Source organism: Melospiza georgiana, chromosome 4 (genome assembly GCF_028018845.1).
Source record: "Melospiza georgiana isolate bMelGeo1 chromosome 4, bMelGeo1.pri, whole genome shotgun sequence".
NCBI lineage: Eukaryota > Metazoa > Chordata > Aves > Passeriformes > Passerellidae > Melospiza > Melospiza georgiana.
The window spans coordinates 36,404,587-36,669,263 of record NC_080433.1 but is presented as its reverse complement, the minus strand read 5'-3'; the positions used below and the strand labels follow the sequence as shown (position 1 = coordinate 36,669,263).

Here is a 264,677-nt window from a genome sequence, read left to right as displayed (position 1 = left end):
GTCGAGGCACAGAGGGTGGAAGTGAAGCTGCAAAGCCTTCCTCCGGCCCGGCTCGGTTTCTAACGAGGGACTTAATTTACCACAAGTAACCCTGCGCAGCTCAACTTTGAAGGCGTTACTTGTTTAATCGGCTTTTCTGGTAACTGAGCCATGGAACCGTGTGAACGTGAGAGGTTTTCCCTTCTTTCCTGGGAATTGGCAATCTCTGGCTTAGCTCCCATATGGTTTGATGGGTTCGATAGCACCGGTCACCACACTGCAACAGCAGTTTTGGGCTCTGTAAGTAGGAAAAGGCACAGTTACATCCACTGCTCCCCACCAGACCATTACCTTTTTAGGTGTCAGTGAAGGACTATTAAGAGAGCAAGGGTGGAGCACTTCTGAGCAGTCATTTTTTTACTCACCTGAATCTAATCTGTGAGGTGAGCATGTTGCAAGAGCTACAAAATGCTACAAATATGTCATTCTCTGCACTTTGAACTTGGACAACTTAAGAACAATTCCGTTTTAAAAACCAGCATAACAGCATCTTAAGACTACTACGGTGCCTCTTGTAATGCATTTCAAACACACATTTTGAGCTGCTAGGATTATATCATCACCTAAATGCTCCCTGAAAAGTATTTAGTGCACAATCATCTGACTGGACAGTGTTATCTCTAAGTGTTTACCTTAAAAGGTAGAGGAAGGTTGATCTTTGCCATCTTTCAGTTACATGACACAGGGAAGCATTTTGCTTGCCTTGCCACTGTCATTTTCAATACCCCCCAGGTGAGAGCATCTAGACAGGGACTTCTAGTCCCCAGGTACCTGTTGAGTCCCCATGGCTACTTGTGAGCTACTCAGGGGCTTTTCCTGCAGCCTGACTGTCACGATGTGGGATGTTCCCACACATCTGAGCCTCCTTATAGCAGTGACCACAGAGGTAAAGGATGTTCCAGGGGCTTTCTGCCTTGCATCTTCAAAACGGTGATGTACTGCCAAGGAACCACACAGGGTTTGTGCTGTTACAGGCAGGTTGCAGCAGTCACATTCTGCAGGACTGGGAAATGAAAAGTACAAGCCACAGGTGGGGAATTTATCTCCATTGCAACTCATAACTCATAGCTCCTTCTATGTTGACAGTACCAGGTGATAAGTCTGCTGTAGGATGATAGGTCTGGGTGGAGCTGTGCAAGAGCTCACACTGCTGTGTCAACCCATTTGGCATCGGGAGCAGAGGCTGAGGTCCATAAGCAGCAGGAGTAGTTTTCTTGATAGGGCAGAAAAGACAAGACCTGACAGGAGCAGAGGACTCTCTGGAGAAATCCCTGAAGCAGGAGGGAGGGAGATGATCTGGACTGAAAAACTGCAGAACAAAAATTTTGAAGGAGGTGAGTGGTGCTATCACAAGCTGGAGAGAGAGAGAGTGCAAACAGGCTCAGGCTTAAATTGGAAGAAGGAAGAGCAGTGCCCCGTGAATGGAAATGAGGGGAGAGGTTACACAGTGGGTGTGTAACTGTGGGGATAGGAGAGGGAGTGTGTGCTCAGGACAAACTCACAGCATTGTCAGAAGCAGGAGGTTGGGTATTGCTGAAACAGATTAATGGAATAGAAAACTGGAGAGAATAAAGGACAATTTCCAGATAACCTCAGAGATGACATCCCTAAGCCATCCTAGGTATCCGTACATCTGAGAGCTTGATAGCATGATCCCACTCCTTTGAGGTGCTGCCTGGCTCATGTGCCTCAGTCCTCTTAAGCCGAATAACTCAGCTGCACTTTCTTGCCTATCAGCTTTGTTCTTCCTAGAGGAATTTGTTTTACTTGTTGGAGGCCTCACAGTCTGCAGCATGGGCCACAGGGAACTCATACCCTGCTGCACCCCTTTCCTGGCTCCTGGAGGCTCCACGGGACCTGCAGCCATGAGTGCACCCAAGCCAGTGGCTCAGGGAATGCTTCCTGGGGAGCTGTGCATCGCCACAAACTGTGGTGCTGCTGTCTGCTGCTTCACAGGGCTGCTGGCACTTCACCAGAAGGTTAGAAGGGCTCAGAGGTGTTCCAGCACAGTTTTATTTCCTTTGTTGGTCAGAGTTGTCTCTTGAGTTGCCAGAGGAAAAAAAAAATCCATATTTGCGTGGAGGCAAATGTACACCTCTCACCAAATTTCTTCAGGATCATAAGCTTTTGGGTTCATAGTGTACCACTAGTTAAAGAAGAGCAAGAGTTGTTTGCAGCTGTCATTTGATAGTTCATCATCACCTTTCACTGTGAGGGTGGTGAGGCACTGGAACAGAATGGCTCAGAGAAGCTGTGGATGCCCCATCACTGGAGGTGTTCAAGGCCAGGTTAGCTTTGAACAACCTGGGCTTGTGGAAGGTGTCCCTCCCCATGGCAGAGGGCAGATGCTAGATGATATTTGGCCCTTTCCAACCCAAACCATTCTGTGATTCCATGATTCCTGCAGTGTGGCTGTAGGTGGACAGGTAGATGGAAAGGCTCAGAATGTGAAGATCACCTGTCTGGTGTATGCATTTCTCAATTATACATAAGAAATCTTTAAAGAGTAATGATGTTCCCTCAACAGACGTGTCACAGTAAGTGTGAAGGAACTAATCAGGGATGACAGGCCTGGGAGCATGGCCTCTGCCTTTTCAGAGATGCTGAGGAGGTAACCTGAAGCAAGGAGCCTGCTGCTTTGGCAGAGGTCCCCCCCCCACAGGCATGATTCTAACTAACCCTGGGGAGTGGAAGCAGAAGCCTTTTTCCCTTATCTGTCAGTGTGAAATTCCAGCCCCTGAATCGTGTGAGGAGAGATGAGGGGTGAATCTCCTCCCCAAGCACCCTGCCAAGGGTAAGGATGAGCTGGGAGTAACACTTTCAAGTCACTGTACCAAGCTAACTTTAGAAGCAGACCATGGTGGGGAGGGGAGGGAGAAATACCTCACCCAGTTAGAACCACCTGGTTTAGACTTTTGTCATTAAAAAAATCTCAAAAATTCAAAAGATCAAACTTATTTTTAACTAGAGGCTTGTTCAAAGATCAGCATTTTGTCTGCTGGCATCTGTGTAAGTATGCAGAACTGCTGTTACAGTTTAACAGGAGGCCCTTGGGGTCGGTGCAGTCCTTCAGACGTGCCTGACTATTTAAAGTGGTGTGACGTGTGCTGTTTGAGCCTGCTGCTTCATTCACTGCTCCTCCACCAGCCGGGCATGCCCTGCTCCGTGCTGTGCATGGAGTGCTACCCAGAGCATCACAGTTTGGTGGGAAGGTGAGAGGCTGGATTGGAGCAGTCTCTGCCAAGCAGTCTAACTGCAGGGCAGCAACTCCAGCTGAACAATCACCTGTATTTTAGCTCCAGAGATGCTTATTTTTGTTAATTAGTTTTCATCAAGGGATCCTTTCAGTGTCCTCTGGGCAGGACTGGATGGATCACACTCTGCTCAGCAGTAGAACTGGTCCTTACTGTGTCAGATTTGGTGATGTTACTATTTATATGAAGGACCTACTGGATTAGCAGTCCTACTGATTTCAGAGAAAATTTGGCTGATCCAGGTCTTGTGGCTGTTGTAATTTTCAGGAGAAGATTCGCTCCTCTAGGCATGAACGGAGGTTGATGTACGATGCACACATTTAAACATGTTAAAAGAGCTTTGTAGAAAGGAATAGAAATTTGTTTCAATAAGAAATATGGTTTTGATTCAAAGCCCATGGAAGTCAATGGAAATTGACAGCTGATAGTAGATTTTGGATGGGGTCTGAGTCACTACCCTCCTCTCTGTTGTGGTACTACATCTTTAATCCTTCTTATTAAAACACCTTGTTAACTCTTGTACTTCTCCATATTTTTTTGCAAATCACTGAAAATCTTCCAACCATCATCCAATGAGCAGCAAAAACCTTTCACGGACTCATGAGATTTTGAAACAACTTGATTCCCAAGTCTTCTGTTTGAAAATAAACCAAAGGAAAACCCAAAGCAAACATTACTGATTAAATCTCCATATTCACAGTGTCACAGCATCACAGACTGGGTAAGACTGGAAGGGACCACAGTGGGTCATATGGCCCACCTTCCCTCAAGCAGGGTCATCCTAGAGCAGATTGCACAGAATTGAGTCCAGACAGTTCTTGAATGTCTCCAATGAGGCCAACTCCAAAGCCTTTCTGGGCAATCTGTTCATGTGCTCTGTGATATGCAAATTCCTGTTAAAGCTGAATTATGATACATAACAACACCCTACAAACAACTGGAGAAAATGAGGGAGCCAAAATGCCCTTACCTTGCCCTTTACCCAGTGACTCACTTAACTTTTTGCAGCCAAGTATTTTTTTATGCTGGACCAGTGTGCATATAAGAATGAGAGCACTTTTGTGGGATTTATGGAATTCAATGTAATTGGAAGTCAAGTCACAGAAGGATTATACAGTGCTATTCTTGAGATGGAAGATGTAATGTGGATGGAAAACACCCAATTTCTGCCCACCACAAGGAAAAAATGCAAAGGGTCAGTCAGGAACCTGAAAAAGAGAGGAAGAAGAAATCCTGGAGTTACTCACTGCGCTTCACATTTTATGAGAAGCATGACAGTCTCGGGTAGACTTCTGCCCCTGGCACATAATGCTAAACCCCTTCATTAGTCACAGAAAAACCTGTTTACTGTGTAGTCTGGTAAAGGTTTGAATCCTTGCCACTCTGTGTATAGCACTGGTCCTTTCAGTGTGGGAATGGGTCTGCTCACACCAGTGCTCCAGTAAGCGTTCATCACCTGGTTGTGAAAGCAGGAATTGCTTCTGCTCACAGTCCTCTCGTGGGGTTCATGGGAGGGACGAGAGGGTTAAGGCTGTTTCAGATGTCCAGGAGGTCCAATAACTGCTACACTTCTCTGACTAGCAGCGCCAAAATGCCTTCTGACAGGGATTTGTTTTAGGAAGAAAGGTCAGCCCCAAGTCCACTGCTGCAGGGGATTGCCTGGCAGTGCACAAGGCTGGATCCAAGAGCATTAAATTATCTACATTCATTGCTATAAAAACCCAACCTCAATCCCTATTTTCAATAATACTTTTTAAAGGTTTTGCCATCTTTCTGGAAGGGTGAGTTGGTGTTTCATTCTCCAAGCCATAATAGCTCAAACCCCACATCAACTGTTTTTCATGTGCAGCTGGTTTTTATCCACAAGCCATGGCTCCAGGCATTTTGAGTTTGGTTTTTTTTTTTCCCCTTTCTCTTTCCTTCTCTTTTTACTGTCCATTTTGGACAAGCAGGAATGAAGGGGAACCAGCTAATCTGCCCATGCTCCATTTACAGAGGATTCGGGAGGAAAAAAAGCAAAGTAAAAGACAGAAAGAGATGGGAAGGACTTGCTAAAGAAATAAAGTGTTGGTAGGCAGTCAGCATAATTTTTTTGCAATAAGACCTGTGCTTGCTGGACTATTGCTCTGAGTGTTTTCTTAGCTCCCACATAACCTCTGCCCTTCCTCCTCCCCTTCTTTCCTGGGTAATTGATATGCAAATATCAAGACCAGGATGAAATTTAAATGCCATAGAAACCCACAGCATCAACGTTTTCTATGTCAGTTCTCTGTGTCCTTCAGGCTACAAATTATTAGGAGGATTAACCTGCTGGCTGCTTCCTGAATGCCACCTCTGCCAGCTCCAGCATCTAGTCAGCAGAAACCCTCCTGGCAGCCAGGAGAGCAGCGAGGTGGGGAGAGGGGCTGCCATGGTGAGACAGCCCCATGGCAGCAGGGATGGGGCTGGCGGTGGGACAGACTGGCACAGCCCTGCCAGGCCCTCACCCTGCCTTTGTTCCAGCCCTGGCACTCACTCCCAGAGCTGGGAGCAGAGTGCCAGAGGAATGCCCAGCAGCCAGCAGTAGCCACAGCAGTGGGATGTGGGGCTGGAGAAGTGGGCTGGGGATACAGAGGGAAAAGGATTAGCTGTGGAAATCTGCTGTCACCTCTCCACTACCCTCCAAGCCACAACTTGGTCTGGACCTTTGCCTTGTGCTGGAAAACCATCAAGGGTAAGAGTAGGCACACCTTTCACCTCCAGGAAACACCTGGCTGGCCATGGAATTCCACAGCCTGTTTCTCAGCTCCTGATGTAGGAAAGATCCTGGGCAATGCTCTACCTCACCACTGGTGTAAGGTGAGCCAAACCCCCAAATCTGGGGTTGAGGGTGACTGAGGGAGGGATCCTCTGCCAGCAGGTATTATGTGTGGGGACACAGAACCCATCATGCTGTGCTTGCCTCTGTGCCTTTTCCAGTGGAAAAAGAGGGCAACACAGCTGTGTTTGCTCCCACCTCTCCACCAGGATGTCTGTCAGGGGCACCCCTTTGTGGGACCTTGGATGTATGGGATAGAGATGTTGGTGAGGCCATGCCACCCTCTTTGGCATCTGCTCTTTAATTTTTGCTTCAAGCCAAAGGCATCATCCTTCTGTGACCCTTCTCAACTCCATGGTGCTGAGCAGTCCAGGCATCCTGGGGACTCTCAAAGCATCCAGCTCTTCCCTAGTGGCCTGATCAATGGGAACTTGGTACTGAAGTGCAGGAACAAGTCTATTGCACTGCACCTTACAGAAAGGTAATTTAGCAGAGACAGCTGCAGAGAGTTCCAGCTGCGAACACAGAATGAATTTAGAAAACCAGCTTAAAATCCAACTAAACAAGCCAGGAATGGGTACTGGAGGATCAGGGCTTCCTCCAGGACAGTGACTTGTTGCTGAACCTGCTTTCCCAGTGGGACTGTTGAAGAACTGCACTGCATTTGAATTAAATGAGGTTTAATAGCCTTCAGTTACAATCACTACTCATGCGGAGGAAAGATGGTATTAGTAGAAAGCAAGACAGGAAAAACATGCCTCTGTCTGCCTGATCAACAGGATGAGCAATGAAAATCTGACACACTCAGTTTAGAAATGCTCAAACAAGCATTTGGCAGTGGTTTCATGGCAAACATAGGAAGGGTACAGTGGTTTTAAATCAGCCCCTTCAGGCATTCCAGGTCAATTTAAATAATGACCACTTAGCAAGCATAGCAATAAAGGCAGCATTTAGGGAAAGCATGTTGCTGTTTTATGATCCCACTGGACTCCATTGAAAAAGAAACAGAAATGACTGTCAGACAACATGTGAAAAATCATTGGTTAAATGATTTCACTTGACTGAATGAGCTGTTGGAGTAGAAAGTTCCTGCCGGGGTCTAAGAGGTACTGTGAGCACTGATCCCCTCTTGAGCCTGAGTCCCTCTGGGCAGCAGGGCAAGGGCTCCCAGCCTGCTTGCTGCAGGACATGCAGTGCAACCCCCAAAGGCAGGTAGAGCCCCGTGCACAAGGGATGGGGAGTTTGTACTGATGAGCCAGCAGCAAAGATGGAAGGAGCCACAGTCCCAGATTGTGACAGCACAGCTGGGGAGGGCAGGGACATGACTGGCTGTCCTCCTCCTTCCCCTCTGTGTACCAGAGACTCCACAAAAATATGACAGAAATGATGCCTGTCCTGTACTGATGGGGAAGCTCTCTTGACAAAGAGATGTGTTGCAGAAGGTCTATTTTCCCTCCTCTCTTTGGAAAAAAACGTATCTGCATTTAGGACATCAGGAATAACCCAAGGGAGCCACAGTCCTGGTAGAGGAAAATACTGGCCATACACCATGGGGTGCAGTGGAAAGATCTAATTCTAGAAAGAGCTCATGCTAGTTGAGATACTCTTATTACAGTCAGACTTCACAATGCTGGTTACTGGGTGTGGGCATCACTGAGTGCTGGCTGGTGGAAAATACACCTTCAGAAGAGAATTACTTCTGTATGACTAACACACACCCAGCAGATTATCTGGAGTATATCACATAGTCAAATGAATTAGCTTCAGTGGAAGTGGAAATGGAAGAGCCCTTCTCTCTTTAAACAGAAAGAGCTCCATAAATGTGGAACGTGCTGTGTCTGTACCGTTGTAGCACCATAATGTAGCAGAGCTATGGATTCATGTAACTTGTGCATTTACTCTAGTCACCCTTTGGCTGCTTTCAAGCTTGGGTCACTAGGGAGCTTTTAAAGATCATTTTTTATGGGTAGTTAAAGACAACAGCCCTGGTTGTTCAGTGTGTCTGGACGTAGAACACGTACAGAGTGGGAAGATGGCCAGGGAACCAGCCTGAGTAACACTGTTCCCAGCTGCCTTATTCCTGCATATGTTAAAGATGCCAGGGGCCTCATGACTTTTGCTCTGGTTGAAAATAGAGCAATTAAGCTAAATTAGCCTGTATTAAGCTCTTGCTTACAGCTAGTTTGGGTACCTCTAAACCATGCTGCAGGCAGCAGTGAAGACATGAAATATCAGCATGGCCAGAACAAAGCCTGATCATCTCGGAGAGAGTCCTCTGGGGATTCTCCATCCTCCTCAAAGCAGCTCAGATTTCCAAGCCCTGGTGTGTATGCCTCTGATCCCACAGCATGCAGCAGGAACCTGGGGATCTGGAGACATTTTGCAGTAGTAAAGTGACAGATTGTTACCCCAGGACATGATAGCTGTGTACCTGTACCCAGGAGGTTTGGGAGGAGCTCTCAGAGAAGAAAAAGAAGTTGAGGCAGCTTCAGTCTGCACAGCCTCTTCTCACTGGCTGATCTGGTAAATTTACAGGAAGAACAGAAAATCCAGCTGCTATAGAGCTGTGAGGCCTCAGATGCCCAAAGCACTTCTGCAAGTGGGCTTTGGGCACTGGGAACCATGGGGCAGTGGAAGGGGCTGCTGTTCCTACATGTACCCAGATGTATTAGTTCATCTATGGCTTTTAGGCAAGGCCTGTGGACTCCTATGAAAACATTTCAGCAGGCAAGACTTCTTCAGGTGATTGCTTTAAACTCCTGAAGGGTAACTTCAATATATGGTGGCTTAAAATCACTTTTGCTGGGCAACAGTGATTTTAACACTCCTTCAAGTGCCATGAGTCAGTGCTGTCACTGTGCTTGGAAGGGGAGGAAAAAGCTCACAAACAGGGACAGATACCAGCCAGATGCTTAGTTTGTATGAATAAGACCATTCTATCAACAGCCCTGACCATCCTGCTCATATGAGTATGCCAATTCAGTGGGGAATTGGAACTCTTTTACAATATTTTTGGAGGAGTTTGCATGCTTAGAACTAGGATGCGCAAGGAATGAGGGGATTTGCTCTCTTTTTGCTGTTGCTCTTGACCTGGTTCCCTGCCCAGGTTTGCTGTTAAGCCTTAGATGGGACCTCTGCTTGGGGTCAGCTGGCACAGCTGCTCCTTAATGTTCGATTCCTTCTGATGCTTATATTGGGAAGATTCAGCTTGTTCATTGGAGACTGAGACTGCTGAAGCTCCCTGGCACACATTAGATGTCAATCCTCCTGGATTTCCAAACTGTCTCAGTGGTGGGCCCCTGAAACCATTGAGAGCTTGGGTGCTTCTGTAGCACTTATAGGCCATGCACGACCTTTTGTTTTAAAGAAAAACAAAACCACTACTGAGGACTGAATTAGTAGCTATTTTTTCAGTTCATCATCTGATCAGAAGTGTGATTGTTCTCTTTTTGGATGACCTCTCAGTAAACCAACACTAATCATTTTGTTCTTATCCCTGAAATTAAACTCTGAACATCATTGATTTTTTGAGCAACTCTTCTTAGATGTTATTATTGACTATGGTGACTGAAAACTTTCCTATTTGCCATGTTCAGCATGCTGAAATGCCAAGCTCCCAAAGGAGCTAAAGGAGTGAAAGAAGGCCTCACCAATGAACAGCAAAGTATTGGTTCGAGTCCTGAGCAGGCTTAAACCTCCTCCTTGGGAAAACACCCTAACCAAAGAGCTCTTGCAGGCTGAATTATTCTCGGTGTTTTTTCTTGCTCATTGAGGTTTCTTTAGCAAGTTTCACAGGCTGCTGCTGCACAGAGATTGTGCAAGAGAGGATGGCTTTATCCCCTGCTGCTTTGGGCACCACTTAGGAGGAATGGCCCACCTTTACACGGACACATAAGTGCCAAGTGAATGTGTATGCAAAGAGGTACAGTGTCAGCAGAAGCATTGAAAAGCAGTACATCCCAAAACACCCACCCAAAGCAGTGTGGCAGGAGACAGGGATCTAAATGTTGAAGGTAGTGACAAGGCTTGAACTGATGCATCCTGGATGAGCTGGTATTTCAGCTGGGATGACACCAGCAGCAGTCAGTGTTGATACCATTGCTGCTTGAATTTAAACTTTTGCTGCTAACACAAACGAGTCCTAAAAACTGCTGTGAACATTATGAAAAATTTATCCTAGCATTTCCAGATCATTATTTCTTGTTATAGATAAACCTATGTCCTTAACCCAAAAATATTTTCTGCTACTCCAAACTGCACCTCTCAGTCAATGAAAGCTTTGTCAGGGATGGTTTTTCCTCCTTGTCATGAACTTATCAGCTGAAACACATACTGTATACTTCAAGGAGAAAAAATGGTCTATTTGGGCTGGAAAATAAAATCAAATGAGATTTCACTTCTATTGTTTCTTTCTTGACTTTGTTGTTTTCTTCCTTACTCTAAGTTCTCCTTGAGTCTCAAACTTGCTCTGCTTTTCCACGTTGCAGCCTAGATCCATCCTTTATTTGCTGCCATCAGGACCTTTAATTCCCTCTGTTAAAAAACCAATCCTACCCTTGTAGTCTACACCTGATATCTGTCTTCCCTGATCTGTCATTCATACCCACCCACTTCTCTCATTCCCCTTCTGCTATTTTTTCTTTTTACAAAATTAGCATAAGATTGTGTATAAGAAATTATCTCTAAAAACTACTAGACAATAAAGGAAATGCTTAAGCATGACAGACTCCACTCTTCCAGGTCATTATAGTACCCTTTTGTGCTATAAAGCAGGAGTCCAAAAAGCCAAGTCATCTGCAGAATGAAAAAACATGAGACAATTACTCTTTGTGTTTCCTGCCTTTATAAAATAAGTCTAGACTTCTTAGAAAGTGTCCATTGAGAGCCTTGAAGCCCCTCCTTCACAGGGCAAGCACAGTGGCTGCAGTGACAAAGTGACCATTGTGTTAGCATGTGAAAACAACAAGGTCCAGCAGTGCAGTGGCGTGTTTCCACTGTCATGGCCATAAAATCTCTGACAGACAAACATGGGAGTAGTCTTGGCTTTGTAGGAACAGTAGTGCAGTTTCTAAACAATTTCCCTGATAATCTCCACTTACCTCCAGTCTTGCGTACTGGGTGGATTTGCAGAGTGCTTCTGGCACATGAGAATGAGATTTCCTTCAGTGAGCACTAAACAGGAGCTGTGCTCCAGGTGAGCATCAGCAGCACTCCAGCACCCAGGGGCATGTGCAGGATCACATGAGTGACCTCTCCTTCAGGTCAGGCCATTAGGGTCCCATAAGCCATATGCATGCTAGGGACATTGCAGGCCAAAGAAAACCCCTTGGACAGATATGGTAGATGCTGATTTGACATAGAGATCCATCCAGCATGATGAATTACCTACTCATGTCCTGGATCCCCAATGGCCTGACCTCTGTAGTCCCATTCCTGGGCACCCAGCTTTCTCCATCTCCTCACAGTGTGCACAGACAGCTCACTCAGGAAAATATGGACAAGAAGGTGGCAGGATGCCTAAAAGGAAGATGACAGGATACTTTGATTTGCAAAACTTCTGTCTGTTTATGGCTCCAGTCACAGTGGAAATTGCATTCCTACTTATTTAGGCACTGCTAAACCATGGTCAACCCTAGTCCTTTAGCTTGAGTTTTATGAGGCAGGGGGGATTAGGCTGACTGCCCTCCAATAACCCAGGCAATGAATTAATGTTCCTCTTGCCCTACAACTTCTTCTGTAACAGAAAAACTCCTTAGAAAGGGCCTAGAGGTCTGCTCACCAGTTTGGGAACCGCTCTGTTGGAAAGATGCTGACGTGCTGATGGGATTCATACAGGAGCAGGAGGAAAAGAGAGGGAGGACAGACCTCTGCTAGAAGCACAGACAATGGAGCCTGATCTGGCTGAACAAGGACTGGAGAGAAATACTGATAGTAAATGAGTCATGGTATGGTTGTTCAAGGCAGTATAGTGTGCAGCTGTGCACAGAAAAGAAAATCATTACTGAATGCCAGGAAAAATTAAATGAAATACAGCATGAAAGAACAAATTAAAGAAGTTTAGGGGATTTCCAACTCCATTAAAAATGTAATAATGGATAATGCAAGGATATCACAGTACTCTAAGAGTGAGACATATGAGAGATTTCTTTTCCCATGTCCTATATCTTTACAGACCATAAAACAGAATGTGCTGCCCTGCAGAGCTAAGATTTTTAAGAGAAGCAAATAAACATGTACATAGCTGCATATGAATGAAGAGTCTGTAGCAATAGACAGGACTAAAAATATTTTTAAGACACATAGCAGACACTAAGCTCTGGGGAATATCTCTAATTATGGTCAAATCATTTAATTTCATCGTTTTCCATTCTGAGCTTACTTGGCTCTTTACCAGATCTCGGCCATTCTCAGAGATGGGACATTGAATGATTGAATTATGACTGAGATAATGTTCTCCTTGGTTTGAAAGAAGAAATCACTGGAAAAGGATGAAGAGAGATAAGCAATGCTTAAGAGGAAATTTCAGAAAGATTCAGGAGTTATTAAGGATGGAAATATTTTTATAGCTTTGTGATTTTGGCATTGGACAACATTTAAAATACATTCCTGACAGATGAGATCCTGAAACATCTGGAGAGATATGAGCTGATACAAAGCCACTTACTCACATTTCATAAGGATAAATTTAGACATTTCTAACAGCTGGAGTGACTGTGAGACTTGGGCAGGGCCATGGATGTAAGCTCCCAGAAGTTCAGCAAGGAAACAGACTGACAGCCAGGCTGAGGACCAGGGCTTCACTTCATCATTGGCATGGGGAGGATTTTCCAAGTGCAAGGGGATTTGAGGAGGTAACAAAATTTTCCTTATGTCCTGAAAAGACCACTGCAGCTCTGGGTGGTGGGAATGAACTTCTACTGCTTCTGTAAGCCAGAGACACCCTAATCCCCCCTACAGATCCCTGGCTCAGAAATGTCTGCAGGAGGTTACAGACTGAAATCTGAAGTGTGCAGTCTGAATCCCACCCACCCCAATGCACCACAGAAGAATGCTGCTTTGGGGAGAGGGTTTCTAACAACTCTGGCAGGGACATGGGGTGCCCCCAGGTGCCTTTTTCATGCCAGGGTCAGGCCATGGGCTGTAGCAGCCTTGTGTAACCAGAGCACTGCAGCACTGTGCCCTGCAACAGAGGGGACAGCCAGGACAAAGCTCAGACCACAAACTGGGAGGCATTTTGACACCTTGCTGCCCTTGCCTAAATAAAATATCTGAGTTTCTGGAGGCCAGGCAGGAGTGGGAACACTACAGGACAAATGGCTCAGATTTTTAATGGGTTTAAAATTGGTTTGAAATCAAAGAAGATGAGATCCATTGATCCAATGTCGACTGACGTTCTTGAGAGGCAGCCAAGAAAAACAAGCTGCCATTCAGAAAGTCCCTGAAGAACAAAGGACAGAAGTAGGAGATGAAAGGAGGAATGGAAAAAACCATAAAGCCACCAGCTCAATACATGTATCTAGCAGAGGTCTGCCATGTAAGCACAAGTGTCTAGTGAGGTCAGATAAAAAAGGATATCTCATTCCATAAAAACCTGTTGATGTGTTTGAAATGTCTCTTACTTCACTAAGAAATAATTTCTGATTTCTAAGCACATTTCAAGACACAAATTCTCTTTCCAGACTGGACAGATACAAAACAAGTTCTGGGATTTGATATGGTTTAAAATTAACCACAGGGGTCATTTTTCTTTCTCTACCCATCCTCCAATGTATAAAGCAATATTGCATTCATGTTTGCAGATCTAAACTGAAGTTTCTCCCTTATCCTGTGGTCTTTATTTCTCCTTTCTAGTGTAGAAAGGCCAGAGAAAAGAAAAAGCAAAAATGTAAGTGGCTTGGGTTTTTTCTATCAGGGCTTAAATAAAAGAATTTTTATATTATTATGAAACCACTTTTTAAAAGTCATTCCATTAAAAATTCTGTTCTAAAATGTTCCACAGAAAGTAATACTCATTTTGGTCTCCTGCTTTATTCAACCTACAGTATGTTCCTCATTACTGCAGCAACACATCACTAAATCTGAGCAAACTTTACTATTCTTTGAAAGGCAAGGAGATGTGGAACACATTTTTTAATACATTTATTGAATAGGAATAGAGACACAATGAAAGTGATCAAACTGTCCCAGCCTGCCAAGGAAGACAGAGACCGACCCAAAAGCAGAGGTTCAAAACAGAGCTTGGAGAAAAGCCAGCAGTGACTCAGATTGCAGTTCTAAAGGGACAGTGATCTATCTATACTTTCTATCTTGGGACAATGCTTTTTTTCGGTGAGTAATTGCGTGGGTTTGTTTGTGGCTGCCTATGCACAGAAACTCTGTATTTTGAGAAAAGCAATGTCCAGTGGGATTGACACTGAACTGTCTGAGGGCAGATTTTAGTGCTCAGTGAGCAGCCACGATTGCTTATATTTTTGAAAGTAAGAATGCATACAAATTTCAGGTTTCTTTCCCTCAGTTAATTTTCAAGATTATTCTGAAACAGTAGACTAAAGGACAATCTCCCAAACCCAGCAACTGTTTTGTGTATGTCCACATAACAACCATAACATTCGTGGTGTTGCTGGGACACGTGCTGCCTTTATGGGCTCTTCGTGTAAGAATTTTAATTTATCCAAAGTTGAAAGTTTAAAGCTTGTGCTAGCTTGTTCCAAAGACCTTTTGTAATATTAACTCAATTATGTCAAGTATTTTCTGTCAGCTATAAGATTTGTCATAAATCACAAAAAATCTTGTAATAATGTAGGTCTGAGCATTATGTCTCCAAAAAGCCCCTTTCATAATGGGAAATACTGTCTTATGCTTTTTAATGTCTTTTTTTCCTCCCTTCCCTTGGGCTGTGCTTTTTTCTTTCTTTTGTCCTTTCTAGGGAAATTAGAGCTTTCCTTTGGACTAACTGGAGAAAATCAACCATTTAGTTAAATTCTGTGTTTGTACCTTCTTTATCTCCCTGTAATAGAGGCAATTTCCTTTCATCTGCACAAATATTTGGTACACTGGACTTTGCATTTACCTTTTAGTTTCTCCTCAGTAATTTTCCACTTGAGATCTTTTAGCAAAGATGGACATAAGTGAGCTTATGAGAAAGACTTCTACATACTGGGAACATTTGGTTTAGAGCCAAACCCATCTCTTGTAAACGAGCAACAACTACAATCATCCAGCCCCAAATACCATAACCAGGTAATGCTGCCTGTTGGAGCAGATACTCCTAACATAAAGAGATCTCCTGGATGTCACTCTCCTTGCCTAGCCCCAGGAGGCCCAGGGCAGAAGATGCTCTCCCACTGGCACCAGGATGTCCAGAGCAAAAGTAGGGAAGCTGAGTTGGGCCACACGCCCATTTTCAAAGGTTTATTCCCCATGCAGTGCTCATTGGTAAGCCAGGGCTGTGCATTTTCATCCTGAGGGAGCAAACAGATGAAAGAAGATGCTGACACTAAACAAAGCCAGAAAAGGACTGTCTTTGATGGGGGAACCCATCTAGGGCCTCTAGGAGAGGCTGTATCCCTGAGAGCTGACGTTTCCACTCTTCCATCACTCAAGACAGGCAGCAGCTTTGGCTAAGCTGCACAGAGTCATTGAGAGATTGCCATTTACTTGTTTCAGACCAAATCATGAAAGGAGCAGCTGCTTCAACCTCTCCAGTTCCAAAAGAAGCCTTCAGGAGTGTGCAAGCCTTTGAGAAATATGTCTGTGCAAAGCTTGCACATTGAGTCCCACACTGGGAACTTAGATGTATTTCTGTGGTGAACTGAGGACCCCATTTTGATCATGTTGCTTCACCTCTTCTCCCTTCTCCTTTCAAAAAGCCCTGGCCCCATCACTGGGTGGTGGTAAACTTTGAGGCTGTGAGCCACAGAATCACAGAATATGCCCAGCTGGAAGGGACCCACAAGGACCACCTACTCCAACCCCTGGGCAGTACCATCCCCAAGAGCCACACCACATGCCTGAGAGCTTCCAAAAGCTTCTTGAACTCTGTCAGGCTTGTGCTGTCACCACTTCCCTGGAGAGCCTGTCCTCATGGAGAAGCAGCTGGATCCTGCTCAGAGCCACCTCAGTGTATGAGCTTCCCCTTCAGGAGGGACAAGAGAACCTGAGTTAGGCTGTCAGGTCACCTCATGAGACAGAGCTGGATGCAGCAGCAGGGCAATGAGACAGGAGATGATTCTGGGCTCTGCTCCAAGGCCTTGTGCAATTGTGGACTTTAGGCCTGAAGTACCCCTGAAATGACAAGCAGACACTCAAAAAAGCTTTGAGCAGCAATTAAGTGACCAACCCCCTGCAGATCCCCTGCTCAGAGCCACTCAGGGCAGTCACGCAGCAGGGAGTAGAAAGTTTTGGGAAATGAGTCTGGAGGATTTGGGGTATTTTTTTTAAACATTAGCTGACTGTCTGGGCAAATAATTTTCCGCCTATGGGTGTCCTACAAAAAGCTGACTAACATGCTACACTAGTGAACCTTTGTGAGTGGGGTGCCTCGTGGATGAGCCAGGATGGTTTCTAATTCTCTGAGCAAACAGCGACATTCCCTAGCATGAGTAAGTTGAGTGGTTAGCAGTGACTAATGAACAGCTGGTATGAATTCCTGACACTCCTGGAATCCAGAAATATGTTGATGAATTCTGGCAGAAGCCCAAATATTTGCAAAGTAATGACTAAGGTGGTAATGAACTACAGCTGACTGGCTCATTCATGGTCAGAGGCTCAGGGATTTGTTCCAGTGTACATCCAGCATCTCTGACCCAGTTCTGGGCCACCTTTTCCTGTGTGGAAGGTGGTGCATGCCTAGGGATGCTGCAGGCACTGCAGGGGAATGGGGACCCACTGGAGTGGGTTTGCTCATTTGCATTGCACACACGCTCCATCTCAAGGCAACCAGGACTGCTGGCTCGTGGGAGGGCTCCAAGCCCCTTCCCACTTGCAGGGCAAGGTGCACAGGCAGCTCTACAAATACTGGCCCAGACAGAGTAGATACTTCTGGGAAGAAGGAGACTGAACAGGAATTAGGAAAATTTAAATTAGGAACTGTTTCATCTTGTACAAGAAGCAGAGCAGTGAAGACTGAAGCAGCTGAAAGAGATGGAAAGACTGCCAGACAGGGACAGAACAATTTAGATTAGATAATTTCAAACTGGAAAGAAGATTATTCTCTGGAAATACAACCCACAGATGAACAACAGAGAAGGATGAGAAAAGCCTATCTAAAGAGCATGGATTCTATGCCACAAACATGTATTTATAGATGCTGACAGGCACCAGTAAACCAGTGTCCTCTACTGGGTCACTTTTTAATGCTAGATTTATGCCAAAGCCCTGCACTGATTTCATAGGGTTCCTTTAGGGCATGCACAGAGACAAATATGACCAAACCATACCTTGGACAATATTCCTGAGATAGCTGGGTGTGTATCAGGCCTGTCTTCCAGCCCTCCCTTGCAAGCAGACACATTCAGTATAGGTGAAGACAGGCATATTTCCCAGCATGGACTGGGAATGTTACTCACAAATTTCCTTTGGTATATTCAAGCAGACATCTCAAATTAAACTAAAATAAACTCAACCCAAGACATGGCCTCACTTTTCCTTTCCGTTTTTTTGAAAGGGATTTATTCTAATGATAAATTAATTTAACTGTCAGGCAAAACCACAGATGGGTGAACATGACAGATTGATGTAGGCAGATGGAATAATGTTTGTTTTTATCCACAATCAGTGGGCACAGCAGTGACAGCCTTTTAATGCTGCTTTACAGGAATCAAGTGCTCTGAAACTTGGCTGGAATTATGTCATGAGAAATAAATAGCCCAGCTGGAGCCAGAGATAACAGAGAGTGTAAGGCAATGGTGGTGCAAAATTGCTTAAGGGGAAAAATGCATCCAGAAACCATTGAATGTAACAAACCCAAGGACTGAGAGGAATCAGCTGACCTGAGGGAATGTTTCAGCTCTCATTGACTCCTTGCAGCCAGCCATGAGGTCTCTACATCATTCAGGAGCAGTGAAAAACACAGCAAAAGGGTTTTCTTGGCAAGTGCCACCTTTCCACTGCTACCTCCTCTGGCCTACTCTTCCTCCTCCTGCCTCACCATCAGCTCCAGTTGCAGACCCCACCGATACCACAGGGACACGAACCCCACCATCCATGCATGCACCCACTTGCTGGGGGCTTCCCACTGACACACAGGGGACACACATTGGAGCAGGATTTTGTATCAGGGCAGAGCTTTACTTGTGTGACCTCCATTTTATGGTTTGCTCGCTGCCAGATTTGAAGAGAGGAATCTAGACCACTGATGAAGTTCTCCCCTCAGTCCCCACTGGAGCCCCTGACTCTTTTGTCACAAAAAGCCATAGCTGTTAGTGCTTTCCAAGAAAAGCAGCAGTGTTGTGCTAAATGTGCCGACTGGCAGCAGGTTGGCATTGGGTTTCTTTGTTAAAAGATAACAGAGCTTACGTTTTCCGGGAGAAAGAAAAGTCCTATTGATATAATAATATCATGCCAGGCAGACAGCCCTGCCTGTGTAATCCTCTTTGAGCACAATGCCCTGTTGTGGCTCCAGCATTGTTTCCAGCTGAAAAGTGGCTGTGATTTGCCTGGTCAAGGACGTTATCCTGACTGACGGCTCTACAAAAGGAGACAGCATGTGTGGCTGCTCCAGAGGCCAGGGGAGTCCACCTGAGGGGTGAGGGGATTGGGCAGGGACTGGGGCACAGGGACCTTCCCATGTGTGCACCTCCTGTGGGTCAAAAGGGTGCCAGGGGCATTCCACGGAGCTGGGGAATCCCACGGTGCTGGTGGCATCCCACAGAGAAGGGCTGCAAGGGAAGCAGTGATATTTCTAAACCTGACAGCATTGTAGAAACAGAATTAGACACTGTTGGCAAAACCCCTGGATTTTCACTTCGTATTTTTTGCTGTCACTTCTGTCACCTCATGGGCTGAGCTTTGTTTTTGCAATAAAGCTATGGAATTAAAGAGTTTGTAGCAGAAAGTCTGCAGTGAAGCTTTGCACGTATATCTAGTAACTCGCAAGTTGTAGAGCATTTGCCACTGACAAATTTGTGTCTTCTATGTAAAGTGGTTTATTACAACCACTTGTGTCACAATGACCATCCCTAGGCTTCTGCAAAGCCTTCTTTAGGGCTAAACGCAGCTCTCAGGTATACAGTGATAAATCTGGTTGATACTGAAGTCTTACTAAGGTCATTCAGGAGTCCCATGCTAGACATTTAAACCGAGGGTGAGTTTCACTCATATCTGAAAAGTCTGTGACAGCCGCATGGCCAGATGAGTGTGGGAATCAGATGGATAAGCAGGACAAAGAATTCAGGAAAAAAGAGATTTGTTCTCCTCTTTGGAGTTTGATACTCAATCAATGTCCTATCTCCATAAAAAAAATAAAAAAAATCAGTATTTTACTGATGATAAATGAGCACCTGCAGACTCCAGACCAAACCACCCTCATTTTCATTGCACATACTCAGGGCATGGCGCTAGGAGATAGCGCCATGCCAATGGCCAGCACACGTGTTCTGCAGCATCAAAGTGCTTCTCTGTTCTCTGAATAGGAATTTCAGGATTTAAATGCCAAGTAGTTCTGTGCTGGTCTTCAAAATCAGGCTGGTTTTCCCTCTCCTCATGGAAAAATGGGTGTGAAGTGCCTGCAATGAAATCAAACTTTGCTCCGGATGTTCCAGACTGCCCAGCTAAGTGTGGCTGGGACAGTAGCTGATTACTGAGAGAAGTGCATCACCTGCAGCCTCTGACACACTCCTAGATAAGGCATATAATTTTTGACAACTTTCCATTTGGTACTGACCAGGCCTGAACATGCTTAATTAGTGAGATCTGATGAGTGCTAAGCCTGAGGTTGTATTAGTCTTGCTTCTAAATTTGGACACATGCTTTGAACTAGTAATACACGAGTTAAAAGCATCATGTAAACAGGATTAGACTTGGCTCCCAAACCCTTGCCTTCTCCCTTATTTGAGGGAATAAGAGACAGCAGGAAAGCATGCAGTAGAGCAGATGCTTCAGACAAAAATGGCTACAGCTCTAAAAACACCCCTTTCAACATCTGTCTCTGAGCATGCAAGAACTTGATGTGCCTGGGGTCCTGCGGTGGGTGTCAGCACTCGCAGGTGGGATGCTGTGCCTGGGAAGCAGGGGCACTCAGCAGCAGCAGGAGGGAGCCTGCCTGCAGCCCCTGTGAGCACAGGCCTGGCTGTGACACCAGGAGGCACATCCCATGGGATGGCGCTGCACATCTGCACATCTGCACATCTGCACTGCAGCAGCCTGTGAAGGCACACTGTGATCCAGCCTCCCTGCTGACAGGGACAGCGGGACATCCACAGCTGTTATGAGGAGCTGGCAAAAGCCACATGTGCAAAACTTACAGGTGGAAAATGAAGAAACTGTCCAGGTAAAGAACCTTGTAAGGTTCACCCTATGAACCTTACATAGGTCGTTCCCTGCATCCAGATCTATTGCTGAACTGCAGAGACCACGGACCAGGCAACCACTGCCTCCGGCCAGGGTACAGTGCTGACACAGTGAGCACTGAAGGAAATAAAATATGAAAGCCTTCCCCTCAGTGTTGTGGTACAGGCATTTATCTGGGGATTTGCAGGCTCAGCAGGAGTGCACAAAGAATACATGGAGCTTGATATGTTTGAAAATATGTCAGATGGTACTGAAACCCATGCACTGATGGATGTATGCAACTCAGCATGTTTCATATATCTGAAGTACAGCTCCATGAGGGGAATTCAAGCTCTAGGCAGCACAGTAATTTTTCCAGACAAACGTCTTCATGTGTGTAAATTCAGTCTAGACCACTGAAATACAGATTCTGGTCTGATCTCTCAACATTTCTCAATGTAAGTATTAAACAATAATTTATCATGTCTTATTAATATAACCATGGATGAACTCCAGTTTTGGAGCTCTGCATAACATGAATGCTCTGAGAAATGTATGTTCATATTGTTCCCACCCAATATCCAGCATCCCTGAGCAGGCATCTCCCAGGCTAGCTAGAATTCCTTAATTTGCATTTCTGTTTAAGAGAGAATTAAATCCCCTTTTTGGGCTATTTTGCCCTCTTTTCTTTTTCTCATTTATGTGCAGATGTTTCAGAATTGGAGTAAAGTGCTTAGGAAAAAATCTCCCAGCTAATGAACAAAAGACAGCATTTAATTTAGTCACTTTCAAGTAAACCAGGCAAGCCATTCAGACATTTGTAGCCTAACAAGATCATCAAGGCTAAGAGGCTCGTGTTGTTCTGGTGAATTATTTGCCTTGTACTTAGAGCAGTCTGTAAACTGTTTCTTTCTATATAATGAGAAGGAATTTTACACATGTAAAGAATTCTCCATGCTTCAGTTTACAGATGTGAGAGCTTGATGAAGAGATGTGAGAGCTTTCAGAGAGCTTGATGAAGAAATATCTGAGGTATCTAAAATATTACAAGAGGGGTCTGAAATGGCACTGAGAACTCAGGACTGGATGCTTTCTGGACTCATTTAGCCTGCTTCAGCAAAAGAAGTGCTTTGACTTTTGGAAAATGTATTCAGTGGCTTGGAAGGAAGTGTACTAAGGCCAAAAACATCTTCTGGAGACTTTGAAAAACATCCTCTATTCTTCTTTATGTATTTGTTTTCCCATTGAGAAGTAGTTCCAGTGGAACACATCAAAATGGCTTGCTGTGAAGGTGTTCCAAACATTATGAAATACTTTAAATACAGCCTTTATGTACTGTGTGCTTAAAGCAACTCAGGAATATGAACCTGGGCCCTGGTGTCACTGGTGAGTGTCCCAGAGGAAGAGCCATATGTGGCTGCCTCCCTCCCAGGGATGATTTGCTGTATACAAACCCCAGCTGCACTCCTATCTACACCCCCACTCATAACTCCTTCTTTATAAAGTCAGAGCTTCTCCCTCAGCAGCAGAACTTTCCTCGTGGGAAGGACAAGACACTTCTGTGGTTTACCCCAACAGCAGACTCTGATTCTCCTTGTCTTTGACAAAGCACACATCTACATCTATACCCATTTCACTCCTCTCCTGTTTAGTCTCCCATGAAATTCTGCATCTAGGGATTTCTTCACAAAATTCTCAAGACAGTTTGGGAACAAACATGTGCCTTGTTCACTTAGCAGTATCTTACTGCAGCCTTAGACCATGTCAGACAGTCTTTTAATTTGGATTAATTTAATTTCTTTCTCTCTCTTTGCACCTTTTCCCATCAATAGCTCTGTTTGAGGCCACTGGGACAGTACCAGCTGTCACTTGCCAGCAGATGATGTCACTGTCACATACATCTGCTGGGCCTCTATTTTCACAGGAGGTAAGTTCCTCTGGATCTCTAGACAGACCACACAGTTTAGACTGCATCTGAAACCTAGAACAATATATCTGACCTTTTCAACAGCTGTAGTTCCTGAAATTGACTGATTTACTGTCAATTCTACCCAGATAATTTTAATCTTCACATTTGTCTTGGAGCAATTTTTCTGCCTGCATCAGATCCAAATGTAACATTTTCTGCTGATGTCAATGACATGCTCTCACCTCCAGCTCACTAACAAAGCTGTTAGAAACCTTTTGTTGGTCCTCAGCACGATTTACTATGTGTTGCTGCTTCTCATGACTATGGGGGGCTATTAGTGGGTCTGGAACATCGCCAGTGTGCCTGGAAATTTTCTGTGTCTCCATAGCTGAAGTCCTGCCTGCAAGACAAGCTGCTTAGAAGATAGAAACAATATAATAACACAGTTCTAGACCATGACCATTTCCTCTCTTCTGAAACAGAAGTTGCTTCTTTGTGATTTTACATGCTTCTCAATACTTCAGCAATGGCAGTGAGCTTTTCCTGACCACAACACTTGAGTACTTAGAGAGCTGTGGTTCAGAAAGTCTTCTTTCTTATTTCTAAAGCAGCTGAGCTATGGGAACAGCACACTGTGATGATTCTTTTTATTTATTTACTTATGTATGGTCTGAGTTGTTTTTTCTTTCTTTGCTGTCACATTAGGTCTTGCTGGCATTTGCTTTAGAGTGACTGTTTCCAGCTTGATAGGTGGCATTTCTCTGCAGTAGTGCTGAAAATTGCTTCTCTTAATGAAACCATTTCATGTTTCTGCATTAAAATTTGCAAAAAACCTCATTAAATTTTCATTGTCTACCAGTATGCAGCCAGTCAAAGACCTTACAAATAAATGGTTTTGCTCTTTTTGAGTCAAATTATTAAATGTGAAAACATGACTTAGAGGACATACAATTCAGGGCTTCAGTTTGTATAGGAAACTCTCAGATATCACACAAGATATGTGCAGCAAAGGTGAAATAAGATTCCCCAAGTCTGCCTCCTGTCTCATTAGAAGCAGGGGCATCTCTTGCCTGTAGTGACCAATCTACTCAACACTGCTGTTGTTGGGGGCTTTGATTGAAGATCTCTTCTTTGTAAGCACCACTCTCCAAGCTGGAGGTAAGGTAACAGCAGAAAAGAACAGCTCATCATGGACAGCCCTCCACAGCCCTCCTGCCAGACCAGGCTGAGGAAGTTCCAGTTGCTGATTTTCACACACAGACCAGTTATATCCAGAGCATTTCTGCCAAACCCAGAGGTTCCCTGCCCACCACTCCAGCGACATGGGGAATGGGCAGGATTTCACGTGTGGTTCCTGACAGGAACAAAAGTCACAGGACAATTCAGTCACAGTGCACCTGGATTTTAAAGACAAACTGCAGACAACAGTGAAAAGCAACAATTAATAGTATTCCCAGTTCTTTTCTTGATTTCTTTTCCCAGGCTGATGCCTTGATCAAGATGTCATGAGGAAGCCAACGGAGGAAGAGAGAGCGCTTGAGAAATCAGGCCCAGGACCTCAGAGCTGAACTGCTGCCTGGAAATCAGCTGATGTGTGCATGCCCGAGCCCAGGGCTGCCTCCCATCCCTCTGAGCAGCTGTGGCTTCACTGTGGTATCATACGACCCCCTGCTGGCCTCATTTTTCTCCTCAGCACTTCTGGCATTCCAATTTTTCTGGTTTCTCCCTCCTCGGGGATCTCCAAGGTGTCACCTCCTGCAGGCACCCCTTTCTGAGGATGAAAGCAATGTTTTTTGGGAGAGGATGGTCCCAAGAGGGCCCGGCGGTGCTGCCCAGCATTGTCCTGCTCCCTCTGCAGCAGTGGTGATGATGCCTGGCAGGACCCGGCCGTGTCTCAGGCTAATGAGTTGTCACAATCCCGTCCCCGTGCCTCGCCTCCCGGGCAGGTTATTATTATGAGGGCTGTCAGTGGCGGGTGAGGATGGGGCAAGCAATCCATTTCTGCAGCCAGCGGGGAGCTGCGAATCTGTTCACAGGGGATCAGCGGGGTGCTGTGGGAACCGGCCTGCCCTGCAAGCGTCCACCAAGGGCTACCATTCAAGAGAGCACCGTGGGTTCATGGCGAGCCAGCGAGCTCGCCTCTAATGTATGCCCTAATGAGTCAGCGGAGGGTGTTCTGCCTGCCTGAATGTCTTTAGTGTGGCAAAGCGGAGTGGACATTCCCATACAATAGTGGGCTTAAATTCAGCCTCTCACCGATGTCTAATTCATGGGCGGAACGGCTTTTGTCGTACCTATAGAAGAGAAGTACAGTAGGTCATTGCTCCAACTAATTGGAGTTGACAATCCCATATCTATCCATATCTCAGAGCCATTTGCACACAGTTGGAAAGGGAGGCATTTCGTCTTCGCTCATGTGGTCAGCCACCGGGAAGGGAAAATAATGCATGGATGGGTTTCTGCTTCAGGCAGCCACAGATTAGCAACAAAAACTAACATAACCTGGCAATGGCTTTTTCACTTACTTAATGGCAGGTAGAGCAGTAAGGGTTATCTTTCTTACCTTCATTCTCCAGCTTTTAAACGATGCTTCCTTTTCCCTACCCATGCTTTGATATCTCTGCAGGGCACCCTTTCATGACTGTCGGTCGCCCCACAGCACAGAGATCCATCATGCACAAGTCTTCTGGGTGCCACCATAACCTCAAGGGTCAGAACTGAACACAAAACACCCCTGCTCTGCAAACAGCAGTTTCACAACTTGCTAAAGGCCGCTTGCTGGACCAGTAGTAGGGGTAAGGCTGATCCCCGACTCCAGAATGATAAAGTGCATCCAAGGTGTCTCGTGTTTGACTCTTTTCGAGCATGACATGAACTTCTGCTACACTCAACACTTTATCCACTGCCTCGTTCAGACACAGCAGTTGTATTTGAGTGTACACAGGGAGTATTAATGCTTCCAATTTAATCTGGCACAGAATACCTGAAGAAGAAAACTTCCCAGATTCTGTGAGGAAGCCACATGGGCACTTTGGACTGATGTGGCAGTTACAATTGGATCCTCCTCTTTCTTCAGTAGATCATTTTCTCCTCAAAAGCATCAGCCACAGATCTAGGTCCTGTCCCCTCCCCACCTATGGCAGTGTTTGGGAAGAATTAACAGTGGTTTGAGACAACTTGGGGAATTGAAAAAAAAAAAATTTTTTTTTTTAGAATAAATGCTTGGATTTGTCCACTTGTCATTGTAAAACCTCCAGACTTGCTCAGTGCAATCCTCAACCCTGTTAACAGTATATGATGAAATAATTTAACTAAATTACTGGCCTTTTCCACTTACTACAGGCTCATTCCACATGGGATCCAAAATGTAGAACATGGTAAAATTGCCTGGTTGGTACTTCATGCTGGGACTGAAAGAGACTGCAACACCACCAGGCTGGAGACAAATAAACTTTACACATCAATCCTCTTGACTTAGAGGTCATTTAGTTGTTCTTGATTTGACATGGAAGTTTTGTAAGACGCTATAGAGCTGGGAAGCAGAATAAAGCCACACAATATATAAAAAAGGATGAGATAAACTGCCACTTTATTTTTCTAAATATGTTCACTAAGGATATTAATTTACTTATGAGGAAAAGTTTTACTATGTTTTTGCTTTTAAAAAATAATGATCTGCTGGAAGTGTGGGAAATGTGTTTTAAAAAACCCAGTAAATGGAGCGCACGTCAGTAAAGACAGCTCAATTTCGTTACGGTGGTGTGATCACAAAAACATTTTCTACCATGCAACTTTTAATTAGTCTCGCAAAAAATTATTCTGCTTCACTTATACAGAGTACAGTAAATGGCTACATTAATGCATAAGGAATGAAATAAATATGCTTTGTTCAAATGTGGTGAAATTAGATAAGAGAAAGAAGTTTCTTTCTGTTTCCCTTTGTATTTATCATGAGGCAAGTCAATGTTTCTCCATGAAATACAGTAATTATGATAAAAAATAAACCAAAGTGAACTTCTTCACTTCACACTTCAACAATCTTCCAGCCATACAGATGCATTCATGCATGTATGGCTGTCATTTCCAATCCAGACAATTTTTGATAAGCTTTAGCTATTCTGAGGTGCTGCCAGTTTGAGTGACAACCTTGATACCTGCAACTAAATGGTTAATCTGTTCACTATTGTGAATGTAATCAGTGCTCTCAGACACAGTGAAATCCCACATTTTTCTGATGTCTCCAATAAAGTGGTTGTTAGTAAATAATATAGACTATATGCACATATAATGTCCAGCACATAAATACATATTAATATGCATGGTACTGTCTGCACACATTCTGTGGTGTCACATATATGTATACACAGACATAGGAATATTAACCACACAAAATATGAAAAGCAAAACATATTAAAAAAAAAAAAGGTTTGCCTGTGCTATAAATAATAAAAAAAAAGATTAGGTGATGCTTTTCAATACAGCAGCATTTCAGATGTGCAGCTCGGGTCTGAGTCATGTGTGCTCTATGACTGTTTGGTATAATTCAGCATCCAGCTCCCATGGACCTCAGGAGCATTCTGCCCTTGAAAGCACAGTCATTACTTCCATCCTGCTGCTATTTAAACACACTACAGGATGATGTGTGCTTCCAAACGTGAATAAGGCAAAACCAGTGAAGGCAAAGGTTATGTAGGCAAAGGGTATTCAGCTTCCCTCATTTGCTAAAGACATTACAGCTCCAAGCAATGTGCTGAGCTTGCACCTTTTAGTCCATTATCTGAGGTTGGAGTCAACGTGGCTCATCAAAAAAGTTGTCTTTTTCATTTGTATAGGCAATTATATATTCATATGTTTGCTCAGCACCAGAAACACTGGTCTGCAGTATTTTCCATCTATACTTAGCTTACTGACGTTGACTACTCATGGAAAAAAATCCAATTTCATGCAAATTTTCAAAATAAACTCCCTGAAATTCTTATGTGACCCATAAAGAAACCATATTGTATGAATAGTGTATGAATAGAGGAATGGGGTTTCTTTACACATAGCCTCAAAGCTACCTCACAAGACACAGGTTCTTCAGTCTGGTAAATGTTGCCCTCCAAACACTACAAAAAAGTAGAGCTTCATAATAAAGATCTTTGCCCACATAGCCTGTGGGAAAGCCCCTCCTCAGGCCGAAATTCAGATAGTTATTAAATGGTGATAAAGTATCATGGCATTCATGTTTCCAGACACTCTTATGGAGGAGTAAAGTGTCTGCCAGGGTGTTCCAGTGGGAGCTGGTGTGCGGATGCCGGGACAGGAGCAGTGTCACCCATGGCCACAATCACACTTCACCTCAGACAGAGCAGTCCAGGGACAGTGGGAATTGCCATCCACTTCACTCTACTGGGAATTATCTGATCAAACACTTAATGTAAAGTCATAGCTCCATTAAAATTCTTGGTGTCTCAACACGGCACTATTGTGAATCAAGCTTAAACAAGACTACTCAGCATTGGACTTTGTGCCTGTTTTTAAATAAATCTTTAATTGTATCATTTAATCCTCCAGATCTCCTTTCCCTGAGATAAAACATGATAAGAGCTTCTTCCTGAGCATTTAAAGTAAAACCCCACAAAACCACAGATGAGCTGATGTGTTTTATGTTCCATGCACAGATGTAAATCCATAAAGTGTCACAGGAATGAGCTAGCCCTTTCCCCCTTATAATTACCTATCTTTTACAGCCTGTCAAAACAAGTACTCACTTGCCTTACGTGAAGTGTCACAGGAAAGGAGCACCAATATCAGTTCATTGCAACCACAACTGATCAAAAAACCTCAAGAATTGTTTCAAAAGTGCATCATTTGCCAGAAAATACTCAACATTGTGTGCAAGGCTATGCTACATTTTTGCTTGCTGTGCAGCAAAATAAAATGGGTACAAAAGTTTAATGTCAAAGCTAGTGTTTATTATACAAAATCCATATCAAATGCATCTGTTTATTAAGTGTAGTTGGCAAAGCTATTATTAAGGTTTCAATGTTTTCCATTTAAGTTCCTCTGTCTTTGCTGCTTATAACTCTTTAATTGTTTGTATAAACATTTACAGGAGGCAGATCTCTAGAAAAGCTTCCCTGGAAGCAGGAAATACCTGCTTCAAGCTGATATGTTTCAAGAAAATTTCAGAAGGTCATTTCCAAGAATGATGCTTGGGAAAAACATAGGTTCCTTTCCCTCTACTTAAAAAAAAAAAAAAAAAAAAAAAAAGGAAAAAAGAAAAAAATGTTTCTTCTGGAAAAAAAAAAGTTTTAGAGCAAAGACAAGTGTTGCAGCAAATAGTCTTTGTTAAGGGTGCACCTTTTGCTGTGCCTGTGAGATGTGGCCATGGTCTAACCCTTGAACATACCCTAATCCTCCAAACCATCCCAGCTTGCACGCAGTGGCTGGAGAGAGCCAGCTCAGACACCACAACAAGTCTGCTGGCAGAGAAGCAAGCTTTTTCCAATTGTTTTCATTACCCAAACCAGCTAAGTGTCTCTATCCTGCATTGCAGTAAACAATGCAATCAGAGCAGGATCTTCCCTTTGCTGACCTGGTCAGCACCTATCGGTGCAAGTGTGCTGCTCACTGCACTCCTGGGCACCAGAGTGGATCCCTGCTGGACACCTCTGGGTCAGTCCTACTGCAAGGACACACTCTGCTTCACCACCTGGGCCTTCCCATTACCTGCAAACAGAGATGACACTGCCCTGGAGAAGGAGGGCACCAAATGGATGTGAATGCCTCTAAGAGACTGGGCTATGCTGCTGAGGCCGCTCACTTGAGGCCAAGTGCAGAAAAGAACCCAAAGAGAGCAGTGTGGCAGTAGGGCCAGGTTATCTGGGGCGTGCAAGGAGCATCAGGAATTGTCAGGGCACTGTTAGAAGCACTGAAATTGCTCACAGTGTCTCTCCAGGCTCTTGGCCCAAGCAGGGAAGCTCAGGGCACATCAGCTGCCTCCTTAGAAACACCTGCTGGGCAAAGGGAAGCCAGCCCTCATCCTCTGTGCACTTTGGAGAAAACCTAACAGTTGTATAATTGATCTCACAGAGCACTCAGCAAAACAAAAGCAGGAATGCCAAACTAAATGACAACTTGCAGCTTTACAGGAAGCAGTTGTGTCAAGGGAACACCAACACATCCATGGACTCCTGATTAAAAAGGAACCAGATAGAGCTGGTCTCTGTGAGCTGTCATTGACATGAGGCAGTGAAAACGTCACTGGCCAAAACTCCAACTTACTGAGCTCTCAGACAACTCTCAAAAAAGGCATTTCTGTGATTCCACACGGCACCCAGCACATACAGCTGGGCACTGCCCCAACAAGTATGAAAGTCAGGGCAGTGGTAATTTGGGGAGGGTTGGCATGTAACCAGTGTAAACAGCTACGGCCATGCTCTCTCTCCTGGAGTTGTAACAGATGATGTGTGTTGAACCATGGGATTTTGAGTTATGAGCATACTGCAGTCTTTTGTGCTGTCTGCCTTGGCCATTTGGTCCTAATTAAGTGACCATGCTCACAGTTAATTCCTGGTTCCTACACTCCTTCCTTCTCTCTGACCCCAAACTGGCTGCATTAAGGCTTCTCCTCCACTCTGCTCCACGGGGAAGGTTGTACACACACATCTGCCTTTACAGCAGACCCTTGGCAGTCCCTCACCCAGAGAGGCCCTAACAAAGGAACACCAGTTTAGCAGAGAGGCAGAAGCCGCTGGAAGCCACTGGTCTCAGATGCAGGGCAGTGAGTGCTGCCTCCAAGATGAGATGTGGGCCTTGGGCTCAGGTTCAAGTCAAACACGAACCGCAGACATCACCTCCAGCACATTCCCAGAGCACAGGAGGCTGGGGATTTTGTCTGTCTGCAGATCCTTCCACTCTGGCCCAGCTGCCTAAGGACAGCACTGGCTTTCCTGGGAGGGGGGCAAATAACCTAGTAGACTTTGCAGAGGCTCCAACTCCAAATCACTCTTCCCTCTGGCTATCAGAAGAGTGGATGTATCTGGCCAAATGAATAGAACCACAGCACACTAAAGCCTCACTAATGGAAGGAGGTCCGGACATATTCATCCCTGCAGCTGCCAGTCAATCTTGATGACTCAGGATGGTTTCTTTGGGACCTGGGCTCCTATTTCTCTGCCTCACCTCTCCAGAATATTGCTTGGGCTCAGACATAGTTTTCTAACAAATTCAAGAATCCTAGATTTAGCTGGTCCTTTTAACCCAGCATCATTTATGCCTCTGACTTTCTCCTATCCAGCTAGTTTCCTTCTCTCTCTGAAATGGTGAGGGAATCTGTACAATACCAGCAATACTCTGTTGACCTATGTGCCTGTTGCCTAATAACTCCTTTTCCTCCTCCCTCCCCACAAGATTTGGTGTTAAAAATGGCAGCAGATGACGTCCTCTGTCATGGCAGAGCTTGCCACCTTACACAGAGAGCCTCCAACACCAGCCAGACTTTCTGAGCTCTGATCTGACAGATTTCTCAAAACCCCAACCCTTAAGCACACTTTTGTGACTTGGAGCCAGCTATTAATATCTATTAAGATGTTTGTGTGAAAGCTTGGTTTCCAAACTCCTTCTGCACAATACTTGATCTCCTTCTTTCTGACACACACAAGTACACCATTTTATTATTTGTACAGATCACTTTGTTTTCCTCAGTACATAATTTCAGTTCCAATTCATTAATGTCAAAGCATAAAAGAAGCAACCGCACATAAAGCAACAAAGGTTGCTAAACCCAGAAGATAACAGCTGATAATTAAGGAAGTCCCATTATTTCTTGGCAAAGGAGACCTTGTTTTCAGAGACACATTCTTAAAGGGCCTCTCTTTAGTGTAGCTGCATAATTTGCATGAACACTATTTGCACAGAAAAATAAAGGTATTCAATATGGATAAAAGGAGCCTTCAATGTGCCCATAATTTCTGTACAATACCCATCCCATGCCCCTTCTTGTTGGCACAGCCTGGTCTTGTGACAGGTTCACAGAAGAGCCACTCTGGCCGATCTCTGATGGTGTGGACAAAAGATCTGGGCTTTTGTTAGCACATACCTGCCCCCATCTCCACCCTCAGCGTCATTTTATACTGATATCATTGCAAAAAAAAGACATTGTACTGATCTGAAACTGTGCATAAATCCTCTACCCAAGAAGAAACCCTTCCTTTCCATCTTCCCAGGCTCACCTCTGCCTCCTGCCCTGGGAGTCCTTCACACCATGGTCTCCTGCTTACTGCGCAAGTCCATCCCAAACAGACTTTTGCATTTTGTTTGTGTTCCCTCACATTAGAGTTGCAGACACTGCCAGGCATGCAGGGCCAATGGAAAGCGTCCTGGTTTTTGTGGTTCCCCTGTGTCCTTCCCTTTGGCTGTTTCCAAGTGCTGCTCAGCAAGACTGAGCCACAGCCTTACACTGAGATGAAAGTCTGTCAGCATGTGGAAAAAGGCATGTTGCTTGGATGAAGCCTGAAACAGGCTCACCAGTTTCTAGTACTTGGATCCTGTATATCCACCCCTGTAGCACAGTGGCTTTGCTTCTGTTGAGACTCTCAGAGAGAAATTACAGCTCCCTGTTCTTCACAAGTCTGATGTCACTACCTCCCAGGTCCCAGTCACAACCTGTGGTGAAGATCTGTGGTGGATGGTTATGGCCTCACATGGAGATTTGATCAAAGACGGTCTAATTCAAGTGACAATCAGAAGAGAGGAAAGGTGTTTCACTGGTAGACATTTCTGAAAAAATACTGCTTGAAGCAAAACTGTTTTACTCTGGCAAAGGCCCATAAAGTCAGGACTGTACCTCACATGAGGTATAGCCCTGCCAACAGTCCACACAATACTGCTACAGCACTTTCCAAGTCACCAAGAGCTGATAAATGCCACAGATTTTTCTGCATGTAGAGAAAATCTTGCATTACTTATTGAAAAAGATTTTTAGACAAGATAGTCTCTACTGACAAATTGTGGGCAAGATTTGATTTTTCATTCCAGTGTGATATCAAATGGAAAATCTTCCATTATGCCTATTCCTGAAGGAAAAATAGATGTTCTTCATGTCAATACATGGCCTGAGTCCTAGGTCCTGTTCATGTTTTACCAACATTACTATAACAGGAAAACTCCCCAAGGGTGCACAGAGCTTCAAAATCCTCCCAGGTGCACAAGAGTCATAACCACTGCATCCCAAGAAGTTAGAGCAGAGAGCTTGTCAGGAGTTGGCTACTTAGCCTACTTAACACTGCCAACCCTAGACTGAGGCATCACCTAACAGGTTCAAGGACCAGACTTGGCCTGGCAGTCTGTCAAGGGGGAGGAAGGAGGGTGGTGTGTCTTTACCTGGGACAGGTTGTATGGGGGCAGCAACAGGATCTTACAGGGCTTTGTCAGTTCTGAACCCAGCAGAAGCAGAAGTTCATCTGCCACAGAGCAGGGCTAATTCCCTGCTGCTACACTGGATCCTTTTTGATGTAAACCTGTCCTTTGAAGGTGCTGTCTTCTGATGGAGCTTCCATTTTGTTAAGTCAGCTTTGCCCATTTGCAGTTCAGGGCTGTGCTTTCATGGCTGCTTTAAGTTCTTTGACTGCAGCTGGTGCCCATGGCATGGTGATGGCAAAGCTGATGCTCTTACTGCCCTGTGGACATGACTGTGGGGTATCAGAAGTAGTTTGCCTGATGTGGAATAAGAGTGCAGTGGAGGAAACCCCCACTGACAGTGGCATATCACTGGGAAAAGACACTAAATGTACAGCCTAGAAGCAGGCACATGGGGCAGCTCTGAAAATTTCCTTAGTAAGTGTTTATGGCAGGCAGAAAGAGGTTATGGCAGGGAGTTCCTGTCCCAGCAAACCTGGCTGAATCAGGAAGGAGTTCTGGGCTGCTGAGCTTTCTCTCAGCAGTGCGGTGTTACAGGGGCCCTCTCAGCCTGGTTTTATGGCAACACAGTGATGTCAATGAGCAATTGCACCTACACAGACAGCACCATCTAACCAGCCCTTCCACCAGAAACCCTGCTCCCCTTGAATGCCCAGCTGCTTGATGTGTTTCCTTAGGAACACAGAGCAGGCACTTGTGTTAAATTCCCACCCCTGAGCTGTAGGAGAAAATCCTATCCATCCACCCAGGAGCTAAGGTTTGGATTAATCTATTGCAACAACTCTTTCCTGTTCATTTCCTGTTGAGGAACAGCCTAAACACCCTGACCCAAAGGCAGAAAAGAATGCAAATTATTGCTTCCCCTATTACATGGGAAATACAAAGAGGACAAAAGGTGAACTTCACCCCTGTGGGTCTGAAGATCACCACAAGAAGACTGTCTCTGAGTCAGAATGATTCAGGCAACAAGGTAAACAGCAAATTCCTCATAAGGGCCAAAGAAAAACATCAGCTATTTAATTTCCTGATTATTTGACTTACTCAGTTAACTACATCAGATGCAGTCACGCATTCAGTGCTTTCAGTACCTTCCTACCCTACCACTGCACAAAATTGCTGCAGACCCAGTCTCCAGCTGATGAGATCACTGACGTGTGAATTCATGGAACAACTGGGAAAGTCAAGCACTCCCACTCTCTGACTTCTACACTGGGATCCATGACCCTGGGAAATGCTTGTTTTTCGTAACAACAGGGTTAGAATATTTACTCATCTGAACAAAAGAGTGTATTAAAAGAGAAATATAAATGCTCCTATTTTTTGGTACACAAAAAGTTTTCCCAACATAGGAGACACTGTGGTCAAAATTGGTTTCATATGTAAAAATAACTACTGCTATTTACAGATAACATACCAAACCTGTTATATCGCCATTCGCAGATATGCATGTTTATCTTTGTCAGAACAGTGCAAAAACTGCTCTTACAGTATGATTTTATTTGAGATACTCACTCTAAGCTCATTGCATTCTGCCACATTATACATGGTGTCATGTGAAATCAGCCGTTCTATATTGCAAATGGCATGAAAAATTATATACATATATACCATTTCCCATTGTGTTAATATTTTTCCTTCATAGTCAAAACATTGACTTCCTTACAAAAAAAAACTTATAAGTTAGTTGCTCTTTCAGCTGGCCTATAGTGAATCCTGCTACCAGAAAAATAATTAGCATTATTTTGCTGTTGTTTGTGTTGTCCATCCACTACACAGTAAAAGAAAATCACACTTATTTCTAATGGCCATGGGAATGCACGTTTAGATATCTTCACGAGAAGTTCCACCTCAATATGAGGAAGAATTTCTTCATGTTGAAGGTGGCAGAGCACTGGAACAGGCTGCCCAGGGAGGTCATGGATTGTCCCTTTCTGGAGACATTCCAAACCCACCTGGACACGTTCCTGTGTCAGCTGCTGCAGGTGACCCTGCCTTGGCAGGAGGGTGGACTGGATGACCTTCACAGGTCCCTTCCAACCCTCACAGTCCTGTGGTTCTGTGACTGCACTTGTGGTATATGCTAGTGAACAGGAATTACAATTCCATCCACAGCTCCACTCCGACACATTCCCGGTGTGTAAGGACAGTCTGGACCTGGAGGAGACGGCTTGTGGCATCAACAGCTTTAAATGTGCAGATTTGAGGAGGTGAGAATGGTTTTGCCTTCAATACCAGGGCACTAGAGTCACTTGTGGAAGGTGAAGTGCACAAAACCCGCGACAGTTCTGTTACTGAGAGGTCAAGTTTCCTGGATGTGTGTTTCCCACATTCAGCACCCAACACACTGAACACCAGGGGAATATGCTGTATGCAGGAACAGAAACGCACATTGTGGCATGTGAGGAATTTATACATGGAAGAGTAGAAGACATTAGGGAGGATGTGACAAACTGCGAAATGGTACAGGCGGTGGTTCAACATATCTGCCTGTCGAGGGTTAAGGCATAAATTAGCACTGATGTGTCACGACTGTCTCTATCCCCAAAGAGTAAAAAGACACTGACAGGGAATTCGCACCTAATGTGCTCTATAAACTCTGACATTTTCCATCCTTCCGTGTGGAATCACGGAAAGGTGCTGGATTGTGGATTGTTTTTCACGGACGGACGGACGGACGCCGCCAGGCTGTGGCCGCCCGCGGGGCTGGCCGCCACTCCGGGAGAGGCTGTCAGAGCGCTGCCGCCGGTGCCGCGGCCGCCGGTGCCGGGCGGGCGCTGCCCCCTGGTGGGGACCGGCCCGTACCGAGCAGCGCGGAGCGGCACGCCGGGCGGGGCGGGCACGGCCAAAGGGGGCGCGCGGCGCTGTCCGCGGCCACGGGCACGGGCACGCGCACCGGGCACGGGGCACAGCGCGCGGGTACGCGCATCGGGCACGCGCACGGGACGCGGGCTCACATCCCCGCACCGCCCACAGCCGCGCGACCACGGCGCGCCTCGCGGCAACAGCGATTGGTTGCGACGGGGGTGGAGGTAAATTGAGCGGCCAATGAGAGAGGCCCGCGGCACCGGCGAGCCAATGGGCAGCCGCGCCTGAGGTTCGGCGCGTCGGGGCCCGGCAGCCAATGGGAGCGCGGCGCGGGTGAGAGGTCGGAGGTGGGAGCGCGGCGCCCCCGGAACGGGAAGCGGAGCCGGCTCGCAGCGCCTCCCGCTGTCCCGCGCCGCGCACGAGGGGTTCCCGCGCGGGCCCGCGCCGCTCCCGCCATGGTGAGGGAAGCGAGGAGGGGCGGGAGCCGGGCATCTGCCGGCCCCGGGCAGCGGGGCGGGAACCGGGAGGCCCGGGAGCCCAGAGGGGCGGGAACCGGGCGCTGGGAGGGGCGGGAGGCGCTCCGTTACCGGCCCCGGGCGGGGCGGAGCGGAGCGGGGGGCGGACGGGCGGCGCTGACCGTGTGCTTGCCCCGCCAGAGCCTGCCCCTGAACCCGAAGCCGTTCCTGAACGGGCTGACGGGGAAGCCGGTGATGGTGAAGCTGAAGTGGGGCATGGAGTACAAGGGCTACCTGGTCTCCGTGGACGGCTACATGAACATGCAGGTAAGGGCCCCGGCGCTGGCGGTGCCCGAGCTGGGGGTGCCCGAGCATCCCCGGGATCCCCGGGCCCGGCTAGATGGGTGCAAGGGGCCGGCGCACTCTGGGCAGCCCGGGGCGCGGGAGGGGTCGGTGCCGTGCGGGGCTCGCACTGAGCTCAGGGCGGTGCCCGAGTCGGGACCTTTCCCGCCGCAGCCGCTGCGTGCCCGGGCCCGGTCCGTGTCCCGGTGGGAATGCGGTGGGAGCCGCAGCGGGGCCGATCGGGCACCCCCGGCCGCTGCAGCCGGGCCCGGGGCTGGGGCACAGCCGTGATGGGCTTGGTGGAGCCGCTTTTATTGCTGCCGTTCTGACTTTTTTATCATTTTCCTTTCAAGCTTGCAAACACAGAGGAGTACATAGACGGTGCGCTGTCTGGACACCTGGGTGAAGTGTTGATAAGGTAATTGGGATATTTATTTATGGTGGAGGAAGGCTCTAAGTCACCTCACCACTTGCATGCATTATACTTGTGGATGTTGTGTTTCTTGCCAAATTAAGATGCCTAGTGTAGCTGTTAGAGGAAGGCAATGAATGTGTCTTTTATATCAAAGTCCCTTCTGAGAGGAGAAAAAATGAATTTTTGAATATATTTAAAGAAGTATTTACTATCCCCTTTGTGATGACTGAATACTTTTATTTTCCACATTATTGTATATCTGGGAGTCCTTGGGCGTTGTAAACTAGTGCACTGCGGCTGGAAACTTCTCATATGCTTTGAAGTTAAATTTGACTGTAATTGTTAACCCTAAAGTAAATTTTTTTTTTTAGTTCATCATTATCAAACAGTTATTACATTTATGAAGTTGCACAATTAAATGTACTATGTGGAAAAGGTGTACAAGATCAAGAGCAGCATTTTTTTCTGTAGAATTTGAATGTTGCCAGGCTACTTTCAAGCAGAAAAATGTTTAAAGCATATTTTATGTGGGGAAAATCATTATGTTTATAGCTAAGGGAACTCTTGGTTCTATTTACAGATGCAATAACGTTTTGTACATCAGAGGTGTGGAAGAAGAGGAAGAAGATGGAGAAATGAGAGAATAGGTGTTTTGTATTTCTGGAAATAAACCTTTTTTTTCCTTTTCTGTTTTTCATACTTTTGTAGTAAGATGTTTATTTCCATTGTGTTTTGGTATGGGGAAAACGAACCCTTTTAAAGGTCTTTAATGTTTTATTGGTGTCTGAAAAACTAATGCTGGAGGAACAACAGGTAATTGTTTCAATGTAAAGTTGAAAATATTGAAATGAGAAGTGAGTATTTAAAAAATACCAGTTATCTTCCCATCTGAAGTACAGGAAGAATTGGCAGTATCTGCATTTTACAGTTTGTATGTCATGATTATTTAAATACATTTCGTCTTTAAAAGTGTTTATAAAATTTTTTGAATTAGCTGGGAAGATTTCACTGCAAGTGAGGTGTGGAGATCTGTTAGACCCCAGTTTCTCTCAGAAATATTCTCTTGCTTGGAGTCAGGAAGCTTGAAGTGTGGCTGCATGGTCACTAAGGAAGGACAAATGTGTGTCACCTTAGCAGCCACACAGACAAAACCTCCTGGCAGCTGCAGAGCTCCCCAGACTTGAGGGGCATTACTAGAGCTGGGGCAGGACTGCAGAATGGGAGTGTGCTCTGTGAGTCCCTGCTGAGGAATGGGAAGGGTGCTGTGGTGTTCCTCAGCGTGCTGTGAGAGGAGATGTTCTGTCTAAAAGCTGCACAGGCTGTGGCTGCAGTGGGTGCAGGGGGAGTGCAGCTCTGCAGCCCTGCTGCTGGGATCACACACCTGTCAGACAGGGCTGCCCGGGGCTGTGCTAGGGTAGAACACTGCTTATGAGAACTGTGGGAGGAACACCAGCCTTCATAGATCCTGCAGAGAAATACCTCCCTGTTTCATGTTGAAGTCATCCCTGGAGCTATCTGTGTGTTCCTTTAATGCTGACATATGTAAGTTTCCATAAAGAGTGAAAAATGATTTTGGATGTACTTGTGCAGGTGTTTCATTGCTCAAACCAGACCCTTTCTGGCAGTGTGGAGGCTTCACAGCTCTGCTGAAGTTCCCTGCAGTCCCATTGGGAAGGGGAAAAAAGCTTTTTAAGCTAAAATCAGTACTATCACAAGGATAATTGAGTACTTCAGAATTGGCAACGAGCCTAGGAAGCCTCAGAACAGCTAGATGTGTTGTGAGTGGTTGCAGGAATGAGACAGAAAAGCGTCTCAGCTGGTTTGTGATGCAGCACGTCCTGCTCAGGACTGCATGGTGTGGAATAGTGCCCTTCCCTGTCTGTGCTGCCACTGACAGTCACAGTGCTGCCAGTACTGGGGAGGGACAGCTGTCACTGTCACCTTGCTGTCTAAGTCAGTTCCTTCTCTGCAATGGGCTGGCACTGATCTGAAAGCTGCTCCTCCTCATGGGGAGTGGGACTGCAGGGAGTTTGTCTTGTGCTGTCTGAGCACTGGATCAGCAGACTGGGCCATCACTATGGCACCACCAAGCTTCAGTTCTTCTGGGTAACTGGCAAGACCAAGCTTATGCTGAACCCCTTCTGTGTGCAGAGATGGATGTGATTGTTCCTCAGGTGTATCTGTGGAAGGATGTCTGGAGTCGTGCTGTACAGCCAGAGTGCTTAATTCTTTTCCTGAGGGTAAAGAAAATGTCTTGGCCTTGCAGAGAGAGCTGCCTCCTGTAATCCACAGCACTGCCTCTGATTCCCTTCCTGCAGGGTGAGAATTCATCAATGCAGGACACCAGTGGTAGTTGGTGAAATGCTGATTTTTGTGCTAGGAAGAATCTTCACTCAAGGAAAGTCCTGTAGCAGTTTAAAATGAGTAGAAACCTTTGTAAGAAAATGAAAAAACAAGCCAATGCACAAAAGAAGCAAGGGAGCATTTTGTGCATAATGGCCTTAATGTGGCAGATATTTCCTAACTCTAAAAATGAGCTATTGATATTCCAGGACAGACAGCTTGTACCCATCATCAGGAAAGCAGCCACATCTGGTTTTGCTGGGAGCTGTTAAGAAATAAATCAAAGTAGATAGACACAGCTGGTGAATATCTAGATTAAACCACTATCTAGAAAAAAACCCCAACAAAACAACAACAACAACAAAAAAAAAAAAAAAAACCCACAAAAAAACCAAACTGAAAATCTCCAGTAAGATGAATAATAGGAAAGACAAGTGGGCTTACATTTTAGAAAAGCAAGAACTCAGAACCAAGAAAACAAAGATGTTCTCATGTAATGTCTCCCTCTTTCAGACAAATAAGCTGCTTTATGGAGTCTTGAGTTTTCATCCTCAACAAAAGTGTGATCCATTCATATAGCTCAATATTCTTTTGAGATGCTTTGTTATGCCTGCTTTTTGACAGTTACATTCCTTAGACTTCAAATTCAGACCATTTTACTTTGGCATAGCACCAGGCATCAAACAATTTAACTAAATAATACCTTGGTGGATAAGTTGATAACTAATGTTAGCTAAGCTCCAAAAATGACAGCATGCGTTTCTCTTTGCTACCATCAAGTGTTCCATTCAGTTCAGTGGAAGAACCCATGCAGGTAAAGTCAGACAACAACTTAAACATGTGCTTAACTTAGATCCTTGTCCAAAATGATGTGGAAAGCATTGCAATCCAAGTGAAGATAAGGTGCTCTGAATATATCAGAGTAATTTGAATTGGTCCTTAGTTTGTATGGAGTAAGCCCATGAATACAGGTTTTTTTTTAACTCTGGAGCGAGTCCAAAAGGCAAAAGAACTGGAAACATTCACTTAGGTGTGTATTAAAGACAAAAATAAAAGGGCTTGCGATTTTTACATGTTAAATACAAGGTACATAAAGTAACTAAAAAGAAAAAATTGCTTTCATGTGATTAAGTTGTTCTGGTTGTTTATAGGATAAAAGAAATCAGAGATAAAGTAGCAGGACACTCAGGAAAAGACTATGCCCTGCAAAACCACTTATTAAATACGGTGAAAAGCTGGTCAAGAAGAGCCTAGAAACAGTGAGGCATGACACATACCACGTGTAGTTTCGAGCTTATTTTTGTGTTTCTCATTTGGGTATTAGGTTGTTTGCTGTTTATTTTTTACGTGGAAACTTTCCCATCCCTAGGAGTATGCAAAAACAAGAGTACACAACCTACCTGAGAAGATGCTGAATCCTTAATATTCCTTAGAGAAATGGTGCTGCACACTCCAGTTCTTGTTGTGCAGCTCACAACACAGAAAGCTCATCTGAGCAATTGAAATGTTTCCATGGTTTGAGAGATGCAAGGTTCTTCTACACAGAAAAAAAAAATAAAACGCAGAATTCACTTTTACTTTTGTAAAGCTATGCAAGAAGTATTTATAAATGTGATGTTAGCTCAATCCAACATGAGGGAAGTCAAAGGTAAGTAAAAGATTTGCAATTTAGTTTGGCTCTATTCCACATTTGCAAGTCACTTTCATCCAAATGATGCATTTTCTGTGTTTGATCTTGAGGGTTTACTGACCTCTGCTGCTTTTGTAAATAGGGAAATAGCAATCAGCAAATTTCACTAGTAATTTAACTTGTGTCAAGGCATGCATAGTGTCCCCTTTCAGGACATTTCATCATGCTATCTGTATTATTGGAAAGGTCTGGTTAGTGGATAAAAAAAGCTAATCTACAAATTTAAGGACAATGTAGCCAACATTTGATTTGGACTTATATCTAACTTTGGGGGTTTTGTTTTTAATTACAAGTTGTTTACAAGAACAGCTACATTCTAATGTAGCTCTGACAGTGTATTTAAAAATGTGTCCTTGAGGAATAAGCATATAATATTCTCATGTAAAGCACCAGCAAGAAGAGATGAAATCTCTTAAATCAATAACCTGATACTCAAATTTTTTATCTCTGCTTTTCCTGGGATTTTTTTCTCCCACTGAAAATGCCCCATTTAAAAATTATTTTCAAAAAGAACTTTCACTGGAACTTTAAGGTGATTTAAAAGCTCTAAATTTAAGAAACGTAGGCAGGGTTCCTTTAGCACTCTAGAGGCCTCTGTTTACATCCAGTGAATTCTGCCAAGATTTTCAAAATACAGCCGAGTATTCAGAATCTGTACTATTTGAATCAAACTAGAATTTCCTGAGGATGCAACCTAAAAACCATTCCTGCACTTACCTGTCTGGGCAGTATTATTAAAAATAGGAGAGGCACAGCATGTCAGAAACCAGACTGCAGTGGATTGACCTTTTTTCATATGTGGATCTATTACAGAGAAAATTCTTCTCCAGAAAAGAACCAGGGCACATAGAAATACACAAGCACATCTGTAAATTTTCTGCAAACAGAATAAAAGTCTTAGAACAAAATACACTCCTAGCTTATGAAGCATAAAATCTTCACAGATTCTCAGGTTTTAAATCAGAATCTCACCTTGAATCTCAGAGAAGCCTAGAGCACAAAACTGATCTTTTCTTTTACAGTGTATCAGCACAGCTCACAGGTGTGTTGATCTTTCCTTTTTCTCCCCTCCACTGCAGCATGCTGTGTTTGATTCCTGACACAACAGCCCTCAGCCCACCACCCCTGCTCAGGCCTCCCCACAATGGGATGTCCTTCTGTGCTTGTGATGATGCTGTTGCAGGGTTCCTCTTTGATTTCTGCTTTCAAACATATTGTGATGCTGCTGGGGAGTGCCACAGTCAGCAGCAGGAACTCCTGGGAGTGGTAAAGCACCCTCTACCAGCTCTCCTGTCAGTCTTCTGCATGCCTACGTGGGAGCTCAGGAAGATGACAAAGGTTCTGTCGTGTTGCAGCATTACGCCAGGGGAGAAGAATCACAAGGTAACACCCAATTTTACTATAGTTTTACTCAATTTTCAGGTTTCATATTAAATACAAGTTACTGTGCTTTAGACGCAAATCTTGCCTCATCTGCAAACAACTTCGTCAGAAAGGTTCATTCCAAGAGCCAACATACCCAACTGTTTCTGCTGGGCAGGAATATGTGTATGCACATAGATGTGTTACCAGCATTTAAAATCGATTCTCTTTCTAAAAGAAAAGAAGGTGTATAAAGAAGATTCCCACCCCAAGAGAAGTGTTTGAGGGCCCACTTGTTTAGAAAGACACTCCATTTTCCAGCTGGGGAATACTGGATTCCTTAAGACGTTGTGAATATGTGAAGACAGAAGAATACCTAAAAATCCGTGTTGGGAGGAAATATTTGCTCCCTGATTCTCCCATCCCCCGTTCTGCAGGGGGCAGCAGAATCGCACAAACATTTCGTTATTGGAATCGGGTGAATTAATATCTTTCTGGATAAATGAATGTCTGCCTGAATATCTGGCGCGATGGGAGGTGTTGCGGTCCCTCGGGGGTTGTTGCTGGGATGCGGGCAGGGTTGTTGGCGCGGGCAAAACGATGGATTAACTGGAGAGGTGATGGACGCCGGGGAGGGGGCAGGTGGGCAAACAAACGCTCCCAAATCAGAGGCTCCTATTTTCTTGGCAAAGGGAAATCTCCAGGCGGTGCTGTGAGGACTCAGAGACCGGGAAGCCCCAGCTGGAAACCCCGGTGCTTGGGAGCTGCTCACGAACCAGCGCGATGCACGGGTGCTGTCCGTGTTATCCTGGACCGAATCCCGCAGAGCATCCCGCGCCTGGAGCAGGATGGCAGGGCGGGCCGAGCCGGGCGGGCCGGGGGCGGGAGGGCCGCTCGGCCGCGCCCCCCGGGACTTTGAGCCCGGCAGCCCCGGCGGTGTCCCCGGGCGGCCGCGGGCATGGCGGGGCGGCAGCGACACCGGCTGCTGCTGGAGAACGCGGAGCAGCTGGTGCTGGTGTGCGGCCGGCGGGAGCCGTACCTGCGGCGGGACGGCGCCCACACGCTGGCCCTGCTGCGGGCCGCCAGCCTGGTGGTGGGGCTGTGAGTGCTCCCGGGGCTCCGCTGGGAGCGGGGCTGGCGGGAGGGCATCCCCCAGCGCGGTCCGGGATTCACGGGACCGGCCTCGAACTCCATGGGAGAGCAGTCCCAAAGGGCTGCGGCTTCCCGGGGCGGGAGCCAGGTGCAGGCGATAGCGGTGGGATTTGAGTGCCCTGCGGATAGACGCTGTGTGCTCGCTGATCCGCAGGAGGAAAGCAGTGTTACCTAGCGGGAATTAGAGCAGAACAGTACCAAGGTGTCATCCAGAGGGATCTAAGGAGAGGACAAGCGTTATGGCAAACAGCTTGAAACGAATGGCATCAGCCCAGTGTTTGCTGTGCGTCTGTAACACGGGCGAACCACCTCCACATGTGCATCTTCAGTGCATCTCCTGAAGGTCCTGCCCCTCTTGTTCCAGGAGCTCTGTCGTCGAGCAGTTGACTTTTGAACAGGCTCACACGCTCTTTGGTCACTGTCTGTGTGTTGCAGGGATGGCTGTATCAAAGCTGTGGGCCAGGCAGATGTCATTCGCAATGAGTTTTCAGAAGCAACGTTTGAAAGGATAATTGACTGCTCTGGGAAGTGCGTGTTGCCAGGTAGGTGTATTTTTGTGATACAAAGAATAGCACTGCCAGCAGGTCAAGCTTGGCACATGATCCTGGTACTCAGCGCTGGTGAGACACATCTGGAGTGCTGTGTCCACTTCTGGGCTCCACAGTACGAGAGAGACATGGAGCTGCTGGGGTGGGTAATCTGCAAAGATTGTGAAGGGTTTGAAGCATCTCTCTTACGAGGAGAGACTGAGAGAGTTTGGTCTGTTCAGCTTCAAGAAGAGACAACTGAAAGGGGACCTTATCAAAATCTGTAAGTATCTGAAGTGGGGGATGGCCACAGGAGGTTTCCAGGCTCTGCTCGGTGGTGCCAAGCAATAGGACAAGAGGCAATGGGCAGAAACTGATGCACAGGAGGGTCCACCTGAACACGAGGAAAAACTTTACTGTGCAGGTGACTGAGCACTGGAACAAGGTGCCCAGAGAGGTAGTGGAGTCTCCCTCACTGGAGATATTCAAGGGTTCTTTTGGGCTTCATGGTGGAGCTCTGTCTCCTCTTGTTTTGTCTGTAGATTGTTCCTCTGTATTGTAGATCCCCACAGGTAGCTGACCCACAGAAGGACTCTTCAGATTCACTGCTCGTTTCTGTGCTCTCTTAGCCCATCAGCCATTTGGCCACAGGGTTCAGTCTATCCATCCTGCCTTCAGCTGTGTGAAGGCAAAAGGGATTTAAGTCACAAATTCTGCAGCTTTGCCTGATAAAAAATCCCCAAAAGATGGGCAAGTCTATTGCACATTAAACTCTCCAAGTGGTGTTAGTACATGAGCTGTGAGATCTGTTTCTCTTACAGTGGCCTTGCCATTCAGCACTGTCAGTTTCAGAGTTGTAGAAAAGGCTCCCACTGTAATAAATGTTGCTAGACAAAGTCTAGTGTGCTAAGCCCAGCCTAAGCAGTCTGCCTTAAAGAGTACAGGCTTAAAGTCTAATGAACTCTTTCAAAGTTTGCTATTTATCCTTTCTTCCACAGTTTGAAAACTTTATCAAAATACCATGACAAACTCAGCAACTGATGCACTTACCTAGAGCCCTTTTGCCTAAGGTGTCAGCCATAAAAAAAAAGAAAGAAAATTAATAGCCTCTGAAGAAAATCCTAGATATTTGGCTGGTTGGATTTTTGTTTCTCTAACCAATAGAGACTTTTTAGGGGAGCTTCTGCTGTCTATTTAATTTGCTTGCATGTTCATAACATTTTCTCTTACACAGTGAAGTAACTCAAGTGTACATTTTCTTTGTTTTCTTTAGGCCTGGTAGATGCACATACACATCCAGTGTGGGCTGGTGATAGGGTTCATGAGTTTGCAATGAAGGTAACAGCGTAAAATTACACAGATGGATTTTTCTTCCTCCTTTTTTTTTTTTTTTTAATGTATAACTGTTTCTACTTCCTAGTGACTCTCATCTTTCTTTTACAGAAAAATACATAATTTCTGTCAGATAATCTACCTGAGGGAGGAAGGATGATTTTTGAAATCTGATAGACTGAGAGAGGAGTGTACCTGCATCCTTTGCAGCCACTGTTGATATATTTTTGCATTAATTGAATCAATACAGGAGTGCCATCTTCTATTACTGTCTATGTCTTGATTTTTGCCTTCCTTTTTCTTTTCCACATAAATGAATTTTGAGCTAGAGATTGGTTTTCCCCTTGGACTTAGGGGAAATCTTTGGAATAATTCTCTTTATGCTGCTTTGTGGTGGTGTTCACAGGGGTCCTAGGATGAGGGAAGAGACAAGAATCTTGACTCTGTGTTTCAGAAGGCTGATTTATTATTTTATTATATATATTATGTTAAAGGAAAATTATATATTAAAACTAGAATAGAGAATAGAGAAAGGATTCATCAGAAGGCTAGCAAGGGATAGAAACGAATGGAATGATAATAAAATCTTGTGACTGACCAGAGTCCAAGACAGCTGGTCTGTGATTGGCCATTAATTAAAAACAACCACATGAGACTAATCAAAGATGCACTTGTAGCAGGAGATAATTATTGTTTACATTTGTTTCTGAGACCTCTCAGCTTCTCAAGAGAAAATATCCTAACAAAAGGACTTTTCATAAAATGTGTCTGTGACACCGCTTCTTACAACATTTTTTAACTTAAGTGAAAGGGAGAGAGTAGAAAAGGGGGAGGGAGGAAGAATTAAGGGGAATTTTTTTCTGCTCTCTTTGTCTCTCTCACTGCAAAGAGACCTCAAGGCACTTTGCAGTATCTCTTGGATGGAGAACACACTTGTTCGTTGCTAATTGTACGGGGTGCCTTTGTTTCTTGTCTTTAACCCAAGCTGGCAGGCGCGTCCTACATGGAGATCCACCAGGCCGGGGGCGGGATCCACCTCACGGTGGAGCGCACTCGGGAGGCCGCGGAGGCCGAGCTGCTGGCGGGGCTGCAGCGGCGCCTGGGCCGCATGCTCCGCGCGGGCTCCACGCTGGTGGAGTGCAAGAGCGGCTACGGCCTGGACCTGGGCACCGAGCTCAAACTGCTGCGGGTGATCGAGCGCGCACGGACATCCACCGACATCGGCATCTCCTCGACCTACTGCGGGGCCCACGCCGTGCCCAGGTGATGGACTGCTCCTCCTCCTCCTCTTCTCAAGCTTTGCTGCTGCTTTGCTCTGGAAACTGGCTGCTTCTGCCTCGCTCCTCAAAAACAGCGTGCCTGGAAAACAGCAGCCAATGTTTATTTATAGGAAGCTCTCCTGGATTTCAGGGCAGCATTATTTAGTGACTCCTAAATGCTGGCATAGGAGAACCCCTCAGAACCCCTCAGAACCCCTGTCTCCAGCTGATGCTCACACTGAACATTACACAGAAAGTTCTTCTGCTTGCATTTGCTGCCATCCTTCAAGCTTGGTCTCTGTCATGAGATTTTATTTTGGCCAAATAACAACAGAAAATACCATATTTAATCTTTATATAGCTCCATAAATGAAGTTTAATTATGCTTCCATGCAATGAAGACTTGCATGCATCTTATAGCTGTGAGATGAAAATTAAGCTGTGTTTAGTCAATTATTCTGATGGTTCAAGTAGGCATGTCATAAAAATACTTTCTCACTTCTGATTTTGATTTCACTATGATGAAAATAACATCTTAATGTTATCAGATTTCAGTGTATGAGGGAGCTAATGAGGAGATTTAGCTGGATATTTTGACATACTAAGTGTTAGGCTGCTGCAAGACAAGGCATGTGAGATGGAGACAGGCTTATTATGTGGCAGTATTCAAGAGATGTTTGTTAAAAGAAAAAAAAGTGTACTCCAAAAAGAAAAATCCCCAACCTTTTCTAACATTCAAGAAAACATGACCTAGAAAATATTTTTTGCAATCTGATTCTTGTGTGTTTGGAGGAGGATGGTATATTATCTTTTTTCAATCTAACTATGGAAAATGAATCCTATATCATCTTCAGTAACTGGGAGATGGTTAAGAATAAAGTAACCAAAATTGGCTGAAGGCAGTAACTGCTTCTTTCAGGAAGTTCTACTAAAATTTAGAGGACTTAATGGTAAAATAAAATAGACCTTTCACCCCAAACTATATATATTTATATTTCTTAGTCCTTCTTTTCTCCTTCCTCTGCAAAGCCCTGGCAGGATCTCAGTCAAAATCCTGATAAATAGTCTTTCCCACCAAAATGCTTTGAGCATTTCTATAAACCAATGAAATAATTTCCAGTGTTTTTACAAACATACTAACTCTCATGTGTTAGGAAGACAGTTATGCTTTCTCATTCTTTGCACATTTCTGTCCCCACTGATGCACATCAAGCATAACAAAATGTAGTAGTAGTAAGGATACTGTAATTTAAGTAAGGAGAAAGGGTAGTTGGGAGTTTGAGGAAATTTCCTGAAGGAAATACTGAGTTATCTGTATTTTCCAGTTTAGGAAAAATTTTTTAAACCATCTCTTCTCTTTTTAATCAAATGTTTGTGTCTAGACTATTTTGCTTGAATTTTATGCTAGCCCTCAAACTTAGACTCTGGTTTGGGTTGTCATTTTGACCAAGAGGAAATCTGCAGTTCTTCCTTGGTCCCTCCAGTCATCATTTTGAATCAAAACTCATGATATGAAAATGTCTGATTTTAAAAAATCATTCTTTTTTATTGTTAAGTGATTATTGGGCCATTTTCCACTTTATCAAGAAATTTTCCAAGTGTTTTCCTGAGCAGAATTCTTCTGCATTAAAACAACAGCAGTTTTGTTTTGCGTTTTGGGTCATTATGTCCCTCAAAAAGTGAAACCATTTCTTAGTGTTTCCCTCTGTTTTGTCTTGGCTCTGGCTCTAATCTTTCAGCCCAAATTCCCCCAAAGGCTGGTGAGTAGACAGAGAAAAGGGAGAAGCCTTGGCAGGGTCAGAGGCTGAGCAGCCCTGATGCCTGTTATGGCCTTGTTTATAAATTCAGCCAGAATTTGGCTTCTTGAGTTGATTCCATTGCCAGGCTCCCAACTCAGCCTGGTGTGGCGCTCCACAGTGCCAGTGTCTGCCTGCCTTGCAGTGCCTGAAGCGAGCATTCAGGTTGTCAGGCATTTAGCTGCTGTACATCCCTTGTCCTTAGACATTAAAATTGGAAAATGCTAACTCACCTGCATGTTTTGGGATTATTTGCTCTTTCTGAGGCATTTAGTGATCTCTCCGGGGTTATTTTTATGTAACAGAGGACTTATAAATGGTTCTGACTTTTGCAAATCAAACCTTGGGAAGCCCCTCTGATTAGAAACGGTTTTCTGTCCATCACTCTGAGTGATATAAAAGGAGGAGAGGTGAATTAAAAATAATGACTTATACTGCATATCCCCTTTGAGCTTTGATATTTGCATAGAAGTATGAATACCATTTAACCCATTTAAATACTCACATATTTTAAATAGTTATATTTTAGGATACAGTATAAAGAGGTCAGAACATATGAATAGGAAAGCAGAAAAAATTGGTTCAAAGTACCCCATATCTTTGTTAGCATCCAAGATGCCAACCTTTTTAAAAACACTCAGTAATACAATTTCATTTTCTTTGAATGGAAAGTAACTTATGTTGGAGAATACATGAATTACCATGGGGCTTAACTTTTTTATTTGAATTTTTTTTGAGGGATTAATATTTACATAATTTCCTAAGTAATTCAGTGATTGCATGTATGGCTAGAGTGTGTGCCAGACTTCAAGGATGTTACTCACAGGGCTCTGTAACATTTTCGTTTTGTTAGAGGGAAAACTGCTGCTGAAGCCACAGATGACATTATCAATAACCACCTTCCCAAACTGAAAGAACTCAAACTAAGTGGTGAAATACAAGTTAACAATATAGATGTCTTCTGTGAGAAGGGAGTCTTTGATCTGGAGTCTACAAGGAGAATACTTCAAGCTGGAAAAGATATAGGGTTACAGATTAACTTCCATGGTGACGAACTGCATCCGATGAAATCTGCTGAGGTACGTCTTGCTGAACATTAACATTCATTTTGGCTCCTGTGGGAGCCCAATCTGTGAAGGAATTGGAGTTTTCAAAACTGAGGTTGTGTTTTTTAAGACTTTATGAAATGACCATCTGATAGAAGCAGGTGCCAGGGAGAGCAGTCCATGTGCAGCTTTGCAGGTGAGGACGTGGGAGGAGGCCTTGACCTCTGGGACTAATGTGCACTGGCTAACCAAACATTGACTTTGCTTATCTTCCACATGGGATACACATTGGGAAGGTGGATATCCATGCACCCAAGAATGACAAAAACATGGTTTCTATGCAACTTGAAAAATATTTTTTTGTTAAATGTGATGTTAGAAACAACAAGCCAAATTGCAGTGAGCACACTCAGCGGTCTCATTACTCAGATATCAGTTTATCTGAGCACGCTCAGAGAGGTGGTTTAGTCAAGACTAGGCTCCCAAATATCTTGATAAAGAAAGTCCCTTTGGCACCATGTTTCACCATCATTTAAATATTGACTCCTTCCTCTGAGGTCTGCCCAATCTGTATATAAAAAAAAACCCAACTAAACCAAACCAAAAACTTGGTTGATCATAAAAGCCTATTTGACTTACCCATTGAAGGCAGCATTCAGTTTTATGAACTATTTTCTGATGGATCATTTATGAACAGGAGTTGATAATATTTTCATCCATGGCTCTCAAATAGTTTATGTTTTAGGCTGGTAAAAACACCACTGAAGGTGTGCTTCTACTCTGTGGGTGGATAAAGTGATCAACTTTTCCTGCAGTAAATTAACAAATATTTTGTCTCTGTATTCTGATTGTTTTTCAAGCATTCTTTACTATGTCTCTTCTGGTATATTTTGCATTAATAGTGAATTGTCTTTTCCAGTTGTTTAGAAACAGCTTTTTAAACTGAATTAATTGAGAACAGTGAGTAATTTTCTTGAATATTCCCTTAGCTTGGAGCTGAGCTGGGAGCCCGGGCCATCAGCCACCTGGAAGAAGTCAGTGATGAAGGTATTGTGGCAATGGCAAGAGCCAAGTGTGCTGCTGTCCTTCTGCCAACAACAGCCTACATGCTAAGGTAAGGCCTAGAGTGAAGGGAAACTTCTGTAACTGCAAATCCCTGTGTGTGGTTTGAGGGAGTTTTAATCCAAAAGCAGAAGTGTGTTTCTATGCCTTAATACAGGGAGCTGAATGAGCCTCCCTCCTTTTGTCTTATTTCTGCTGGAAATCCTCAAAACTCTGTGAGATTGCTGAAAAGTCTCGCAGTAGATTCAGAGTGGCTTTATGGCAACTATGGCTAAAAATTCCTACGGAGTGTATTTCCAAGTGCCCCCCCTGCAAACACCTACACAGATTAATCCAAGGACTGAACAATTTTGAAGTGGCTCTTCCAGATATTGAAGTTATTGGTAACATCTTTTGCATTATAATTGCTAAGTGAAAGGATCTCTAATGTATGCAGACTAAACTCACAGACTCAGAAATTGGGAAGGGGCTATTGCACTGCATGTGCCACTGCTCATATTTTGGAGCCTGTCTTTGAAGCTATAAGAACTAGAAAAAATATTTTTTAGAAGTGAAGATTTTCATCTTGTAAATTCTTAGATGGCTGAGATCTGGCTAAATACCAGAACTTCAGTGGTCTGGAGCCTGATGGTTGACACTGGCTGGTGCCACATGCAGTTACTGCACAAGCCATGGCTCACACTTCCCATTTATGTTTTCCATAGGATAATAGGTAGGTATGCAAGAGGAGGATTTGGGCTTTTACCTCCATAAGGATCAGTGTAACTGAATGCATGAATGTAGCCAAACTGAGAGATGACTTTTGCCCTTGTAAATCATTGTATGATAACTAAGCAAATTGTACTGATCAGTTTATTTTTCCCACTAGACTGAAGCAACCTCAAGCTAGGAAAATGTTGGAAGAAGGCGTTATAGTTGCTCTTGGCAGTGATTTTAATCCTAATGCATACTGTTTTTCAATGGTAAGATATTCCTAATACTGAAACCATAGAATTATGAAATTTCTTACTAGTACAACTTGCGTGTAGGTCTTGTACACTTTGTGGCTTCATGTGCACAAGGAGAGCTGCCTGCCCCATGCAGACAGCTGTCTGTGTGTGTGTGTATTGGTAGTTTTTGCCAGAAATTCTTGAACCAGAATAGGTTCCATCCTTCATATGCACTGAGAGGCCTATTCAAAATGCTCTCAAAGCTACTGATTTTAGAGTTCTCATTTTGGATTTGGCAAAATTTATGTTGTACAAAACAGCTCCTTCTGTTGTGCGAGGAAAAAGGGGAGTGCTTAGGGATCTGAAGCATAAACAGCTTTGTGTTGCTGGAAACTCCCATTGTGCCCTTCCTTGCCTAGCCTATGGTGATGCACCTGGCCTGTGTGAACATGAAGATGTCAATGAATGAAGCACTGGCAGCTGCCACCATTAATGCAGCTTATGCTCTGGGCAAGTCAGACACACATGGCTCCTTGGAGGTCGGCAAGCAGGGGGATCTTCTTATCATAAACTCATCAAGGTTTGTTCTTCCACTGGCATTTGAAATGTGCTTTAACCTTAGTTATCTTCACTGAATAAAGGGACACTGGTAGCATTTCAGACCCACTTTCATTTTCCTTAATTACTCCAGTGGAAAATAAAGCCTAAGACTTTGGGGCTGTTATTACAAGTAATCCGTGCCTAACTACAAATCACCTAGAGATAATATGTGTTTATTTTGTGGAATAAATTCTCTACTGATAGACTCACTGTATTCATGCAGTAAGAGACAACATGTAGATATGGAATAGTGTTTTCCCATTTTCAAGCAAACCTTATAAAATTGCTGGGTATGCTGGGCATGTGACCTGCTCTTATGCAAGTTCATATATTCTTAAACATCTTGTCTTTTTAGGTGGGAGCACTTGATTTACCAGTTTGGTGGACATGACTCATTGATCAACTACGTTATAGTTAAAGGAAAAGTCATCTATGAAAATGAGAGGTGTGAGGCAATGGGCAGTTACTGAGAGAAGGCAGTAGTTCAGTGAGCTACTAAACTCAAATTAGGATGGAGTATTTCAAATCAACAGACAAATCAGATTTGTATTTACTGGTAAATTGTTTGCCTGCTCACCTTACTCTTATTCAAATAAACCTTACCAAGCATTACCCATTTGGTGCATCTCCATGTCCATTGTCCTTCTATCCAGCACACTAAATAATTTCTAATTGTATCCATCTTAAATAAGACAGTTTCAAAATATGTTTTCCTATACAATTAATATATAATATTTGAAAATAACCCTAACAAACTGGCAATGAATAAACAGAGTTTGGATCCAGGTGAGATTTACTGGGGAAGGTGATGCTAAGTAACCTGTGACAGAGGACCAGGGACTCAGGCATGCACATTTGGGATGGCCCTTGGCTGTGTAGGCAGAAGATCACATGCAGTGTCATACAGATGTTCCAGAAAAGACCTAATTTTGTTTATTCTAGGTTGAATCTGAAATAACATGAGATACATTTGTTTGTGGAAGTTTGAATGTGATTCTGGTAAATTAAGTATGATAACTTTTACCCAAAGCTGTGTTGAAACTTAGGAGCCTAACTTTTCAAAAGTGCTCTTTCATTTATCTTTCAACTGCTGCTTCCCCCACCCCTGCTTATAACATCATTTAGGAATCCAGTATGTAGAAAAAAGGATGATGATACAGCTCTGGATAATTTAAGCTTTGCAGTATTTAAGCAGAGGGTCTGGGGTAGGAGGGTCTCTGAATACCCATGGACTAAGTATTTTCTTCAAATTTTCAAATGGATGGTGGCTGCAGAAGTGAAAGGGATTTACTTTCTGAAGTAAAGAATGAAAGTGCACCTGACAAGCATGAAGAACTTCACATCAAAAATAGTTATTGATATAAGCAAGTGACATAACCTGTGATACAGAGCAAAGTGCTTTAGTAAACCAGACCCTTGAGGAAGGACAATGGTCTCATTCTGATTAACAGGTATTTGAAAGCCATCACGAACATGCATGAGCATTATTTTGACCTCCTGATCTCCAAGGCCCCTCCTGAGCCTTGGACACATCTGTTAGCACCCAAAATCTGCAAGCCATCCTCTGTAGTATCTTTCTTCATGCTTTATTTGATCCAGGCTAGCCAACAAATCAGATTTTAAAACAGTGTAATAGCATTCCTGCCACCTGACGTGTTTTCCTGCAAGCAGATGTTGTACCAGATGTGGATGTGGAACTTTGTTTTTATGAAGCTTGAAAGAACATCCCAAGTATGTGATTGCACAGTCCATTCTGCCCAAGACAACCTTCATAAATAATGTTTATACAGGGATTTGGGAAGGCTATCAGGGAAGGAGCACAGGCATTTCTCAAATGCAGGGTGCAGGCAGAATGGTGCCTCTCAGCCCTGCACAGGCACAGTGCAAAACCTGAGTCCACTGTGCTGCAGTGTGTGTGCTGGGGATCCCTTGGTCCCACAGCCAAAAGCAGGGGTGAGTGGGAAGCAGGGCCCAGAATCTCTTCTCTGAATGCTCAAGGCATTGGCTTGGGCATTTGGCAACCTGCCAGGGTGCCAGCAGGCAGGAGCCCTCTCCTCAGGGCACAGTTACCATGCCAGGTGTCAGATGCTCAAAGGCAGCCCCACAGTGGAGCTTTGGCTGCCCCTTGCAGCACAGCCAACAGCCTGGGGAGGCTTTCAGCTTGTGCTGAATGCCCCTCAGCCACATCAGTACTGCCCTGTCATCACTGCACCATGAGGTGAAATCCATGTCCTGGTTCTTCCCTTGCAAAACAAAGCCTGTGCCAGAGGTCAGTGTTGTGACACAGAGCACACTGACTCGTGATCCCTCTGTGGGGACAGGGCCCCTGGCAGACAGGCAGAGACCTGGGGAGCCATGGGAGTGTAGGGCTTGGTGCTATTGCCTCAGCACTGGTTCACATGCACTAGTCCTACACCTCCTCTTCTCCCTTTTCTGGCCCCTGTGTCACCTGTCCTACTTCCAAATTAAGCTTTTGCTTTACATTTTCATCATCACACAAGTGACAGGAAAATAGATTGCTACAACTATATGTGAAGCCTCAGTATATTGATTGCAGGTGTGGGCCCATAGCTCTTGGAAAGCTGCATTAAATGTAGTCCATCACCAGAATATAAAATATTTGTTCTGGAGCAGTGATCTCCATAGCACGTTCCTATGCACACAGCTTACCTGATTTGTGAAGCACCTGCTCTAAAAATGCTCCTGTTGTACAAGAGCCTATACCTCACATATGATCTGCAAAAGAGACTAACTAAGTGTAAAGATAAACTTGCTTGTGGCAAAATGAAGGGGATCATAGCAGTTAACCAAGGGGGGAGAAAAAAGGTAGGAATATCAAACTTAGGCTGTTTGGGATCATTGGCACAGATGGAGAGAAAACAAACAAAATGTTGACAAAACAAATACTGGTTTCATCAGGAGTCTGAATGATTTGTATTCAGAAGTTAGGGAAATTCAGTGAAAACCACACTACCATGACAAAGTTGTCTTTTACACATGAGGAAAGCAGAGAGAGTTTTCTTTACTATCTATTTGTGCATCTGAGCTCGACAGTCAGATCCTCTGGGTCGCCTGGAGAAACCACATTGAGTGTGAGTGGAATGGCCATGCTCAGGTGAGGCTCTGGAAAGGATCTGCTCTCTTCCAGGGGATCACAACTCAGAGCTCATTCTGATGCCTGTGGTCATGACTATCATCTGCACTCATTCTCAGGGAGAAAGCTGTAGGTGAAATGGGTCTTGATTCAGGGATGTGTTCCCTCCTGTACTTTTCAATGTAAGGGTAGGCCACTTCCCACACCTGTGGAACAAGAATGTGAAACAGCAGTCAGAGGCAAAGAAAAGGTCAGCTAAGACATCAATGCATGAGTTCAGGAAACCCTGAAGAAAAGTTATTGGGTGGGATATGCTGTATGGGAGGAGCAGAACCAGAGAGGCAGATAGAGCAAGGCTTAGGGAAGAGCATGTGGAGGGAGCTGACAAGGCATGGGAAAGGATACAGCTCCAAGGGGACAAGGTGAAAGGATTCAAGGCAAAAATACTTTGTCCTTCCTTGTTACCAGGCTAAAGCTCTGTGTGCAATAGTTGGGAGAGGGTCACTGTCACTTGCTACAAAACTACTTGGCCATGAAGAGGGTTGGGCAGCAAAAACAGCAGATGGCATGGACAAAGAAAAAGGGTTCTAGACAGTCCTGCACAGAAGCCAAAAGCCAGCACTCACCTTCTGCTCCACGAGCAGCCTGTGAGCTGCTTCAATGTCTGGGGCCATGAAGCGATCCTTTATCCAGGGTCTGTGAGGAGACATTGGGCAAACATTAGCCCCACTGGCAGCAGCTGCTCTCCATGCAGGCAGCCCCTGGGGAATGTGTTTGCCTGCTCTTACCTCACCACGGAGCGCACAAGGTCGTAGACCTTCTCCAATGGCGTGGTGGTTCTCAGAGGGCGGAGGAACTCAATGCCCTGGCAGGCGGCGAGCAGCTCGATGGCCAGGACTGGGAAAGCAGAGCAGCCAAAGGGATGTTGGCAGGCACAGCTCAAGGTGAGGCTTCCTGTCTAAAGCTACCCCTGGCCTTTGTGCTCACTCATATGGTTCAGGCAAGGTGAAAAACCAGTGGGTACACACCCCCAGAGAGACAGCCCAGAGCCAGGATCATTCCATGGGTGATGCTGAGGGCAGTGCCAGCCTCAGCAAGCAGATTTTGGGTGCTGTTGTACAGACCTTTCAAGTGTACGGGAACTCCTGGTCACCAGAATCTTAAATCCCTAGGAATCTCTTCCAGGGTAACTGGAATACTCAAATTAATGTTCATCATAAATCAGAAAGCTTCTTTTGCACTGAGAAAAGAGGAGCCTGAGCTTAAAAAAAAAAAAAAGTTCTCCCTCTAAAGCTTGCCAGAGCCCACATGAAAACACCAGGAAAATGACAGCACTTTGGAAGAGAGTCTTCTGTCTGGAAAAGTTTGCATAGTATCTGCCTACCTTACACCTGATCATTATTGGTATTAGCCCCTCATTTTCATGATTCAAGGTCTGTCATGAAATCAGAATTTTAATTTTACCTTGTTCCACATGTTCAATAACTCTCAAGGCTTTTCTTGCAGCCCATCCTCCCATGGACACGTGATCCTCTGTAGCAGCACTGGTTGAGAGAGAATCCACAGAAGAGGGGTGGCACAAGGCTTTGTTCTCAGACACTGCAAAAACCCAGCACAATGAATGAAGGACAGAATAGGCAGGAGACAGCAGAAGCAGTGGACAACACGGACATAAGAGCCTGCCCACCACCTTGGGTCCAACTACTGCTCCTCTTTTGAGGATGCATCAGTATTTTACCTGGACTGAGTAATTTGTAATAACCACCTGGAAAACTACCATTGCCTCTGAAAACACTAACCAACAGCAGTCTTTAGATGCAAATATTAACCAAATACAGAATGACAGCTCACTCTTCACTCCCTTATGTCCAGTTTGAGTTGCTGTGGCTCAAAGGCCTGGAGGAAACTGAAGCAGAAGAGCAGACAGCATAACTGAAACACAAGCCTGGTTCTGCCTGTTGCTCTAGGGCTGTAAAGAGCATTGGCTCCCTCTGGTTTGGTCACAAAGATCACCCCTCCCCTGCTTTCAAGAATACAGCTACAGATCAGCATCTGGTCTGCTCATTGCAGCTGAGGCACCTTCAGAACTTCCTCTAGAAAGATGGGGAATGCAATATAAACCTTCTCCCTCCCTCACCTCACAAGGCTGCCCACATCCCTGAGGGTGACACACTCCAGCTTTGAAAGCCAGGTGCAAGATCTGGAATAAATTCTCATGCTGCATCCAAAAGCAACAGGCAAATGGCAGCAGAAGAGGCCTTAGGCACCACTCAGTGACAATTTGAGGTTGAGAACCGCTCTTTAAATGAGAAGAAATGCAGTCTGCATTCACAGCACTCTGGCTGCACTCAGCCTTTTCTTTCTGAAGCCCAGCGGGATGCTGTGTAATGCTCTCGCCAAATTAGCAGCTTCAGAAAAGCCACAGGAGCAACGGAGAGGCAGTGACACCAACTGCAAATAGGCTGGAGTGACAGTCTAGGACCAGAGCCCAGCTGGCACATTCAGGTGATGGCAGGTCCCAGAGAGGCTGCATGTGATCACTGCAAACAGCTCGGTCTGGCAGGCACAGAGCTGCTGGAGCAGGGGCAGACACACACATCCAGTGGTGTTGCAAAATATCTGCAATTTTTTTTCAGATTTATCTATTAACCCTGGGAGTGAAAAACATTAGCTGGTACACAAACAACCCAGAAACTGGCAGAATGATTTGAAAAATATTGGTGATTAAAAAAGAAGTTAAGAAAAATAAAACAAACTCAAACTTCAGATAAAAATTCAGATAAAAACCTGGCTGTTTTGATCAGGATGAGGTGATTTTGACCCATGGACTTCTAGTGTCAGCAGAGGCAGGGCTGTAATTTCATTTCCCACAGCAGAAATCACAAACACCCCAGAATCTGTCACCCCAGATTGCAGAAGTGTGCAGTGAAACCTGAAGCCATGCAACCAACTGAAGCCTAAATTCTCCCCAGCCAAAGGTAAAGCTTTCAGCCCTTAAACAAGGGGATGAGCATTCAGGCTCCTCTTCCAGACCCACTTCCCACACCAGCCTCTAGGCAGAGTTCCTTTAGCCCACTGATTTAGTTAATTCATAATTTCATATGTTTACATACACATTTAACCTGATATCCTCTGTTCCTGTGTTTGTTTTTAACTTTTAAAATCTACTCTCTTCTCACAGCATGTTTATCTTTATATTGGCCCATGTTTCCCTGAACCTCTGAACTGTAGTATGCCAGCAGCCAGCAGGCTTCTTGTTGCCTTAGCCATGAGTACTAGAGGAAAAACTGAAGTGATGTTTCATTTAAGTGTGCTCCCCCAATAGCCAGCCCTGCAAACTCCAGTCTTCTGAGGGCTCTGGGGTCTGATACTGATGTGCCAAATGGAGACAGCCAGAACTGAGGGCATCAGGCCACCTTTGGGACAAGCTTTCCCACCAAAGTCTGCTCAGAGTCTGCATGCCCAAGGGTTGCTGCAGAATAAGGAAGCCTGAAGTGAAATAATTGCAGCCACACCCAATGATCATACATGACAAGACAGCACAGAGCACATGGAGAGGACACAGAAAACAGGAGCTAGATACCTTTGTGTCTACTGTTAGATTGCATCTGTCTGAAAAAAATCAGTCTTTCCAGCTTGCTCTCTCTATGGCATTGCTCAAGCACTCACCCAGGGCAGCTGCTGTGCAGTGTGCAATCATGAAGCCTGAGTTCAGACCTCCTTCAGTGACTAAAAATGCAGGCAGTTCACTGAGTGAGGGGTTGCAGAGCCTCTCAATTCTTCTTTCACTAATTGCAGCGAGTTCATGCACACCAATGGCTAAATAGTCCAGAGCCTACAAAAGAAGATCTTGTTAAACCAGATGAAAGAAACAAACCAGAAAAAGGTTTTTTTCCTTTCTTCAAATGCTGAATTACCTTTGCAGGATATTCACCATGAAAATTTCCTCCGGAAATGGTCTCTTCTCTTTCAGCAAACACCATCTTTAAGGAGAAGTTAAGGCCCATGTGGGTGAAATACAGTTTACATGAGTGATATACGCCAGTTATTAGAATATCTTAACTGAAGGAATGTTTGTGCCAATAGGCTTTTTTTTGCAAACACATTATATTGCTTCCACACTTCCACTTTTCAGGAAATGAAAACACAATCTCAGTTCTTCAAATGTGTAGGTACAATTTTGACATGTATTTTTTCAAATAAGCTACATAAAGGGATGTCTTTGATCGAGGGTGCAAAAAACCCCAACTGTTCAGATCCTAGCATAGATTTTCAGTTCCTTGATAGATTCTCTCCATGACAGTTACAATTTTGGCACTTAATTAGTCCAAATTTGAATTGGACTACTTCCAATTAGAAGAACTGGATTAGATTCTAATTAAAGATAAAAAGATGTTTATAAGATTAGAAGCAATAATGCTTATCAGCAATTGATATGATGCTATGTACAGCATCATTATAGTGCTGACAGAAAAGCAGCTGTGCATTACAGAGCTGACAGAAATCCTTCAATGCAGTCATAGGGAAAGGAAGAGAGGTTGCTGTTGCAAACAATGACAGTTATTGACCAAAGCCAGTTATGACTTTTTTGCCTCCGGTGTAACTGTACAGAAGAAAAGAATAAAAAAGGCCAAGCAGAATTTTATCTAGTAATAAAGTAATCAAAAAGATACAGGGTTGTCTGTGGCGCTGTTGAGTTCCGTCGTTATTATGTCCTTCACAAAAGCAATTGTATCATTTACAATTCCATGGACCTAGAACAAAAGACATTAGTGTCTGAGCTTAGTATCTGTACTCATTTCACTTTCAGGATGCTGATTGAGCTGCAGGGACCCTCTTTCCCACTATTCCACTTGATTTTCACAGATGGAAGACAGTCTTGGATTTGCTTTTAACATCAGGAGCATCACTGCCAATCCCAGACACTTCAAAGATGGTATTTACTATTATTATGGCAGTTTTGCCAAAAGAGTAATCTGAATATGACATTGTTTACCTATTTGGGTTGGCTTACCTAAATGGAAGGTATTTATTCAGTGGCAGAAGTGTTATGAGGGAAGAAGTAGCCTTACAAAGACTTACAGAAAACAAAACCTCTTATTAATTAAATTTCATTAATTCCACTGATTTAATAGCTTTGCTCCTGTTAAAATGCATAGGATTGAGGAATTCCAATAAATCTGAAATATTACATTCTGTTCTGCTTCTGGAAACACCCAGTTCATGTTACTAACACCAATGCAGAAGAAAATCCCTACAAAATCTGCAAGCACGGAAACCAGCACTTTCCCTCTGCTTCTGACCTCTGGCCTCTTCCAGATATGGACACGGCTTTGTTCAATGCTGCCTGATCTGTACACGCACGAGAGCAACAAATTGCATGTCTCCATTAACAGTATTCAGGCAAAATAAAGCCACTTCCTCTAACAGTGTCAGACAGCACCTAACTGACTGTATTTCTGAGGTGGAAATTTCACCATCATTTATCTATTGTTACAGAAGGATCTAAAAGTCAGTCTGTCTTTACCTGAGGGCAGCAGCGCATTGTGTACGCGTCCTGAACTCGGTCACAGAATCTGTGGCTCTCTAGAAGACACAAGGAGGGCAAACCCCAAATATTGCTTACATAAAAGCATTGTGTCCTGTTGAAGGACCCAGCCTGTCCTGGTAACCTGAGAGGGTGAAGGTTCAGATTGTTCACCTGCTATTTCTGATGGATGATGGTCAGAATCTAGAAGGGACCTGAACCGAAAGGCCACTTCAGCCTGCCCTCGATGCGGGCGCACCGCGTGGATATCTAGTAAGAGAAGTTAGACTGTCAGGCTGTGCCTCCCTTGTCAGGAGATACTTAGCAAACAGACAAGGAGGGCCCAGTACTCACCAGTGTCAAAGGCCCTCGTTGTACCCTTCAGCACTTCCAGTGTAAGGGCAGCAATGATGTCAGCTTGCCTCGCTATAGCTCCGGCTCTTTCCACCGCCTCACACCCCAGCGAGGTGATCATTTGTGTCCCGTTGATGAGCGCCAGACCCTTGCAAGAGAGAGCAGATGTCAAGTGAATTCACTGCAGTTATTTCACACACTGTGACAATTCCCCATGTCTGTGACAATTCTCCTTCTCACAGGAAGGAGTTAAAGATCTTTGCCTAGCTTTTTGTACCATCCTGAAATCATAAAATGCACAGCTTGACTGAGCATCTTTGCTGCAATAAAGTGTTTATACTCACGACCCCATTAAGTCTCTGCAGGTACCCTTGGAGCACCAGTAGTTCCAAGTAAGTCAGATACCTGCTTCAAGTCAGGCATCTGACCTCCTGTTATGGTCAAAGAGCAGAGAGGTACCTTGAAGGTGCCTCTTAGACAGCTGTTTCAGGATGGCTTTAAGTGCTTTTGAAAGAGACCTGTCTGTCTCCAGTGACCACAGAGCCAACCTGAACACCAAGCTTGGGTCTGACATTTCAAGTCAAGTGAGGTGACACTAGGAGTGGTGACTCCCACTCCTGACAACACTTCATCATTATCCTTCTGAAGTTTGATTTAAAATTATTATTAATTAATGTAATGCTTTTATTGTACCTATAAAGCAAATAGTGGTTGACTATGCTCTTTTTCATCAGCTGGCATCATTATACTTTATTACCTCTTTTGGTTTCAAGGTAATTGGTTTCAGTCCGTGAGCTTCCAGGACCTGTGAAGGAGTTAAATGCCAAGGCAGTTAATGAAAATACTTTTCAGGCACTAAAGTCACAAAATTAAGTCACTAAAACTTAAATGTTTCCATGAACAGAAATATTAACAAATTTCTTAAGTGATGGGAGAAAAAGAGCTTTACATCACACATATTTTTTTTCTGCTGGGCTAAATAAAGGGCTTCCACACTAGCACCTCATTTCCTAGTGCTAATACAAGACGGTAGCAGGAGCACTGAGGCAAGATATATGTCACTGTCACAGCCCATTAACATCTACCATGTTCTAGATGATGGGAGAGGGCAATAGGAAAGAAGGCTGGAAACCTCTTGGAAAGGCAGTTCTGCCTACACCCTGCCTCATAGCATTTTGGCTTGGCATAAATTATTCCTTTTTAAATGATCCCTAATCCTTTCTATAGAAAATCTCTAGTGACAGGAGGAGTCCTATCCAATTTATTCTGTACATTTCTATTCTATAGGGCAATTGCTCCTGCAGGAAATGGAGAAACACCATAACCTATTTCTCATTTAATTCTCTCATCCTGTCCAATGGAAGAGGTAATGCACCTCAGAAGTGTACAGCTATAACTTCTGGTGTAGAAGGTCCAGGACACACTGGTCTGCTTCCTCCTTACTCCTCTCCCTGTGCAGTCCTCAATCTTTCTCCAGTCTATAGTGATGTACACCTATCAATCCATCAATGGGTCTGGTATTCAAATGTTCATGGGTAGGAGTTATAGGTGTAGCAGAACAAACTACCATGAAAGACTTTGGAGGGGCTGGACTTGGAGATACTTAACACAAGATCAATCTGCTGGTGTTGGTGGCAGAATAACGATGGATTAAAAACTAATTTCATTGTAACATTTCCATCTTGTGAAGGAGAATGATATAAGGGCTCCTTGTAACCCTAGCTAATTTATCAAAAATGAAATATCCAAACCTGTGTATTTACTTAAAGCCACTATAAAATCAGTAGAAATTTTACTGCAAAGACCTTCCCTCCAGTAAATGTCCAGGTATGCTCAGCATTTGAGAGGTGATGTTGGATTTTTTAGAAAAGTATTGATGCTCATGGAGCTGAAGATAGAGCAATAGTTCTTTCATAGTTGGTATCATATCCTCTCCATTTCTCCAGTTCATAAATGATGTCACTGTGGTATCTTGTATAGCAGTACTGTGGCATGATATTTCTTTAGAGGTGAATATCATGCTGCTTATTTATGTCTGCTCCAGTGACAGTTCTTGTATTCTCCATGGATCCACCCTTCTCAAATTAAAGGATGAGTTGCTAAAGGCAACCTAGTCCCAGTTCAAACTGGGAGAGAAAATGCAAAGACTTGTACATGTTACTAATCTGAGCAAAAGCTCTCTTTCTCTCAAAGCTGCATGCAATTTGAAAAATGAGTCAGCAAGCTAAAAAAAATAAACTATCAGCTGCACAAATCTTACATATTTAGCATCAGCCCAGCCACTCTTCGGGGACCACATCTTTCCCTCTCCAATTAATCCCAGAGCAAGATGAGAGAGAGGGGCCAAGTCTCCGCTGGCTCCAACTGTCCCTTTCTCTGGGATATAAGGAAGGCAGGATGCTAGAAAGAAAACAAAAATCACTCCTTTTAGAGCCTTCCCTTGATACACTCCTTGGAGAACAGAGAAGCCAGCTCACAAGTGTGGCCACAGTAACAGCCTACAATCATGGACAATGGCACCAGCAGGAACACTCTTGTTGCAGCTCTAGTCCTGATTTCTCACAACTACCAAGTTGAAAGACCAGCATCTGCATCTTGACCCGCACCCTTTAACAAAACAGTTAAAAGAGAAAAAAAGGGAAAGGAAGATTTTCTTTAAACATCTTTTTACCATTAAACACTTCAATAACTTGCTCGAGGGTTTCTAGGGATATTCCACTGTATCCTTTGGCTAGGACATTGATTCTCAGTGCCAAGAGCATGCGAGTTCTCTCTGGGGTCAAAGGTTTCCCCACACCTGAAACAGTAACAGAACCCCCTCGGTTACTCACCCGCTACCAACAAGCGCAGAAAAGGGAAGCACCAAGCAATCTCTCATTACCTGCAGAATGTGAACGAACCAAGTTCACTTGAAGCTCCCTACAGAAAAAAAAGAAAATATGTTAAACCTCAGAAAAAGTCTCATCAGGTTTGATTTTGCACAAAAGAGAAGGAATTTCTGAAGCAGCTCTCTCATTTAACCCCAAATACAGGGTCAAACTGCTCCCTCCACTTCCTTTCCTGAAAAGAAAGGACAGGGAAGGCTGCACACACAACATACCTCAGATTGCTGTTTGGGATTACAGTCCTGGCAAACTTTCCAAAACCCGTGGTGATTCCATAAACAACTGCAAGAAATGTACACTGCTGGTAAAGGAGGGAACCTGATGAAGTCTTCTAAATAATTAGTAGTTAAAAGCAAAAATATTTACCTGTCTGTTCCTTTACGATTCTTTCAATCACTTCTCGTGATTTTTTGACTTTAGTTTCAGCTTCGGGTGTAAGCTAAAACAAGAGTAGTTTAAATATTAGTTTATTTGTCATTATTTAGCTGTGGAAAAATAAACATATAATTTTTAGCTGTATTTGTCCAGAATTTTTACCTTTATCTTGTAGAGTCCCTTTCCTAAATTGACCAAGTCCTCCGTTGTTAAGCTGTTGCCATCTAAAGAAATATACTACACCAAAGAACCACCTTTTAGTTTGGGATATGGATACATACAAAGTTACTTAATAGTCACTATAAATAAAAAATACAGTCACAACTCAGCAATGACAGGAAGCTTCTTCATGCTTATTCATAAGACAGGAACTCGGGTAACAAAAACATAATAAGCACATTGTAATTTTGTTTCCTAGACCCACAATCTAATAGCCCCTGCTTTTGTGAAATGCTGGCTGAACTCTAAGCATTTTCTGGTGAGTAGCAGGATTTGTTACTGAGTTGTAAAATTATTGGTGATTCTTACCTGTTCTGGTTCTCGGTATTTGCTGTATCTGAAAGTTTTGTAAAGGAAAAAGGGCAGACAGGATTTCACAGGCAGTGACCACTCAATTACAGCTAGCAATGTGTTTTAAGAATGAAGGAACTCTAAAAAATGCAGGAAATCTAGAAAATTATAAATCTATAACTATAAAAACTTCACAAAGCACCCAAAAAGGATACAAATGAACTCCTTCTGGCTGAGATGGTATGAAATCTGGAGACATTATATCTCCTTCTATAACTAGAAGAAATATGCAGAATAAACACATACAGACACATTTATTACAAATTGTAATAAATAGCAAATTAACTTATGTGAATAATGCAATTTAAAAATGTTTAAATTGCATTATTCACATAAGTTAATATGCTATTTATTACAATTCACAGCAACAAGAATTCTAATTTCCAGTTATCAGCCCTAAACATACTTGCATGCTTCTGGGAAAATAACAAGGAACTATGTATTTATTTAAGATATTCCAAAGGCTAAGGCAGAACAGCTTACACTATATATGACAGCAGATACAAAAGATATATATATTGAATCCTGTAACTTCTAACTTTTATGTTGTTCTGTTCTTAAAAATTAAATATTCTTAAATTATTGGGCATTATTCCATAAAAGCTTGTTTATTTACAAAATTTACAAAGGTAGACAATCTCTCAGGTGCAATTTTAGATGAATCTAGATAAAGCCACATTTTGCTGACTCAGATGACAACACAGACATTCTACAATGCAATGCTTAAGACTTTGCTTACCAACTTCAACAAATTCATTGTCTTCCAGAGCATCCCCTACGGTATCATCAAGATCCAGCAAGCCAAGTCCCTTGCACCTTCGAATGTAAAACTTGACTTCTTCCACTGAGGCAAATCCCCCGTTGTCGGGTTTGTTCTTCATGTAGCGTCTCACAGCTTCCTTTCCCAGCCACTCGATGGTGTTTGTGGAGCTCAGGCATGGCACTGCCAGCCACTCTCCTCGGACATGCACCGTGTACCTCGGCATGCTTGCTCTCCTGAAATTGCTCCTTGACCAAGAAGGGCTGCAGCGTGCAGCAGCCTCACATTTACCGTGTGAGGATGGCCTGAAGAGCTGTGCCTATCTAGAGCTCAGTGTTGCAATCGGATAGAAGCAAAAACCCACCCTCAACATCCTCACCTTTGTAAATAAACGAGATCAATGTGTTTGGCTGACTTTGTCCAATCAAACCAAACCCAGGGAACACACCCTTTTCACAGAAATCACACCCTTTTCACCTCCCTAGCTATTGCCACAGGAATTTTATTCCAAAGATCACATCAGCAATACAGAAATGAAAAACCAGGAGCTGAAGCTTATGTACCAGGAATGGATAAATTGGACTAAGATGCAGTGCAACTGTTCTAAAAATGTAAGGGTTTAATAAGAGCTAACAGTTATTGCCCAGGAACAAATCACTCTAACAAAAACTGAGAGGCAGGGCTGCAAGAGAGGCACCTTAGGAATATGGGTTGCTCATGACTGCTAAGACAGAAAGAAGATTCTATTACACTTTTACAGCTCTATCCAGAGCAGGATAAAAGCAGGTAGTAGAGGCAGCAAGCCTGCTTTAATCCGTCCCATGCTCAAGTTGAAAACATATTTTTTTATTGTAGGTAAGAAAAAGATGAATTAATTTCTACAATCTCTTCCCTTATGCTGGGGAAGATGTTACAAGAACACAACAAAGTTATCAACAAACACTAGGCCACAGCTGCACACTATCAAGCCTGGTGCTGCTGTGTCATGCTTCCTTTGCAGGCAGATGCAAAGAGAAAAAGATATGGAGATAGCTGTTGAGATGGTGCCAAAAAAAGTTCAGCAATAACCATGTACACACAGAATTTGAAAATACTTCTGGTTTTAAAGGCAAAATGGTAACAACTCACAGTCTATGCTTCCCACATTAGTGGTCCCAAACAAAGGGACTACCTAGGATTTAATTATGGTAGGGAATGTTATATTGGGATCCATCAGTCAGGGACACTGTCCCTGCAGAGCTACCTAGGACCATGCTAGAGAAAGCCACGCCTGACACAATTTTCTTTTTTCTGATTCTGAAGAGTCAGAAAGACTCAGCAAGAAACCAGGACTATCTGGCAGCAGGAACTCTAAGTGCCAAAGCACTGTATATGATACACAGGCTTTTACAACACAATGCAAATTACCCCAAAACTAGCAACAGAAGGCATTTATAAACCAAGGACAGTTTTCATTGCAATCTGATAACTCCAACCAGAGCCTGTTAACATCACACATCCGCTCCTATGACCAGAGCTCATGCTCACATACAGAGCTGGGGGAAGAAGGAGGAAGCAGGGAGACGTTTGGGGTGATGGAATTCATGTCCCCGAGTAACCCGGCTCTCCTAGAGATAGCTGAACACCTGCCTGCCCATGGGAAGCACTGAATGAATTCCTTGTTTGGCTTTGCTTGTGTGCAGCTTTTGCTTTATCTGTTCAACTGTCTTTATCTCAACCCATGAATTTACTCACTTTTACTCTTCCAATTCTCTCCCCCATCCCATCCCATGAGGGAGAGAGTGAGTGGCTGTGTGGGGATTAGTCACTGCCTGGGTTTAAACCACAAGCTGAAAGCTTATACGGATCAAAACTCTGAAGTAAATCAGCTGACAGGCTCCTCTCTCATCCTAAGTGCCAGATTTAAACCAAGCCTTTTGCCAGGATTATACTGCCACTCTTCTCCCCTGAACCAGCACTTTCTGGTTTTGTTTGTCACTCCTTGATATGGGTTACCCCTATGCCAACAGATTTAATTTATGCAAACTGTTCTTATCAAACTCGCTGGAAGACTCAGCCTAGAGATGGCAGCATTTGCCACAGCATCATCCAAACCACTGGCTGGAACTGCTGCAATAAATACAGGAAAAACAGAAACAGCTCTCCCATTGTTTTTGAACTTATCTCCAGTTGTTATATGATCACGAGGGGTAGTGCCCAGAACCAGCTAAAAAATCCAAATATTAAAAGACTCAAACTGGGTAAGGAAAGACTTGGGCTTTAGCCCCCTCTACAATAATAAGTTTTTAAAATAAATCATGGGTTGAAAAAACATTTTGGTCTCCATTGTCCTCTTGGACTCATAATAAAAATTTCTCCCACAAGAAAGAAGAATAAATAAAACAAAACTATTAAATCAAAACTTTTTGTACAGATCAATACACAGACAAGACAGACAAGTATGGAGTGAAAAGATTTATTTTTTATTCTTTAGGTACTTGAAGTTTCAACCACTGTGCTATGGAAAAGAATGCTGTGCACAAAGAGCCATACCATCCATCTATTAATTTTCCAAGTTCTTCAATTCTGTCACTGACAAACGACCACATCTCAGAACAGTTTTTGTGTATTCTAAAAATTGCCTGTAATCAAAACATTCTCTCAATTCCAGAGATGTAGCAATTTTGCTGCTTTAGTTGGAAATGCAAAATAGAAAGTGTAGTAGAATGGACTGCAAGCAACCTTGCTCCTGATGAATTACAGCAGTGCTAATTATCAAAGAGGAGGAACTGCCTTGCCCTTAATGGGACATGGCTGTGTCCAATGAGGATGGGTGTTATAAAAGAGTAGGTTAGCTGGTCAAGGGGGAGAGGCAGAGAGACAGAAAAGGAAGAGGTTTTTTTTGTTTGTTTTTGCTGGCCCTGCTGCAGTCAGAGTCTGCAAGGGAAGCCTGCAGTCAGACTCTGGGAGTAGTTGGAGTCTGCTGGCAGTGCTATCTACTGCAACAGTACTGAACTTGATTTGGAAAATTAATTTTAAGTTACAGAAGTACCAAAGCAGCAGAGCATTTTAGGGTATAATCAAGCACGCATATCAAGAGTTTGGGCAATCAGTCTCTTCTTTCAGCAACACAAAATCTCAAAGAAATAAGTACACTTGTCACTGGTCCAGCTTCAAGTCTTTGCCCACAAGCATTGAAGTGACGGGGTGCATAGAGGCCCTATGCTCCAGAAACGTCTTGACAGCCAGATCCCGACTCTTGTCAAAACCATAAAGGTCCCTGTAAAAGAAGGAGTGGGCGGAGGCACCATTACAAAAATCCAGGCAAATAATACAACAGGGATTTTCCTAAGGTTTTACTTTTCCCTCAAAAGCCTTGCCTTAATGTGCATCCTGGCACTAAGCTCTTTTCTCTGCAAAAAAATGTCAGCAAGTGGAAAGTGCCTCTGAAGATAATCTTGTTCACAGTAGAATTCACAGAATAGAGAGAATTCTGTGTTATGCCACTTCAACATGTACAATAAATGTATTTCAAGCATTATTCATCCCATTATACTAGAGATGTCAACAGCATGAGCTCCTGTGATTTGGAGATTAGTTTTACCTGAACAAGGGTCGAGTAAACTTCATCCTGCCCTGATCTGTTGCCATTTTTAAAGCCAGAGGAATAGCTGCTTCCCACTTGGACCTGATACAGAGGCGCAGCCATCTGGAGGTGGGAGAAGAAGGTTGCACTTATAATTTCATTTGTGGCAGTGTGGTGGTTGGTTATCTAACGATTCTGTTCCCATAAATGCTTTGAGCACTGCTGTGTCATCATGGGAATGAGATTCTAGCTCAACATCAAATATTTAGTGTTTGACTAGCACATTACATACATCAGCTTTTTTGTACAACAGGAAAAGATTGCAGCCTCCAAAATGGAGGATTATTTTCTGCAGCTATGTATTTTTTATATTGCAATAGTGTCCAGCTGCATCACTCAGAACTGAACTGTACAGCACTTGTTGCATTTGTCCAATGGATAAAACAACCAACCAACGAAATGAAATTGAAACCAGCTATTATTTTGCTTTAAAAAAAAATTGATCTTGTTACAAGAAGTAGAAACCAGACAATATGTTTAACCTTTGTTATCAGGTCATCAGGTTCCTTTGCTAGCATGCCAGATTAAAAGAAAGAACAGCTTATCTGCTGTTCACTGAGTTCTTCTACTAGAAGACTGTATTTGCCCAATTCATGAATAACAGGATACCAAGCACGATGCCTGCACATGCATTAACAAAACCACAACAACAAAACCCCAAACCCAAACCCTGCCCCAGTTCTCTAAAACAGGATGTCGTCTTAGGTGAAGCAGGACAACTTGTTTTATGAAAACATTTAATATTTTAGAAGTGCCCATACTAGAACAAACCTGAATCTTATTTCAGAGTTGTTTATAGCATTGAAGTTATATACTTCCTGCATGCGTTGGACATGTGACAATGGAAGAGGCTCCTGAAAAAGAAATTGCACAGTCAGAAGAAGCCAGAGGAAGACTTCAAGCCAGACATTTCAATAATAAACAGAGTAATTCAGGATGATTGGTGCTACAAAGAAACTCAAGTCCTACCAAGACAAATATTTTATTTGTTCCTTTTATCTTTCCAGTGTATAGAAAGGGGCAAGGAATAAATATTACCTAATTCCCACATTCTGTACTTTTGAAACATTCAAGACAAAGTATTTTTGTTCAATTTTATTTATGGCTTATTTGCTATAATGTTTGATACAGACCAATTCAAACACCTCATGGTTTTGGTTTTAGCTTTCAATGCAAAACACTTTGTGTGTTGTTCAGTAGCTGAAGAGCCAGACATAATAAGAGGGGCAAGGCTGAAGTTTTCAATAACTATGCATGGTGAAAGCAGATTAATTTAGCAAAACCTAAAGAAAAAAAGTAGCTGAATTTCAAAGCATGTTAGAGCTTCTATGTCTGCTTTTGTGATACCAGAATCAAGTCATCCCAGGTGTGCATTTACCTCCAGAAGCAACAGTGCCAGGAACTCAATTAACTGATGAGATGACATTTCCTTCAGGTCTGCTGAGCTGAATGAGCCCAAATCACTTTCTTTTGCCTAAAAGAGAACAGTTACTTAATTTTTAATAGGTATTTCAAAATACAATCAGGTGTAATTTTCTGTTTTGATATCCACACTGTTGTGCCATTTCACTTAAAGAAGATACTGATTTGTATCTATGCAATAAGGGGAAGGGAGGGACTTCAGCTGCTCTCTGATGTTTGTATTCTTCACTTGTTTTCTCTCCACTGATCTTTTTATCCCCACTGCCTTTCTGTTAGTTAAGTGAAAAATCAAATTCTTTTTTATAAAAAGTAACATTAAGGAAAAGAAAGTTAAAAGATAGGATGCAAGTACAGTGAAAAGCTACAGAGGCAACAAAAGCAGGGGATGCTGAATTCTCTATTAGTTGTATCACTTCTATGCTTCAAACTAAGAGAAAATTATGTTGTACTAATTAATATACTTCATGTACCAGTTTTTGATGGGAAATACATACTAACCCCAGTATACCATAGAGGAACAACTGCTAATACAATATAATCAGTAATGTAGAGGTACCCTGGCATTTGTTTTTGAATTGAGCCATAATATCAGGGTTTAAAGAGTATTTTCCATTTGGTTACTACATATGTATAACAAGGAGTTGGCTCTGTGCCTTGTTAAAATATGGACTGCACTTCACAGACAGAAGTCACAGCTAATCCCCTGACTCAACATTGAACATCTAGTCTGGGAAATGCAAAATCCCTGGCAGCCATACTGTGACTATAAAAACACACACTCTCAACAAATGAGATTTTATAAGAGAATGGCTCACTTTGTATAACAAAAAATACTAGCTTTTCAAAATAAAGACACTTCAGCATTCTTTAACCACTCACTTGGATCCATCTTTGGCTCAAAGCAATGCAAGCATTTGATAGTGTCGTATCATACCTGTCAAATATTAAAAACAAAGGTTCACATAATGGAATAACCACAGAATAAAAGACTGAAAACATTAACAGTGACTATTTTTACAGCTATATACACCTACATAGTACTAGGGCATTTTACAATAAAACATAAGATTTTCACCCTGTTTACAAACAGCTTCATGACTTTTAGGAAAATCACATGCAATCTGGAGAAGGAAAAGATGAACTACAGAAGAGTGCAGCTTACGTAGGCTTCACTGGTGGCATTCCTGGAGCATGAAACCACGAGTTCCAGTCAACTTTATCAAGAATATCTACCTACAAAGCAACATAAAATCTTGTTAAATTTTAAATCTGATTTCAGAATTTTTTTTGAGAAAATGAAATCTAGTTTCAATCTTATTTGTTTTGATAACACTCCTCCAATTACCCGAAGAATCCTACACAGATTACTTCAAAACAAAGCACTGCCCTCTACAAAAAGAAAAAAAAAATAAAAGGCATCTTAATGCAAACCCATCTTCACAAGGTACCAGATTACATCATATGAAGTTCTTGAAATAAAGAAAAGAAATATAAAGAACTGGTATTTAAATAAGTTCTGACCTAAGTCAGAATTTCACATAATTAAAAGGTTTCAAGCAATCAGTTTTAAATGTTACCCAACCTTATCCTTGAAGTAGGAGTACAAGAACTTCTTCCAGTCCTCCGTTACAATGCTCTTATAAGCAAATGTCTGAACATAAGCCTTCAAGAAGCCAATGAAGACATCTAACAAAAAAGAAAACATTTTAGTGTTTGAAATTAAGGTGCAAAACAAAAACATATAAAATCTGACTAATGCTTACCTGGTCCTCCAAGGAGCTGTTCAAGGTAAAAAAGCAAAGCAAAGCCTTTCTCATATGGCACAGATGAATAGGCAACATCAGGATCTACTTCATCCAGGTTAATGACGAGGTTAGTTACAGGATTTTTATCTCCAAGAGTATTTATCTGTGTCAAAGACACAAGAACACATATCAGTCTAGGAAAACTGGTGCTCCTGCAGATCTGTACTAATTCTATTTATAAAGGTATAAACCATCCAAAACAAACGGAGACAGATTCATTTCAAAGCATTCTCTTTCTTTTTCTGAAGTTCTGAATCTTCACAAATCTTAAGTTACTAAAATTCAGAATCAACCACCCTGTGCTCCAGCTGTCTCAAAGCAGTTACTTACTATCATGTCTGTCATAACCATGAGCACCTATTAGTCTGGCTATATTTATCCCTTATTAACAAACTATTTGAATTACTTTGATTTGAACTATCATATCATTAAGCCTTTGAATTTAAAATCTCTGTTGACAGAAGGAGAAGTGCCAGCAAAACTTCAGCTCTGGATATGGGTAGAACAAATTTCAGGCTGCTCAGGAAACTAGTAAGATATCACAGACTAGAAATCTGAAAACTAAAAACAAAACACAAAACTAAACAACTCTCTTAGACAGTAAGAAATCAATTGTTTGCATGAGGCACTGGAAATTCTGATGGTCATGGCTGCAGATAATTTTGATTAACATTCAGCTGCTTACCAGTATGCTAACAGGTAATACTGCAATTTAGTCACACCCAGAACAACCAGAAGAGGCTGGAAAGATGTTTATCCTTACAGAAAAGCTTAAAACAATCCAAAAAGCTTTATGTAATCTGAGTATATGAAGCTATTCCCTTGGGTAGCAATCAAACACCTTGGAATCAAAGTTGTTCATCCTCTAATAAGAAAGCATTAGGAAAGCTGAGAAGACAAATTTTATTTGTGGGAAACACGTATGATGACTTGAAAAGTATTTACCGAGTTCTGCAGTTCTCGCCAACCTCCCAGGGCCTGGAAGTGCCTGAACTGCTCACCAAACAACCGGCCACCGATCCTGCGCTCCAGGTACACAGTGTGACCCTCATTCAGCCTGCAAACACACTGATGAAGTCAGCACTGGCAGGATGGTAAAATGAATTTAGCCAGTGTCTTGACAGATTAAATTTAAAATATGATTTGCATTGCATTGAACATCATACCCACCAAAAATGCTCCCATGTTTTGTTGGTTACCAAGTTTCCTGTCCAGCTATGAGAGATTTCATGCGCAATAACCTAAAACACAAAAACAGATCCACCATGTAGACTCCTCTGGGAAAAAACATCAGACCCCAACAGAAAATACAAAATGTTGATGGGATCTCATTTGCTATGTTATGTTCACAAAGTCAGTTAGCATTCACAGTTCTGTAGACCTATCCATATGAATTTTAAGCAGAGGATCAATGCTACCCTAGCTGACAGAAACAATTTTCAATGTCCAGCCTGCAAGCATAGAGCCATACTGATCAACAGCTTGGTGTAGGTAATTTGTTCATGAAATCACATTTCAGAATACAGAATACCAGGTGATGGACTAGTACTGCTTTCTCACCTAAGCAACTTCTGCTGTGGGAAAGCTAATGATGCATGATACATTAAAAAGTATCCATGTCAAATATTTCAGTATTCTTTGTTTAAGACAATCTTTTTTTTTTTTAAGTTTAGCAGTACATCAGTCTAGTAAAAAGACAGGCAATAAAATTGCATTCAGAGTAATCAACTTTGCAGAAAAAAAAGACACATAGAGGAAGAAGTTATCTCCTAACGATTTTGATGAGGCCAATTCAGTTGAAATTTTTAAACATATCTGTATGCAGATGTTGTGGTTTAACAGGACAGGAAAAGAGTTATGGAGCATCTAACCTCAGTCAGCCCCCTGTGTATACAGGCACCCATGTTACTTCCATCTGTTGGTTATACAAAATAGATGCTTTACAGAGTTTACTGAAAATTAACACTCACGTTTGTGAGAGTCCTTGACTTACTGCCTTAACTTTTAATTTCCCCAATGAAAAGAGATCAAGTTTTCAGGTATTTATTATAAAGGAATTCAGATACATCTTCAAGTTGTGTTCTACTTGAAGAGATGAATAATTTTGACTTACATTTGATAGAGATCGATCACCTGCCTAAAAAGAAAAGGGAAAGACAAGTTAGTTGTTAGGTTCAAGTCAGCCTCAAAATAGATCACTTCATGCAATTTCTTGTATGATCCCTAACTCCAAAGGAGGCAGAAACATTTACAGGTCTTTCTAGGAAGAAGACTAATCTTCTTCCTAGATTTGTGCATTAATATCCATCACCTAATTGATATGCAAGCCCTAAGGAAAAGCTGACTTTTATTGCTGCTATACTCACCAGTAGCGTTGGAGTTACAAAAGTAAGACAAGGATTCTCCATACCACCATAAGGAAAAGAAGGTGGTAAGACTAACAAATCATACTGTCCCCACACATAAGGTCCTGCCAAATCTTCTGCTGTTTTCAGCATAGCTTCAGCCTGAAAAAAGAATTCACATTAGTTTCTAAGATGATTTTTGACTACAAACACTGAACAAATAATAAGCTATTGATCTTATTTTTCATTCCCTTTCACCTTGACAAGTCCCACATGTAAAACAAGTATGGGACTGTATCAATATATATTTTCAGTACTAAGTTTGTACTACAATAGAATAATAGTATTTTGTGGGATGGGAGGAAGAGAAAGGAGAACTAAAAATGACCAAAACAGTGAACTGTAGTCTGTTTCTTTTCCAGTACTACGTGAAATAGTTATCTTACAACACTGTTTTTTGTTGTAGTTAATTACTCACCTCAGAAAATTCATAGGCTGATTTATCCACTAGTTCTTTTTCAGCCCACACTAGTGTCCTTGGGCCAATCTTTCTGTTGAAAGTAAAAAAAAATGCCAATAAGACAGGACAAACCAGAAGTAATTCTATGTGAAACTAATACAGACAGCATACGTGTGACTGTGCTCTTGAGTAACCCACACTGCAGGGGAAACTCATTAGAGAATCTTTGTCTGCTTTTCCTCTCCATTGCTGAAGCAAAGGCTTAGAAAACAAAACAAACAACATGCATGCATTATTCAGCACAAAGGAACAGGAAAACCACTTACGGATTTTTAAACACTATCAAGCCCTAATATAAAAACATTATTGTGGCCTAGATTAACACAACCTTTTGCCAATGAGAAATGAGGCTGAAGCAATACTTTTCTGCCTTTGACAGAAAAGGTTTATATGTTAACAGACAAGGCTTATCTGTTAACTAGGAAAGAAGATCTATTCCCTGTGCTAAATTATAACCACAAAGGGCTTTTTCAGGTCCCAACTCTTTATGCTGTTTCTCTAATTTACAGCACAAGTAAAAATTATCCAAGAGCAAATCAACATACATGCACTTTGATACAATACACAGGTTAACTGAATCTATAAGATCCTTTAAATTGAGGTTATTGATATTTATACATTGTACAGATTCACTCACCTACTTTCTAAGGCTCCAACCACTAAAGCAAACAAGTAGCAAGGTATGGGAACCTAGTGGAGAATATAAGAAAAATAAAGAAATCTTATTTGTAATGTCAGTTATCAGACATCAGAAGAAGAACAAAAGTATATAAATAAAGAAGTATTCCTCCAGAGTTTCCTGCCTTAAAGGCAGGCACTGTTATTTCAAAAACATTGTTCTTTCTTCCTGAATGATACTCCTTTATCTACAGGATGTACTTGCTTCATAGGTGTTTCAGGCAAAACCCACAAAACTGTAAGTATCATCTCTGTTTGAAAAAATCTGCATACAAAATTCCTGCTGGTTTGGATTCTCTTCAAAAGCAAGTCAGTTTTCCATATTCATTTCAGTTCCATTAAATTTCATGGAAGGAGAAGTTAAGAGATACTGCTCAGATAAAGGGCAGTTTTATCACACAGAGGGATGCAAGAAGAGCTTTAATGAAGTAAACAAGAATATTTATGGATATTAATATATTAAAGACAAAAGATTCAGGAAAAATCAAAATGTATATATTTGATTTCCGTGTTTGGAATTAAAAAAACTCTAAATATTTTTTATTTCAATGAAAAAAACTCCCAACTCTTTATAGAGAACTGCTTTCTCCAAGTGCTCTGGAAAGAAAAGAGGATCATACAGCCACCCCTGTAAAAGTTTCACTTCATCTGAATTTAAACAATGTTAAATAAGTAAGACTTTAAATCATACTTAGCTGGAGACACAATTTCAGAAAATTTTATTCTACTATTATCCACAAACCATTTAAATATTGTTTATTAAAATACCCATATCATCATCTGTGTTTTAATTTTACCTATTAACCCACAGAACACATTATTGAAAAGAACAAAGTCCCTTGACTTATGTTACAGATGAGTTAAGAAAAAACTATTAATACACCTCCACATTTTGACGCCCAACTTGCTAATTTGACATTTTGAAATTCAAATGTCAATGACTGTTGGGTTGTAAACCTCTTTTTCCAGAGGTTGCTCTCCACTACCCTTCTTTCCAGCCTGGCTATGCAGGAGCAGAGAAAGTAGTTTTAGGTAAGGCTCAGCACACATACATATGCAAGAGCTTGACACTTTTGCCTTTTTCATCTGAGGAAACAGACACCTAACAAATCACTGTCAGCGTCAGGTGATGTGTGTGTCCTTTTTCATGTCTTCTTTCATTTTGTGCTTAATGTGGGTTTTTTTTTTTTAAGAAAAGCATGTTCTTTTAAAAAAATAATGGTTTCTGTATCAGAAAGTGTAGCATAATTTCAATTACACTAAATGTTATTTCTTGTATAGGTCTATCATACTTATCAACAGTGTATTCCTAGATAACATTCATCTCTGGATTACACAAACATAGAAGTCTTCTGTACTCGACTGAGAGTGGCAAATGTTTTGGCTCCACAGAGAGGGCAGGGCACTGCCTACTGATGAGCTCACAGATAAGGGAACTCTTTTTTTCCCCTCTCTCAGGTTTCATGCAGCAGCCAAACCAAACCCGACAGCTGCTGCAGCTCAGAGTACTCTGACCCCCTCCTCTCCTCCAGTCACATCAGCCCATTCCTCCTTGCAGTTACTCAGCGTCAACAGCCCAGATCTTACGTTAATTTTATCTGCTTGTTCAGCAAAATGAAGTGGGCTCGCCAGAAGAGCTCATAAACACCAGAACCCAAAAAACTGTGAGAACAAAAATGCCAGGAGAGTAAATCATGACTGCTGCTTTATGAGCAGTGGAATTGTTAGACTAGCTGCACCATTTACTAAAACTTCCAGAGAACAGTAATTGGCTGGAGATACTTTCTTTCCATAAAAAACAAAGTTTTCACATTCAAAAAAATTTTAAAATTTGTTGTTAGAATTCGCCTAACTTTCAAGCTAATATTTCGTTCTGATGCTGAGTTTCACTGCTTAGATCTTGGTGAGCTTAAAATTTGCAGGGTCTGTTTTCCAAAGCTTCCTCACATATTATTTGCATCTGCACTATTTTCTAAAAATCAGTGCAGACAGAAAGGGCTGTGACAGAACTAGTTTTGAGTATTGAAACATTTTCAAAACTCGAATTTGGCTTTTCTGGGAACGGTTTTCTGGGAATGCCCAAAAAAGACCAGTAAACACCACCAGCACTTACTGGTTGTCTTCTCAGAGCTGGAGTTCCATAATGCCTCCCATTTCTGGAGTGGCAAAACCCCACGTGAGTCACGAGATTTCTCCATGAGCTCAGAACCATGCCTGAGGCAGCTGTGAGCTGCACAGGTCAGCAGTAACACCTCGTGCAGCCCCTGCCCAGCACGGAGCACTTACGTTCTGGCTGAAGCGGTAAACCTTGTGCGCGCTGTCCTCCGGGTCGGGCGCCTCCCCGTCGCGGTTGGCGCTCATCAGAGCCACCAGCTCCTTCGGCACGGAAATCTGAAAGGGCCCCCAAGCACATTGCTCCAGATTGCAAGGCAAGATGTATTTATTGCCATCTGTATGGCAGCTGTCTTTTGTCAAGTGGGCAGTTTGCCTTATCTCTCTCTCTGAGCAACCACAATCACTCCTCCCTTGGGAGGGGAAATTGCTGATAACAGACTATTGAATGTCACTGCATGACTGATAAGAACTACAACATCCCATTGTGAGATGCTCTGCCCAGAGGGAGGAGCCAAGCATTGCTACCCAGATATAATCCAGAGGTTCTCAAACACCAGCACAGCTTCTCCACTGGATTCCCCAGAGGAACAGCAGCTGCCTTTTCTTCCACTGGATCTTCAGAAGAAAAATACACCCTTTTCTAAAGGACCCCCTGCTCCAACAGAACCACACCTGACACTCCAGGAGAACTGCAGCCACATTTCCAATTGGACTGCTACCAACACCCTGACTAACAGGGTGTCAGGTTGAGTTCTGACTCTGTCAGTTTTAGTGTACTGCATTGTCTATTTTATCCTTTTATTTTTTTCTTCCCTATTAAAAAACTGTTATTTCCTGCTTCCATATTTTTTTTTGCCTGAGAGCCCCTTAATTTAAAATTTATAGCAATTCAGAGGGGTGGGGAAGGTTTATGTTCTCCATTTCAGGGGCTCCTGTCTTCCTTAGCAGACTCCTGTCTTTCCAAACCAAGACACATAAACAACTCAGCTGGCACCCAGCATTACACTCCACACTACAAGCAGCTGATAGCAAAAAGCAGCCTAGATCTATTCTGTTGTTAGGTCATCTCTGTCAAGTAGAACACAAGGCATATGGAAAAGGTTGTCACGAAGACAGGCAATATTGAATTAATCAGAGGAGTACCTTCAACAGAAGTTAAAAGGCTCACTTGTTTCAGACAACTGAATTGTAATGTCACAGTGCACATCTATCCTCCTTTTTGCTTCCTTAAAACTGTTTACACCAGGACTGTCACAGAGACATTTTCTGGAAAATCCTTTCCTCAGGATTTTTTCTTATGAGCAGCTGAGAGGCCTCAGAAACAAAATGTAAACAATGATTATCTGCTGCTGTGGAAAGCAACAGGTGCATCTTTGATTAGTCTCATGTGGTCATTTCTAATTAATGGCCAATCATAGTCCAGCTGTCTTGGACTGTCTTGGTCAGTCACAAGATTTTATCATCATTCCATTATTTTTCTATTCCTTGCAAGCCTTCTGATGAAATCCTTTCCTCTATTCTTTTAGTGTAGTTTTAATATAATATATATCATAAAATAATAAATCAAGCCAATCAAGCCTTCCAAAAGATGGAGTCATCATTCTCATCTCTACTCTCTTCCTGGGACCCCTGTGAACACCACCACACAGGACTGCAAATATCCCCTAGCCATATATCAGAATATATTACTTAAAGTATACAGGAGAGCCTTTTCAAGTGTTTTTTACTTCACAGCACTCTTTGCTGTCTTACTGTCAGCATTTCCTGATTTTAGAGCATCTTTCTTTCTTACTACTGCATTTTTACTTCCTTTCGCAAATGGATACATAACAATGAAAAAAGAGTTGATGTATACAAAGAGGAAATGGCAAAGTTAGAGAACTGCCACAGGGAAGATCAGCTCTTTCCTCTCACATTAAGCTGAAGGTCAATATTTTGGTTTTATATCAGGCCACATGCTGGCTGCTACCAAAAAGCCCTGCCCAATATAAATTCACCCATTGCAGCAGTTGTCTTCAGTTAAGACACATGACTTGGGTTCACCTACCTCTGCATAGTAGGTTAGTTTGACAGCAGGCGTGTCTTGGCATGGAAAAATGGCTCTGCAGTGGATAGCCTAGAGAGGGAAAAAGGAAAAGAAGATAAAAGTGTCTTTCTAATGCAGAGGACTAGAAATAAATCAATTAATACACTATATGCAAGTCTACACAGCTCCTCCAGAGAATTCATTATCTATAATCCAGTACTTCTATCACTTAGAGCTTACAGGCCTCTGTAAAAGGAGCAATACTAGGTAAGGCAGATCAATAGACACAAGTATTGCTTGTAAAGGACCATTTGCTCTTTAACAAGGATACTGGAATGGGTAAAGCACTTCCAGAATTACCAAACTGTAAACATATAATAAAATCTTAACAACATCCTGACTTTAAGTGTTTTCATTTAGGACCTTTGACACACAGCTAGGAGTTACAGGCTACTGCTCTTCCCTTTTCTAGCCTTTCTCTGCAGTTCTTTAGAAACCAAGGGAAATTACAGTGGTATGTCAAGAAGTTTGGAAAAAATGAACTCAACCTGGCACTGGCTGAAGAGAAATGGGTGTTTCTTTCCAGAAGTTTGCTCTGGAGTAAACCACTGGAGAGCTGAAGATTGTGGAGAGCTTTCAAAAGAGATTTCAACAATTGCTTCTTGTCCCCTGTATAATAAAGAACACAGACTGTTTTGACACAAATCCTGATCACACTGAAATTCCTCTGCAAAGATGTCTGAAAATCGGGTCTGCAGCACTGTCTCAAAGCATTAAAAATGAGAACAAGTATCATATCAAAAAGCAATAATTCTCTTTCAATTATGGTATTAAAAATGGCTAGCTGATTTCATTTTTTTACATCCCAAGGCACTTTCATTATTGTCTTTATGAACCAGAAACTTTTCCTCTTCAAGGAGAGCACAGACCTTTTCTTTAAACTATTTGGGCCAGCTACATGAATATAGTTTTGTCACAGCTAAGTAACTTTGTACATCTAAGTGTAAAAAACCCTCTGCAATACACAAAGAAAGAAGTGCAAAACCCTGCATAAGAAGATACATGACTTAATAACATAGAATAAGTATCCTGTACATAAAATTTTAGATTTTTGTGTCTGACATTAATGTTCTGTAAGTATCATCCTTAAGAAGAAAATAACACCCTGAAAACTATCAGTAATTACAGAATCAATTCCTATTAACAGTAGGGGTTAACAAGAAAAAGAAATCATGTTCAGATTTTATTCAGGCTTTCAGAACTGGTGTCAAGTAAAAACTAACAGTTATTTGTAACACAGAGAGAACAACCTGACACTTTCATACTCTTCTTTATTAAAAATGTATCTTAACCAGCACTGACACCCAAAGCACACGGAAGCACTTGCTTCTGTTCTCAGAAAGTTCCAGATTACACATGCAACTCTTGGAATAAACAATCCAGCCATAAATCAGAACAAACTTCAGCTAATCAGAGGAGTTGGACACTAGATAAGCTGACCAGGTGTACTCATCTGGATTATAACCAGTATTCCAAAGTACATATTAGACAAGAAAAGAGAAAATAACTGGTATTACCATAAGGCACTTTGCTTTCTGATCAATCAGACTTCCAGCTGTAACTGCCACCCTTTCCTATTGCTGTTTTATTGATAGTTACATGAGGGACTATGTCTCACACTAGATTTTGAATTCTTGTGGTCACACCTCACAACTCCTTTTTTTTTTCTTACCAGGAAATTCAGCATTTAAAAAAAAAGGCAGCTGAAAGTCAAATAAAAGAAACAGGCTTATATTTCTGATGTGGCCTGTTTGCTCAAGTACTTAATTTTCAATTATTTTAAATACTTAATGTTCAATTTCGTAAGAAACCAGAAGTGTTTCTCCAGAAGGGACAACTATTTTCTGACATTCCTTTCTCTTCCTCATTATTTGTATTTCTTACCTGCACTAATTCACAGTACAACATTAAAAAGAAAAAAACTTGGAAACCAGACTAAACTGAAAGGGTTTTTAGAGGTAGCAACGAGTCGTAAAAACCACACAATAATAAGTAAGAAGCAACTTGATATTCAAGTGTATTCAAACAAGGTAACTTCCTTATACAATCACAGCTTTCAGCTTTGGCACCATGGAGGGCTGAGATACCACTGAGTTACAGCATACAAAGCAAACTGCCAAACAACATATTGTAATTTGGCAACAGCTTTTTAATTCATGCACCTTTAGAGGCAGACCACGGTTAGTTCACTCTCCATCATGCTGCCAAAACTCAAGTTCCAGCTTTCAGGGACTTGGACTTAGCATAGCAAACAAAATAAAACTTTGATTATTTGAAAACATGCCCCTATCTAATCATAGTGGTAACCTGAGGTTCTACAGAACTGCAGAACCAACTGCATAAAAGAAGATCCAACGGGGCTGCTGCTCCTTGTGGTCCACACTGTAACAATTCTGAACCAGGCAAGCAGAAACAGTATTACTGATGAGAAGCACTGGGAAAATTGAGATACATTTCACATCATTTTGCTACTCAGTTTAGTAAGTAATTTTGTACATGATCCAAGGTCTGGGGACAGGTACAAACACTCAGAAAGTTTTCACTAATGAAAGCCAAATATGCCATTAATCTACAAGATCATACCAAACAAATGCAATATCCTGATTCTAATTTATAAGTCCCTTTGCAAGCTTTACTTAATAATCCTACAGGCAGACAAGCAGCTTATACAGTGCATTTTCAAAACCACCTAGAGGAGCAGGCAAAAGTGTGTACCTTCTTAGTTCATTTGGAAACGTGATTTCTAGAGGGGTCCCCTTGAAACTGTGCTTTTCTCCAAAAGCAAATTGTGCATCCTGTCCATTTACAGTCACTTTAAACACCTGTACGTCTTTTGTATCCAGGACCTGTGATAAAGAACATATTGCATACCAGTTAAATAGCATAAAAAAATAAATGCAGCACTATGAAATCTTAAACACAAGTCCCTCTGAAGGAAAAAGCATTTTCTAAGTAAAACCAGAAAAGCCGACTAACTGCATTGACCACCAGGAACCAGCATTTTAAGAGAGCAGCACTGAACTGGGAAAGCTGTAGGGAAAAGAGAAAGAAAACCAACTTCTGACTATAGAAGTGAGTTTATCAAGAAAAACCACACAGGTAACCACTCCACAGTACTGCTATGAAGTGAGAACGGTATAAAAGCCCCTGCTAAGGCTTCAGTCCTGGAACACGCCACTGCCCATCCAGACCTTCATGCAATGGAAGGTGAATCGAATAGTGCAGCACTCATTTTTAGCACGAACGAGGCGTTACACTTTATTACTAACAGGACTGAGCTTTTACCCTACAAAAATAAGCTCCAGCCACAAAAGAATTTTATGGAGTCAGCACGAGAAAAGCCCCGAATTTCGAATATAATGCGAAGTTTAAGAGGTTCACATGCCTATATGGAGAGGTAATAGAGAAAGCAGCTGGCATAACGAAACACACAGGCGAAAAAGTCTAAATCTAGATTTCCAGTGATTTATTCCCATCTTTTCGGCAGCATGCTCTTCGCCGCTTTAAAGGGAAGAGCCAGCCTCGCCCTTCCCTTGCGCACCGCGCCGGCTCTGGGGGGCTAAGCGGAACCGGGGGCTGCGAGGCGCCGTCAGCCTCCAGCCGAGCAGCAGCCAGGGGCGGCGGGTCCGGGGAGGGCCAAGCGGTGGCAGGGAAGGAAGGAAAGGAAGGACCGGGACGACGGCCGAGGGAAAGACGGGGGAGCGGGAAGGACGGGGGAGCGGGAAGGACGGGGGAGCGGGAAGGACGGGGGAGCGGGAAGGCGGCACGGGCGCGGGCTCCGGGCTCGCCCCTCACCGTGCGCGGGTCCCCTCGCGCCCCCCGCCCCCGCCGTTACCAGGCAGCGCAGCGCCTCGCGCTCCGCGCGCGCGGTGAGGGCGGCCGTGCCCCGCAGCACCCGCGCGCCGAAGTCCGCGCGGCAGCGCAGGTGGAGGTGCCGCGTGAGGCAGCACGCGGGGGACGCGAAGGAGCTCGGGTCCGCCATCGCTCGCGCGCCGTCCGCCCGCCCTGCCCGGCCGTGCCAGCCCGTGCAGCACTGAGCCCGCCGCGGAGAGCGGAGGGGAGGCCCCTGGGAGGTGTAGTGCCGCCCTCCGCGCGGAGAGGGCGGGGGAACGGCGTGAGAACTACAAAACCCACAATGCATTGCGGGAGCAAAGGGGCGGAGGAGCCCTACAGAACTGAACAGCATGATTGGCTCTCGCTAGAATGCGAGAGATCAAACAGAATATGAGCCCTACTGGAAGAACCGGAGATGTGCCATTCCTCGTTAGTATAGTGGTAAGTATCCCCGCCTGTCACGCGGGAGACCGGGGTTCGATTCCCCGACGGGGAGGCGCGACTCTTTTTTTTTTTCTCTACTTGCCTCTAATGTAAAGGCAAAATCATTTTGGGAAATAAAAGCTGTTCCCAGACAGCTGTAGTAAAACCGTTCCGACTCTGAAACAGGGAGAACAGAGCAAAACCTATCCGGATCTGGCTGCCTACCTGCTCCAGGGCTGAGGTAGTCAGAGTTTCACAAGACCAGCTGCAGAACTGAGAGCAGGCACAGGAAAAGTATTTTCATATTTTAGTGGCTCAAACAGCTGAACAAAAGAGTTAAACCTTTCAAAAACATTTACCCTTTTTCTTAAACTGGAAAAAACCTGACTCACCCTCACCTGAGTCAGAAACAATGTGAAGGGGACAGGTCAAACAGGCACAGAAGAGGGAAGGTAGAAGACGAGAGGCCATGACCTGGCTTGCAGTAACACAGCCTGGCATTTTTGTCCCTAAAGTGAGAATTTCAGCCATTGGAAAGCCCTGAGGCTTCACTGCACAGAGCACACTTATGTGCACCAGCTAAGAGCAGTTTGCAGAACATCTGTGAGACTCCAGCATCCCTGCTTATCTTTACTTAGTATCACTGAAAATGCTTGTTAGGCATCCCCTCTTTTTTAATCCTTTTGCCAGAAATTTATTTATCTATCTATTTATAATACAGTTCAGCACAAAGGTACTAAGAGAGATCTCCTCCTGTCTGTCAGAGGTTAGCAGATGCAGTAAATATGATTGCCCAAATTTCTCTTTTTCCAAGTCAGGAAGTAGCTCTATGGCCAATTGCACATAAAAGGAGCAAGGAGTTAGGACTCAAGGCAAAAGGCCAAGACACCCAGCTGTGAGGTTGCATGTTACTGGCGTTCAGAGCAGGAGGCTGGCGAGCCCTGCTCTGGCCCTGGCTTTGTGCATTCTGGCAGTTTGAGTAAAACTAATTTGATGCCCTATCTACTGAAAGTAGATAGTTCTGTACCATGAGCTACCTTGCATCAGCCACCCAACCAGCAGCAGGCACCCAAGGGAGAATATACACAAGAGAAATTTTCTCTGGGTAATAAGAGCTAAGAGACAACTTGACAGAAAAGTTCAGCAACAAAGAGCAATTACTCTTAACACAGCATTGCTGGAAACCATGGCCAAGTAATTTCAGATGCAGAATCTAACCCCTGTCACCCTCAGAAACTGGTTTCCACCCCTTCAGCCCTAGTGTGGACAGCCATGGGAGCAGCACACCAAGAGCTGTGGGGAGATGAGGGCACAGGAGGAACGCCAGGCTTGATGTACTGTGCAAGACCAAGAGATGGTTTCTGTGGGCTCATAGCTGATGGCAAAGCCCATGGGCCCCTCAAGAGCATCCCACCACCCCAGCTGTCCCACCTGGATGTGAATCTGAGATGGCAATGTGAGGAGTACACGAAGAAGAGGGGATGTGAGCACCATCCACAGTGATACCCTGGAGCTTTGTATAAACTCCTAGACTACAGCCACATGCCCAGACAAACTAGGGCAGGACTAAGAAGGAGTTTCAGTAGATCTGTATTATAGAAGGGAGAAAAAATAACCATGAAACTTTCCCTTTCGTGACTTCTGAATTTCCTGCCATACTCACTTCCCGTTCTCAAAATCCACATATATATGTCATCAGAAAATCAAGGGAACTTAATTTGTTTAGTAGGCAGTTTATTTCAAAACAGAGGTCAGACCATAAAACAAAATAAGATGCAAGAACCATTTAGTTGTTCACGTGTGTTGGCATCCAGTCAGGCAATTTCAGCTGTCATAAAACAATAAGGGATAAGAAAAGCAATTAATTCAAACCAGAACTCTGCTGACAGTGTTTTTAGTCATAAAAAAAAGTCTTGTAAGCAATTTCATACCTGCTTAGTCGTGGTTCTTGTTTTCAGATTTAGCTTTCGCAGTGCTCAAGCCACTACCCAAGAGGCAAAGTTTTGCTGTAAACCCACAGCTTCTAAAGTCCCAGAAAGGCACTCTCATTGGTGCATGGGCAAAGGTGAAAGGAAGAAGAACAAGGAGCTCAGGGCACTGAGCAGGGTTTTACAAGGTCAGCCTCTCTCCACCTGCAGGGTACTTTGTTCACACCCAAGTCATCCAGGTCAGCTCAACCTCTTTCCCTTCTGTGCTACCAAATCCTTCCCCCACACCCACACGCACGCTCTCCAGCTGGCAGCGTGGAGCCAGGACAGCTGGAATGCCAGCACGGTGCTGTTGGTCCCCAGCTGGGGCCAGGACAGCTGGAATGCCAGCACGGTGCTGTTGGTCCCCAGCTGGCATCATGGAGCCAGGACAGCTGGAATGCCAGCACGGTGCTGTTGTTCCCCAGCTGGCATCATGGAGCCAAAACAGCTGGAATGCCAGCACGGTGCTGTTGTTCCCCAGCTGGAGCCAAAACAGCTGGAATGCCAGCACGGTGCTGTTGTTCCCCAGCTGGCATCATGGAGCCAGGACAGCTGGAATGCCAGCAAGCCCAGACACAGCTCCCCACAGGTTTCAGACCTTCCTGAGAATGTGAGTGCAGTTCAGGATGGCTTCCTTGTGGGCTGTGTTCACAGGAGGCACAAGGTGAGGGATCCCTTGGATGGAAGACTTTCACAGTTGTTTGCAGGAGCACAATTTGAATGAGCACTAGTGAAATCTGGAGGAGCAAACAATTCAGTATTGAGAGTAAAATTCTTTCTCCGATGCCTCTTTCATTATCTACACACAGCTTTAACCTTTATCTCTTTTGATGCTTCTAATCCTCCCACTTACCTGCCATTGTGTATGTGTTGAGGATTTATCACCCTCAATTTATCCAAAGCTCATGGAGAGCCAGTATTATGGCTGGTCACTGGCCAAACCAGCAAGACAAGAGCAAATTACCAGTTCCAGTCTTGCCAAATTCATAGGCTGGTAGCAAAACAACACTATGGGGAGGTGTGGGCTGGAGTGTCAGCAAAAGCATGATAATGGCATCTTGCTAAAGCATCTGTTGGAAATGTGTTCAAGCCCTGGGGACTGTGTAATTTCTAGCATTTTGTCCTCTGAGGGTTGTATTCATAGGTGCATTTAACTAAGTGCATTTTATGTACCCTTAACTCTGCCAAATATTTCAATTAATCTTTTTCAAGGTGATTTTTTTGAAAAGTAAAATATTGCTTGCAAATGTTAAAAGACCACTTTATGTCATTAGTAATGATGAAACAAAAACTTAGGAGAACTGGGTATCTTGGAAGTTTTATTTTTGTGATTACTCTAAGGACAAGGAAAAGAAGATAGGACCCTTTCTCAGACTTAATGACTTATGTTAATTGCATATCACTTGGAAGTAAACTAGTTGGTAAGTAGGGAGATAAGGAAGAACAGATCAGAAAATGTCACTATAAATGCTCATCAAGAGGTAATAGCAGGAACAGACAATGACAAATTGTTTGCAAGCTTTTTTGCAGGTCAGGACATCCAATGTAAAGTTGATGAGCTGGCCATTTAGGAGGATATAAGCCCTTTACTCCACCTTGGTTCTTCTACAGAGACTCCCAGTGCTAAACCTTCTAGCTGCTAAGAGAAGAGGGGAATCTTGGCCCTTCAGAAGGTGCTGAAACACTTTGCAACAGTAGCTGCTGCACAGGGTGAACCAAGGGATCATATAAATAAGATAAGCAATGTAAAAGAATTTAATCTTCATTTGAAAAGTTTTGGCTTGTCATCATTAGTATCCACAAACTGTTGGCCCCAAGAACCCCAGTTTACTCTGCAGTCTTCTCTCTCCACTGAGGAGTCTGGCTCTGGCCAGCTCTGTGATGGTGCCGGCCTGGGATCAGCTCCTGGGAGAAGAGCTGTGTGAGGATGACAGCTGGGCCGTGGCTGTCCCCAGGCTCTGCTGCCAGCCCTGCCCCCTCACCATGTGCAGGTGCTGAGGTCTGTGCCCTTGCTGGTGGCAGCCTGGCCCCAGTGCCCCCAGCGCCCACTCCTGCAGCTCCCTGGCACACAAACAATCACAGAGCAGCATGTGGGGCTGTGAACACAGAAGGCCACCAAGGAGCTGGCACTTGAGCCCTCTCATTGAGAATTTCCAGTGTCTTCAGGCAGGTCTGGGCATTCAGGTGCTGCACGTTCCTGCAGCTCCAGTTGGGTCACTGGAACAACAACAATATAAACTGGGTGGGATGCTGATCCACCTAAAATATACCCAGGCCACCATCAGACATTCCACCCCAATGCATTGTGGTTTCATGGCTCCACCAGACTACCTGGCATTTTTCCATTTCTTCATTTGCTTACAAAAAGGGCACATTAGATGCCCAGTTTTTTTCCAGTAGCTCTTAACATTTGAGCATAAGGATGTACAAGGAGCTGTTCTGTTTTTTACGTGAATGACCATTAATGGATCCAGTTTCCTGGGACATATAGATGGAAAATACTTTAAAGCAATATTTTAGTAGTAATTTATTCTCCATTTATTTATTTTTTACACTGCTTGAGAATGTCCATTCTATTTCTTTTATTTTTCCTGAGCAAGACAGTTCCTCAGTGCTGTCTTCTTTGTAGAAGTGATTGAACACTACATACAGTTCTATCTTTACCTGTCAGGTGGTCTGTTGAATATAATTTCCATGTTGCTAGATATGCATGCAGCTTATGCCACCAGAAAAATTAGTCTCTGCTATTAGGCTATGTTTTCTAGGATATGTTTAAGGTACTAGAGAGATCTGATGTGCAGATTCACTCATTGTTTCAAAAGGAAAGCATCCAAAAATCACAATACCCATTTGATAACATTAACCTACAACTTTGAAAAACACTATTAAGTAACTAACTTTAAAATTGTTACATGAACTGACTATATTTATATGTCTAAGATCTGGCAGCCTCAGGATGTCATCATGACTGGCTCAGGAAAGGATAATTCCTGCCCCAAAGCCTAAAATCTAGATGAAGCATAGTTAACTCTTCTGCTAATTTGATGCTAAATGTCTACTATGATATTCTGCCTATTCAGGACTTTGCTTTGTTTCATATTTTTCTTTGCTAAATATTTTGAAATACCATGGATGACAATACTTCCTCTTTCTGGTGAAGTTACTTGCATGTAGCAGCAGTGGGTTACAATATCCTTCTCTATCTGAAAACCCCAGTGCGTACAAAAGTTTTTATACAGACAGAATTGTGGTATATGAAGAAATCATATGTTTTTCTATAGCTGTTACTATCTTCACAATCTTCCCAGTCATCAGTTTTAAAAACTTCTGCTTCTGGATGATTGGGTCCTTTCTGTTCCATGAGGTACCAAACAAGCTCATACTAACTTTCAAGCATCCAAGATCTAACACTGAAAAAAAAGAGATGGTATATAGGTTTCACACAAAGTATGCTCCTTTAAGTAGTTTGCAGACGCTCATCTTCATGCAGAATAAACTCAATGATCACAAAAAGGATGTATTTTTTCTGTTGTTTAATATCTAAAGCTTTCCGAGAGGAGATTTCATGCTTCTTTACTGAGGATTCATCTTTGAGACACCTTTACTCTGGAGATGAAAACAAACTGGTCTCTGGATAAATTTGGGATATTGTTTTAGAGTTGGAAGCATTGAAAGATACTAATTGTTGATAATTTTATTACTTATTTTGCTAGTAGATGGTACTGAGCCGTGTTTTGTTTTTAGTAGGAGAAGAATATTGATAACACACTGATATTTTGGTTGTTGCTAAGTAATGTGTGTCCCAAGTGTAGAACTTTTCTGTTTCTCATGCTCTGACAGCAAGCAGATTCCCCACAAATATAAACCACAAGATAAAGAGGCTACATCTCTCAGCAGAAGCCACAACTTGACAATATAAGAGCAGTGAATGGCCTGCCTGTGTGGACACAGAGAAAAAATCCAGTAAGGTGTTAGAAGACCCTAAAACAAAAATTACAATTGGACCAGGAAAAGCATGTGACAAGCATAGGGGGACATGGGGTTGTCTCTAAAAGCATCCAGCTCAAGCTGATCTGCTGCTATGCCACTCTGTGAAATTGTTTATTTTTATAAATTCTGATGGCTGAGACTCTCCCTTGAGAAATCTAGGATCCAGCCCAAGGAGGATGAAGTGTATCTGAGAGTGGGGGGATGTGTGAGCGGTGAGTTGAAGGGGACACCCAATGCTCATGGAACCGCTTACTGTCACGGGACTCCAGTCCCAGGAGTCACAACATCAGCGATGTGTGCAGCTCCTGGAAAGGTGTGAGAGTGCTCAGGCAGTGCCTTCTCCTTTAACAGGAGTGCTATGGAATTGCACCTAGGTCTGGTGCTGACTTTCACCAGCAGATGCACAAAAGGCATCCATCACTCCATCCATCACCTCCTGCTCCTGCACCAGGCCACGCCATCTGGTCTCTGTGACACACAGCAACTGGGCTGCTCTTGAGCTCATTGTCAGGCCTTCAATGATACTTCAGTATCTTGGACTTCTCTTAACTACCTTTGATATTTTTTTGCCTTTGGATTGACTTCTTGGAATCCTTCTTTGGTTTTTCAGGGAAACAGTGCAAGTAATTATTTGGATATTTGTCCCTCATCTCCATAATCAGAGCAGGAATGCAAACCAGAGCAAAAACACAAGTAGAAACAAAAGAATTGTGCAGAAAAATACTTCATTACTCAAAGACTTAATCAAAAAACATAAGTCTTACACATCTCAATTATATACATATTTATTCAAGAGTGGGAGCAGAGAAGAAATATGTACTAAACAGCAAAAGCTTCTATTACAATTTTGTATGAAAAGTTCAGTCATGTGCTTTTCTCTTTTCAGTTAGGGCAATAGTATCTCTGTAACTTTTGAGGTTGCAGAGGTGTTGCTTATTTCTTCTGCCTGGTTTACTACAATCACACCCTCTGCAGCATTCTGCTGTTGCTGCAGCACCAACCAATGGAAATTTTTGCAAATCATTTGATATTATATTTCTGCCCCTTCTTATGCATAGACTTGGAGTGCGAGTGCAACTACTCATTGCGAGAGCAAGTTTATATTACCATTTCCTTATGTAATGTTGTCAGTCTCTCCAAATTTCAAAAGCTCTGTGTCAGATACATAAGAATGTAATATTTTTTAGCTTGAAATTCCCTCTGTGACTTTTCTGCTAGGTTTTGCCTGGCAGCAGCACTGGCTTCAGTTTGTAGAGTTACAGCTGAAAAAAATGTAGTTATTCTATGCCAGTACTTAGCAAACTGCTTTTTCACAATAGGCAATGAAAGAAGTTTGATCAAACAATATTATAGAGGAGAAGAAAGAAAAAAAAAAAAAAAAAAAAGAAAGGAAGCAAAAGAATTATCAAAAGAATCAAAGACAAATGCTTTCTCCAAAATCACTGAATGAAAATGGGAATGTTTATGACTCCTCAGTGAAGCACTGTAAGGGTGTGAACAGCAGCTGCTTGTTCACAGTTTGTTGTCTTCCATTTCTCAAACCCAGGCAAGCCTTTCCTTATCCTCATTTCAGTTGCTGTCAATAAGTCCCACTGTTTACTCTGCATGAGCTGCTCCCTGCAATGCTCTTCATTTGTTGTCTCTGCTTTTTCTTTGCTCCGGATGTCTCAGCTCCTCTGCAGAAATACCCACAAAGCCCCCAGTGTTCTGGCCATAAAGTGAAGTGTCCCTAAATAGATGTACTAGTAGACTTCCCCCTTTGTCTGTATGTGGGTGCCCCAAGTCTGAGAACAACTGGAGACCCTTACCACAGGCACAGCCAGCTGTTCACAACAGAGGAAGTAATTTCCATACTTCTTGCATAGCTATTTTTTGGCCATGGTTATTTCACAAGGCAAAAATATCTTCCTACTTCTTCCACAATTTATTGCATAACATGGAATATAATACATGAACTGATGAAATGTGCTATTCAGGTGCAAGTCTCTCTCCTGAAAACCTATAAAACATCCCACAGATCTAGGTTTCCATACATGTGGTACTCTCAGTAGAGGCATTGATCTACTCTTTTTGTCCCACTGTGCATAACCTCAGCTGTGTGACATTGCTACTGCACGATGCCTGCAGCCCTTTCTGTGCACAGAGAGCTCCAGACTGGGAAGCAGGACCTTCTTAGGAAAGGCCTCAGACCAAGAGGAAAGGTCCTGTGCAGGTTTCATGCAGGGCCATGAATTGCAGACCTTTCCACTTCTCCCCCTTTCTGCTGAAATAGGTGGGGAATATCCCCAGCACAAGGGAAAACCTTGGGGCTGCATCCTTACTCCCCGAGTCTGACTGAGTTTAGATAACCAGGGGTGAATCTTTCACTTTACTCATCACATCACCTCAAGGGAACTCTTTGCTGAGCTGTCCAAGGCCACCTTCAGCAGAGACAAAGGTTCAAGAGAGCCCAGGAGGCCAGAGTTGAAAAGTCTGCCTGAACAAGTCACAGGCAGTCCCTCAGGCATGTCGAGAAATACTCCCTGTAACTGTTGGGATTCCCAGAGGGGTGGGATCCTCTCATCCTGAACACACACCAGGGTGCTTGGGCAAACACTGTGCAGCCTGGACTGAAGAAATAGCATAGGTAGCTCTCTTTGGCAGGAGCTGAAGTAATTTTGGCTCAAATCTCATTAAGGGGAAATAAAAAGTCTGAAAGGCTTCAGCAGAAGACATGTTCAAATACATTTATTTGGCAAGAACCTGACATCTGCAGGTTTCTGGCTGAAGTCCCAGGGAGCGCATTTAGCTGTCTGGGATCTGTTTTCAGGCACTTGGTGGTGGCCAAGGGGGCTGCATCCCCTTTGTAGTTCTGGGAATTAGCATTTGCCAGGATCAGTGGTGAGACCTTCCTTCAGCCATGCCCTCTGTGAGCCAGGAGAGCCAACACTCAGGGATGAAGGATTTGTGATTTTGAGGAACATAGCAACCCAGCTTCCCAGACTGACCCCTTTCATCCTCTTGCTCCCATTAGCCAGGGCTGGGCTGTCAGGAGTACTGTGCAAGGCTGATGGGATAACCCAGCCACTTTCCAAGGAGTCCATGGACCCACTGAGTCTTGGCCATCCTCACCAACATGGTTCTGAGAAGCAGTGCAGACAGACCACATGTGGTCTGGTGCAGGTATAGCAGCTTAAATCTTCGCCACATCCCTCCTCTCCTGCTTTTCACAAAGCGCAGCATAAAGCCTTCTCAACATCACTCCACTCACAGAATATGAAAAGCACCATTTCTACCAGGAATCAAAAGATTTCTCTCTTCAGTTATGGAGTATTTCTTTATTTTTTTTAACTTTTGTTTCCTGTCTGATTGCCCTCATTAATTTACCAGCATCTCCTGGCCGCAAAATTTACACCAGTGTGTGGGCTGCCAGATGGAGGCTAAAAGTGTGCCAGGCACCTCAAAGAAATGAAAAAACAAGTGAGGACAGATGTGCTGGGCAGTCTCTCTTTCCACTAGGGCAGTAGTGGAACATGCCCAATGGAAAGGGAAAGGGAAAGGGAAAGGGAAAGGGAAAGGGAAAGGGAAAGGGAAAGGGAAAGGAAAGGGAAGGGAAGGGAAGGGAAGGGAAGGGAAGGGAAGGGAAGGGAAGGGAAGGGAAGGGAAGGGAAGGAAGGGAAGGGAAGGGAAGGGAAGGGAAGGGAAGGGAAGGGAAGGAGGGAAGGGAAGGGAAGGGAAGGGAAGGAAGGGAAGGGAAGGGAAGGGAAGGGAAGGAAGGGAAGGGAAGGGAAGGGAAGAGGAAGGGAAGGGAAGGGAAGGGAAGGGAAGGAAGGGAAGGGAAGGGAAGGGAAGGGAAGGAAGGGAAGGGAAGGGAAGGGAAGGGAAGGGAAGGGAAGGGAAGGGAAGGGAAGGGAAGGGAAGGGAAGGGAAAGGGAAGGGAAGGGAAGGAAGGGAAGGGAAGGGAAGGGAAGGGAAGGGAAGGGAAAGGGAAGGGAAGGGAAGGGGAAAGGGAAAGGAAAGGAAAGGAAAGGAAAGGAAAGGAAAGGAAAGGAAAGGAAAGGAAAAGGAAAGGAAAGGAAAGGAAAGGAAAGGAAAGGAAGGAAAGGAAAGGAAAGGAAAGGAAAGGAAAGGAAAGGAAAGGAAAGGAAAGGAAAGGAAAGGAAAGGAAAGGAAAGGAAAGGAAAGGAAAGGAAATCCTGTATAACCTTTCACACTGCTCAAACTCTCTCTCAAAATTTGTTAGAAGAAAGCAGCTACACCTGGTTTTGACTTGTGCTTGCATTTAATGCGTAACTGCACCGCATTCATATCCCCAGCAGACAGCAAACCTCAAACCTTGGGATGAATCCCCATGCACACAAAGAGATGCTGGCAGTTGAGTCACCCTTTGGGGACTGGTGCCCACTGACAGTAATATTTTTCAGCCATCAGTCCAGCTCATGGGAACTGCAGTGCTTGCCCTTCTTCCACTGCCAGCATCCAGTGGAATTCCCCCCCGTCCCCCAAGTTTTCCTCCAGTTGATCTTTGGAGGACCCTTGAGTGTCTGAGACAGTCCAATGAAGAAAGTATTTGTCTAGTCTTGCTTTTAAATAAATACTTCCCACCAAGCCCTAAAAGGGAGGAAGCAGTACTGCCAGAAAAATACACAAAATGATGCAAGAGCCTGAGCTGAACATATTTACTTTTGTTGCTAAAATATGTAGCTGGACAATAGCCACAGCAAGCTTCAACTCAAGTAATATGAAACAGGTTTTATATTTCTGTGAAGACACTGATGAAAGCTCAGGGAATGTATTTTTAAACATTTTCAAATAGATGTCTGTAAAATCACAAGTGGTCTGGGAAGATGAACTGGAATGGTTATTTATTGTTCCTCATAAAAGGAGAACTAGGAGGCATACAATGAAAATTTTGGAAGCAGGAATTAAAAAAATGCAGTTTTTCCATGCAGTTCAGTTAAATGCAGCCATTTAAACTACAAAACTCATTGTCACAGATCTTTTGGGCACTAGGACTATAAACAGATTCAAAAGAGTTAAACTGAGTGGATGCAGCTTCCAGCTCCTGAAATCTATAAAGTGCAGGTTTCCACAACCTGGGAGATTATAGCAGAGATAAAAATCACCCATACAACTTATGCTGTTCTCCTTAAACAAGATGAAGGTACTGAGTGAGGTGAGCCCTTGGTTCAGCCTACTTCTGGACTTTCTCAATCAATTTTATTCCTAATAAGATACATATTTTTTTGTTCCTGGCGAGCCATATATCCCACTCAGGAGTGTAGTGTCTGACTGGAAGGGTATGGGTCTGCTCAGTGCAGGTCTTGTCACAGACACTGACTGGGATTTCAGAGAACATCATATCAAGCTCCTCTGGGCTCTGCCACAGGCTCTTTGTGTGACTCTTATTTCAAAAGTTTTGCTAAATGATAGTAGTTTCCCCTTCATCTCTCTTGCGACTTTGACTGAAAAGCTGTTTTGGGGAAGGCATATGGTTGCAGGGCCTAACATCATAGAGTCCCTGTAACCTCTTTAGATGCAACTTAATAAAGTAGCAAGAGAACATGGAAAGGAAAGAAACCCCCAGTAAGCTAGAGGCTTTCTCCCCTGATGGGGGAAGGGTAAAAGGTAGGAAAAGAAGGTTATTGCCACGGGGCCCTCACACCTGGCTCAGTTGGTGTTACTCTCCCAATAGAACAGAAGAGGTTGTCACATCAAGAAATGGGGCTGCACAGTCTCCAGCCAAAATGAACTTGGCGGCGGGAGTCAGCGTAACAGAGCACTCACCTGTCAGCAAAAATTACAAATAGTATTTAATTTCACATTGTGACTCATGTTCTCTCATTCAGTCACTCGTTTATGTTGCTAAGTAAGTATCAGTTACAGGAGAATAATTGAACCTTCAATTTCCAAAACAGTTCTTGGTTTTTTGAAGGTATTGAATTTATTGGTAAGATGTTGCTGCTGTTGCAGTCTGGCAATTCATGCCCTGTTGTGGGCACTCTGCTTGGGGGTCTGGAGTCTTCCCACTCTTCAAGGAATGGGTTCAGGCAGCAGCTCTAGGAGCCAAAAACTTACTATCTTTGCTTGAGGATTTGCTTGGAAGCCAAGCTTGCACATACCTAAGCTGGTTGAACTAGACATTTCAGCCACTGTTAACAGTTTATTATAAAAACTTCTGCTTAAAGGCTTAACTCCATGAAAATTTCAGTGAGGTCTAGTGGCTATCCCTGTAATTGTGACCAGTTAACAAATAACTTTGGCATTTCCACAATCTGTTTTGCCAAGCAGATGTACATTCAGACACACACTTGCATGTGCCAGGAGCAGTGTTGTACCAGTGTTCAATCCCCTTTTGCACAATCTCTTCTCACGGGGAAGGTGTAGGGCACTGTGATCCATGAGGCAGAGAGGAAAGAGCACATTTCCAGCTCTGTTTTCCTTATGAAACACAATTATCCAGCTTAGCCCCACTCTCACTGTGGCTGCTGTGAACCCCCAGCCAGCCTCTTGGCCTGCAGGACAAGCATGGGTGATGTGAAGCCGGGTGCACCAGGTGCAGGTGCGGTGCCAAAGGCTCAGACCCAGCTCATTCCAGCCAAACGAGTCCCGAGCAAGGCAAGCCAGGCATTGGGGAGGCCAGGTGGGAGCCTTGCTTTGCAGTGCTGAGGCTGAACCGACACAGAAGTTGAACCTCAATATTAGGAGCCTGAAATCAAACACTTCCAACAATGCCAGGGACTTCCAGGATCTGCTCAGTCTCAGCCAGTGCCACTCTTGCTGTCTGCTGCAGTAATTCTGCTTGTTAGCCCAGAAAATCCTTTTGTAGGAGTAGAGAACCTTTAAGAAAGAAAAACTGCATCTGGTATATTAGATGAGAGTTTCTGGTTTAGCTCCTCAGAAATCTGCTGCTGTGGAGTGGTGACACCTAATGGTAGTGGCACAGTGTGAGACAAGGACACAGCAGGGATGAAAATGAGATAAAAGAACTGTGTCACTCTTCATGGACAGGAAGTCAATGTCAGGATGCTTTATGCAATTTACGCCTCCAACTGTGTAGAATTTTGATGCAATATCTCTTTTTCAGCCTTGGCTATTCAATGTAATGTATTTTTAAGATCTGCTCATACAGACTTAATTTCTAGTCCTGATATTATACTAGCCTTTCCCTTCCTGTGTTATCCTCTGTTGTGCTAACCCTTTTTATTAAATCCTGCAATTTGTAGCTTGTCTCAGACCAGCTTGTTCAGATTAGGGTTGCCTAGGGGCTAGTTTAAATTGCTCACATGACTCCTCATAAGAAACATTACACACATGTTAAATTCATGAGCCAAAGAAAGCTTGTGTGTGGAGCACTTTCCATTTCCCTTTGCCCTTTCCAGGTGCCTTTTTCCTCATTTTTCATGCCTTTCCCGCATTCCCCTTTGCTTTCCCCTCCTGGCCTTCTGTGTCTTTGCATGAAAAAAAAAAAAAAAAGAGAATGTCATCTTTGCACAAAGATACACATCAATCTAGTCTGTCTATTTAAATATTCAGGTCTGGAATCTGTCCCTATCAAATCCATTTTCATGTAATTGTAATACAAACTGCAAACATAACTGAAATGTGGAAAGAGAGCAAAGGGAACTATCCACATACCCAGTGCATTAATAAAAGAAAGAGGCATTTTTGCCTCTGGTTCTGGAGAGCACAAAACAAGAGTGGTTGTTCCCACTAAAATTTTGTTTCAGACTGTCCTGTATTGCTCTTGGAGCAGAGAATAGCAGCTTTCCAAAGCCTTACTCTCAGTATGCCCCCAACATGTTCTCCAGAGCTGAGAGTAGGACTCCCAGTACTCTGATTACTTGGGTACCTTTCCTGAGAGGAGCATCTTTAGAGGGTCACAAGCACCTGATTCCAGCTCTTGTTACTCAGCTATATCAGGAATGCAGCTTTCTTCTAATTTTGACTTCTGCTATCTCTTTGCTGGAAGACTAGCAGATGCCACGCTGGTGGAGGCAGACAGATTTATTTGTTGGTTTTGGAGGCGAGCACCTACAAGATGAAACCACTCTCAGTGTGTCTGAGACCGGACACAAGCAGGGGAGTAGCAACCAACTATGCTTAGCCCAGCTACTGTGGGTTGAAAAAATGATGTTTAGTATAATTAACTGAAAATAAGTAACTGGGGAGGGAAGAAAAATCCTGCTAGTCTCTCTGCTGAGGGCGAGGCTGTGACATTTTGCCCTCTTTAGGCATCATGGAGGAGAAACATTATGAACCGTTTCTTCTCAAGTAGAGCAAAATAACTTGCTAGAGTTCATGTCTTCTTAGATTCCAGATAATGAGGCAGTACCAGACCTTCATAGTTCCACCTCACACAAAACTACTCCTCCTGCATTTAGCTACTGAACAGACCACGTCTGGTGCAAGTGTAAGTGACAATACAGCAAAGCCAGTCACCTGCTCCAGAGCAGAGCAGGAGCAGAGCAAGTTTCCACAGTGGGGAGAGCTGGCTGCAGGAACGGCACAGCCACACCATGTCCCCATCTGGATGTAATCTCAGCAGTTAGCGCTGTATAAAAGTGGATGGATGGTAAATGGTTTAGAGGCTGGTCTTGAAGGACCACGTCTTCCTCTGCAGACCTCCATAGAAACTCAGATAATTGGGAGTATTTTTCCTGGAAGTCTGTAAATGTTCATCCAGAACACAAGTAAATTTCAGCATGACTGCAGCTGTGCAACATCACCCTCCCAGCAGCCTGATGGTCCTTGCTGGTGTGCAGACATCAGCACACACCTAGCTGATATCATGCCTTGTTTCCACGTTTGAATCAGCTGTCCTAAGCAGGCTGGGAAGTTGCTGTTGTGCCTTGTGCTCCTTTGTTCTTCCAAAGTTAGAATTCTGCTATAAGAATCCCCCATCCAGGAACCTTCCTGCCCCATTCCTAAGACTGGAAGACCTCTGCCAGTGGCAGAGGCTTTCTGCTTTAATGCACCTCTCCTTTTAAAGGAATTACTGAGAATTACAGAAAGTTCTTTTTGAGACAGTCATCAAAGAACAAACTTGTCCCAAAACAACTTGCTATCTAAGACTAGGCCCTCTTCATTCAGGAAAGCAAACGTTCTTCCTACAAATTTTTGGTGCTGGGTTAAAGCATTAAAGCCGTAAAGTCAGGAGGGCTTTCCTTAGAACATCTGTGATGTCATCAGACAGTGAGGATGCAGATATGCACATAATTGCTGACAGTAAATATCTACTTACCTTTAGTGTGCCTGTAAATTCTTTATGTATTTGCTTTGCTTGCACACCCGTGGGGGTCCTGGAGCCCTTAGCTACAGCAGCAAGAGCACAGCAGTGGACTGGAGCAACTGCTTGGTAGGCAGAGAGCTACTGACATTGAAGGACAGTAGCTTAACTTCTTCAGGAAAGACAGTTTGGTTTACTGCTGTTAATAATTTTAATTGAAAACACCCAAACCATATTCACATGGATTGAGATATAATTTATCAGTGAATAGGAGTAAACAAAAATTTAATGCAGGCAGGGCAGTAAAGCACATGGTGTTCCACATGCTTGGCTGCAAAAGCTGTCTGGTGTGTTGCACTGCAATGTTCTCAGAAATGCCTTTACTATTTATTGTTGTATTAGAGGTTCTTTGTTTGGACTACACAAAGCTACTATACAAGCCTATCCAGAGAACACCACATTCTCTGCTAGATGCATCATGTCAGAAGGAGACCATTTCCATCTCCTGACACCCTGCCCAGTCCAGCCTCCAGCAACACTTCCTGATGATAGGCATGTGACACCATGTAGACATGGTACTTCCTGGCTATATTTGCTGTCAGACTGTTGAATATTTCATAGAAAATGGTGGCTGAATTTGAAAATTGGCAGAAAGAATATTTTAGGAATTTAGATTTCCAGGTTATAGGCAAAAGCCTATTCATGGCTGATGTTGGTATCAACGTGGAAAGAAGACAGTATTCAATGAGTCATAAATGATGTACTGAAGTACAGGCAAAAATATTCTTAATATTTTTACAATGTTATAATTAAATATCCCTTTAATTCATGTCCATAAATATGTGCAATGCAAGTTATTATATTTTTATTTATCAGAGGACTGTTGCACAAATTATAGACATACCCTTGAGACACATACACTTTTCCTTATGGATGTCTCCCCAGGGACACAGCAATCCAGTACATGTTGTTGTGTACGTTTAAAGATTTATATTTCAGTGACACTTTCATTGGTTCTACTGACTTATTTGATGCTTAAATGTATTTTAAAAAAATGGAAGTATTTTATATTTTGATGTCCTGATGGTGGCAGCAAGAGGTTTTACAACAGAGCTTGCAGGAAGAAACAATGACCCAGCAGTAAACAGCTTATGTCTTCAAGAGGAAAAACTGCCTAGCACATCATACCATTACTTATTTTGTTCTCTCCATTCAAACACAAGTGCCACATTGTAATTTACACAAACCAGATAAATAACAAGGAATATTGAGCTCTTCCAGAAGCACTGATGAAAATGAGCAGTTGCCTAACACATACATTTTCCTCTGTAAAGTTTTCTATGAGGAGAAAGGAAGAGATGTAAAAAAAGAAGTGCAAAGGAAAAGGAAAGCTGCAGAGGGCACCCCAATGTATGCCCTTCAGATAGGAGAAGACCAACCATCTCCATGAACATTTTATTGCCCATGGCAGAGTATCCAAACTGCTCCTCCTTGGGGAATAGAAGGAGTTTTCATCCATGATGACCAGAGGCTGTTGGTGACAGAGGAAAAACTGTCACCACGTGTGATTTGTGTAGGAGGCAGCAGCAAACCTGCTGTGCTGCAGCCATGCAGCACCAATGCTCTCATGGTGCACTTACCTGCTTCACAGCTTGCTGCAGCCAGGCAGATGGAGACAAGCCCTTTTTTCCCCACCAGTGTACTCTGTCGCTCCTGTGTGCTCTGTTCTCTGGCACTGTATCCAACTTTGCTCACTTGACCCATGTTGGTCATGGTGGGGGCCTGGAGCCTTGACATGCCCTAGGCAGAGGCAAAGACTCTTGATTTTGCAGACCTTATGGTGCCAGTGAGTCCATGAGGCAATTGGAGCAGGGCTAAAGTGACAAAAATCCTGGGAGGAAGAGGGACAAGCATGCCACAAAGAGACGTGTGGGTAGATGCCTGGTGCCTGCCTCTGGGCCCTCTTCTGCATTAGGCTCGCAGCTGACAAGCTGTGCTAACTTGGAGTGATTAATAAGAGACTTAAGCAGCTCAACCAGTCTGCCTTCTGTCCTTAAAAATTAAACAATGGTAACTAAAAGTAGTAATAGGGCTTTAAGAGAGATCAGAAAGAAAATTTAAAAATCTCTTTTCACTGAACTATCTTAAAAATGATATTACAGGAAATGAATGCCTGTGAGCAGAGCAGAATGGATATATTCACTACCCATATCACAGAGGCAGACTCTGGTGCACACTTCCTAGGGAAGATAAATTGTAAATATCAATAGCCTGATCCTTATCCTGCACTTACCATGGTGTAAAGGAGGAGCCACTCCACAGTGAGCTCAGAAGTTAAACCCTCTCTAAAATTCATTTGCACAAGACCTGAATCACCCTGTGTTGTGGCCAGTGAGCCGAGATTGACAAAACTTGCCAAGTCTCTTGCTCAAAAGCAACTTTACACAAAATAGAGACACTACTGAAAATTAAACAAAAAAATGTAGGACCTTAATAACTGGGAACATACACCAGCTATTGTTTCACAGACTGAAATCATAAACCTGTATTAAGGCTATCAGAAAACAAATTTGAAGCATTAAAATTTTATGAAGCCTTTGAGTCCCTGGAAAGATCATTACTAGGCAACGTACTGCTGTGGTTCCCGTCACAAGACTCAGAGACGGCACAGACCCGGCTCCGCATCAGCCCGGCTCCCTCCACCCTCGTGGGGCAGAACAGGGAGCCTTGTGAACACGCTGGGGCCATAAATGCCTTTGTGAGAGGAGATCTTTGCCGCTGTGAGGAGCATCAAGTCAGCAGGAGTCTGCTGAGGCACACGGGGTGGGAGGACTGCGGTCTCCTGTTATCAGCATTCCTTGGGTTGAGCTGTAGACAGCCTGGTTATTTCCCACATTTGCTACTCTGTGCAGTTTTGACCTTTCCCTTAATGTGAGTTAGCACTTTTTCCCTCTGTTTAGCGGCTGAATCTGACTCAAAATGCCTCATGAGAAGTACTTCAAATGAACAGGTGCCATAAGAATCCTTTGACTCTAAAATGGCTTAGTGTTTCAGAGGTACTGCTACTGACTTCATTCAGAGTGACTGCGCTTTTTATGGTGCATGCAGTTTTCTCATCTACTGCTGGGAGGTTTTGTAGCAAAAGCACTCAAGGGGCTCAGCGTCTCCTCCAGGCTCTGCCCTTCTCTTTTAGCCGTAACACCAAATGTGACACTTTCTCTGCAATAGCTTCTGTAGTTTTGAATAGGGAAAATAATACACTGCCTCTCAGAAGTATTAAAGGGCTCTGATCCTCCTACTTATGAAGTGCTTTCAGTTTTCAAGAGAAGGTGCCGTAAATGTAAATTATTTCTAGGTATTACTCAATGTAAATGAAAGAGAATATTGATTTTGCAGGTCTCGGATGAAGTGGAAGGGTAATGTCAAATGTGCTCTGCTAGTAATAACTTGGTGAAAGGAAAACCAAGACCCAAGATGTTGGGATTGCTATCAAATCTATACACAAATGTATTTTTAGAGGCCAGCATTAGGACTTACACTCTGCCAAAAGTTAGATGGGATTTACTAGGTTGTTGCTCTCCTGTCAAGGTATATTGCCAAAAGGCTGATTTACTTTTACATCTTTATATCTATTGCTTTATATTGTGTTGGTTGTTTAAATATTTGTATGCATTCAGGAGCAGCAATTTCATCTCTCTAACAGAAAAATGTTGCAGCTGGCAATGGCTTTGGGCCAATAATACACAGGATGTTTGAACAGCCCTGTGTTCAGTGTTCCTCTGCCCCAGCAATCTGGATTATGTTTTTGTAAATTTATTTGATCATAGCACTCATGAAAATTACAAATTAGCATCAGTGAGTAGGAGCTAACGTGGTCTCAGTGTATCTCGAGTAGTGTTTGTTCTAGTTCTTCTCAGCTCAGCCCTGACCTGCTGTGCTCCTTCCCTTCTCCAGGTTATGCTCCTCTCCAGACTGACAGGGGTGGTGTGCTACAGAAACTGCAGATACTACAAGAACTGATGAATTACTCACTTTGTTTAATTTAAGGCAAGTGAACCCACTTGAGTTTCTTATAATGAGAGGAATATGAAGTTATAATACTTCATTGCTGTAGTAACTGGCCAACAATCAAGAATTTCATTAAAGCCATGAGCATTTTAGAATATACGTTGCAATGCTTTCCTATGTTAGTTGAAGCCCCCTCATTCACACAACCATATTAATTGTTTATACTTTTGGGGAATGTGATTGTAAGATTCAGTCCTGAGATGAAGGGTGTGTCAGTGACTGAAGACTGACACAAAGTGGCAAAATGAACCTGTTTAAACCTGCATCACTAATTTCTCCCACCCCCACACCCACATATACCCCCACAACATCTTTAGTTTTCAACCACTTTAAAAAGTGACTCACTTCTGCATTTGGAAAAATATCAGTCATCATCATGGATTTTGGCAATACTGAAAGAAAAGAAGAACAAAACCAAAGAGCAACAAAAATTCAGCGTTGCAGAGTAAGCTATACACACTGTGCATGTCCTCAGATGACAACCTAAACATCACTAGGCAACATATCCTCCCAGAGGCAGGCAGTGAAGCCATTTACACCAGCAAGTCATCACCTCACAGTGTTTAAGTTTAGATGATGTTCACCTATAGCTATCCCAAGGAAAACTGTCATTTGTCCACTGAGGAGCTGTCCAGTAGACAAGAGAGCAGTCCAGTTAGAGCAAGAGAGATCAATAGAATCAGCTTTTGCCTTCATTTTCATCACGACTGCTTACAGGAAATTAAATTGAATTTGACATAACCCGAAACACACCATACTGCCATTTAATTGAATGATAATATATAATATAAAACACTCCCCAAAGCTGACCTCTAGTTCATTTGATTAATTGAACATTTAGCGCTTCCTCCCACATCTCCCTACCCTCTGCTCCCTCCTCTCCAAAAGAAAAATTGATCAACTCATTCATTATTGGCTCTTGCTACAGGATAATTCCCTGTTCTTTCCAATGCCAGTATACAAGTGTTGCCATCTGTTAAAGAAACCCAAATCAATGAACCAACAATAGGAGAATGAAAGATATTTTTAATGGAAATCACAAGCTACGAGCCATAATGTTTGCAAAGACCAGAACACTTCAAAATTTAACATTATCCTCCAGTCCTGTGGAGGATAAACAAATCCATGACATCCAAGTATCCCACCTTTGTGGCTCAGGCTGACCTTCACTCTGCAGTTGTTGCACCAGTGGGTCTAATGAGCAGGACAGTTTGCTTCATCACATCCACCTTCCCAGCAGCTGGGCAGGAAGACAGTCTGGCAGCCCACTGCCAGATTGGGGCTGCTGCTGCTGCCTTCTCCTGCCTCGGTGTGAGTGCACCCAGCAGCGAGCCCGAGCAGTGGGGCCGGCCCATGTCCCTCCTCTGCACCTCTGCTGGCACCCCCCAGCCAGTTCTACCCACTGGCATGGGCGCCAGGCACTGCTCCTTCATCAGCAACATCTTTAAATGCTCCCAGCCTCTCCTGAAAAGTAAACTGCTAGCCAGGTGTTCTACTAGGAATGGAAATTTGAAAACTAAAATTGTTGTCAAGTCTGGATCACAATACTGTTTTATGAGAAGAATAGAAAATTTAGGAGTAATGAGGATTCACAGAGACGGATTTCCCCAGACACTTCCCTCTTCCTCTCAGAAATTATGCCCAAATAAATGTTAAGGCTTACCTCAGATATCCATATTGATAGCTATAATTGATTGTACACCACTATGACAGAGCTTGGACTACTAGAAGATTTGACCATACTATTCGATTTTTACCTCACTATTAGAAGATTGATCTGTACCCTTCTGAGATGGGTCATATGGGAATTAAGTGGAAAGCAGAAAGCATTGCAAAAAAAATTTCAATACCATAATAGTATTTTTGCTAATTATTTAAGAATACAAGCCCTCTAAGCCATGTCCACCACTTTCTGTAACTCAAAATGCTCATGTAGCAGCAGACATCTCACTGTGGAGTGGCAAACAAATAATTTCTAATATGGGATATGGGATTTTGCCTCAAATCTCTGCCTACATAGCATTAAAAGCCTCGTGAACTGGTAGAAAGTAAAGGACCCTGTGCAGAGGAATCATGACCATATTCAGTGGAGTGCTTTTGGTAAGTGACAAGATGGGGTAGTTGTGCAAGCTTCACAGAGCCCAGTGCACAAGCTGTCTGATTTCCTGTGATTGCACTGGTCCACTTAGTAAGTAAAGAGAGGCTGGTTTATGAAAAGAGATTGCCATGTTACTCCAGTGGCAGCTCAAGATGTGGCCAGCAGCACTGGTTATTTTTTTCCTTGAAAGACCAGCTGTCCTTCCTGAAATGTAAAAATTGGTTGTAACTTAGTTTTGGCCTCTCTTGGGAGACTTGAGCAAGACCAATATGGCTACTCTATTCACACAAGGCAGAGCAAAAACATGCAACTGACATGTTGGAAGGTTTTCTTCCTCACCTTGGGGAGAAAGCACTGAGCTCCTTTTAGCTTTGCATTTAAAAATTGAAGTTTTTGCTTTTCACAGTAGATCGTTCACATGACAAAGTCCTCCTGTGACAGCCCCATCCTGCTGTGCCCCCTTCCAGGTGGGAATTGAGATGGGAGAGGAAGCTGTCACCAGCATCATTGCAGAGGCTGCTGATGGCAGAGCCTGTGACACCAGGTTCAGGAAATTCTCCCCAGGAGAAGGCAAAAGGAATACCAGCCTCCAGAAAAAAAAGACTGTCTTCCTCCTCCCCTCGTCTGTAGGACTAAGCTTTGGAGTGTGCAATGAGGTATTACTGCTTGAAATTCCCTGTTATATGCCCAAAATGCCACTAAAGGAATGCTGAGCTAAAGAAATTAGATTTGCCTTTGGTTTCCTCCTGCAAACCCTGGAGTTGATCTTGTCTCTGGTGTAGTAAGTGGTATGTTTTAATCTAGTCCTCGCTGTTTCCTCCTGTTGGAAATAACACTGGTGCTCCAAGAGGATGCAAATGTTAAAGCCAGATGATGTTACAGACAGAAAGGAATGACCTGGTCAGGAAGGACTAAAGGGAGCTTTTTTACCATTGTGCAAGTACAGGTACACCTACAACAAATTGCAGCTATTGGATGCATTGCTGGTGCTAAACATGTTCTGACACTGGGTCCAGAAGTCCAGCTGGAAGGATATTATAGATTGCAATTTTCTCAGCAGCTAACAAGTGAACATGAAGTTTTAGCTGTCTTGAATATTGGGGTTATTCAGAAGAATCCAGGAGTCTAAATAGGTCAACATTCAATAATAGATACTCAGGTCATACGTACAACATTTATCAAGATGGCATCAAGGCATTATCACAAATTGAGAGATGATGCTGAATTTTTGTGCTGCATATTCCAAAAAGATTGTGTGAATGTCACCACTTATGCATTGAGTTCAGTCTAAGATAGCCAATTCCTGCCATTTTTTCCTCACTCTGTAGGTGACCTGTACTGAACACCCTGGAGACTTTCTGCAAGATCCCCATCTGGATGGGATGACCTGGAAGAGGCCACTCACCAGCATTTCAAGTGCTGTATCTACACCATGGCTCACAGAAATGCAGCAGTGAGCAGGGTGTGCTGGCACCTGGGTTTCAGTACCAGCAGACCTCCTAATGGCAAAGCCCTCCCAGTTGTAAACCAGAAAGGCAAGAGATCTTAGTTGTCTCTGAAGGAGACAGAATTCAATGCTCTCCTTCTGTCTAGGTCCCTTTATCTGTGCAAATTGTGCATTTTTTTCTAACGGGAAGAGGTGATATGTAATCACAACTGGTCTATTGCCATCTTTGTTAGCTTGTAGGAATAAAATTTAGACTTCAGAAGGTAATAGTCAATAGATATCATTATCTATTTCACAGGAGTAAAATACTCAAAAGAAAAAGGAAAAAAATACATAGTCTAAATCAAAGCTGATGATCGGAAGAAAAGAAACATCAAAATACAGAATGTACCAACGTTCATATGTGTTGGCTCATTTTTCAGAACCAGTGGTTCTTGGATATAAAAATGACAGATTGAAGGGCTTGTAAATCACTGTTTAAAGGGTCTGTTTCTTCCCTGGTATGGTGAACAGAATGCTGTGTAAACATCACCCAGTGCCAAAAGATTAAAATATGTGGTCACTAGAAGAGTTTTATTATTTTCTTGTACCACCATCATAGGAGCAATAAAAGAAAGATGAGGGAGTACAGGTGGATAGGAAAAAAAAATGGTTTAGAGGTGTCAAAAAAAGACTGACAACCAATGAGCAAATGCTGAGAAGTGATCAGACTAACAGTAAAGGATGCTGAACTGCCTTCCCACTTAAGATGAAAATCCAGCCACAGAATCAGTGGAGATGCCAACAAGGCTGCTACCTTTAGTGGCTGCTATCTTAGTGACTCCAGAAAACATTCCAGCTACCTCAGCTGGCTCACTTAGCAGTAGACCACACTGCTGCAGACATTCACACACAATTATGATGTGTGGAACAGAAAAAAATACTTGTTGAAAAGAGCTCTTACTGAATTTCACGCTTTGGGCAGCTCATTCGCCACTGTAAGAAGACGAATTGCTTGCATGCTCAGTTATTATTTTTTACGTTCTTCAGGAAGGGAATTATTCAGGATTAGGAAACAGAAACTACTGGTCAATTTTGCAGCTCTGACTGCCTCTTCACAGTGATAACATTCTTCGAAATCTGCTGAAGGGAAGGTCTCACCCACTGAATCCTGTGTCTAATCTAAAATGGTCCATATTAAAACTTCCTGTAGCTTGAAAACAAAATGAAGAGGGAAAAAATAAAACATGGCCAAGAAGAGAAAAAGGAGAAAAACATAGGAGAGATTTGGTTGTATTATTAACAAACCTTTGAATTTCTGGTTTTGATGATCAGTTTTTGAGAAAAAAAGATTTTCTCAGGTCTAATTCTAGTATGTCTTACTCTTTCAGAAACCCATGCTGAGGATTCAGATATCTGCAGGACAGGTGCCTAATAAAGCACAAATGATCGTGTCTTTGTGGCAGAGGAGATTAAGCCAAACATATTAAAGTCAATAAAAATCTCCTGGTGTTTTCAACAGGCATTGAATCAGGCACAAAGCATGTGGTGGGGAACTGTGGGGTTTCTGCCACCTGTCCAACTCTACCACAGGACTTCCAAGTGATCCCAGCAATTAATTTATGCTTTATGCCTCAGTTTTCCTTTTCTGCTAAAGTTTCTGCCCAAAGGCATAGTCAGGCTTAATGGCTCACAAGGTGATTGTAAGATTCTAGGAAGCGCCGAAGGACTGCAAGGTTCTCCCGTTACCCAGCAAAAATCTTCTTTTATGTTTACACACTTAATGTTTATGATTTGAGGGGCTGGTGAGCACAAGGGTTAATTACAGGTTCCCACGGATTATGTTTTCTCTCGTGGGCCTACTTTGAACTTCACTCCTGTGTTTATTTAGCTGTGAGCATGTGTGTGCATGGCCCTGCATGCAGCAAAGGGCCAGAAGGGCTGAGCCCCTCCCTGAGGAAGCTCTGACAGAGGATCTGTGCAAATGTGCTTCCTCTTCCTTTCACTCCCCAACCTTAAGGTCAGAGGATCTGGAAAATCCTCCTCCACCCTGTGACTTGATCTGATGATTGTAAGAGAACTGCGGTTCCCCTGCGCTTCCTGCTCCTTCCGCTCCCCACCCTTCCCTCTCACTGCCTGGTAACCCTTTAGAGCCTTCTCCAGAGTGATGCCTTTGGAGCCCAGGCCCTGCAGAGGGACACAGGGGAGCTGGCTGCTCGTGTTTGCACAGGATGAGCAGCCCTGGGTTATCCCAGGTGGAAGGCTGTTTCTGTAACCCCCATGGGCCAAGGTAACATGTGAAAATTGGGGGTTTTCAGGGACATTGCTTCCTGCTCTCTGACAGACGAGACAAGCCTGGAAAATGCATCAATTATTAACTCAATTGAGATGAGCTAACTGCTTTTTAATTTTTTTTTTATTTTAAATCTCAGATTTTTGGATTCAGGACAAGTCAGGAATTCCTGCCTTTGGCTTCCAGCTTTGCTGCGGCATGAGGGGCCCCCATAGTGGCTAGTGCTGGTGGCTGGCACAGATGGGAGCATCAGGCCTGCAAGGATCCTTCTTCCAGGCTTCCTGCTTTGACTGGAATGCTCCCATCAAGGTGCTTTCCCACTGCTGCTGGTGCTGCCCTGAAACAACTGCTCTGAGGGCTCTTACAAAGGCCTTCAAGGTCCCCCATGTGGAAATCACAGGACAAAGGACTGGTGGCCAGAGGTGTGTCTCCATGCCAAAATATGTGCCCAAGTTGGATGCCAGGCAAAACCATGAGCAACCTCAGCTCCAGGCACGCCTCATTCCCAACAAGGCAGCACACTTCCCACTGCCTGGACTGTGACTATCCCAGAACTCGGCCTTAGCTGCCATTTTTAATGTAGCTGCAGTAAAATGGAGCGCCCGGATTCCCAGCAGAGAGAAACCACAGCCCTGTCCCACTGCAGCCCAGAGGGCTCTTCTCACCCTGTTCTCTGGAGGAGAGGATTGCATTCCTGCCTGTCTGCAGGAACACACCTCGTGGTGGTGATGTGATCAGGTCGTGGGTTCAGCTCTGTTGGCCTGTCAGCTGGGATGGCTCTTCCTGCACGCCTCTCCTTGCAGCAGCTGGAGGTGCAGGAAGGGACACTGGGGACAGGATGACTTTGTGTGTGTCTCTGATTCCACCCTTTGCAGCTCTGGGGTCGTTTCAGCAAGCAAACAACCTGTCTCCTCCAGGATGGGACAGGGAGCTGGCAATATCTCACCTGTTGCTTGTATTTGTGGTGGACAGTCTAGCCAGCACTTTCCAGAGATGCTAAATGCACTCCCAAACTTTAACACACACAGACCTGATTATTTTGTATTAATCTAAATTATTTTTAAGGAGCCATTTATTAGCACTTGTTGCTTTGGTATGCAGTTTGAATTTCTGATGCCATAGGTAGACTTTGCCTCCTTAAAAGGACCTGAAGGTGCTCCCAAAGGGCACATTCAATGTGCTCCTTCCCTTCCCTGCTCAGTCTAGACTCAGCAAACATGTTAGGTTCTATCAGTGTTTGTGGTCTGCAATTAAGAAAGCTGAGACACATACAGGTTATTCTAGTTCTTCTGCAGATTGATTCATTACAGACCAACAGGTCAGGGCTGTAAACAGCAGCAATGTTGACCCACAGAATAAGAACTTTCTAACATTAGCATTGACCCAGGTATATTACAAAGATGCCCATGGAATTATGCCTCATTGGAAGGCCTTTCAGTGAGCATATCTATGTATAAAACATCTTTAATTTAAAGAGCACAAAGTGTCTCGGGTTTTATTCTACTCTGTTTACACTAAGGTGCTATTACTCTTCCATGGAAGTGAAACTACCCTGGGCTTCAGCCTGAAGAAAACCACAGGTGTTGATATCCTGCAGCAAACATTTCTGGATTCCTACACTAGTGTTTGTACAGGTAACCATGAAAGGAGTTACCAGGGGGCCACAAACCTGGCTACAAATGTATTCACAAATTTCACATTTCCTGAAGCAGGAACTGCTATTTATTGTGTACAGCACCTGACACAATGTAGTTGTGAGCTGATTAGGGCTCCTGTGCTGTTCTGAAGTGAAATGGTAAATAAAAGAGTGATAATGATGTCTTCTCTTTCCTTCTACACGGCATTGTTGATGTGATGTTTGGGTTTAGTGGGTCTAATTAGCAAACTTCTGGAGCTGCTCCTGAAGGAAAAGGATTTCAAAGAGACCATGATTTGACATTTGGGAATCCCATCTACTCTAAATAGGGCTTGGATTTCTTGAAAATTTTTAAGAAACATAACCATAGTTTTAACAATAGTAATGAATTCTGAGCATTGAAAAAGGTCATATGAAAAGCAGTAGGAGGACAGGATGCTGGGATAAAGCACTGAGCAGATTTACTTCCTAAATTAACATTTTTCTCTCTCTCTCTTTTTTTTTTTTCCTACTCTCCATGGGACTTTGTGGAATAACAGCATCTTGTGCTAGACAAAGGAAATGAAAGAGCATTAAGTCAGGTATACTGGAAATGTGGCAGGCAGAATATTGGGACATTTTTAGAGAAAACAAAAGGGAAATATCTCAAAAAGGAATGCAGATTTAAGTGGAAACATGCAATTCAGCTTATCAGCAGCTTTACATCTTACTCATTTTTAGATATACTGGAAAGATATTAAGAGGATAAGTGTATGTAAAAGTTTCCAAATATTATAAAGACAATGAAGTAATTAAATTTAAGAGAAGCTCGTGTACATCTCTCCATGCAAATATGAAGCAGGGCTATTACACCCATCTATAGATATCCTGATTTTGAAGAGACTGGACCAAATTCTTCTCTGTCACAATTTCATCAGTCTTCAGACATTTATTAAGCTCAGATTTGCCTGGTGTATGTGCCTGAAAACATAAGCTCCAATAACACTTGAACCCAACAGATGTAAGAAAGTTTGTTTTAATAAATGTAAGGGTGACAAATTCAAATGTTCAGTATGTGTGGATTCCCTTTTAATTAAAGATAAGCTTTGCACTGTGCAGCAGCTGATGATTTGCTAGTACAAGGTGTTTGACACGTATCTATGGCAAAGCATAAAATGTCACGACATAGAAGTTGAAAATATTGCCAAGTTCACCAGAAATGTCCATCTACCTTTGCCACTTTGCTTTACTAGCTACACCCTTGTGCCTGATCCGAGGTTCCAGGAGGACTCTGCACTCAGCTGCCCCGGGCCAGGAGGAGCACTGGGGCACACTGACAGTGGGACCCATCTGCTTGGCTCTGGGAGTAATTTATCTCACCATCCAGCTGTGCGCGTTGGCTTTATGTCACCATCCCCCTGGACATGTTGCAACAGGGTGTCAGAGCAGTTCTTTGCCTTCCCCTGTCCTTTGACGTGCCAAGGAGATGTCAAATTTGCGGTCCTGGCATCTCTGCCCATTCTTCTCTTTTAGGCTCCTTATCCATGGGGCTGTTTCTAATTTCTTGCCTTGCTGTCACACTTACTGGGCACACCCATTTGACCTCAGGTTTCTGCGGGATAAAAGGAGGATCAAGTTACCTGTTTTCTATTTCTGGCAAGAATTTCAGAGCCCTTTCCTGTCTCGAGTCCCCTGGACTCACTAAGGATAAGCTCTTGCAGAAGAGAGGAAGCAAAGAAGACTCCCATAGCAACAGCGCTCCTTCACTCCTTCCCCTATCTCTCTGAATCTCTCTGTATGCAACCTCTGGATTTTCATCTGCAGAATGGAAAAAGATAAGCTTTGCCCCATTTTCCTTTCCCACAGGCACTGAAAAATTATGAGGAGGGCTGGAGGATGTAAAAAAGCATTCATATAAATAGTTCAGGAAAAACAGATTAAAAACAAAAGACTAAAATCTGCAAACCAGAGAAGAATACAGGAGGGAAAAAAAAAAAGAAAGAAAAAAAGTATGAAATAAGAAAGAGAAAAAAACAAAGGTATGGAAAAGAAATCATGATCCCAAGTATTTGCATAGCTGAGGCTTTCACTTCCACAGCAATGTGCACTTCCTAGATTGACAATATTGTGCAGGAGTAATTTGTCCTCATAAACACTGATTTCACACATAACCAGTTGAAAGGATCACAAAAACCCAGTCTTTTGTGAGATGTCTGGAAATAGCTATATCCAAATTACAATTCCAGGGAACAAGGAGAAAAAGTCAGTACAGTGTGGTGCACTACAACATGCTTCCATGTTCTGCCTGGGATTGCTCCCCAAGTACCTCCTACTGGGATAATTTAAAACTTTTGACATCTATGACCAGTGCACACAAATTGTATTCTCCTTTGCTTTTTCTTTATCATCTTCCTCCCAACCTTCCTCTTAGTTCTTTGGGTCAAAAGGGCATAACTTCCTGTCTGCCTCCTAAAGCCATGGTCTTTTTTATTTTGAAAGACTATTGAGTTGAAGACTAATTTTATTTTGCAGATAACTGAATATGAAAATATTTAAAATCCACAGGAACAGAATTGGAGATCTATTTTAATGAAAAAGAATCAAGAAAAGTGGTTCCCTCAGAATACTTGTAAAGAAAGAAACAGATGTGAAAAAACTTAAATGTGAATACAAAATAAAAGCCAGACCTGTAAATACCTTTTTTTAAACATAACCTTAAGATATGGAAACAACTTACTTGGAAAGGTGAAAACACAGCATTATAGGCCTAAAAAACCAAAATCAATGAAAAGAACAAAGTGTGTGAGGATTTGGACAAGCCAAATTAATGCTGACAGGACTGGAGGAGAGCAAATAAAATAATCCTACCTAGGAAAAGATAGTCTCTGCATGATAGCTGAACAAAACATTGGAAAGATGACACTTCAAAAGATGATCCGTTATCTTCACCAGGAATTTCCTAAATTCTTACCCTAAACAGGCTGTTGTAAATAATTTCTGCATGCTACTTAAAAGGATGTTTGTTTATTTTCTATAAATCAGAGACCAAGGTTACTTTGAAGTTTCCAGACATTAACACCACATACACTCCCTTGCGGTGTGTGGGTTGTTTCCAGGCTGAAAGGTTTAGAAAGATGTACAACTGAACTCCTAAGGAGAAAATTCATCCCAGGCAGTTCTGGAAGTTAATCAATTTAATATAATAACACAAACTGCTAATTTTCTCACTATTTTGAGGAAGTAAAAGCCACACCTGAAAAATTGTGGGGTTAGAGGCTTCATCCATATCTGTTGAACACTTAGCACAGCTACAATCTTTATTCCCTCTAGGAGATGAATCCTCATCCTCAGTGAATTTTTTATGTTTAAAATACAGGCTCACTCAAAAATTCCAAGTATGTGTCTGACAGAAAACAGAGATTTGGTTGATTTTCTTCTTCATAATTTTAAGATATGTAGGATGTTGTGCATACAGGTACAGATTCTAATTCTTCAAATTAATTTGGGTTATAATATGCAAGATATCAACTGCCAAAAAATGGAAAACAAAGTTTTCCGGCAGTTATCATTTTACTTGCAGAAATTTTATTAGAACGATTGACCAAAAAAAAATCCCAAACTTTTAAAATTAGGACATCAGTGCAATGTCTTTATGAAGCTTCCTAAGCAATGATGACAGCCCAAAGCAGACACTTCAAAAATTTCTTCAGTTCATATCTCACAGATCAACAATTTTCAAACTTCTAATGTTGCACCAGTAATCTCATACAATAGCACAATCAGTACAGAGCAACCCTGTACATTAGCATTAATGTTAGTGAACACACAGAATATCCACTGAGTGGATATCCCCTCCCCTGCCCATGTGCTGCTTGCTTTACAGCTCTCTGGAGTAGACATTTTTCATTCTGCATTTGATACTAGATGAAATGTCTTTAGTCTCCTTTCCATCTTTGTTATTTTTTTCTCTTCCATACCCTGGAAGAATCCTATCCTCACCTCACAGACAGATGACTCCTTGGTGTAAGGCTTGCTTGAAGTCACTTAAATAACAAATACCTGTTGCAGGGTGACAGTGTGATTGATATCTTACCTGCAGAGTTTGCAATTTCACCCAAAACTCCCCCAGATAATGCCAGAAGACTTAGCTTCAACATCTGGGGCTCTACCTTCTCACACAGATATTTTCCAGACAGATGACCTACCTTTTTCTCCAGACCTCAGAAGGCTGACAATACAAATCACTGCAAGGTAATATTTCCTGAAAGATATAAAATACTCTCACAGTTCGGCAAAGATCTTAAAACAGCTAAGTAAGCTCTCCCTTCCTGAAGCAAAGGACCATTATCAATAACTGTTCATCACTTCCTGGAACCCTTGCCAAGAGACCCAGAACATCTCAGTTTCCTGTTTCAACCCACTCAAACATTATGCAGAACTTTGAAGAGAGGCAATGAAACAACAAGCACCTTGGAAAAAAGACACCACCTCTATTTCCATACAGTTCCATGGAAATGAAGCAGTCTTGTGAGAGGAAAAAAATGATTAAGATGGGCCAAAATGCTGCAATTCCAGATTTGCTTTGTGTGTAGACATCTCTAAGCTACAAGTCCTACCTTAAAAGTAGCTGGCAAAGCTGCAATGAGGAAAGACAGAGGTGATTCTTGCTGGGAGAAAGACAGGCATCATGGAAGTTGCTGTTTCCTCTTCCATACCACACATCCTTGAGGGCATCTGTTTCTGGATTATTAAATTAATCTTCTGCCTGTGACTCATTTTTGTTTTTTCACAAACATAAACTCTCTTGGCAGCTGTTCTGCTCAAGTAGGGAAAGTATCAGGCCTTAAAGGAAGGTTTTTTGTGGGAGGGAAGGGAAGACTGTGGAACTTGAAGGGGCAGAGGCAGCCCTGCTCTAAATATGACTTAGAGCCATGATTTAATGATGTGGCACTCGAGTGCATGGAGGTCTTGCTGACCATACTAATTGGGAAAGCACAGGGAAGGGGAAAGAAAGACTTTTAGCATCATGGTAAATGCCCAATTTTGATACCTTGCACAGGAGACACAGGTCATGATTCTGACTTCACAGTTTCCAGAATTACACACAGCACTCATCTTTCCTTTGTGTCCTTACCTCAATAAGCTCCTCATAGAAACACACACCTTTTTGTTTAATTGACTCAAATGATGGAACAGTTTTTCCAGGGTGAAGAAATAATTGTTCAGAATTGCTTATAATGAGGTTCAAACAAACAAATATACCTGAAAATGCAGGCTCTGAAATAGTTGTTAAACATTCAAGACAGTGTTCTTTACCTTTCACTAGGGCAGCCCCTTTCTATTTCCATGGAGCCCAGGTCTTATTTGTCTTACCTAATAAAGCTGATCAGAAATGTAACTAATAAATTAGGGTAAAATACACATTTCTCTCAGTTTTCACCTTTTTTTAATAAAAATTTTTCTTGTTAGAATCACATGTGGGATTTTACTCCGGTGCTCTCAAGGAAAAAAGATGCCTGCAACCTCTAGGGGAAGGTATTGAACAATTTGCATTGGTTTTAGGCTTAATCCAGAGAGCAGACCTTATCTGCACCCTCTGTTATGAGGTTTCCTGAGGCTCTGATAGGCAAACCAAGATTATCAAGACAACCAGAAAGACCAAAGAAGAAGGTGGTTAAAGACTGTCTATGTTTAACTGGTGTAACACTGGTCCTGAGGACAGTCTGCTCTTCCCTAGTAGCCTCTTGTGTGGGTTAGACAAGAAGAGAGGAATTTATATCTCTGTGGAGCTGTGCAAAAAACAAGTTGTTCCAGAAAGGAAGAGAAAGTGATGTCTGGCCTCATATGGCTTTACCTTTTCTGACTGGGGTTCTTTGTTGCCTAATAAGTGCAACTCCAATTGACTCTAATCACATGATGAAGGCATTTATACCTTATCATCATGTGGACTCATTGGTGTCTGTGACTTGTTGAGTTCAGTTACATTTCCTCCTGATTGTAACACTAACAAGGTCTTCTTCCTAAGAACTAAGTTTCACAGATTTTTGATGGAGTTTAAAGTAATGTTCATCTCTGCCCAACCTGTAGGTGTGTTGGGACAATCCCAGAAAAACCTGTAGGCTGGATGGAGAAATGATTGAGAGCAACCCTGCAGAGGACTTGTGGTAATGGCTGCCAAAAAACTCAGCATGACTGGGCATTGTGAGCTTGCAGCCCAGAAAGCCAATGGAATCCTGGACTGCATCAAAAGGAGCATGGGCAGCAGGTCAAGGAAGGGGATTCTGCCCCTCTGCTCCACTCTGGTGAGACCTCACCTGGAGTGCTGCACGCACCTCTGGGCCCCTAACATAAGCAGGACATGAATTGTTGGAGAAAGTCCAGATGAAGGAATGAAGATGATCAGGGGACCAGAACATCTTCCCTATGAAGAGAGGCTGAGAAATTTGGGGCTGTGCAGTCTGGAGAAGAGAAGATTGAGTGGAGAGCTCATAGCAACCTTCCAGGATCTGAAGGGGGCCTGCAGGGAAGGTAGAGAGGGAATCTTTATCAGGAGTTGTAGTGACAGGACAAGGGGGCATGGCTTCAAACTGAGAGTAACTTTAGATTAGATGTTAGGAAAAGATTCTTTACTAAGAATTTACTGTGAGGGCTGTAAGGCACTGGCACAGGTTGCCCAGAGAAGCTGTGGATGCTCTGTCCCTGGGAGGGTTCAAGGCCAGGTTGGATGGGACTTGGAGCAACGTGGTCTAGTGGGAGGTGTCCCTGTCTTTGGCAGGGACTGGAACTACATGATCTCTAGGTCCCTTCCAGCCCAAACCATTCTGTGATTCTATGAATCTAATGTTGGTCAGGTTGGCTGACGTGGGACGCCTGGGTTACCTGCTAGTGGGAGAACTGACAGACACCATGCAAACTCCTCAAAGTGTGCAAATCAGTCACACACGTTAGTTCTCTAACTTGCACTCACATGGTCTGTGTTCAGAGAAGAGTCATTAAAAAAAATGGGGTAAAGTTATTTCAGTCTCTTTGGGACTGGGAAGCCAGTATTTATTTCTGAAACATCAACAGAGCTCTGAAATTGTTTGTAATTAGCCCCATGAAAATTCAGAGTAACACCAATGATTTTAGTAGTGTTCTGTTAATTTAGACATGAGGGAGCCTGGGCAGAACAGGAGTTGGAATCAAATCCATTATCCACAGAAGCAGAATGCTCTAACACAATCATAAATATTTGCCACATGCAAAACTACACTTCCCACTGCTAACTGTGATCTTGTGATTTGATTAGAAAAAAACCCACTCCCTAATTTACAGTGGCATTTTATCAGTTTTAAGCACAAGGGTTTTTAGAGACCATTCCTTGCCGTGCATTATCCTTGTGCTAAATTGCTTATTATTAAAGGCATAATTTTTATAGAAGTAAAGACCAGACAAGAACATTATCATATAAATAGGTATGGTAAATAAAATAAAGGTTAAATTGATGTATACTTCTTAATCATATGGTAATAAGCAAGGACACAAACACGAAATAATGAATTTTGCTGGTTACATCATTATTTTGCTCTTCATGCAAATTATTTCCTGCAAGTCAAAACATTTCCCTTTTTTCTGTTTGGTTTTTGTATTTAGCATAAAAAGAAAGATAAGCACCCCAATAAAATATAAACATTATCAGAAAAGATGGAGGGAAAATAAAAGACTGATAAATACAGGGAACGTAACTCAGCAGATCTTATGCATGAAGAGGTAGGAGTTTTGTATTATTTTAAAAGTAAATTGCAAACCATCTACTTACTGTTTGCTATGTGTTTCAACAAATTGTCTGAAACCTTCACATATTTTTTATGCCTTTTTACATTGTTTTTAGCTTGGCAGCCCCATGGATCTTTTATTATTTAACATAAATGTACTTCAGTTAAAATGTTTGTTTTCTGATCTTCCCTGTCTACCAGATGACGGAAAAATTCTCTTCCATCATACCCAGCATCATGCCTTATTGCTATGGCTAGGAAGGAACTGCTGAATGATCCAAATGAGAAATATAAATATATACATCTGCATTTATATGTGTGTAGGGTTATAAAACAGGTTTCCAACATACAGAGGAAGAGTACAATGGTTAAGGCCTACGTTGACTACTCAGGAACATTATCCATTAGCATTGCCTACACTTTTAAAGTCCTGTTCCTCTATTTTACTGCAAGTATTAACTTTTAGAATGAGTTAAAAGTGGAACTTGGATAAAGGCCTTTGCTAATTTCTTTATTTATTACTGGGAGTTAGGAAATTCCCCTACAATTCCCACAAGGATGCAGACAGTCTGGACAGACAGACAAGTGCAAAGTGGGAGCTAATGAATATTGCTCCAGTGTCAGACAGGTAAAGCACTCCCCCCTTCCTGTTAATTCAGTTGAAACAATGAAGAGAAAAACCCAACCCACCCTTGTCTTGTTTGGCTTAGACATGAACCCTTGATAAGACTCTGGAAAACAAGAAACTTTGTAATAGATTTTAGCTACCTTTGGCTGACAAATTCATATGTCATAAAAACATAAAAATAGCTGTGCACTTCTGCCACTCAGCTTGATGTGTTGTAGATTACAGAAAGTTACTGAGATAAAGAATTACATAACATTTTTACTTGAATATTACATACTTTACATTTCTCTACAGAAAGGATATCCCAGCAGGAAGGAGAAAGGTGGAGCACAATCCCTGTAGCATTTCTTGTTCTGCATTGTACAAAACTTTGTAGGGACACAGGAAGAGGATACGGAAGTTTCTACAGGAAAACAGAGAAAAGTTCAAACATAAACAGTATCCAAAAAATTTACCAACACTTTATAACATTTCCTTTTTCTTTTAAAATGTTTTAGGACAGTTACATTACAGCATTGTTTACTACACATTTGTATGTGTAAGTATTTTTACAATTTCTCTTATAATATTAATTGCGATAATATCTCAAAGCAATTTTTAAGAAGAATTGTGAAAGCTTTATAAGAGTAACATATGCAATAATCTTTTTGGGAGACAGCATCCTCTTTTTAACAGAATGAGCAAGTTAAGATGGACATGAATTGTTGGAGAATTCATGTCAGACTAACAAGTTTATACTACAATCTATGCAGAACTTTGAAGAAACTGGGTGTTTAACCAAAGTCCCCCTGAAGACCACTTCCTCAATAGACCCCTGACTGAAATCCATCACAGTCAAAAGAAACCTAACATAACTTCAGCACCTTCTCCAGCAGGATGGAAGATCTTGCTTCAGCAAAGTTTAAGAGCATACCTCAATCTAGCATTGCAGGCAGCTGAAATATGTATGAGAGGGTTTAGACAAAGACCTGTCCTATCACCTGGAGCAGCCAAGGTGGGATGGTGCCATTGGTGGGATACATGCATGTTAGCTGTTCCCACAGGCTTGTATCTACAGGAATGTCCCTGTCTGAGCATCCAGGAGCCACCCTGGCTGTGACGCTTGCACCTCCTGAGCTGGGACTGAAGCCCCTTCCCGGCCGCACTCTCCACACGCACACCAGCTCGACGCCACGTTTCCTTTAGCACAGTCTCAGATGATTCTTAAAATAATTTAGTCTTGGTGCAATAGCTAATTAACAAAGCACCAACTCGAGCTGGCGTCTCTGAGGAGGGACCCCGAAAAAGGAGCCCCTTTGCCTTCATCCCCTCATCCCCCCTTCATCCCCCATGCCTAAGCACTGGGAAGCCTGAGGGTCATCGGCTCCTGCGGCATCTCTGAGTGTCCAGTCCCTCTGTAATGCACTTCAGAGGCCCCTGCCTGGGGCTCCAGCCACCCAGAGCTCAGCCCACAGCTCTACTGCAGCTGCACCCTGAGCCACCTGCATTAAATGCATTCCTCAACATGTTGTTGCTTGAATACATTTTGTGTTAAGCAAAACACAGAGCACATGGTTAGCTCCTAAGAATTTGTTTAGTAATTATGGACTTTGGCTTTTTGCTAAGTCTGGCTAGGAAGGAGTCTATGGATTGCATCAAAAGAGCCTGCCATATAAATGTGGCATCTTTTGACAGCGCCCAGTCAGGAGCACAAAAGAGCCAAGGCAATATTCATACCACTGTAGATTTGGCTGCACATCCTCAATTCTCTTAGAACTGCAACTACCACAAGCATGTGATGATAGGGTATTAGCTGGGATAATGGGTATCAGCTTTTCAGTGTGCCTGTTTCAGGTACAGGTAGGACAGTAGTCATGGTCTATTGCAGAGCAAGGGAGTATATGAAAGATGTATAAACTGGGAATTTTTTTGAGGAACAAGATCAAGTTTGCATTGCAAACCTACATTACCTGAGTTTTTAGAAGGATCAAAATGCTGTCACTTTAAAATTACTTAGATGTGAGTTTGTCTACACTGAAAACCTTTCATACTTGTAGTTAAAGCATATAGCAAATAAAATCTCCTAATTAGCAGTTGAAAAGTGATTCCACATTTCAGCTGTACAGAAGGCAGAATATGAAACAAAGATTTACCAATGTCTTCTCACCCTAAGCACATAGTTAGGGGCGCTGAGTTATCTAGAGAAGCTTTCCAGGATCCCTGCATGGTCAGCAGGAGAAGGCGGCACATTGGGAGCATTCATACCAGGGTCATAAATTACATGCCTTGAATTATTTGCCAAAATCTTTCTCCATTACCATTCAAGAAAAAGGAGTGCACATGAACATGCAAAGTAAAGGTATTAAGACACATTAAATTTTAAACACTTTTTTGTGTAACATGACTTAGAAAAAAGGATTTTCTAGCAAGAACAATGGCGCTAAAATTATGCTAATAGCCGTCATTTCCCATAAGAAACACATAATCTGTGTACTTTATGGTCTGCAACAATGACTGGTTAAAGGATTAGTTTTGACTTCTAAAAACTGAACATTTTTGAAGACTTTGCTTTTCCAAAGTGTCTTTTATATGAGGTTTACAATTATGGCTATGGAGTATGAGAACAGGAAGGGCTTTAAGAAAACATCAGTTATTATATTAGAAAATGCACATCACCAAGAACATGCATAATTAACTTTGTAACTATAAAATACAAAAATACATTAATTGGAACATTATCATAAAATACACAATAATTAGAAGATAAACAAATTGTTTAGTTGTTGTAATTTTCACCTATCTGAAATTTTTAAGTAGACCTGTGTCCCAAAGTGTGTGTCATAGTGGGAAACATAAAACTGTAAGGTCACATATTGAAGGTAAAATATGTTCAATTTCATTCACCATTTAAAAATTTTAGAATTAGTGTGGGCTGACCAGAAGTGGCAGTGAGTTGTGCTCCAGTTGACCAAAAGCATTTGAGAGCAGTAAAAGCAGTTTAATTATGTTCAGATGCTATGGTGATATTTATCAGTAGAATTACCTTGGATCCCTTATATTTAGAGATTAGGTTAGGATAAAATAGACATATGGAAAATGGTGGGGGAAGAGACCAGTAAAATGCAGCAATAGTTCCAGCTCAGACCTTTAATTAATTAGCTTGGAAAAGAAATTGCTGTAGAAAAGATTGGAAGATTTAAGAGAAACCTGAAATAGTTAATCTTTGCAGTTAGATTAGACTTCATGGTTAGTCAGAGATTCATGGAATCCTCTTTCCTTGTTTTCATGGGTTGCTCATTAGATGCTCTAGGCTCCTTCAATACAGAATGACACCACATTCCTTAAATGACAACAAAAATCATAGGCAATTACACTGCACACAGGATGTAATTCCTTATAAACCTTTCATTAAGAAGGCAAACCTAATGAAATTGCACATGCAATGATGCTTTCACTTGAAACATGTTGGGTCATGTGCTTTCTTCCACAGCACACAGGGAAAGCAAAGCATTCAGGAAAGCAAAATGTGCCAGAGGAAGAGGAGTGTAAAAGCAGTCATTTCCCTCAAACACTCCTTCCTGATCAAGCACCACAGCCTTCCGGGGGTGGACAGGGGAGAAGAGGAAAACCTCGGGGTCTCTAAAACATCACTCTCTTAAGACTGAAGGCAGATCTCTAACTGCAACCTAACAACAACTCTCATTCACAGACAGTCACGAGGGACTAGACCATGCTCCCTAAGGGAAAAAGAAATCCCTGGGAAGACAGAAGAGGCTCCCGCTTCCCTGCCAAAGTCCTACCATCTGTACAGTATACTTGTTTCACAGTGTAAAGAAGCACTTAGCCCTTTTCCTGACTCTGACAGGAAATATTTTAGGTTAAAACTTGCAGGATTTCTTTGTTTCAGAAAACATGACGTTAAGTTTTGAAGCTTTTGATGGCAACATGCAAATTTTTTCCCACCAATCTGAACCAACTTTGAACAAGAAGTTTCTCAAGAAGAAGCACAGTTCTGTTGATGTCTGCCATCACCTCTTCTAAAGCCCACAATTTTACTCTAGATAGCTCAGCAAAAAGCCCAGGAAGAAATGCTTGTGGGAAACACTGTGCAACCTTGTCCCTTGAGTTTCCGTGGATTTAGAGAGTCAGTGTTATATGCTGCAGCTACAGTATTGCACACAGCACTTTTCCTGCCAGTGAAGCTGCCAGTGAGATGAGATAAAACTGAGGGTCTGACCACTTTGTGAGCAGCGTGGATCCCCCAGGGCTTTTTGCAATAATGAAGTTGTTGGCTCTAAAGCCTGTGCTGGTTCAGCTACAGGAGAATGTGAAAGAGAGAAGCCAAACCTCCTAGAGCAACATTCATCAGTATTGATGAAACATTTGCAAAACATTTAAATAATATGTTGTGAACGGCAACCAAGAGTCTTACATGAATTAGACTGTCATTTCAGCTCAGGCAATTTGTTTTTATTTACCCAGTTTCCAAAATTCCCTGGAAATCCTCCTGTAACCTGTCAGGTGGTTATCCAAGTTAGAATTGCTAGAAAATAAGAGAGGAGAATGGTTAGGAGCCTTTCTCCCACAGAACAATTGTGTTTGTTGTCCTAAAGGCAGACACAAATGTGAAGCATCTTCACTGCAGAGTCTGTAATCTAGAAAGAAATTAAAAAATCATAGAGAAGATGAAACAATGTATACATTCATTAAATATATTAGCACTTAAAATATTAAATGAAACAACAATTATTTCTAACTGCTTTCAACTTTGTTCTTGATAATTGCATGTGATTATAAGTATCTATGTACACTTAAGGAAAATTGTATACCACAAAGTGACATAACAATTATATAATTTAATTTAATAATTTATTACGGAGGGATTCAAGGCTCAGAGTGAAATTAGACTAAAACCTAGACCAACCCCTTCATGAGTCTCAGCCTGAAGAGCTTTAAACAGAGATCTAGAGGACAGCAAATCTAGCTTTACTTTTTGTTTCCTTCTCTCAGATTGTTTAATTACAGCAGCACATGAGATTTATGAACAGTTTAAAAATGCAGGAGAAACAATCTGAAAAGACAGACAAAGCCTGGTTTCTTAATTGATGTAATCTAATAAAATGAGGCAGAATTATAGTCACTATTCTTAGGAATGCTTTGGGGCAATTTTTTCAGCAGGAGTGGTTTATAAATACAGGCTCTCTTACAAATCACACTGTCTCTAGGTAAACAGAGACATCCTGGGTGCATATGTTTGTTCAAGGATTGCCTGAACCCATCAGATTAGGATTTTCAGCAGCAGTAACCTGCCTTACTGGTTGAAGGGAGCTGTCTCAGTTAAACTTAGTCCTTTGGGAGCACAACAGCTGTTGTCTGGACCAAATCTGAGCAAGGAACAACAATTTCCAAAGCTAAACCCTCACATCTTCATAGCTTGAGGACAGAACTAAGGCTTCACAGTTAACAGTTGTAATGATATCATGTGCTGATGAATGGATGCGAAATGAGGCACAGAAGCTGACTAGTGACTCTGCTAAAAATATAACCACCATTTTAATAACTATGTCAACTGACAAGTTTTTTGAAACAAAGAAGAAGAAAGCTCCTACGCAACACAAACATACTGTTTACCTCATTCATCATCTTGTATTTTTACATCAGATAATTCTTAAGGTTAACTCGAAGTGTAGATTAATCAGGTCAGGCAGATATTGCAGAGGAGATTTCAGCAATCATTCTGGAAAGCACAGTGTTTTTATCAAGACATAGATGTAGCTTCCAAAAATACTTTTCCTATGACATCCATAGTGCTATGATCAGTAGCCCTGGCCAAAAGCTCCCATTTTCTTCCACTTCCTGCAGAGCTTTCTGAATTGCTTGTGTTTCCAACACATCCTAGTGTCTTCATTCTGTTAAACGAGTTCTGCACTTTTTACTCCAGATTTTGCAGGGTAATTATGAAAAGCCCTCATCCAGTAGTCACCTTACCTCCACCATGGCAGCCTTATTTAGGTTTCTTACCTCACTAGATTAAAAGAAGTTTGGTGTTGCAAAAAAACACACACACAAAAAATGGTGCTGCAAACAGGTACAGCATAGGAAATTGGAGGAAAAAAAGGTTTTAAATATATTTCAGAAGCATAGTGTGATTTGTAGAAGAAAAGAATTTGTACTGTTTTTGAGAGTTTTTTCTCATAGATCTCCACACCAATAGCTGGTCAAGGCAACTGTGGTATATCCACTTCACCTCTTGGTCAGAAAGACAATAAAAGATAAATGTAGAAGATGAATACTGGTACTCCCAGCTGTCAGTCCAGCGTTTCATTTTGATACCATAAAAATTTCTCTGACTGCCCTGTTTGCAAAACTCTGTCTTCAGCTGTAGTTCCCTAATAATCCTCACAACTTAAACTAGTGCTAGCAGCAAGGACTTTATCCACTGTGCATTTAATCTAGGAAATATACTATCCGAAATTAAAGATTTCAATGCTTCTTTATTTACAATTCACAAAATAAGGCTTTATCAGACCTCATATCTCTATTCTGAAATTCAGAATGGCTTCCAAAAAGGAATGATTTAAGAAAAATAACAAAGTTCCATTATTTGGTGTGCTGGTACCCAGCTATTCTTGCTCCTCTCTGGCATGTTAGAAGACAAGAAGGAAGAAACCTGATGGACTTCCTCAAGAGACTGAATTTGATCCCATACCTCTGTTCAGATGCTATTGACTGATGTTGCTGCTGTGACAATCTCTTTAACTCCATCCAAACATACTTGTGTTCCCAATGACATTGCAAGCAACAAACCAATGGAGTGATAAAAAATAATCACAGCTTCTATGTCAGTGCTCATGAAAAACAGTCTGAATAGAAGTTACAGTGCTGGAATGATAAACCTCATTACTAGTAAAAGAAATAGCAGTATTGGTTTTGAAGTATTATGCCTTGAACATCACTGATGTTCTAGGCAGACAGAAGATAATGTCACTCACTCTGAAAATTTCCAAATAAAGTTATAAATGCTGATATATGAGACACAAGAATACACAAAATTTATGTAAACTCCCAATACTGGAAATGTGTCCCTTTTAATAAATTCAACCCAACAGTTTATATCTGAGGTCTACAGCTTGAAGGTCAAAACCTAAACCTCAATCAGCTGCCACAGATCTGACTCTTGAGATATGATGTGGAGCTGCAAGATCCTCGTGCTTGTGTTTGATAATTTGCAGTAGGAAAAGGGGAAATAATTTTAAACTAAAAGAGCATAGGTTCAGACTGGATATAAGGAAGATATTTTTACAATAACAGTGGTAAGGCACTGGCACAGGTTTTCCAGAGATGTGGAGGTGCTGCATCCCTGGAAACATTCAAGGTCAGGTTGAAGCAGTAGCTCTGAACAACCTGATCAAGCTGATTATGTCCCTGCTCATTGCTAGGGAATTGGACAGAACAACTGTCAATGGTCCCTTCCGAACCAAATAAAACTCTTATTCTGTGATGCTATGATTTGAGTGCTCCTTGATTTTTAACATGCCATTTCCCTCGATTTAAGTTGCTGTACCATGTTGCACGGCTTCTGTACTTTTCTGTCCCTGCGAGGTCCAGCTTGGGAGGGTGGCCAGCGAGTGTCCAGCGAGGCACCGCATCCCACCAGCCCCTCAGCCCGCAGGGACCCCACCACAGGTGCCCAACGCTCCCCTCCACGGTGACCTCAGCCCCAGCACGGTGGGACCAAGGCGGCCGTCTCTGCCGGGCCAAAGCCGCCACCATCCTCCGGGATGGCCAAGGGGTTCATAAGCATCTCCCCGGTGCTCCCCGGGGAAACGCGGGTGCATTTTGGCCCGAGCAGCTGGGGCGGCCGGCGGGAAGCTCCTCCCTGGGGGTGTAGCACAGGAAGGGGTGGCGGTCGGGGGAGTCGCGGAGCTCCCGGCGAGCCGGCGGAGTCGGCGCTGCCCGCTGTACTATGCGTGTGTCTTGTGTTACAGCCATGCTGCACATCGGCGGCCAGAGCGAGGGGCGCGGGGAGGAAAAGGCTGTTTACACAGACTGCAAACCGCCCGGGGAATAGTGCGGGAGAGGAAGTGAGCCGGGCCGCTGTCTGCCTGCCCCGGCTTCCTGCTCGCTGCCTCTCACGGGCAGCGCTCTCACATACACACACACACACACACACACACCGGCCCGAGGGGGGGAAAAAAGGAAAAAGGGAAAACAAAATCAGGATCTCATTACTAGAGCAACAGAGAGCCTGCAGAAGACTGTCAGCATGGAGAAACAGGGAATTTTACTCAGCTCCCTCTAGACTACCAGGAGAGAGCGGAAAAGTCCCTCAGCCGCTGGGTAGGTACAAGTGCTGCTGCGCCCGCCCCGGCTCCCGCAAACTTTGGGGGGCTGCGGGCAGGAGAAGGGGAGGCCGCTGGTGGGGTGGCAGCCGCGGGGATAGCCCGCGGGAGGGAGGTGAGGCTGCCGGGCACCGCGGGAGGGGGCTCGGAGCCCCGCACGGGGCCGGGGAGCCCAGGGGTCCTGCCCCGGGGTCGGGCCCGGGCAGTGCGGCGGTAGCGGGGCGGGGGGCGGCAGTCGCGGGCCGGGATGCCCGAGGGGGCTCCCGCCGCCGCGGGGGCCCCCGCCCCGGTGAGGGTTTCCCCGGGGGCCCCGCCGCCCCCCGGGAGCTGCGGGTGCAGGTGAGGGCCCGGACCGTGTGTGTTTGTGCGGGGGGCAGATGCCGGAGGGTGAGGAGCGGCAGGGCCGGGAAGGAGGCGCCGGGGGTCGCGGGGAGCCCCGGGACCCCGCTCCGCCCGCAGCCCCTCGGCGGTGCCGGGGCGTTCCGCGTCCCGCTCCCCGCGGCTGGCGGTGCCGGAGGCCGCCCCCTCCAGCGTTATCCCGGCTACGGCGCTCGGGGGCCGCCCGGTGCCTGTCAGGGCGGCGGGGGCGCCGCGGGGTCCCCGGCGGCGCTGCGAGGCCGAGCGGGGCCGCGGAGGGCGCGGGGGGAGGGAAGGGAAGGCTCCTGCAGAAACTGCAGAAGGGGCTTTAAAAAAAGGGGAAAAAAAAAAAAAAGTGTCGGGAGAGTTTCTGGCTTGTCTGGAAACAGCAAGACTAATTGCCATGCGCTTCCGGTTTGAAACTGGCAGCAGACAACATCTTGAAAATGAGTCACTGCAGCTCACAAAGAAACTCTGTGGTTTTCTCCCTCTCAGGTTTATGTATTTGCTCCTTTTTACAGTTTCCTTTGTAGTCGTCTGCCTTTTCCCCGGACCTCCCCCCACCCTCTTTTCTTAGCCACCCCCTGCCCCCCGACCCCTTTGGCCGACGTGGATAGTTTCCACCACCGACTGAAAAAAAGAAAAAAACACAAAAAATGTTTGTAAGGGAAGGGGAAAAAAAAAAAAAAAAGAGAGAGGGAGAAAGGGAGAGAAAGTGGAGAGTTGTTGTTGGATCTGGCTTTGCTGAAGGTTAGAGGGACTCTGATGCTGCAGGGGGAAAAAGTTCCCTGAATTTTCCACTGGCTGCAGGAAGAGAGCCCATTTAGTCATGGCTAAGTAATGTCTGCACACACACCAACTAATCTCATTAGGAGTTTCCGTTCCCTAACACAGGAGGGTTTTGTGAAGCCCTGTCAGCCTTTCTAACGTTGCAGTTGAAAGGGAGACAAGTTACATCTTTATTTACTTAGGAGTGTAGTGCTATGACAATTTTATATAATGTAGCATCTTTTAGGTCATGAGGACTCCAAAAGTCAATCGTTGCATTTCATTTCAAGCCGAAAGCCGTGATTCATCTTGTATTTTGCTCATACAGACTTTTCAATTATTTCTGATTAATTTATGCATAAATATTCCCATAGGGTGAAACATATAAATGGGGTAGCAAGATGTCTCTGTTATGATAAACATGTTCTGTGCATGTCTGACATTTGCATGTAATTGCAAAGTTAAAAAATTTTGAGCCAAGATACTGAGGTGATGGCCATGTATGAAAAATATATTCACCCACATAGCTTTCCTGTGGTGGTGCTTTACGTATGTTGTTTTCAAGTGATTTTATACATACCAGTTTTGATTTAGTGGTTTTTGTAATTACTTTATGATGATTTGCTTTCATAATGGTCATGAAAGAAGCCTATGTTTAGAATTACAAAGATTTTTGCCCTGCCCCACCAATCTTTAAATTAGAAGCAACAACTTTTTGCGGAAAAAAAAAAGTCTGGAGCAAACAAAGAAAATGGATTCTTGCTTGCAAGTGGATTTTAGCTGGAGGAAATGTCAATAAATGAGAATAAAATTGTATGCATTAGGACGTAACACCAAGCTACTTACTTGAATTATCATGTGATAGCATTAAACTAATTTGCAAATATTATGCAAAAAAATAGTGCTTGCAGTATATCACGTGTTTACCTCAGAAGATCTGCAGTGTTTCCTGCACTTCCTATGTCCAAGTGGCACAGAAAAGTACTTCATTAACATCATTTCACAGAGGACATCTATTAGTGGATTAGTGACACAATCTCCCGACACAGATGTCTCTTGATTTTCTAGCGGGGCAGTGAAGAATTTTTAGAATAGTGTACAAACCAGACAATGCCTAATCTCTGTCTCAATCAAATGCAGCCATCAGGAAGCAAGGGATTATTTTTCAGTTTTGGAGGTTTATTTCTTTTGTAAATGTCTCAGTTTTAGAGAAGGAAGTGCAATACTGGACATAGTGTTCAAAAACCTGTTGAATATGTTATGGAGCAGTTGGTGTGGTGTACAGCACCAAAACTTACTGAGGAGTGTTTCCTGGCTCTCACTATCTCTCTCTGAAATATGGACAATAAATTGTTCACTTATTGTGTTAAATATTACTGGAATTTCATGTGCTGTCTGCTGAATCAGAGTAGATGAAGCACACACATTCATACATACTTACACACACATATATATATGTAGTTTATCCACACTATATATGTTTTGTGTGTTGTGTTTGTTTGAGATAAGTGTAAAACATTTTGATGTCCTCAGGAAAACAGATGTAGTAGTAGTTTACTTCGTGTTGTGTGTTCTGTGAATTTGAAAGGTTGAATGAGAAGTAATCTATAGATGTGTTAAAAATACAACAGTTCTGAATGGAATAGAAAAAAAATATCCAGATGTCATGTAATGCATGATAGTTTCCACTCAAATAATAAAAAAAGTATTAAAGGTGCTTTTATTGTAAATATAATTTTATTCTTCACCTGTCTAAAAATGTGTTAGGAGTATATATATTGTCTGCTCAGTATTACAATCATTGCTTACAGCTTGATTTTTCCTAATCAACTCTGTGAGTTGGTCCTAAAAAGAAAAAAACCACTGTTTTATATCCTTTCTGATATCGCCGACTCCATCCACCTAGATGCAACAGCTGAAATAAGCAACTCAGTCTCAAGGGAGAAACTCAGTTTCAGCCTTCCTTGTAACTGTTTATAACACCACACACATGGACACTTCCATATGTAGAAACAAAAGTGTATTTTCTTTTATTCATTAGTGATTCTCAGTGCTTACTGATTCACAGTGGTTCTTTGCTCCTGCTACTTAATGTTATTTCATTAAACTTAAGCCATAGGAAGAAATCAAGTATATCACTCCAAAGACTGAAGTATTTCCCATTTGCTGTGCATAAAATCTAATTATGTAAACTTTGCCTTCTTCTTGTAGTGCCCTTCTTGGGATGGAGGTATTCATGACAGAGTTATTCTTAGGGGCAGCTATTATTGGTCAAGTGAACACAAATATTGGTCAAAAACTGGTTCTGAAAGACTTAGCACAGAATGAAAGTAAATATTCAGGTTCACCAAGGTGCACAGAGCTTGTTGCTTGCTCTGAGGCTCATATATTTGCATGTAGGAAGGTAGCTGTGTGCAACACAGACATGGAGGTCCTTGAGCTGTACAGAAAATACAAATCTTAGCCTTGGGAATGCAGTCACATCACAACAATGTTGCTTCAGAAGACAGAAATAGGTATCAAAATAAACAGACATTTGGCTACTAAAGATAAGGGAGTGCAGGATAAGGGTGGGAGCACCAACACATAGTTACTTGTGATGCATGTATTTATTAAAAAGGATTTTAACTAGTGAGTTGGTGACATCATTTAAAATTTGTAAGTTCATGTAGTTACCATTATCTCTCTGAGTGGTTCTCTGTCATAATGCTAAATTATCTAAGATAATAAAGAACTGAAAAATGAGCTAGTACTTCCTATAAAGATATGCCAGGTTGAGCTCCTTTGTGCAGTGAGGTGATTTATCAGTCCGTGGCTTTCTTCTGGTGGAGATGGCTCCCGTGCACGGCACGCCTGGGTGCTGCTGCTGGAATCCATTTTGGAGCTGTGCACTGATTACAGGACAGTTGTCCTGGGCCAGTTTCAGAGCGCTGTTGGTTTGGAGCTGCTGTCTGTGCCTGGGGACCACACCCAGTGGCTCATGCCACAGGCTGTCCTGACGGGCCTGTGGAAGTCGCCTTGTCTCCTTGGGTTGATTCACCCTGGCGTTCTCCTCGGTGCTCCCCACAATGGGGAATCTCATCGTCTTGAATCATTAGACAGATGTTTACTCCATCTGTGGCTTGTTAAATGAATCAATGAGGATTCTGGAGGCTGTTAAGAGCTCTTGAATGACCAAATACATTCATTCTCATGTTGAAGAGTGAATGATTAAAGATTTAGTCATGATTATGAGGAGAATGTCAAGGTGTAGGCACAGGAAGTCCATCTCACTGCACCACAAAATACAAGGCTGCGTGGATGGAAATAAAGCAGATGAAGCGCAAAGTGCCTCTCAGCTGTGCACTTCAGAAAAATAAATGCATCTTTGCCCTTAAAACTGTCTTTAATGCATTGTGATTTTATGTGCCAGCAATTGTATTGCATTTCAGGTTTGTTGTTAAGAGTGGATTTTAATTTAAAAGCTCTTTGAAGGAGACTTTCAGCTTTTCCAAAAGCAAGAACTAAAGAAAACACCTGCCAATGGGCATGGGTACAAAAATATCACAAAGAGACTTCTTGGCAGCTAATTCAATGCCAGTTACCAACTGTATAGTCATTTCTGCATTTTTATTTTTTATGAATACTGTGGTATTTTTTTTGCACTATCAAAATGTACCCTGGAACTGTTGATCTGCTTGATAGGTGTGATTCCTGGGCAGTATCTCATATTATACCAGAAAACTAAATATTTAAGTAATATTTTAAAGCTATATGGCAGCTAAGAATATAGGAGGCCAATTTTGCCATGCCCTAGGCGGGTACAACTCAGCTGAAAATGATAGGGGATTTTCTTACTGTTATGGAGTTCTCAACACCGTGTCTGATTTTTGGCTGCTTGCTCAAGTGGCATTGCTGTGATTGTCTACAGCAGTGGGGTTTGTCCTTCTTGTGTCTGTGATCCATAATTGTTTCTGAGCAGTGTGCCCACAGTGGTGGTGCTGCAGTGCTTCTGCCTCAGTGTCAGGAGGAAGGTCCACTGACCCCACGTGCATGGGCCGAGTGTTGAAAACTGTTCAAGTGTGTGATGGCAGTTATAGACAGGACACCTATGGACTTTGGAGATAAATATCAGTCAACTATGTAAAGAAAGGTTTTTGAAGACTACAGCGTGTGGTCTGTCCACATCTGAGCAGTTAGATACAGCTCAGGATCTTCAGGACAAGAGTCTCTGTAGGAAGAACTTACTTCTAAACTTACTTTGTTTTGATCTTTTAAAGCACTTAGGCATGTATTTACTTTTGAGTGTGCCAGCACTTCTGTTAATGTGCTGAGACAAGGTGCATGTTAAATGTAACTAAGGTACTGCAGTGGTTCTTTCTTGCTCTGTGAAGGGTCCTCCTAGTCTTCCATAGCTCTAAATTTTGCAGTGTCAGGATGTACTGTGTGAGTGATACTGCCCATTCCATGGCTTCCCCCTGACCTATTTCAGAGAGTCACTTCAGTCATGTCTGTGTCTCTGCTTTCCCATTTACTACCCAATATTTGAAGATTCAGAATGTAACTTGGATGATCTTTGCAAATACCATGTTTACTACATGTTAATGTGTTTTGGCTCTTGTGCAAGCAATACTGTCTTAGTTTTTTGAGCTTTAAAGTACACAATTTTCTTATCTTGTGGCTCCTAACATGAAGATCACTTGAAGTACCATAAGGGGAAAACTCATGTTTTACACATTGTCTTTTATTTTTCAAAGTTATTATATTATGTAATGAATAATACAGAATTTTTATGAATATTACTAGTCATGTAAAATTGGTAAAAATTCTCTAGGCTCTAACCTAAGTATTAAGTCCAAAGTCCCACTAATACTATTTTAGACGATGGCTCTTTTTCTGAAAACATTAGTGAATGGGCAAAAATGTTTGTGTGGAAGATGCTTTTGCAGTTGTACACAAAAGGGTAGACTTGGATTATATCCTTCATCTAAAGGATCTAAATGTTTTCAATCAAATGTCCTTCTATAAGTTTCCCATCCTTATTTTGCAACACAGCTGATAGTTCATCTGGAAAACAGATTTCTATTTCACATCCATTTGCCTCTAATGTGGTGACAGCACTTCTTTACTGTCTCTGTATATTTCTCCTTTTTGTTGTTGTTTTTTTTAATGAAAATTGATCAGATGTGTTTCAGTTTAGGCTTTTTGAGAAGGAAGCTAATGTGTGTTGTTGTTTTTAAATGTTTATGTTGTGGTAGTGTTAGTGGCCTTTGCTGTATCAAGTCACAATACAGCATAAACAAAAAAATTCATAGACTGAAGTACCACCATTATCTCTTCCCAGCAATTAACAGTAATTCATGTGAAGAAGCAGTCTTTAAAAAGCATTTAGAAAATAAGAACAAATTCCTTTTGCAGCTCAGTTAGTTAAATCTGGAGAAAGTTGACTACCTTCAGAGAATTTCTTCCATGCTACACTAACATAGCTGAGATGGGAATGTGGGTTTGGATTCTGGATATAGACCTCTGTGAAGTCTGGTGACTCAGAGCAGACTCAGAGCAAGTGGCGTGTGTGGTCAGTTCAGCAAACTGTGAGTGTGGAATAGGGCTGGCATAGAAAGTATGGCTGCAGCACTCCTTCAGGACTGCCACTTCAGTGATAAAAACCCTCACAGAACAGAGCAGTTGGATTCCCTGGGAGCAGGGCGCAACAATGCTGACTGTGCAGTCTCATCCAAGTTGAGAAGAGGGAATAGAGTCTTTGCATTTTACTTAAATATGTAATTTTATACAGAATTCAATAAGACACAGGATTCAATAGGACAGGATACAAGTCAAAACAGTGGCTCTTATGCATCCTGAGCAGCAGAGACATTGACAAACCACTTGGTGCATCGGTGTCACTTCTAAACATGTGCAATCTGAGCACTCTGCATACAGCAAAGTTTGCTGTAGTCATTGGAATACTCTCTCATTTCTCTCTCATTCATAGTTTGCAGCAGCTGTGGGAATTAGTTTAAGCAGACAGGACACAGTACAGTGACAAACAGCTCTTCCCCTGGCTGAGATCTCATGTATTCCACAATGTATTCTGTAGGGTATGTCCCAGTGTTTAACAAATGAAGTTAGGTTGGTGTAGTAGGCGAGTGAATAATGTCAGGAGATTAAAATATTTTAGTTGGGTTTTGGTTTAACTTAGTGCATGATAAACACGCAGAACTTTGATTAGCACTGAGAAGAATAGCAGATCTTTGAGATTTTTATGTGTAGGAATAATTATTAATTTATGTTTTTACTATGAGATAATAAAAGTACAGACCTTGACTAGTGCTGTGACTCGTTGCTCATTTTTTTTATGGCTAAGGAACTTACATTGGCTTATGCTCCAAAACCTACTGCAATAGAGCTAATGTTTTGGGAAGAGACTGTCTGAGTAAAATGATTCCATATTTGTAGGTTGCCATCTGCTGAATTGTTTACGCCATTTTTGGTATAATGCTATAACTGACTCCCCTTGCAACATGACAATATGCAGGTAAGCCTGAATGTTATTTAATAGTTCAATGGCTCATTTTGCTAATTCAGCAAATTCTGAAAATCCAGTTTGCATGGTAAGGCAAGTCTGACTACCAGTCTATGCTGCAATGATCTTGCTGTGCTTCAGGTTTCATGAAAATTGCCAGCCACCTTGGTTTTCCTTAACAGAACTCCAAGGGCTGTTTCCTGTCCTTTTGGCCAGTTTCCTCTCTGCTCACAGCATGAAAAAGACCTGCTTTTTTATCTGAGTTTCAGTCTAGGAAAAATCAGTGGCAAGGGGAACATTAGTTTAAACATCTGAATATGAAATGTATTAAGGCAGCATTTGAGACAGCAGATAGTAATAGTACACAATTTAACATATTTGAGCCACTGAATAATTACAAAGAATTTGGTCTGTTGTTGCGAAATTGAAAATTTTAATGCTTCGTTTAAAGAAGGGAGTACAGATAAAGCATTTGCATTTGGGAGTAATCATGTCTTGATATATTAAGTAAACTTTCAGAATAGCTGCTGTTCCTGGAGGTTGGAACCTCTGCCTTCTTCATCTCTGGAAACATCAGAAATTTTATATAGGACGCTCAAGTAATCATGATCCGTGTCCTACTGATGCCGACAAAAATATAAGAGGAAGTCATATGGGAAAAATAAACATATAGGATTGGTTTTGAAAGCAGGAGTCCCTCAGATTGCAGTGTAGCATGCTGCCAGCGTGCCACAGATGTGCACCACATGAGCAGACAGAAAGCAGTGTGAGGAGTCTGCACTCATTTTGTGGCTGTCCCAAGGTGAAGGGTTGGAGCCATTACAGATTTATGTAGTTTTGTTTATGGCTAGCTTTAGAAATAATTGAGCAGGTTATTTTTCAAGCCTTCACGGGGAAGCAACTAGCCATGTTCCCTCCTGCTAAGGGCTTTTACTCCAGTGGGATTAAAACTGTTTCTTGAATTGCATCCTTACAGAAAATGTGCAAACACTGGTGTTGTAGAGGCGGTGTCATCACACCTCTGCTTGGCAGGCAACCAGTCCTTTGTTTTATTAGGTTGGAGAGTGCAGAACTTTCTTCCTTTGGACATCTGCCTCCGCTTTTCTTTGACTTAGGTAAAAAAATTAAAAACTGCAAACACTGTATTACCAAATGTACCTACTTGAAGCATTACTGGACATATGTGTGAGTGCTTTCCTCTCTGTGGTGGAACTTGATGTTATCCCTTAATGTTTTGTGAGATTTTGCTGCTGTCTCTTTTGTGTTGCTTTTAACCACAGGAGTCTGTTTATTTTTTTTAAACGTGCTGGGCCATAACAGTGGGTATTCTTGCTTGACAAGGAGACCTTGTAAATTTTTACTGTAAATAATCTTTGTAATTACAATTTAAAGTAAAAAGATGACTGTTACGCTGGAGTAGCAGAGTAGTCATACCTTGTATGACTCTGTTGAGTAGATCGTCCTGCAAAACCCTCTGTGTTTTTTTGGCACATCCTTAAACCAGTCTGTGTTTGTGTGGCAATATTACTGTAGTTTTGCAGTAAATTGGAACGTGTGCGCTGGGGCACCCCTGTGGCTTTCTCTAATGTTTCCACTGGGTGGTGCTGCAGGAATTCCTTTTTTTTTTTTTTTTTTTTTCGCTTGAATCTGCATTTCCCAGAAAGACGCCTCTAAAATATAATAGGAGGAAGTCCTGATTTAGAAAGTTTTTGCAGTTTCAACACAATGGAAGGACTTGGAGGATGCTCTGACAGGAAATGTCCTGGTTGCTGGATGTGGAAAAATTACCAGCATTCTGTATCTTACACACAGTTGGTTCCCTAAAGTGTCCTGGGTATGGATTGCACCACTAGTTTGATTTATTACCTTTAATAGAGAAAGTTCTGCCTCAAATTAAACCAGGTATATTTACACACTTAGTTCAGAGCTTATTTTTTCAAGCCAAATTAAATTACTAGTAAAATCTCCTTTGATGAATATATGAAAGCTTTCTGAGTAAACAAATGGATATTTGTTTTTTCTCTTTTCTGGCAGAATCACTAACTCCTCACCAACCACATCCTATTTATCACCCTTGAAGCATCTCTGTTGAGAAATAAAGTGTTAGGATTGACTCAGCTTTTTCTTTCAAATAGTTCTGAGCAAACATTTGGGCAGATTTGGCAATTGTCTTTAATCTCTCATGATATAGTCATAGTTATACAGATGAATTTTCAGTGAAAAATGTTATGACTGACTAATTTTTAAGTTATTTTAGGAAAGTTCCTTTTGTTGACCGACACTCTTGCTTCTGTAGTTAGAAGAAAAACGTGTACTTCAATTTTTGATAAAAAAAAAAAGAAAAATAGAAAAAATGAAAAATAGAAAAAATGTTCTAGAGGATTTATAAGCTCTTAAACTTTTCATATTGACATTCACTTTAGAACTGTGTTTAGGATATATATAGACACTACCTTGTTCTGTATTTTTGTCTGTCCGTACTCTTTGATGTTTTATATAGCACGGAATTTATACATGGAATTCTTTTGCCAATTTCCAGCAAAAGTTGTTTTTTGAATTAATTTGTAACTGTTTATTTTCTAAGTATTAATGGACTTTAAAATTAATTTAGTTAAGTAAAAAATCTCCATTTCTATTGTTGAAAAATGGTGGTTAAAAAATAATGGCAAAACAGTCACATTCTTGCACATGGTATTGCAGCAGTCCTCTCAAGGGTTAAAATGAACCTGAGACACTTAGAAAAATAAAACCAGAGCTGCTATTACAAACTGGGACAGATGTAGGAGGCCAGGTTTCCTGTGGCCCATTTTCCAGTTTCCTGGCTGCAACCTGCAGAAATAAAGGAAGCCAAATGCTAACGTGAATGAGAAACTAACAATGCCCCACGTCACGCTGCTCGGAGAAACGTGCTGGGCAGAATTGGGATGCAAAACCAGAAAATGGACGCACAAAAAATGTACACACGTTTTCCAGAGTAGCTGAAATGGTAAAAAAAGGCATCTGTTACTGAGAAATGCTGTGTGCTTGCAAAAGCACCCACGTGCCTGTAAGGGAAATGTAAGTGGAGGTGTGTGCCTGCTGTGATGGGGCATACAAAAAGGAGCTGGATCTTTTGCAGCTGCTTTGGCTACAGAAGGAATCAGCAGTTTCTTCATATGCTAAGGGAAATTAATTTCCCTGCCCTGACTCAGCCTCTTACTCCTTTTCACGTACATGTCTGATCACCATCTCTCTGTGACTACCTACATGGCGTAATGCTGGCTAACACCTTTTATGTCTTCCTGATTTAATTGCTCACCAGCAGGTTATTTTCAGCCTCTGGGCACCCCAGCCAGGCTGTCCCACTCAGCTGTCCCTCCTCTGCCCCAAATCCCCCGACCTGGTTTATAGCTCAGGCTCCCAGATGTTCCTTTGCAGACCCTCTAAAGCAAAAGGGACTGGTTTTGATCCTAATGCCTGGAGGGATTCCTAGTTTTAGCCTTCAAAACTTGTTCAATCAATGCTGATTGTCCAGGATCAGCAGAAAAGGCTGTAGGGGAGCTAACATGGAGAAAAAAATCCAAGTAGGAAACCTGGACTACTTGGGAGAGCAGAGCTGTGTTACAGCTGTAACATAGTTGTGTGAAAGCTAAGGACCTCTGCAGAAGTCCTGAAGTTCTACAGAGCTGCTTTCCAGCTTTTTGCCTTTTACATGTGGCTTTTCCTATGCAAGAGTCCTACAAAACTTGATGCTTCGAGGACTATCCTGCTTATCTCACAGTTTGTCTTTGAGCCTCCTGGTTTTCCACCACTTTGACCTAAAGATGCCTTGCTTATTTGCCCAGCATGTTAATAAATGTATTTTTGGATCTTAATGCTACCTTACTGACTGACATTTTATCACATGAAATTTCATATGTATTGTCTTGGTAAAAAATGAAAAAGCTTATGCAGCTCATCAGCACATATATGATCACATCTTAACTATTTCTAGTGCAACTTGTATAATGTTTTCATAGTGGTTTCTTTCATGCTGGTTGGAGCCAGTCTTCATATACTAAAGGGGGAAAGAGTATTTGGCATGTAGGCCCCTTGCCTAAGTGAGGAATTTGGGTGGACCCTTTACAGGAATATCATCTCTCAGACAGGACACTTTGCTCTATGGATGTCTCTGTCCATTTCCATTATCCTCTTCAGGGAGAGCTTATGGTGTTGACTCCACTGCTGCTCCAAGTTTGGGCATTTCTGTTAGTCCCTCGGTTTGGTTGAAACAGGAGCAGAATTATCAGCACAGACACTCTGATTTGCTGCCTTCTGGCATCAGACCTAAACTTAAAGTTTGGTGTGTGGAGGGCATGGTGTATCACACTGATCATGCAGTTGCTAGGGTTTGTGTGGGGGGAAGCACGTTGCAAGGAATGTAAATTGCTAATGCAGATGGTGTCAGTGTGGTTCCCTGTCACAGCTGCCAGAGAAATGGATTTTCAGAAAACTCAGTCCTGAAATACCATTTTGCTGTCTAACACAGCATTTCCAAGTATAATTTCTTCTAACTATGCCTGTGATTATTTGCATGAGCAGTAGAAGAAGTGATCACAAAATAAAATTACTAGGCTATCTGGGTCAGGTCAAACTAGCAAATTTTGTTTCATGGCTTAGAAAGCATCTTTGACTGTCAAATGCATTGTATAAATATTTAAAAAATGGTAAGATGGCAAAATCAGGTATGTCAGAGTTAATGGATTAAAAAACTGACTCTTTTGTCTGTATGAATTTTGATTAGGCTTTCCATGACACAGGGTATATGTTTCTAACATAAGTTGTGTTTCTCATTCTGTACCATTGATACATGTGACTATCTAAATAAGAGCTTTTTAAAAACTATTTTTTCTGCTAATCCATGTAATTCAGTATGTGGTTCCGTGTATTATTTATTGCTCTGCATTCAAATCTTGTACTGAGCACAGAAGTAAGAGTAATTTATTATTACTATTTAATGTTAATAAAGAGTTGAATGAAATGTGGTCACTGTAAGAAGTGGCCACATCCTAACGACCCTTTCTGTCAAAGTAAGGCAAGACACTGAATTTCCTTTGAGTCAGTAAAAATTCAAAAGAGTTGGAAAATACATAAATGAAATATAATGTTTTCTGAAGATCTCCAACTCCTCACAGTCATAATTTATTATGACTTTTAATACAGGTACCAGATTTTTGGTTGAATTACATATCTTCTAATAAATCCAATACATCTGTTTTGTGATTCTCTTGCTTGACCACTCAAATGGGGCACAGGTGTGTGGCCCTGTGTGGCCATTCTGTCCTCCCAAGGGGACAGTTAGTGCCTTGTGGAATTCAAAACAGTTCCCATTGAGAAAGGCAGGTTAATAAATCTGTTGGCCTGATTGGAAATGAAATATTTTGCATCAGTTATAAAATCCTGTCACTGCAGAATCTTAGATTCTTCTGTTGTGGGCAGAATGGGAATTTGCCATGGGCAGAATGGGAGCTGCAGACAAAGTTTATTAGAGAAGCCTTCCCTCTGAGTCATGGGGTGCAGAGGGGACCCCTTTGCTGTCCAAACTCCTTCTCAGAGAGGAGTCCGGGCAGAGGATCCTCCTACAACTATTCCTCTGCATATCACATTTTACAGAATGGAAATGAGATTAGCACCAGTTTACCAAATTCAAGAAATCTGAGATTTTACTTCACCATATATACTTAGAGCAAGGCTTCTGTTATAGGTAGTTACAGCTGTGAATAGTCAGTGTGACTCAGACCCGCATGCCTCAAGTTGGGTGGTTAGAAGAGTAGGACCATACAATTAATGATCAGCTGAAAATGTAATTAGCATGATTTGCCACTTGTAGGAATCATACATACAGTTGCTGTACAAGCAATATGGGAAGCTTTATACAGGAACTCAGTGGCAGATGGAGGGATGAAGCACAATGCAGCATTGAGCTGTTTTAATCTCATTTCTGTAGGGGCAGACTTGGGTCATAGCAGTAGAAGATTTATGCATGTACCAACTGAGCACATTGATGCTGAAGTCTGAGGTACACAGGTCCTTTATAAAGCCTCTTCAGAGCCACAGGCTTGGGAGAGCTTGTGGTCAGGCAAGATAGGGTTGTGAGGAGCTGCCTGAATCTAATCCCACCACAGCCATCTGCCCTGGCACCAGCACCTGGAGTGACCCCCAGAGATTATCCATGGATCTCAGCTGGAATAACTGAGCCACTTCCAAAAAGGTGGCAGTAACCTTTTATGAGATAACCTGATGGGAATCACCCCTCCTTGCTCACCAGGACCTATGGTTTGTGGAGTGAATGTTCCTGTGGGATTCTCTCACCCAGGCTTGTGCTGTTCATGCACTTCACATCATGCCTGTGGCTGAGTCACCTTGAGTGCCACACTCAGTAGATAAAATGGAATCCAAAACTGTTTACATTTTACAGATGATAAGCACCAGAAAACAGGTTCATCATGGAAAGTGTAGTTAGTACAAAGTTAGCTGCAGTTACCTTGTTACCTTGTGAGCTTTCATGGGCAGAGGTGAATGGGGATGGAGCAGGCTGCAGCAAAATGTTCTTCACTGGGCGTCCAGTTCCACCTAACCTCTCTTCTGAGCCATGAGTGCTGGAAGATCTGGGTGAGAGAATTGTGTCTCTGAGGTATTACACTGTCTTGGGTGATGGTATGGTGGTGAAGTTTGTATTGGTTCTTCCATAATTCTCAACCCTCTTTAGTTTCCTCAGCTGAAGTTCTGCTGACAGGTCTTTGTAGCATAGGACACATTTTAGTACAATTTTGAAGAAAGATATTTATATGGCACTTAAAATTTTCCAGAGCAACAGAAGTTCTGTTTGTGATTTCTTGTTAGGAGGAATTTTATTATGCAAGTTAAAATTATGCAGGGTATGGCTGCAAAATATGTGATGTACAGAAAATAGAATTATTTAGGAGGAATATGATTGTATATAAATACACGTTTTTAGCAAAGTCAATTGCAAAACTTGCAAGTATTAGAAAGTATATACATATATGATGTGTATCTGTATATTTATGATGCCAGATTAATAGGGACAATTTATTATCGATGAAGTTATAGATAAATAATCTGTTAAAGATGCTAATGTCTGCAAAGAGGGTGTAGTTTAAAGAAACTTTTAAAGGCTGTAAAGCGAGTAACTGTCAGGTATATTTAATCCTAGCTATGAATTTTGTTTTGGTGCCTTATTTTATGTGGAAAAGGATTTGTATAAAATTGCAATGAAGCAAATGCAAATGTTTGAAAGTGCCAGAGCTTCCATATAGGCTGTTCTGTTTCCAGGATCCCTGACAGTCCTAGGAGCCTCAAGTGACCTTTGAAAGGGCTGCGTTGTTATGGTGTCACTCAGCTGGGCATCAGTGGTTTTGTCTTTGTCATTCAGACGGGACTCTCAGTTAATTAGAGAAATGAGGATTTTGAAGAGATAATAAAATCATCATCAATTCTGCCAACCCTTGTTTGGCTAGCTTACTTAAAAATTACTTGGACCAAAACATAGCTCCAAATCTTGTTTTTCCACAAAACTATTGACGACGTTCTCTAGTATCATTAACTTGTATCTCTAGTATCATACACTGGTAAAGTAGCTCACTCAATTTGTTTTTCTTTTTACTCATGAGCCTTAAGCGCGGTGATGTCCTTCCTGCTGGGCAGACCTGAGGAGGCAGCTGTTCCCGCAGCTCTCCTGTTCCCTGCCGGGGATAGCTGGAAGTCTTGTGCCCTCTTGTGGTACGCTCATCCAGGGAAGCGGCAGGCAGCCAGCCTGGCATCCTGTCCGTGGCATCTGCTAGGGCACAAACAACACTGCATGGGGAAACAAAATGAACCAGGGCGCTACAAATCCTGAGCTTGTCTAGATAAAGACAAAAGTACACATTGTTTCATGCACAGAAGTAAATCGGGTAATAATTAGCCCCATCAGCGCCATAGTCAATCAATCAATACCAGCAATAAATCTCTGTGACATAACATGTCCAAGTTAAGAATCAGAAGATGCCAAAAATTTTTATTTGATTCAGTGTTAACATGCTAAAGCTGAGAATGTTTTTGAAAGTGGGTGAAAATCTCATTTAATATTTCTGTGGTTTAAAAGGTCAGATTTAGCTGCATCTTCATTAAAATGATAAGTTGTTAGCAGCGATAATGCTCCCAGTTTTTTAGTTGTATATATACCTGTGCTGAGTTGGAATGTAGCCAGCCTTCAGTTTATCCTTTTATTGCAGTGCCTGAACAACAGGTTTGTTCTAGGGAGGGCTCAGTAGCAGAGGAAAAAGATATTCAAACAACCTTTAGCAGAGAAAAAAATTCAACCAACCTCAGATGTTAGACTCAGGCACTGTTAAAAATGTTCCTCATTCTCAGTAGTACCAATGATAATGAAAGAAAAGATCCCCATTAAAGAGAGGTTCTGGATAAACATCACTTACTTTACTGTACTTAAGTGTACTGAACTTCCAGCTTTTCTAAAAAATAAAGAATGTCTTCTGACCTATTTGAATTGGGAAACAGAAGCATCAAGAGTAATTTGAGGCCCTGGAAAAAAACAAAATAGGCAAAGGCAGTCTGCTGGTGTGAGGGGGAAGAGATGTAGCTTCTGGTCCTGTAATCAAAGGCAATTGCTCTGGTCTTCCCTTGTCCTCCCCTTTTTCACAGTGATGTATCTGAAGTCCAGTAAACTCCTCCTGACTGTAAACAGCAGGTTTTTAATATCATTTCAGTGGATAGTCATGTTAAGTCCTTTTCTCCCTGCCTTATGTGTTCCTTTGAAGTGCAATTGCTTACAACGAATGGAAGATGCCAACTGGCGGTGACCTTGTATAATGTGAATTTTGTGGGCAGTGCTTTTCTAAATACTTCCTCTATTTTATGTGATCCTTCAGAGAACAGCAGTGGGGAAAATACTGGAAAAGCAGTGGAAGACCTGTAGGTCTTGTGGATGTTTGGTTGTGAATGATGTGGTAGCTTCCTTTTCTCAGCTATGTAGGATGACTCCTGCATAAAGCTTATTACTGAAATGAGTGTTGGGTGGAACACTTGCTCACTGTTGCTCTCCTTTGTCCCTTCTAGGTATGGAGAGTGCAATCACACTGTGGCAGTTCCTTTTGCAGTTGCTGCTAGACCAGAAACACGAGCACCTCATTTGCTGGACATCTAATGATGGCGAATTCAAGCTTCTCAAGGCAGAAGAAGTGGCTAAGCTGTGGGGACTCAGAAAAAACAAAACTAATATGAATTATGACAAGCTGAGCCGGGCGCTCAGATACTATTATGACAAGGTAAATTTTGTTATTCTCATGCACACTAAAAAAATAGAACTGCTACCAGTTAATATTTCTCCTCTCCGTGTAAGCTATTCAGAAGTTCCTCTAACTAGTCAAGATCCTAGAAGGAAAAGATTGTAGAATACAAATATACAGATATTGTAGAACACAAGTCTTGCATATTCACATTTCTCAATTTTAGACTCCAGTAAATTAAAGGAATTTCCAAACTGTTTCTGCACCCTTTTTTTTGATGAATATTATATTGTTTTTACCAATCGATATTAAATCTTTTCAGGATTAGTTCTTCTTAAATGGATATTTTTCAATAAGATATAAAAATTCCAAGTTATTAGGTTTTACTATTTCCTATATTCTTGAAGATTAAATATTAATAAAAAAAGACTCTTATAGATTTTGTATATTATAAAGGAGAACTTCATAGCTGTGCTTGTTGGCCTGTTTTCATCTTGATTTTCAGAAAAAGGGGTGAGATGAAATTATACAGTGAGTAATGCTGGTATTCAGCACAATTAGGGCATGTCTGCTGCCTGCACAAGGCAGAGGAAAGTAGATACTGTTTCTGGACTGACCTTAGAGTGCTGTTGTCATGTATTATTTGTAGTGCACTAATTCTTGCAGGGCACAGTGCTATGCAGTCAATCTAACACAGTGATCAAAAAGCATGTTGACTGCAAATTAACAGTGAACAATTGGATGAACAGACTTTCCATGACCCACAGGGGCTCCTTCTCCTGGAAAAAAAAAATTAGTTTTAGATTTAGGGATGTTAGTGTTTTGTCCACTAGAAGTCAGATTTTCCCACTTAATATGTTTCAAAGGTGGCCTGACGGAGAAGGCATGAAAGGATTTGGTGAGGACAGTACAGTGGCTGTTCTGGGCAGTTGGTGTGATGCATCCCCTTCACTAAGTGCTGAAAAGGCTTCTGCTCAGCACGGGGAAGTTTGTTTCATTATATGACTCCAGCCCCTCTGGTTATAAACTTGACTGGGATCAATGGAGACACAGTGCCTGCTGGTGCATGAAGAGCAGAGCCAGGCAGAACCCAAATATGCTGTTAGTGACTGAACAGACATTGCCTAAAAACAAGGAACAAGATATTTGTAGCACTTGTGCTTTGAGATCTCTCTGTTCTCTTTGAAGTAATGGAATATAATGGCTCCTTACCTGAGACTCTCTTGCTTCTTTTGCTTCTTTTATCCCTTAACCTTTTTTTTTTTTTTTAACCCCTGTTCTGTTTTCAGTTCCCTGCCCCCAGCACGCACACACCTTTGTTATCTGTTTTGTCTCTGCCAGAGTGGCTGTACAGTTTCTTCATCAGTTGCCTGGCTGAGGCAACTGCTTGCTGTTTGTAGAGATGGTCTTCTGTCTGACAGTTTTATCTAAGTGGCACAAGGATTTTGGCCATTTTTTCAGGCATTCTGCGGTCCAGTGGAGGTCATAGCTCCTAGATGGAAAGAAGGATAAATTATTTCTTCCCCATGTAGTGCAATCAGGGTTTGAACTCCAATCCAAACCTATGGCTTTTTCTATTTAAATGGAAAGAGTAACTCCTTTGGAATGAAACAGTGGGAGCTTCTCACTCTGTGGGTACAGTGTTTGGTGACGTGTAGGTTCCCAGACAGTGGAGAAAGGTGGATTATTGGGAGAGTGCAGAGGGACAGAGAACCTGGCTGCAGGTTTTGAATGGTGTAAGATAGCAGATAGTGAATCCTTGTGGAGTGGCAGGGAATTGCTCAGCAGTGGGTTCAGTCCTGAACGCTTCCTCTGCCTTCAGTTCAGTCTATACTGCACAGCACAGGAGGGAAGAAGTCAAGAAAAGGAGGAAAGGCTCCTTGACATTCTTCCTTCTCCCCTGCAGAACAAAAGGGGAAGGACTGGGGAGGTGAAAGAGCCCCTCTCAGACCGTAATGCTCTTATGCTTGAGATCATTCATTAATTTGTGAGATAAACCTAAAAGCAGTCTAGACTTTGAGGTAGCCTTAAGGAGCCTTCTGAAATCCTTGTCCCCTCCCTGCTGGTGTGCAATGATGGATGTGTTGGCAGCTGGGGGTGCTGGGACAAATGGGATGCACACTGAACAAATGTGACAAACACTGAGCTGCAGATGGGGGAGTGGCAGCAGGAAAGATGAGGCAGAACTCTGGACAGGACTTCATTTGCACTATGGAATTATTGACAGGAATTTCTCTTCCTATAACCTAAGTGATCTGGCAGCATGTGAGTTTGAGACAAGGGTCAGTGATTTTTTAGAAAGTATGGTAGCACATGGGCTGGACCTTCCTTTCTTGGACTGCCCTCTGCTCCTACTGCATACAGTTGACACTGAACTAACTAATGTTTCATGGATTATCTTTGAAATTATTCACCATGGAGAAATAAAACCTGATTGCTGGATAAGTGGGGGTTTATGAGCTCTGCCTTTTGCTTGGGGGGAACACTGGCTTGTTAAAATTCATCGTCTGATTCATCTGAACTTAAAAGTAAATTAATTTCAGTACTGGAGAAAAATAACACAATTAGGACAAGTTCCTTAGCCTGGCTTTGAAAGCAAGCATGACATGCTGTTGAGGCTGATGGCTAGATTTATGTTAAATTCACAGAAAAAGCACCCCAGGAAATGTAGAGTATGGCATGTCTTGATTGTAATTTGCTGCCATGATTATAGTTGCTAAATGTTTGTAGATAATCTGAAGACTCCATTTCCTGTTTCATTTGTTCCCCAAATTCTTCCCCCACCCTCTTATTTTATTTAATGCATTTCTCCTATTGTCTCAACAGAGCAGCAGCACAGATGACAGATAGCACTGAGGAAAGGCATCCTGCACTCTACCTACAGCTTGTGTCCACCATATCACACTTTTGCCAGTCAGAAATCCCTTGTAATGCTTTCAGGCAAGAAAATGCTTCAGCACTATTCCCACACAGAGCACTTCAGCTTGAAGTAAAATACCTATAAAAGTAGGGTTAATAAGTTTATTGTTTTCCTCAGGTTACCCAGTTATTTTGTTTTTATGGTAGCTGTAATGGCACATATCTTTTGGAAGTCTCCAGGGGTTTCAAGGCTACTGAACATCCCTATGAATATTTCACGATGACACCACAAGAGAGAAGCTAGTGATTTTCCCATGAGGTTTTTTTTCTGAGAGAAGGAGGGTGAATCCAGGAAATTACGTGCTGATACTGACATTAATAAGATGTAGAGGTTGTGGAATGTGGAAATCAAGTCCTCAGAAGTTAGGAAATAAAAGAATCACAGTTCCCTGGATAACCCTGATGTTTGCATGAGTTATGCTGCATCTTTAATTACCCAGTCACATACTGTTGTGATGAACAGCTATTCAATATTTTTGCATGTTCTCTGAACAGCATGTAGCCCAAGGCTTTACTCAGTGAGTACTATTCAGTCTGGTATTCAGTCAGTTTTAGTTTCAGTTATTGTGTGCCCACTTGTTTAGATGGCTTGGCAGCATGATTTATAGCATTAAAATAACACGGGCTGCTTTGTGCTCATTGTAGTGCAGGGCTTCTCAGGTGCTCTCAGGATTCAGAGGTGCCAGTGCATTCACTCCCCTCCCATAACAGGTCAAGCCCCATAACCTGGTTACTAGTTTGTGTTTTTAATGTACAAGTGTGGGTGGAATCATGAAAGAATTGTTTTGGGTTCAGGTCCCTTGCTTGGGTGCTTTCTGAACTTCAGGATATAAATGAGGATATACTTCAGGAAAATGAAAAATGTTATTTTACTTTTGGGAAGGTCTTCTCTAAGACATCTCAGGGGAAATAGAATCCTCCAATGAAACAATAGCAGTGTGATTGTGCTGGAGTACCAGCTATACATTATGTAGTGGTGCAGGTCAGAGGTGTTACAAGGAAATACTTTAAGGGACAAATTACCTTTGTAGAAAACTGGAAGGAACTTCATCCAAGAGTGATTTATGGAAGACAAGAAAGTGCTTAGCTGAAGTGGCATAAATGATTATATAGTGCTATCCATATGGAAAGGTGGGAGTAAAGGATTTGACACTCAGTGAGAGATGATGGGTAGAGGAGAAAGCCCAAGAACACCTGCCTCAAAAAGACACATAAAACAGTTCATGTTTGATGTGAGAGGAAAGGGATGTCCATTGACCTGCAGTATGGAGAGCAGAGAACCTGGTCATAGGTGCTAGCCAGAGAAATAGCCTTTATCTTCCAGCTGGAGGTGAAGGAAGAAAGACTGAAATCCAGCTAAATGAGAGCCTTGATCTTCCAAAGGTCAGTACAGGTGTACAGGGTATAGCACCTGTGCCTGCATCAAAAATGTTACAAAATCTGGCTTCTGCACACACAGTGTACAAAGCATTACTGCATAACCTGTGATGCTAGCAGAATCTGCCTGCCTGCACATGCTGATGTGGACACACTCCCATTTTCCAGAGCAGACCATCCTGCTCAGGTACCTCCTGCCAGCATGTGTACTTCAGACACTGGAGTGTGAGCAGCCCCCTGTCTGGGTAGGGGTCCCAGTAGCTGGAAGCAGCCTGGATAGAGTTCTGGGAGGGATTCATAACCTGTGCTCCTACACGTGTTGCACCCCTCAGTATTCTTAGAGCCAGGGAACTTGCAACACATCCAAGTGGGATGTAGGAGCAGCCGCTACAGCTCTGGTCTTTCTTCTTTTCTGACCAGGGATGTTTAGTGCCTACAGACAAGTCCATTTTCCTGCCATAAATTGTGAGATCTTGGGCATCCTGATTATAAGGTCACTTCCTGGAAAGAGGGAAAAATGGTCTTCCTGCTCCTGAGATAGTCTGAAGTTTGACTAGGAAGTGAATCCCATGTCCCAGATCAATCTCCCAAGTGGTTCCTGCAGCCAGCAACCTTGCCAGCTAACAGGTTTGGGCCAAGCTACTAAAATGCTTCAGTCACCCTGGTAGTATAGTTACACATTTGCTCTAAATGGCTCAAACACAGAGCAGGAGTCAGAGCTGATAAAAATAAAACACAAACACATGATGGATTCAGTGGTGCATAGTTGACACAACCCCTCCCAGGATAGTCTTGTTGAAGTTGCAAGGAGAACCATCTCCGCAGCTGCTCTGTGGAGGACAGGGCAGAGGAGGGCCATCCCTGCAGCAGGTTCAGAGCTCTCCGGTGAGGCTGCTTTTGGGAGGGCTCATAAAGCAAGTTCCTGAACTGCTGGGCTGTGAATGAGCTCCCTAGCAGGGCTGATGTGTTGGAGCAGGCAGCAGGCACTGCAGCTTCCCAGGCACCTCTCCACAGGGCTGGGCACATTTGCTGCAGTCACTGGTTTGTACTCTGGGGGCAGAGGAGGGGGAAGTGTAAAGTGTTCAAGATGCCAACAGAAGAGGGGCATTCCTTACTCCCTGCCCTCTCTCTGAGTGTCAGAGTGCTGTCTATTGATAAGATTTATTTTTTTTTTAAGCTGTTGGGCTGGAGCCCCTGCTCTTGTCCCGGTTGCTCATTTCTTCTCTGCAGCAGCTGCATGGGCCCAGCAGCCCTACCCTGGCTCCCTGCAGGCCTGGCCAGCAGCCACTAGCACTCATTGCAAGCCTGTTCATGAGGGAATTTACATAGAAAATTCAAAGAACAACAACAAAAGAGGGCTAAATGTTCACATACACTTACTGTCCTGCTACCAAGCAAGTGGTCTAGTCTTCTGCAGATGCAATAAGGCACAATTCTTTGTCCTTTCAAACTGCTTGTTGTGGTGCCTGTCACTGTCTTCTGTGGCTTGAACTGTCATAGCTCAGAATGACTCTGACAGATCACTGAGGTGATGGCAAAAATATGCTGCTTTTTACCTTCAATTATTTGTCAAAAGAATATGGAAAAGTCAGTGCCTTTCTGAGGCACTTCATTAATTTGTGTCCTTATTTTCTCTTGCATGCCGGTGGAGATTTCCTCAGGCTACACATTTAAGAGAAGCCTGCAAAGTGCTTGAGGGATCTGCACTTGAATCTTTTCATCTCCAGCCATCGTTAAGTGGGCCTTTGCTGCAGGCTGACAGAGTTGGAGGAGCAGCACTGCAATGTTCTTAAAATATAACTGTATTTAATAATAACAAAGGAAGTATAAACTCACCAGTCCGTTCAGTTGCTTTTTATAGCAATGTTCCCCTGTTTCAAGTCTGCATCAGTGTAAAAGTGCAATCCTTAAATACATTTAATCTTGTTCTGCTGGGAGTCACATTTTCCAAGGAGAATCTCAGTTGCTAGTGCTTGATTCAAAGTTGCCAGGATCAGAGGGGAGGCATTATTTTACATTAAAATATAAATATTAAAATATATATATATAAAAGAAAGAAAACAAAAATCCAGTCGGGATGGGTTTTTTTTTTCATATGTGAGTAGTTTGGAGATTTTGCTCTTTGGAAAGAGAATGCAATATTGAGAGTGCAGAAAAAATGCAATCATCAATGTTGCACCTAATTAGCAATGAAAAAAAAAGTCTAGGCCAAACTCAAAGCCATGGGAATTAAAGCTCAGGCAGTCTGAGATTCTGTGGGCTACTTGTTTGTCCTGAACCTCTGGAGGGCAAAAAAAGACACTGCAGCATCTGCCAGGTGAGTAGATGTGTGTACAATTCAGCATGGAAGAGGGCAGTCTGTGCCTTTAGTCTGAACTTGTTGAATTTAATTCTTCTCTTTGCTACAGATCCCTGTTATCACCTTGGGAAACAACATTCTCTATTTGTGCCACAGCCCCTGACCTGTGATGCAAAGCTGCATCCCAGGGCTCTTTTGTATTCATTCTTTTGTAGGGTTAGTTTTGTATTCAAGAAGGGGCCTGAATGAAATGCCAGGACATTCAGACAGATGAATTACAGAGTGAAGTAGCTCAGCTGAAGGACAGCAAAGGTTCTGACACTCAAGTGCAGATTCTTCTTTCACAAAATGCTCCTTTGCTTTTGTGACTGAGCAAGGTGTAGTGCGGGCAGTACAAGCACCCAGAACTACTTGTTGTCTATATATAGAGAAAGATGATGTTTCTTTTCCTTTTCCTTAATTTTCTGTTTCATTTTCAGACAGCTTAACAAATGTTTCCACTATTGGTGTCAGAAGCTGTGGTAGAATGAAAAACCAATTAGATTTTTAGGAAATTTGTAAATATTTACATTCCCATATGTACAGCAGAGCAGATGTCTGCAGAATACCAGCTGGAGGTGCAGCAGATGTGCTGGACTAAAGGGAAGCCTCTTGGAAAGGGTTTTTCAGAGGCAACTTAACAAACTCTCCACCAGGGGTTTCAAGAAGAGAGAAATTAGCACGGAAATCTCAGGACACATTTCTTGTTTTGTTCTGCAGCACTTGGCTTAGGGTGGTAAATGTTCCAGCCCCTAAGCCAGGCCTGTGCCATAAAGTGCCTTTGTGGAGGAGCACACATACCCTTGGGAAGTGTGTCAGAGCAGGCAGCCAACCTGGGTTTGCAGGAGGAGCACTAGGACTACAACAGGATGCTGATAAAAAGTCTCAAAAGAATCAGTTCTTTACATAAAGGGAACACTTCAAGAAAAAAATAAATGGTTCTACAAACATTTGAGAGGTCTGGGACTTTTTCAATAATTAATTTCCATAGTCAGTTTAGACTGATGAAAACCTTCTGCCTGCACCAGTGAGCATCCTGAGCCTAATGCAGGTCTGGAGATGGTGTAGGGGATATTGCAGGACACAAGTATTTTCCAGCCTATGCAAGGGGTTGCATTTTCACAGACACAAGTTCACGATCATTGGCAGAAAGACAGTCACTGTAAGTTTAGCTCAATCCTTTCCTTATGTGGTAAGGAACAGAGGGTAAATAACTGGGGCCAGGAGGCTGAGGTGGTTTTGTCCCTTGCAGACATTCTGAGAGTACTTCATCCTCAGGTGTTGGTGTCAGTTTTAGGTGGCATGAATGAAGAAGTTTGCATTTATTGTGGAACGCAAGTGATGGCATGGCTCGAATCCACAAGGCAGCAGAATTGCTTTTACTGGAAAGAAAATATTCCCAAGCTGCTTCAGAGGAAGCAGAAGTGAAACAGGCCACCAGTAGGTCTTTGTCAGCAAGTGATGGTGGTTTTTTTGGAAACCATGAGGAGCCAGGAGTGAACTCCCTGGCCGAGCAGAGAGAGGTATTAGAATAAGCCAAGGGTGATCAGCATTTGGAGCCCCACAAAATGACCTGCATAGCTTTATGAGGGGGCAGTGCCCCCTGCCCTTGTGTGCGCAGTACTGGGTGCCTCTGAAGCACTGATCTTTCTAGCACCTTCTTTGTATTTGCAGAACATCATCAAGAAAGTGATCGGACAAAAGTTTGTATACAAGTTTGTCTCCTTTCCTGAGATTTTAAAAATGGATCCCCATGCTGTGGAAATCAGCAGAGAGAGCCTTTTGCTGCAGGACAGCGACTGTAAGATGCCTCTGGAGAGCAGGGATCAGCACAAGCACAGCTTGTCAGCACTGAAAAGCACAAGCCGTAACGAATATATCCACTCCGGCCTCTACTCCTCTTTCACTATCAACTCTCTGCAGAACCAGCCAGACCCTTACAAGACCATCAAAACAGAAAAACTGGAGAAGTCAGAAGGAAACACACCAGTGGAAGAAGTCCGAACTGTTATCAGATTTGTGACAAACAAAACAGACAAACAAGTTACGAGGCCCGTGGTGTCGTTGCCTTCTACTTCTGAAACAGCAGCTGCCTCTGCTTTCCTCAACTCTTCAGCTAAAATATCTTCCTTAATGCTACCCAACAGTGCCAGCATTTCATCTCCATCATCATCCTCCTCCAGGTCACCATCTCTGTCTCCCACCTCACCCCTCCCTACAGAACACAAGAGCTTCTTCCTTGACTCCAGTTGCCACGACTCAGATTCCCTTGAGCCTCTGAACCTCTCCTCAGGCTCCAAGGCCAAATCCCCATCTCTTCCCCCAAAGGCTAAAAAACCCAAAGGCTTGGAAATCTCTGCCCCACCTATGATTCTCTCCAGCACTGACATCGGTTCCATCGCCCTCAACAGCCCCGCGCTTCCTTCGGGATCCCTGACTCCAGCTTTCTTCACTGCACAGGTAAGACCTGCCTGTCTCCAGGCATTCCCTCCTTGTGGCCAACTCTCAGTTCTGTGGGTCTGTCATCATCTGATGGGAGAAAACCCCAACATATGGGAAAGAGGGAAACGCAGCAGAGATCTGAACAAGGGGTGGAAAGTAGGTTTCTCCTGGGATTTGTTCCTAATTGAGTGTGGGAAATCCATCACAGTTCACAGACTGCCTGAAAGAATAAGGAAATGGGCAGCCATTAGTTAATTGTTTATCAGTTTAAACCAGCCTCCAGATCTACAAAACAAACAGGAAAAAGCCAAAAAGAAAACCACAGGGGTTTTGTAGGTCACAACTTGAGCATGTGGGATGCTTGGTTAGATTTCTCTGCTAGAAGTTGCAATCCATTCAACAGAAATTAACTTTTTGTTAATTTCTGAACACAGAGCAAATTAAGTGGTTTCTAAGACAGGCTCTGAAGTCAGTTTAATGTACAGATTCACAGAGTACTTGCCAGAGCTTCCATTCAGCGCAGAACTGTAGAATAACCAGAAGGTTATTTTGTTCTATTTAATAACATATTTGTGGTAATGTCAACAGTGAGTTCTCATTTTCAAGCTAGTCTATGAAAAAAGCCTGGGAGTTCAGAGCAGAAGGATAAAGTCATGTAGATATGACTCAGTATGTTCAGTAAGACAAAACTTACAATACCACTTCAAAATTAGACCAAAAGTAATCCAAGAATAAAATTATCCCAATGTGGAATATCCCCCAAGATCCCCAGCCCTGAAGTAGCAGTTGATGCAAATTCTGGCATTGAATGCAGCAAAGTGGACAGTAAATAAATGAGGAACAAGGTGTGTTACAAGCCCTCACTCACTTCAGGCTGCCTAGAAGACCCATGGTATCCAGAATCCCATCCCCTCTTCCCTGTTTGAAGGTGTTGGAGGTGTTTGATGTGGGCAGCACCGTGTGCTGCACGGCACAAGGGCTGGCAGGAGGGAGTGTTGGCAAGTGCTCTCAGCCAGCACAGCACTTGCTCTCCTGAGCTTGTCAGCTGGCTGCAGAGTGAGTTTGTGCAGCTCAGGCACACCTGTAAGCCACCAAGATACAAAGCTGTGTCACCAAAAAGAGCAGCTTGTGAGCTGACACCTTCATTCTTGACATCACAAAGCCTTTAAGTGAAGTTATGTTTGGCAGGAAGAACAGAAGTGTGGCAAACCAAAACTGAGATGCATTGACAAACTTACATCCTCTAACTGTGGTATAACCACAGTATTTTTTTCACAGGGAGCAAATCTGACAATATCAGATGCCAACCAGACACAACGACAGTATGAGTTATTTCAAACCCACTTTTATCTGTTGCTGCCCCCAAACCACAGGATGAACAGAGATTTGTTTCCTGGTTTTGTAATTATTTCTTTGAATATTTAACTTTCCCATGCACCTATGAGCTGGTGTACTTACTGCCCTGAAAGATGTAGAAGGGAATTATGTTGAGGATTGTGGCACCGCTTTAGCAGGAGGGATAGCTAAGGCTGTGATGAATGTTACCCAACTTAAAGCCATCACAAATCTTTCTTGCAGGTTGTCCTATCACAGAAGAGGCATACGGCATCTGTGTAGGGTAGTTCCCAGGTCTAATTATTTGAACTTTTGGCTATACAGCAACATAGCTTTTATTCTCTCCTTTAGCCTTCTTTTTCTAGTGTGGATAAGAAGCATCCTGCATCCTAAACACTCATCCTAGTGAATATAAAATGAAAACTACATAGCAGCTGTGTTCAGATAACTGTAATATCACAACGCAGAATAGCTAAAGCCATAATTTAGACAGGAAATCTGCTGTTCATCCCATTATCCAAGGAAGAACATGCATCATATCTCAAATGTTCTCTGATTTATCAGATCCCAGTGTGAACACCTGCTGCCAGGGGCGGGTGCAGAACAGGATGTCTGCTCCAGGAGTGATGTATGTTCTGAGAAGGTCCTGCTGCCTGAGAGGATTCTCCAAATGGCTTTCCACTGTACCTGCTGGTCATGAGGAATACCCTCAGGTGGAATGCTGTGAAAGGGCACATGATACACACAATCAATATTAGAACAGAAATGTATGTGTGACAGCACTTGCCTGCTTTCTAACAGCTGCAAGCGACAAGATTGTACTTACACACATTGTCACAGAAGTCAGGAGGCATGAGCATCATTGCTTAACAGAATCCTCTCTGTGCAATGAATTATTTCTATTTAAACTGTTCCTATGCTTAGATTACACTGATGTTTCACAAGTAGGAACTTCCCAATGGGTTCTACATCTAATACCAGATGCATGACTGCATGTGGGCAGAAAATGAAGTGACACATCAATTTTTGCATGTAATTTAGGGATAGGCTGTCCTGTGGTGTTGTTTACACTTAGATTTCCTCTGGTGGTTTTGATACTTGGCTGAGGCAATACTGAGAACAAGCCTGGGATGCCCTGTGCTCTTTCTGCATTAAATATTAAACAGATTTGGAGGCTTCATTTGGCTGGCTCTTGGTTCTGGCAGAACATGCAGACTTGCAAAGTGCTCTGCTCATCAAAGGATATGAGCCTTTGCTTAGCACTGTTTTAGGCATGTCAGTGTGCTTCCAGAGATGAACGGAGGGCAACTCAGTTTTTCAGGTCTCTCTGAAGACTTGCTTTGGCTGCATCTAGGTAGGAAAAAACATCTCCAAGTCTTCCTCGTTATTTTCAGAAGACCCCTCAAGAACTGCACTTTGAGTTCTGGATATCTGCAGCTTCTTAGAGAAAAAATAAAGAATGGAGGCTAACCACGGGAGTTCCTGGTACAGGTGCCACAGTACTGTGTCCTTGGTTGAATGTTGTTTGGTCTAGCTACTTATATCTTTGGTTTTAAGGTTAGTAGGCTCTTCTGTAAGTAGATCTGAGTATTTATCCTGACCTAATTCAGTGTGTTGTCAGTCTCTTAAATCTCCACCAGCAGCCGCCTGCCAGTGGAGCATCAGCTTGAAATGTGGCACAGGAGAGGGGCTCTTGCTAGTGCTGCTGATTTCCTTCCCCATGAAAGCACCATGCTCCTGGAAAGGGAGTGTTTGTAAAGAACTGTTGACAAGTGCCTGCTTGTTAAGTGGTTTTTTTGGTTTTTTTTTTTGTTTGTTTTTTGTTTGTTTGGTTGGTTTGGTTTAGTTTTTTGGGGTTTTTGTTTTGTTTTGTTTTGGTTTATTTTGACAAGAGCTGTCACTTACTGAGATCAAGACTGACGTCTTCTCCATGCCAGGCGTTCACCCACTCTTTGCCCCTTTTGTTCGCATGCAGATATATCCCAACCCTGACTGGTACTCCTGTGACCTGCTGATTTACTAGCACAGGTTTATTACTCCTTGGAACAAACATGGTTTCTTCCATGGGGTTTGGTGTTTTTGATCCACCTTCAGCACAGTGAAGGTGGCAGGGTCCTTTCCCTGCACATTTCTCCACAAATCTCACTTCATCTGAGATTCCTCAGCAAAACCATTCAAGAGCAGCCAAGGTCTTTGTATTAAAGAGCCTTTCAGAATCACCAGGATAACTAATGCCTGCTGCTCCTTGTCTTTCCCACCTCTCCTGCTGGTGCCAAAGGAACTGCCTGACCCTGTAGTGAACTGTCACAGCAGGTCTGTGTTCCGTGTGCCCGCCCTGAGCCCCAGACACCAGAGCCGATGCCCTGGGCACTGCTGGGCAGGTGAATCTGGCACTCCAAAAGCAGAGAGCATGGCAGTGCCTGTGTGAGCCTGGGGCTGCAGGGGCTGGCACAGAGCAGGTGTGATGGCCCTGGTGTCAGCAGCTGCTAAGGGACACCCCTGGCTGCAACTGCCCTGCATGGGAGTTTGTATTTCTGGCCTGGTGGGGAGCACCAGAACACATGACCTGCTGGTTACTGCAGGGAGATGCAGGTACTCTCTGTCTTCTGTCTTCTCTTGATGTATTTTAAACTCTGGACAAAAGGATGCCCCAGTTTAGCAGAACACTGAGACAGTTGTTTGACATAGCAAAGCACATGCTTGCTTGCTAAGTGTGCACTCAAATTCCATTAAGTGCTTTGCTAAATAGGACTGATTTTGATAATTGGCATCAAGATTACTGGTGAGATTAACTCATTATGCCAAATACTTTTTTCAAAATGTCACATGTTCCTTTTTTGGCATGATAAAAGTTAGTCTGGATACAGAATTATTCACATAATTCTTCATTTGAATGAAGATTTGCATGTGCTCTAACTCTACCTCCCCTCTAACTGTGCTTTTAAGAATGCTGAGGGCAATCCCAGCAATTCTTGTGCATTGTGGCACTGGAAGGAGGCACCTCTGAGTTGGGAAAAGCCTTGGATTCCAAGTTCTTGCCATTTTGGTTCTTTTCAAACAATCAGCTGTGCTCTCTGCTGTCCCCCTGGGCACCAGCCCATACATGTGTCTCTCCCTGCTCAGCCCATGCACTGCCAGCTTCTTGAACCTTCTTCCTTTACAGAGAGGTGCCATCAGGGGAGGAAATGTCACAGGCCAGCAGTGACCCTTTCAGCTCCACACACAACTGTAGTAATGCCTCAAAAGCTGCAGGCAGGTCAAGGAACTGCTGCCCTTCAAAAGGTTCTACTGTTTCTGAAGGAGCCTCAGTGGTGCAGGCAGGCACTGGGACACACATGGTGTTATTCTGTATGTTACACAGTTGCATGAGTGTGGTTCAAATAAACAATAACTGTGCATCTTGTTAAGCAAACAGAAATTAAATCAGTTTGCATATGTAGGAATGTGAAATGTGCAAGTATCCAGAGACAGGATGCAGGGCTGGATGGGCAGCTGCTCTGACCATGCTGTTTGTCTGAATTCACTGGAAAATAGAGCCATTAGATGCTGTGTAAGGCTTTAGGGGTGGTGAGTGCTGCATGGAGCTGTAACTCTGAGCTGTGCATCATGGTGTGCCTTTTGTCTTGCAGACCCCCAATGGATTATTGCTGACCCCCAGCCCGCTGCTGTCCAGCATTCACTTCTGGAGCAGCCTCAGTCCTGTTGCTCCTCTGAGTCCTGCCAGGCTGCAGGGACCAAACACTCTGTTCCAGGTAGGCCTTCCCAGTGCACAGGTTTCATTGCTAAATGCATACATATGGAACAGACATTGTGGGAACATCTCTTCACATCAGTCTGGAGCTTTTCAAACAGATCAAGAAAATACAGGCCTACTTTTAAAGAGGCCTACTTACTTGTACCCTCCTCCAGTCCTTGGCAGCACAGTCAGAACCTGCAGGGCAGTGTCTGCTGCAGAAAGCACACATACATGGTGTGAAGGAAAGAGAAATAAATGCTGGACCCTGGAGAGAGCAGGTAACAGCTCAGAGCTGCAGGAAGAGAGTGCAGACCAGTGACCTGCCAGGAGAGGGCTGGAACAAAGACTTGGGAACACCAAGACAGTTTGGATCTCACCCAGTGAGGTGAGTGTAGGTTTATCCTTTTGTCCTAATGAGCTATTTCTCACTCAGAAAGACAAGGCTCTCTGAACCCAGAGGCTGCATTTCCAGTTCTCCTGCCAATTATCCATGTGTCCTCAACGAAGGACACACCTCTGGGCATGACCTTGCCATATGTAACAGCAGAAAGGCATCATTGTGTCCACTCTCTCCTGAGTATTGGTAGAGTAAAATTCTCAAAGTTTTATAGAGATGTGGTAAATACAAAAGTTACTAAATAACCCACAATGGCCACGGCAGTCAGCTGCAGCATTTGTCTGAGGCTCAGGAAGAAGACAGTGGGCACGGTATTTGCAGCTCCAGCTCTGGTTGCTGCAGTACAGCTGATTCATTAAGTCACAGAAGAAATTATGTTGATCTGCTGATTGGCAAGGAACCCAATGACCATCTGCACAGCTGAAGGTGCAAGGACACCCTCGGAATGAACACCCCAAGGGCTGTGGAGGGCCAGCACTAACAGAGGAGAAGGCCACTGCTAGACAGGGACCCTGTATTAGTCTCTGAACCTTCAGGAAGGCTGACTGCCCAAATCCAGGGCTTCAGCTCAAGGAGCTGCTCAGGTACTGGGATAATCAGTCTTTCTACCTCCAGCTGCACATGGAGCTCAGGGCTCCTTATCTGTGTTTCCAATAAACTCATTAGTCCCTGCTGGACCTTGGTTTTGCACACATGGCTAGAAACAGCCAGACATTTCACCTGAGAAGTGCCTGGGCTGAGACCTGGAATGAGTTTGTACAGACACATGTTGGCCATTCCCTGGGAGAACTGAAAGTGAGGAGTGGCCTTGGCTTTCCCTGCTGAGAGACCCAAAGGGCCTTGTAAATGATGCTTGATTCAAGCAGATGCCACGATGACAAGCTGTAGAGCACAAAGCCTTATTTTAACAGCAAATAGGAAGCAAAACCCACAGCTGAATTCTGGCCAGGCCCACGATGGGTCAGCCAGTGTAGGCGGCAGGGTAAAGCTCTCCTCAGGCTGCCTCACAGGCCAGCCCACACTCCATGCATACCCAGGGAAGAGCTTGTAATCAGTTTCTGTGTTTTAATGACTCTTGGCACAAGTGATAGAAGCATTTCCTGAGGTTTGGTGTGGTTAAAGCAGAGGCATCAGGCAGTTTGGGCCACACCAGGAGCATGGTGCCCTGCAGCACCGTGCTGCCAGGCCCAGCTTTACATGGAGTGGTGGAAGACAGGAATCACCAACCACCATCTGAGTGGAAGAGGAAACTTGTTAGGAGCACGTTATTATATGCAGGTGGAGGGCGTGGTTACACCACAATTGTCTGTCCAAGGACTGATCTGATAAATACACCAGGTGCTTGAAGTTGTTCAGCTCTGTCTTCCTCAAGCCAGCAGAAACGCAGCACAGCCCATGGAGCTGGGCCTCGAGGCCAGATCAGTATCTACCACTGGCATAATTCCTGCCTCATGCTGCAGCAAGTTTATTCCACCTACTTGCTTTATTTTTTTGTCAGGTCAGGTGTTAAGAACCAGTCAATACCCACCCTGCAGGCAAGGTGCAGTCACGATGCTGTTGTGAACTAGGAATATACAGCTTCTGTACTGGATAAGGTTTGTGCACAGCACTTCTGAAGCAGCAGGTGACAATAAATGACTCCACAATAAATGACGACACGTTCTGCTTCACCTGCTGAATGGTGGAGCTAGTTTGTACTTTCTGAATGAACACAGAAACTGTAATTACTTGAGAGTAATTTTCCCCAAACTTTGTATCCCCAGGTATACTTTTTCTGCTATAAAACTACATCTGTACTTTCCCTTTTGCCAAACTCTTTCCTGCATAAAAGAAAGACAAAAGGGATGTATTGTAATTAATAATGTGTAAACTGAAAAAATACTTTTGGAAACAGAATGGATGGCAAAGATTGCTCTGTAGTGTTCACTTTTCCAGGGTGATGATAAATGTACTCTGTGAACATTTATATATAAAATAACCAATAACAGGTTTTTACATCCTCGTGCATTTACAAATTATTCAGGTTTTGTCCTCTATCTTGCATTCCTAATGACTGATGCAGGCATTTGGTAGATGTCTTACTGTATAGGCATCACAACTCTTGAAACGATCTGGAGCCAGTTGCTAATGCTAAATCCCGCTGCTTCTTGGGCTGGATGTTTTCAGATAAGGACTGATTTTTACCTTTTGGCCTCTTACAGTTTCCAACTCTGCTAAATGGTCACATACCAGTGCCACTCCCCAGTCTGGACAGAGCCTCTTCACCAATACTGCTTTCTCCAAATGCTCAGAAATCCTGATGATGCCTCATCACACCAAGGATGTATTGGTGGATTTAACACTTCATTCCTATGGGCTAGTTTTTCCTGTGTCATGAGAAGGACATTATGAAACCCTTTATTACTTTGGTTTGCACTTTTCATTACATGGATAATCTACTTTTATTATGTTAGCATTTTTCAACAGTGTTTATATATAAAAGTATATATAAATCTGTTATGCATTAAATGAATTATAATTTTTTTATATCATAGCTCTCAAGTGTTGAACACTTCTGTTGTTGATGAAGTACTTTTCTTAATGGATTGCAACAATGTATCTATTAGGGATGTGAAGCTTCTTTTTAATCCCTTTTACTGCATATTATGCATTGCGCTTGTGTAAACTATAACCGGCTGTGCCTTCTTTTGCATAAAGTCATGTAAATGATTTATATATTTTCTAGTATTAAGATAAAAAGTTGAAAGAAAAAAAATTAGTATTGAACAGCCCTATTAGTATTTCAGTATTTTCTCCACAGATAGGCCATATGATGCAGTGTATTAATGTAACTTTGTATTAAGTGCTTTCAAATTGTATAAAAATAGCCTTATAATTTTCCTTTGCTGAAGTGGAAAACATAATCCTTGTTACAGCCAGGAGATGTAGTTCAGAGTAACAAAGCCACATTTACACATTTATGCCCAAGTTCTTCTGTCAAGTTGCAACAAGGAGGAGCTGGGCTGTGTATGTTCATGAGACGTTTCCAGCATTTAAGCTCAGAATTTATTTGGCCTATACTTCTTATGAACTGTCAACATTATGTCTGGAAAGAGTGCAGGTAATCTTTGTCCTCCCAAGGAATGAGGATCATTCCCGATAACTTCCAGGTGCTTTGTTCAGCTGTGCCAAGTGCCTTCTACAACTTCCCTGGAAAGACTATTGTAGCTACTCAAGCTCTGAAGGTCACATTTCCCCTTCCCCCAAAGCTGGAGAAGCTGCAGGTCTGTAAATTGATGCCTGGTGCTTGCAAAGAGGCAGAGACTCTACATGTGGGATGTTTATGTATAAACAGCTGAATTCTGGATGAAAAAACACCACTGTGTTACTATATACTTGCAACTTGAATTTACTGGGTATGTCTTCTACCTTGAGGGGATGGTTTAGTCATCTAAATGTCAGGTTAGGATTAGGCCAGACTCCCTGGCACCACAGACTCTAATCCTGGCAGGGCTGCTGCAAATTTTCAGTTTCCTGATGTGGCTAAATTGGCTTGAATGCAGCTTTAGTGTGTCAGTTTTTCAGATGAGACCTTAAAAGCCAACCCCAAATCCAATCCCTGTTTGTGACAGGTCATTCAAACCTCAACTTTGCTTTCTGGCCGAGCAGCTGGCCAGGGTCTGTTCTTCTTGAACTGTATGCAGTGAGTTGTCTGCTGATTTTCTGCTTGGATGCATTTCAGTGATGATGTGTGTAGTTATTTGTAAAGTGCTTTTGGATCCTTCAACCTGAAAGGTGCTAAATAAACATTTTATTAATGCAGTTCTGATGTTGAAAAGCCATTTTTGGGGCAGAGGTGGTTGACAAAAGATAGCAGGAATTTTCCTCAGGCTCCTGGGTTGCACAACCAAAAACTACTCAACAGTTCCACTTGCAGAGATAAAAACCTGCTGTAGCCATGTAGGTAGCAGCTGATAAAGACAGCAATTGAATGCCAGACATGAGGAGAACAAATGAAGCACTTGGGACGGCATTTGCTCGACTCAGTGTCTCAAGAGCTCAAGATGTGCCACCCCACGGAGTCAAAAAGAGAAGATGAACCTACGCAAAATTTGTGAGTGAATGCAAATTTTATACAAAGTAAAATCAGAATAGGTTGGAACAAAGGGCAGTGTTTAACTGATGGGATTGACAAGGTTAGTGGAGATAAATCACAAGGGCTTGCAGACTGAACATTTCTCTTCCAATGCATTCCTCCCAGACACATGGCATATTTTTCAACAAGTTACAGAGAGGCAATTATTTCACCTAAAGAGCTGACTCCTGCCTCATTTTTAAAAACCCATGAATATCTACTTACACCCATAAGGCATGAACAGCAGCATAGAGACTTGACTTGTATGTGCCACTGTAGCTAACAGGAGAACCCAACATTGAGATGGTGTTTCTCACTCTGAGTTTAAAAAGACGAAGACATACTAGTATGGAATATTACACTGCAAAAAACCAGCTGACCATGATGCAAAAAAACAGCTGACCATGAGAGGAGGGAGTGTGTGACAGAGAAGAGATTCTTAGAAGTACCCAGATTCCCATGATTTTATTTCTTCCAAGGTTTTACTATTAATAAGGTGGATTTTTTTCTTCTCAAAAGGCTCAACACACTCAGAGCTCCCCTCCCATTTTCCAGCCCTTAAATGATTTTGTACTTTTTTTAAAGATAGCAGAGAACAAAAATTCTGGGACAAAATCCTATTTGAAAAAATTACTGGAAAGGATCTGAGAGAATCCAATAAAACAATGGAAGACAGAAAGTGGGAAGAAGTGCTGTCTTCTCATCTTTGAGAGAATAAAAATAGCAGGAGAACACATCTTCTGCTAGTTGTCTTTTCAGCTGAAAAAAATAGGCTGTCAAAATCTGCCTTCTAAATCAGTCAAGAATGTGGAACAAAGGCTTTTGCTATTGGGAAGTATTTATACAAACAGAGTCCAGCCCCTCAAGTCTAACACTTATATGAAACACTTGACTGTTATGCCTTATGCTTTGAAGAAAATATTCTATTGGTAATCTACTGAATTTTATTAACAGGCGTCTTTTTAACTGTAGAGAAAAATCAAATAAATGTTTTTAAATAAATACTGTGGAAGTGTCAATATTTCTGTGGCAAGGAGAGCTCCAAGCCAACAATCCTGGGGAAGAAAATGGGAGTTATTCTCTTTTCAGTATTCTTGGTAGTAATTGCAATTTGATCATAATCGGGGGATTTATTACAAGATTTGCAATTTATTCGTGCTTCAGCAATACACAAGAAGTTCCCAGTTACCTGGGTATAGGTACAGTATATATATATATATATAAAATAAAGGGTGGGTGCACCATTAGGGTATGTTTGGCTTACCTGCACCTTGTTACTTCAGGAAAGCAAGTTATCCTCCAGGAGGGCCACAGCTACAGGGCAGCTTTGCCAAGAGCTTGTGCACACCTGTGGCCCTGGCACATGTAAGCAGCTTCAGTTCTAAAGAAAACTTTCAAGGTGGGAGAAACAGTGATAGGTGATAAACTATAGCAAAAGACCTGACACACATTCATGATGTCAAGAAAGAATGATTTGTTTTGTCTGACTAAAATTGGTCTCATCAGACAGGGTCATTCCCCATCTGGAAATAGCTACCAAAGAAGTGAAGAACTGTCAATTAGGTTTCTGTTTAAAGGGAAGTTGGTCCTTTCCAACAAGATTATAGGGTTAATTCTAACAGAACAACCCTCTGCATTAAAAAGCTGTGTGATCTCGTGCCTATGGGAAACATCTTCAGAAGCCATCATGACACCCAAATGAATTTAGGAAAGGCACAGTAAGTACAGGTAGTCTTTTATGTAAGGGCATTTCTATTCCCTTCTGATCTTCAGACTGTCTGTATATCCTGTAGGATAAACAAACACAGGCCTCAGGTTTAAGCATAACCCTCCAAAGTCAGAAGACTACAACTTTTAAAATCCGTTTTAGCCCCGAACTGTAACTGCTCTTACGAATTAATGTGTGAGTGCTCTGCACAGATGGAGTACAAACCTATTCCTTGAGGGCAAAGAGACTGACAGCACGAGTGAGAAGCAGTATGAATTTACTTAAATGAAAAAGGCAGAATGAACCTGAAGCAAGGACTCTGGAGCAATCAGCATCATGGCCTGCCTTGGGTAGGGGCTGGTATTTGACGAAAGCATTCTAGGAGAGAGGATTCTAGGATGTGCTGGAGTTCTTTTGTGAAAGATTCCCATCAGTTCACATTCACTCTCCAAGAAGTGCAAATGCATAAATGTAAACTTAATAATTCCTAACATGGCTCCAGGCCAGCTACTCCCTCCTGCAAATCAAATAACAAGACAGCAAAGAAAGGAAAAAAGAGTCTTTGAACAAGCTCAGGGTGTGAAAGAGGAGGGGCGGGTGACAGCACAGACGCTACCAAGCAAGGCCTGGAGGGAGGCGCTCTACAGGAGCACATTGGAGAAGAGACAGGGAAGAGCATTTTCCCTGGTTAGCAATCCACAGCCATGGTAATTCCATCAGCAGAAAGATCCCACTGCAACAAATGAAGGAACTTCACAGCTCTCTCGGGAAAAATATATTCAAGGCAGAGCATCTGAGCCAAGTAAGACTCATATTTCATTAGGAGGACCGTAAAAGTGATGCACTCAGGCAGGCCTGCTTCTTGAGTGAGCTTGAAGGATGCAGCCAGCACAATAAATTAAGCAGTTCTTTACCACAGTAGCATGTGTGTATGTGTACATTCAACGTTTAAGTTTGCTCTAAAGTCACAGAACTTGGAGTGAAGGGATTTTAGAAAACATGTAAAAATGATCGGAAACTGTTCACGTTTTCTGACATGAATTTTCTGACATCAATTGATGTCAGAAATCTTGAATTGATTCTGACATCAATTTTACTCAGTTACTTAGAGAGGGACTGCCCAGTAAAAGTCACATACAAGAGATTAAACAAACCAATATAGAATATATGAACTCTAATCCCAGTTGTGAAAACAGGTTCCCACTATGGCCGAGAATGGGACTATGATTTTTGTGCAGCTGAACTCCACGTCATGAAAGAAGGTGCATGGTAGAAATTCCAAATCCCATGTACCTGCTTGGCTTTTATACTTTTCAGGATCATCCCACCTGTACAGTCAGAGCTTACCTACAATATTCCAACTGCTACATACTTCCTTTCATAATTGTACTTGTTATCTTGCCAGTCTCCTGCATTGGTATGACATGGATACGGGTGTACATGGATGGATGGATGTACACAAAGGTAAAATGAGAGCATTAAATCTTTAACAGCCCAATCTCTGCAAATATAAAAACCCCCAAACTGCATAAAATAAGCATTCAAGTTCCTTCCCAAAATAAAGGCACTTCACAGAGATGTTACATTTGTTTTAAAGCCAAAATTTCTGAAGGTAAATAAGGTACTGAAATATGCTAAAAAGGCGCATTAATTACTTCAACTCTGCTCATCAGACAAAATGATCACGTCACAGACAAGGCAAGTTCTGATTTCTCTTCAGCGTCATCATGTGCTGTAGCTCTGTATTTCTATACCCTGATTTGTTTGGATTTCTTTAAAGTCTGACCTTAATTCTGAGTATTTCCTGGGTTTATAATACTTAGCCTGCGGATATTTACTACATACCTTTCATATATTTTGTCCTCAATAACAGAATGTATTCTTAACCTTAATTCCATTTTAACATTGCAGAACAGAAAAAAATGTACCTTTATTACACTGAAAAACTCATGCACAAACAAAAAGTAAGCAGCCCAAAGAATGCTACTTTGCAGTTTTTCAAATGATTTGCAAATACAAAGTATGTTGATTCTTTAATAATTGTTTATTTTAACTTTTATTGCCCAATTCAGGGATACACTCTGGCTACTTAATGCTGTGGTAAAGCAGCACAAAAATAACACAGCCATGTTGAGAAGCACGTTCCACTGGAGCATTGCTGAGCTGTTGGTTTGCCCCTTCCATCTCCCACCCTGTCCTGTCAATCCCCATCCTCCACCCACCCTCTCTCCCCTTCAACCTTCACCTGCACGTGAATGCAGCCACACCACCAGCACCTGCCTCTGGCCTGGCTTCCAGCCCACCTGACTCTGACACACACCTACACCCACACCTGGCCAGCCCTACCCTGGCCTAGGTGGGACACACCAGTTATCTCCTAAAAATAACTACCTAAAATCAGCCACGACATGCAGGCCATTTCTCATTAACTGATCACGCATTGTCAAGCAAAGGTGGTCACACCAAACACTGAAAGTCATCCTTTTTTAGCAACTCTCTGCTTAGTTTTTGACACTCTTGAGGCCTTCTCCCAAAAAGGCCAACACTCCTAACTTTTTGGGGACAGTGAAACCAAGTCCGTAGTACCTGACTCTGCCAGACAGGAGGCAGAGCACAGAATTCCACAGAAAGAATGTCAGAGATGCCCAGCAACTTCAGACTTGCTGACTACTGCCCCAAACAGGCAACTGCCCCAGAACTGTCTCTGCTGATGCAGGAATTTCAGTAACAGACAATTTTAAAAAGCCCCAAACTGGCTTGACAACAGATGGCAAGTTTCTTAAATATGTTCTTTAAAGCTACCTCCTAATGAAGAACACAGATTCACTTGCAGGTACTTAGAAAAAATTTCTTTATAAACAGACTGTTTTAATTTTATGGAAGATCTTTTCATCTGTAACAAAAAAGCTTAATTCCTACTTAAAATGGAACATCCTTTTGTTAGCTGTGGCTGATCCCTTTCTAAGTTTATTAATGCACTTCATTTTACCAGGTAAACCTTTAAGTCCTTTACTCATTAGTGTCACATTATTACTTGTTCTTTTATGACCTATGAAGTATTACTGTTCTAGAAATGCTAAATCACACATTTATCCACAGTGAACATTTAGTCTATCTTCACTACTTCTGTAAAAAAAGATGTTTTACCTCTGTAAAAAAAGATGTTTTTCTGACACTTCTTTCTTCAACACCGTCACGTCTACAACGGATTTCCTACAAAGTTCATCGGTATAAAATCTAGATCAGATCCATAGCAACTATAAAAATATATATAACAACTATTTCAGGACAAGGTTCTTCATCAGTGCCAACTGTGCCTCTGCCACAGCCATAGCGCTCGCACTGGGATCGGGGGAGCCCCGCGTGTGTCCGAGCCTCGTGTGACGCTCCCAGGCCGGTGACACCCGGGGCTGGCTCACCAGCAGGGACACTGGGACACAACACTGAGAAGGTCCTGAGCAGCCTCAGCCACGGATGAGCCACGTCACTGCCACTGCCACTGCCCTGAAGGAACTAAAGGAGCAGCCAAAGGTGACCCTGGGGGCTCCCACAACACACGGACCTCGCTAAACGCTGCCAACAATGCCCCAAGAACCGCAAGTTCACTTAGTCTGTATTTTTAACAACACAGGGCTTTTGTTATTATAAATTTCAAAACAAAACCAAAGAATTCCACATAATATTTATACTTTCAAAAGTACAATATTAATACAGGTCGGTCAGTTAGAAATAACAGCAGTTTGTTAGGTCTACAAGATTTAACGTAAAACCGGTTTACAAATGCTGAAAAGCAGTAGTGGTCCAATAGTCACCGTTACACATGAAATTCTCTCTTCCAGAAAATAAAATTAAAAAAAAAATCCCAATTCAAATTTACTAGTATCAATGAAATATTAATAAAACACCCCCAAACATGCCACAATCACTATTCACAAATAAAGTTAAAATGAAATATACAAAAATTCACTTAATACTGTTAAATAACAATAAACTACAAGATTTCCTGAACAGAAATGGTAGGACCCCTGAACGTTTTACAGTGAATGTCAGGAAAAATTAAGTTACCTATGACTATTTTCATGATATACCAGCCAAAGATTTACATGACCATTTCAAAATATACCAATAAAGATTTACAGTCTCTTTAAGATGCACTAAACAAATAGGTTCATAAAGGTGAACACAAATGCTTAAAAATACTGTGACCATCACCAAGGGTGTACTTATGATACTCACTGAGATGCATAAGCATAGTAGTAGTATGTTTACTATCTCTGGAAAACAGGTAACATCTAAGATCTGAAAAACTCTCTAAGTTCCCCTTGTAAAAGCTCTGTAGCATAGTGAGTTCTTCTCAAGTACAAACTTGCATCTTTCCAGTTGATTTCAAGTGAATAATGCACAAATGGGAGAGGAACAAAGTGGGAAAAGTGTGCCATTATTCCCATGTTTGTGTCATTAGTTGTCCTGTTCCTCTGTAATGAAAAGTAAGCCAGGGTCCAACATATATGAATTGTCCTTTTACTATTTGTATTTCTAAGTTAAAAACAAGGTAAAAAAGTTATTGTTTCTGCAGGCCCCATATGCACAACAATGTGCAAATATGTTATGCTGGAGTAAGCCTGACAAAACGTCCAGCCTCCATGCTCTAATTTATCAATAACTAACATAGGATCTGAGAGCAAATCAAAGTTACTTTTCACTTGTTTGAATCAACCTTCACACCATGTGCTTTTCAAAAACATAATATGCATTATAATTTTTCAACTATTTCAACACATACTTCCAATGTTAAATAAGGAATTAAGTGCCAAGAACTTAGAGCATTAAAGATGGCTCACCTATAGCCAAGCAAAGCTATGTTTACATTCCAGGAAACACTGCAGTTTAAGAAATACAAAAAAACCCCGCAGCAGTAGAACATTTTATCAAGAGAAACAGATGCATTCACATATCATAAAGCCATTGCAACTTCTTCAGGCATGGAACTGTTGTGTTAACTATACAGACAGTAGTTATTTAGCAGCAATGATTCCGCAATAAATAATGCACTGTGTTTCTCAGTCCTGCACAAAAATTGCAGCTACAGTTACATCAACAGCTGTAACCTACTGGCTCTAGTGGCAGAGGAGACCTTAAAACCAACTGTACAAAAAATTGTCACACTGTGACAACAAATATAAAAACATAATTTGCAGGTTGGAAATAAAAAGACTCCACTGTTAAGAGGACAGTGTAGACAAACTGCGATTCCAAGTCCACCAACAGAAAGCACTGCCTTTGGATCCGAGTCCTTGATTGACAGGATAGGCTTGGGCTTGACTCTGCACTGCCCCCTTTAGAAAAGCATGCTCTGCCTTCTGTTCTTCCCATGTCCTGCAACACAACACGGACCATGGTAAGAAACCGAAGCATTTGCACAATGGATTATTAAGTTATTATCCAGATCTTCATCCTTCTTCAAGGCAGCACCCCTGGTGCTTCACTCAGCTTCAGCATCTTTCTTTCAACTGCACTCACTGCATTGGTTTTTCACTTTGCCACCTCTAACCCCCACACAGTACTGGTTTGAAACTCCAAAATGTTCTCACCTTCACAGTCTCTGCCCACCCCTAGTAAAACTCACACCTTACTGTGCACTTAGCTTATGTGTCTCTACAGGAATCTCAGTAAATCATTCTGAATTTTATTTTTCAGTATATTTACACAAACCGATTTAACAAAGCATTTTTCAACTCCAAAAGCCTCTGGCACAGCATTCTTTTAGCAAGCATGAGAAAATATAAAGCTTTCCATACCGGTCTCTGGGTAAGTGGAATTTCGAAAGCCAGGGTCTTTTTGCAATTGAATCTCTTTTAGACTGAATATTGAAACACCTGGAATGTAACAAAGAAGTTAATTCATATACAAATGTAAACTATGTTTTATTGACCAAAATTATATTCTTAATTATATAGTTTAGATTAAAAAAAATTCCAATTCATAAATATTTAAGCTACTAGATATCACACACTTTAATACTTTAGAGGGTTTTTCCTTTCACAACGTACTTAGCTTTAGTGCACTATCTTAACAATATTCTGCTACTTTACTACTCCTCTTACTTTCAGGCAGAGTGTGTATTCTTGTTCCAAGACTTCTGAAGTATGCATGTTTCATGGCCTCTTCTGCTGAAATTCTCTTCTTTGATTCATACTATTAATATAAAAGCAAACAAGTGTGTTGGTTTCCATTAAAAATCTTATTTCACCAAGTGATTTCATCAAAGGGAGAAAGAGCTCTAGCTGCTCAACATTTCCCATAATTCACCAGGACAATTTTTTTCATTACTTTCTTTTCACACATGACTACCAAATGGTTTATCAGAATCTGTACTGTAAACACATAACAAGATTGCTAAAATAGTAAAAATAATTTCTGCAAATGGATACAGGGTAAAACTACACCTAATCTTTATTTATAGATGGTACAATGATTAGGTTCTTCCTCCTTCTAGGCAAGGATGCAGATGTTTAAAAAGCCACACACAAATAAGTTACAGTGTTGCATCTACTCAAAGATGCAGGAGTTGGCCTTCCATCTTGCTTCCAGCTCATTTTTAATATAGATTCAAAGACTAAACCTACATACCACTCAGCTTTTGAATACAGCTGCAACATCAAGGAGTAATATTACACCTTACTAACGCCTTCTCTAGTACTAAGCTCAGCTAATCACTAAAGAAATCTAGTATTTGTATAAAAAAGTTCTGGTTTAATACTGCATTTCACGAGAGATTTAGTTTTTTCAGGGCTAACACAGAATAATTTTATTTTTATGAAAGGTAGTAAGAGAAGAAATCAGTTCTGGGAGAAAAAAAAAGCAAGCATCAGTTTTTTAATTCTCACACTACAGACTTCTCACATCTGTCATCCACTACAGACTCAGCTACACATTCCACTTTGAGACAGAGCTAAATACTTTGACTTCTAATATGTTTTGTGTGTAATGTATTAGAACTCAAAACTTGCACTTTGATAAAGTAAAGCCACAAAACACATCTTACTTGAAGGAACTTCGCTATCAATTCAATTCCTTCCGTGTCTAGCCTAAAAATAAAGATATTTTTAAAAGTTAAAACAGTTATTGAATTGTATTTACAAAAGTAAAACTGCAGAGGAACTGACTTAATTAAATGATATCAAACCTGAAAATTATTTCTAAACATGAAAATGCTTTCACCTAAACAACATTTATTGATGTTAACGTGAATACATAATAATATCTCAGAACAGGACTATTTGGAAAACACTGGGGACACACAAATCCTTAGTTTGGATCGTCATTTACTAGATTGACCTCAATAATTTATTTAAATATTTTTAATATTTCTTTTAAGATTAATACTACTCATTTACTAGAGGGATACAGTATTAGATCTTCTTCAAGGTAGACAATGAATGTCTTTGCTATTAAGTTTATTTATAATGACTGCACCGACCCTTCATCTTCCTCATTATGGTTTTAAAATTATTACAAGGAAACTGTTCAAGAAAACCATTTTAACAAATGGTCTGGGTCGAGTATATAACCAGAAGAGAATCTGTGGTCTTTAGGAAATGCTGTGTGAATTCTCTGGCTATGGAGACATTATTTATCAGAGTTTATCATTCCACAGGTCATTAAGGAGCTGTGGTACCCAGAATGATACCAGAGGAAGTAATCCCATGGTACCAGGTTCTGCTCTGCATTATCATCTGCCCACACTAACACAACTGCTGAACAGTTTTACACCATTCAGTGGCAGATTGTACTCAGAAATGCATTCCCACTTAGGAATATGCAAAGCCACAGGGATGCATATTTTCTATTAATAAAACACAAAGTACCTTGGTGCATGGTTGATGAGAGGTTGTGGTTTATACTTAGGAAAGTTGTAGTTTCTAAATTCATCACTGGAAGAAATGCCTGGCCATGTTTCCTGACATGGAGTTCCTGCATTTAGAAGCAGTAACAAATTCAACTTAAAAAATGGAAACAAACAACTTTGACACAAAAAAGCATTTAATCCTGTAATTTAAAGAAGAAAGGGAAAAAACTATTCAACATGCCTATGTTGTCCAAACTCAGCTGTACAGTCAGCTAAATAATTTTTCATCATCTTGATGAAAAGGTGATGATATACATACTACTGTTCTGAGATAAAGATCCACAGTTTTCACACAAATGTGGTGCATTAACCTTAACATTACTGAAAGTATCCATTTACCAAGAAGTCTGAAGATTAAGTGCAGTTCATCTTCAACAGTTGAACCAGGAAAAAGAGGCCTTCCTGATGCCATTTCAAAAAATATGCATCCGACGCCCCTTTATAAAGACAGAGGAAAAGATAAAGCAGAAATAATCTTTTAATTTCAGCTAGTAAAGGCTTCTGGGATTTCTCTTCAATTAAAACAAATTATTGGTTCTTAGCCACACACTACTATTAAAATATTTAGAAAGATTTGTAGTAACAGAAGAGCTGTCAAAGACCAATAAAACCTGTGTCATTGCTATATTATATCCTCTTCCTTCAGATGTTGAGTTAATCAATTTTATTAAAGTTCATGGTAAAATACCACATTACCCTGTCATTAGGAGAAGATGACTTGCTTTTTTCCCTAAATACAAAAATTCAAAGGCTGTGTATTTGAATGTTACTATTTAACATCCAAGCTGACATTTTTTAACTTGACTCAGAACAAAAATTTGAATTAGACAAAGCTATACAAACCACATGTCAATTTGAGTTGAATACTCTGAAGATCCAAGGAGAACATCAGGTGGTCTGTACCATAATGTGACAACTTCATTGGAATAAGTCTTTGTAGGAACAGACTTCGCTCTTGCCAATCCTTGATAAAAAGGGAAATGAAGAGTCATGTACAGCTTGCTTAAATCCTTTTTGTATGAAATTGACAAACTATTTTTAGGACCTTATTATACTTGCTAAATACCATCATTATTATACATGCCATCTCCTAATGTTATTTAAGGTCCTAATAAAGAGATTTCTATTGCCTTTTAGTATTTATGGCAATCTCATGGTCAGCATTTTTAAGCACAGAAGAAAGGTAAACACATCAAAACCTGGACTAATCCTGTAAATTTCATTAAATAGCATTAGATTGATATGACACCTCCCTGTTGTGAAAACCTTCTGCACTGTTTCTGGAAAACTACATTGCAAAAGGCAGAAGGCAACAAGCAATTAACCGAATGGTGGAAACAGACCAAACCAGTGCTGGACCAGTAAGGGTTTTTCCATCCTAACACTGTCAATTTGTCAGCAATATCTTCAATAAAATTCAGATCTATCATGTTAGATGCAATCTTCTGAGCAACTTTCATTCACACAGAAGGGGTAAAATCAGAGGCACAGAGCACAACTTTCAAAGGATCTTCCAGACACAGAAGGCAACAGGGAAATGTGGATGTCCCACTCCACTGTAAACCCAAGGCATTTGGTGTATCAGTGATAGTGCAACATCTGACAATTCAGCACCTGAACAAACCCTTCCTCTCTCCTGGCATGGTTACCCTGCTTTAGAGTGACTGCGGAGTGGTAGGAGAAGCAACATGAGCTCCACCTCAAGGATCTGACTAAGTATCAATTTCACAGGAAGCTCTAAGACTACTTTCAAACTGCAAGTGGAGAGACAGTGTTACCTACAGAGGTATTATCCTGATTACTTATGGCCTGTAAAAGGCTGACTTTCCTTTTCCATTCGAGAACACCCAAATTCACTACAGACCCAATGTACTCATTTCTCCTTTTAAGGAAAAATTATTTTCTTTTGCTGAGAGAAAAGAATAGCTATTACAGAGTAATTTCAGGCCATACCAAAGTCTGCAAGCTTCAGTTCTCCTTTCTCATTAATTAGTAGATTTTGCGGCTTCAAATCTCGATGCAACACCTTTCTCCTATGACAGTAGGCCAAACCACGAAGAATCTGATATAAAAATAGCTACAAAAGAGAACATTCATATAAATTAGACAAAAAAAATTGTAATCTACACATTGCATGACTAGTTGGGCACTGGAGAGTTATGTACTGTAAGCAGGACAAAATGACTTCTCTAAAAAGTGAGTTACTTTCCTTAAGAGCAAATCCTGGACATCATTATTGTTCAAAGATTTAAAATCATTTTACGCTAATGCACTGCCTTAACACCATACTTTACAACAAAGACTTTCAGAGCAATTTGTTCTGTTTAACTGAAGAGAAACACAGGCTGTTTATTTTTAAAGTGCATTTACCACTGCACTTCCCCACACTAATGTCTTTAAAGATAACTGTCTCTGACTATATACTCAAGTTGCCTGTGGCCACAGAGCCCCTTCTGGAAATGCAGCTCAGCAGCATTTCCATCCAACTGTGCTGAACTAGGTAAAGAATGTCTTGGCATGCTACTGGAAAAATACATATAGATTCACAAGCTTAGGGAAGATGGAGAAATGGGTAAATGACGATTATGAAAGCAGCCCAACTGCCTCTGGTATTTACATTCATCCTCTCACCTTGACACACAGAGGTTTATTTTAATCGTCTGGAACAGCAAGCCAAGCAAACAACTTCAGTCATGCCTATCAATGGTGCACATATATAGACATAAAAGTAGTATGGGGCAAAGAAAGGTTTAGCAATGGGCAGCCAAGCAAGTTTAATGTATGACTGTATTAAGGACTACTACTTTGCAGTTTCTGTATGTATAAAGGTCTGATCTCAAACATGGGACTTTTGGGTAGCTATTGCTGGCATTTACCACGCAGCAGCACTCAGTCAGCATAAGTAATCAAATGTACAACAAGAAAATATGAAGCATTACAGAAAGCAATGGGACAAATTGATCATGTAACAGGACCTCTGAGGAAAAACACTAGAATGTTTTTATATGACCATATTCTATTATTTTGCACCAAGTGACACTACCAAATTCTTTTTCATAAACTGGACAAATACACAGCAGGTGTAGCTACATCCATCTGTTCTCAGTGTGCTGACATGGGATTCATCTGTGCTAGAAAAATAGGAATTTGGATTAATTTCTTTCTCCTTACTTTCCTTTCTGAAGAGCAGAATGAGAAGCAACAAGTCTTGCTCCACCTACTCAGGCCCATACTGTTGCAGGGGTAGTCAGTTCCAAGCTTTATTAGCATGACTTCAATACAAGTGAATGGCCCTCCCTAATGTACACTGGGACTGCAAGGATTAGCCAAGAATGCAAAGCAGGTTACTCTACAGAAATTGTGAAGCTTCCCCACAGTTGGCAGGGATCCTTTTGGAAATGCACAGGATGCCATGTATTAGCTCAAAACTTTGGTTAAAACACTAATACCTGCAGAGATCACACATACCCTCATTTTGTCAAAACACAAAAACCTAAAATTAGCCAAGGAATGTGAGGAAGTGATGTCAGGGAGGTCTCTCAAATGTTAATGATGACTCAAACCCCCACAGTTATTATAAGGTAAGCACCTACAGCTACCACAGCTGTTCTGGTTTCCCAGTGCCAAAGGTACTGACCATAAAAATTTGCTCTCTGAGCATAGCTTAAACCATAGGCAAACAAGGAAAAACAACTCCTCTGCTTAGCTCAGGTTGTCACAAGTAGATTCCGGCTTGTTCACTAACTGCACTTATAATAAGAGTCAAGTTCCCACTTACAGCTTTCCCTTATTTTTAAGTTTAAAGCACTGCTTATGAACTTGCAGATAATTAAAAACGCAAGTATAATTATGATTTTTGGCTGCCTCTCTGAAGTAGAAACAAATGAAACAATTTCCCTTTGCAGTCTCTCAGAGGAAGCAACAGAGCAGGTTATGGGCAGATGTCTTTCCCTGGAGACACTTACAGTAAATGTGGCAACAGAATGAAAGGGAAAGCTCACCAAATAGAAATCAATATCTCGCCCATGTGCCAAATAATTTCACTCATTTCACGACAGCTCTGTACTGTTTGGAAGCTTGTTTCTAAAGTCCTAAGTATTAAAGAATACTAAAAGTTCTGCCAGTTTTCCAATTAAAGCCTGGTTTTTACAAGAGAAACAGCAGCTGACCCTGACTTAGGTCTCAGATTGGAGACTGAGTCACTTGACCAGGCCACAACCATAACTAGAAGAAAAAGCAAATTAGGCCCTAAGGAAAATTTTATTTCCATTTTCTTACTAATGGAAAGATGAAAATTACTCATTCTTAAATACATATTTTTGATTTCTTACTTGTGTGGTGGGCAGCAGCACCCAAAATACATTCATAACTGAGGCCAAATTTTCCTCAGTGTCCATATATAAATCTGAGGATATATCAAACTACAGACTTAGTAAATGAGAATAAATATGGAATATTTATTGGAATATTTATTTATTGGAAATAAATGGAAGGCCAAGAAGTCAAAAGAGTTATGAGTGTATTATTCTTCAGGAATTTTTAAATTTTAGATATGTAACTTCAAAGAGAATTAAAATACATGAACTTATATAATCCCCTCTTTTCAATGTTTTAAACACTTAAAGACATCATCTGATGTCAAATACAGCTAAGTCAGGCCAAAAAGGAAGTTAATTTCTTTATTTTGTTTTTAAAAAGACTAAACCACCTAGCTCCTGATTATAAAGTTCTCTGAAATTCTTAGGACAAAGCTGGAAGGTGGCCACTGTTACTAAAAACACTCACCTTTACATTGTGCATACTCATGATGTTACCACAGTCATCCATGTACTGCTTCAGGTCCTTGTCCTGGCAAAACACCATCATCATGGTTCAGTAAAATTGTGTGCAACAAATCACATAAATATTACTTATTGTTGGAACTGAAATGATTTATCAAAAAAGAGATTTCTGCATAAGATACTAAATGATAAAAACCCCTAAAACCTGGACACAAATATCCAAGGTTTTCCAGAGGATAGAAATACCCTTTTCCCAGCAAGCTGTACTGTCTCAGGCATCATTACTTGCCATTGCCTTCTCCTCCACCTATGTGAGGCACAGTATTTTATAGAATTGGTATATTCTCCAATTACATTGAAAGTCAGCTACGTCACAAGAGAAAAATATCATAGGAACAGAAAATATCACTGGAACCATAGTGTGATTACCATGTTATACAGGTAATGATTTTAGACAAGCAGACAGTTTGATCAGGCAGACCACCAGTAACTGCTATTAATAAAACTCTGAAATGATCACAACAGTGTTTACTAATCTACAGCCATTTAAGAACTCAATACACTGTTCTCATTTTTAGCTGAATGACTGTAAATGCAGGAGAAAACTCAAATATTCCTAGTATTTTAAAAAAGAGTACAGAATTTTGTTGTGTTTCTGTTTCTTAGAAACAATAAATCAAATGTAAAGCTCACTAACTATTTAAGCACTTACCAGGTATTCAAAAACAAGAGTCAAAGACTTGTCTGTGTGCACAATATCATGCAATGTAACAATATTTGCATGTTTCAGATCTTTTAACAATGACACTGCAAGAGAGAACAGGAAGAACAAAATAAGTGCAAAACACGTGAGGAATAAATGCAATTTCTAGTTAAGATCATCCATATAAGCTATCTGGGGTTTTTTAATTAAAAAGCTATTTTTAAGAACATAATATTCATATAGATTGAGTTAATAAAAAAGGTATTTAATCAAAACAACAAACACATACTTGAGTAACAAGCTTGTATTTCTTAAACTATAGTTTTCAGACAGAAGTAATTCTGTAAAATGTACTCCTGAGTTCCTGAAAGTTACTCATTAACAGCAGTCTAATTCAGTATCTAATCATCCACTTATAATACTGCATTTGAGATCACAATCACAATTGAATTTGAAATCACAATAAAGCAAATAAATTTGAAACAAAACTCTGAATATGTCTGGACTATAATTTTCCTCATCAATACTAACAGCAATTTTACTAATGTCCCATGTAGGCTATGTATTTCCAAGTACTGATGGTGCTTGGGTCAAAAAGAAATTCAGAAGTATCTGAAATTCTAAGAACTAAAAAAAAAAGTTACCACCTTCTCTTATGGCTGTGCATGGTGCTCCCTCCTCGTGTTCCAGGCGGATTTCTTTCAGAGCTACCAGATTCTCTGTCAATTTACTTCTCCCCTTATAAACTGTGGCATAGGTACCCTATAAAATGGATAAAGAAGGGAATATTTACAAGTTGTTCCTTTATCAAAACATTAGTTAAATAAGAAAATACTAACTTCTGTCTCAGGATCTAAGAGATTTCATTTTGGATATGAATAGTTTTTACATTATATTCTTTTGACACATGTAAAAGTACAGGAGTATTCTTTTAAGCACAGGACTGAACTCGTAGAAGCCACAAGGGATGTATATGCCTAACAGCTCTGAAAATTGCATGGAAACCTAAACACCACAGAGCTACCAAAGAAGTCAGATCAGATAGCATTAAGTTCACTAAGTTCACTGCTGGGATCATTTACACTCCTCAGAGTCTCTGTCTGACTACAGATATCTAGCTCAGGTATCTCCACACTATGCTGCATTTATGTTTCCAAAGGCTGCAGACATACTCTTCCACAAACTCAAAGAAAATATGTAACTTTGGATAGCTTCTTGTCTTCATTATGTATTTTTAGACAGCAAGAGGTACAAAACTCTAGAGGCATATTAAATTAAGACAAAAAATTCTGACAAAACAGTAGGCAAAACTAATCCCTGCAAATGCCCGAAAAAGCAACAAAGGTACAGAAAATGCCCTAGATCACTACAGTACTGTAAGACTCTGCAGAGGATCTGGACAGGTTGGATCCATGGCTGACAGCAATTTCATGAGGTTTAATAAGACCAAGCACCAGGTTCTGCACCTGGGTCACAACAACCCCAGGCAGTGCTGTGGGCTTGGGGAAGTGACTGGGAAGATGATCCTAAGAAAAGGATCCGGGGGTGCTGGCTGACAGCAGCTGAACGTGAGCCAGCAGTGTCTGCCCTGGTGGCCAAAAAGGTCAATGGCACCTTGGCCTGTGTCAATGACAGTGTGGCCAGCAAGGCCAGGGAAGTGATTGTGCTCAGTATTTGTGAGGTGACACCTGGAATGCATCCTGTGCCCAGTTCTGGGCCCCTCACTGCAAGAAGGACACTGAGGTGCTGGAGTGTCCAGGGAAGGGTAATGGAGCTGGTGAAGGGTGTGGAGCACAAGTCCTGTGAGGAGAAGCTGAGGGAGCTGGGGGCATTTAACCTGAACAAAAGATGTTCAGGGGGATCTTACTGCTCTCTACAAATGCCTGAAAGGAGGTTACAGCCAAGTGGGTGTCAGCCTCTTCTCCCAGGTAACAAGCGACAGAAAAACAGGAATAGGCTTCAAGTTGCATCAGGCAGGCTCAGATTTGATAACAGGAAATGAAAATGTTTTAAATGGAGGACTGACTGCAATATTCACAGCAGAGATGCTGACCAGCCCTGCTTCTTTCTGCAATGTTTACTGCATCCCATTTCAGTGCTCCTTGTCCATTTTTGATTCCATTGTTCAACCTCAATCAAACTGGACAGGAATGAAAATTTGTCGCTCCTGAACTGAACTGTTTCTCTGGAAGTCAGAGGATGACTGGAGAGGGAAAGCTGCTGCCCCCTCCAAGTGCGTTATGTACTTCCCTTGGCAGCACCTGGCTGGCTGCCCAGCTCAGGCGTGCAGGCTTCTTTACCAGAACACACACACAGCTATTGCCTGCACCTTCCAAGCACTGGTCTCTAATCCATCATGAACATTCCAACACCTAAGTCAAGGCAAGAGGACACCAGACTTGGTGTTATCATCAAAAACATAGTGTAGTGTTACCATCGACAGAATAATTTTGTCTATCTGAAAAAAAACCCAGAAGGTCACAGCATATTTGCTAATGTAGTCTTGCTCTTCCTCAGCTCTGAAAGTTTTCCTGCCTTTTTTTAAATTATTATTTATGCATAAACATTTGTGTCGTTGTGACATTGTTACACATGTTGAATATGTGTGGTTTACTGAAAAAGTAAATTCAACAGGTATTTTCAGGGATTTGGAAAATTTCAGTTAAACTTATGCAAAATTTTACATAGGACATCGTCATCATTCAAAAGAAAGCTATACATACCTCTCCAAGCTTTTCTAACTTGATATAGGTTTCCATTTTTCCAAATCCAATTTCTGACTGCAATGAAAAGAAATGGCAAATTGATCACTAAAACCAAACACTTCATTTGTACATCATTTAGTGAACAAGCTAAATTAATTTCAGAAAATTACCTGACAATACTTGACTAACACTGCACAACTCCAGTATTTTAAAAACAAATTAGCACATTTTGATATAAATGCATCCCAGCCCAGTGCTCAGCCTGTTGGCCAGTTTACAGTGTATCCTGGAGGGATTGTGAGCTGAATTACATTTAGACCAAAACCTCACTTTAACCTACCTCCTACTTAGGTTTTCTCCACTCTTCTGATCTGATTACTACCACTGAGGTTGTTATAGCTTAAAGCATGGAAGTAATCTCAAACTAGTCCATCCTTTCTCTAGCTCAGCATAACCATATGCTGCTGCTTTTTTCAAAGTAATCTTATTTGTCTGCTATGTTCAAGATCTCAGCTCCAAGCATCCTCTTCCATTCTGAATTCTCAATGCCTTTTGGACTGAACCTTCAGGAAGAAAATCTCTAAGCACCATTCCTCAGCAAGCTTCAGCTTTGTCTCAGCAGTTCACAATTTATACCTCTTAGCTCCAAATCTTTGTGTATTTTACTTGGATCTGTTTATTCATCTTCTCTTTTTCTGTCACCAACTCAGCTCTTCAATGCAAGCTAGTAGGGTGTATACCTGCCTATGTAACACATTTACCTCTGAACACTGTAAGATCATTACTCTTTTCCTGTCCAAATCCACTGCTACTCTCATATAACACAGTTCTCTCTTACCATTATTTTCTCCTAAGACCACTGTGAATTACACCAAAGCTTCCTATTGTTCCTTCAGTGCTGAAACTATTGCTCCTGAATGTTAAAAGTAAACATGAAAAGAATGAATTCTTGAAGCAATTTACAGAAGACGTATAGCCTGTACCCTGTCAAGCCCCCAAATTTATAGGCTTCACAGGGTCATGCTTTACTGACAACTGAACACACTGCAACAAAAGAGCCAGGTTTTCTCCCCAGCTCCTTTCATTTCCAAACGTAGCTCTTCACTGGTTATTTCTTTCCAAGGAACAATCCTTTGACCCTAGGCTGTCCTCAGCACCTAGATCCACACTTCACAAGCTGATTTGCTCCTAAAAATGTGATGGATTTTAAAATTTTTACTATTTTATGGTAACATAAATACTGTTGACTGTATTAAGATTTGACAGCAATATATTACGAAGGGAATAAAAGTTTGATTAATACTTAGTTTTCAGAACACTTGTATAAAAATACATCTGAACTAACCTATGAACTAATACATCTGCAAACATATTTCATATATCTAGGGGGAAAATGGGTGTATAATTACATTAATATAACATTAAGAGCAATGCTGCTTTATTAAACTAGTGTTAGAACTGAAATGTTTTAGAACTGTATAAGGAGACTTTAGTATCACACACATTTAGAAGCTTGTCAAAGACAAACCCTTTATCTCAAAATATAAGCAAAGTTGATATTTGCTACCCTTGTAGCTCCAGTGAGACTTTAAACATACCACTGATATAGGTGCAATGTTAGCAAAATAAATATTATGTTTCCAAAGTGCATTTTGACCTAGTTAAACAAACATATCTTGAAGCAAGTATTAGATGGCATTAGAATTAAAAAGACAGGCTACTTAGTTTACTGGAGAAACTTAAGAAGAACTCATAGCCATTGGTCTTGCTACCACCAGACAGTCTGGAATTTAAAAGCCAAATTTCTAAGAAACCTCAGTGTTTTTCATTGAGACTCATAAACTTAGTATCTGTTTAATACAAAAAAATCATACAATATTTCCTGCATACAGAAGACAGGTGTTCTTCAAGATCTGCCTTACAATGTGTTTTAGTTTTTGATCATATTGTGGTTCCTTGTCACTCCTAAGAAAAAATAAGCTTTAAATCCCTCAAACTAAGAACAATTTCATTTTTAGTTCAAAATAATTTTTGAACTGTTACATCTTTTTCTGCAATATGCATCTATCTTGTCTTACACAGAAACACTGATGCACAGTATTTATGGTCTTTTACTTCTAGTGTCTGTGCATACAATACTGTAATTGTTTACACAAAATGCAATTACTGTAAAAACGAATTTTTTGCTTGTATTTCAAAGAAAAACACCAATATAAAGTATAACAAGTCATCACCTGTTACTTTTGATAGCCTTTTCCCTTTGATCCCTATTAAGTCTTGAGAAGAGACAAGCCTTTGATGCAGAGCACAATACTTATCTATTGTAAGTAAAAGTCTGCTAGCAGGCAGTAACAATTTAAGAACAGTGAGTCCTTGGGTTTCTTTTTTTGAAAGCTTAGTTGGAAATCACAGCAAATGCATGCCTGCATTCCACAGCAGGGCTGGCAGGTTTCATTTTGGACTTTAAAGCCCTTTAAAAATTAAAGCATTTTAAAAGGCAAAAACAACACCACCTTGTGATGGGAAGCTGATCCCAGGCACACACCACATTCATTAGAGGGCACTGTTTTTCTGTCAGTTTTCTCAGAGGAAAAGAGGAGAGAACCTCAATTGCTCTCAGTGGTCACTGTTAAATGAGCAAAAAATTCTCCCAGATTCCAAACACTTAACTCCACTGGCAAGGTTCTACTGAAAAGTTACTTTGCCAGCACCTGAAGAGAGGTCTGGGGAAATCTGTTCCTCAGTTCCATGCTACAGCAGCAACTATGTGGTAAATGAGCTACAAAATTCTTGCACAAGTATTTAAGCCTGACACATTATCATTACTTCCAGAGATTCACTTAAATATTTTCTTTTGGGTTTTTTTGTTGTTGCCTTTTTTTTTTTCCTAACATTGTCTTTGCAAAAGGTGGCATGAAGATCAGGCCAGCACAATAATTTTTTGTTAGGCCAGCACAATGATTTTTTTCTTTCAGGGTAAAAATACTCAAACAATGCTTTGTTAGCTTTGTTATAGATAGACCTTATTAATAATGACTAAAATAAAGATATTTTACAGTCAACAAATCTATTTCACTATAGGTACTTTCCTATTTATTTTTCAGTAAGTAAGTAATTAAATCAAGAAAACAACGATGTACACTTCATAAACCTATTCAGAATTTCTCTGTGACAAATTTCTCACCAATGAATTTACTCAGGATGTCAGTAACTGTCTAGCAATTCCTTAAGACCCCAACACTAAAGAACACCAACAGCTGAAACTATGACTGAAACATAACAATATTTTTAAAAAAAAGACAATAATGTTTTTTATTATTCCAGGGATGTGCATGATTTATAAGTAGAAATATCTAAGTTTTCTAGCACTTATACTCTAATTATAGAGTAGGAATACTCATTCTGTCATCTTTAAGGAAAATTTTTTAAAGTAACTAATCATTATTTTTTAAAGTAACTAATAATCCAAAAAGGTTTAAGTTAATTTATTCCTTCATTCTTTTAGGAAATAACACGTGCTTTAAAAAAGAAAAGAAAACAAAACAAAACAAAAATCCAAAAAACCATAAAACACTCACATAAAACAAACACTGTCTCTACAGCAATTCTGAGAAAGAAAATGTTATCAAATACAAAAAGAGCAGTGAGGAGGACCTGCCTTCATATTATGCTGCTTTGGGGCCTTCCTACTAAATCACGAGGGGACCCAGCCCTGACTTAAGACTGTGTGGCCTATTTGCTCAAACAGATCATCCCTGCTCTAAAAAGCAGAAGGATTTAAGTATGTACTTTGGGAGTTTAGTTTAGCCACTGCTTTCAATAGGTCAAGACCTTCACTGAGAAACATGAGAGCACCAAGTCAGCAGAAGAAAAATGATACAAAGTGTGAAGCTGTCCATTGGATTTTGACAAGTACGTGCTGATGTTCAGGAATAAAACGCCCAAGTGGAAATGAAGCTGAAATATACCCATGAATACTGGCCTGTGTGTTCAATGGAACCTGAAGAGCTGAGGGGTTGGTTAGAAAGGCAGGTGCATCACACTTACCAGGGACGCCCGACGAGAACGCCGACTCATGGGCTGGTCAAAGGGCGGGCTGTTGATCTGCAGCTTCTCCAGGTAGCCATCGGGGATCCTGATGTCAGCGGGCAGCGACAAGCGCTTGTTCAAATCCTGCAGCAAATAATGGGGAAAAAAGAAGGGACAAGGTGAATTCAGAATTTCCTAAAACATCTTCTAATGTCTGCTGTGTTACTATATAAAACTGAAATATTTACACAATGAAAAATAATCTCACAAAAATGGTTTTAAAAGCATATTCGCTTCTTAAAATAACTCAACTTGCTTATATAACAGGTTTAAAAAAAACTTGTGCAAACTTATTACTCTGACAAGAGGAATGAAATATTAAAATGCAAATAACTACATTGTGGATAAATGTATTGAGTTTACTTGAATACTTATAGAGACCTGGAATACCAGAAACTGAGAATTCAGAGACTTGTGGATGCACTTCTTTTCATACAGTAGTTACTTTAGTATAAGAAGAGATTTCTGTAATTCCCTCTCTTTCTCTCAACTACAAAAAGCTACAAACTTAGTCTATTTTTTCCAGTCTCACAAAACAGAATCACTTCATTATTAGAGCAAATTATTACAAATATTGCTACATTTCTTTTATTTCTAACTCTTTATTACAGGATCTTTTGAAAATGAAAATGCCATTCATTACATGTAAGCCATTTTCTCTGCATCACATTTTGTTTTTCCCCAGTACATTTTTTCAACAACAACAAACATTATTTTTAAGACAAGAGGGAAACAAAATCACTTTATTTTTTACCAAATGGGAGGAGGGGAAAGAAGATTTGTTTCTGCACATTTGTATTGTTTTTATCTTCCAGTTTGGCTTTAATCTCAAACATGCCAAGAAACAAAAATATTAAATATTGTCTCAAAATGGCCAGTCACCATCTCATGAGATAAAAGGACATCACAATCAGACTCACAAAAAATGGTAAGTCATTTCTGAAACAGCAGGAATTGTTTTTCAGTGTAGGTAGTCTATTCAAGTAAAGAAAGTCATGCTCAACATCAAAGTGCACAATCCGCCCCCCGAGATTCCACCCTGAAGCTGAGGACATCTCTGGAAGCACCACTGTTTTCACACTTCTCTCCAGCACAAGAAGTAACTCTGTATTTCTGTTGGCAGACCTGAGATTTAATCCATACTGACCTGAGGGCAGTAAAGCCTTCTTGAAGCTACTCTTTTCTGCCTTACCTATCACCTCCAGCTGGGCATCCTGAGCTAACCCAAATGTTGGCAGCTACATCCCTGTTCGGTTCCCCTCAGGCTTGACCATGTGCTTCTACTCATGTCTGCAGCAGCTTTGAACTATTTCAGCATGCTAAATAATCAAGAAACTCTCAGGCAAAGTGCATAGCTTCCTGCCAGCTTTGTGCTCCAAACAGGTTCAGTGTAAGGTCAGACAAGCTCACAGCCTGAACGCAGGGCAAGGGAGGCACAGCAGGGCAAGCCCGGGAAGCCGGCAGCCAAATTGGCTTAGGCTGACAAAGAACTGGATCGTCAGACTTTTCAAGACTTGAGATCTTGGTGAACAACTTGCTAAGCTTTCAGTGATGGGAATGTATTTGAACCGTGTATACACATGACCTGTACACATACCTGGAGCAAAAGCTAAGCAGAAAACACCAGTTAAAGAGATAGACTTTGAAAAACCTATGTAATTTGGGAATCGGTTCAATCTCAGGTAGGACAGAAGTGTTAATATATATCCCCCTGGATGATTTACACATTCTATTCACTACGGCCACCCCATTCAGGCAGAAATGTTTGGATAGAGGCCAGAAAGCTCTAATTTCTGGCAGCTGATCCTCCCGTTCTCCTTTTGCTTCTCACATCTCCTTAGGTACAGAGCACAAAGCCTGTTAGCTTCTGCTTTGCTGCTCAACATGAGCTTCTTTGCACAACTGGAAAAATCAGCGTCAATTTTTTATCTACTACAGAATTTTTAAACTGTCCTTAAACAAAAAGGTGCTGTTAACAGAATGGCAGCTTTGACCAACATTTTGAAACTAAATTAAAAGAAAACAGAAGGTATGGCTCTGGTCTGGCACACTTTCTAGTTTATTAATTCATTTTCAACTTGCATATTTTAAATTTTTTAAAACATTGGCAATTGTAAAACTGCCTGTGTGCTTTTTGGGAGAGTGGCAGAACTAACATATTGTAACAGGACCTGCAAGTATTCCCTAGAGTAAAACACTATTTTCCACTACAGTAATTTCCTTCTTTTCGCCAGGCTCTGCTAATGCCTCTCTTCCACTAAAGAGGGTTTCAGATTATGAAAAAAAAAATATTGCATCCTATAATTTACTGCATTCCTCAGAAAATTTTGGTAGCTGTTCCCAACAGCTGAACACAAAGGAAGGCATGTCATGTTGACCTGAAGAAAGCAGCTCTGCCATCTCACTGCAGAGTAAAACCAGGAAACTGCTGGAACAAGACAGGGATGACAGGAAAAGGATCAGCATCAGTCTCTACCTCACCTTTCTAATGTAATCCCAGATCAGCACTGAGCCAATATAGTGGCTTCATGCTTTTTTTCTGATGGCTCAAGAACAATTCAAAAAAATACCAAAAGAACAAAGAAAATATCAGCGAGCTGAGTTTTTCAATATAACTTCCTGAACGCAACAGATATGACCACTATCCTATAAACTCTGTGACAAAATAGCTTTTTCCTACTCTTACCTATTAACTCTTGTGGCACAGAAACCTGTTGTAGTGCTCTCACCGTCCCACAGTGCTTGTTTAACAGGTGTATTTACAGAGACTTTAACAGAAAATGTTTACAGGGACATTGAAGTTATGGACCTCAACTCAAAGGCCTCAAGAAATACTGACCTGATTGTAACCCCAAGCTCTCCATGTGCATGTTCTCTCCCCTCACAGCACTCATGGCTGGCACAGCTGAAGTGGTGCTTCAAACCCACCTCCACAGCCCCCAAGAAGCATTCCCAAGCATATCAAGTTGATGGGTATACAGGAAGAAGGAAGCAAAGGCAGCCTTTAGGGCTGCAATGGCTATTTGAAAACGAAGCCGCTGAGTGTGCACTGTGCACTCAGCACACACCTTTTCACACGGAGGGCAAGGGAAACAAAGCAAGTCTAAGATTCTACACAGGTACAAAGAATCCCTTACTTTGAAGCCCAGCTATCACAGAAACAAGATAAAAATATGATAGACACGGAAAATATGATAACGTGAGGTTGATGCAATTCTATTACAGAATTCCTATCCTTCATTTTCAAAACCCCTGCGTACGCCATTTTTGCAACAGGCCCCATGACTTTACTTCAGAGATTTGTGTGACATCCTCAGTTATAAACCAAGACCTTCAGCTGTACACTTCCATTTGGTGCTCCACAGTAGGCAGTACAGTCTGAGTCTAAGTACTTACTGCTGCAAAGGCCAAAATCTGTTCCAATTTATATAACCCCCCAAAACAGTAATCCCCTTTTACATAAAACAACAACCCTCCTCTCGATGCAACCCTCATCTCAATGCAACTCCCCTGCAATGTCTTTCTTTAAAAAAAAATCCTGATCAACCTGAAGAGAAATGGATAATATTTTTTAAAATTAGAATGCCTGATGTTAGTAACATTTCTTGGCCTACATTTGTAATGTAGTAGACAATACATGACAGCAATTACTCTTTTTCTCCCCTCAGAAAAAAAAAAAAAAAAAAAGAAAAAAGAGTATTAAGTGCCGAAAACCTAAATTTTTGCCACATTATAAATAAAGTCAAACACAGTATCTATTCTCCTTAACATTCTTGAGCTCAAAAAAGGTTCTTTTCTGTGAGAAAACCATCATGACTTCATGGAAACCGCAGTAGGTAGTTTATAGATTTTTCCTCCTAACAATTTACACTACAATACTTCCAAAATTCATGCTTATTTGGCTATGTTAGAATGGCAACCAAGCCAAGACTTCCTTTTAGCAATTAAATATTGCTATCTAGCAGCCAGAAACCTTCCATGACACCAATATTTGAAAGATTATAGAATTATATATATTAAGTCTCCTTTGTATTACAATTTTCCTTTACCTAACTCCCTAAAATAGACAAAATGGAAAAAAGTAATTTAGACTACAAACCCAAATAAGTGAAAGAAGGAAATTATTATGTCGTATTTCTCTGTACCACCGTAATTTCTTCCAGTTTTTGCAATAATTGAAGCAACCACCTCTTGGGAAAAGCAAGCAATTATAATTAAATGCTATACAGTAACATGAAAGGGGATTCATTAGATGTGCATGAGAGGAATAAGCAGAATGTTTCCTAGTGGCTAAATAGAAAAACTGGAAACTAAAATTACATCAGTCTGACACAGCTGAAAAACCCAGTTAATTTAACTGAGAAAATGTTAAAAGAAAAGCAAGAACCTACCAGACACCTACCAATTTTGAGCCTTAACTGCTCAAGACCAGGCAGTCTGCTGACACTCGGGCAGCCTGGTCATCTAATGGCAGCAGGACACTTGCTCTCCCACTAGGGGCTGACTCTGGTGAACAGTCAAGTCTTCATCCAGTGGAGCACTCACTTTCTGCTCCCACAAAATGCAGAGAAGACTGAAGGACGGTGAGGAGATTTGTGAGTGTGGGTAACAGCAGTTTAACAGGGAAAGCAAAAGCTGTGTGCCCCAGCAGAATGGGAAAAGGAACTGATTCACAGCTTCCTCTCTGCATGCAGGTGTCCAAGGCTTCCCAGAAAGCTGGGCTCAGCATGCACATGGCCCAGGAAGTGCAACACCAATGCCATAGCCACAAATGTCCTCCTTCCTCCTCCCTGCTCCACCTTTTACTGCTGAGAGCCATGGCAGATGGCACAGAACAGCCCTTTGGCCAGCTGGGTCAGCTGTCAAGCCCAGGGGAATCAGCCTGTGTCCCTGGTGGTGCTGAGCAGCCTTCAGGGTGAGTCTGGCCTTGGTGCAGGAAGCCTGCACCTGCCCGTTCCATGCAATCGCCATCTCTGCTCCCTCTCTGCCCCTGCAGCCATCCCACTGCAACCCTGCTACGGCAAACCTGCTCTTCTAAACCACATGGCTTGCTGCTGTCTTGGTGTGACACCAGGCTGCAGGGCCAGCAACAGCAGGAAACAGTAGGGAAGTAGATTTTTAAGAATTTCTAATTGTCTTAAATCTCTGTGGAGTTCAGTGAAGAAATGAGAGACTTTCTGGACAGAGGACTTAGTTCACACGTATTTCAATGACCAACTGAATATAATGGCCTGTTAGCACTTCCCATAGAAAAGAAAAAACTAAGAAACTTAAACCAAGGTATAAAATATCTTGCTGAAATGCTGTTTGAAGAAGTCAGAAGGAAACATGTAAAATTAATGTCAGGACTGAATTTTCCCTATGCTCTTTGAGACTGTCAACACTACAAAGTTAAATGACCATTTTTTAACAAAAATTTTGCATCCCTTCATAAATCATCTAAATTTTTGAAGGTAGTAAACTAGAGCAACTCCCTATGTTATCTTATATATACCCTTTTTAAAATGTAACAGATCTGTAAGGGGTGTACACAGACCCTCAACTCAAAGAGAGAGAATCTGGGTACATTCCTTGTAGCTCTTAAGAAGCAAGAGTTTACTGGAATGCAAACCTTAGCTTTTAGGGGCAACAAAGTACTTCAAGTAAAGCAAATAATCTTTTACAGAATTGAAACTATATTGTTTTCTTGTATTTCATTTAAGATTTATTTTCCCAAATGAGTATTAATTTATGAAAAAGTTTTTGTAAATTCATAGCATTTTCTAGTTAATTCTTTTATACTTAGCTTTAGGGTCAACTTGCAAAAAAATATATCAGTATTCAATAAATGTGGTACTCTAAATGATCAAATGCCTATGGTTAACTGTATGTTATTTAATGAGCTGGTTTTTGATCCAGTTCCAGATTATACTCTGGAGAATACAGCCAGCCACCATTTGATTTGTTAGGGGAATTGGAATGCTTGTGGCATTTTCCTCCTCCTTCCACAACTTAAAACCACATTTTCTACCCTCATATGCAATGCTTATTCTCAGTTTTGCTTTACTACTGGTATTACTGGCAGAGAAATGCATTTATTTTTATAATTTGTCTGAAATGAGTTTCACATTTGTCCTACTCTGCTTCATAGCAGATAAACATGTAAGCACTTGTGACAATAACACCACTTTGTTTTCTGTGGAGATAAACGACCCTAACTTGTGTTTATCTTTGTCATCTATTTCTAGTGCCAGCTACAGCAAGTGCTCTAAGAAGAGCTACACTTTGTCCAGCCTTTTCTTTCATCTGGCTGACATCCAACTGTGTTGCTGTAACTTGATGTGGAAGTTCTGTCTACCACTGACTACTTACACTTGGGGACAAGAAAAGGAGGCAGGAATTTCACCTTAAATTCTGCAGGTTCTGTGAGCTGAGGAATTTGACATTTTAAGTACGCAAACCTGTCTTCTAAATGAAAAACAAACAAACAAACAAACAAAATACAACCTTGCCCCCAAACTTGGCAAGTTTTTTGCATATATAAGTAAATTCCAAAAATCCTTACTTTTTTTTTTTTCATTACCTCTGGTTCTCTTCTGAATGGCCTAAAATACTATTGCAAACATCAGCTTCTTCACTTGGCACCCATAGTAAAACATTCACAAGACTTTAATACTAGAATTTTGTTACCATATTCTGTTTTTGACCTCTGTCAACTTTTTCCTTAGCCACCTATCCTTTTCTCCTATTTCCATAATAAAAACTTACCAGCTATTCCCTTTTATAATTGCCTGACTTGGCTCATTTAATACTACATAGTGCCACGCTGTGACACTTTTCAGGAAGTCTCATTCCTGACCCACAGGTAATTTTCACTCCTCTTCAACCTGGTCAAAAAAATAAACCTATTTTTATTAGTGGAAAGAGCACTGTTAACATTTTCCACTTTAAATCAGGTATCGTAACAAAAAAAACTTACAGATTTTGTTAATTCACCATTATTTGTTTTGGTCAGGATGCACTACACACTTCAGTTAAATTCACTGAAGTTTATAAAGATGATTCTAACTCAGGATAGACAATGTTTGAACTCTACATATTAAAACTGCTCTAAAAAGAAGCAACTCTAAACATTCACATTTTTTATGTCTGTCTTCTGTCAAGTCATTTTAACTTTGACTTACACAGCACATTAAGAAAAAAATCACTAATATTTATCATGGAACAGAAAAAACATCATTAAACACAAAAAATACATAACCAGAAAACTGCCCCAGGGAAGGCTTTGTTGAGGTCTTCCAATTCCAATTTTACCTACACTACAAAAGGCAAAAACGAACACCAGACTACTTTTATTTTTAACCTGTAACAAATGTGCCAATTTGCAGAGTGCCCCTTTCTTGCTCCAACAGTAAGTCAGTCTCTCTGGTACCCACTGGAGTACCAGAGCTGCTCATCTTTGAACTGACAGGCCATTTCAGACTGTTACCATACTCAACTGCAACTGCAGCAAGAGAAGGCAGATTTGTCAGAAAAACTTGAAGCGAAAACCCTGATAAACATCAGCCTCAGTTCACTCTTACTGACTGTTTCATTCAGCAAACCTAACAGCTGAGTATCTCCAAAGCCAGTATTTCATTGCCTCTGGCCAGATGTTCCCAATGCTTTTGGAGGAGAAAGGGCTGGGTGTAAGAAACTCTCATAACCAAACAAAGGAACTAATAATCCACTGATGCAAGGTTAGGAGCCAAGGGAAGCAGGATGCTGTCTCTGTCAGTGGGTGACACAAACTATACTGCCAAGCTACATCACTATGTACCTTATAATCCTTATTGCTTTGGCTATTCCATTTATTGGTGAGCTACATTTCCAAAACAGCCATTATTTAAGTATGTACTTACTATATGGTAACAGACAATTTGCTGGTCACCTCTCCCTTAAATTTTAGTTTAAGAGTTGATTCTGCTAAATTTCATCCATGAAATTTTGCTACAGCCTCACAAAGAAAAAAGAATTGCTCTTCTAAGTCTACAGACATCAGCCTGACGACCCAAACAATCCACCATGGATCAAATGAAAATGCTCCTGTGTAAGCATGGCTCTGAATTGGCCTTCTCACCAGCTTCAGTGAGAGCCAGTGAGACATCTCAGCTGCAACCATGGGCTGTTCACTAGTTACTCATTGTGCTTTTGTTCACTGGAGAATGCTTAATGACATCTAAAACACTGCATCATACAACCCTCTGTGCAACACAATTCAACTTCATTACATGCTGCTTACTGTAAAAGAACCTCCAAAACCAACCAAATTTTTACACTATTTTTTCCTTGCATACTTTAACAAAAAATGTGTATTATGTGCTACCTCATGATACACAAAGCAAACAAATTGATTTTAAGACATTAGCTTGTGCCAGTAAGAATTCAAATATTCTAATATACAACTTTTAAGCATGTACTTACTGTATTATTTTAGTATCAGATACCATGTGGAGTTTTTTCTGAAGATTGCCTTATCAAATTTCAGTGCATTTTTGTCAAATGACAGTTAGCACAGTTGAAGCCAACTGGATCCTCTACAGAATTATGACATACAACAAGACTGCTAGAGGCAAAAATAAATATATAAAAAACCAATCCTAAACCAGAGAACATACTTGTAAAAAACTATTATTTTGTTACAGTTCTGTAGACCTTCAAGGTCTTTAAGAAAAACACCAGCATAGAAAGCACCAAAAGAAACCTATAGCATCCTTTCAGCACACTATTTTAATACCTTTATAAATAGGCTTCAATTACTGTAACCAAAAAGATTATTTTAACAGCTGGGATGAGTTATCTATACTGGTCTTCCTTATATGTATATAAAGCCATCATCATTCCCCCACACAACTGACAGGTTTAGCTATAATTTCATTATGATGCATAAAGTTCACTTTTCTGCGTTAGCAGCATGATTTATATCTGAATATTAGATTTCCCTTTATACTTGAATGTTGTTACAGTTATAATTTTACTGAAAACATTAAATCACAATTTTTCAATTACTTTTCTGCTAAATTTGAGGAAAGGGTCATCAAAGAATTTTTCTATTAGCAGCAATAATGAAAATACAATCTTAAAATCCATCTACAAAGGATCACTGCTTGATTTCGCACCACAAATCCATACTGGTTTTATCAAGTCAGCTGAAATGCAGCACAATTGAAGAAAGCATCAATTTTGAGTACTGAATCAAGGGGCTCTTTTACATTTGGGACAGAATTGACCCCAAATACGGTGGAATTCCTTCATCATTTAAATCAAAAGGTCTTTTTCCAGATATATTAATCGAGTACAGAAAGCACTTTCAGGGACTTTATCATGAGATTGAGCCCACAGGCCATTTCAGACTCAGAAGAAATACCAGTGACCACAATGACAATGCATGTTCTCTGCCTCCTGCCCAACATAAACACGGCTTGTCAGACTGGATTTTGACATGCCAGGCAAAGACAAGGAGCCCAGCCTCATCTGTGAAATATTATTATTAAAAATTCTAGGGTTAAATCTCTGCTGTGGGACTAGGTGTCACATTTTCCCAGCACATCTACTATCATCAATCAACAAAGCAAGGACTTTACCATCAGCAGCTGAAGAATGTTATTGCCAATATCTACAGTAGCTATGGTCCTCAAATAAGAATGTTAAATAAATATGAATAATATAAAAATTTAAAGCATAGAAACTAGTACTGCAAGCAGATATCTTCGTTTTTATTTATTTTAGCACCATGAAAAACTTGGGAAATGTGCTAAGCATTTTTTCAGTAGTATTTGCAACAATTAGTATTTCTGAAGGCACATAATTAGAATTACAGGCCAATAGGTTCTTTTAAGCAGGCAAAAATATGAATTCTGAACAATTTCTTTTTCAAGATACTTTTAGTGTATTTTGCGTAATAGTGTATATGAGTGTACGGTACTTCTCACATTAAGTGAGAATTTTCATTTCATGGATATGCTGCTTAGGCTACCAACTAGCTGAAAAAACCTGCTCTTTCACACATTTTTCAAAAAAACCACAGGCTGCTATTTTATTTACTTCATCTCTCCCATTATTCCATTACTTTTAAAGAGAAGGGTTTAAAATGTTCAGCACAAATACAGTGTTCACAAACTGCATTCCAGGAGCTTCTATTCACATCCAATGAAACCAAACAAAACAAATACATGTGTCAGAAAACCAGTTTTGAAAAATATGAGAAAGGAGAAATGAAAATCAAATGTGAGACATTAACTTTCCTTTCAGCAAGTATATAAATACACATGAAATTTGTGACAGATTATACCAGAAACACTTGAAAATTATTCTTCTGGGGTTTTTTGGTTGGTTTTTCCTTTGGGTTGTTTTTTTTTGGCGGGGGGGGGGGGGATTCTTTGTTTTCTTATTATTTTATTGCATCAGAAAGCTTGTCACGAAGTGAACTTAGAGAATGTCAGGAAGAATGGAAGAATGTAACAAATAATAACAACTATATAGATACCATGTCTGATTTTGTTTGCCTGCTAAATTGCCACCTATCAAGATACCACTCCATAGCACCAGCCTCAATATAAACCCTGCTCAAATTCAGGGTCTATGGCTGAGTGACTCAGCAGTAGGTGCTGGGTAGGAACACAAGATAATAAAGCAAGCTCTGCCTCACTTACTACTACACCTTCCTGATTTCTAAACATGGATTTCTGTATGTTTTCATTAGTTCCTGTAATATAGTAACAAGAGAAACTGCCTCGAAAGAAAAAAGGTAGTGTAGGTTACCAGCTTGTAAGAAAAACAAGGCCAAGAGGAAGGAAAAAGACAACACACCACTGCAAAAACACAAACTTGGACCTTTAAAACAGTTCTGTGTAATATTAATTACTAACACTAGCATTTACATCATCAACAATGCTTTAAGTACCAAAAGGTAAGTCCCATGAAAAAGTAGCTAGTTAAAAATAAACCAACATCTTGAATATGAAGATGTGAAATCTGACCTTCCTGGGTTAAAGTGTGGCTGGAGTACAGAGTATGAAACTGCACCCCATTACTGACTTTTCATCTGATGCATTTCTGTGATTATGAGAGATGTGTTTTATAGATGACTGAACACATCCAATGTCATACTAGACTACTCCTAAATGGAACTTAAAGGGAACCCAAGACATCAAGACACAAAACCAAAAAAGCATGCATTCTATCCTTATAGAAAGAACATTGCTTAGGGCAGTAACTTTTCTAAAGGAGTATTTGCAAGTGGAATCCAAGAACTTTAGCACCAGAATGACAAAGGTTCTTAACAGAAGGTCAAAAAAAGTCTTAATTGCTGATAACAAAGGCAGTTACCCTTTAAAAAGTCTCGTAAAAGGCATGTTGAAGTCATCTGTTACCTAAGCTGAAATTCTTTTACTTGTTGTAGTGACAGTGTTCTGTAGAAGAAATGAGTCTGCCAATCAAATAGATCAAAAGGAGGTCCATCAGCTTAATCAAAACCATACTAGTAATTTAGAATATGCACTTGGGTTTTTGAAGGGAGCTTCTGAAATCACCAAGGGTCACAGAGATATGAAAGTGGGAGTTTATAAAAAGGGTAATGCATTTTCTAGTGTAACCTTGAAAAAGGTTGAGAAAAATGATACAAGCATGACTGAATGGAGATAATGCAGTGACCACTGAAAATCAAAAGAAGCCTTGATTGTATTCAGCTTCAATTTTTTTTCTGTCTAGTACTGAAATCTTCTGGTAGGTGCTCATGTGCTTAGATTCACAGAAGTGACAATCAGAAGAAAAGCTACTGCTTTCTCAGGAGTCAGAGAGAAGCAAGTTCAACAAAAGCCAGTAAATGTGGCACAGACAGTTCTGCAGCTGCCAAGCACAGAAGGAAGGGGGAAGGAAGAAACTTTGCTCAGAGAAGGCCACAAGTAGTAATGTCTCCTTGGTATAAAAGAAAGCCACCTGGATGGCAAGATAGCCTGAGCATTCAGCCCTAGCTATCTTAGATAAAGTGGCTTCCTCCTTCCAAAACCAAGGGCAGAAGAAAATCCTGTACTGCCCATGACCAAAAGCCTGGGTCAGTACTGCATCCAGCTTGCTGTTCTAGCATTTAAATAATTGAACAGAGCTGAGAGTGCCCCATTTGCACATGAGAATGGAAACCTACAAACCACATTCTAATCTGAAGCCTATCAACAAATTCTTAACACTTTTATCAGCTGAAATACTGTTTAATTTTGTGTATTTTTCTTAGGAGAAGGTACACTTGCCCAGGTGGACCAAGAGCATATTGAGTTACTCAGACTGTGTGTCAAGGCCCCCAAAGCAGTTATACTCTGGTAAAGAGTGAAGCTCAAAAAAACCTTGCTTTTCATCTACATTCTTACTTTTGGAAGGTGACCATCACAACACACACCTGCCTATGGCACCAATTTGTAGCCTTTGTATTTCCTTCTGTTCAGTTACAAGTACTAACCGTGCAGCTAATCCTCTCAGGGGAGAATTATCCCCTATAGCAATGTGGTAGGAGCAGTCTGATCTGGAACACACTTCTGTCACTAAAGTGACAGTCAGATGGATAAGAACTGTTTCTCAGGATAAAATATCTGGGAAACAGGCTGGTGAACAGTGGGTTATGGCCCTCCGCCAGTTCACATGCTAAGACAGCTAACAGACCTTGGACTTCTGGGAAAGGGAAACAGATGTTTCAATTTGCACAGACTGTTTCTCCTTATTTTTTATCCACCACAGCTCTTAATGATGCACTCCCTGTCCACTGCATAGGCACAGGGCCCCCAATGAACACTTACAGCTTATAACATAAATTTATATTAATGCATTACCTCTTTATTTATATTAATGCATTACATCTTTTCTAGCAAAATCAAACTGAAAATGCTTTAAGCTATAGTTCCATGATCTGTGGAAATGTTTCTCATTGCACGATGAAAACACCTGCACTTCAAATAGAGATACATGTGTAGACATTCTTAAGCTACACCACTGACACTTCAAAAAAATTATTCCATCCATTTTGTTTGATAAACAGTCCTACCGACTTAGTACATAATCATTCATATTAGCAGAAGAGTAGAAGTCATTTTAATTAAAACCTAACAGCTGTTTGAAGCCAAACTCTTCACACAATAGATCCTCACACCTACTGTCAGCATGGTTCCTGCCTGAACGAGCGGCAGGAAGGAGAAAGAAAAAGAAAAAGCAGCTGCTTTACCAACAATTTGCAGTCTGTGGATTACAAGCAAAATAAACTTTATCTAGGCAACACAATGAGACTCTGGTATTTTCTCTTTGTCTTCTAAGCACATGATAACAAGGAACAATCATTATTAAAAACCCAATCTCGAACCACAACTGCAGCGTTGTTGAATTCAGAAGCAACCACATTATCACCTCCCTGTCATGCTGGCCTAAATTATAACTGATGGGGGAATGGGGGGGTGGATATAACAGACTGAAAACTGGTATTTCCATGGCTGCTAATGTGCATGGGAAGTTTTCAACCCAGCAGACTTTTCAGTGCAGAGCAGGGCTCTTTCTCATTTCACAACCACCACTTCATATTCAAAATATTTCATACTTAGGTTACATTGCAGTATGATTATTTCCTATCAAAAGCAGGACAAGTTAAGGTTATGAAATTTCCACTTTCAATTGCTATGGAGATTCTGCTTAACAAATACGTTTTTCATTTCTCTCTCTACTGTTTATTTTGTATTTCTCTATATGAAAATTTTGGAAATATCAAGTTTTATTTCCCAACAGAATCTTTCACATATTCTGCAGCAGAGAATACGTCTGCTCTTTGACATTTTATTTGTAGCTATGCATTATTTAGGAAGGGCAGTGCAGTGGGGATAGGCACTAAAAATCAGAATGTGTATTCTAATGGACAAAATGGGCCAGGAATAATAATTTTTAGCAAGCATTTAATAAAACCTGGTTGGATATAAAACCTGGTTGGATTGCTAATTTTCAGAATCCTAGATGAAGTTCAAGCTGAGCATAAAAAATTGGTTATATATACAGAACTCCTGTAACTAAAAAGGATGTGTCAAGGTTTCAACTTTACCTGATTAGTTGCCTTCAAAATGAAATAGGACTTCTGTCAATTCAGCAGAAAGAACCAAACATATATAGCCAGGAAATTATGTACAAAACCACTATACACTACAGCAAATATTGGTCAAACTAAGCACAAGAAAGGACACAGCCATAGTGTGACAGGCACATTCATCCTAGTGAGGAGGAACAAGGAATATTGCTTTATCATGTTACTCAACTGTGTATGTTTAATCAAATACCTTCCACAATGGATTTCAGCTGGAGCTAATGACCTCAGCAGACTGCAGCAAAAACATTCTGTCACACATGTACTAATTTACTCCAATGTGTAATGTACAGCACACAGCTATAACTCATCCTATAAAGGGAGGATGTCCTCAGGCTACCCAATGTCTAGAGACAACAGATCGCCACCAGCCATCAAAATAAAACTGAATAATAGAAACTCACTTCACAACACAGATTGCTTCTTTTTCTTTATATAATCACATTGCTACTACTGAATCAGCCAGCTCCACCACACAAATCCCACAAGGCATACGGGCACAACTCTTTACAAGAGGAAAGAAACCTTGCTTTGGTTCCCCCAAAGGTCAAGGAAGTAAGTGATCCCATTCCACAAGGAGCAAAATGAGTAAAACTGGGTCTTCTGTGGATTTATACCTTGCAACTGAACTCATATATGGATATATTAAAAACTGCTGGTTTTTAACTAGCAGTGGATACATTAGCAATGTCTCCCAATGTAAAGTTTTTTTCACAGAAATTAATAGAGAATTAGAATCTGAGATTTCTAGCAATCTGTCAAAACTGACAGAAAATGACCCATGGGATAAATAGAAGGAGGAAAATACAGGCAGACAATGTAATCACTTAAAGCCTTTTCACTTAGGAAATGAGAAAGTTGACTGAAAAGATTATCACTAGAAAGGTATTTCAACCAAAGCTATGAGATTGTTGCATTTTCCTCCCTCTGGAATGCACAAACAGGTACAAGTCCGACTTAATCTGCTACAAAGTACTTCTAAAAAGCAAACTTAAGTCCACCAAAAGCATCTCTTATTCTAAAAATTCAGAAGTGAGATTGTCTGCACTTATCATGGAATCTTACAGGAAAAGTCACTGTATCAATACTACGGTGATTTGTGGGCACATTACAATTCTTACAGAATATACATGAATAGATGCCAAAAAACCATTTGCTCTCTCTCTCATTGATGAAGCCAATGAAGAAATAATGCTAATTTCAACAGCCAGAAGCAAGCATTTGGAATTTGGTAGAAAGTGAGAAAATCAGCATTGCATATACAAAAGGTAAAAGCTTCCTAAAACCTCTTAAACAGTAATATTAAAATTGTTTTACAATTGAAGAGGCAAATGAAAAGATGCTTTTATTTGAAAAAAAAAAAAAAAAAAGCCTTCTGAAAAATTACACAGGAATTTCCTGACATTTACTATTCCTGAGATCTTTACTAATTTCTTTTGGAGTTCTAGAATTCCAATACAAAAGAGAATCCTTTAATGGTTCTTCACCCTCTCTGGAAGACCCGATGGATTTCCATTTCAGTTTGTTAATTTCATTATGAATCATTAATTTCTTTTTTCTTTCCTGTTCTAAACATGCATTTCAAAATGGAGAAGAAACAGACAATGAACAAAAAGCAAATAATACTTTTAAGTAATTTCCTTGATTTTTAGCTTCTCCAGCATCCATTCTGATAAGCAGGTTTTCACAATGACTTTTTTCCTTAATTGAAGTATCCTGCATAAACCAGTAAACCCACCTTTGTTCTCCCAAGTAAACTTCAGCAAGCAAAGCCAGGAAAACAGAGGTCTTAGATCAAATAACATAGAAATTTAAAAATCTGAATACAAAACCTCCCAGGTGCAAGAAACTATCTAAATAATTAATACAACTAATTCACACATTTTTGAAATCATATCTGCACTATATGCTTGGAGCCTTGGAATTCCAAGCATAGCAGAACGCCTCACAAAAAAAATATTTGGCGTGGACACTCTACCGTAACTTATCTAAATCAGTTTCTCAATGCAGCATTTGATATGAACCTTGAATGAAGATTCAAAATCTTACAGCTATGCTTATTACAATGTATACCAAAAACAGCAACTACAAAATTTTACATGTTTCTGTAACAAAGACATCATTATAACTGCAACTTTTATACACTCCAGAAAAAGGGAAGTGTTCTGTTTTAGTTCACCAAGGGAAATGACAACAAAGCAAGCACAAGGGTGGCTAGTATTCATAATGAGAGCCATAAATAAAGGAAATTATGTGCACAGTTATTCATAAGGTACTTTTCCTCCTTTTGTTTACCAGCCTGTAAAGTTCCGCTCATGAAAAAAAACAGGAAGAGAGGAAAAGGCTGAAGCAATCAAGACCATCGCTGCTGCTGTACCATTACTTTTGCAAAGACTAGAAAAACAGTGTTAAGTAAAAAGTGTCAAAACCATGTATCTTCTTGAATGCATTCAGTGGCTTGCATACAATGAAACAAAAAGCTATTCAAATGCTGCACTTAAGAAATTCCTCCCAAAAATTCAGGTTTCAAAACATATTTAGATTTTCAAATTTAACAGCTTATAAACAGTGCAAGATAACCATTGTTCTGTGTGATAAATGGAGATAAATTTAAACATGAAAATGTTTAAATGGAGATAAATTTAAGTATGAAAATAATGCTCTCTGCATGAAATATATGGCAGAATGGTCAGTTAAAGTTAATTGAAAAGACATCCAGTTACAACAAACAATTAAAGCAACTCCCAACTCTCTTGTCAGTTGAAATGACCCTTATATGAAAAGTGAATTACCTCCATTGAGATTCGTCTGTGTATCCGGTTTCTGAGACAAACTCCTGTGGGAGACTGAACCTCATCAGATGACGTTCCAGAAGCTTGATCACTTTCCCCATCCGATCCCATTTTCAAATTTTCATGAACAATATCTTAAAAATAATCCAAATAATTGAAAATAGTTAAACAGCAATGCCTCAAATAGCTCTTCTGTACAGAAGGAAAATAACGGAATCATTACTTTGCACTGAGTTACAGCAGAGTCAAAGACTCATCACAGCCATGGCAGACTTGATACACACTTTTTATGACTCAGTAATAACCACAAAATGAACAGGATTACTTTATAGGAAGTCTATGCAAACTTACTTGAACTGCAGCAAAACCCAATTTTCCAAAACGAAAGACAGACATTCCAATTCCAGCTGTAATTCCAAAAAGCCAACACTCCCTCCCAGCTTCAGTTCCTAAAATTCCTCAGTACCACTTCTCCTTTAGCTGCTTTTGCATATACAATGTTGCTGAGAATAATTAACATTTTCAAATCAGACTGACTAATGCTGGTAACCTAAATATATATCTTCAGAAACTTTAAATTCCTACCAAGAGGTATAGTAGTATTTTCAGAAATGGCAAATACAGAAGCTTCAAATAAAAAATCCCCTGGCATCCATGTGTGGAGTCAGGGGATGTGTTAAAACCATCTAAATCAAGGTCCACAACATGCAAGTGCATTCAGTAGAAGACCTGACTTTTAAGAGCCATTAAGTGAAATCTGTGACCTTATGGAGGAATTTACCTAACTGCTTGAGTTACGTGATGCAGAACCTTCATGTCACCTGAAATTGTTAATTTTTACACAATCCTTAGGATTCCTGCACATAAAAGCTTATGTATATGGTATGAACACATACATATATACATTGCTTTTAAGAACCAAAGGGTTTTTCAGACTTTGGAGACAAAGACTGCAATCAACAAAATAAAATCAAGGCAGTGTCATTATAGCATAAAGAGCCAAATGATTTGCAAAAGGACACATGGGAAAGTGGCCATACAAGTAATTCACTATGAGTAATGCTCCATCATCAACTTTGAAATAACTGAACGGCAAAATTACTCCAGAAATTAAATACCTATATATATAAAGTAGGTGCTTCAAAAGACACCAGTTTCCCTGCTGTCTCCTGATCCTTGTTAGAAATCATTATCTTCAACAAGGTGTAAAAGAACCTGAGGAACAACTAAAAATCCCAGAACTCTATCTCTGAAAAATGACAGTATTAGCTAAATACACAGAGATCAATTCAGCCTTACCACCAACACACCTGGAAGTATTTAACATTTGCAAAGCAGTACAGCCAATTTAAAAAGCCCTCAAAAACAAAAAGAGAAACTGCAAGTTCTACCACCATCAACAAGCAAGAAAATTGGATTTTCTGGGGAAAAAAGCACCACTAGGGCTATGTTTCATTATCTGCACATCTTCTAAAATATTTTTTATCTAGCTTGGCTCACATAGAGTCATGCACACTTCAAAGGAACAAATTCTTCCTCAGTACAAACAATCTCCTTTTATGGAAAACAGAATGGATATAAAAAGAAAGATTAATTTGTAAGTTATTAGTAACACATATTTTAACTCAGAATACTGTAATTAAACACAAACAAAGCATGCATCTCATGCACAAAGCAAATTTTCCAGCAGTGATGCACATTTATATTGCCTTTCTATCAGAAATCCACACTGAATCAGAATTTTCCCTGCAAGTCATTCTCAGATTTGGACTAAATGAAAAAAAACCCCAAACCCGCACTCCTTATACAATGAGCAATCTTCTAATTTCAAACAAGCTAAATACTTATCAGTGCTTCTAAAAGCATGGCAATTTGAGCCACAGAAAAACAGTTTCAGAAAGTGGTTCCTAAAGATCAGCCATAGTTTTCAAGCTAAGCAGAAAAAATGTGACTCTCTTCTGCTAAGCCTCTAAGAAATGTTTTCTCTGTAGTGACTTGATAGCTGTCTTTTTAAAAATCTCTAACAAACTGTGGAAAATTAATTTTATTAATATAAAAGCATTACTTAAAACATACTTGCAGCAAAGCTGTTATGCCAGCACTGTTATATCTGGTATAATAGCACACTCAGCATACTGTTTCTTTAATAAAAACCCTCTTTTAAAATACTTTTCTGAGAGGTCATGTAATCCAATTTAGCAATTACAGCTCTTTAGATTCTGTTAGCAAAATGAAGTGTAACAGCTACTGACAATTGTTCCCCAATCTGTTTATCCCCATGTTAAAACAAGCCCACTGGTTGGGACCCAAAGTCTACTGTCTTCATGGAAGCTAGGCAAGGCACAGTTATCTTGGCAATCTCACAAAATAAAAACTGACAAAATTAAATTAGTATCGTGTTTTAAGCCATGGTGCAATTACATAATTTCTTTTTTAAAGAGACTGATTTATATTTTAAAGAGACATAATTACTTTAAATGAAGTAATTATGGGACGGATACTATCATATTTGTCACATTTAATTCATAAAAGCATTTTTATTATGAATTTACAATTAAAAAAAGAGAATTTGAGATGCAATGCTCAGAACTACATAGAGCACCCTAGTTGACAAAGATAATTCTTCTTCTACTAAGAAGATCACCTGTGTAATAACACACAACTAAGCACTATTTCAAGAACTAGTACTACAAGCCCATATACCTGGGACAGATAATGTAGCTGCAAGGAAATTCTGTTCTTTGTAAATCAGGAATGTGAAGACAAAGAGGGTCTGTACCATCAAGTCTAAAAATGCAGTATTTCAGACTTATTTAAGATGATGCTTTGAATACCACTGTGATATGATTAATTCTGGTAAGTCTGGATAAGCTACATACCCAGAACCAAGAAGGTTTATGCATGATACTGGCTGGAGCAAGCAAAAATGTATCATTAAGCACATGCATTTCCAATAGGCTAAATACCCAACTACTCCTATCTATAAGGGTTTGCAGATGTTTTAATTATTTTCTAAACAGATATAGTTTTAAGCTTTTTAAAAATAACTTGACTGTGCTGTCATCTGATATAAATGCATCCTTTTATTTGATTCAATTAAAAAGGCATTAGTAGAGCCTTATGTTCATTATTTTAATGGCATAAACCCCAGACTAAGGCATTAACCCAAACATTTTAATCATTTTTACACAGGTGCACAATGATGCTTAAATAAGCAATGATGAAAACCATTAAAATATTTCTCTAATTTCTCTAAGCCTTTCTATAGACAAGTTTACCTGCATGAAAGCTTGCTTGCATAGTCTTCAGAGGTTTTAATCATTCAATAATGTATTGAATTGATTTCATTGCAATACCAAGCCATTCTCTTACATAGATTATTTATTTTAATGTACTCCACATATCTCATTAAATATCTAGAATGGCCATGTAATGAAAAGTTAGGTGCAGATGACTACAGTATAAGAGGGAAACTACAGAAGTACATTTAAAGGAAAAGGCTGTCCTCATTTCTGCTGTGAGGAACACACTACAGAAGGAATTAATACAGGGAACCTGCGGTGCAGCAAATGAGAACTCCTCCAAGTGAGCCATAATCAAAGTCACTAATTAGTACTGAGTCAGACTGCATGATCTTTCCACCTTACTTCAAATTATTACAAAAATAATCGTGTGACTTGCATAATGGATTTCTTCCATGGTGCACTTTTCCAAAGCTTATTTTTCTATGAAGTGGCTACACTGTACGATTAATTTCAGCGATAATTCAAATTGACGAAGACCATAGTGAGAAATTGCCTTTGCCATTACCATTACTGAACTATGGAATGCTGTATGGAAACATCATTCCTTTCAAATAATATTTATGACAAAATTAAATAAAACTTCTCCATAACTGTATCAACACAACTGGCAAAAGCAAGGATTAACTCTCTCCTGGCTGTTACTGCAGTTCACCAGCACGGCCAACTTCAGTTAACTCTGCACATTCCAGGAGCCTCTCCAGAGGTGATGTTAATATAAATATGGAACAAAGACAGCTGGATTCCTTCTGCATTCAGCCAGGTCAGGTCCAAAAAAAGTTTATTACCTCTGGCTTCATCATGGACTGCAGCAGCTAAACGTTTCCAGAGGTACAAGACTGTAGAAGCTGTACAGATGTTAACTGAACTAAAAAAATCTATCAGCTAAACCCTCATTGAATAGTTTCACAATCTGGTCTGAAAATCACCTCTATTCTTTAAAATCATTCTGGTAACTGAATACTGAAATTTAAAATTGCTAAAAAATTTTCTTAAAAAGGCATAGCTCAAAAATTTTTCCTTTACACAGCATTTTACAAAACATACAGCTAACAGAGAATTTCCAAGTAGAAATTATTTTTAAAGTATTTTGGCATTTTACACATTATCACAACTGCAGAAACTCAAGTTCAACGCTCAAAAAGCAAATGAAACTCCAAAATCCTCCTGGGCTTCTCAGTCAATTTTTATAGCGATAATCTCATTCAAACATGGGCAACATGAAGATGCACTTGTGGCAGGTCTCAATTTAATCTGGTTTTCTTTAACGAAATAACCATCCTTTACCTCACATGATTTTGTATTTCAAGGATACCTTTCTGATACCACTTTTCTACCTACAAAATAGAGGAAAAACTGTAAAGAAAAGAGGGTTGATGAAGAAAGCAAAGGAAAGTCTCATGCAGTGTAGCATATTTGACTATTTTGTTTCTGATGTCATTATCCCAACAGGGAAAACCTCAGCTTCCTGATGAGTAATACCCATTCTCATATGGCAGGAACAAAATAAAGAAAGATGTGAAAAGGAGCAGAAAGAGGAATTATGATTGCATATACCTGTACCTCTGTTTTTTACCACTAGATAACAAGCACAACTAACTTGTATTTCCACCTAATAAGGAGTTTAAAAAAAGGCATTATCCAAAGCAAAAAGATGTGTTTAACATAGACATACTGAGCAACCAGGCCCAGTGGAAAGTGTCCCTGACCATTGCAGAGAGGTTGGAACTAGGTGATCCTTTGAGGTTCCTTCCAAGCCAAACCTTTCTGGGATTCCATGATACACTCTGTACATACATCTATTCCATACTACTTAAAAAAAATTAGAAATTCTTGTTAAGGGCAACACAAGTGAGAGAGTACAGGTGCCTCTGTACTAAAACACATCTTTGCTGCTCCTGTACTTAGTTTACATGTATCTAGTTTGACAAATAATCCATAAAGACTTCATATTCAGATAAAAACAGATTCCTCTAACTACACAATTTTTTTTAAAAACTCTCTCTCTGTGTTAAATTCTTGGCAACTTAATTACTGGTTTGGCAAAAAGGAAAAGGCAAATACTGTTTACAGGACCTGAGTGAAATCAGAAACTGATAGAGTAGTCAAACCATGCACACTAAAATCCATTTTCTTGTGTGATAGCAGCAACTGCTAGAGTAAAGTCAACAGGATATACATCTTTTTTCAGTTGGAATGGTAACTCAAGCAGTAAAAAGGGATTTTTTTGAACATGATGAGTGGTATTACACCAAAGGAGGATATAAAGGGTTTGACTACTATCTTGAAAATTCATAGCTTAATCTCAAACATAAGTTCATCACACTTCTAAAGGAGGGCAGGAGATTGCAAAATAATAAAAACTCTAATTAAGCTGTGACTTGCTCTCATTTTCTAGTATCAATTAATTAAGCATAATTTAAAATAACATAAAAACAGGATAAAACATTAATGGTGACTGGAGGCACCAATTTGACAAATTACTTGAAGAAAAAAAAATCATAACTTATTTGCTTCACAGAAGCACAAATAGCTCAGGACAACAATAAAAAGGTAATTATAACTGAGTTGCCTGAATTTGTCACTGAAAAAAACCCCATTTTTTTCTCCAGAACAATGAGATGTAATACAGCAGTTCTTTTAAAATTCCACATATAGGATGATTATCCTCTGTTTTTTTTCATAGTACATCTATTGTACTTCTTGCCAATGCTTAACTGAGGTGGATACATGGGTTCTTTTCAAAGTATTAAGAAAGAATATTTTGTTACTTTTGCAACTTTTAAAGTTGTAAAAAATTAATGGGTGTTTTCTGTGTGCTCTTCTAATTGCTTTCTTCCTGAAAATCTTAACAGACATTCAGTGCCTTAAGAACAAATTTCTCAAACTCCAGAAAATATTACTGCATACTCTGATATTTATTAAAGCCGTAAGAGTATCTGTACCTCTTGCTATGAATCAATACCAACATTATTTTCCACAGAAAAAGTATTTGAAACAAACAATGCAGGAAATTACCTAATCTGCTCCCATTTCTGGGCATTGCCATGAAAGAGCCGAGGCTGCCCCCGATGACGCTGTGTGGTCTCCGCAAAGGGGGCTTCTTGAAAGACCCCGTGTACTGGTGGAGAAATGAGTGCATGCTGTGAGACGTTGGAGGCCTGCCATTCTTCACAATAGGCTCTACAGTTCACAAGGATCAAAATATTCATTGCCACAAGTAAGGAGGATTGTCAGGAACATGCCAGAAGAAAAAAAAAGAAAGAAGAAAAGAGTTAGTAAACAGGAAATCACCAGCCTGGTAAAATGATCTTTCATGCTAACAGCAGACCACCATACTATGGCCATTTCTCTATTGACACACAAATACAAAACATGGCATTAAGTGTTACCCAAACTTCATTTTACTAAATCCTGTCACTCTGCTGCTGGACAAGTAAATGCCCTGAATATACAGTCTTAGAATGTCAATAAAACCAGAACACTGTAATTATTTTCTTCTGTCTTACTGCACAATGCTTCATCTTTACTTTTAAACAGGACAGCTGTTAGATCAACTATGATGAGCAAATTCAATTATAAGCCTTCAAAAATATTCTCCCCTTCAAAATTCTTGTGGGTGACTAATACCAAAGCCTTGCCACTGCAGATCTTTAGAAGAAACCATACCTGTCTACACCTCCCAGAGTTGTCATGCCATAATTAAAGTTATTACCTTCCAGAGTATCAAAAAAATTAAGCATTCAATTTTTTATTTATTTTGGCTTTCTACTGGTTTTGTTTCAGATGGTTCACAGAGATTTTTTTTAAAAAAAGTTATTATCATTGATAAGCACTTTCTAAAAGAATGAAGTGTTTGAAATTTTAAAATCTCATTTACAAGTGTGAGCAGTATCTGGGTATTCATGTTCCCTCAGTAACCTGACTCCTCACACATGGAGTAGCCCTCAAGGACAGACATGGTCCTAGAAGCAGGCTAACTCTGAAAACATGAGGGTTTTTTTTACCCCCAAAAGAAGTAGAACAGATGCCCACTTGCATTGACTGTCATGACAGTGGACTCAGCAGAGCCACCAATGAAGTCATTCATACAAGAAAATAAAGATGAAATACTCTCACTTCAGAAACGAGATCAGAGTCATCTGGCAGCTACTGCAAGCACTCTCCCTATACTAGGAAAAAGAACAGAAGCTATGCCCAAAGAACAGTTGAGATTCAAGTAATTTTGTTTTTCCATCATTTGATTGTTTTTAACATTACAAATTCATGTTTGGTACTACTCAGAAGACAGAAAAGGCAGCAGCCACACACTGAGCAACCACAGTGTGAGAGTTACTGAATGGAGCAGCACCCACTGGAGCCACTGCTCCTGGGTGTGCTCATGGCTTCACTCATGCCTCTTGGGACAGGGAGCAGTCTGGGATGCTATTTCATCACTCCACCTTATATACCCACATGCAGGGATCCCAAAATCTTCCTTTACCTTCCAAAAAAGGGGAGTAAGAACAATATAGCTAGGAGAAGTATTTTATGGAAAGCAGAATTTCAATTGTAAAGGAAAGGAAGAGCAACAAATGTCTAATAACCTATGGAAAACAGGATCCTGAAGGGAACACCCTCTCTCCCCACATACACAAAAACCTTCTAGATACATTATTATGATTAGTCTGAAGCAGAGACAGGAGTACACAAACACAATTACCCAAGGACAGGTCAACGACCCTAAGAAATAATTATACAAGGAATTTTTGCATATAAACAAGAACAACACAGTGAGACAAAAAAATCATAAAACATTAACTCATCTGCTGCAGGGAAAAAAATAAAACCCCTGGGGGAAAAAATATGCTGCAGACCAAAAGCAGAAAGGACATGTCAGCACTGTTACAAACCTGCCTGCATCCTTTCAGTAGCATCCTTCATAAACACAGTGCTGGAGTGTCTGAACATGAGGAAAAATACACCACACATCTGTGTATACGTCTGTAAAGCATTATCAGGGTCTTCAAACCCCTGCATATCTCTGTCCCAAATGCTCATTTCTGTTCTAATCACTTGCATCACCCTTTTGACTTAAGTGTGATACCAGCTTCATTGTTGCATGCCTTTAACAGCAGATTTATCCTAGGGCAGCAGGCAGCAAATTCCCCATCAATTTTTAACAGAATCTATTACTACCATGACAGGACACAGGCTCACATTCAGCACAACTACTGCTTTTGGTAAGTTAACAGAAGATTTTTGCTTTCCAACTTTCTTGCTAATTTGATTTGCATTTGATTAAGTTTCTAGTCTAAACACCTCACACTGAGTTTAGATGCAGTGGTGAACAAATGAATAGTTCCTTGTATGTTATGGCTTTTGTCTACTCATGCTAAAAGCAATCTACCTTCATGAACTGTGCAGTATGCAAAGGAGGCCAGAATTTATGAACACACTGAATGTCTGTGTAGAGATGGAGTTTTATGTTCATTACTAACATGACAGTGTGATGCACAGAGATAATTGAAAAAATCTGTTTTCCTCATGGCACTGGTAAATTTGTATGTATTTTACAGTTAAAAACAAAATTCCTAAAATATCTTAACATATGCAAAGTTCAGCTCAAATATAGGGACAAATACATATAATATTAACAAATAAATTTATATTACAATGAATGATAAATGGTTGATATGATAAGATCCAATTATACAGAAATAACTTTTGTCATCATAGGAAACTACTACTTTACTGTCTTAAGTACTGTACTAAATTGTGGAGCCCATTATAAAACTTTGCAACAATAATTTAGGTCAAATAGTAGGACAGGCACAACTACTGGCAGACAATGAAGTGAAGGTTACAGAAACACTCACGTGACACTGTATTTCTGACTAAGACAAGTACTAATACTGCTAGTTTATAAGTGGGGGTTTAAAATCCTGATACATGTTAATTTACAAAAAAGGAGGAATTGTACAGCATATGATGGTATAATGTGGGCTTGCATTTTGGAAAGTATATTTGTTATAAAGAATTCAGTGTGCACTGCCCTATGCTAGGAGCCTCTGAAGAAACAGTTGCATGAATTCTGCATTATGCTACCTCATCCCTGCAAATGTGACAGCAACAGCCAAGAGTTGGAGCAAATATTGAAAATTATCAAGAAAACCTTTGCCGGAAATTAATTTACAAGACCGCTTATTACAGTTTTCATGCATTTAGGAGATACAAGAATTTTAAAAAGTGCTTTTAAAAAAACTATTCAACTCCCTCTCTCTCCAAAGTCTCACAAGTACTTCTTTTGAAGTTACATTTTCATTTAATTCACATCCATTTTTTCATAATTATGAATATGTTGAATCACTATATTTAAAGTACAACACAGCAGTTCTAAGATGCAAGTTTAGTCAAGTGTCTGGCCTTGAATAAAATGTGTCTAAACTGTAAAAATTATATGTCTTTACTACATATATCTATAGAAACTGCTTATAATTTTATTTCTGTGATTATTGGTTTGTTTATTCTCTAAAAAATATTTCCCCTACATAAAACTCATAAACATACCTTACTTTAGTGTCACTCTACTTGGTAAATATAACTCAGTAGCTATGTGCTGCTGTTGGTTTAATACTCAGCTACAGGCTAAATGAATGGTGGAAATTAAAAGGTCAGTAAAAAACCACTAAAAATTCACTGTGTGGATCTACTGCATTTTGAGATCATGCCCACATCTGGTACTCCTCTCTCATGTGGATTACAACAACAGAAGCACGACACAACCCACAGACTCACTGAAGGGCTGAAGAGGGCACCTGGGAATCTGCTGCATCCACCACCTCCTTCAGCACACGAGTGAAAAAGCCAGCCATGGCAGGTTGCATACTGCACACAAAATGATTCTTCTGTGGAAACTCCTTGCACAGGATGATAAAACTACCCAAACTTGCAAGAGTCAAAAGGAGACTGAACAAGCAATCTGCTCAGGGTTACTAACCACACAGAGACTTGCCTAGTTCAGTAAGTCTCTGAGCTAGAAACTGATACAGTACACTGGGGAAATGATGCTGTACTTTGTACTTGTCCTCAAATGTCATCCTCAGAGACTGGAGAACAGACAGGCAGAACTCCAGCTGTCCTTACAGCACAAGACTTCTGCAGCACCTGGCCATTTACTTGTGTTGGCTGTTGCTGGCACAACCATTCCAGCAAGGGTCTTATTAGCCATTTATCTCCAGCTCTCTTTCCTCACCCTACAATCTGTAGCTCCAAACCAATAAAACAAACTGATATAGAAAACAAGCTGAAACAAAGACTTTTCAGTGGTTCTTCTTATATTGTATTTCATCAGTTGTTATTACATTCTCTTCTTATTTTGGCTACAACATCATGTAATCTTAGACTCATCTTCCAAGCAATGCCATTTCAACATTTTCATTTCTTAGGCAGCATACTAAACTATCATGCAAATCTAGTCTTTCAATGTGAAAGAAGTTAAAAAACATTCTTAATGAGAATATTTATAACTATACTAATGTACAGGATGACCACATAGTTTTCATTGTCCCTGAACAATTCTTGCAATAGACACCCTTTAAAAAAGAACATCCACATATGCACATTAGTTTTTTATCTATAAAAACACACCCTCCTTACTTTAAAGGCCATGTCCATGTTATCTTGTTTAAGTGTGCACCTTCAGCAAGGGTTAAAACTGAGCAATGCGTGGTGACTGTGCACTGTTGTATTACTTGATGTTCAAGTTTGGTGAGTGCTGAGTAACCCTTTATATAATTTGGATCATTTTCTTGTACTTCTCACATTCTGTCGTTCAAACCTCCATCACTGTTGCCATAACCCAAAATAAATCCAACAGCACTGTTCAAAGAAAATGCTGCTCAATATACAATCAGTCTGGCTTAATAATGGTTGAAGAGTTGCTAGATCATGAAATGCTTTGGAATACACACACCTATTTTAAGAAAACATTGTACCCAATGAGGTACCACTGCTTTCCTTTTGAAATAAAGCCAACACCAATGCTAACCAACATACAAAACCATAAAAAACCTCAAATAAACCACTGAGACAAATCAATTGTGTAAGCGGACGAGATTTTTTTTTTTACTTCATAATTATGAAAACTGGCAGAGTCAAGTAGAACAGCAGTGTATATAACCAAGAAACCTATCCAAGGAATTAACTAAACCCAACAATTTTATAAAGAGGCTTCGTCTTCTTCCTTTAACTGCAATTTAAATTAACCAAAAACCTTGACCTGAAATTATCCCTGAGTTAAGCAATTTTTCAATGAATCCACAATGTTTCTTTTCCTCATCCATCTATGATAACAAAAATCCACACTACCACTTTCTTTCCTGTGCTGGATTTACTTAACTGGATTTACTTAAGCTGAGCTCCAGAGAGCCTGCAGAGCTGCTGGCATTTTTTTGCACAGCCTCAGCAACTGACATACTGTCACACGTCAGTCAGCTGGTGGATTAAAGAGAGAAAGTGTTTTCATTAGGAATGTAAATGCATTTTAAAACACTTTTTATGAATATATATTATCACATACTCAACTAAGTCTTTCTTTTTTTATGTCCCATGAGTATCACTATTATGTGACAAAGAGACCAAGCTGTTTTTCAGATTTCACTGCCTAAATTCTGCAATGGTATTTTCTTCAACTAGCTTTAACAAGAATTAAATCACCAGCCATACAAGGTGACATTTTTCCTTAAATCAAACATCACTGACAGAGACGAGTATGTCTGCAAAAAATGTTTGATTCCACAAGCACTATCCATTCTGGACATGTAAACCATATAAATACATACTTTAAATTCATAAAAATAAAGTTAAAATACACATGTGGAGATTTTCTAATCAAAGTAAGAAATACTGAAGACTTAGCATATATGATTACTGATTTGGGTATGGAATGGGAATTGAATCCAGGCATGCCCATACTCTAAGTAAGGATGAATCTTTGTGACTGCCACAATTCATTGCTTCTACCAAAAATGTGCCTCAAGGTTCTTCCCCCTGCCTCCCAACAAGAAAGTAATGTAATTTTGATTCAGGTTTTTGAACTAGATGACTATGGGGTATACAGAGCACAGCTGCTGACAGAAGGATGGAGGCAGAACCTCACTTGACACTTAAAGCTGCAACTTGACTTTGGACTGGCTCAAGTGTAAGAAAATCTCACTAAGTGTCTCAAGAATCCACTACTGGATTATATAGGACAGGATTCAATGCAGTTTCTTTTCCACCACCTTGACCTCACCCTTGCTCCAGAAAAATTACAAGGTTTTTTTTATCATTTCCAATTTATGGGGAATGGAAAAGTGTCAAAAATCTACATTTGTGAAATTCAATATTCATTCTCTGAACAGCTTTGCATTCATGAAGCTTATACTGCATCATCACAACATTTTAGAACTATTTATGTAGGCTTCTCAAATGCTACTGTCATGTAACTTACTCATATTTCAGCACCATCTACTACACATTCATTTACCTGATCTGAATGTTAGGCTCTGCTAATGATTATTCAGTTTTTACATAATAAAACCTGATATTTTTTTTGGAATTGAAATATAAAATATTTTGAATAAACTGCTAAAAAAGCTGTTGTCAAGAAGCCCTATTTTTCTTCAAAAAATCTAGAATGTAAGCAGGTGAATTTCTGATATTATAGAATTGGCATGCTGCACTGTATAAATTTTAATTACACTGCTATAAGGCAGTCAGACCCACTCAGTAAAATTAGTTGATTGCAGGTGACAGCCTCCATATAAGATACATTTAAATAACCCAAAGCAGCAATACGCTTGCTATAGATGTCCCCAGGAGCTGGATGAGGAACACTACAAAATACTGGGTATTTATAGATTATTTTATGGGTTTGTTTCCTTGGATTCTGTTATGTGATACCCAGGAAAACACTGAGTCACTCTAAAAACAGAACAACCACTCAATACCATTTAAACCAATGTTTGTCATTAAACAATAAGATGAAATCCTCAAACTACTGAATATTACAATTTTAAAAATTTGGCAAAACTTCAAGGGATTACTCCTATTGCTCAAATTAATCCATTTGAGTACAGCAGTCGTTCCAGAGCAAATGTTCCTCACCTGCACAACACAAGGCAAAAAATACTGGTAGAACATTTGAAAAAAATATGCTAATATAACCCTGAAGAAACACAGCTGTCACCCTCCTCTAAGAAATTAAGTACCTCAATTATTAAAATGCAGTGTAAAGTCCTATATACCTTTTTTTAAATTTAGGACAGAAAGGACAGATCTTTTTCTGTCTTAACGACAATAACAAACTACAAATACACAAGGCAAAGAATGAGATCAAGACATCTAAAAAACACTACAGAAAACCTTTCAAAGTTATTTCATGCAGAGTGAGGTTTTGTCTTCTAGGTATGAAAAAAATAAAGATCACAATCAAGTGAAATATATTGAAAACCAAAACCCTGCCTTTAAGATTTATTTCATTCTGCTCAGAAGGTAATTCTCAGATAATATTTTTGGTCATCAGAACCTATACTGGAACATAAGCATGGTAATTCTGCACCTTAAATCATATCAAGCATAACACACCATCAGTTTAAAACTGTAACTGCAAAAGGCATCACACTACACCAAAACCTTCAGAAAAAATATTTCAGCTACAATTTAATTCAATGCATGTCAATACCACAGCCAAGATACAAGTATCCCTGGCCTCTATCCTTGCATTCACACAGACAACTCCCAATGCAAACATCTGTGAGACCAGGCTGCCAACCAAACCAGAGAAGAGAGGATCTGGCTCCTCTTTGTCCTACTTTCAGAAACAGTGTTGGCTACTTATGTGCATTTTACTTTTCTATACTTAACGACTCCACCTGAATACCATTTGAAAAGCATCTCTGCATATTCATCAGTGAGCCTACGCTAACAAAAATCTGGAGTATGAAGACAGTCCACTTCTGCATCTAAACATTATGTTCCCTGCCAAACTTGTACTCTACTTCTAAGGAAACATTTATGAGTGGACAAAGCCCCCACACAGCCCTCCAAGACTATGGGTCTCTGCAGCATGCTTTCGGGCACTGAATTTTCATGCTCATTTCACTTTATAAGCACTTCCACATATGAACAGAGCCTCTAGGTATTGTGGGAAGAAGCAAATTAAAACAGAAGGGAAGAAAGAACACTATGTTGTGCAGCATACGTGGGATGGAGAAACCGTACTGAACAGTAATAACAAAAAAGGATGCAAACCACAGCACAGAAGAGTACATACAGACTATAATAAAAACATTGCCAGTACAGTGTAAGGGACAGTACAAGGATCAGTGTTTAGCTGTGACAGCTACCAATTACTCACAGTAATCTGTAGTTCTAGAATGAGTTCTAGCAGTTCTGGGGATTTCTTCTCCCTCTACCCACCCACATCTTCATACTGATACTTTCCTCCAACATCAACAGAGAAATTTTACCAATTTATTACCAGTAAGCATTTCTGTGCTCATATTTTCAATTCAAGAACACTGTCTTGAAAATATGTTGCAACACACTGTTTTCCTTCCATACTCAAGGAATTACACATAGCAGATGGAATGGAAATTTCTCAGCTCTGTTGAACATGACATGAAATGATTAAAACTACAAAGGCGTTTGGATGTTCTGAGATAGTATTGCAATGTGTTAAATTGTAAAAACATTCATCCCTCTTATCGAGTATTAACTAGCCATTAATGCCTTAAACCTAAAAAACACTTACGCACTTTACCGTAGCTGATCCTTCCATTATTACTCACACCTGTAAAATTACAAAAAAATTATGCAAGTGTTCATGAGACTGGATCCTATGATCACATCACTGAGCTAAAAGAGACCAAATGAAGATAAGTATTATTTTACAAATTCATGTAGCCATTTCTATCAGAATGACACCTTTTTTTGTTAACTATGCACATGTGTATTTATCTGTACCAAAAACCCCAACAAAATAGACGGCTTTCCAAGTTCCTAATAAATTAATGCAAGAGCTGTGGCTGTATTTTGGAATGTGTCTTGCAATTATTGTTAAAAGCATGCTTGGAGTTTGTGATAGTGCATTGCATAATGTTAGACAATACAGCCACATTTTTTGCTTTCACTAGAGATCATATGTGTTTGAAGTATTTGCATAAATTTTACACTTAATTAGGCATTAAATATGCATGATCTGGATGTCACTTCTAGCCAGATTTCATTAGTGTGTCATTGCCAAAGAAAAATTTAATGGGTAAATTTAGTTATCAACTCCTACAAATTATCATTTTATATTGCCAATATTAATCAAAATACATATATTAAGGTAAAATCTAGAATTAAAAAAGCAAGCATTGTTAGTATGAAAAATTAAAAATAAACAACAAATCCACCTAATTGGTTTCATATGTTGAAACACCAGAGACCAAGAAAAGCTTTTGTCCTCAGATGAAAGACTAGCCCGAAGTATACTTCATACAGTCCACAGTTCATAAGGCTTCAGATATATTATTAGGTATTTCACTGGTCCCTCTATTTTTACGGTTTATGGCCTGATTTGGCAGTGCTTCCTCACCCAGAAGCCAATTATGATGAACATAATTTGTATGAAAGATTAAATTATATATAGGTTTCTGGTCACTAAATAATTTGATGGTGTTCCAAAAAACCCAAGCCCAATGGTTGTTCTATATTCAGTGCAACAGCTCTGCGCTACTGCATTGAACAATATGGGTTGATCCCTGCTAATCCCATTTTGCTGCTCATGGATGAGTGATGCATACTGAGATTGTACTGACACCACACGATGAAGGAGGCTGTGTATTAAATGAGACTGCATACAAAAGGGGAGCTGATTCAGTGGTACCAATGCACTGCAAAGAAATCAAAAGTTATGGATCTATTTTTGTGGCCGTGAACTACAAATGGGACAATTTGTTCTACATTAGGAGTACTGTTCTTTGAATCTTGAAACAACCCACTCAAAGCTGCAGCAAATGACAAGGTGGGCCTCTGGATGGGAGCTGCAGTTAACTTGAAATCACAGGCAATTGTTTTGGGAGAAAAAAACATTTGGCAGGGGGGCAATAACACAGGTTATTGCAAACAGCTGACCATAAGGAAAGGTCCCTAATACTATGTACAAGTGATCTACATCTGGAATGGCAGTGCTGAACTGCAACTTATAGCAAGGATTTTTACAGAATATATCTCTGTATGTCTATATACATATTTGTATAAAAATGTATATATATAAGTATTTTGCAGGATATAAATCAGATGGAGGTAAGTCTGGATTCTAGGTCAGCACAGATGTGGTTTTGTATGGACACAGTCTCTACAATCTCCATAACCCAGTAACACAGCTGTTTCCCAGGAAGGAAAAAAAATAGTATGTATAAAATTATAACCCTCAGTGAACACAGCCATCAGCATGGAATGACAGGAGACAAGATGAGCGATTTACTAGAAAGAAAAACTTAAAACAAAAGAATTGGACAATAACAATGGAATTAAATTTTGCTGTAAAGGCCTTCAGCATTCAGGATCTAGTCTTGCCTTCTGACCTGAAATGTACAGTTTCAATCCCCTTCAACTCTTATTTCCCAAGTTCATGATGTAATGCTTGAAAATAAAGCACATATGAAGAATCACTTTCTGAAGATTATTTGTATCCCTGACTCTAAATCTCTGTAGACTAATATACTGGCATGCCTTTGATTTACTAGACATTAAGTTTCTTCAGGAACAGATTCAAAGCCTTTTAACTGGGCACATTTGTTTCTCTGTTCCACAGGGTAAAGGAGCTGTTTGTCCTTAAATGCAGAACTAAGGAGATGGTTACTCCTGCCTCCTGAGATCAGCACCACCACAGTAAAGGATGTACTTTGAAGATCATAGTGCAGCTATCACTTTAAAATATTCTTCAAGAGACTACATCCTCTCATGCGTCTCAGCTGGATATTTACAATTAGTGCAGGCTTTTTAGTACTGTGATTTTGTAAGACGCCAAGGAAAACCTTTCTCATTGAAGCACTCCTTTGTCAGCAAATTTTTTTAAATGCCCACTGAAGGATTTTTTCCAGGCAATGTTCTTTACTAAACTAGTCTTTCACCAAAAGAGAAAAATAATTTCTTGGCTGTTTTTTCAACAATCGTTACCCAAAGCCCAATCCCTGTGGTCTGTCTGAAAAATACTCTTTCCAAAATATCTTCATCTGTGGGAAAGTTAGAGCATCCTTTAGAAGAGCAAGACTAGCTAGAGCAGCAAGCATTTTCCAACCCTACTTTCTAAGAAAAGTAGGGTCAGAAAGGAAAAACAAAGGAAAACAAAAATCCACAATGTAGTATCCTGTTCACATCTGCAAGATGAAAGATAGCACAAGTACTAATAACTGCTTTCTGGAAGAATCTGAAAAAAGGTAGCAAGGGTCAGTAAAACTTTTTTTAATGACATGAAGTGATGAGTTAAAGATTAGGCACAGCAAAGTACAGTTTATACTCTTTGTCTTCTTTTAAGAGGTTCTACAACACCTTGAGTGTATCCAAGAAGACTGTACTAAGGCACCAACAATGTTCTCCAGGTATAAACATTGCATATGTCATTATTACAATTTTAATACGCAAGATTCCCTTTGGCCAATGAATTACCATGGAAAGTAAAATAAAAAGAGCACTAAAAGCTAGATAAGTAATTTGCAATTAGGAACATTTTCTTGAATTGTATTTTTTACTTATTTTAACCCTTTAAATATCTACTGACAAGATAAGCTTGTCACAGTTTGGTGACAAGCATGCAGACATCCAAGTTTTACTGTTTGCGATTATTCTCAGATAAATATTACAAGCTGCAAACGGTTTTACAGATGGCTTAAGATGGCATAAGCTCATGCTTCTGTAAACAGGTAATTGTGTTCTCTGTCCCTCGAGTTGATACCCAGCACATGGTCCAGTTTAAGGTAAAATCTTTTTATTCTTCCTGGATTCAGTTTCAATGAATCAATTCAGCAACCCAGTTCAGTACACTCAATGATGCTGGTAACAATTTTTTAATGTTCATTTCTCAGCATGAAAGTAACATTCTTTGCACTTATTTACATAACGAAATCAATCTTGCAGAAGTATATACAGGTCTGAAAAAATATGCATCAGTAACAAAGGCGAATACAAGCAAAATCACGTGGGACAAACTCAGTGTCTCAAAACCGACTTAACAGATAGTGTAAAAGTACTGCAATTGTTGCTGCAGAGCAGACCTGCTATATCAACATATAAGAAGTTGTAATAAACCTTGTCTCTCAAAATACTGGGCATGGTCCATATTAAAAACAGGACAACAGCAATGAGTATACCAGGGATTGAAGGTAAAAATGAAAAACGTTACTAGCTTTGTTTTGCCAAAGGTAAATTCTGCTCTCAAAATCTTGTTATGCAATGTATCTTGAACAGAGCTTTAAAAATCTGCAGGGCAAATTCCATCATCTCTACCTCTACTCAAATTTCCTGGCCCTGTCAGTTTTCAATGGGAAAACTCAGAATCCTTTATTGTTGTGAAGTGGGGCAAAAATAAAATTCAGATCTCTTGATAAACAAAAAAATCTTAGATATCAGCAAAGCAAAAAATAACACTAATCAGCACTGAAGATGAAATACGACTTAAATGCTGCAGCCCGGGAAGCAGAACAAGCAACAAAACCTCTTCCAGTCATTATTACTGCAGATTGCATACAAAAGCGGCATCATCACTAATGGGGACTTCGCAGCAGCCAACACATCTATGGGATCAGCCAAAGACTTATGTAAGAATACAGAGACAAGCTGGTTATCCTGAATGTTTCTAGTCACCTTCATAGTGGTGAAGAGAAGTACTTCTGAGAGACATGAAGAGATGACAAAATTTAGACTACTGCACTGCATCATCAATGTAGGTAAACAGTTTTATACGGAATGCTTAAGCAATTAGTCAATCATATTACTAAATAATGATTTTGAGAACAGACTGAATTTGAAGCCATATGAAGCTGATGTGAGACTCACTAAACCCATACAATGGATTTCAATATACTGCAAGAGCATCTATAAGCCTTGGTGCACACAACATAAAAAGATAAATTTAGGTAGCTTTTGATAAATAGCTGTATGACAGTTCAATATCAAAGCAAACCAAACCAGTATGTAATACCGTATCAACCTGTTGAAAGAACTAGGGTAGTGGAATATAAGAAAAAAAAAAAGGTTAGAGAGAAAATCCCTGCAACTGTGAAAATTTAAATAAACCCCAGCAATGCTCACTTGAATAGGGCCTGACAAAATTCTTACATTTTCTACAAAGTAAAAGACATGCTTACCGTTATCTTTGCTGCTGTTTTCTTCAATTGTCATTTGTTCTGCTAGCTCAGACAGCGATTCATCGATGGTCTGGCTTCCTCGCAAGGTTAAGGAAAGTCTTCTCTTAAATTTTTTCATTCTATCGATACTGAGTCTGGCTTAAGGAAGCCTGAAAACAAAAATAAATAAAAAACAGTGAGAAATAATTAGGTAATCAGAAAATGAAGTTTAATTGACTGACATAAAAATGCAAGAAGGCTTACAGAAAACTTGGGCAATATGCAAGTTATACTTAAAATAATACCCCTAAGCAAGATTACTCTACTGGACTGAAGATGAATGTGTTGAGAGGTTGATGCCCATACATTTTTGCAATTTTTATTTCTATTTGGAAAAAAAAAAGAACCTTTGGACTTGTTTGGATTTTTGTTTTAGAAAAACAGCTAACTTCATAACCAATTTTACAGTCCAACAATAAAGGCAACAGTTATCTGAGAACAGATCAGTGTGTGCTCTGTGGCCTTCTCCACAGTGTCTTTCACTAATCCCACTAAGGAGAAGAAGACTGTAACCCTTTCTCTTTTTCAGCCCAATTTTTTATGATGAAAACTTACCAAACTCCTCTCTATTTTACCCTTTTTACAAACAGAAGAAGGGGACAATGCTGAAAGTCTTAAACACAAAAGCAGTTCTCAAACACCATCCCACCTAGAGAAATAGGATGGCCAGGGTCTGGTAACAAAACTCTGGCTAGGATGGATGTTTCCCTTAAGAGTCAAGCAGTAGGATGGAACTAGGAACAGAGCAGAAGGCACTTTGTCCCTAGAAAGCTGTAAGCAAACAAACCATAATAACAAAGGTCCAGGTCAATAAACATGCTGCCACAAGTCTGAGCTGGCAAGTGAACTTTGTGGTGGGCCATCCGTGTGCCCTTGCATAACAAGAGGCGCAGTTCTGTCTCTCCTTACTCCATATGGACAGTTCATCCTTGATGTTATTTCTCTCTAACTTGTTCATCTGCTCATAGACTCCAAGAATCACATATGCAGTGTTCAACACAAGCACAGCATACTGAAGTCTGAAATGCTCATATATTTTTCCCCCCTCCCATGAGGTTCTTTGCCTTCCAAAATTCATAATTCACATATAAAATCAAATTTTGCTCAATGTTCTCATTTAAACAGAGAAATGCAACAAGTAGTATGCCAAAGATCCACATTTAATAACAAATTGTGAATACAATTTTATATTGACAACGTCCCGTTAAGTGTACACATTTCAACGAACTTACTCTTTTTTAAGCTGCTTCATAATAAAAAGAAGAACAAATTGGTACAACAAATCTGAAAGTGGCTGCTGCTGGTAGCAGAATTTCACAAGATTAGATTGTTTAGGACAGCAAGGAACACAGTAGGGGTGGATAAAAGACCATTGGGATATGAGCTCCAAAGTCTGAGACGAACAGTAAAATCACTGGCAAAGCAACAGCTGCATCCAAGGGGAAACAGGTAACAGGTACAAAACAGGGCAACTAACATCTCAGACAATCACAGCTACTATAAAGCAGAATCATTCAGGCCCTAGGTAGAGATACATAGGAAATAAAATATACTGCTGTAGATAAAGTTAAGCCAGCAGTTTCTTAACTGCCCCTTTAATGCACTGCTGTATGTGCAATAAAGCCACACCTAAGTATGAATAATTTTACTCTCTCAAGTCAAAAGCAGGATATTCTTATTGTTAAGAAACTGCATTCAGATAGCAATCCAGAGGGAACATTTATTTTTCCTGTTCAGGACCAGGCTACAAAGATCTTACTTGACAGTGTTTTATTTCTGCATTCAAACTTTTTCAAAATAAATGCCCATGTTTCTCTAATAAGGCCAATTTTGTAAAAAAAATTGGAAGGACACATCATTTATGTGTAGTTTTACTCAATTGTCCCATGATGTTTTTTGAAACTTGCATCTTCCTACCTGTATTATTCTCAAAAAAGGATACATGCAATTTTTAGCTATGTAATGCCCTAAAGCTATTTGACAGCACAACAATTTCTTTCCAATTTTCCACTTGGGCAGCAACTGAAAAAACAGGTGCCTTTAAAGGGAAACATGCTATTCCTGGCTTTTGATCCTGCAAGTACTTAAACCTACACAATTTTTTAATCAAAAAGGTCTACTGCTGAAGAATATTACATATAAATTAATAGATATATGGATTAGAAGATCCAGGAAACATTTTAAATCTCAAGCTAATTAAAAAATCCCAAAGTACTTTGTTTACTATAATTACAAAATTTCTCCTGTAATGGCAGGGTTTCATGGAGTAATGAAGAACCATTTTTGCTAACATTTGGAATTAATTCATGGCTTGATTTTCAAATAATTTAACAGGGAAAGGGAATGAGGAGTGGGAATCCACATGTGACAGAATGTTCTCTTCTATTGAAATGTATGTCAGCTTTTTAAAGGAAAAGATGCTCACTGATATGAAAACAAATTTTTCTCCCTTAAGGCACCAGTATTCTTGCTAGTTCAGAATTGTAAAGAAGAAAAGAAAAAAAAAAGGAAGTATTGACTAGTATCTAGCACTTAGAATGTCCTCTTTTCAACTTCTTTATTGTCATGGCCAGCTGCAGAAGCTGCTCATTCTTGGAAGTTTAAGACAAGACATCAGTGAACAAAGCTTTGAAAATATGATGCATACAATCCAAAACTAACACTGGTTCTCTAAAATGACAGCACTTTCACAGAAAAGTCCAAATTGTCTGATACTCATTTTCACCACTTAAAAGCAGATGCATACTTCTTATCTCCCTTTAACAGTAAATCTAGTTTAAATCCAAAATGGAGTTACTTGATTAGCAATATACATGTAGAAGCAATGTTTTCTCAAATTCTTAATGACTGTGAAAAGAATACAGTTATTTCTACATTTAGCTTTAGAACAGAGCCCACAGGCTTGACTATTCTATTCTGCAAATTTCTCTACTCTGAGTAAGTCATACCCAAATCAAGTATTTCATATGTCACAGTAGATAGAGGCATACACTTGAATGCAACTAATGCAAATTCTAGTCTCCTGCAGACAGAATGAGGACAAGCAATCTGATATGACACTATCTGATACAACCTACAAAAGCTGGCAAAGACATATTTATTCAATCCTTATACTGATATGAAATAAAAGAAGCAAAACTGTGTTAAAGGAACTGCTGCTTCTTACAAACAATCTGCAGTCTAACCCTGAAAAACTGTTCTTTTTGTCTTTAAAAGTAATATAAATTAATCCTTGAAAACAATGCTAAAATCTACTTTCTCTACTTTCCAACATTCACTGTCATTAACTCAGTTCACTTCACTAGTATTAAACCCCTGTCTTGAACCCAACATCTTTTAAAAGTGATCTTTATAATACAGTTCTGAAAACAAAATCAATTTTTTAAACTGATCCAGGTAAGACTAAATTTAAATATGTGTGTTTTGGTTCTCTTTCTCTGATTCACACCAATCCCTCCCACGATGCCTGAAGGACAGCACTTCTCATTTAACACATACATATGTTCACAACACCCAGGCTGTACTGCAGACAGACATGAAAGCACTTTGATTCCAAAACAGTAACTCAGCTAGACTGCACTCACAGTCACCAAAATTCAGAGGTCTTACACTGCCAATGGCTAACATTCTCAAAAGCCCTTCCACTTCCTTCAATTTCCCAGACTCTTAGTTTCTTGGAAGTTAAAAAAGTAAGGCATTACAATCTTCATACACAATTACTATGTGTCCTCAATCCTTGTAAGTTTAAACAAATTCAGTTAAAATTTTCAAAACTGAAAAAGCTATTTAACACCTTAAATTTTAGTCAGTTTATTTCACAAGGGTCACAAATAACAAAAGCTCACTATGATTTTGCTGGATTCAAAGTCCTTTGAAGTCAAAGGGAACCTGTCCTTCAACTTCAATTAGCTTAGGATCAGTCTAAGTGCTGACTCCTCTATTTCCCTAAGTTATATTGCATCGAGTTCCATCTACATAGACACTAAGCATTTTAAAATTACTTTTCCACTTAGATAAACACTGAAGTTGCAGCCAGACTGTTTTTACAGGCTGTTTTACAAGGCAGACGGTATTTTCAAAACATCTAAAGGCAGTTCTTGTTCTGGAAAACTCACCTGTAAGAAGGGGGAGGAAATCAGAAACTCTAACAGCATGAGCAACAGCATGGATGCAGCATGGCTCTTAAAGATGGGTTAGCAAACTATAGCCCAGGCACAAGACATCAAAGAAAACAGGTAACAGCACTATATATGAACTCCTTGTGTCAGAAAGAGAGGCCTGAAAAACTCAAGAGTGCTACAAACAGTATTAATTACAAACAAATACAGGAAACATCTGTCAAAGATATTGTCCCCTTATTCTAAAAAGAAAACCAGCTTTCCACTATATTAAACTGTTCTCAACCTCCCCGAATTTAAAAAATAAACACAACCACTGATATCAGTATGGTGCATATCAAACACAGAGAAAACTATTAGTTACACTAATGAGAAATATATGGATAATTTATCCAACATAATGAAAAACCAGTTTGAGCACTCATAAAATTCACATATAGTACAGATGTACCTCCTTACAATCGCAATTCTACTCTATAAGAATGGATTACAAACATGGAATTTTAGTCATTGCATCTATTTTTTGTATTTGTCTCAACTGGCATTTGTTCACATCAGTGAAAAATATTTTCTACTGCATTTTTCCACAGTTGGCCTTTGGAAAAAACACAAGAATGGTCAACTAGACTCTCTTGTCAGGAGCATAGCTACTAAAAAAATTACTAGCTTTATGCTGCATTGGGTCAAAGAACTGACATTGTACAGATATAAGTAACACCTGACAAACAAGGCCTTTATTACTGATGAAAGAAAACTGAAGTCAAATACCTCAGCTTAGTCTGACCTCCCCAGTGCAAAAAGGGCAAAAGGACCCTCACAGCTTTTTCCTTTATGAGCAATACTCAATATGGAACTGAACTTTCCCAGTGAAGCCCTTTTTTATGTACTTACAGAATCACAGCCAAACAAATACTCAAAATTGAAGGTACAAAGGTATTTACAAAGGTTAACTTCTTATCTGAGGATAGTCTTACTAGTTAATACAGGCAAACAGGCTCCTCCTTAAGTGAATGAGAGCATCTATATTCAGCTCCTGATCTAGATCATCAACTGGAAGAACCACTCCAAAGAGAGGAAATATAGGGAAATTACCCTGTCCTAATTTTATTTTGAATATGAATACTTTTCCTTATCTTCACGCCCCTCCCCCCCAATTCCTTTGCCTTTAAAGAATAATGAAGGACACAAATTAGTACAAGGGGTTTGTAGTTTTTGTGAAAATTAATCTTTTAAGTAAAAAATATATATTGAACGTTACTACAGAAAATTTAACTATGCTACTGGTACTGAATTTAAAACACTGAAAACCACCAAATTTGCCCAATAGATCAAATTTTGCAGTCCTATGCTTATCTTCTTTCTCTGGACTCAAAAAGCTTTACTTAGGTAACCACAGCAAGTTTACATTCTTTAAAATGTAGAGATATATTCACTCCCACCTAGATTCAAACAGTATCAAACAGCAAAATCTACAGAGATGTACTATTTGATAGATCTCCCTGGATTAGATATGTCGTACTGATTAATAACTCCTTGTTAATTATCAAAGGCTCTGTTCTCTCAACTGCCAAGTGAAAAAACACAGTATGAGTCTGGTTAAATTGGCTGACATTTAAGCCAAGAAAACAAATGAGCTGACTGGCAAAGCTTCCACACTTGCTGTCAGACCCATAAACTGAAAGGCTCTTTTCTATTGAAGGGGAAGGTAAAAACTAAAAGGTTACATGGATGTAACATAAATACTACCAGACAGTCACAGAACTTCAGATCTCAAAAGATGTAATGAGCGCTGGAAACCAAAAGCAATGTCTGCAATTTTTTAAGCTTTGATTAATAATCATAAAGCCTTAATAGAGCATAGGAAAAATATTTTTAAAAAAGAGTTGTGCACACAATGCTTGCTGCTCTCTGATACTCAGATTATTTTAGCAATAGATTGACAACGTTGCACTATCACTTCTGAGACAATCCTCCTCAGTCTTGCAAACAAGCAAGTCTTTGGAAGAACACTGCACAGAAAATTCCTTCTAGGTTCAAGAAGACAATGTTGGTTCTAAGACTGAAAAGCATCAGCAATCTTTTGTGAGCCTGAGCAATTGTGTCAGTAAAAAGCACAGTTTTCAAGGCTGCTTTGTTTTTTTTTCCATCACAGTTCAGGCACGAAATCAAACAATCTCACACCAAAGAACCTTCTCCCAAACTCCCATTGCTCTCAGCCCAGAACCCCCAGTCCTCTAAGCATCTGAACCCCCACACCAGAGCCTTCAACCTTTGCTTCTTATTGTGCTAACAAAAAAGTTTTACTTACAGCCTAAGACCTAAGGTAATGAAAAGCTTTTAACTAATTTTGTGGTTCTTGAATCAAGCACTAAGAGACAAAGACATCAGAGTAATATAAATTGAGATAAATACTAAAGACACACCTGTTTGGATGAACAAAGGACAAGGCTACAAGTTTCTAAGCAAGATAAAAAAAGTTTGGCCTTTTACTCTTAGAACAGAAATTAACTGCACTGAGGAGAAATTAACCACCAAGTAAGAAAAAACATTTATAATTGTTAAGACTGCACACAAAATGAAGACTGATATAAAAAAACTAGTTTTCTAGCTCACAACTTTTCTTCCAAATGTCAAATTTTTGGTTTATTACATCCTGAACTTCTATACAGGTTCTGTATAGCATGAACACAAAAAAAGCCTCATCAAGCCACCCAGAAAGTCCTGACAGTAAAGCCAATCAGGCAAATGTAAAATCAAACTGTTCCATTTACTGCATGTACAGCTCTGTGCCTAAGAATATCAAAGAGCCATGAACGGTTTAAAATCATACAACTTTGGGTGCATTTCTCTTACATTTCTATGTACATGCAGAAGACAAAAAAAAGAAAACAAGCTAGGAAAAACAAACTCTTTCACAGTAATACACTGCTTGGTTTTGAATTATTTTTTCTTAAAAATAAGGAAGAATGATATAGCAACAGAGGAAGAGTTTTCATTTAGTGAATTAAGAGACCAATAAGCATAATGGTACAGAACACATTCTACAGTATTGATGACATATATGCATATTTTTCTAACAGATAACAGGCCACATAGAAGCTCTGATACACTGAAGGCATTACATAGAAACACAAAACAAGACATTAAGAAAAAAAAACAGTATGATAAAATGGACAATTCTGAGACATTTAATGCCTAAGATTTTTCAGTCTCTTCTGTACTCTGTGTTCTTCTAGAGATTTCTGATGAAAATAATACTGTCAATGGTATAACTACTAGTCCTGAAATAACAGAGAGACAGAATAACTTCACCACAACTAAGAAAGCAAGTACTGACAGAAACAACAGCCTAAACAGTTTCTTATAGTCGGCTGACTAAGTCTAACAGCTGCACTGAGATATTTCAGAGGTAATTTCAAAGGAGCAGTAAATAAACTCATTCTGGCAATAAATAATCTTTGAACTATGGTTCAAAAATTGTTTGAATATATGAACATGTTTTACCAAAAGCTATAAACTTCTCTGATTCAGTATTTAAAAAAAAACTTACGAATTGTCTTTTCTTCCTTTCTCCAGTCCTGTCATCGATACAGCTTCAGAGATTGCTCAGCAACAGAAAATCTCTGAACAGTAAGTCAATTACAGCATTTCCCTGCTCTATTAATTTTTACGTAGCAGTCAAGATTGTCCCAGCATGGCACCAATTTGTTCTAACATTCAGACAAATGCCTGTCTGAAGTGTTCATGCTGCCATTTAATGGTCAACCGAATGTGCACACATGGATCATTTCAGTATTCACTGCCAAGGATACCAAACATGTAAGACACTATTCCTAATGTAATTGATTATTTAGCTGACAACCTGGGAAAGAAAGAAGAGTTTTAACATATGTTTTGCTAAGCAGCTTTGCAAATAGCTGTGTTGGCAACAAGGTGGTGGCAGTATGCCCTACAAAGCAAGAGAGGCAAGCATGAGGCTGCTTAAGCCAATTTAGTACCTCCACAGAAGTAGAGTACTGACCATTAGTGCACATCAAATCCAAGGTAAGACTGTCCCTACAGGGAGCACTATGATAGAACTGTTGTGTACCAGAAAAATAGCCTGAAAAACTGCAGTTCTGCCAAAAGCCTATTTAGCTTAGCTAAATAAAACCTGGGATCTGAAATAAAAGCAATTTATGAACAAAATAAAGGACAGCAGCAAATGCTGTTAAGGGAAGATGACAGGGGAAAATAACAAATGGATAGAAAATACAGTAAAGCAGAAGTGCCTTGTTCCACTGCAACAAGTTCTGGCCACTCTGATTCCCACACAATAACTACATGCAGACTCTTCTTCTGTCTTACTCCTGCACCAACATCCTGCTCCCAAATTAAGTCTCAACAGATGACAGCCTCACAACAGGTATTTTTCAGGGTTCAAGAAGCCAGGAAAAAGAAAAAAAAAGGTATGAATTTATTTAAACATACCAAAAAAGGCAACTGCCATATATCAAGCCGTCAGAACTGTCACTGTTGGCTCAAGAACAAGAGCTCTACATGCAGCCTAACAGATACTAAGATTCAAGATCTCTCGGTATCACTTGATATTGCTTTTCTTTGCCTGAGCAGATCATTCTTCTCTGCATGTCTTTTACACACAATCTTACATATTACTCTTCCTCCAAGTAACTGAGGCTGTCCAGAAGAAGGTTCCCAGATTCTGAAACTAAGCAGAAGAACGAAATTACCACTACGTAATCTGGGTGACTCCAGTTAATCAGCTTGAGAGGCCGCTCCCCTCCCAGACTGAGCAAACAGTCCAGCACTTCAAAGGACGCTCGCTCAAACTTCACATCACCTCCTTTTAGTATAAACAATTCTCTACCTGAAGGGATCCAAACAAGTTTTGTGGACCTTGAACAGAGCCCAGAGGAAGATTAAGAAACAACAACAAAAGGTTATACAGAACTGAGTCAGTGACAATACTTCCATCTTGACTCAGCAGAGGAGACAAACAGCAACCACTAAAATAGAAAATTGTGTATCTGTAAGTAAATGTCAGACCAGTAAGATAGCATTAGTATATAGGAAACCTTGGAAAGCAACAAGTATTAATGTCAGTCAATAACCTTAAACCCAACAGGAATAATTAGGAAACACAACCTGAAGGACAAGTAGTCTGCAAATTTATTTTTAATAGAATTATTAAACGGTAAAACAGCTGTGCCTAATGCCAGGCAAGCAATACTGATACCATCAACAAAAGCAGAAATTCTCTAGGATCCTCCTGCAAGCTAAGTTTTAAAGGCAGAGTAAGGACAGATGTATATTTTACGACAAAATTTATGTTAAGAAACAGTCAAATAATCAAACAGGATGTACAGAATTCTGTTTCCAAATATATATTTTTCCTGGGCAGACACATTTGCCCTCTTTTGTTTCTCAGGCAGAAGAAAGCAGTGAAATTTTATATTTATCTTCAAAATAATTTCTTCCAAACTATAAACATTATCATTCTTCTGCTGCTAGAGCCCAGTCTCATCCTGGCAAGGACAAGCAATGAGCCAAACCACTGCACAGCAAACCACTTTCCATTCTGGGTGTTAACTGTGTTGCAGAGGCTGATACTGCTATTATTGTCAATGATCTGGATAAAGCTTCCAAACTCTAAGATTTGTCTCACCAACAGAAAATGTTTTATAAAAAGGTAAATTTAAATATTTGCTTCTAATAGACCCAAATTCCCCACAGAATCTTACTTCAGCATCATATAATATTATACTCTAATAAAGATCAGTACTGAAAATAAATTTTTCACCTGGAGAAGTACTGAAGCAGTTTTGCTGTAAAACTCCATGGCAAGAAAAAAGAACCCTGTTACTATAATGATGTCAGTAGATGACGTAACTCTCAAACTAGTCCAGCTGAGCAAGAACCACAGAATGGCTTGGAAGAGACACTCAAAGGTCACCCAGTCTAACATCCCTGCAAAAAACAGACATTTTCAACTGGACCAAGCTGCTCAGAACCCTGACCAACCTGATCGTGCATTTCCAGGCACGGAGCATCTACCATCTCCAGGGCAAACTGCTCCAGTGTTTAACCACTCCTAGCATAAAAAAAAAAAAAAAAAAAAAAAAAAAAAAAAAAAAAAAAAAAAAAAATCTTCATTTTATCTACTCTGAATCTACTTTCTTTTAATTTAAAACTGGTATCCATTGTCCTGTCACAACAAGCTCAAGGACAATTTGGACCACTACCAATCTACAATGACAGAGAAGACTAATTCCTTCCTCCCTCTCCTACTAAATTCCTTTAGAAATTTGGTTCCCATAATGCTTTTTTCTTTCTGGAATCTATGTGCTGGGAAGAAGAGACACAAAGACAATCCACGCTACAGCAGCACTAACATTCAACACAAGTGAGCCAAGTGTAAGAGCAATAGATGTTACCTTAGTAATTTTTTTTAAATCTACTTGGTTCTTTGCTCCTTAGCCTCCTTTGGAACACCCTGGTTGGGTCTTCCCCCTGTATTCAACCCTTAAATATATAGTACAAAGTCCAACTGACGTCATCTGTCATCTCATAGAGTAAAAGATCATGTTTTGACTGATATAACAGAAGGCCTGTTGCTTTAAAAGTTTGGAACATGCTACTCTTTCATCAAACTATTTCTATGTCCAGTACTTGAGCTGATCTTGACTTACACAGTTCAACAGCTTTGGAAAACAGTATTCTTTTGCCAAAATATTCTTTAAAATAATATTACATGTGTTCTAAGGGAAGCTTGTATTTGCATTACCACCCAGGTATGTTGCCTTTCAACATACCAAAGTATGCTGAAGGGTAACCAGAAATCCTCCCATTGCAGTTTATTTCCTTTTGGTAACTAGGATCCATAAGCTTGAAATTAAACAGTCCAAGCTTCTAGTTTTCACTTGTAGTACTTGTAATTCAGATTTATAGCTTTACTCTCTTTAAACTTAGTCTACATTACTATTTAATAAAAAGGAACCCAAGAAAAGACCTTCAAAAGAACCAGCCAGCTGTCTTGTTAGTAAAGCATAAAATAATCAGGTGCTACCATACTGAAATTTAAGTTGTTCATCTTAAATACAGCTTCAGCACAACACCTGATAACCACAGCTACCTTTAAATTAAATAAAGCAAGCAATGTGTTTTTATTAAGAAATACTAATTACACTTGCTTTTAAAGAAGGTTTCTTAAATAAAAACCACCAAACCTTTAAGATTCTAGCCATGCAATTATTTCACTCTTACATTCTGATGTAAACTTAAGAATAAAAATCTGCCAGGTTGTTGCCATGAAGTGAGTCTTAATTTTTTTTTAATACCCTTTTGTAACAAGACTTGAGAATGAAACTTCTCACCAGCTGAATGGTAAACCAGAATGGCAGAAGCTTCTATTAGGAGAGGCACTACAGCTGTTTACTGAAGTAAACTGTAGGTCTGCTTCATAGAGAAACAAGATACACAAGCACAATTAGGAAATTTCATGCTTTAGTATTTAGTAACAGTAAGCAAACCTTGCTAGTTACAAAGAAAGAGTGGTTTTAAAGAAGGCTGGGTCATAGCAACCATGCAACAGGCAAATAAAAAACTGAATTTTCTGTCTACTGAACTGTGCATGCTTCCTTTTGTTGAACTGTTGACATGCACTCTCTGCCATTTCTGATTTCACATGAAATAAATCACATGAAATAAACTGTTGGATTTCCAACCAATATGCCACCTAAAGGTATATTGTATATTCATACAGCAAATGAACTCAACTTTTTCTTCCCAACATGGTTCATGTTACATAGGTACTATCTCTAAGAATAATCCTCTAAGCATTACCATTTCTTGCATCAGAATGACTCACAGGAACAAGCCATACCCTTTTACCAAATTTACTGGAATTGAGCACAAATCTGAGGTTCTATTTCCAGACCTTGTTACTTTAAATTCATTTAATTTAGAAATTTCACTTAAAAAATACTACAGTCAGGTATCAGTTGTCTGGATTAATCTCTTGGATTCTTTTAAAAAAACATTCTTATAATTGTCATTTCAAACAACTGGGACAATTGTTTGAAATTACAATTCTCATTCTAAATTTATTGGGCTATCTTTTATTCCACACTACTGCTGAAACTTACAACAATGTTTCTCCAAGGCCCATCTCTGAACACAGTATGTCCCTAGCACAGGTTACAAGGAACACTTCTTGAAGGGATTTTTACCAGGGTATTTAAATGACCTTTAGATATAATCTAGGGGGTTCCCAGCTCTTCAAAAAGATTGTTGTTGTCTCTACAGCTCAGATTCTTCTTTCACTATGATGCTATGGTGACTACAGATTATAAGACATCTACTTTTAAGTTTTTTAATTCAGTTGGAAATAAAATTCACCACAGAACAAAAACATTGCAATACAGTAAGATAATGAATGTTTACAAAAATCCTTTCAGAAATTCTGAAAAGTTGTTTTTAGAGCAGCCACGAGGGGAAGGACTTGGGGGTGTGAGTGAATGAGAGACTCAATGAGTCTTGTCAATGTGCACTTGCAGCCCACAAAGCCAACTGTACCCTGAGATGTATCCAAAGCAATGTGGCCAGCAAGGCAAGGCAAGGGATTTTCCCACTCTGCTCTGCTCTGGTGAGACCTCACCTGGAGTGCTGCATCCAGTTCTGAGGCCCCTGCCACAGGGAAGATGGGGACCTATTGGAACAAGTCCAGCAGAGGGTCACCAAAATGACCAGAGGGCTGGAACACCTCTCCTACAAGGAAGGGCTGAGAGAAGGCTCTGGAGAGGTCTTTTAGTGCCTTCCAGTACATATAAGTGACCTATAAGAGAGCTTGAGAGTGACTTTTAACAGTGGCATGTATTGATAGGACAAGGGTGAATGGCCTTATAGCTGAAGGAGGGTAGATTTAGATTAAACAGTCCAAAGAAATTCTTTAAGGGTGGTGAGGCAGTGGAACTGGTTGTCTAGAGAACTTGTGGACCACCTCTGGAAGTGTTCAAGGCCAGGTGGGATGGGGCCTTGAGCAATCTGGACCAGTACAAGGTGTTCCTTCCCATGGCAGATGGGCTGCAACTAGATGATCCTTAAGGTCCCCTCCCAACCCAAACCATCATATGATCATACAGAATCAAGAGAGCTTTGGATCTTCACAACTTAGCTATCTCTACTGTTGGAAGTAGGGTTCCAAATGATAAAACAGACACAAATTGTTAAGTGGTTATGAAGTATTTCCCTTCTGAATTCATTAGCTTTATTAAGAAAAGAGCAGTAGGAGAAACTTGATGGTGGCAGCACATGTGGCAGGCATGAAGTTCCTTCTGTCTGATGAATTGCAGTAGAAGCATAATCACCTTTGCTTTATACAAAAAATACAGAACACACTCAAGTTAATGACAGTTAACTTGATGGTAAAGATGGTTCCCAAGAAGATAGTAGATAGCTCCCAAGAAACAAGACCAGATTTGCTAAATTAAACAGGGCTTGCTAAAAAAACCCACTTAATTTCCAGAGAAATAACAAGTAAATATATATATATATACATATATATATATATATATGTATAATCTTGGTATACTGTTACTGAAAGCAACCAAACAAAAGAAATTGAGCAAAATCTCAAACAAAAATCTTTGAAAGTGGCAAGCAACCAAGTAAACATAAAAGAACTGCACAGATTATAATGTTCTAAACACAATCCTAACCTCATTGTGATGTCCACTTTAACAGCTCAACCTGTACTTGGCAGTCCCCATTATAATTTATATAAAAGCTACTTCAATTGTCTCTTCAGCTCATCAATCTCCAATTTCATTCTACCATATAAGCGACTGAAGAGAAATTATGTCCTATCACTCTGCAGTCTTAGGGAAAAGAAAAAAAGACTCACCTATTTTCATTGTTAGTATCATATCAATATTTAAACATTTACTAAAAAAGACTGTGAAGCAGTACATACAAATTTTTTCTTGCTAGGAAAGTTACTCTGGAATCTACAATTTTAAAAACTGCAATAAATCAAGTTCTAAAGCTAAACATATACTGATGCTTCCATGATAAAGCCACTACAGCACTGGAGAATGAAGTTTGAGCAAGGAACTGCAATGGGCAAAGAATGAGAGATGCAAACTGAAATGATAAGCAAGGAGAAAGTGAGGTAGAGAGAAGGCTCATAAGGTATTGAAAAGCAGTGTGAGAAAGAACTAGAGCAAGTTCTTTCCTATGCAAAAAGTCCTCTCATCAATAAAGACTGAAAACTACAGAGATTTGATCTATATTTCAAGACAGTAAATGGGGTATTAAGCTGCTTAATTACTCGATCAAAAGCCCACACATTCACACGATGCATAGCACTAGAGTTTTCCAGCTTTTCTGTATGAATTTGTTCAAAACACTCTAAGCCTAACTCTGTTTCAAACCTACACTGAACAGAGGATCAACTGTGCTACCACAGCCACCACAAAGCTGAAAAGCAGCATTGTTGCACGCTCTGATCAAGTCAACAGAAGTGTTATTATTTGCTTACACTTGATCTGGATCAAGTTTGCACCGATGGGTGATCCTGCAGGGAGAGCAATGAACAAATCCACTATTGCTGGAGGTGCAGCTGGCAGCTGAGGCACAGGAGCCCATAAAGAGAGAGCTGTACTGACAGCTTTCCAGAGTAAAACAGCAACCACAAAACCTTATGGCTCCCTGAGCAGCCTTATTTCACACATCAAAGAAACAAGGATTTGCAAGAAGTCCACTTAGGGGTTAACGTTCTTATTCTGTATTTTGTTTTGAAGAATCTTCTCCACCACTGAGTAAATTTTTTTCCTCTTTTTTATTCTATTGTTGACTTAATTACTCTCCCACTGAAGTCATTAAAACGCTCATCAACTTCCCTAAGAACCATTAGACCAACCTAAACCACCTCAGACTAAAAGCTTTAAATTTAATTTGCAAATGGAGCTTTTTAAAAGTTTCTATCAGGTCATGAAATTTTATTGTAAAATTTTGTCCTGGTTCAGAGCAAATTTGTCAACCCAGGACATCTGTGAAATACTGTTTTCCAAATCTTTACCTTCCTATTTCTCAAGTGTTTTTAAGAAAAAAAAAAGTTCAAGAATCCCTTCTAAGTTTAAGAACCAAGACCATCTTGAAACTAAGTCTGTGTCTTGCATAGGAACAAGAATTGTTCAGTCAAGATACCATTTCTCTCCTTACTCTGACACTGTCATAGTTTTTGCTTTTTATTTAACTTTACAAAATTAGTCAGAGCTGTATGAAGTGTCCAGCCTCAAGAGGTTGTTCCTTCACAAATCAATCATGAGAAGGGCACAAAAGGCTTAAGGACAAAGTCTAGGCTAGTTCATAGTTGTGAAGTCTTCTTATAAAAATAATGCAAGAGAGAATAACAGTGATACTATATCTTCATGCTACTGAAAAATATGTTAATGATTTGCCCCATCTAATTAGTGAACCCTTTAAGGGTTCATTAAAACATATCAGGTTTTAATCTTTAAAAGGAAATGCCACACAAGATCTCCAGTACTTCAAAGATCTCTGGTTTTCTTTACTGTGCACAGGAAGCCTTAAGTCAGTGCAGTGTTACTATCTCCTAAAAATAATTTAAACGTTTACTCAAAGGAATGATGACTACTGATACCACAGAAATTGATCTCATTCCTCAGAGACACAAATATATACAGCAAGCCCCAGTTTGGTATGCTCTTCATTTATTCCATCCTCAAAAATGGTAGAAACCCAAAAGTGTGATGAAACAGGAAGTTAGGCCTTGGAAAACTGAAGTAAAGAATAAGGTCTATAAAGATTTCTCAAAAGTCTTCAAAACCCAAAGAGGTTTTGAAATGCAAACTGAAATGATAAGCAAGGAGAAAGTGAGGTAGAGACAAGGCTCATAAGGTATTGAAAAGCAGTGTGAGAAACAACTTGTTTTATTCAGAAATAAGGTAATATTCAAAATGGTTTTTTAACAGAATTGTAACTCATCCCCTGCAGGTAAACCAACAACAATTTCTTTCTTCTTCAGAAAGAGCAAAAGACAGAGACAGAGCTGTGATTTATGAGGATGCCAGCACAAAACCAAAAGCAAACTCTTACACAGAGTAAGAAACACAGAAGTATGCAAACCTCTTACTTACACTGTCTAGGTAAAATCTTCCATGTGCACTGCAAATAAATTTACTGGTTTTGGTAAATCAGATATATTTTAAAGCAAAGGCATAGCACTTGAAAGTTATTCAGTTTTAATACCATGTATTCTTTTGCTCTTAAATAGTTTGCTCTGAAAATTTAATTCTTCTAGTCTGTTTTAAAACTAGATGTCCTTGCCTGTACTCCTTTAAACTATGAAGTAGATCACTAGCCAGACATTACTCTGCCATCTGTTGTCCAGTCCTTTACCGTAGATGGCCAACTTAAATTTCATGGAGTAGAAACTACTCAAAGTAAAAATACTGAAATGTGTTATTATTTCTAATTGTCTTGTATCTGCAAAACAGTTCCTTTAATTTAAAATAACAAAAAGAGAAGAGTTGAGAGAAATATGACTCAGCCAATTTGACAGGAACATTTGATATTTTACATAATTTCATCATTGTCTCAATGCGTATTTATGACTGATTTTGAAGCAACTACAACTAAAATTTCTGATACAATAAGATACTAATCTGCAAGTATTGTTTGCTTGACTCCATAAAGTATTATATACACATGAATACACTAACAGTTGTACAACAGCACATTGCTTAAGCATACATACTGGAATTCATTTCTTGCAAACAAGATTGATTATTTTTGTCTATAAAAAGTAATACACTACAGCAAAGTATGGCTACCACGAATGATTTTTCTGTTTATTTTTGCGATGCTTCACATTTTATAAAACTATTGTAACTTCAGCAAAGGAACAAGACTACTTGGAAATAAATGGATTATTACTGAAGGTACAGTTACTCAAAACATTTGCAGTATTTGATCCTAATATATAAGAGTAGGTATGGCTAAACAATAGATGGGAAAAATATGTAGCAGTATATACAATTAACCAAGTACTTGATCCCTGGAAGTGGATCACCATTTTGCCACAAATGGATAAATTTAACAAGAAAAACATTAGTATAAAAAAATTTTAACTTCACTGTACTTAGATGCCCATGGTTGAAAAATATGCCATCAAAATCAGTACTTCTGTAAAGAAAATAATGTAAACAATGTATCCATAAGCTAATTTTCAAAGAAGGATTTGCTCTGGATAAATGTATGCATCAATTCTCAGCTCCCTGTAGGGATCATTTAAGTCATCCAGTAAACAAATTGGGATTCAATGCTAGGATCAAAGCTTTCAAGGAACTGCAACACATTCAAAAACATGTTCAAAATAGTTACACATCAAAATCAAACAAAGAACAGTATAAAGTGGTCAGTAAGTCAACACTATAAAAACATACTCATTTTTACTGACAATTTTCAGGATTGCTTATCTAGCCATAAATTCAGCTACTTGTCCAACATCAAAGCATAAAATATGAATGTTCTTTTAGAATTAATTTTTCCATCTTTTCCCCATTATCTAATCTGTGATCATTTTATCTTTTTGATAGGATCAACAAATATTAAAGCCATATTTAGAATTACAGAACAGGCCATTCTAGGATTGTCTGGGTTGGAAGAGACCTTAAAAACTATCTAGTTCCAACTCCTCTGCCATAGGAAGGGATACCTTTCACTAGACAAGGTTGCTCAAAGCCCCAAAGCCCATCCAGCCTGACTTTGAAGGCTTCTAGGAATGGGGCATTCACAGCTGCTCTGGGCAACCTGTTCCATTACCTCACCATCCTCACATTAAAGAATGTCATCCCAATATCTCATCTAAAACTATTATCCATTTTAATCCCTTCCCCCTTGACCTGTCACTATATGCCCTTGGAAACATCTCTCCATCTTTCTTGATGTCTCCCTTCAGGTACTAGAAAGGCTGCAATAAGACCACCTCAGAACCTCTTTTCCAGGCTGAACAATGCCAATTCTTTCAGCCTTTCCTCATAGGAGAGGTGCCCCATCCCTTTGATCACCCTGGTGTCCCTCCTCTGGACTTGCTGCAACAGCTCCCTGTCCTTCCTGTGCTGGGAGCCCAGAGCTGGATGCAGCCCTGCAGGGGAAGTCTCACCAGAGCACAGCAGAGGCAGAATCCCCTTCCTTGTCCTGCTGGCCACACTCCTTTGGATGCAGCCTAAGGACACAGCTGAAGCTCACATCTTGCTATTATAACAAGGGAAGAAAGCAAATGCATTTTACAGGTGCTCCTAGTCTGATCTGGATTCCATTATGATGGACACTGCTCAGAAAAGTATTTTCAGAATCTTGAGTATGCCTTAGGGGTAGCGAAGTTTTTCTGTGTTCATCCTTTTCTCTCCTTTTTTTTTAAATTTTAATAAAAGCATAAAAAAAAAATTGTGAACGCTCTTGAAACTTGCGTGCAAGTTGAATCTGGCTGTGAAGTAAAAACCACAGCAAAAAACCCCAGTGAATAACCCCCCAACATTTCAAGTAAAATGAGGAAGAACACGGAAAATGGATTTAGTCTCTCAGCCCTCCATGATCTCTACAGAAAAATTCTCATGCTTAAGACAGTCTTGTTTTTTTAACTGCATGTGTTTACAGTACCATGAGTGCCTTTACAAAATCCACACAACTAAGCCAGCATCATTTAAAAATACCCTCCTTATGTAACAGTACTTTCATATGCATTTCTGCTGTTTAGCTTACTCTTCCTTGTGTGTCAAAGCTTATTTCTGATTGCACTAGATAGGCAAGGAATTAAGTTCTCCTGAACTGCTGAAGGTAACCTTTCTGAATATAAAGAAATAGATGTAGTCAAATAAGCAAAGCTACAATGAAGATTTGAAATAAAAAGAACAAAGTACTAATTTGTGAGAGGCTCTTACTGAAAGCATCAGAAACTGACTACTCTCTCTCTACTGCTTAAATCTTGACAAATATTTTTAGCCTTTTTTTCCCCCTCTTAGCTTTGATTTTAAAAAGTCCCACTTTCATGCTAGCCTAGTTTGTTTAAACATCAGCTATACATTTTTATTAGAAATAAAAGTAGCAAAAACAGCACAATTAAAAATGAAAAATTGCCAAAAAATTGGAAAGAATTTCACAGATCTATTTTTGGTGTTGATAGATGTTAAGCGAATTACGTAGGAAATCTTACCCTTTTCAGGATACGTAGGAAACACGTGAGAAATCATATCATTTTTCTCTAGTTCCCAAACTTGAGTCAGGTAAGTTATTGTAAAGAAGAGCTGAAGAAATTAACAGAGATCCTAGCAAAGATATACACAATCAAATTATTTTGAAAGATAAAGATCACATTTGATTTGTTTTTTCTGGTGAAATTATGTAACTTGCAAGTCTAACAAATTGTAACTTAGCAAATCTGAAATACTGAATCAATTTATCAACCAACAAAATGTTCAGCCCAAGTCCTCATTCCTACAAATCAATAATTATCATATAGACTAGAAAAATCAACAGAAATGTGTTAATATTTCACCTTAACCTTAAAAATATGAGTTTTCTGAATCTAAATAAATACAAAAAAAAAACAACAACAACAACAACAACAACAAAAAAAAACCAACACAAAAAGGAGTACTTTTTCTTCCCTCTCTATTTTGGTATTATTTGTCTTTTCTGTATAAACTTACATCTAAATCTTGCCATTAGACTGCCAATATGAAAGTCAACTAAAGCTAAAATTCAATATGCTTGTGGACACTGTTGTCTAGAGAAAAACAAAATAACCAAGCTAACAAATAAATAAATAAGAAAAAGGCAAAAGTAGCTTCCTGAAAACAAATTACTTGGCTTTCCAGATTGGGGGTGGGGGGGAAAAGACAATTTTAAAAAGGCTTGGCTCACCAGCAATTTTCTCATTCAGTAGAATAAAGTGTCAGCAATGCAACACTACCTATGTTTTCTAACATAACTCTTAGCAATGATTCAAATGAAGATCATGACCAATTAAGCTCATACACTTCCCTATTAAGGATGTTTTAAGCTGTCTGCCCCCACAAGAAAAAAAACCCAACTAGTGTAACAATAGTGGAAAGGTATATCAAAAGGACTGTCCAGTATTTCTTTCCATGTAACATTTTGATACCTCATATTTCAGGACTGACAAAGGAATACTTTCATTTCAAATTTCAACACTTGTAATATGATAGCAGGTGCTGACAATCTAACAAACACACAGTTTTCAAACAAGCCCTTGCTTTGCACAGCCTCAGCAAACATCTCAACTTCAACATGACATGCACTATTTTTATTGTGTGTGTTTAGACTGTATTTCAAATGGTATAACAAATTGTTGGGGTAAGGGGGAAATAAACATTCACTGACCACTTGCTGTCACAGACCATGAAACAGATTAATTGTTGAAAAAAAAAACACTGACTCCAGTCTCCAAGTGTTGAAGTTAAATGGAACAGTGAAAAGTGAAAGGTTTTTAACCTGCAGGGAATAAAAAATCTTCATGTAATTGTAAGACTTCATAGAAAGTTTTATAACATTTTCTGCAACCATTTCCAATGAAAGGCTTCTGCCAGTAGCAATGTGCATACCAATTACTCATAGCCAGCTCAGGTATCACTGCTGCAGTGACTGCAGTACAGAAAACAATGGAAAAGATCACCACAATCCACCACAAACTATTTCCCCTTGTGCTTTTGTTTAAATTGTTGCCACCTACACTGCCCTCACAATTATGCTGAGGCACAAATAGAATTATAAGCTTTCACAGTTTAGGATTTTACTGAGTTTTTAAGTGCCTTAGCCTCTTGCAATGAAGCAACCAAGGTATCAGGTGCTTCAGGACTGCAGGTAGTTTTCCATTCTGCTTTAATCAAAGGTGTAACATCAACACATGCACATACCCTCTGCCCAACAACATAGGTGTTGCCTGGCCCCCTGAAGATAGCACTTCAAGAAGACAGTGATTTTCTCACCCAAAAAAAGAACTGCTGTCTTACAGAACCAGTGATTAATCTGGCCTGTTTGTTCTCACATTTATTTTCATTTGAGCTTTTATCACTTTCTAATTTTCTCTTTTTTCCCTGTGTGTAGGAGGAAATCCTACCCTCTGCTGACAAAAGAGATAGTAGGATGTAGCCATTACTCATGAACTAACAAGACAAGCTCCTCTTCATAAAGCAAGAATTTGAGAGAACCTCACCAAGCAGAAATACACACACTTTGCTTTAGTGGCAGTAGGGATGAAAATCCATTTTGGACTCCCCATGATGTCTCTTCCATCACACATCTGACATGCTGGAAGTCTGGATAAGAAAGCACAAATGCTGTACGTGTATTCAGAGCATGTTTCCTAGACTCATCCCAATTAGTTCCTTCCCTTCTGTTTCCTATCACTTGAATAAAAACATTGGGAAAGATCCAAATAATGACATTTTTGACAGCATAAAGGCAAAGACAGCCAAACATTACCAAAGTAAATCTGAAACAAAGCAAGCATAGAGGGACCTCTTTTCCCACCACCTAATTCCCCATTACATGCTTCCATGAACTTTAATCAGGTTCTTATAACAAAGACAGTACGACTCCCACATACAACAAATTCTGTAGGTATAGATCAATTACCTTCCTGAGAATTAATCTGTACCTGTAACAAGCTTGAAGAACTTCATTAAGTATGAGAGACCAGGAAAAAAAATACTGAACCTCCAAACCTAACTACATGCAGCTTTCAGATCTCAGATGCATGTAGAGGACAGCACTCATGCATTTATATAATTTATATACATTTATATAGACTGCAGCTGATAAAGCTATGCCTGAACAGCAACTTCCCCCTTCAAAAAGATACAATTAACAAAGTCACATAGTTAACCTCCCAAGTAAAGCACCTAAACATACAACTACTTGATAATCTGCTAGAAAAAGCTTTAGGCTTTGAATTAAAAAAAAAAAAATTGAAATTAGCTACTTGTCTCAAATTAGACATCAGCGGAAGAAAAAGGCAGAGTTCACCTGCTGAATGTCAGTGACACACAAAGAGCCATGATGCCCCAGGAATAACACTGACTGATGTATACGAGTTGCCCTTTCCCCCACATCCACCTTCCACACTTCTTTATCACTCTAACCAGACTTTAAAATGAAAAACCCTATAATTCTATCAAAGAATCTCCATCTTACAAGGTTAATACAAGTATCACTGATTTGCTTTTGAAATATGTATTTATCATTAAATTTCAATTTTAAATATTCAGATCTGATTTACAAAGTAAAGTTGGGACCAACTCTCTTTAAGCCTATTCTTGCTACACATACTGTCTACATGCTGTGGAAATCTATTACAACAGAGTAGCACAAACCAGGTATACTGCTTATTTCCACACTAGATGAGCTCTTGCTTACTATTGAAATAGGATAGAGTTATAAACAAGTACAGAAGTCAAATAGAAAATACTTTTACTTGATTAGAAATTCCAATATAAAGAAAATTAACCTTATAAAGGATCATGAGTATCCCAGCAAGATGATGTAAAATATCAAAATGCAGTAGTAAACTTTCATTTGGTGAAAGACTTTTGAGATAAAAACCCCGAATCCAAAGATTAATAAACTAAGCTATGTGTGTGGCATGCTGCTGCAGCTGGCATATGCAGAGAGCAAGAAAATTTGGTAAGCCAAACCTGAGGATTTATAAACACTTGAAATATCTTGCATCAACCCTTCGAAATAAATATTTTCTCCACAGACAAGGGGTGGCAGAGAATTGAAACAGACACTGCCTGTCATACACACTAGCTAGACACCTAAAGCAAAACTTTCCATTCTCAGATGTAACAAACAAATCCAGTTGTAAATACTGTGCTGAACCCCTTGTACTTCACAATAAAATAAAAGCAATAATAGGGATCAGAGTCTACTACTATCAAACCAGTATGAATCTATTTACAGCTCAATATACTTCTGAAACTGAATTTGTGGTGCAATCCATGTTTTACAAACCACCAGTAAAAATTGTCATTGAATGTATTTCCCTAAGACAGCAAAATAAGCCCAAAACCCAGCTTTTTTGGATATGACTTAAAGGATTGACATCGTTTATTTCACAATTTATTATGACAAATGAGAAATGGTTAAAAACTGTTTAATTATATATTACACTAGCTGACTTTTATTAAAACAAGATGAGGTTATGCATGAGGTGTAAAGGTAGAATAAATGTTTCTTATTAATAAGGCTTGTAATGAACAGGTTTTCACTTCATTTATGACCAAAGTATCCTCTGTGAGAACTACCTAATTTAATCACCACGTCAACTAAAAGACCTAAGGATCTCCCTTTGTTTTGCAGTATACTACATGCACTTTGCAGAGCATCTTGGAGGACAAATTGAAAATGTGCCTTGTTTTGGAATGTACAGGTCTGATGAACAGCACATTAGTGCTTAGGTCAATGAGCATATACAGGAAAGAGCTTTGCAGCAAGTAACTCATGTAATAAAATGAGATGACAGAAGGGAAGCCATGGTGGCCCCATCACTCTCTGTGACACAGCCTGGCTATAAAGAGCCTGGTGCCCACCATGCCCTGACCCAGAGAGTCTCATATCCTCCAGGACAGGAATATCACTCCCAGATACCTGCATTCCTAGAGAGGCACAACCTCTGGAGACAAAGACTCTAACTTGGGTTTTAATTCAGATTATTTATGTTGATCTGATTGTATAAATAAAAACACCTAGCAGACATTGTTATTATCTTAAACGATACTGAATTAAGGTGCATCATTTTGTTAAACAGTACATGACATGCTACAGATGAGGTTAATTTTAGCATTGTTCACCATTTCATATAAAGAAAGTTCACTTCCCCCTTTAAAATAAACAATTAATTTTGAATAATGACCAAAAGCTGTTTAAAAGTACTTTCTCTTTAACCCAAGGAGAAGGTTAATACTGCTGTTTTGAGACTGTATATCTACATTTAAGACATCAATTTCTTTCAGAAAATCTTGAATCTATTTCGTTATTGTATTAAACTTCTACTTTAGCATGACAAACTCTTTAATATTCTTTATACGCACAGCAGGTAATTTCAAAGAGTGGTCCATGCAGCTGAGAATGTAAACATGGAGATATTGCTGATGACAGCATTTAGGTCTTAGGAGAATTCATTTACTCTCTCAAGTGCTGCTAGACAATTCTGGGTAATGAGCAGCGAAAATACTGAATGAAGTATTTATGATTTACACAGTATAAATCATACTCTGATATGCCAGACATGCATTTATAACATGCCCAACACACATTAACTACTCATGAAGTGTGCAACAAAAGTAACTGCAGAAACTGCTGACAGAACATGCTCTTGCATGTGTGAAGAATATGTGGTTGCCTTTCTTTACATCTCATTTGCCATATAAAAATTTCACCCAGGCATAAAATTGCTCCTCCTCTCAAAATACAGGAAAGTTTAACTAAGGAAATACCTGAAACTTTCATTGCACCTTTCAAGTAAGAACACTTCCAAATACATCATAAATAGGATTTTCAATAGTCCAAAATTCAAAAATAGGTCACATTTATTGGAGTTACTTTCAGATTCCTTACATGAAACATATAAAGGCCTACTAATGCTTACTATAATGTTAAATATTTTCTGTTTTCTACAAGGTCAGAATGTCTTTCTATCCATTTGCCTTTCTCTTTTCTATTAATTTAATTAACATTTCATATACATAATATTGCCTCCTTTTTGAAATTAACAGATAGAACACCATTTTAAAAAACAAAATTCAAGATAAAACCCCCTTCAATGTAACAGATAAACTGTAACTAAGTAGCACTTCAAAATGACACAGAATTAAGTAATTCTACAATCACGTACCGATCTCACACATAGCTTTCCCTGATCAGAAGACACAAGTTCCCATCTTTATTATAACAGTACAAATTTGTATGGCTAATCTCATGGATTTATTTCAGTAAATAAATTCCGGTGCAACATATGCACCAAAACCCAGAAAAGAGTAAGGAAAACCTGGGTGAACACACTGCAGTAATATCCAATTTTGGATCAGTGCACAGAACACCATGCCCTACCTGAAAAGCTCTCTTTTGGTCCTGATTATGTGCTCCTTCCCCCACTTCTGACACCTTCTGTCCTCTCTGCTACCCAACAAAACCACTGCTAACCCTAAGGTTTGGTTCAAAAATGCAACAGAGCTGCCCATCCAAAGAGGGCAAAGGGAAATTATTTAAAAAAAAAAAGATGTATCTCTGTGCTGTAAAATAGTGCAGCTTTTCTGTATTTCAGACTGCCTAATCAAAAAGCTTCCTAGACTTTCTGATAAAGAGCCACGATAAGTCAATCCAACTGGAATATTACTACCTAGCAGAAAAAGCAAGGCTTGTGCACACTGTAGGAGCTTGGATAGGAATCAAACGAAAAGACCATCATAAATGTCTCACACTTCTGCACAAAACAGAACATGTCATTTTTCCAAAGCCTCTTATGATCACAGAAAGGCAAACATTTATAAACTAGAACATATCACAAGTAACACAGCCAAACACCACAAAAAATTTGGAAGAAAATTAACCCACGCAGTTTTCTTAATCCCTTTCAAACCTTTGATTATAAGAGAAAAAAAAAATCTATTATGTCATGAGGATCCACTAACAGTTAAATATATTACCTTTGGGGAGTGGCGCTTCTCATAAAAGTGACTATACTGAAAAGGAATTTTCTCTGTCAACAATTTTGCTTCCTGTGCTTTATCAGACGTTTCAGGCTTTTTTCCTCCTTCAGTGACAAAGACCTTTGTGGGGGGTTTTTTAACAGCCTACTGTTGGAAGCCTTGCATATCAAATGCAGCTAAGAGGAAACATTCCCTATATAAGACAGTTAACGGGACTGTTTTCCAAGTCTGTGTTTCAGATCAGGCTGGAAGGAGTGAGGTTACGTATTATGTTAATTCTGCATGAGATATGACTGAAGAGGCCCCATGCAATTAACTACACTGAGACATAAAGCATTAATGTAGATGAAATAATCCAGGTTAGATTCATTTACATTGGTATAAACAGACTGAGAGCAAGATAACATCTAGCCATAGAAACAGGAAAAACTAGGCCATTCTGTCAGTATAAAGGTGGCTTAGCAGTATTTTATACGTACACTGTCTTTGCTTCTCCTGCAGTTTTTTCTTAGAAATATTTACTAAACTCTATGCCACTAGGTTTTCAGACACTGCCAGGGTATTATTTCTATTGACAGGTCTCTGCAGACAACTCCACAAAGTCTGATTTTCAAAGCACTCTCAGCACCTATACCCTTAAGATCAGTATCTTAAAAGAAGCCTCAAATTAAACAACCAAAAATTGACATAACCCATCCTATGTATTTTTTTAGCTAGTGATGCACCACTTTTCAGGAGAATGTCACTACACAAAACCTGTTGCAGTTACATTTTAAAATATCTTCAGCAAGTTATCTAAACTAGCATAGAACTTGGCAAATAATGTCAACCAATCCACGGAAAACCTGGCAAATAATGTCAACCAATCGAAGGAAATAATTCTCAAAATTTAAGTAGAAGAAAACTTCACATCCTATCTTTCAAGTAAAAACACAAAACAAACAACAAACTGTGAACTAAGATACAATTCCAATTACCAAAAGCAGATATGACAATCCAGTCACGTAAAGATGTAAATTTACCATTAACTTCATGAAGCAGAGAATCATTAAAAAGTCAAGAATGAACATCAACTGCAGGTGTAAGATATGCTCAAATCTTCACTTGTCTTACTTTATCACAGAGCACATATATTTAAAGAAGAAGGTTCTCCTACTAAAAAAAACCAGATCATTTTTATTTCTCCTTGCAATCCTAGTTTCTGAAATTGCCAGAAGACATAACATGAACACAGTTCATTCAGGAACCTATTTCAATATTAAAATATACTATCACTACTACTCACATGACTAGAATTTTAAAATGCTAAACACTTGCAAGCAGGAGTGATGAATAAAGAAAAATCTGCATGTTTTAGTGCTTACATAGTGAAAGACCTAAATGCATAAGTGGGGGAGGTGGAAGGGGGTGGGAACTGACACTGATCATCTTTAGGCACCTGAAGCACTTAAGAAATCACACCAGTGCGGGAGACATCTTACCCATTCCCAGCACCAGTAAGAAAATGCTTGGCTCCATCCCACAGCCAGTCTCTCTCTTCTTTCTTCACCATCAACTTTGTAATGCAGACAGGTATGAAAACCTCTTCAGTTCACTGATGCAAGAGAATGATTTGGAAATAAGTGCTTAAGTCAACTCAAACTGTAATGCTGTAATACAAAAACAATGGTTCTGATAGGCTGCCTCCAAGGTAAATGTGAAGAGAGGTGGCTCTGTATTAAGATCTTTGGATTACCCTCTGAACCTATTTCTCTCTATTGGTCACAGAGATACACATTTTTTTAAAAAAGGCACAATGCAAATCAGTCAATCTGGCATAATTCATATTTTAGATGTGAATAATTTATTTACTGAAAAAAAATTAATGTTTTATCTAGCCACTGCTAGAAACAGATGATTAAGAAGAATATAGGTACTTTATTAAGATGCAGCTACAGGTGAAAATGATCACTAGCTATCCATTCATGCCCAAATTAAACTTTTAACAGTGACAAACATCTAATGACTTAAATCCTTCAACTAATGTCTACCTCTTCCACTACCAGAAATATTCACAAATACCAGGAAGTCAAAACTTATTATGTAAGACCACCAGGAACAATTAAAAAAAAAGTTCCTTTTAAAGAAAGCAGGTTTAGAGCACTTAATTAATAGCACTGAACACTTTATATTTTATACAAAAACCATACTCAAACACATTTTAAATTACTAAGTATTAGTAACTAAGCTGACTACCAAAGCATATCAAATCTGTATCTTCAGAACTCATAATCTGCTTTGTATCATTTCTAAAATACTAAAATTGCATAATTCAAGAAGAAAGGCATATAACTTCTGAAGAAACGAATTGCTATACACCATTATGTTGTTCCCCCATGCAGCCCACAAGAGAAAAAAAAAAAAAAAAGACTATGGTTAATAACCAAAGGCCACCTTCTGACTATATACATTTTAAAGCTCTTTTTTGGCTTATGGATCAAACATTTTGCTTTGCAGAATTATACTGAGATGTATCAGAAACAAGCCTCCAAAAGACATTTAGGTTAACTGTATTCTCTGATAAACAACCCAGAATTACAAGCAGTAGGTTTAAAAATACTGTGACTTGTGCAAATGGGAACACTGTTAAGCTGTTTATCTTGTTTAATCCTGAAGGTAAATAGCATAAGCTTCAAAATATTTTTCTTCTTTGCCATAACCTATTGAATCACATTTACAGAGGTAATGAAACATTATGGAAAATCTCACATTTTTAGAATTGCCTCTGAAATTGCTTTACTGAGTATTATACAGGTCATTATCCTCAAGACCACTCTATCTGTAAATTTCACTATAAATTTCAGTGATTTAAATCCAAACTGTGGCTTCAGCAATGCCAATGATCTCACCTCTCCCGAGGTTCAAATCTTCAGAAACAAAACAAGAACCCTGCATAACTCCACTACTGGGCCCATCTTAAAATATGAATACTATAGTTAAGTAATTTTTTTATTGTCGCATCTTCCAAATATTTTCAAACGCCTACTGTAGTTCATTTTCAGCTTATTAAATTTAGTTTTTTAATATTATTTGTAAGAAAAAAGTGTAATTTTTAGTTTCCTTAGATGTCTTTTGTCCAACAGTAATGATTTCCACACCAAAAATCCTATTTCATTTCATAACTCTCACCTCTAACATGTACCCATACTAAAAATTAAGAATATATTTTATAAGATAGATCAGTAATTGTTTCCACACTGTGCCTTATTACCCACTAGCAAATTAAGTTTCTGAACTGCTGTTTTAAACATGATTTTTAAAAGACTTTAATGCAGCATATATGATTGATATATTTAGCAGCTGAGCACCTCCTTTCCTCTCTGTACACAGGAAGTTTCCCCTCCCATCTGCTCAGGATATTTAAAAAAATAAATAATTACAAACTGCTGTTTTTCCATCGGTACTGCAGAAAGTGACTATTATTTACCTGTAAACATGAGAGTAAAGTTGAAGCCAAACACAACGTAACCTGCACCAGCTCCCTGACAGAGTCACAAGACACACACTGGTACAAAGGCAGGAATGTGGGGATGAGAGCTGCAGCCAGCAAAGAGGAAAATCACTGCAGCTTTGAGTGATAGCGCCAGAATTATGCCAGGTCGAACTCTTCTACGGAGCAAATAAGTTATTCACGGGCAGCAGCAGCCCAAGCTTTGTCTCTCACAGTCATACTGGAAGTCTTTAGTTTTATATTTGGGTTTCAGAGCAAACATAAATAAGGTGAATTATGAAATAGACACATGCTTTACAAGCAGATGCTTGAACCATTTAGTACGATATTTATGAGACAGCTTTAAGACTAAATAGCAGCTAAGCAGGCACCAAGCCCCCTGCACATGTAGGTACTCTGCTGCTGTTTATGACAACCAGATCTTGACAAAGAGAAAGGACAGAGGAAGATGCACTGGCAATAAACCAATGACAGACCAAAAAAAAATGCCCTTTAATTTTCCCCAGTTATATTATATAAAGCCACATCTTTTCTGGCCTACAGAGAAGATTTATGAATGCTACACTGAGAAACGCAACTTCATTTCAAGACACATAAAACTGATGCAAATATAACATGTAATCTATTATTTCATAACTGTTTTTCCTCCTCCTGTGTACTACTAATTATATTATTGATTACTATATTTTCAAAATAAAAGCTCTCCCTAAACCCCACATACCGAATACAGATCAACACTTAATATCTGTTGTGTATTATACATGAGGAACTATTCCAAACCTTTACAGAAAAAATACCCAAACTAAAAGCTAATATTAATAGCTGCATATATTTAATTTAGTTATCAAATACAGCTATTTTATTTTAAAATTTATTATACTGTATTCAATCTTTTAAAGCCTGATATAAAACTCCACATAAAGCAAACAAACAGGAAGCTGCCACTTTTCCAAGCATCCATTCTGCGGTAATGACCCTTTCTTCAGTATCTATTGTTTTCCTATTTTTCTGGAGTTACAGAAATAATGGGCAAGTTTCACTGACTTTCACTTTATTCGTGGCAATGCCCAACAGCTGACACCGAGCAGGTTTCCCAGGGCTTCTTCACCAACGTACTTTGACACTTTGATGATGAGGAGCCCTCATCACACACGGTTACGTAACAGCAACTATTTATAGGTAGCCACTTGATTCACATTATCCACTGGGTTTTAAACCATTTCATATATTGTCACTTGATCTATCATTTTAGTTCCATAATCAAAATGCCACGTAAGAGCCAAGTAAAAAGTTTCAGTGACGCCTGTCTGCAATATCAAAACATACCACGTGAAGTATTTAATCTTATCAAGAGAACCAGACGTTGGCTTCACAAGATTGGTCCTCTATAAATATATGCTGAGCAACAGTTGTTTTCTTTGCTTAACCTCCTGCTCTACCAATATCCATTACTGTGCATATAACCAGCTCCTAAAACCACTGAAAGAAACCTCAGTTGTGCTAAAATCACGTAATTTCTCAGTGTTCTGAGACATACTGAGAGATATGGTGAGCATTTCCACTCCAGAAAGTGCCCTACCAACCTGTACTCACAACTTCAGTGACAGCTGTTTAACACCTTCAGGTTCTCTTAGGAAACGTCTCAGAGAACCATATATGACTATCAGCTGGTTTACTTATGAATATAGCAGTATTTCATGAACATCAACTTATTCTAAGAATATTAAAAGCTTACATTTTCTTCAGCTTTTCTAACTGGCTAATGGCTTTCTTGGAATACAATTTCATCCTAAAATACAGCTAATTGTAATACTTGGTGACAGCATGGGCTTTCCTCATCACAGACAATGGCCTTTCTTATCAATCATATTAATTGACCTCAGTGTCAATTTCTTTACATTTTTGTAAACTGGCTTCTTTACATTTTTTGTAAACTAACCTATAGACCATATGTTTTTAATCAAACAGTTTTCTCTCAATTACAGGACAATGGTTTTGCTGATGACTAATATCCTTTGATCATTCTTAGTAATCCATATTTTGCAAAGATACTTATTTCAGAGAACACCAAGTAACTGCAAACCTTACGAAATGTTAACTTTAATGACTGCTGTATAAAGACACCTTGCACATACCTGAACAACATCCAAACAAAGACACCTCCATATTGTAAGAACAGGAAGTCAGAAATACTTGAGAAAAGACATTTCTGAAAGACTGTAAAGGTTATGACAGTTGACTATGATATTACTGTCTCAGCACAGCTACATGCCTGCAAAATGCTCTAATCGACCAAGCAAAGAAGAGAATGTCAAGATTCTGACAATTTTAACACAAACTGAAAGCATCCAAGTATCCTTACTGAAGCTGACAAAATGCAGAGTTCAAAATCAGAGAACGTCGTGAAACTCTACCAAACCTTTAAAAACAGCAGCAGTCAGAGAAGGGAGTACAATTACGAGGTACAGATAATGAAATGAAATATGATTAGAGGGCACAGAGTAACATTCACTTAGGCAAAATACCTAGGAAGTTCAACCTAAAATCAAAGATGGGCAAGAACTGTAGCTAGGAGTGCAACTGAAAGACATGTCATTTCTTTGTTCTGGTATAATAACACAGCCCTGATCATCTTAATATATGCAAAACTAGTTGTTCCAGAGATTATAAATTAAAAATAAAAGGTCATAATCAAAACATATGATACAACTGCCCTTCAGCTTACTGCATTTGCTATGTACTACTGAAATAAGCAAGGAGAAAATTGTCCTGAAATTCAGAGAAGCTTTTCAGTATTGAGTTAAAAATGTTATAAAGTTAGTATTTTTCAGTCTTCTTAACATCATTTTGCCTAATTCTGTCTTACTACATGAAAAATTAAAATGTGACTCGACAGCTGTTTCTTCTGCTGCTGCATTGACAAATGCTGCTTTATCACATTTCTTTTTTTCCCAACACTCGTGCTTAGGCATAGCACCCCTGATAAACTGATGTTTCCTAGTGAATGACATTTCTAATCCTTTAAAAGCAAGCACTACACCACAAAAGCCCAAATACCCCGTAAAGCACGGTTATAACCATTCCCAGTATCAGTGTGTCCATGGTATTTTATAACACAGCCAGGTACAGGGTATAATGATCTCCAAGGATGTGGTTGAAGTCTTACTATCCAAGGACTGATGTATCAAAAGCTGGTCGAATGTAAATTACCTGATTTATGCACTTATTATGCTCATTGTTTTCCATATAATGTGATCACAAAACTAAAGAACTCTTTTGGTTTCCTTTCCCAATGTTCTCGTGTTCCAAGTTGGCAAATCAGCTCAAGTACAGGTCTTGTTTATGCCTTGTGACTATCAGTGGTTTAAAATGCTGTTTGTACATGTTCTAATTAGCCAGTTCTACTAAACTCTTGACAGTTGACATCACTGCTCAAAGAAGTTCAGGAAACCAACAAGTCTGGAAGAATTGCCAATCCATCGAGTTAGTAAAGAATGAGTATCTATGAATTTGTATTCAATATGGAACTATAAAAAGTCATTTTTCCAAACAAGCATTAACTTTCATTCTTTTTCAAATAAAAGCTGTCAAAAGTGCATCATGACTCTTCACAAAATATACAGGAAAAAAAAGCATCCCATACCACTAGTGGGTGTTACTGGAGAAAGCCCTGTTTCATGGGAAAAAACATTACCAGGGTCCAAAAGGAATAAATAACAGGATATAAAATATTCTGGAAGCTTTAAAAGACCCCTAGGCCTAGACTTATTTTTAAAAAGAAAATTGCTGTCTAGTAATTAAAATAAGTAAATATAAAATGCTTTTACCTCTATCATCCATGTTCCTACATCAGTATGTGAACAGGCAAGAAAAAAAACCCCCAAATTCCAATTCTTACACTCAGAAGACAAAAGCCACTGCCATAATTATGTGCATTGCAAAATAAGGCAGTGATGGCTAACAATACACTGGTTTAGTTTGTTCTTTGGATGTGAACCATAACTGTCATGTAAACACTTGGCATTTTAAAAGCATTTTTACATGCTGAAGTTGTAGTGCATTATATAGAATTCTGAACTGCTACGATTACAGTGGTGTCCTCCACAGTTATACAAGGCTTGCTGCAGAAATAGAGTAAGCATTAGAAAGCATGCAGCTAAAAAGTTATTTGTAACTTAAGAACTGTAAGCCACATTTAGTGAGTTTCTAGCCCATGCTAGAAACGCTTTATAATAATTGAGCTTGATTTTTAAACATGCTCTTGTCCATTTTCACATTATAACATAAAATATATTCAATAAATACACAACTAGTATAAAACTAGCAGCTTCCACTTAACATGAAAAGAGGGTCGAGAGCAAACTCATGGAAAGATTTTAATGTAGACTGTTCAATGAACCAGATTTCAACAAAGCCTTTCCCAACTGCACATTTTAGATGCAATTACTCGAATATACTGCTGGACAGAAACTTAATAAGATGAGCATAACATTCTTTTTTTTTTCCCTAGCAGCAGGTAGTCATTTAAGAAATTACAAGATTTGTATGTTACTAGGCCATTCAAAAAATTCTGCATCCTTTTACTGTAAGAACTCCACATCGTAACAGTAACACATGCAGACTGAGCATCTTAACATCCCTGTCATAAGCTATATCATATATACACATTGCAGTGATAGGCAGAAATTGAAGCCAGAGCCATTCAGGGGAAATATATAGCCATGATCTGTTTCTCAATTTAAATTATATTTGCAATTATAAATTAGGTATTTCACTAAACGCTAGTGGCATTTTACATATTAAAAAGATCAATTAATGCACTACATTCTTAGCCAAGCCTAAAATAAATGACTCCCCACATTCAAACTATAATTTGCTTCAGACATGGGCTTTAATTTGCAAACTCTTCAGTACGGATGTAGGCAGAACCCACCTCATGATTTGTGTAGAGCTCCAGCCTGGGTAAACACACAGCTACACAGCACAGTATGCAAATAAAAGGTATGAACCTCATTGCGTTATCCTTCCTGAAGATTTTTTTTTTTAAGTCAGACTCATTATTGTCAAAGCAGTATTTAAATTATGCCAGGAAAAAAAAAAAAGCTTTCATCTTTCCAATTTAAGTGGCCCTTTTAATGCCAAGTCAACATTATAATGGTTTATCTATATTGGAAAATTAAATTCAGTTTGTTCTTTCAAACACAAACAATTTTAAAGGAAAATTTTCACCATGTATTCAAACATGTGATTTTATGTTTTCATATCTGTTACTTCTACATTAATTATTCAAAACAAGCCTCTCTCATGTCACTTACAGAAGTGCAGATGTAAATTACAAGAGCTGTGTGTGAATATACAGAATTCTTATAACAAAGCAATATGGCAATTTCTTTAACATCTTAAGCACATAAAATATCAGATCACCTACTTCCTTTTTTTCCCAATTCTAATATGAAAAACAAATCCGAATTTGGTAGTAAGTCTAAATTCATAAATGTTTTCTTCTCAGTATTTAACCTTTGGAGATATAGTTTCCAGTTCAATTAATACAATAAAAAAGCGGGGGAGAGAGAAGTAATGGAAGAACGTCAAACCAGGCTTGCTCTTGTAGCTATACCGTGATACCTACAAGAATGTTGCTACTGATCTTCTATTAAATTACAAAAGAACAGAAATTATTCACCAAAATTTAAAAAAAAAAATGGCTTTTTTAATTACTGGGTTTGTATTATAAGTCAATTTTGCTCATAATACCGTAACACTATTAGCAACCACTAGCAAAGTGCCAAAGACAAGCAATGAGTTTAAAACAACTAGAGCCAGCTACCAAAATTGTTGCAGGAGAGACAAAGGGGATCAAGGTCAACATTCTTCTAGCGCAACAGCTAATCCACTCATATGAACATGGAATTGGCACGGGTGGGCGTAATAAATTTGCAAGAAATATAAAATATACACGATCCCACCTGATTTTCCCCGTCTTTTCGAGAGAACCATTTTGCTCTCACTGGTCTCAAGCCACTACATATCTGAGCGAGGAAGGGGAAGGAGGAGTTCACAGAAGTTCAGGGTCAGACAATGTTCACGTATCCTGTCACCTTCTAACTCAGAGCTCAGAGCAGAAGAACTCTTATGGCACGCATTGAAACCTACATATTTTGGGTGTGCGTGTGGGGGGAGACCTGCAATAGGAGCGATGTGTCATACGTGCGGAGGCTGCGAGCAGAAGAGCTGTCAGGAGAACGCTGCCTCGCTTGAAGAGGAGGAGGCGGTGGGGAAAGGACGGTGACGAACGCAGGATCACCAAAAAATCCAGCAGTGCTCAGGGGCTGCCATGCCCGGCTCACCCTCCGGCCCGGCTTCGCTCGGCTCCCCTCGCAGAGGGCTCAGCCTCTCGGAGCTGCCCCCTGGCCCCGCGGAGCCGCTCCCAGCCGCCACCGGGCAGCGGAAATCCCCCGCAGCCCGGCCCGGCCCGACCCTGCCCGGGGGCGCCGAGCGGCGCTCCCCGCGCCCGGGGCTCTCCGGGCAGCCCCCGGCCCTCTCGCGGGGCGCTCTCCCGCGACCACCATCACTTCCCCCCTGCTCCGGGGCCGCGCTGTCACATCACCCCCCGCGACGTCCCACGCACCGCAGGCCGAGAGCCAACACCCCGCCGAGAGCCGGACCCGCACCCCTGGGCCGGGAGACAATGAGCAGCCACAACTCACCAGCAGCGCCGGAGCTTCGCGAGTCCGGGGGCGGTTCCTTTGCCCCTTCTCCTTCCCCTTCTCCTCCGCCTAGGAGCGGTATCCGGCCTCCGGGAGCCGAACCCCCCCTCCCCTCGCCGCCCGAGAGCCTTCGCCGGACCGCCGGCCGCGCTCCCTCCCCGAGGAAAGTCACTTTATTCCCCGCTCCAACATGGCTGCTCCCCCCGCCGCCGCCGCCGCAGCAGCAGCTTTCTCCTCGCCGCGGCTCCCCGCCGCCGCCACCGGAGAGCGGCCGCAGGCCGTGCTCGGGAGCCGCCCGGCCGGCCGCTGGCGGTGCCGAGAGCGTCAGCCGAGCCGGGCCGCGGGGGCGTGCGAGGAAGGGGCAAGCCGAGGCGAGCCGGGCTGGGCTGCGCGTCCCCGCTGCGGGCTGACGCCTCCGCCCGCTCGCACTGAGCCAGCCCCGCCGGCTCCGGGCGCAGGAGGGGCCGCGGGGACGCCCGTGCGCCGGCGACACCTGGCGGCCGAGGCGGCCCCGGCTGAGCCGGCGGCTGCGCGGGGAGCGGGGGGGGTCAGGGCGGAGCGCGGGGAATGCCCCGAGCGGCGGCGCGGGGAGCGGGGGCTGCCGCAGCGCTTTTCTAGGCCGCCCTCCCCGCTGCGGGGGAGCCCGGCCGCGCCGAGCCGAGTGGGGCGCTGCTGCCGTTCGCCGATCCTCCAGCGGCCCTGCGCGGCCGCCTCCTCCCGCGGGAGGAAGTGGGTCTCATCGGCAGAGGCTCCCGGAAAGCCGCCCCGGGGCCCTGCTGGCCGTCCGAGGGGTCTCCCAGAGCCGTTTCGTGTAGGGCAGGGTAGAAAAGAGGCGTTTGCTCGCTTCATTTTTACCCGTTCCTTGGCAGTGTTTCCGCTTGGGTTTGCAGTGCGATTTAGCTCCTCTCTGAAGCATCCCCCTGCTCCCCCTTCCTACGGCTGGCACGTTAATAACCGAAATTAAGGGGAGCCGGGCGTCTCTTTAGATCAATTGCTAACTTACGTTTTCCGTATTTATTCTTGTAGTGTTTTCTTTCCTTTGTCTCCTGCATTCAGCAGTGCTTGTACCATCCCCCTTGTCCTTGTGATGGCTCTGACAGCGCCAACCGCGCTGCCCTCCTGCGCTTAGAATCTTGTTCCCCTCAAAGTGATCCAGTCTGTTTCCTCACTTCTCAGCCCTTTCCAGCCCTTTCCAGCCCTAAATTTCTTAGGCTCTATGTGTCACTGAACGAGACCTAGAAGGTGAAAGCTAGCTAGGTGAAAGCCAGCTGTTCTGTACTATGTTTTTTCACATTTCCATCACACAAAGAACAAGATCTGTCAGGAAGGCCAAATCTGAGCTGATTTTAGCGACATGGTTTTGAACATAAAGTACCAGGGCATAGGTACACTTGGGCCAGAATTTGGAAAATGGTTTGCATTTTCCCGTTTTTGACATCTGCTGATCCTTGCTGCCTACCTGCTCTCTTGCTTTTTTCTGTTCAAATTTGGTGTCACGGGGCCTTTTCCCATCTTCATGCAGACCAGGGTTGTGGGCCTTCGCTTCCCCACACTCCTGTGGATGCTGAGTGAGGCCAAAACCGCTTCGTTCTGCAGGCAGGTCTGTACTGTGCTGCGTCTAGGTAGAGACTGGAGTACATTTTCATTTGCAGAAGCAAGCCCCTGATCTTGAGGAACTCTGTGTGCAGCTCAGTCAAGCCAGGCCCTCTCCACAGTAGGGCTAAGGGGGAGCTGCCTTCACAGGAGCAGTGCCAGCTGAAATTTCCCCTGCTTCCAGCTCTGTTGACCTTTCCAACAGCACAAGCAAACCAGAACACAGACAAGTATGTTTCCCAGTAAACAGAAGTCAATTTCTCTTGCCTAAAAAAGGAGTGCAAGCATGAAACCACTTCTTAAATGCACAGAAATTCACTTTGCTCATGCTGATGTAAATTTCTAGTGAAATCGGTTTACGATGAAAAGAAGTAAACATGACTCAGAAACAAACGTTCTGTTTATACAAACTAAACATGATTACCACGGTATTTTTGCATGTTTTCAAGATGCTGGATAGCTACCTTACATTTGCAAAACTTGTGGGATTTTTAATAACACAGAGAAAGCAGACACTCGAGCTTTGAACTTTCTGGTAATGCAAAGATACCCCTTACAGATCTCCTTTAAAGCTCAGGACCTACCAGTTCCTGCTAGACCTACCAGTTCTCCTGATCTTTGAATGCTAACTCGATGATGTATGTTTTGTTTTATCTTATTCAATTTGAAGGCTATTTTGGGTACATAGTAACATTAGAAATGATAGTGTGCAAGTTTATAATGTGCATGATTTGTAAAACAAGCTTCTGAGACAGCACAGTAACGAGCGCAGCATGTCCATTTACTGCAGCACATCCAAGTAAAGGCTGTTCCACCTATGAAGTACAGAGGGAACGTGGGTTGGAAGTTTATATATTTTATATATTAAAAATAGGGGTAAAATATGTTCATTTTACTTGATTCATAAGTCCGCTGTTGATACTTCTGTTATTACAGGAAAAGTAATTATGGCAAATAAAGGAAGAAACTTAAAAAATGAGCAGTTAGGATGAGTCACCCAAGAAATAAGGGGTCAACACTAAATGCAGTGTAATTAGAGTATTTTAGGGTTTTCCACTTGTAATGGGGAGAATTATGAATTTTTAACAGGGAAGAGTTTGTAATGGTAGAACACTTGATATCTATTTGGCCTTTGTATCTGCCACTACCTCATGACCTCAGATGAAGATTTTCACATCTGGGCAAAAGACAGTGTAGAAGGAAGACAGAGTGACAGACTTAGGTTTGAAATGTAGGCACTAGTTTTGATTGATTTATCCCATGGGTCTAGTTTTATAACTATAGCTATTGATTTGTTTTATTATTTAGTGGATTATGTAGCAATCAATCATATTTCCATCTAGCTAACCATGATGATTAATATTTTAAACTAGTTTTAAGATGGATTGGCTGGTGAGTGCAATAGGTCTTCTCTCTAATCCAGCTAGAATGGAATACACCCAGGTTACGTGGAATGAATTATTGCCATTGGACAATCTGATGAAATCTACATCAGCCATTAGAATCTAAATCCAGCAGTAGGAATTCAGTGCTGTCAGGGGACTGAGATTTCCTGCTTTGAAAATGAACATTTTGGATTTACCTCTACATTTCTTCAACAAAAGTATGTAGTTATTCTGTGACAGTAAAAGTATGGGAGTTAAATCAGTGGAGTTCACATAGTGGTAGATGGAAACCCTATGGAAACATGCATTTTTAACACAATGTATGTGGAAAGCAGTTACCTCCCTGCCAAGAGGCAAGCTCAAGGTTCTGTGTCGCTGCATCAGGAGTCAGCGACCTCGCAATCAGCCAGCAGTGTGGGAAAGCATTGTGCTAAACTGCAAGGGATGTGTTCGTTTGCAGGGGAAGGACTGAAAGCCTTGGCAGGTTATTAAAAGAGGAAATGATTTCCAAATACAATATTCTGTTTTGAAATGCAATTGTTTTTTTCTATTGGATGCCAAAAATTTCTGAAGAATGCAATATCCTCTAACTAATTGTATCTGTGCTCTGAGAAAAGAAACAGGGCTATTGTTCTCCTCACAGCACGAGCTATTTATACGTTAGTCTGTGTAGCACTCCTTTCTGTAATGATTGTCTTCCACCTATGCAAAACTCCAATCCATTTAAAATAATCAAATTAAGATAGTTTCTTGCTTTCTTACATCAAGCTGATATTCAAATAAAGCATTTTCCACGTTACTTGGATTTAGTACAAGGCCTCTAGGCTAAATACAGTACAATTCTATTACCTCACTGGACGACCAAACCCCTTCCTTTCTGATGAATGGGAGCAGGAAGTAGTAACATGAAGGAGGTACCCCTTGAAAGAAGCAAAAATAAGTGTACTTCTACCAAGTAGAGCTGTAGCTATTTCTACCATGATTTCTGTAACTGATAGCTGGTCATTGTTATAGTTGCATTTTGCTTTAGCTGTCTATATTTCATATAAGCACACTGTGGAAAGTTGCTATTTTTTCTTGTAAACTTTGTGTTTGGTAAGCAGGAAAGAGTTATCAAAGTGAAAGTAGTTCATTAGCTACACTTGAGATTTTCATTTGCATAGCTATACAGGTATTTGGAGACTGACTAACTGCTACAGAAAATTCTAGAAGACTAAGCACATTACTTGTGCTTAGTTCCTATCTCTATATCCTATTTTTTTAGCATGTAAATATTTGTAATATATTACATGACATATACATATGACATATTGTCACTGTTTTCTTCCTTTATATTGCTAAACCTTTTAGTTCCTGTATGTAACGTCACAATATCCTGTCACAATGCTACTTAAATATTGTTTCTCATTTCCTCACACCTTGCATCTCTAAATTTTGAAGAATATTTATCAGTCATGTAGATAATTATTTCAGTACCTTTACAATATCAGAATTTATGCTTTTATTTATATCTGGCCTTTGTGGTATTTGTATATACAAAGTATCTACCAGTTGTGTATATTTTTTTGATCTGGAGCACTATTTAAGTGGAAAATCTAGTTTCATTGCTTGTTTTTTCTTAACTGTTTTCTTCTTCCAGATGGAGATTCCTCCAGCTAATGTAAATGAAGTCTTTCCATTGACTTCCGCAAGAGTCAGCTTAGTTCTTGTAGAAGGAAGTTAATAGCATGGAGACAGACTCTTTTTGTGCAGTTCTGCCTGGGTTTGCAAACAAACACTAGACACTCCTTTATTTCTCTACTACTGCTCTGAAAGACAGGACATCCTGCTTTTCAAAACAAAAGATATTAAGTCTACTTCAACTAGGTCAATTGCCATACTCAGAAAATGGTGAGGTATTTTCTGTAATTGTCTAAAAATTAGGTTTGTGCCTTGGACAATACATGACTATAAAAATCTAGCCTAGTGAAAGAAATATTTTTTTATTCTTTTTTTTTACATTTGGTTTACATTTTGTGTTCGAGACTAAAGGTGGTGAAAAGAATTTGAGCAAAACAATGAATTTCTGCAGGTAATGAAAACTGGTCACTTGTATGTGCACACCTCTGCTGCTTGTTCCTTTCAGGTACCATTCAGGGGTACAATTCTCCCTTTATGAAACAGAAATCTAAAATGGCAGGGGAAGAGGCTCCTATTTTTCTCTGTTTCTTTCATGCAGGTTCAGTGTCTCATACAGAATAGCTTCTTCATGGCAAGTAAATTGCTTCATAGAAATTTGCAGTCATTATTCATTAAATTGATTAGAAATGCCATCAGTGACTCTCAGAACCATTGTATCATTGCCAATTCAAACTACTTAGTGGATTTGAAATTAAAGCACTAAATACACAGAGACTCCTGCAGTTACAAGACTATAGGTGTCAAACATCCTGGTCTTTCCTTATTGTAATGGTTGCTTTCTCCAGAGTGTTTCAGGACTTAAATGAAATTGCTTTCAGTCATGACAGCTGGTTACTTTCCTGTAATACTGTTACATAAAACTTAAGTTTGTTCTAGCAAAGATGGTAGCTGTTTCGGTGAAGATGAAACCAGATCATTCTCAAATTTATCTTTTTAATTCTGGACAGGAAAGTGTAGAGAGACATGGGAATAAAAGAAGTGGGACCAGAACTAAAATCAGACATAGAGAATATGAGGAGTATCAGAAAAGGCACATGAAAATGGAACCAGAGTGCATAATGAATGCTGGAAATAAAATGAGACACAGGAAATCTGGGGATAGAATGAAATGAGCTGAGGGAAACAAAAGCTACCTCAGCGAGAACTGAGTACTGCACACATTGTTTTCTGTATGCCACAGGTCAAGGGTATATGATATATTGTTCATGTGCAGAGTATATATTTCTTATATATTCTAGAAATCCCTGTGCATGCTCAGATCAACTACATTTTGGAGTTTGTTGTGCACTGGCAGCTGGTTGGCTGACTGCTTTGAAATTTATAATGGCAGCTTTTGAGATGTCAGTAGGAGATAGCCTTTGCAGAACAAGCACTACAGATAGAGAAAGGGGACAGGAGGAGAGCTGCGATGGATGAAAGAGAATGCAAGAGAGAAGATACGGAAAACAAATTCAGGAAATTAGGAAGGAAGTAGATGTAGGGCTTTATCTGCGAGTCTAGGCCAAAGGCATTGACCATTTTGTAATCTTAACAACACTAACTATGCAGGAGAGATAGGTACAATTAAGATGTTATTTTTTATCTGCCCCAGCTAGTTGCCCTACCCTTCTGCAGAAAGTTGTTACACCCTGAGGGAGAGGAGACAGAGCCATACCTATTTCCTGTAGAGTGTGGCAAGTAGCTTTAACCACCAGTGAGGACATAGAGGCAGGTGAGTCAGATGCCTGTAGTTTCTTCTGACACACCTCCTAGGGAGGGTACCCTCTGGCACATGGGCGGGACAAAGTGCTGAGGTCTGTAATAATTGTTGAAATTGCAACAGCTAGATCAGTCAGGCTTTTCTTAACTAATTTTTGCTGAACTATGAATCCTGATTTAGGCAGCCATGTGTATATTTATATGTTGATGCTAGATTTGGAAGACTCCATCCAAATAAGAGAGAAAAAAGGGTGGCATAAAACCAGAAGAATATAGTTGGCAGCTCCTATCTGCTCATTGAAAGAAATGCTTCCTCTTAGGTACCAGTGAGAAATTTTACATAGCTATGTGTGCATTTAAGGTTGAATAAGACAATTGATTAA

General features: G+C 40.7%; 6 protein-coding genes and 1 non-coding gene across 11 annotated transcripts; 4 read left to right on the top strand and 3 right to left on the bottom strand.

Annotated features, from left to right (window-relative positions):
- Positions 1-36,066: 36,066 nt before the first annotated feature.
- Positions 36,067-37,601, top strand: SNRPF (small nuclear ribonucleoprotein polypeptide F). Its single transcript, XM_058022709.1, has 4 exons — positions 36,067-36,153; positions 36,352-36,477; positions 36,846-36,910; positions 37,488-37,601. Exons 1-4 carry the CDS (start codon positions 36,151-36,153, stop codon positions 37,552-37,554), a joined length of 261 nt encoding a protein of 86 aa, XP_057878692.1. The 5' UTR covers positions 36,067-36,150; the 3' UTR covers positions 37,555-37,601.
- Positions 37,602-40,882: 3,281 nt separating this feature from the next.
- AMDHD1 (amidohydrolase domain containing 1) lies at positions 40,883-52,621 on the top strand. Its single transcript, XM_058023286.1, has 11 exons — positions 40,883-40,898; positions 42,124-42,232; positions 42,279-42,323; positions 43,890-43,996; positions 45,255-45,319; positions 46,299-46,576; positions 49,222-49,447; positions 50,404-50,528; positions 51,345-51,438; positions 51,825-51,985; positions 52,361-52,621. The coding sequence occupies exons 1-11, from the start codon at positions 40,883-40,885 to the stop codon at positions 52,473-52,475; spliced, it is 1,341 nt and encodes a 446-aa protein (XP_057879269.1). The 3' UTR covers positions 52,476-52,621.
- A 2,304-nt stretch (positions 52,622-54,925) lies between these two features.
- HAL (histidine ammonia-lyase) lies at positions 54,926-65,849 on the bottom strand. The gene is made up of 20 exons (XM_058022347.1): positions 65,550-65,849; positions 64,966-65,026; positions 64,769-64,796; positions 64,403-64,477; positions 64,232-64,304; positions 64,081-64,147; positions 63,862-63,899; positions 63,652-63,777; positions 63,241-63,380; positions 61,738-61,785; positions 60,981-61,128; positions 60,801-60,896; positions 60,627-60,685; positions 59,773-59,853; positions 59,017-59,082; positions 58,769-58,934; positions 56,564-56,698; positions 55,888-55,996; positions 55,726-55,795; positions 54,926-55,305 (listed from the first exon to the last, which is right to left on the bottom strand). The coding sequence occupies exons 1-20, from the start codon at positions 65,794-65,796 to the stop codon at positions 55,165-55,167; spliced, it is 1,974 nt and encodes a 657-aa protein (XP_057878330.1). The 5' UTR covers positions 65,797-65,849; the 3' UTR covers positions 54,926-55,164.
- A 2,153-nt stretch (positions 65,850-68,002) lies between these two features.
- Positions 68,003-84,157, bottom strand: LTA4H (leukotriene A4 hydrolase). The gene is made up of 19 exons (XM_058022638.1): positions 84,002-84,157; positions 82,882-83,012; positions 80,655-80,775; positions 80,128-80,196; positions 78,252-78,356; positions 75,925-75,977; positions 75,246-75,318; positions 74,789-74,929; positions 74,536-74,559; positions 73,593-73,663; positions 73,368-73,479; positions 72,381-72,525; positions 72,200-72,303; positions 71,780-71,850; positions 71,497-71,551; positions 70,574-70,669; positions 69,967-70,049; positions 69,154-69,258; positions 68,003-68,829 (listed from the first exon to the last, which is right to left on the bottom strand). Exons 1-19 carry the CDS (start codon positions 84,146-84,148, stop codon positions 68,709-68,711), a joined length of 1,827 nt encoding a protein of 608 aa, XP_057878621.1. The 5' UTR covers positions 84,149-84,157; the 3' UTR covers positions 68,003-68,708.
- Positions 84,158-84,424: 267 nt separating this feature from the next.
- TRNAD-GUC (transfer RNA aspartic acid (anticodon GUC)) lies at positions 84,425-84,496 on the top strand. The gene has a single exon. It is a non-coding gene; the product is annotated as a tRNA-Asp (tRNA).
- A 42,945-nt stretch (positions 84,497-127,441) lies between these two features.
- ELK3 (ETS transcription factor ELK3) lies at positions 127,442-163,032 on the top strand. 2 transcript variants are annotated; one of them, XM_058022533.1, is made up of 5 exons: positions 127,442-127,792; positions 144,518-144,726; positions 152,996-153,781; positions 158,728-158,850; positions 161,433-163,032. In XM_058022533.1, exons 2-5 carry the CDS (start codon positions 144,520-144,522, stop codon positions 161,529-161,531), a joined length of 1,215 nt encoding a protein of 404 aa, XP_057878516.1. In that variant the 5' UTR covers positions 127,442-127,792; positions 144,518-144,519; the 3' UTR covers positions 161,532-163,032. The 2 variants fall into 2 exon arrangements, with proteins under 2 accessions (XP_057878516.1, XP_057878517.1); XM_058022534.1 differs by lacking the exon at positions 152,996-153,781.
- Positions 163,033-168,667: 5,635 nt separating this feature from the next.
- On the bottom strand, positions 168,668-258,961 carry CDK17 (cyclin dependent kinase 17). 4 transcript variants are annotated; one of them, XM_058023631.1, is made up of 18 exons: positions 258,942-258,961; positions 221,833-221,981; positions 217,233-217,271; positions 208,475-208,639; positions 202,155-202,288; positions 185,199-185,324; positions 181,170-181,226; positions 179,094-179,208; positions 178,456-178,550; positions 177,748-177,810; positions 174,916-175,039; positions 173,806-173,926; positions 173,302-173,399; positions 172,922-173,027; positions 172,099-172,141; positions 171,158-171,248; positions 170,852-170,929; positions 168,668-170,429 (listed from the first exon to the last, which is right to left on the bottom strand). In XM_058023631.1, the coding sequence occupies exons 2-18, from the start codon at positions 221,948-221,950 to the stop codon at positions 170,392-170,394; spliced, it is 1,611 nt and encodes a 536-aa protein (XP_057879614.1). In that variant the 5' UTR covers positions 221,951-221,981; positions 258,942-258,961; the 3' UTR covers positions 168,668-170,391. The 4 variants fall into 4 exon arrangements, with proteins under 4 accessions (XP_057879614.1, XP_057879612.1, XP_057879613.1 ...); XM_058023629.1 differs by lacking the exon at positions 258,942-258,961 and adding an exon at positions 257,939-258,037; XM_058023630.1 differs by lacking the exon at positions 258,942-258,961 and adding an exon at positions 257,198-257,314.
- Between the last annotated feature and the right edge of the window lie 5,716 nt (positions 258,962-264,677).

Excerpts from the sequence above, each read along its gene's own strand:
- SNRPF (XM_058022709.1), top strand. Across the intron at positions 36,478-36,845 it reads ACGGCTACATGAACATGCAG|CTTGCAAACACAGAGGAGTA; the intron begins GTAAGGGCCCCG and ends TTTCCTTTCAAG. Across the intron at positions 36,911-37,487 it reads CTGGGTGAAGTGTTGATAAG|ATGCAATAACGTTTTGTACA; the intron begins GTAATTGGGATA and ends TTCTATTTACAG.
- AMDHD1 (XM_058023286.1), top strand. Across the intron at positions 46,577-49,221 it reads GGGGCCCACGCCGTGCCCAG|AGGGAAAACTGCTGCTGAAG; the intron begins GTGATGGACTGC and ends TCGTTTTGTTAG. Across the intron at positions 50,529-51,344 it reads ACAACAGCCTACATGCTAAG|ACTGAAGCAACCTCAAGCTA; the intron begins GTAAGGCCTAGA and ends TTTTCCCACTAG.
- HAL (XM_058022347.1), bottom strand. The coding sequence starts at position 65,796 with ATGCCGAGGTACACGGTGCATGTCCGAGGAGAGTGGCTGGCAGTGCCA. Across the intron at positions 64,797-64,965 it reads CAGCCAGAAGGAGTTCATTT|ATACAGCAAATACCGAGAAC; the intron begins GTATCCTTTTTG and ends CAAAACTTTCAG. Across the intron at positions 64,148-64,231 it reads AATCGTAAAGGAACAGACAG|TTGTTTATGGAATCACCACG; the intron begins GTAAATATTTTT and ends CATTTCTTGCAG.
- LTA4H (XM_058022638.1), bottom strand. The coding sequence starts at position 84,148 with ATGGCGGACCCGAGCTCCTTCGCGTCCCCCGCGTGCTGCCTCACGCGG. Across the intron at positions 78,357-80,127 it reads AACTAACCTACTATGCAGAG|ATTTCCGTGCCGAAGGAGCT; the intron begins GTAGGTGAACCC and ends GGGCCCTTTCAG. Across the intron at positions 74,930-75,245 it reads CAGCCTATGAATTTTCTGAG|GCTGAAGCTATGCTGAAAAC; the intron begins GTGAGTAATTAA and ends TTCTTTTTTCAG.
- ELK3 (XM_058022533.1), top strand. The coding sequence starts at position 144,520 with ATGGAGAGTGCAATCACACTGTGGCAGTTCCTTTTGCAGTTGCTGCTA. Across the intron at positions 144,727-152,995 it reads TCAGATACTATTATGACAAG|AACATCATCAAGAAAGTGAT; the intron begins GTAAATTTTGTT and ends TTGTATTTGCAG. Across the intron at positions 158,851-161,432 it reads GACCAAACACTCTGTTCCAG|TTTCCAACTCTGCTAAATGG; the intron begins GTAGGCCTTCCC and ends GGCCTCTTACAG.
- CDK17 (XM_058023631.1), bottom strand. The coding sequence starts at position 221,950 with ATGAAAAAATTTAAGAGAAGACTTTCCTTAACCTTGCGAGGAAGCCAG. Across the intron at positions 179,209-181,169 it reads AGTTAGAAAAGCTTGGAGAG|GGTACCTATGCCACAGTTTA; the intron begins GTATGTATAGCT and ends TCCATTTTATAG. Across the intron at positions 175,040-177,747 it reads TGAGTATGCACAATGTAAAG|CTATTTTTATATCAGATTCT; the intron begins GTGAGTGTTTTT and ends TCTCTTTTGTAG.